The following is a 279,240-nucleotide window of genomic DNA, read 5'->3' on the forward strand; positions in this document are numbered from 1 at the left end:
AGGCAGCACTTCAGAAGAATTTAGGAAGCTGTGGAGGGTTTGTAAGGATTGCATGTACTTAAATGAACTTTATGAGGTGAGGTGGCTGAGGGCTTTTTCTAGCTTTTTAAAAACTGTAGAACCTATTTAAAAGCCCCAGCAGTTCCTCAATCATGATGGCACATAGTCCTAACCCTCCTTTTGGAATAATTTTGAGTCCTACAGCTATTTAGGAGAAATTAAAGTGGCGGGGGAGAAAGAAGTTTGTGGAGGCTGATTGGATCCTTTGCTGTACTGAAGCTACTAAACTAATGCAGTAGCCAAAGGTTCCAGTTTGGGGCAGTAAAATCAGATGCTGTGTGAAATACCAGTATTTGGAGCTCTTCCTTCTCCCTCTTCAAAATTTCATTGAAAGCGAGCTCCCAACAGTGGGCACGTAAGAGCAGAAAAGCAGGGGGAGAGGGGAAAAACAATGAGCAGACCGTGGAAGGAGAGGCGGCGGTCCCCCCTCTAGTTTAAAAGGCTGGTGCATTCACACTAGAGTCCCTGTTGGTCTGCCAAGGGGTGGGTCCAAAGCCCCCTAGTAACAGCAGGGCTACTGAGCTCAGAGGGAAGAAGCAGGTTTGTTTTAAGTTGGGCTGTGCGCTGCTTTGGATCCGAATTCCGAACCGAGGCAGGGTGATTCAGACCAAAGTGGTCCAGATCCGAAGCAGGCCCAGATTGGTCCGGATCGCTTCAGACGATTCTGAAGCCCAGACAGCCTGTCTGGGAAATGTAACCATTTCCTTAAGACTAGGGAGGGGGGAACGGAGCCTTGGCAAGGGGCCTCTAGCTGCCAGTAGGGCTGAACTTTTAACCCAGCAGTCTCCGATCACAGTGGGGTGACTGTGAGTGGGGTGCAATCACTCCTCTCTAAGGGAAGGTGTCCATGTTTGGGCTATTTAATTTAGAAGAGAGGCAAATAAGGGGGGAGGTTTATAAACTTAAAGAGAGTAGAGAAAGTAGAGCAGTACAGTAAACAAGGTGAATTCAGTGTGACTTTTTCCCAGGTAATGTGTATTGCAGCCAAAGAGATGTTTAACTTCTTTCTTCCTTTAATGAGGAACCTCAAGTCATACAGTGAATAGTGACAGATTCAGGACAGTCAAAAGGAAAGGACTATTTGCACTTCAAAAAAAACCTACACCAGAGATTAGGGATAGTGCTCTCCTAATTGTCACTTAAACACCTTCTGATTAGGATCTCTAATCCCCTGTGTGGCTTGATAGTTTTTACTTTTTGTTTTCATCTTTGAGAAAAGGAAACTTTATACATGGGTAGCACAAAAGCCACTGGATGGAACTATCTGAAATTTGGCAGATTCAGTCAACTCTGCCAGGTCCCCAAATTCCATACACTTATGTGAAAGCACAAAGAAATTATAGCTCTTAATTTTGACAGATTTTCTTGAAAACAAATTTTACCTCTGATTAGCACAAAAGTCACTGGAGCTAACTGCCTGAAATTTGGCAGGTTCAATCATCTCCATGGGGGCTACGAGGTCAAATTCCATGTATTTATCATACTAACTTAAAAAGTTATGGCCGTTTCTGTTTTCCAGTGCAAGTCCGTGGGAAAATGTTTTTTAAAAAAGGCAATTAGGACAGCACAAAAGATCTGGGGGCCCATGCCCAGGCAGTCCCAGTACCAGCGACGCCCCTGGCCAGGTGAGGTTTTCTGGAGAGAGCATTCCACAAACAGGGTGCCACCACTGAAAAGGCCCTCTCTCTTGTACTGACACAGTGTGATTTTATTTTTCCTATTTTTCTTCAAGTTATCTTTTCAATGTCTCCTTGTATCCACTTATATTTCCCTTAAATATTTACTTCTAATATTTTATCACTTTTATTAATTTCACTCATTTCTTAAATCTACCTTTACTTGATTTTTGTCAATGAAAATTGCTTCCCGCTATAACTCCTGCCCCCCCTGCTCCTAGTAGATAACCTTGTAGACTTCAGGCACCACAATGTACTCGTTTTCTTTTGCAATGTAACAAATACGGTGTGAACAGAAATAGAATGAAAAGTTTGACCCTGAATACAAGCCTGAATTGTAAACATCCTGAGATGTAATCTGTGACCCAAGGTATCTGAATGTTAATTTAGAACACTATGAAATGTAAAAAGGTCAACCTTCTAAACCAGTCCATGTCATGTGAATAGCCCAGATCAGAAAGGGGAGGTGTGGATGGAGAGCGAATGGTTTTATTGTAGGAGGGCCAGATGAGAGTGCTCTGGTATGTGCTGAAGATTGCCAAAGTATCAGTTACAGAAGATGGACATGGGCCAATAAAAGAGGGGTATCTGCAGATGTTCTGATAACAAGGACAGTACTTTATGATCATGGAGATGTTGGGGAGTCGGAAGGAGGTGCCAGGCTGTCTACAACAAATGTCAGTCCTAGAATTGGGAACATGATGTATTATCAACAAAAAACAGACTAAACCCCTGTTTGATCTCATGAGCCCCAATGAGAGAAAAAGAATATAAAACCCCTGAATCTGCCATTGTTCTGGAGGGGCGTGGTTGCGTCTGGATTGTTTGTATGTGCACATACCAACAGGACCCTCGATCCACGGGACACGTATTAAGTGCCCTGGCCAAGTACTTGATAGCGTTGTGGTGAGTATGTGTTGGGTAAAATTCAGGGAAAGGATTTTTACTGTCCAGGGCTTAGATAGGGCACAGCTATCTTTGTTCTGTCATACTCACTGTTTGGGTTTAGGATATAAGACAGCAGGCTTAGGCTTGGGCCTGGCTGACACTGTATCACCGTTGCCTCCGTGGGCCATTTGCAGTGGTGGACCGATCTGGAGCTGAGCAACAAACAGGGACTAACTGTATGTTTAGTCATTTAATGCACCACATTTGGGTAACTAAGTTTCTACCTAAGAGGCGTGCAACCTCTTAGGCCTCAGAGAATGGTGCAACTTCTTGAGGATTGCTGGTTTTGGGCTCTTATCTAAGAGGCATGCAACCTCTTGGCATTCAGAGGGCTTGAAACTCTTTGAGATGTCTTTGTAATTAAGTTTGTACCTAAGAGGTATATAACCTCTTCAGTCTTGAGCTTCAGAGAGACTGAAACTCTTTGAGATTTCTTTGTAATTAACTTTGTGCCTGAGAGGTGTGTAACCTCTTCAGCCTCAGAGAGCATGCAGCTCTCTGGGGAGGTTCTACTTTTGCTTATTTCTTATATTTCAGTAAATTGCCTTTTCTTTCATCTACATTGGTTGTGTGCGTGTTCTTCTCCACCTCATAAGATCCCAAACCTCTCAGCCTGATCAACTGAGTGGTCCTGGGTAAATTGAAATCTATATTACACAGTACCACCCGCCTCACCTCATTTGGTGGGGGCACCTGGATGGAGGAGGGCCTCAGACGATGATCTTAATGTCTAGCTAGGTAAATATGGGAGGAGACATTCCTACAGGTCACCTGGCCCCAAGCTGTTTAGGGCTTTAAAGGTTAGAAACAGCACTTTGAATTGGGTCTGAAACTGGACTGGCAGCCAGTGCAGATGGAGGAGTACTGGCATAATATGATCATATTGGCTAGTCCCAGTTAGCAGTCTAGCTGCCCTGTTTTGGACTAACTGAAGTTTCCAGACCGTTTTCAAAGGCAGCCCCATGAATAACGCATTGCAATCATCCAAACAGTTTACTGGAGTACGAATAGCTGTCACAAGGCTATCTCTGCCCAGGTAGGGTAGTAGTTGGTATATTAGCTGTGGAGGTATATTAGCTGTGAAGGGAGGCCTAATTAGGCCTTGTAAGTAGTTTAATTCGGGTGAGGTGCCTGATGGGATTGGGAGAGTGTGTGTGTGTCTGTCTGACCATAAGAAGGTAATTATAACTTGCTCATTATAAGCAGGACATTCCGATCCACCAAAGCAACTCATCCCTAAAGATAAGAAGGCCGCTCTGCTGGTAAGACTGTTGCTAAGCTAAATGAACTCTTGAGCATGCGTAGTATCTTTGTTCTCCAACTTTCAGTCTGTATAAATGCATCATGTTTCTTTTTTTTGGTGAGACACAGCATCAACTGTCCCTCCCTCTGCTGTGATGTGCTTTAATAAATTTCTGACTGTTCAACCTAACCTGCCTTGGGTATTTCCTTAACAATTTGGTGCCATGACTTGGATCCCAAATGCTTTGGAGAATGGAACCAATTTGGACTGCCATTCACTGAACATCCCAGAAGCGTGTATCAAGGTAAGAGACCTTTTGAAATCTCTACATTTGAGACTCAGTGTGGGGCTGCCCTTGGGATGATTCTGCCTTGGCTGACCGGATACCGCCTTTAAGGAGACAGTCAGTAATTTAAGCACTTGGTAAATTTTTGGTTTGGTTGTTTTTGGGTTACAGAGGTCTGTGGGATATGGTATCAGGTGAATGAGAGTTGCCTTGTGTGAATTGAGGAAAAGAACTGAACGAGAGTTGCCTGGCATGAATTGAGGTAAAAAGGACCAGGGCAAATTATAGTCGCTGGAACTTTGTGTGAGTTTTCCTCCTCTCCGTGGTATGAGCCGCCTGGCAGGGCACAGATCTCCTGAATAAATCGTTCTTGAATGAACGGCGATTGCAGTGAGTGACCTGACCTTTCCATCACTCCCTGCCATGGTATGAGCTCCCTTGACCGCGAGTGACTGATTGTGCCTCCAATTCAGTGAGAGTCGGTCTTGGACTGTACCTCGAAATTTGGCAGTGCCTTTCGTTTCTCACAAAATATGGAGACCTCCTGATCATTTCCCTGTGTGATCCTGTGTGAATTGAGGATGGGTTCAGATTCTTCCAAAGAAATTCTGCAGCCCCCAAAGGGATGCTTTCAATGTACGTGTGTAGTAATTACGGACCTAAGACTTGCAAGTTTTGGACAAATGGAACTTGACCCATCCAAACAATTTCCCTTGGTTGGGACCTTTGATTTGGACAGAACTGTGCATTTAAAGGGAGCCTTGGAATTTTGGGGTTCCAAGGTGGCACAGGGTAAATGGGAATGCATTCTTTGATTGGTACGCTGAGACGTCAGAGAGGTCACCTAAGTCCCGGGGAGCAGAGTCTTAAGGATTCCCAAGAAAAACTGAAAGACCAGGTCAAATTTTGAAACTTCAGAGAAAAGCCACAGAAATTTAGACAAGAATTGCAAACAGTGATCACTTGTTACAATTCTACTTGGGCTAGCATGAACCAACTCATGCGAGTTATTTTGCCCCAAGATGTGCAAACTAGATTAAAGGAACAAGCAAACTGGCCAAATCATCAATTGTAAACAAAACAAAAGTGAGACTTCAGCAGACTGTATGGATCGTCTAAAGACATTTTTTGAAAAACATTCTAGCATTGCTGCCATTTTTCTGTAGTCAAGTTGAGCATTAGAAAAGTAAGTGTCCCCACCACCCTAGCCAGCTGATGGAAACACTTCACACATCCCAGCTCCTCTTCCTCATAACTTCTAAGACAGCCGAGAGGTTAATAACTTCATCAACGCCCGTTTCTTTCTATTGACCAGAGGAGACCGTTCGTGTAAACTTGGTTGTTTGTTCCCTGACAGTATATTTAGATATTCCTGAGGCACTTCCCTGGTCTTCTGAAGCTGAATCTGCTTCCACTGCTCCAAAATAAACACTGCTCTAAAACAACTTGGTCTTCCTAATTATTCTGTTCACTCTCTTCTGTTATGAAAAAAAAAATATTGTGTTCTTAGTGTGCTTACCTATAAGCATGGACATAAGAACTGACCAGCAACACATTACAGTACTTTCCTTGATTCTGCAGCTGCTGCCTTTCTTGTTCAAGCCTCCGAAAATACTGTTATGTTCTCCTTTAACTCTTTGTGTACCTCACTCAGTAGCAGCTCTTCTACTTAAATCAAAGGCTCATCACCTATCTCAATCACCCCTCTTCAGGTATGAAGTTTTGCTGCTCTCTAGCAGTCATATTATAGTGCAACGTTGTTCCACTCTAAACCCTGCTTCTTTGGTACCTGATCCTTCTGAAAGTATCCCTTATAATTGTTTAGAAGCGGTTGAGCACCTAGCAAAGCCACGTCCAGACTTGTCAGATGAGCCACGGACTAATGTGGACTGTGCATATTTTGGGGATGGGTCTTGTCAAAGAAATGCTAAAGAGATATGTTGTCTGCATTTCCCATACTGTAATAGAACAAAATATTTTGCCTAACTGTACTTCTGCTTAAGTAGCAAAACTTTTTGCCCTCTCTAGGACTACTGCCTTATTCCTTTCAGCAATAACCCAGTCACCCATGGTAACTTTTGAAGATGTTGCACAATTCCAGAATCAGGCCCAAATGTTGAAAAAGAAAAGTGGAGACTGACTGGTTGATTTCACTGCACTGACCATTTGTGGTGCTCCGCAGACAGCCGCTTGGAAGCACCCATGGTCCTTCTTCCCCCCTTGTAGAAGCAGATAAGAAGAGTAGAATTGATTGAGTCATTCCCCTAAGGGGTGAAGGTGCCACAGTGATTTAGATCAAGGAAGTTGCATAAATGTGAGTAATGTGTTTAATGTACTCAATAACTTTCCTCTTCATGGATCACTGCCTTGTTGTGTCGAAGGGGCTTGCGTAACTTAGTGAAGCCATAAGCTATGCCGTGCAGGGCCACCCAAGACAGACAGGTCATGGCGGGGAGTTCTGACAAAATGTGGTCCACTGGAGAAGGAAATGGCAACCCACTCCAGTATTCTTGCCAAGAAAACCCCATGGAACATATCACAAGGCTAAAAGATATGACACCGGAAGATGAGCCCCTCAGGTCGGAAGGTGTCCAATATACTACTGGGGAAGAGCAGAGTGTATTCCCAAGCAGCACCAGAAAGAGTGAAGCGGCTGGGCCAAAGCAGAAAGGACACTCAGCTGTGGATGTGTCTGGTGGTGAAAAGAAAGTCTGATGCTGTAAAGAACAATATTGTTTAGGAACCTGGAATGTCAGATCAATGAATCAAGGTAAGCTGGAGGTGTTCAAACATGAGATGGCAAGATTGAACATCAACATCTTGGGAATCAGCGAACTAAAATGGACAGGCATGGGCGAATTTAATTCAGGTGACCATTATATCTACTACTGTGGGAAAGAATCCCTTAGAAGAAATGGAGTAGCACTCATAGTCAATAAAAGGGTGGGAAAAGCAGTACTGGGGTACAATCTCAAAAACGATAGAATGATCTCAGTACGAATCCAAGGCAAACCATTCAACATCACAGTAATTCAAGTCTATGCCCCAACCACTGATGCTGAAGAAGCTGAGGTTGATCGGTTCTATGAAGACCTACAACACCTTCTAGAACTAACACCCAAAAAAGATGTCCTCTTCATCATAGGGGATTGGAATGCTAAAGTAGGAAGTCCAGAAATCACCGGGATAACAGGCAAGCATGGCCTTGGTGTACAAAATGAAGCAGGACAAAAGCTAATAGAGTTTTGCCAAGAGAACACGCTGATCATAGCAAACACACTTTTCCAGCAGCACAAGAGGCAACTCTACACATGGACGTCACCAGATGGTCAATATCGAAACCAGATTGATTATGTCCTTTGCAGCCAAAGATGGAGAAGCTCTATACAGTTAGTCAAAACAAGACCTGGAGCTGAATGTGGCTCATATCATGAGCTTCTTGTTGCAAAATTTTGGCTGAAATTGAAGAACGTATGGAAAACCACTAAACCATTCAGGTATGACCTAAATCATATTCCTTATGAATATACAGTGGAGGTGAGGAATAGATTTCAGGGATTAGACCTGATAGACAGAGTGCCTGAGGAACTATGGATGGAGTTCCGTAACATTGTTCAGGAGGCAGCAACTAAATCCATCCCAAAGAAAAAGAAATGCAAGAAAGCGAAGTGGCTGTCTGATGAGGCTTTATAAGTAGCTGAGGAAAGAAGGGAAGTGAAAAGCAAAGGAGAAAGGGGAAGATATATCCAACTGAATGCAGAGTTCCAGAGAATAGCAAGGCGAGACAAGAAGGCCTTCTTAAATGAACAATGCAAAGAAATCGAGGAAAACAACAGAATGGGAAAGACTAGAGATCTCTTCAAGAAAATCGGAGATCTCAAGGGAAAGTTTTGTGCAAAGACAGGCATGATAAAGGACAAAGAAGGCAGGGACCTAACAGAAGCAGATGAGATTAAGAAGAAGTGGAAAGAATACACAGAAGAACTATACAGGAAAGATCTGAATGTCCCTGATAGCCATGATAGTGCGGTCACTGAACTTGAGCCGGACATCCTCGAGAGTGAAGTCAAGTGGGCCTTAGGAAGCATTATTAACAACAAAGCTAGCGGAGATGACAGGATTCCAGCTGAGCTATTTAAAATCCTAAAAGATGATACTGTTAAAGTGCGGCACTCAATATGCCAACAAATTTGGAACACTCAACAGTGGCCACAAGACTGGAAAAGGTCAGTTTACATTCCAGTTCCAAAGAAGGGCATCGCCAAAGGGTGTTCAAACTACTGTACAATTGCGCTCATTTCACATGCCAGCGAGGTTATGCTCAAAATCCTACAAGCTAGGCTTCAGCAGCATGTGAACTGAGAACTACTGGAAGTACAAGCTGGGTTTCGAAGAGGTAGAGGAACTAGAGATCAAATTGCCAACATTCGCTGGATCATGGAGAAAGCAAGAGAATTCCAGAAAAACGTCTATTTCTGCTTCATTGACTACACTAAAGCCTTTGATTGTGTGGATCACAACAAACTCCGGCAAATACTTAAAGAGATGGGAGTACCAGACCACCTTACCTGTCTCCTGAGAAACCTGTATGAGGGCCAAGAAGCAACAGTAAGAACCGGACATGGAACAACCGATTGGTTCAAAATTGGGAAAGGAGTATGACAAGGCTGCATATTGTCGCCCTGCTTATTTAATTTATATGCAGAGTACATCATGAGAAACGCCGTGTAGGATAAATCACAGGTCGGAATTAAGATTGCCGGGAGAATTATCAACAACCTCAGAGACGCAGACGATACCACCCTAATGGCAGAAAGTGAAGAAGATCTAAAGAGACTCTTGTTGAGGGTGAAAGTGGAGAGTGCAAAAGCTGGTTTGAAACTCTACATTAAAAAAAGAAGATCATGGCATCTGGCCCCATCACTTCCTGGCATATAGAAGGGGAAGAAATGGAAGCAGTGACAGATTTTACTTTCTTGGGCTCCAAGATCACCGCAGACGGTGACTGCAGCCATGAAATTAAAAGACGCTTGCTCCTTGGGAGGAAAGCTATGACAAACCTAGACAGCATAGTAAGAAGCAGAGACATCACCTTGACAACCAAGGTCCGTCTAATCAAAGCTATGGTTTTCCCAGTAGTAACGTATGGCTGTGAGAGCTGGACTATAAGGAAGGCTGAGCACCAAATAATTGATGCTTTCGAACTGTGGTGCAGGAGAAGACTCTTACGAGTGCCCTGAACTGCAAGGAGGTCAGATCAGTCAATCCTAAAGGAAATCAACCCTGACTGCTCATTGGAAGGACAGATACTGAAGCTGAAGCTCAAATATTTTGGCCACCTAATGCGAAGAGAAAACTCACTGGAAAAGACCCTGATATTGGGAAAGACTGAAGGCAAAAGGAGAAGGGGACGGCAGAGGATGAGATGGCTAGATAGCATCACTGATGCAATGAATATGAACTTGAGCACGCTCCGGGAGAGAGCGGAGGACAGGAAGGCCTGGCGTGCTATGGTCCATGGGGTCACGAAGAGTCAGACACGACTGAACGACTGAACAACAACAAACTTTTTCTTTGCTTTTAGAGAAAATGTCTTTATATATGTAATTGTGCCTATTATTCCTGCCATGTGGGAGTTTTTACTCCTCTTAGTCATCAAATGCCAGTCCTTTGGATCTGCTGGACAGATTGTCCTATATGCCACCTGAAAGCTACAAAAGGAGCAGCTTCTCCCATGTAAAAATCAAGATGCAATGACTTTGTGTTACTGGCAATAGAGTGTGAGTGTTGGCTGAAGATCGTCTGTATAGTCACATATTAGCTAATGTGTTTGAACATGCATTGTAGCTTAGACTTAACCTTCTGTGTGTACCAGTAAGTATTACTTCACAAAGAAGAAAATGAAAGCTAAATGAATCTTTGCTGAGAGATGCTGCATGTACTAGAATGATGCTGTTGAGATAGAACTGAGATTTTTAAAGTCGTCTAAGCAACTGTAAACTTTTATTGAAAGTCACTGGTGAGAGATATTTGTACACTGAGGTAACAGTAGATTTGAAATCCTCTATGCTGTACTTTATCCCATTGTTATATTATTTATTGTTATTTTCTTTCTTTGTATTTAGCCTGCAAGCCTAAAGATATATGATTTGTTTTCATTGTTTAATGAAAAACTGCATATAGAATCTGTGAAAATTCAAGAAGTGGAGTGTATTAGATTTGATTTCAGAAGAATTACAAGCAGTCAGATGTGAATTTGCCCAGAATCATATGCAGTAATAATGCAGTAATCAATAGCACAAGTATACTGATTTGCTAGAAACTTGGCAATTTTCATGATTTTAGGGTTTGTTCTCATAGCTGTATTCACATGCAGTGAGAGCCACATTTTTTGCTACTAACAGAAGTGAAAACAATGCACAGTAATCGCTCTTCATGCTGCGTACGTTCTAACTGATAAGGAATGCTTCTTTCTGCACGGTGAGAAACTTATTTTGCTGCCAAAAGAGAAAGGCCTTGGTAAAGGGGGGGGGGGGCAGCATTGTGTGTATTTTCTGACAGTTTTCTAACTTAGTGAGACTTGCTGCATAAAATCCTGAGTGAATTGGCCTGTTACCTGTTCTCGTCTGAAAAAGGGAGAACGTGCACCACCTGCTCAGATAACCAGCCCCAAAGTATGGCACCCGGCATTCCCCTGGAAACCAGGGTGACTGAACCAAGAGTTAAGAGACCTGTAAGCTTTTATTTTAACATACAAATAGATTCCATTCAGATGACGAAATGTTGTTCTTTTAGATATGTATTAGTAGTTGTGTGTACAAAGCTCTGCAAATTCAACAGCATTTCTTGTGCCCCCTACCATCCCCAGCCAGCAGGGCTGGTAGAAAGAAAGAATAGAGTCTTAAGGAACAAATTAGTCAAAATCTGTGCTAAAACTCGAGTTAAATAGCCTGATGCTCTAACTTTGGCCCTGCTGAGCATGTGTGCCACTTTGCACCGACAGACTGGACTCAGTCCCCGTGAGACCCTTATAAAAAGACGCATGAGACTCCCATCTTCAGCACCTATTAAAGAACATCTTACTAACTTCCATTTAAGGGATGAGACTCTGTTGAACTGTTGCCGAGCATTAATGAAGTGTGAGAAGGCTTTCCATTCACAGGTTAAAAAGTGCTTCCAGACATTCCTACGATACAGTGTCACAACCTGTAGCCTAGAGACTGAGTCTACATCAAACTCCATCAGGAGTCTTCCCTTGAGCCTCACTGGAAAAGATCCCATCAGGTGCTGTTGACCACCCACACCACCATGAAGCTGCAAAGATAGCCTACCTAGATCCACGCATTCCACTGCAAGAAAGTGTTGCCCCCTGGAGCCGCATCCCACTGCAAGGAGTTGTTGCCCCCTGGAGACAGTGTGCCCCCAGACAATGCTGGACATGCCGTAACATAGAGTTCATCAGCCCTTTGGTCATTTTGAACTTGAAAGAGAAGAACATCTCTAGCTGCCATCGTGATACTGGCTTGTTGCCCTTTTTCCTGCTATTGTGTGAGATCTTCTTAGACTTTTGGCACTTTGGCCTCTGGATTACAAAAGAGCCACCTCCAAAACCAGTAGTGAGCAAAGCACTTGCTAACAAGGTGAGCATAAACCTGGCAGTGAGCCCAGCTCCTGTTAGAGAAGAGTTGTCTCAGCTTCCACCAGAGGCACATACCCATGATGTGGCCCACCCGCCTCCTGCTCGACATCTTCTGTTGAATGAAAAGAAAGAACACTTTTCTGAAAGTGGTGAACCAGATTCAAGTGGACTTAAAAGTATCCAGCTGCTAGATCTGTAGCCACGTGCCAGTCCATGCACATAGAGGCACATCAATGATCCAAATCCCATTAAATCAGACTAAAATGATTAAACCCCATTACCTAGATCTACCAGAAACAGCCACCTAGCAAAATGTGCAACGTAATAAGCATAATTGGTATTTGTATTGTTTTGTTCCATGTGATCATTTATTTGATTGAATGTTGTATCAAATTCCTTACTAAAACTATACATAAAGCTGAATTGCACCAGATGGTCAGGAGAATGCAAAGAGAAATGTGAAAAGAAGAGAAAGAGCAAGATAAAGAGATTGAACTGATAACAATAAAAGTATAGATGGTGAGCCTGATAGGCTCAAATGGAGGCTTGTGACTTGGCCTTGTAAATAGGTTGGTTCGGGCAAGGCGCCTGATGGGACTGGGAGAGTGTGTGTGTGTCTGGCCATGAGAAGGTAACCGTAACTTGCTCATTATAAGCAGGAAATTCCTATCCTCCAAAGTAAGCTCATCTCTAAAGATAAGAAGGCAGTTGTGCCGATAAGACTGTTGCTAAGCTAAATTAGCTCTTGAGCATGTGTAGTGTGTTTTCTTTGTTCTCCAACTTTCAGTCTGTATAAATACATCCTGTTGCTGTTTTGGTGAGGCACAGTGTTGACTGTCTCTCCCTCAGCTGTGATGTGCTTTAATAAATTTCTGACTGTTCAACCTAACCTCCCTTGGATATTCCCTTAACAAAGCCTAAGCTGATAAAAGGTGTTCCGTGCCACCGAGCCCACCTGTGCTCCCAGTGACAATGTTGGACCGAAGAGCACCCCTAAACTATGAATCTGCTCCTTTAGGGGGAGTGCCACCCCCTCTAGAACAGGCTGAATGCCACTTAACTGGACAGACCACCTACAACAAGTATCTCCATCTTGTCTGGGTTGGATATCCTTTTTCTGGCTCTCATCCAGTCCATTATCCTGCCCAAGCACTGGTTCAGAACAGCAACTGCCTCAACTGTATTAGATGAAAAGATGAGGTAGAGCTTATTGGTGACACATCAGCCCACATCCCAGGACAACCTCTCCCAGCAGTTTCATTTAGATGTTGAAAGGCATGGGGGATAAAACACAGCCCCGAGGTACCCCATAGCACAACTGCCATGGGGCAGAGCAATAATTCCCCAGCACTACCTTCCAGATTTGGCCATCCAAGTAGGATTGGAATCACTGCAATACACTGCCCCCACACCCCAACTCAGACAACCTATCCAGAAGGATACCACGGTCGATGATATGGAAAGCTGCTGAGGTGTCCAAGGGAACCAACAGGGTTGCGCTCCCCCATCCCTCTCCTGGCACAGGTCATCCCACAATTTCTATTCCAGATCCCACAAGGCAATTTCTATTCCAGATCCAGGCCTGAAGTTTGATTGAAATGGATCTAGATGATCAGCAACCACTTGCTTGAGCACCTTGCCCAGGAAGGGAATATTGGCAACCGGACTATAATTGTTTTCACCTTCTGGGTCCAGCTTAAGTTTCTTAAGGACTGGCCTGATTAGTGCCTCTTTTAAAGTGGCTGGTACCATACCATATCCTGGACCCATCCTGTCATCCCCTTTGTCTGAGATGGAATAAGCCAAGAAGGGCAAGAGTCAAACATACAAGTGGTTGGCTGAACGTGACCAAGCACCTGTCCACATCACAGGCCTCAACAACTGAAACTCGTCTAGCACAATTGGATTAGATGGAGTTCTGGACACCTGCACTATAGGGATTGCACTAAGTGTGGAGTCCAAGTTGTGACGGATGTGACTGACTTTATCTTCAGAGCATCACACAAACCTGTTACAGTGTGCCACCAAGGGTAAAACCAAAACCAAAGAGCCAGGGCCTGCAGGAGAAGCTGCCACCACCGCGGGAGAGGCGTGCCTGCTGCTGCTGGGCCTGCTGTGGCTGCCGCCGCCGCCACCAACACCAGGCCTTCCCTATGGACCTCCGCCTGGCAGACCGCGAGTCCCTGCAGGACCAGGCCCCCAGGTACTGAGCCAGCCCTGCTGCTTCCACCTGCCCCTCCCTGGAGGGGCTACATAAGCTGGCTGGCTGAGGTGGCCTGGGAGAGCCAGGGCCTGCAGGAGAAGCCACCACCACCACCACCACCGGGGCAGAGGCGTGCCTGCTGCTGCTGTACCGCTGCCACCACCACCGTGGACTCCTGCCTGGCAGTATTTTTAAGGGGATTTTTAATTTTTTTTTTTAAATTTCTGGGGAATTCTGTTACGTTTCTGGGGGTGGGTAGCCTGCCTGATAGGCGGGAGCGAGGGGGCATGTGTACACCTGATGGAGGCAGTGGGGGGAGTGTTGGGGGCCAGAACATACTGAGGCTGGGCGGCAGGTGCTGGTGGAGCGCTAGGGGCAGGCCATGCCAGGTAAGGGGAACAAGGGAGAGATGTGTAGTATCTGTCCCCTGCTCCGGGCCTGTCCAGAGCCAAAGGAAGGCTGGGGGAGGCGTGACTCCATCTTCTGGCCTTCATTTGCTGCCCTGCAATGCCAGGTCTGTTATCCAGAAAACCTCCCTCATCCATGACATGATCCTGGATGAGGGTGCAGACCTGGCTGGCCGAGGCCACTGCTCCAACTCTTGCGGCCATGTGTCCAGCCGGATTTTCGTATGCACAGCAGCCGAGGGCTGGGGATGGGGGAGGGGGAGTGGCTGTTATCTACTGAGAGTCCTTGGTCTTCACCAGACCCCCTCTCCGGGAGACCAAGGTTGCTGAGTGCATGTACTGGAGGTTGGGCCCGAAGGGCAGTCTGGGGTTCTGCTCATGTACCGTCCACCCCGCTGCACGACTGACTCCCTGGCCGAGGTGCTTGAGGTGGTCTCTGATGTGCGTGTGCAGTCCCCTAACTTATTGGTGTTGGAGGACTTCAACGTACTTCCAGAGGCCATCCTCACAGGAACACCTCGGGACTTCATGGAGACCATGGCCTCCTGGGAGCTGCACCCTATTCCAACTGGGCCCACCCATGTAGCTGGTCATGCACTAGACCTTGTGTTTGTTTCTGGAGAAGCGGGGAGTGATCTGGAAGTCGGGGGTATATCCACCACCCCCCTTGTCATGGTCAGATCACTATCTGGTGACGTTAGACTTCTTGGTTCTACAACCCCCCCGCAGGGGTGGAGGACCCATTAAAATGGTCCGCCCCAGGCGTCTTATGGATCCGAATGGATTCCTGAACACACTTGGGGATTCTCTGGGGCATGCCAACGGCCACTCAGTCGAGACCCTGGTGGGTGGGTGGAATGCCGCAATCACTGGGGCATTAGATTGGGTGGCTCCGAAATGCCCTCTCCCCCTGAACAGGGCTCAGACTGCACCATGGTTCAATCCGCGGTTACGAGCTCTGAAACAGGAGGTGAGACGGCTAGAGCGCCGGTGGTGGAAGTCTCGCTCTAAAGACGATCAGACACGGGCTAGAGCTATATCTTCAGCCTATCACGTGGCGGTGAAGGCAGCAAAAAAGGAATATTATGCTGCCTCTATTGCGTCTGCAGAGTGCTGTCCCAGGAGGCTGTTCCAAGTGGTCCGAAGCCTGGTTGGTCCAGTTGCTCCGGAAACATTGGAGCATTCTAAGGCCTCCTGTGAGGCCTTGGCAAGGCACTTTGCGGATAAAATTGATTGGATTAGGAGTGTTATTCCATGCGCCGTGGATACAGTTAGTGAGCAAGAGGCAGCCTGTGGCAAACCGGTTTTGTGGGATTGGTTCTGGCTTCTTCCTTCTGATGAAATGGACAAAGTGCTTTCATCTGTAAGGCTGACCACCTGCTTACTTGATCCTTGCCCATCTTGGCTCATTATGGGCTGCAGAGAAGGACTGGGTGAGGGGATCAGGGTGGTGGTGAATGCCTCCCTTGAGGAGGGAGTGATGCCATCAGCCCTCAAGGAGGCAATGATAAGACGGCTCTTAAAGAAGCCCTCCTTCGATCCCCAAGTTCTGAACAACTTTCACCCAGTCTCGAATCTGCCATTTTTGGGCAAGATGATTGAGCGGGTGGTGGCGATGCAGTTGAAGGCACACTTGGAAGAAACAGATTATCTACACCCATTTCCGTTGGGCTTCAGGATTGGGCATGGGACAGAAACAGCCTTGGGTGCCTTGGTGGATGATATGAGGGCGGCTCTGGATAGAGGTGAATGCTCCTTCCTTGTTCTTCTCGACCTCTCAGCGGCTTCTGATACCATTGACCACGGCATCCTCCTGGACCGCCTGGAGGGGTTGGGCATTGGAGACACTGTATTGCGGTGGTTCCAGTCCTTCCTCTCCGGCAGGTACCAGAGGGTAGCACTGGGAGAGGAGGTTTTGGACCCGTGGTCACTCACTTGTGGGGTGCCACAGGGTTCCATCCTCCCCCCCCATGCTATTTAACATCTATGTGAAGCTGCTGGGGGCTATCATCAGGAGGTTTGGGGTGCGGTGTCATCAATATGCGGATGACACGCAGCTCTACCTCTCGTTCAAATCTTCACCAAGGTTGGCCGTAGAATCCCCGTCCAAATGTCTGGAGATGGTGAGTGGCTGGATGGGGAGGAATAAGCTGAACCCTGACAAGACCGAGGTACTTTTGGTGGGAGACAAGAGGAGGCTGGGGGATGTTGACCTGGTGTTGAATGGGGTACGGCTACCCTTGAAAGACCAGGTCTGCAGCCTGGGGGTCATTTTGGACTCCCAGCTGTCCATGGAGGCTCAGGTGTCAGCTGTGAGCCGGACAGCGCTGTATCAACTCCATCTGATACGGCAGCTGCGCCCCTTCCTTCCCGACCATCTGCTCCCATCGGCAGTACATGCCCTGGTCTCCTCTCGTTTAGACTACTGTAATGCGCTCCACATGGGGTTACCCTTGAAGACGGTTCAGATGCTGCAGCTGATACAGAACGCGGTGGCTTGCCTGATTAAAGGCAGCCGCCGGTGAGATCACATCACTCCAGTGCTGAAGGAGTTGCACTGGTTACCAGTTGTTTTCCAGGCCAAATTCAAGGTGTTGGTTTTGACCTTTAAAACCCTATATGGTTCCGGCCCAGCCTATCTTAAGGAGCGCCTCCAGCAACACCAGACAGGCCACTTAACAAGATCAGCCTCAGATGGCCTTCTCTCTGTCCCATCAGCCAGGACAGCTAGACTGGTGGGGACGAGGGAGAGGGCCTTTTCTGTGGTGGCCCCTACTCTGTGGAACTCCCTCCCTAGGGAACTCTGCCATGCCCCCTCCTTAATGAGCTTCCGCTGTGCATTAAAAACGTGGTTGTTCAGGCAGGCATTTGGGGTGGGTTAGGGTATTTTAGAAAATGTTTTTATTGTGGAATTTTATTGTTTTAAAATGTTTTATTATATACTTGTACATCGCCCAGAGTGGCTGGGTGACCAGCCAGATGGGCGATCGATGATAGATAGATAGATAAAAAATAAAAAAACCTCTCTCTCTGGGCCAGATTACAACAGGGCCCCCACCTCCCAGAAAAGCTCCACTGAGCAACAACCTCGCTGCCACAGGATCAGCTTGATCATGGGCTCTAAGCTGTGTTTGATCAGTCACCACGAGTTTTCCCCCACCTGCATTCTACCCGTCATCCCACTTGGTTCATTGCCCTCAGCTGGGATGTATACCAAGGCAGTGCCTGGGCTCTGCAGAGACGGAAGGCATTTAGGCATGACCATGTCAACCATCCAGGACATCTCCATATTCCTCAGAGTGACCAGGGTATCAACAAGAGCACCAGCCATACCAGCAGGAAAATCCACCAGAGCCTTCTGGAATCCACCAGAATCCATTAGTCCCTGGGAGCAGAGGGGAAAAGCCACTGAAAGTCTAAACCTCAACTGGAAATTATCTGACCATGACAAGGGAATAGTTGTTAAATCCCCCACCTTCAGATCACCACTCACCACACTGAGAGTGTGTTCTGCCACATGCGTTGGGCTGATGACATGTTGGGATGACCCCATGGTTGTCATGGTGGCCATAAAGTCCTCTGCTGCCCTGGATCCAATGGCTTCAGCATGTATGTTAAGGTTCCCCAGAACTATCAGCCTGGGAAATTTGGATCATCCCCATCACCTCAGGCAGGGAGACTGATGGGCAGTGGCATGAGCAATACACCAGCAGAATCCCTAATCTGTCCTGAGCTCCCAAGACAAGATAAAAATGCTCAAGATTGGCACTCAGATGGATGGGAAGCCTGGAGAGGGAGAAAGAGAGGGAGGGAATCCCTATACACTACAGCAACCCACCCTTGCCGTCCTTCAAGGCTATGTGGTCTCCGCATTGAGACTATGCTTCCCAGGCGGTCCCAGCATGCATTTTGAAGCAGCGACAGAAGCCCCATTAAGCCAAAAATAAACCAAACACTCACTAAGGATGTAATCCTGCATACACTGATTTAGGAGTAAGTCCTAGTGAGCTCAATGAGGCTTACTCCTGTGTATACAAGCAGAGGATCAGGACTGAAAGCCTCTCCACTTGTGAGAGGCGTCTCTTTACCTACTTCAGAACAGGGTTCCTTGGGGAAAGGCATGACTGCTGATAAAAGCAGACTTCGTAGCAACTGCAGCTCAGCCTTCCCCAGCCAGGTGCCCTCCGGATGCGTCAGGCTGGCTGGAGGCACCAGCTTGGGGAAAGCTGAGCTACAGTCCTCATTTGCCTCTCTGCTCCTCTTCCAGTGGTGCTTATATATTATTATTTATTACGTTTATATCCTGCGCTGCCCCCAAGGTGCTCAAGGCAGCATACGTGTCTTGCTGCAGGCAATATCGCAGTGAGAACCAGAGAGAGACAGACAGAAAAGGAACCGACGAGAACATATCTGAGACGGCATCCCTATATGGCATCAAACTCAAGGGGACTTATTTCTGAGTAGACACATACAGGATTGCAGTGTAATTCTTCAGAGGCCATGCATGATACTTTAGCAGAAAGAAGAACTGTGGCTAAAAGAAGCCGCTGCCACTGTACTAAATCACCTATCGCCAGATCCCAAATGCACACCATTCTGCTGGGGGAGCCAGACACTTCTTGGGTGGGTAATACCTTCATTTGACTGTCCATACTTCAAGATCAGTTTTGGGGGTCCTACTCATATGCCCACACGTAAGATTGATTAGGTTGGTGGGCATGAAGGACAGGGCTTTCCCGGTGATGGCCCCACGGCTAGGAAACTTCCTTGCAAATAAATTACACTTGGCTTCTTTAGTGCAGGCTGACAGGCCTTAAAACATCTCTCTTCCAGGCTGCCTTTCCTTAACGTGTTTTAAGTTATGTCGATTTTTTTAAAAAGCAAGAACATAAGAGCCATGCTGGATCAGGCCAAAGAATGTTGGCCTCTAGCCCAGCAGCCTGTTTCTACAGTGCCCAACCAGATGCCACAATGGGAAGCTCACAAAGCAGGACACGAGCCCCACTGTTCATCTCCCCTAGCAACTGGTATTTGGAGGCAACTGGCCTCTGATACCGGAGGTAATATACAGCCATCATGAGTATCAGCTGTTGATAGCTTCACTATCCTCCATAAAAATGTCTAAACGATTTTTTTAAGCCATCTAACTTGCTGGCCATCACTGCATCTTGTGGTAGCAAATTCCGTAGATTAACTGTGTGCTGCATGATGGAGGACTTCCTTTTATTTAGCCTGCATGTTCCACCATTTAGCTTCACTGGATGACCCCAAGCCCTAATATTATAAGAGATGTTTTTCCACTTTCTTTACACCATACATAATTTTATGTGCCCCTTTCATGTCCCCTCTTGTTTGCCTTTTTTCTAAGCTGAAAAGCCCCAAATATTATAACTTTTCCAAGTAAGGGAGTTTCTCCAGGCCCTTGATCATCTTAGTTGCCCTTTTCTGCACTTTTCCCAACTGTACAATATCCTTTTTTGTAGACCGGAACTGTACACAGTATTCCAACTATGGTCACACAATAGATTTGTGAAATTGGCAGTTTTATTTTCAGTTGCTTTCCAGCATGGAATTTACTTTTACAAGCAGCCACACAATGGCCAATGTTTTCATTGAGCTGTCTACCACAACCCCAAGACCCCTTTCCTGGTCAGTCACCACCAGCTCTGACCCCAAAATAGTGTATATGTGAAGTTCAGATTCTTTGCCATAACATGCATCACTTTACGTTTGCCTACATTGGCAAACCATTCAACATCACAGTAATTCAAGTCTATGCCCCAACCACTGAGGCCGAAGAAGCTGAGGTTGATCGGTTCTATGAAGACCTACAACACCTTCTAGAACTAACACCCAAAAAAGATGTCCTCTTCATCATAGGGGATTGGAATGCTAAAGTAGGAAGTCAAGAAATCACCGGGATAACAGACAAGCATGGCCTTGGTGTACAAAATGAAGCAGGACAAAAGCTAATAGAGTTTTGCCAAGAGAACATGCTGATCATAGCAAACACTCTTTTCCAGCAGCACAAGAGGCGACTCTACACATGGACATCACCAGATGGTCAATATCGAAATCAGATTGATTATGTCCTTTGCAGCCAAAGATGGAGAAGCTCCATACAGTCAGTAAAAACAAGACCTGGAGCTGACTGTGGCTCAGATCATGAGCTGCTTCTTGCAAAATTTAGGCTGAAATTGAAGAACGTCAGGAAAACCACTAAACCGTTCAGGTATGACCTAAATCATATCCCTGATGAATATACAGTGGAGGTGAGGAATAAATTTCAGGGATTAGACCTGATAGACAGAGTGCCTGAGGAACTATGGACGGAGGTCCGTAACATTGTTCAGGAGGCAGCAACTAAATCCATCCCAAAGAAAAAGAAATGCAAGAAAGCAAAGTGGCTGTCTGATGAGGCTTTACAAGTAGCTCACGAAAGAAGGGAAGCGAAAAGCAAGGGAGAAAGGGGAAGATATACCCAACTGAATGCAGAGTTCCAGAGAATAGCAAGGAGAGACAAGAAGGCCTTCTTAAATGAACAATGCAAAGAAATCGAGGAAAACAACAGAATGGGAAAGACTAGAGATCTCTTCAAGAAAATTGGAGATCTCAAGGGAAAGTTTTGTGCAAAGACGGGCATGATAAAGGACAAAGAAGGCAGGGACCTAACAGAAGCAGATGAGATTAAGAAGAGGTGGCAAGAATACACAGAAGAACTATACAGGAAAGATCTGAATGTCCCTGATAGCCATGATAGTGCGGTCACTGAACTTGAGCCGGACATCCTCGAGAGTGAAGTCAAGTGGGCCTTAGGAAGCATTAGTAACAACAAAGCTAGCGGAGATGACAGTATTCCAGCCGAGCTATTTAAAATCCTAAAAGATGATGCTGTTAAAGTGCTGCATTCAATATGCCAACAAATCTGGAACACTCAACAGTGGCCACAAGACTGGAAAAGGTCAGTTTACATTCCAATTCCAAAGAAGGGCAACGCCAAAGAGTGTTCAAACTACCGCACAATTGCGCTCATTTCACATGCCAGCAAGGTGATGCTCAAAATCCTACAAGCTAGGCTTCAGCAGTATGCGAACCGAGAACTACCGGAAGTACAAGCTGGGTTTCGAAGAGGCAGAGGAATTAGAGATCAAATCGCCAACATTCGCTGCATCATGGAGAAAGCAAGAGAATTCCAGAAAAACGTCTATTTCTGCTTCATTGACTACGCTAATGCCTTTGATTGTGTGGATCACAACAAACTGTGGCAAATTCTTAAAGTGATGGGAGTACCAGACCACCTTACCTGTCTCCTGAGAAACCTGTACGAGGGTCAAGAAACAACAGTAAGAACCAGACATGGAACAACCGAGTGGTTCAAAATTGGGAAAGGAGTACGACAAGGCTGCGTATTGTCACCCTGCTTATATGCAGAGTACATCATGAGAAATGCCGGGTTGGATGAATCAGAGGTCGGAATTAAGATTGCTGGGAGAATTATCAACAACCTCCGATATGCAGACGATACCACCCTAATGGCAGAAAGCGAAGAGGATCTCAAGAGCCTCTTGTTGAGGGTGAAAGAGGAGAGTGCAAAAGCTGGTTTGAAACTCAACATTGAAAAAACTAAGATCATGGCATCTGGCCCCATCACTTCCTGGCATATAGAAGGGGAAGAAATGGAAGCAGTGACAGATTTTACTTTCTTGGGCTCCAAGATCACCGCAGACGGTGACTGTAGCCATGAAATTAAAAGACGCTTGCTCCTTGGGAGGAAAACTATGGCAAACCTAGACAGCATAGTAAGAAGCAGAGACATCACCTTGCCGACAAAGGTCCGTCTAATCAAAGCTATGGTTTTCCCAGTAGTAATGTATGGCTGTGAGAGCTGGACTATAAGGAAGGCTGAGCGCCGAAGAATTGATGCTTTCGAACTGTGGTGCTGGAGAAGACTCTTACGAGTGCCCTGGACTGCAAGGAGGTCAAATCAGTCCATCCTAAAGGAAATCAACCCTGAGTGCTCATTGGAAGGACAGATAATGAAGCTGAAGCTCCAATATTTTGGCCACCTAATGCGAAGAGAAAACTCCCTGGAAAAGACCCTGATGCTGGGAAAGACTGAAGGCAAAAGGAGAAGGGGACGGCAGAGGATGAGATGGCTAGATAGCATCACGGATGCAATGAATATGAACTTGAGCACGCTCCGGGAGAGAGCGCAGGACAGGAAGGCCTGGCGTGCTATGGTCCATGGGGTCACGAAGAGTCGGACACGACTGAACGACTGAACAACAACAACATTGCCCTGCACTGGCCTTTTTGATACCCCTTCTCCCTGTTTGGAGAAATCTTTCTGGAGTTTTTTGCGATCCCTATTTGTTTTAACCACCCCAAATAATGTGGTGTCATCAGCAATGTTGGCCACCTCATTGCTCCTAACTCCAGATAATTTATGAGCAAGTTAAAAGCACTGGTCCCAATACAGTTCCTTGTGGGACCCCCGTTCCCCACAAGAATTGACCATTTGTTTCAGGGGGGCGAAGCTTTTTCAGTCTGAGGTCTGAATTCCCTTTCAGAGAAACATTTGGGGGCAGCAATCCAGTGGTGGGTGGATACAACAGCAACAGTGCCAGCAATCCCTGCATATTTCAGCTCAAAGGTCTTCGTGCCAGTAAACTCAGCCTTAGAAAAGATTGTTCAGCCCTTGAGAATGGGGAAGCAGCTAAATGATAGCCAGGAAACCACCAAATCATCAGCGGCTGGGGGAAGGGGCCGAGGCCAGGGGACGTGTCCATCGGGGGGACCCAGGAGGGTCAGACTGGCCCCTGGGCTGGAGGTTCTGTACCCCTGCTTTATTCCTGCTCTCTGCTTTCTGATCTTCAACCAGTTCCAGATCCACAAGAGGACCATATTCCATGACTGAAGACTCTTGTCCATGATTGCTAAGCTTGCTCAGGAGTCTTTGGTGAGGGACTCTGTCAAAAGCCTTTTGGAAGTTCAAGTCTGCAATGTCTACCAGATCACCCCTGCGCATGCACTCACTCACATCTCCAAGGACGTTAATGTTTCCTCTGTATTGAAATCCTATGGCTTTGTCTAAACCCATGATGCCAAAGTGCTGTATCTTAGTAATTTGTCCTAATTTTCATGTATCAAATCTTCAGCTATTCCTAATTTTCATGTATCAAATCTTCAGCAAATATCTTCTCTATTGTACATGCAGGGGCATGAACAGCAGCCTATAAATACTTTAAATAAATCATTGGCATCTTCAGTTTAAAGGGTTCAAGGCAGCAGGAGATGGGAAAGGACCTTCTCTGCCTGAGACCCTGGGGAGCCTCTGCCAGTCAGAATCAACAACGCTGGACTTAGTCTCTGATATGAAGCAGCTTTCCATGTTCTTTCAGTCAGGCTAACCAATAAGTAGATTTTAAGGTAAACATTGTTGCAAATTGGATATTTTATATAAATCCCATTATATCTGGAATCTAAAAGGAGACCATGCCCTGGCTTGCATGTGACGCCAATTCACAACCCATGAATTGGTGGGGCCACACAGGAGTGAGCGCGCAGCCTCCCTCCTGCTCACCACTTTTGCTTGCGTACACTTTGCTGAACAACCCAGGAATGCCCTGTTCCTGGGTTATAGAATCATAGAATAGTAGGGTTGGAAGGGGCCTACAAGGCCATCGAGTCCAACCCCCTGCTCAATGCAGGAATCCAAGTCAGAGCATCCCTTACAGGTGGCTGTCCAGCTTCGTCTTGAATGCCTCTGGTGTGGGAGAGCCCGCAGGCTCAATTGTTTAGCAAACTCAGCTGTTTAGCAAAGAGGAAAAGGCGGCAAGCAGGCTTGAGGCAGCTCACTCACGCTTGACCTCATGGGTTGTCATTATGTGTAAACCAGGTCAAAGAATTGCAAGAGGAATGGGGGCAACAAACACTTAGAACAAACTCCAGGATTCTGCTCTTAGATGCAGCAAAGGACTAGCAGGAAGGAGCAAGTTGCATGTGTTTATTTACAACAACGTGCCATGTTTTTGAGAACATTTTTAGCAAGAAGAGTACAGAACAGGACCCCAGCCAAAGGCCAAATTAAGCCCAACTGCTTCACATCCAATCAGTGCAAATGAAAAGCTAGCAGTCAGCCTACGAAGCTTTATTTTGGGGGTGGGGGGAAGGCGCTACTGGCTGACCTGAAAACAAGGTATTGTAGGACAAAATATGCAAGTCTGGACCAGGTGTATGCTTCTTAACACCAACAGCCCCGGGACAGCCAATGCCCCCTGCAGAGCCTAGCAGTGGGCTCTCCACTGTTCTTTGTAGATTGTCTCCCCCACAACCTGATGCAGGGTTATATCATGACCATCTTAGGGGACTCTAGTGGTAACATTGTCCACCAGGGGATGGCTCCTACAGGCAGGTGGGGAGAACTCACCAACTGCTCCCCCCCAGTGCTAACCATTAGGTTCAGGCACCTTTCATCTGTAGGAAAGTTACTGAAAACAACGTAATTTGTTTGCCTTGGCCTGAATTTGCCTACATTCTAAAGATACAACCGCCAGCACTCATAAAAGAGGCTAGTGGGTGTTGGACTATCAGGATAGGTGATAAGACCATGCGCCAGGCTCTAAGGAGTCATCTGACCAGGTTTCAGCTGAGCTAATCCTTTCTGTGTAGCTCTTCAAACAGACCCAACAGAGATGATCTTCCCACAACCACCGCTCCTTCAAATCCTCATTTAGGCCACAGACAACCATGTCTCAGCCATTACTAGGAAGGAGGTATAGGTGGAGCTATGAAGGCCAGTCCTTCCTTATGCTAGTAACAGGGTCCAGCTAAAGCTCTGACCCACTTGAAGCTTCCAAGCCAGCAGTCAAGGGACAAGTTCCCCTATAGTATTTCCCAGCTAGGCAGACAGCACAGACATCCCTGTGAGGCCCTCAGCGCTTCACGCGCCGCTTCTCCAACTCCTCCTGCACACGCCGCCTCAGGGCCTCACGCAAAGCCGGCTCCAGCTGGTTCTGGGCACTGACCTTCTCAACCACCTCATCTGGGTCATTGTCCTGCATGAAGAAATAAAGGGCCAGTTAAGAAAGGATTGGTGCAATCATAACTGTTGCCACACACAGGGGATAAACCAGCGGGGTAATTTCTGAAATCAAACCGAAGGAATCCCCCCGCCTTCATTCCTCATGCAGACTCATGGCCCTAGATTCACCAGGGATGCTCATAGGTAATCATTCCTTGGGGTCCTACCTTTCAAAAAGGGTCCTGGGAACTAGGCACGTAAGAAAAAATGCAACTAAGGGAACATGGGAAACCGCTGTCAGGGTGGACACTGAGCCCATAGAATCCCAGAGTAGTTCTGATTCTGAGGAAGAGCAGTCGCTCCTGGGAGAGGAGCACGCTCCTCTTTCCCAGGACCAACAGCTGATGGAGATTCCTCCCACCAGCATTCCTAGTTTAGTTAGCAGTCCAGGGAGTGACCAAGCACAGATAGCAGACTTGGTGGATGCGCGATGCAGACGCAGAGAGTGGCACCAGATGGAGGGCGCGGAAAGGAGGCGAAGTGCCAGGTTGGCGCGCAAACAACGGCTGCGCCCAGAGGCTCCAAGGGAAAAGGGGAGGGACTCTCCCTAGTCCTTAAGTTCAGGGGTCTGCCAGTAATTCCCTTTCAAACGGGGACCAACTGTTCCAACTTAGGGCATAGGTACTGTGCTGCTCAGATCTAGTTGCAAACGGTATAGTTGTTAAGTTGTAAAAGAAGAATAAAGCTTTGAAAGGAATCCCTTTGTCTGTGTCTGGACTTAGCTACTGGATTAGACTGAGAGAGCCCTCCAAGGAGCCGTATTCTGAGTCAAAGCTGGCCCATCTAGCCCAGTAGTGTCAACAGGGACTGGCAGAGGCTCTCCAGGGTTTCTGGCAGGAGTTTTCTCAGCCCTAACTGGAGATGGCGGGGATCGAACCAGGGACCTTCTGCAGACAAGGCGGGTGCTCTCCCATTGAGCTATGGCACCTCCGTGAGAGAGGGGAGCTGATAGAGGAATACGGAACTACACATACTGTGGAGAAAGTGAGTAGAGAGGTTTTTCTTCCTCTCTCATCATCATACTAGGACTTGAGCCAGCCAGTGAAACTCACTGGCATAAGATTCATAGAATCATAGAATCATAGAATAGTAGGGTTGGAAGGAGCCTACAAGGCCATCGAGTCCAACCCCCTGCTCAATGCAGGCATCCAAGTCAGAGCATCCCTGACAAATGGCTGTCCAGCCTCTGGACAGACTAACAGAAATTCTTCATACAACACATAATGAGCTTTTAATGTTTTATCTGTCTGCTTTTAAACTTGTTTTATCCTGCTGTTATTATATTATTTTTATTATTGCATTTATTGTTTTAATGTGTTTTAGTAATTTTGTAAGCCACCCTGAATTTGTTTATAAAGGACTGAGCAGGGGCTTGGACTCGATGGCCTAAATGGCCCCTTCCATCTCAATGATTCTATGGAAAGCAGAGTAGAAATTTCTAAAGAAATAATTTGTGAAATTTGCTGCCACAAGGGATGGTGATGGCCACTGACTTAAGATGGCTCAAAAAGGGAAGTTGACAAATCAAACCAAATGAATCTAGCAGTGGCTAATAGTCACGATGGCTGTAGGGCACCTCTAGATTCAGATCTAGCCTGCCTCTGAGTACCATTTGCTCTAGCCTTCCTGCCCTGCTGGTGGTCTTCTGGGAGGCATCTGGATGGCTACTGCAGGAAACAGATGATGGACAACGTGGGCTTTTGGCTGGCTCCAGCCACCAGGCTCCTCTTATGTCCTTCTCTCCTTAAAGATGAAGGCATAGTTGGTACCTTCCTTGTCCCGTTCCACCACTGAGGCAACCCAAGGTCTAAGGGCCCTTCTGAGTGATGAATGCCGTACTGTTGCTAAGATGCTGTATGAGATCCAGATATGTGTGCTTCCCTAAAGCACACATCTTTCTTTCAGGGATATCACTTTTTTCAACATTCGAACCACAATATGGCAGTACCAGGAAAATACAATTCTCCCTCTAGTTAGGCAGTTACCACAATCTGGAGCGTTGCCTGAAATGTGGCTACATGACTGTCCCCGATATCTATTGGACAATGACTGTGTGGAATCACACGTGGCAAGTGACACCTCCCCTCCCAGACGCCTGCAACACACTGTGCCTCTAATAGCAGAGCTCAGTTTGCAAAGAGTGGATATGCAGGATGAGCACTCCCTCGACCCTTTTTTTTTTTTTTTTTTTGCTACGGTGCACTTCATTCAGTTTTAAAAAGGAAGGGGCAGGGGAGAATACAGGTTCTTCCTATGCTGTGCCCCTTAGTGCTGCTGAAAAGGCTCTCCTCCTAAGAGACATCCATCAAACTTCATTCAATGGTGGCACCTGGCTTCTGATGTTGAATGGAGCGCATGAGAAGGCACATCCAAGAGAAGGTGGCGCTTAAGATACCCAGATCCCAACTGTTTAGGGGTTTACAGGTCAAACACCATAAACTGATCAGAGCAACATACAGGCAACCAGTACAGACTGAACAAGGCTGTAGCCAACAACCTGGAGGCAGCATTTTGCAACGGTTGAAGTTTCTGAAACCTTTTAAGACTTCTTGTAGAGCACATTACAGTAGTCTAGCCTGCAAGAAGTGAAGTCTTTTGGATAGGTTCTGTTGATGTCTCTGAATTCAAGCTCTAGAACACAATCATGAAGACATTTAATTACGTGCAATAACCTGAAGGCTACGTCCCACATGTGAACAACCAGCTCACTGAGAATTGATCCATACACATTTCAAGAAGAACTGTTCTCCATATTTGGTTTATAGCTGTCAAGTTTCTTACCTCAACTGGAGACATCAACAGAACCCAGGTGAAGGAACCCAAACTTGACTAAAACACTGTGCTATATTTGAAGGGGATATCCACAATGCCATATGTGGTGTCTGTGAACATAATGCCATCAGGACTGGGATTGCTCTACCCAGCACAGCAAACAGTCTTTGGAAATATATGTTTTAGGAATATTCCAAATTTGATGGTCTCTTACCACAAAGGTGCAAATTTAGTCATGAGTAGTGCTGTTGAGTTCATTGAATCTTAGGCTGCAATCCTATGCTAAATTACCTGGGAATAAGACCACTGAACTCAAGCGGGCCTACTTCTGAGTAACCATGTACAGGATTATACTGTTACTTGCGCTGTCTGGGCTGCATGAGAGAGCACTTCTTGGGTGATCTGCAAACTTTTATATGCATACAAAGTTCCGTCTGAAATTGCCAGAACCCAGGGCTAAGCTTCTGCACTGTGATCTATTCTTGATCGAATAATCACTGTGGTTCTAATTTTAATTCTAAAATTAATATACCATACTGCTTGAGCCTGTGTTACTTATATGAAAATAAACATTGTAACAATAAGAAAAAAAAGAACAGAATAAAATAGTGGTTCTATATGGCAGTTGATATAGTGCTATATTTCCCATAAAAATCACACAACGGCCATCTCCACAGACAAGAACCTATGTTTATTCAGAAGTAAGTTTCTTCTGGTTCTAGAAAGCATGCTTAAAATTGCAGCCTTCCATCAGCAAAAGTCTCCCCATTTGGTATCAGTTGAAGCAGCTCCTGCTTCTCTCTGGCCCCCAGTGTTGCTGAATTCAGCCCTTTAATTAGACATCTCCTATTTCCTCCATTAAGAGACTAGTCCTCGAGTCAAGCCATTCGCACTTTGCAGCCAGGGCAATCCCACCATTTGCTCATTCATCCAATTTTTTTTGCAATTGCGCTTTAGCAATAAAAATGCAATGAGATTATTAAAACAAAGCACAAAAGGCCAAAACTATAGATCGCTTAGGAAAGGGACCACATGGCAGACACGACAATGGCGGTGCAACCAGGAAATTCAGGGGAGGCAATGCAGAAAGGTCAGGTATTGCCAAATACTCCACCAACTGCCTTACAGGCCACACCTACCAGAGTTACTCAGAATTGGCTTTGCCAATCCAGTATGGCTTTGAATACAGTTACGGTGCCAGTATGTCCAGCATGTCCTGGCACTGTAACTGTATTCAGAGTCAGAAAAGTTGCCACAAGCCAGGTCTTTAGTAAGATGAGAGGGCAAACATGAAAAATACCGGAATGTAATAGTTTAGCAGTCATGTTGCCTGGATTCTTTGTAATTAGTAATGTTAATTCCAGGGGGAACAGCTAACATGGAAGCAACAAGTCATTTTGTTTCCTTTTTCTTTACAATGTCCCATGTTTTGTATTTGTTATGCACCTGTAAGTTCTAGCAGAAGACCCATCGTATCTTTCCTTCCCATAGTAGCCATAACTGAGGCTCAATTCTTGGTTTACTGCAGCACACCAGGCAGCCAGCCACATACCTGGTGCACAACAACTGAGGTGATCTTGCCACTGTCAGCCTCATATTCCAGGCAGAAGAGAGCTGGTCCACTGGGGTCTGGTTCCGTACTGGAGCTGCTCTCACTGGACCCCTCATACTCCAGGCCAGAAGTTGGTTCTGCTTTACCTGGAAAACAAATAGTAAATGCCAGGGGAGGTGGCCGTTTTCCTCATTGTTTGGTATCCACACATAAAAGTAGTCCCAGTCAAAGGTATTCACTCCATGCTCACCCCATCCTGCTGTGTTGCTAAAATGTTATGTAGTACAGAGCCCTGTTCTTTGGAGTACTTACTTAGCACAATAATTAATCCAGCCCTGGGATTAATCACTCTTAACAGAAGCACAGGAAAATGGACAAGATGTATGGCTAATAGAACTCACTTCTCCAGCTGGGGTGATAGACCTGCTGATCTGGTTTCCTGGGCCGGGCTGGGGCTGGCGTGTGCCTCTTCTTCACCTTCTCCTTAGCTTGCTTCATCTCCCTGTCATAGTCGTCCCTGGAGAGGAAATGTGGGGACAATGCAGTCTTTTCAAAGGACGCTTTGAGGAAGCTAAAGCAATGCTTGCTTGCTGGGAAGAAGTCCCATTTGGTACTCTGGGATCCTCAAATAGTTCCCCTAACCCCACCTGGGTAAATTTTCAATTATCTGATAACAGATGGAATGCTTTGGCTGAAAATGTCACTTTCATCCAAAATAGCTCACACAAGTTTGGCCACAGATGTCCCCTTTCTTCTTGATCCCTTTATAGAGTTAAAAGAGGAACTGATGTATCAATTGGTACCCTTTATTAAGTATTGAAACGATTTAGAGTGCAATCCTCTGCATGTTTAGACAGAAAAAAGTCCTACAACTCCCAACATTCCCCAGCAAGCATGGCTGGCTGGGGGTTGTCAGATTTTTTTCTGTCTAAACATGCAGAGGATTGCAGCCTTAATTCAATTATTTAAGGGATTTTAACCCATCTTTCAGAGCACACTGCCCTCACAAAAAGGCTTACAATATTACAAATACATGAATATACAATTACAATCAAATACAGACACACACACACCAGTAGCAGCAGCTGCTAATGATTTTTAAGCACCAAATGGAGACTGGAATAAACGAGTCTTCAGGTGTTTATTTTTAAAACCCAGCAGTGATGAAGCCATATGTACCTCTCTGGGAACAGAGACAGGTGAGTGGCCACCACTGAGAAAGCCCTGTCCCTTGTTGTTTATTTGGTCAGTCGCTTCCGACTCTTCGTGACTTCATGGACCAGCCCACACCAGAGCTTCCTGTTGGCCATCGCCACTCCCAGCTCCCCCAAGGTCGAGTCCGTCACCTCCAGAATATCGTCCATCCATCTTGCCCTGCCAGTCTAATGACCCTTGCTGGTGGGCCAGGAAGTAGGGCCTCTGATGCTGATCTTAACGCTTGGGCAGGCAGTTGCAAGTTGAGCAGAATCTTTCCCTCCACTGGTTAGGAATAAGGGCTTAACTACATATTACTTTAAATGCATTGCAGTATTTCTTAGTAAATTTACATGGAGTTGCAGCCTTAGTATTGGACCAGATTTCAATCCTGTTTTTTTGTTACGTACTTCCTAGCTTTAAGAGCAGCATCAACTACAACATAAGAGAGCACCACTGATATATGTGAGTAGTTATAGTAGACTTGCGCTCACACTCTCTGTACATATTATATGTAAAATAAGTAAGGAGGATCTCATTTTTATATGGCGACAACACGGACCCACCTTACAAGAGAGTTGCTGGGAGAGCGCATGGAAGGCGCTCTGAACTCTCTGGAAGCGCCATGAAAACAGGACTGCTAGTTCTGCGACAACCCGCCGCCGCCAGGGAGGCCTGCTGGGGCAGGAGAAGCCCGGAGCTTTCTGCAGCTGGGGCGCCCGGGGTTCCTGGCGCTTCCTCCCAGGAAGCGAGCAGAAGACGAGCCTGGGCACGAAGCCCCCTCTCGCCACGGCCTCTGCAACGGGGCGGGGGGTAAGGAGGCGGCCTGGCGGAGCTGCAAGGGCATGGCAAGGCAGAGTGCGGGGTCCGCAGAACTAGGGCGGTGGCGGCGGCGGCCGCCACGACGGGGAGGAGGGCCCCGGAGGCGGCAGTACCTGGCGATCTGGTTGCGCCGGATGTGCCGCACGAAGCCGTGGCTCATGTCCAGGCGCCCTCCCGGCCGGCAGCGGCCCCAGGCCGGGCCGCGCCGCGTCCATCGAAGTGCGCTCGGCCCCCGGCGCCACGGCCAGGCCGGCCCTCAGCGGGGGCGAGGGGAGGAGCCGCTGTCCGCTTCCGGGGCGAGGCGCGTCGCGTGGGCCGCGCCGAGGGGGCGGGCGGCGCGCGCGCAGCCCCGCGGTTCGCCGCGGCCGCGCCGCTGAGCGTGCCGGGCGCCGCTGAGCGTGCCGGGCGCCCCGCGAGAGGGCGCGGGCGTGGGCGCTGCCGGCCCTCTCTGGCGCGGCCCCCGGGCAGGGCGCCGGAGGGCTCGCGGCCGTGACTCTCGGCCGGCCTCGCCCCGGAGCGGGCGCTCGCGCGGGCCCGAGGGACGCCCCTGGCCGCAGCTGCGTGCCAGGGCGGCTACGGCCGCCGCGGGCATCGGGGCCGCAGCGCCCATCGCGCTCTGCCGGCGCGCGCCAGGGGAGGCCGGGGCGCCCGCGGCCCATCCCCGCCCCGGCGAGGGAGCCCGGCGGGGTCCCGGGGAAGCCCCCTCCGCGCCTAGGACAGCCTTCCCCAACGCGGGGCCCTCAGGAGCTTGCGGACTTCAACTCTCATCACCCCAGCCAGCATGCTGGGAGCTGTAGTCCAACCCAGCGGGAGGCCCCCGGGTGGGGAAGGCTGGCTCGAGGGGCCGGTCGGCCGCCCACGGGGATGCTGCCGGCCGTGCCCGGTTACTCGGCGGCCTGTCCGGCTGAATCCACCTCCGCGCGGACGAGCTGCGGCTCGGCCGCGCCAGAACTCGGCGGAACCTACTCCGCGCAGAGAAGTGCGGAAGTGCGCGCATGCGCGAGGCACGACCCCCTGCGTGCGTCGTGCTCAGGACGCGCGTTAAGTTGACTAAATCACTCCGTCGCAAGGTGGGCGCGTCATAGACCAGTCCCGGAGGACGTAGATGCGCCGCTTTCCCGTGACGTCATAGCGATGCGCCCGAAGGCTGCGTGCGCGTGCGCGGCCCGTCGCTCGCTCTCGGTAGAGATGTCCGGGCGGGTGAAGCGGGAGCGCGACTCCCGCCCGCCGCCCTCGCGGAGCTCTGTCTCCAGCCGCGCCCAGCCGGAATCGGGCGGCGCGCCTCGAGGCCCGGCGGGCCGTGCGGTGGCGGCGGGCCCGGTGCAGGTGAAGCGGGAGCTCGACGACGACGACTACGACGAGCCCGCCGGTGGGTGCGGCGGCCCGATATATGAGTGACGCGCTAGCCGGTGGGCTCGCTGCCGGCGGCGGCTTGGGAAGGGACCAGGGGATGAAGTCTCTCCGCGGCCCTGGAGAAAGGCGCCGCCGCCGCCGTGCTCGCGGAGGGTCCGTCCGGGGCCGACCCGTGGCAGGCTCTCCAGTTAGAAGAAGGGGCCGGGGGGCAGGGCGGGTGCTCGTGGGGCCCTCGGGCACAAGCTGGTGTGCTTGCCAGCGTAGACGCTGGGGGAGGTGGCATTCGCACCCTGCTGCTGCGCTCCCCACTGAGGTGTCTGTTCAGCCACGGGTGCCGGACCTGATGGAATCTGGGGTCGGACCCGGTGGAGCAGCTCTTGCATCCTCCTTATTTATTTCTTTAGCAGACTAATCTTGAAAGGTGATATACACATTTATTCAATAAATAAAATCGGTTGGTACCTACCTCGCTTTTCTGCTTACAGCAGATTAAAAAGTAAGATGCATGCACATACATGCACACATTTAAACCCACACAATCCAATACCCATTAGTCCCTTGGCCAGCGGATGGGGCTAGCATCTACTGATCTTCAGTTCTGCAGTCCCAGCTGGCAGTTAGCTCCGAATGTTCTTTCTGGCAGGGAGGAGGTGAGTAAAATCCCTTCTCTGACCGATCAATGAGCCAGGATGGGCTCCCCTTTCTGGGAGGCAGGGAATGTCACAGCTCCTGATCCCAGGTCAGCGGTAGGGGCCAAAGTGTGCTTCACTTCAGCCCAGGTCAAATAACTCCGAATATTAATCTGATGACTTACTTAGGCCGCCTCTGCCATGGATTTGTTGCATGACCTTAGACAAGTCACTGTGTGGAACTCAAGAATGTAAAGAGTTTCCTCATACTGAATCTGACCAGTGGTCCGCCTAGCCCATCATTGTCCACACTGACTGGAAGAAGCTCCCCACCATTTCAGATGATGCTTCTTTCCAGCAATTCCAGTACCTGGAGATGTTGGGAATAGAATCTGGGACCCTCTCCATGAAAAGCATATGCTAGGCCGCTGAGCTATGGTCCTTCCCCATAATGCAGCCACTGAACTGGTCACCGTGCTGTTGTGTGGCAAAAGTGAGGCATTGAATGGTGTTTCATAAATTAAAAAGGCAGTCGATGGTTATGGCATGTCTGTAAGTAACAACTTTTGATTCTGGGCAATTGTGTGTTAACTTATTTGTCACCTCGTCAAGAAGAGTTATTTCGCATCCATTCTGCATTCTCTATTTAGTGCTTCACAGTTTTTGTTATTAAATCTTTGATTTGTTGACCATCCCAGTTGCTCCATAATTCTGATAGCAAGAGATCCATATAATAATACCCTAATAGGATTTTTAATACTAAATTAAGTAGTATTTAATACAATAAGAGTATTTTAACAATAAGGAAATACCTACATATGCTTTTGAATTGCACTCAGCCCTTTCTTGAGCAGAGTGGATAAATAGAATCTCTGAGCTTTTGTCAGGTTTTTTCCTCTAATGAAAACCCAACTAGTAAACCATAGTTTGACTCCGATTGATTAATTAATTAATACCATTATCATTACATGTATTATTACATTTACATCCTGCCTTTTTCCTCTTGCAAGGAACCCAAGGTGGCTTATATGGTCATCCTCCTGTCCATTTTATCCTCACAACAACCCTGTGAGGTAGGTTAGAGTGAGAGTCAGCGACTGGCCCAGAGTCACCCAGTGAGCTTCATGGCCAGGTGGGGACTAGAACCCAGATCTACCAAGTCCCACTCTAAGCACTACACCACACTTGCTCTTGACAACAATTTAATTGGCTAATGCTTGCATTCCTAGCAGCGGCTCTCCTGAACAGATGTACTTCCAATCATGTATCCTAGACTGGGGTGCTAACTGACAGTTATTGGAAGTTTGTCTTCATCCCTCCTGAAAGGGATAAGTAGAGGCAACCAGGAGTGGGAGTTTCACCACATAAAACGAGGCTAGAGAAAATCCCTTTCCTTTAAGGCACACTTAGAGAAGTTTGCACTGGGAATTCTAATACATTGGTGGATTCTCGTGTTGTTCACACAGCTGTGTCTCTTTAGTTCATTTGAATTTCATTCTGATGCTCGTAGCTTCTTGTGTGTCATCTAATTAATGCAAAAAACAACTAACAATGCAATCCTAGATCTTTCTACTCAGAAATAAGTCCCATTGAGTTCAATGGCGCTTACTTCCAGGTACATTATGTGGGTTTGCAGCTTAAGAAATCTTTAGCAGAAGGAATAATTTGTATTTAATTTACTGTGTTGTTTTTAGATATCTCTGTGTACTTATTTATTCTTTGGTGCTAAATAATTTGTAACTTGTTTTTCATCTGCTCACTCATTTCCAGTAAAGTATGGTCGATTTGACCCAGAGGATAGACGAAGCAGGCACTGCCCATATTTGGACACCATAAACAAGTCAGTATCAAGATGAAATAAAGTGCGGGTGCGGGAGCAGTAAATTAATATATATTGTAGAAAAGATGTGCCTATACAGAGATGAAAAAGGATGTTGCTAGTAGCAGAAAGCCTGTTCAGATAGGCTTTCTCATTAGAGCTATAACATTTCCAGAAATTCTGAAGCCATGGGGAATAAAAAACTAGTTGGGATAATTGAAATGTATGAAATCCTGATTCCCTATCAGATCTAAACTTTGTTTATGACTTTATGGGCACAAATTGTTATGAATAGCTTAGTACATAAAGATTTAAGTGTGTTGTATATTTATGTAATTTAAAAATAGAAATGTCTTAGTTTTTTCAAACATAGAACCATAGAATAGTAGGGTTGGAAGGGGCCTACAAGGCCATTGAGTCCAACCCCCTGCTCAATGCAGGAATCCAATTCAGAGCATCCCTGACAGATGGCTGTCCAGCCTCGTCTTGAATGCCTCCAGTGTGGGAGAGCCCCCCACCTCCCTAGGTAATTGGTGCCATTGTCGTATTGCTCTAACGGTCAGGAAGTTTTTCCTGATGTTCAACCGGAATCTGGCTTCCTGTAACTTGAGCCCATTATTCCATATCGTGCACTCTGTGATGATCGCAAAGAGATTGTGGCCTTCCTCTCTGTGACAACCTTTCAAGTACTTGAAGAGTGCTATCATATCTCCCCTCAGTCTTCTCTTCTCAAGGCTAAACATGCCCAGTTCTTTCAGTCTCTCTTCATAGGGCTTTGTTTCCAGTCCCCTGATCATCTTTGTTGCCCTCCTCTGAACCCTCTCCAGTTTGTCTGCACCCTTCTTAAAGTGCAGTGCCCAGAACTGGACACAGTACTCTAGATGAGGCCTAACCAGTGCTGAGTAGAGGGGAACTAGTACTTCTCAGGATTTGGAAGCTGTGCTTCTATTAATGCAGCCCAAAAGAGCATTTGCTTTTTTTGCATCCACATCACATTGTTGGCTCATATTCAGCTTGTGATCTACAACAATTCCAAGATCCTTCTCGCTTGTAGTGTTGTTGGGCCACGTATCCCCCATCTTGTCACTGTGCCTTTGGTTTCTTTTTCCTAGGTGCAGAACTTGGCATTTATCCCTATGAAATGTCATTCTGTTGTTTTCTGCCCAGCTCTCCAGTCTATCCAGATCACTTTGAATTTTGTTTCTGTCTTCCAAGCTATTAGCTATCCCGCCCAATTTTGTGTCATCTGCAGATTTGATCAGCATTCCCTGCACCTCCTCCTCCAAGGCATTAATAAAAATGTTGAAGAGCACTGGGCCCAGGACTGAGCCCCGCGGTACCCTGCTCGTTACCTCTCCCCAGTTTGAGAAGATCGCATTAATAAGCACTTTTTGAGTACGATTCTGTAGTCAACTGTGGATCCACCTGACAGTTGTTTCATCTAGCCCACTTTGAGCTAGTTTGCTCATCAGGCTAACATGGGGCACTTTGTCGAAGGCTTTGCTGAAATTGGGGTATATTATCTCGACAGCATTCCCACAGTCTACAAGGGAGGTTATTTGATCCAAAAATGAGACCAGGTTCGTCTGGCAGGATTTGTTCTTGACAAATCCATGTTGGTTTTGAGTCATCACTGCATTGTTTTCAAGGTGCTTACGGATGGATTACTTTATCATCTGCTCCAGAATTTTTCCAGGGATTGATGTCAGACTGACTGCTCTGTCGTTCCCAGGTTCCTCCTTTTTACCTTTTTTGAAGATAGGGACAGCATTAGCCGTCCTCCAGTCATCTGGCACTTCCCCCGTCCTCCATGATTTCTCAAAGAGAATAGACAGCGGTTCTGAGAGTTCTTCTGCCAGTTCCTTTATGACTCTAGGATGCAGTTCATCTGGCCCTGGAGATTTGAACTCATTCAAAGTAATGAGGTGTTCCTTGACCATATGCCTATCGATCTCAAGCTGCAATCCTGCCCCCTCAGCCTGTACTTTGCCTGTGCCAGGGGGCTCATAGACCCTCTTTTGGGAGAAGACTGAGCCAAAGTAGGAATTGAGCACTTCTGCCTTTTCTTTGTCATCTGTTATCATTTTGCCATCCTTATTTAATAGTTGAACCACCATTTCTTTCCTCTGTTTTTTACTATGCATGTAGCTGAAGAAAGCCTTTTTGTGCTTTTAGCATCCCTCGCTAACCTCAGCTCGTTCTCAGCTTTAGCCTTCCTGACGCCATCCCTGCAATTCTCTGCTACCTGCCTGTACTCTTCCTTTGTAGCTTGGCCTTCTTTCCACTTCCTGTATGTGTGCTTTTTTGTTTTCAGGTCATCCCTAAGCTTTTTGTGAAGACACATTGGCTTCTTCTGTTGTCTTCCACCTTTTCTTCTTGTTGGAATTGTTTGTAATTGTGCCTTGCGAATTTCCTTTTTTAAAACCTCCCACCTGTCTTGGACTCCTTTCTTGTTAGAGTCGCTTGCCATAGGATCTTACTGATCATTGTTCTGAGTTTATTAAAATCAGCTTTCCTAAAATCCAGGGTACGTGTTTGACTACACTCGGCTTTTGCTTCACTTAGAACCAAGAACTCAAGTACAACGTGGTCGCTTTCCCCCAGAGTTGCTGTAACTGCTACTTTATCCACTAAGTCATCTCTGTTGGTTAGGATCAAGTCAAGGATAGCCAATCCTCTAGTTCCTTCCTCTACTTTCTGTAGGAGGATGTTATCCGCCACACAAGTCAGGAATTTCCTGGAGGGGCCATGTTTTGCAGAATTTGTCTCCCAACAAATATTGGGGAAATTGAAGTCCCCCATTACTACTACATCCTGCTTCCTTGAAGCATTGGCTATTTGCTTTTCAAAAAGCAACATTAATTCCCAGTGTTGGAATGGAACAGCAACTGCTCCCTAAATATATTTTAGCTTTTGCCAATTGGGAAAGGAGGAGAAAAAATAAAATGAATTGTAAATAGAAAGCATCAACATTTGTAGTAAACAAAAGGAAGCATTTTATTATCGGACTTCGGAAAAGTCTCCTCTCTGTCAGTATCATCCAGAAGCAGAAGAAACAATGCAAAGAGCCACAGCACCTGTTGATCAGAGGCAACAACGGGATGAGTGTACACAGCACAAGCAACAACCCCCCTTTCAAACTGCTTCTAGAATATACAGGAACCTAATTCTTTACATTGTTTTACACAGTTATTACATAGTTATTAGAAATATTTTGAGGGAATAAAGGATGTCTAAAACAATATTTTAAAATCTAGCCTTAAAAAAGCATTTCATTCATCAGACTAAAAGAGAAAATAATTTGCAAGAGGTTTTCCAAGTTCCCCCAAAGTTCCAGCATTTCCATTGAGGGTTAAAGTCTTCTGGAAAGGGACATTTCTCTTGCCCCCCCCGCCCCCTTGCCAGCCTTCACATCTCTGCTGCTGAACCATTGGGGAGGAGAGCCATCTCATTTGAAGAGCTGGGGCTATGGGGTGGGGTGCAGGAGTCATCTGCAGTGTTTCTGCAAAGGGGGTTCTCTCCGGTGTCGCCTGAACATAGATGCAGTAATACTATTGAATACCGGTGGGGCTGCATGTCTGAGAACACCGCCACCACCACCAGCAGGGAGGCGTTCCCTTCCTCTCGATGTGCTATAAGTATCGTCTCCGGTGATAGTCGTGTGCACTGCAGTGCCGGCTTTCTCTCAAACCCTGTGGAAAGAGTTGGGCTGAGGTGCCTGGCTGTACTGTGGCATTCATTTGGCAATATTCTTCCTTTGTAGGAGTGTTCTGGACTTTGACTTTGAGAAGCTGTGCTCAATCTCGCTTTCACATATCAACGTCTATGCTTGTTTGGTGTGTGGGAAGTATTTCCAGGGTGAGTTTACTTCTGTGTTTTATACTTCCTTTTCTGACAAAAATAGCGTAGTGTGGGAATGCTGCCCTTGTGACCAATGATCCTGGGATATCCTAGGAGGAGTTGGTGTCATGTGAAATAAGGAGCTGGTTGCTGCCACCCAGGACACTGAGGTGGCGGCTGCTATTTTTGTTCTGCTTATATTGCGAGGATCCTGCAGACACAGAACTGGCTGGTCTGCTCAAGCCAGTGTTTGAAGTGCAGCCCATCTCCCCACGGCGTCCTTGCTGCCTGTGAGGGGATGTGGCGTCACGGTGCTGCACTGGCGGTGACGGCCACAACTGGCAGATTTCCCATCAGGGTCTAGACCAGCCTTCCCCAATCTAGTGCCCTCCAGTATTTGGGACTTCAGTTCCCATCAGCCTCAGCCAGCATGGCCAATGGTCAGGAGTGCTGGGAGTCTAATCTGAAGGATCTGGATGGCACCAGGCTGGTCTAGATAGATGCTGGTCCCAGCAACCCTCTGCCTTCCAAGCCCAGGCCTCCTTCTCCTTTGCTCTTCCCGTCTTCACCTCTGTCTCCACTTTCTGTTGTGGCTTTTTGGGCCACGGCCTGCCTTGTCCCATTCCCTTCAGCCACCCTGTGCCTTGAGCAGCCTCCCTACTTGCATGGAGCACCTCCTCTTGTTAAACATGACATGTCTTGTCTCACTTCCCTGTCACCTCTGCCCTTTTCCTCAGGCTTCAATCCCCAAGCAACCAGGCTCCTCTCTCTAAGTCCTACTCTGTGTTCTTCCTTCATCCTTCTTGACTTTGGGCTCCATAGCTCCTTGTTTCTCTGCAGCCTGACTTAGAAGAAGCCTGAGAAACCATAGAACTGAGTCCCCAATCTACACTTGCATGAGTTTTTAACCCCAACCAAACTGACAGCTTTCCCTTCCCTCAGATTGCAAGCTGTTTTTCCCCTGAGCAGCTAACTATTCCTTGCCACCACACCAACCCAACCAGTCCATTTCACTGTGGCTACACTATCCTAAGCACAATATAATGCAAAGTATTATATCCATAGTAGTTCTTATGACTGTTGGAGGAAGTTCTTGAACTGCCCAGAGAGCTTCAGCTATTGGGTGGTATAGACATTTAATTAATTAATCGAGTAAATTCATGCTCTCTTATTCATGGTGTTTGTCTGCCTTCTGTCTTTTCTGCAGGTCGGGGCTTGAAATCTCATGCTTACATTCACAGTGTCCAATTCAGCCACCATGTCTTCCTCAACCTTCACACCCTGAAGTTCTATTGTCTGCCAGACAACTATGAAATCATTGACTCTTCCCTTGAGGATATCACCGTATGTGGCTTTCCTGATGAAAGATTGAGGGGCGGGCAGGACAGGGGGACAGTAGGCATGCTGTCTAGGACTATGGTTCTGATCCAGTGAGCCCCAGTATGTTCATACACAACGTTGCATGTGCCATGGGTCATGTTTTTGTCTAAAGTAGCTTCCCTGTGCTTTTTCTGATTGCTCTCCCTCCTGCCCCCATTCAGAAGCAGTTTTTGCTTGTATTCCAGGAAGCTGCTTTTATCTTTCGAGCTTGTTATGCAGATGTTCTTGGAAGCTTGAAGGGCCTGGATTGCATTCCCAGGGTTTACACCTAAAAACTACTAAAAAAAATCTTAATAACACATATGGAGACCTGCAACCAAACATTTCACTGTATTCCCAGCTCCTAACAGGAGTGTTTCTTTTCAGAGCTTCAGCCAGCCTGACACAGGAGCCTTGTAGCACTGCCTTGCAGAGGAAATCTTTCTTTCCTGGCTTCCTCAAACCTTCTCCCACTGGGGTATATAGTGCTAAAGGACTCAAAATTGAGCCATTTATTGCTGTATAGCTGATGCGGAGTGTGGAGCAGGAGAGGTTTATAACCTTGTGGTTCACATCTCTTACCCCCCTCCCCCTGACCCTCATGCCGCTTCCAGGATACTGTTAAGTTGTTTGGGGCTCAAGCAAGCCAGTCTCCCCCCCCGTCCCCCCCCCCCAGTGTTCCATGGCTCAACTGCCCTCAGCCGTTACACTTGATTCTCACTCTCACAGCCTGTCCAAATGTTGGCTCCTTTAACCCCTTTTTATCCTCCTCTGGAGCAGATGTGAGAAACTGTAAAAAAAATAATGGTGAAACCAAGAATTTCAGTGTAGCTGTAACTGGGTGGCAGTGTGTTCTCCTTCCCCCTGCCCCCCCCCCCCCCCGATGGCAGCAAAGGCAAGAGCTTCTGTGTTTGGTGTTTGTTCCATGTGAGCCTGGAAGTTCCCTTTCCAGACGCGATGTGTTGCAGTTGTTTTCTCATTTCATGCCCTCAAAGCTCACAGGGCTGTCTGAGTTTTCTTTAAATTATTTTAATTTACAAACATATGTACTATTGCATTGCATACCTTGTGGGGCAGTTCATCAAGTATGTAGAAATAACTTCCTTATTTTTTGATGGACCATTTTGCTTCCAAACCGATAGGCGCTTGCCCACCTGAGTTTGCTGTTAGAGGGACCATGCCTCTAACTGAACATAACTTCAGAATACTTAAAATAATGTGATGTTGCTTTGTTGGCATTCTAAAGGTTTTGGTCCTATGAAGGTTGGTGCAGAACTCCCGGCCCACAGAGCACCCCAATCTGGCTCGCAGAACCTCTTGGGGTTCTTCCAGGAGCAGGAGTTAGGCTCCAAACCCCACCTCCTGGATGCATCCCCACAGATCAAAGATCACTGGACTGGGCTGCTCTGGGCTCTTCCCAGTCCTGCTGCTCCACAACCCCAGTGCCGGCTGAGTCCCTTTCACCATGCTGGGAGGCAACACAGAACTCCATGTCTCCTTCCAACATGCAGGGGGATGAACAAAAGGGGGTGCCCTCAAATGTGGGTCCATGACCCCTGGTGTCATCTGGCCCGTGGTGGGCCTGGTAGGGGGCAATCTGGCACCCTACCCTGAAACTATTCTGCATCCCTGTATTAAGGTTTGCCCCTTGAAAAGTAGCCAGTTGCTATGCCACGTGGGACAGCCATTGCTTAGCTGAGGCTCTGCTCACTAAGGTGGTAGGCCAGGCTGGAGCCTTAAACAGCAGGCAGTCTCTCCTGCATGTCCCTTCTTGCTGACTCTCTCTCTCTCTCCCCCCCCCCTCCCTTGCAGTATGTTCTGAAGCCCACCTTCACCAAGCAGCACATTGCCAATTTGGACAAGCAGGCCAAACTCTCTCGAGCCTATGATGGCACCACGTATCTGCCAGGCATTGTGGGATTGAACAACATAAAAGCAAATGACTATGCTAATGCGGTTCTCCAGGTATTGTACTGTCTTTGAAGTGGAAAGAAGCGTGTATCAGGCTGAAGTACTAACCGTTCCACAGGTGCTCACAACAACCGCCAAAAGCTAACAGGAATCTGCTGTGTTATCCAAAAGCTGCTTTAGAACCACTAGAACGTTCTTTGAGAGTTAAATTGCTTGTCCTGCCTTTGCTGCCATTCATCGTCTTTCAGAGCTGAAGTCTCTGCAAGTGTTCTGTACCTTATTCCTTAGACATGTTTGGCAGTGTGAAGACTCATCCAGGCAACTGGAGTCTTAACTGCTCCACAGAGAGCGTCCTGCTCCATTGAGTTGCTGCTGAGCTTTGTCGATGGATACTTTTGCTAATATGTCTAGCCACTGTCCTTCTGTGCAGTGGGCCTGGGAAAACACTCTGGTTTCTATTCTGATGACCTGGCCCTGTTTTGGGGGCAGAATGCTGAAGCCAAAATGTTACGGCATGGATCCTCTTTTAGCCTCTGTGGCAGGGATTGTGGCTCTGAAGTGTTCTGTATTCTGCTGCATTCACCTCAGCGACATGGGTGCTGTTTCATGGCAAGCAGACTGATGGATCCAGCTTCTCCTTCCAGGGACTGAAACATCAAATTGTTTGCATTTGGCTTAAGTTGGGGCTGCTGTTTAAATGCACCTTAGAGATCAAGGTATCGAGGGTATGGGTGTGTCCAGCTTGGAGCTAGCAACTGGCCTTCAGGCCCTTGTACTTGGCACTCCTGTGCCTAGCAGGCTTGTCCTGTCATCTTGGTTGTCTACCTTTTTGCTGGGGTGTCTGACATGCACCAATTAAAGGGTTAGAATGTGTGAAAGGAATCCACAGTGACGTTACACCAGTTGCAGTTGGTCCACGTGCGTGTGACTTCACTGTCCAACTGTTTAAGTTAATGGAAAGTTTTGACATGCTTGTGGGCTCTACAATTGAATGGAGCACGGCTCTTATGGTGGCAGGCTGGAGCTCAGCTGTTTTGCTTGCTTCTTAATTTAGTGGGGTATACTTTGTATTCTTTTTAGCCTGATACTGCCCAGCAGATTTTTGAAGTGGGAGAAGTGTACATTGTGTACATTTGAAGTGTACATTGATGAAGGGGGGTGCTTTGTCTCTGATCTCTGACATCTGTGTTCTTAGGCACTATCTAATGTCCCACCCCTGCGGAATTATTTTCTGGAAGAGGAGAACTACAAAAACATCAAGCGCCCTCCAGGCGACATCATGTTTCTGCTGGTTCAGAGGTTTGGGGAGCTCATGAGGAAGCTGTGGAATCCCCGGAATTTCAAAGCTCACGTCTCCCCCCATGAAATGCTGCAGGCTGTGGTCCTCTGCAGCAAGAAGAATTTCCAGATCACAAAACAAGGTGGGATGTAGGTGGAGGTTAGTGTGGAAGAGAGGAAATGCTAAAAGCAGCAGTCTGGAAACTTGTGCTGGTGACTCAGAGGTCAGAGGAATTGTGCTGCGGCTTTTCTTCTTATAAGAGCAATAATCCAAAGCTCTGCATGCGTGCGCACAACCCCTGCCCATCAGCAGTTTCCTGTTACGAATTTGGCATTTGCCGAGTGCTTTCAAATTATAGTTTCAGTATTTAGAAAGCCTTTGGGTATCAGTTAAGTACCCATAGCTGATCAATACACTTCAGACAAAGGATACACCAAAGAGTTATTTTAGGTGGATTCAGTTTTGGTTTTTTACTAAGAAGAATGATTAAGGGGAAAAAATCGTTTGATTCATTTTTTAATTTTTATTAGAAATATGCTTGTAACATCACATCAAAATATAGCTTGCATAAAATAAAAACAACATTTGTTGTTAAACAGGGCATTGCTAAGATTCTTAGATCTTTATAGCTTAACAGGAAATAGAATTTCCTAAACCGTTTTTGTTCTTAGACTTCTAGTCCTAAGTAAAAAAGAGTACCAAGTTGCCCATTCAGTACTTAATAGGCCATTCAGCTGATGGGTACACAGGCTTGGTGAGCATCTAATAAAAAGCTCCCTTGTTTCAGAATAAGCACATCTTTATACCTTTTGTGTAGAACCTGCCTTTTAGCTAATACTATCCGCTCTCCCATAAATTGGGGCTCACAGTCTTAACTATCTTATTGTTACTAAACATTTCTAAAAAATTAAAACATTCAGAAAAGCTTACACATACACCTTTCAGGCTAGATACTATTAATTCTGAATCTTACCTTTTGAGAAGATAACTCCTTACAATGCTGTAAAGAACAATATTGTTTAGGAACCTGGAATGTAAGATCAATCAATCAAGGTAAGCTGGAGGTGGTCAAACATGAGATGGCAAGATTGGACATCGACATCTTGGGAATCAGCGAACTAAAATGGACAGGCATGGGCGAATTTAATTCAGGTGACCATTATATCTACTACTGTGGGCAAGAATCCCTTAGAAGAAATGGAGTAGCACTCATAGTCAAGAAAAGGGTGGGAAAAGCAGTACTGGGGTACAATCTCAAAAACGATAGAATGATCTCAGTACGAATCCAAGGCAAACCATTCAACATCACAGTACTTCAAGTCTATGCCCCAACCACTGATGCCGAAGAAGCTGAGGTTGATCGGTTCTATGAAGACCTACAACACTTTCTAGAACTAACACCCAAAAAAGATGTCCTCTTCATCACAGGGGATTGGAATGCTAAAGTAGGAAGTCAAGAAATCACTGGGATAACAGGAAAGCATGGCCTTGGTGTACAAAATGAAGCAGGACAAAGGCTAATAGAGCTTCGCCAAGAGAACACGCTGATCATAGCAAACACTTTTCCAACAGCACAAGAGGCGACTCTACACATGGACATCACCACACGGTCAATATTGAAATCAGATTGATTATGTCCTTTGCAGCCAAAGATGGAGAAGCTCTATACAGTCAGTAAAAACAAGACCTGGAGCTGACTGTGGCTCAGATCATGAGCTGCTTCTTGCAAAATTTCAGCTTGAATTGAAGAACGTAGGGAAAACCACTAAACCATTCAGGTATGACCTAAATCATATCCCTTATGAATATACAGTGGAGGTGATGAATGGATTTAAAGGATTAGACCTGATAGAGTGCCTGAGGAACTATGGACAGAGGTCCATAACATTGTTCAGGAGGCAGTAACTAAATCCATCCCAAAGACAAAGAAATGCAAGAAAGCAAAGTGGCTGTCTGATTAGGCTTTACAAGTAGCTGAGGAAAGAAGGGAAGTGAAAAGCAAGGGAGAAAGGGGAAGATATATCCAACTGCCCCTTCATGGATCACTGCCTTGTTGTGGCGAAGGGGCTTGCGTAACTCAGTGAAGCCATAAGCTATGCCGTGCAGGGCCACCCAAGACGGACAGGTCATGGCAGAGAGTTCTGACAAAATGTGGTCCACTGGAGAAGGAAATGGCAACCCACTCCAGTATTCTTGCCAAGAAAACCCCATGGAACGTATCACAAGGCTAAAAGAGATGACGCCGGAAGATGAGCCCCTCAGGTCGGAAGGTGTCCAATATGCTACTGGGGAAGAGCAGAGGGTATTTCCAAGTAGCGCCAGAAAGAGTGAAGCGGCTGGGCCAAACCCGAAAGGACACTCAGCTGTGGATGTGTCTGGCGGTGAAAAGAAAATCCGATGCTGTAAAGAACAATATTGTTTAGGAACCTGGAATGTCAGATCAATGAATCAAGGTAAGCTGGAGGTGGTCAAACATGAGATGGCAAGATTGAACATCGACATCTTGGGAATCAGCGAACTCAAATGGACAGGCATGGGCGAATTTAATTCAGGTGACCATCATATCTACTATTGTGGGCAAGAATCCCTTAGAAGAAATGGAGTAGCACTCATAGTCAACAAAAGGGTGGGAAAAGCAGTACTGGGGTACAATCTTAAAAATGATAGAATGATCTCAGTACGAATCCAAGGCAAACCATTCAACATCACAGTAATTCAAGTCTATGCCCCAACCACTGAGGCCGAAGAAGCTGAGGTTGATCGGTTCTATGAAGACCTACAACACCTTCTAGAACTAACACCAAAAAAAGATGTCCTCTTCATCATAGGGGATTGGAATGCTAAAGTAGGAAGTCAAGAAATCACCGGGATAACAGGCAGGCATGGCCTTGGTGTACAAAATGAAGCAGGACAAAAGCTAATAGAGTTTTGCCAAGAGAACACGCTGATCATAGCAAACACTCTTTTCCAACAGCACAAGAGGCGACTCTACACATGGACGTCACCAGATGGTCAATATCGAAATCAGATTGATTATGTCCTTTGCAGCCAAAGATGGAGAAGCTCCATACAGTCAGTAAAAACAAGACCTGGAGCTGACTGTGGCTCAGATCATGAGCTGCTTCTTGCAAAATTTCGGCTTAAATTGAAGAACGTCGGGAAAACCACTAAACCGTTCAGGTATGACCTCAATCATATCCCTGATGAATATACAGTGGAGGTGAGGAATAGATTTCAGGGATTAGACCTGATAGACAGAGTGCCTGAGGAACTATGGACGGAGGTCCGTAACATTGTTCAGGAGGCAGCAACGAAATCCGTCCCAAAGAAAAAGAAATGCAAGAAAGCCAAGTGGCTGTCTGATGAGGCTTTACAAGTAGCTCACGAAAGAAGGGAAGCGAAAAGCAAGGGAGAAAGGGGAAGATATACCCAACTGAATGCAGAGTTCCAGAGAATAGCAAGGAGAGACAAGAAGGCCTTCTTAAATGAACAATGCAAAGAAATTGAGGAAAACAACAGAATGGGAAAGACTAGAGATCTCTTCAAGAAAATTGGAGATGTCAAGGGAACGTTTTGTGCAAAGACGGGCATGATAAAGGACAAAGAAGGCAGGGACCTAACAGAAGCAGATGAGATTAAGAAGAGGTGGCAAGAATACACAGAAGAACTATACAGGAAAGATCTGAATGTCCCTGATAGCCATGATAGTGTGGTCACTGAACTTGAGCCGGACATCCTCGAGAGTGAAGTCAAGTGGGCCTTAGGAAGCATTAGTAACAACAAAGCTAGCAGAGATGACAGTATTCCAGCTGAGCTATTTAAAATCCTAAAAGATGATGCTGTTAAAGTGCTGCATTCAATATGCCAACAAATCTGGAACACTCAACAGTGGCCACAAGACTGGAAAAGGTCAGTTTACATTCCAATTCCAAAGAAGGGCAACGCCAAAGAGTGTTCAAACTACCGCACAATTGCGCTCATTTCACATGCCAGCAAGGTGATGCTCAAAATCCTACAAGCTAGGCTTCAGCAGTATGCGAACCGAGAACTACCGGAAGTACAAGCTGGGTTTCGAAGAGGCAGAGGAACTAGAGATCAAATCGCCAACATTCGCTGCATCATGGAGAAAGCAAGAGAATTCCAGAAAAACGTCTATTTCTGCTTCATTGACTATGCTAAAGCCTTTGATTGTGTGGATCACAACAAACTGTGGCAAATTCTTAAAGTGATGGGAGTACCAGACCACCTTACCTGTCTCCTGAGAAACCTGTACGAGGGTCAAGAAGCAACAGTAAGAACCAGACATGGAACAACCGATTGGTTCAAAATTGGGAAAGGAGTACGACAAGGCTGCATATTGTCACCCTGCTTATTTAACTTATATGCAGAGTACATCATGAGAAATGCCGGGTTGGATGAATCAGAGGTCGGAATTAAGATTGCTGGGAGAATTATCAACAACCTCCGATATGCAGACGATACCACCCTAATGGCAGAAAGCGAAGAGGATCTCAAGAGCCTCTTGTTGAGGGTGAAAGAGGAGAGTGCAAAAGCTGGTTTGAAACTCAACATTAAAAAAACTAAGATCATGTCATCTGGCCCTATCACTTCCTGGCATATAGAAGGGGAAGAAATGGAAGCAGTGACAGATTTTACTTTCTTGGGCTCCAAGATCACCACAGATGGTGACTGTAGCCATGAAATTAAAAGACGCTTGCTCCTTGGGAGGAAAGCTATGGCCAACCTAGACAGCATAGTAAGAAGCAGAGACATCACCTTGCCGACAAAGGTCCGTCTAATCAAAGCTATGGTTTTCCCAGTAGTAATGTATGGCTGTGAGAGCTGGACTATAAGGAAGGCTGAGCGCCGAAGAATTGATGCTTTCGAACTGTGGTGCTGGAGAAGACTCTTACGAGTCCCCTGGACTGCAAGGAGGTCAAATCAGTCCATCCTAAAGGAAATCAACCCTGACTGCTCATTGGAAGGACAGATACTGAAGCTGAAGCTCCAATATTTTGGCCACCTAATGCGAAGAGAAAACTCCCTGGAAAAGACCCTGATGCTGGGAAAGACTGAAGGCAAAAGGAGAAGGGGACGGCAGAGGATGAGATGGCTAGATAGCATCACGGATGCAACGAATATGAACTTGAGCACGCTCCGGGAGAGAGCGCAGGACAGGAAGGCCTGGCGTGCTATGGTCCATGGGGTCACGAAGAGTCGGACACGACTGAACGACTGAACAACAACAACAATATCCAACTGAATGCAGAGTTCCAGAGAATAGCAAGGAGAGACAAGAAGGCCTTCTTAAATGAACAATGCAAAGAAATCAAGGAAAACAATAGAATGGGAAAGACTAGAGATCTTTTCAAGAAAATTGGAGATCTCAAGGGAACGTTTTGTGCAAAGACGGGCATGATAAAGGACAAAGAAGGCAGGGACCTCACAGAAGCAGATGAGATTAAGAAGAGGTGGAAAGAATACACAGAAGAACTATACAGGAAAGATCTTAATGTCCCTGACAGCCATGATAGTCACTGACAGTCACTGAACTTGAGCCGGACATCTTAGAGAGAGAAGTCAAGTGGACCTTAGGAAGCATTACTAACAACAAAGCTAGCTAGGCAGTATTCCAGCTGAGCTATTTAAGATCCTAAAAGATGATGCTGTTAAAGGGCTGCATTCAATATGCCAACAAATTTGGAACACTCAACAGTGGCCACAAGATTGGAAAAGGTCAGTTTACATTCCAATTCCAAAGACGGGCAATGCCAAAGAGTGTTCAAACTACTGTACAATTGCGCTCATTTCACATGCCAGCAAGGTGATGCTCAAAATCCTACAAGCTAGGCTTCAGCAGTATGTGAACCAAGAACTACTGGAAGTACAAGCTGCGGTTTGAAGAGGGTGAGGAACTAGAGATCAAATTGCCAACATTCGCTGGATCATGGAGAAAGCAAGAGAATTCCAGAAAAACGTCTATTTCTGCTTCATTGACTACGCTAAAGCCTTTGATTGTGTGGATCACAACAAACTGTGGCAAATTCTGAAAAAGATGGGGGTACGAGACCACCTTACCTGTCTCCTGAGAAACCTGTACGATGGTCAAGAAGCAACAGTAAGAACTGGACATGGAACAACCGATTGGTTCAAAATTGGGAAAGGAGTACGACAAGGCTGCATATTGTCGCCCTGCTTATTTAACTTATATGCAGAGTACATCATGAGAAATGCTGGGTTGGATGAATCACAGGTCAGAATTAAGATTGCTGGGAGAATTATCAACAACCTCAGAGACGCAGACGATACCACCCTAATGGCAGAAAGCGAAGAGGATCTAAAGAGCCTCTTGTTGAGGGTGAAAGTGGAGAGTGCAAAAGCTGGTTTGAAACTCAACATTAAAAAAAGAAGATCATGGCATCTGGCCCCATCACTTCCTGGCATATAGAAGGGGAAGAAATGGAAGCAGTGACAGATTTTATTTTCTTGGGCTCCAAGATCACCGCAGACGGTGACTGTAGCCTTGAAATTAAAAGACGCTTGCTCCTTGGGAGGAAAGCTATGGCAAACCTGGACAGCATAGTAAGAAGCAGAGACATCACCTTGCCGACAAAGGTCCGTCTAATCAAAGCTATGGTTTTCCCAGTAGCAACGTATGGCTGTGAGAGCTGGACTATAAGGAAGGCTGAGCGCCGAAGAATTGATGCTTTCGAACTGTGGTGCTGGAGAAGACTCTTACGAGTGCCCTGGACTGCAAGGAGGTCAGATCAGTCAATCCTAAGGGAAATCAACCCTGAGTGCTCCTTGGAAGGACAGATACTGAAACTGAAGCTCAAATATTTTGGCCACCTAATGCGAAGAGAAAACTCACTGGAAAAGACCCTGACGCTGGGAAAGACCGAAGGCAAAAGGAGAAGGGGACGGCAGAGGATGAGATGGCTAGATAGCATCACCGATGCAATGAATATGAACTTGAGCACACTCCGGGAGAGAGCGGAGGACAGGAAGGACTGGTGTGCTATGGTCCATGGGGTCACGAAGAGTCGGACACGACTTAACGACTGAACAACAATACATTTTTAGACATCAGTATAGCAAGTTTTTTTATATATATACCTCACACAATATTTTTGTTCACTAATTGATTAGTGAAAACTTGAAGTACACTTTTGACCTGGAGTTTCACCGTGTTCATTACTCAGATAACCCCTTAGCCCAAGTGATAGTGCTTTCACTCAGCATTTTCTCTTTGGATACCATCCAGATCACCTTGACAATTGTTCTTTATGCTACTTACCCAGAATTCATTGTGAAGTTGCATCTATATGTGTGTGTCTTCACCTTAATACAATTACTACTTTTGACTTATTTACATTTTCAAATTCTTAATTATTGATCATTAAACAATTGGCATTGGCATTTCATAGTAAGCCATCCTATACTGTTTTTAGAGAGGTGGGTTAGCATTTTCTCAATAGCCTTCCCAGCAAGTCCAATAAAGCAAAATTAGCTATTTCCTACAAATGCAGGACATTCCACCTTCAGTTTCATCCCTATCCTCAACTCTTGACATCTTTGCCCCACTCTGCTGACACACTCTCCACCCTGTCACCCCCTGCCTTGGCTTGTTCCCTCCTTTTGATATTTCTTTTCAGGTTCTCACACAGCTGAATGCTTCTGGAGGGGAGCAAGAGAGTAAAATAATACGAGGGGAGGACCAGTAATTCTGAGCACCTTGTCCCCTTCTTTTGCAAAGTCTTAGCCCTGTGGCTGTCCACCTCCTGGGAAGGAGGTTTCTGCTTGAGCTGCAGAAACTGAAGCCCTGGGGTCCTCCGGAGGCTTGGCTACAGCTGCCTTCAGAAGATCTTGCTTCCTTCATCATTTCCTTCTTTCCAGGTGATGGGGTCGACTTCCTTTCCTGGTTCTTGAATGCCTTGCACTCTGCTCTTGGTGGGACGAAGAAGAAGAAAAAGAGTGAGTGAGACATGTTGATGCCTCAGGTCATTTTCTTACCATGTTTTGGGGTATACAGCCTCCCAAATCAGTTTACAAAATGCTAAAAAGGATACAGTTTCAGTAAAGTTTTAAACAATGGAATAAGATCACAGCAGATTTGCTTTTAAAAGCCTTCAGCCAGAACAAGATATTCTGAAAACCTTCACCTGGTGCTGAAAAGATAAACTGACAATGCTAGGTGAGCTTCCCTGGGGAAAGAATTCCGGGGACGGGGCACCACCACAGACCATGCCCTGCCTCACCACAGATGGTGCAGAGACCTGCTGAATGGGCCCAGTGAGGATCTGAATATGGTGAGTCTGTGTAGAAAGTTTCCTTGAGGTATCCTGGTCTTAAGTGGTTTAGGACTTAGTAGATATGGACAACTATTTCCTGATATTGAACCTTCCACTTTTGGGCAAGGTGTTGGAGCAGGGAGTAGCATCTCAACTCCAGGTAGTTCTGGATGGCCCCCAATTGCCTAAATCCATTCCAGCCTGGTTTCTGGACTGAAAATGCCCTAGTAGATGATCAGTACTTGGGAGATGGGCAGAGAGAGTGTGATTCTGTTGATTCCTCTGTTAAAGAGGATCCCTGGGGTGCTCTTAAGCCAAAGGCCATGGGCGGGACAGTATTCTCCCAGCACCCCTTTTTTGGAACACACTGCCAGAAAGGACCAGAACCACCATAAGATAGTGAAGCGCAGACTCTGTCATCCAGAGGTTTGGGCTAAAGTGTCATCAATATGCTGATCACACGGATCTTGTTTCCCTTTGCTAAACCCAGGGAGATTGTGTAAACCCTGGACCAACTGTCTGGAGGCAGTTCTGGTGTGGATGAGGGCAAATAGGTAGAAGCCTAAACCAAGCAAGATGTGTATGCAGCATGTTTTGGATGATCTTTCCCTGAAGATCCCCGTATGCTGTTTATCTGTGGGTGTTCAGGTAGAGTTGGCAGCTGCGAGTGCCTTCTTACCAGCCTTGGCTTGTTCACCAACTGCAGCCCTACCCTAGAGAAGGTGGGCCTAGCCTTGGTTGCAACTGCATGAGTTACTGCAATGGTCTCCATGTGGGGCTGCCTTTAAAGAGCAACTGGCTCAAAATGCAGCTGCCAAGATGCTGGTTGAAGCTAGACAGCCTGTATGTATTACATTGATCATACACCAATTATATTTGTTAACAGATTGAACTGCTGGCATTAACTTTAAAGCCCTAGATGGCTTTTGCCCATGTGAAACTGCCTGAGCCTTAAGATGGGCTTCAGAGGTCCTGCTCTCTGGCATGCCTCCATTTGAATGTCTATTGGTGGCTACCAGGGATAGGAGCTTCTTGATGGTGGCACTGCAATTGTGGAATCTCCTCCCTGAGAAGATCCAAGAGGCTCCCTCCTTCTCTTTTTAGATGAGATTTGAAAACTTTTTTTTATTCTGTAAGGCTTTTTTTAAATTGATTTCATTGTTTTATGCTGGCTCATAAACAGTTTTATGCTGTGTTCTTAAATTTTTTACACTTTTTGGTTTTATACTGTAGTTTTATTATTTATTTTACTCTGCGAGTTGCCGTAGACAAACTTTATTTTCAAATCATCTGGGATACAGATTATTAAAATAAAAGCATGAGCCGAGCACCCTTGAGGAAGTTCTTTGGTCTACAAATGAATAGTGACCTTTTTTGTTTTGCTGTGCGTGTCTGCAGCCATTGTGACAGATGTCTTCCAGGGTTCCATGCGGATTTTCACCAAGAAATTGCCGCACCCTGATTTGGTAAGTTTTTGGCATGGGTTGGATTCTTGCTTACAAAGGGAAGGAGGACTGGGAAGAGCCTCGGGGTCTTGGTGCCTGCTGTGCCTCCCACTGCAGTAAAGTGCAGCGCATAGTTTAAGTAGCGACAACAGACCACTGCAAACCATCAGGAAGCCAAATCCTGTGTCTGTGCACTTGGCTGCACAGACTGCCAGCACTGATCCCCCTGGTGGCAGTCTGCTCTCTTCCTGAAGCCCTTGGTTAAGCCTTGTGTTCAGGAGCGCTGCTGTATGAGCATCGCCCCACCCCCACAGGTGGCCCATGGGAAGGCCTGCTGTTTCTGTCACTGGTCTGCTTTGCTTTGCCAATACAGCTCACTGTATCACCCTCTCTCAGCCAGCAGAGGAGAAGGAGCAGCTTCTCCAAAACGATGAGTATCAGGAGAAAATGGTGGAATCCACCTTCATGTATCTGACCCTGGACCTCCCCACTGCCCCCCTATACAAAGATGAGAAGGAGCAGCTCATCATCCCACAGGTGCCGCTCTTCAACATCCTGGCCAAGTTCAATGGAATTACGGAGAAGGTAATGCCATCCCTTCTGCCCTCTCTGCTTTTCCTGTCTCCCGAAGAAAGGATTGTGTCTGGAACCCATGATCGGGACTGAAAACCATGTGCTGATGACTCCAAGCGTTGCACTGTTTGGCTGTTGGCACTCTCCCCCCTCCACCCCCCCATCCCCAGGTTTGGAAGGCGACCCAAAGGGGAACGCTTGGTCAAAATCTCACGATGCAGTAAGCAGAAGCCACCATGCTGACCAAACATGTCTTGCTTGGTTCTTTGGGCTAGTGGGCATGTGGGCACTCTGCGGCTTCCATGCAGCCTGTGCGGGTGCCCAGGATGCCTTTCAGCTGCCAAAACATGCACAGTTGCAGTGGGGAAAAAGAAACCCTGTGTGCCACCTTCCCTGTGTAGATCACGCTCCTCCCAGCCTGTCGACAGCTGTTGGGCAGGCTGGAAGTGGCACAATCTCTCTCTGCTGGGGTGGAGGGGCGGCTGCCTTTCTCCAACAGAGCAGGGAGAGTCTTTGAAAGCCAGGACATACACTTTGTGCAAGAGTATGGGCAAAGACCCCCTTGACTAGGCTTCACTTCCCTGTGAAAATGTATCTCCAGATGATCCTTTCTGTCATATTCCTTCAGGAATATAAGACCTACAAGGAGAACTTCCTAAAGCGCTTCCAGCTCACCAAGCTGCCACCTTACCTCATTTTCTGCATCAAGCGGTTCACCAAGAACAATTTCTTCGTGGAGAAGAACCCTACCATTGTCAACTTCCCCATCACGTAGGTACCACTGTTCTCCATGGGATCTATATCTGCCCCAGGGCCTGGTTGGACTGGATTCTTCATGGGCTTGTGGTTCAGTCTGATGCAATGTAGACATGTGCCTTGGGTCCAATGTTACTTTTGAAGGCATGTTTGGATAGTTAGATGGGTGTTGGCTTCGTGTTGGTTTCACACCCAAAGGCTTCCTGGCTTCTGGGCTTTTTCTAGGAAGCTGCCTAATAGTCAGATCAGTGGTCCATCTAGTTCAGTATTATCAACGCTGACGGGCAGGAATGGCTCTCCAGGGATTCAGGCAGGAGTCTTTTCCAGCCCTACCTGGAGATGCCGGGGATTAAAGCAGGTGCTCCAGCACTGAGCCGTGGCCCTTTTGAATTCTGGGAGTGAGATTGACATGAAAATACACATCCAACTAAAACAATTTCCAGAGCAGTAGCAGTGTTGTTCTGCTGCAGCAAAAATAGAAACATCAGGTGCATCTGATGAATTGGGCAGTGTCCATGAAAGCTTATGACAGAATGAATGTGTTAGTCTTTAAGATTACACAAGGCTTGTTGTTGACCTTATGTTTACGTTTTTGAAGTAATATGTGAAGCAGCCTTCAGAGGTAGTGAATCTGTCCCCCAAGGATCCTAGCTTGCCTCTCCGCTTTCTGGAGCTGCTCTCCCATTTAGGGGCAAGAGAATGATGAGGCAGGAAGTGGGGGCAGCTAGCCCACCTCCTCTGTTCCCGCCTTGAAGTGGTCCTCCTCAAAAATTAGCTTATGACAAGGGGACTACAGGAGACTGTGGTTACTAGCAGAGTGTTGGCTTCTGGCTGTGCACTTTTGAGTATCTGCTGTAGCCCTAGAGCTGAGCTCGAGAGGATCTTGGGGAGAGAGAAGCCTTTCAGCACATTCCTTTTTGTTAGTCTCCTGGTTCTAAGCATTTTGGTGCAGCCCATGTTGGCACTAAGAAATGGAGACTGGCTCTAGGGCAGGGGTGAAGAACCTCAGGCCCGGGGGGCCAAATCTGGCCCTCCTAGGGTACCAGTCCAGCCCTCCAGGGCTCCCCACCAGCAATGCCCCTTCCCACGGACCACTCCCATTCCGCGAGTTGTTTGGTTTCCCTGCTTTTGTGCAGTTTCCTGCCGTTCATAAAGGTTGACATGCTTTTCCAAAGACGTAGTTACTGGCAGTGAGAGCATTAAGCTAAAGTATGCTGGGGTTTTTGTATTTTGGTCTGTCCCGTTTGACCCTGCCCCTTTTGCCCATGACCCTGCCCACCACTGGAATGTGGCCCCTGAGAGCTTCTCCAAAATGGAATTTGGCCTTGGGCTGAAAGAGGTTCAGCACACCTGTTCTAGGGTCTGTAGAGAGGAGAGCAATGGCATCTTTGCTTTTTTCAGCATCTGAGTTGACCCTGGCAGTCAGCAGTCACAAATACACAAGCCTTCTTGAGCCTGGATGTGAGACTGGAGGCAGAGGGGCTCCATTTGAAAAGGGCTCCTCAAATCTGGCTTGGCTTACCGACTTGTCAACAACTCCCCTCTGGACGATTCCTTGCCCTTGCACTGGGCTTTTGCAAGAGGTGCTCGCCACCGCTCAAGTTGCTGCTGCTGCCCATCCTCTGCAAAAGCCCAAGAAGGGGATCTTTGGGTGGAGCGCTCAGCCCCATCAAGCAGCTTGATCGGTCCCAGCTCTCTGGAACGGAGGCTGCAGGCGCTCTGTGGTCTTACAGCCTCTGACTTGCCTCCTTTTTCGCTGTAGGAATGTGGATCTCCGGGAATACCTGTCTGAGGAAGTACAGGCTGTGCATAAGAACACAACCTATGACCTCATCGCAAACATAGTGCACGATGGGAAACCTGCTGAAGGGGCCTACAGGATTCATGTATTGCACCACGTAAGTCCTTGGTAGGTCAGCCCAGACCTGCTGTTGTTGCCTGCTGTGATCAGGAGTAACATTCAAGGTGTTTCTAATTCCCGGCTTCTCCAAAGGGTTGCCCTGTTTCTTGTTACATCAGCCTGTTGCGTGTGTGTGTGTGTGCGCGCGCGCGCTCTGCTCTTTGAAGCTGTTCTCTTCCTGGTGTTTCCTAGAAATTTCTGAGCCCCACGGTTGCTTTTCAGGCCTAGCTGTCCCTTGGCCCTTGTGGCAAAGTGCGAATTGGGCCCGAATTGGGCCCAAATTGGAGCCACAGCCTAGCCGAAGTGTGCACCACCATGTTGAACTCTTTGCTAGCCTGTCTTCTGATGTTGCTTTCCCTCTTTGTCATGACTGGCAGGGCACAGGCAAGTGGTATGAGCTGCAAGATTTGCAAGTGACAGACATTCTCCCCCAGATGATCACGCTTTCTGAAGCTTACATTCAGGTGAGTCAGGGGCTGGTCAGCAGGGGCCTTCAGAGCCGCCCTAGTTCAGCTGAGTGAGCCCTGCTGAAAACCTCCTCCTGTGTAGGGACACTTTGCCATGGGAAGGCCCAGGGAACTCTCATTGGCTTGAGAGGATGCCAGGGTACACAGTAGCTGCATACCTACAGGTGATGCCCTCTGCGTGTGCAAGCCTTGCAAATTTTGCTGTTGGAATGAACTATAAAACTGCAGAAATAGGCTGAAAGTAATATGGATGTAACTTGAATAATTCATTTTGATGAATATGGGGCCGTTGCACATACAGCAAAAAAGGCAAGATAAAGCAGGTGTTCTCTACTAATAGGCGCGTTGTTCATTTCTCCAGATCTGGAAAAGACGAGACAACAAAGAAGAGACTAACCAGGAAGGGGCTTGAAAGGTGGAAGTGGGAGCCACTTCAGGATACAGAGGGCAGGATGCTGCGGTCACCCATCCCCTCTGCTGGAAGCAGGGAACTCCAATCATGGGTCATTTGCGGCTCTTCAGTCCAGTGGGCCTGTAGCCTCCTGCTGTTGGTTTTGTCCTTTATGCAGCCCAGTTGGGTAAATGCAGACTACTTGCCGCCCCTTGAGTCTTGCCTGTGCTCACTTGGAGAAGAACTTACAAGATGGCAGGGCACCCATGTCTTTTCTAGACTTTTCTGGGCATTGCTGACCACCACCTGGTGAAGAAGTCAATTCAACCAATCTCCTTGGTGTGAGAGATGTCATGCTGTTGTGATCTTTTCCCACGTGTTTTGTTGGACACTTTGAGCTCCATGTCTGCATTAAATGTGTGCGCTTGGTTTTTTAAGATGGTCTGTCATTCTTAAAACAGCAGCAACCCTTTTGCTGGCCACAGGGCAGGCATTCCACACATAAGTGACTACTTGATGAGCTCCACCTAATTTGGATGCAGTTTTGCTAAGAGCGAAACTCACATGAGCCTGCCAACTATGGCGTCCCACCTCAGAAATCATTCTGAAGAAGTGACTCAAGAACTGTGTTGCTAACTAGAGAGGTTTGAAATGAAGATGCTTGAAAACTCATTTGATCACCCCCCCAAGTGATATCCACGCAGGTGTGGGGCAACCTCCCTCCCTGCTCATGTCTTGCTTCCATGGCATCTTTCCCGCCCTTTGCACTCGTGGGTGGCCTTTGAATTTTCCTTATTTCCCAAAGCTGTGCCCTTCAGCTTAGGATTGGGACTGTGGGGTGCAGGGAGGAGGGGTTGGCTCCCCTTCCTCCTCCCTCTTTCACTTTTCCTCCTGAGCCAGACCCCACCCCACCCTGAAGGCGCCATTTTGACAGACAGCAGCTTGGGAGTGTCTTTAGTTGGAAAATGATGGGGCGTGGGGAGGCGCAATGCCTGCACAGATGCAGTTTCTAAAACCAGACAAGCCCAGGAGAGAAGATAATGTGACAAAGGTGTCCTGGCCTTTGTTTCCTTCTGTTAGTTTTTTGTGACGTCACATTCCATGAGCACGAAGTATGTGTTGGCTCATGCAAGGAAATGACTCTGCACAACACAATTTGGGGGTTAACTTTAATAGCTGAGGATGTGAGCACCTCTCATCCCTTAGACCAGCCTGCACCACGCTGGAGCCCTCCAGCTGTTTTTTACTACAACTCCCAGTAGTCCTGATGTTGACCAAGCTGGCTGGGGCTGATGGCCATTGAGGTTCAAAGCATCTGGAGGGCCCCAGGCTGGGGGAGGCTGCCTCAGGTCTTGCACTCATCCCCAACAGTCAGCAGGAAGAGTCCCAGCAACCGGTGAAGGAGTAGCAGGACTGCGACCCTTTAGCCAAAGGCAGCCAGATCCTTATTGTTTGGCTACAGCCACACATGAGCCTGGCAGTGGTGCACAGCCTAGGAGATAATGGAGAGGAGAAGTTAGATCCCAGCCCCGGAGGGTGGCGCGTGCCCCCCGAAGACCAACGATGGCATGTGGAGGCAGGGTTAGTGCCTGGAGGGTCTCTGCTGCTTTGGGGCCAAAGGGCCTTGGCTTAACAGTCAAACAAACAGTGAGAGGAACGGGTTCCATGTGCTCCCAAGGGCTGATCCTGTTTCTCCCCATTGCCGCTCCAACCCATCCTCTTGCACCATTTCCAGACAGGGTAAGGAGCACGGCTACCATGGCACCAGCCGACTTGAGGCTTCTCACCTTGCACTGCTCAGCAGCTCTCAGGCTAGAGCACCAGTAAGTGGGGCCCTGGGCGCAGGCTGTGGCTTCTGGGAAAGGCTTCTCCTCTGTCATGCAGGCACCCAGTTCCTGTTAAAAAGAGCAGGGAGGCATAAACAGCAGGAAGAGCAGCCAGTGCTGATGCCCTTGACTTCCTTTTGTGGACGCCGTTCAGATAGGAAGTCTGCAGCCTCCTGCACCAGATTCTCACAATACCTAGAGGTATATCAATCTGGAGCCTCCATGACAAAGGGGTAGGAACTCTGAGATGGTTAAAATAGCTCCCCCCTGCCCCCCGCAGTTCCAGCAGCCTCCATTCAGCTGGTCCTCTTCCCCTCTGGCACAGACTGCTTTACAATTCATCTGGGGGGGTTGTATCAGACAACTTTCCATATATGAATTTGGTTCTGTCCATCACCTTCCAGAAAGTGGTAACAAATCTGGTTAGTGTAGGAGTAAACAAGGTGGGCTGCACCAAGGCAACTGAAGGAGTAAGTTCCAGATACCTTCCGCACTGGCTTGAGTCACGTACAACAGTCTCTCGACAGTTTTACCCAGGGGAAGTTCCTCATGGTGTGCATGCGCGTGTCTGGCCAATTGCCCTTCTCACCAGTAGCTGAGTCAACTTTCTGCATTTCGAAAAGTTATGGCTGCATTCCAAACTCACCATCCTGTGCCTCTCAACAATAAGAAACCAGGACCTGTAGATAGTGGGAGGAAGTTCGAGGCTGTGATGTGTCAAGAACAATCCCTTCATACCTGGCACGTAGTCTGGGCATTCCAAGGCTTTGTGAGCAACATGAACAACTTTGGCTGGTGCTGGCTGATGAAGCTTTTGCACTGCAAAGGGGTAGGGAGAGATTATGTAAGCATCACCTGCCAGATCCCTGGGACTGAGCATCGCAAATGGCCGCCCTGGCCCCCTGTGGGGCCGTGGCCACCAGCACATCAGAGGTGTTTGTGAAGTAGCCGGCACAAATCTATTTGTGCTCATTGGCAGGGGTTGGTGGTACAAGTGGAAAGTGAGAGCGATCCCTCCCCCTACAGGTACTTTCTGTTTAGGGAAGGGAATCTGACATTGCTGCTGCTGTGTCTGCTTTGACAAATAGCCAGCGGCACAGCAAAAAAGCCTGAGTGCCACTGTAACGCTTGCTGCAATATTGGGTGGCAGACATTCATCTGCCTCGTCACTAGCAGCCTCTTGGGTGTTAGCGGTGTACCGTCCCAAAGACAGCCAGTAGTGCCTCTGGTTAAATACATGCTAGGGACCTCTCTGTAAGGTATGTATAGCCTTGGATGGCGGTTTCCCAATCCATCCCACCTTCCACTATACACAGAAAGCACCACCACCTTCCCATATATTGTGTAATGTACTTGGGGGCAGTTCCCAAGAAAGTGTTGGGAAAGCTGTGAATCCGCCCTTTTCCCCTTGCTGCCTCTTCTGCTTGGGACTGCCTCCCAGAATAAGGTGCAGAGCCACCTCTCTTGCTGCCTGCACATCCCTCCTTAAAACCCACCTTGAGCCCAACTCCTTCCCCTCCACATCCTACTGTAAGCCTATGCCCATGGTCTGTTTGGAGTCGTCAGAGCAGAGCCCTCAATGTATTGGCTCCTGCTCTGTGGGACTCCCTGCCTGTTGATGTCAGGGAGGCACTGTTTTGTTTTCTGCACCTGCTGAAAACATTTTTATTTAAAGAAGTCTTCCCTGACTGACCAGCCATAGTTTTATTGGCATAATTTGGTTTCAAATATTTTAATCCTGTATTTTGATTTTTTTGTCCACTGCTAAGGAATCTTGTTAGCTGTGGAGTGGTATAAAAGTCCTGTAAACAATACGTATGTATATCTGAAACAATGCATATTCTTCCCCCCTTTGCTGTTTGCCCTCTTGTCAATGTATAGATTGTATGCTCATTGAGACAGGGAACTCTAAAGCATGATGCACGTTAATAATTTTATGAAGGCATCCTGTTGGTGCTTGACGGGCCGTGAGGAAAACCAAGCTCCCTTTTCTTGCTGCCCCTTAGCAGTGGCACGGACGTGATGCCTTCTTGGAGCTCTTCCCTCCCTCTGTGGAGAACACTGAGGACTTGGAGCTGCATGGCCCCCTGGTCCCCCTCCCCCTCCTCCTGCCCCACCCCTTCCAAAGTCCATCAGGCCATGCTTGGACAGCTGCACATAGTTAACTTCGATGAAAGGCCGATGTCACTAAGACTGCAGCGCCCGCTCTTCCCCCGGGCCTTGGGCACTTGCCTCTTGCCAGTCCAGAAAGGTGCTGGTGCAGGCTGTGAGCAAGGCAGCCTCCACTTCAGCCTTGGTGCTGTTTGCCTTGAGAGCTGCCTTCCCTTGGCTGGTGATCGCGAGGCAGGTCTGGCAACCCGGGGCTGGGACAGGGAACAGAGCCGGAGGGATCTCTGCATGGGAGAAGAAGCACAAGGCTCTGGTCAGGGCAGTGGGTGAGGCACACGCAGCCCAGCACCCCCGGGGCTGGGGGGGGGGCACACGCCACACTCGCCTGTCTGCGGTGCAGTGTGAAACTTCACAGCTCCCTGCCCCAGGCAACCTTTCCCCTCCCAGCTTCCCCTGGCTGGGCTGCAGCCTAAGCAGCCAACCTGTTACAGCTGTTTGGAACCTCAGCTCCTTTGAGCCACTCTTTGCTGTCCCAGCTGATAGGGAGATGAGAATCACACTGCAAGGCTGGCTGGCTGGGAAGGGACCTCTCCTGTGGTGGGGAGGAGCTGCTGCCCTGCGGCTGCTCCTCTGCCCCAGCAGAGGAATTTGTTCCAAGGACGTGGGGATGAAGGAACTTTTGGAGTTCCCTACCAGTTGCAGCCCCATGACTCCCTCGGAGGAGGACGTGGGTGGGAAGCATGTCCTGTGGTTGTTGGAGTGCAGTAAACTACTGCCTCCTCCCTCTAGACTAGCTGATCCCAGTAGGGCTCAACCACAGGAGTTGGGGAGGAGGGTTCCTTGCAGGTACCCAAAGGAAACGGAGGAAATGTGGACACGTATGGAGCGCCAATCAAGACTTGCGCGTTGCCTTCCTGCACTGGAAATGCAAGTGTACAGTGCCATGTCAGACCCTGGGTCTGCCCACCCCAAGGCTTACACAGGACATTCAGCTCTGGAGCAGGCCAGCCCCTTCAGGCCCTGCTGCCTGGGCCCACCACCACAGCCTCCACGGAGTGCTTGTGGTGGCTGCCACCACTGCTCAATGTCTGCACGGGAGCTGCCGACAGGAGAAGCGTGGCATGTCTTGGGGAGGTTCCCTTGGCCAGGCATGGCCCATGCCCGGCTCAGGAACAGCGTGGGAAGCGCTCTCCGGGGTCAGGCTCTACCTGGGCCACAGTTCTCAGCAGCACACATGAGCATCATCCCACAGATCAGGCGTGGCCCCAGTTTGCCCACAATCATGTCCACGATGATCACGGTGTATTTCTCCATCAGACACTGGCACATTCCAGCGATGGCTCCAGGCATAACACGGCAGAGCTGGGCAATGGCTTTGCCAATAGCAGCCTAGGAGAGAGCAGGCAGGAGTGGGGGCATCACAGGCCTGCCTGATATCCACAGCCAGTCAAGATCTCGTGGCTGAAAGTGACTTGGGTGCTGAATCCCGAGCACCGCAGTTCTGCAGAAGCGGCCGAGCGCACGCAAGCTTTTCTTCACTGCATCTATTTGCTGCAGCCATAAGAAGCGCTCCTCTGGATCAGACTACAGGCCCATCCTGTCCTGCATCTGGTTTCCTACCGTGGCCAGCCAGGTGCCTGCAGGAAGCCCCCAGGCAGGGCATGCGGGGGAGTCTTCCCTGGTGACGGGCATGCAGCCTCTCCACCTGCGTATCGCCATCGTGACTAGGACCTCGTGGTAGATCCCCCCGCACTCCGCCACACATTTGTCTAATCCCCTCGCTAACTCAGCCGAAGCCGACGGCCATTGCCCCCCATTGTGGCAGCAGATTCTATAGGCTCAAGATGCGCCATGGGCCAGGTCCTTCCTTTTGTGTGTCCGGAATGTCCTGCAGATCAGTTCCGTAGGATGACCCTCCGCTAGGAGAGAAGAGGAAGACACTCCTCTCCCCACACCATGCCAGTTCAGGCTATGCTGCCATAAGAGAGCATGAGAGGAAGTGTGCTGTCCTGCACACTCCTCCGGTGCCCCAGTTTCAGAGAACCATAGAGGTTTAGACCTCGGAGGCCTTCCACGCCAACCCCTGGCACCATGGAGGATGGTGCAGTGCAGGAGCCAATGCAGGAGGCGGCTGCAGCATCCCTGACAGATGGCTGCCCAGCCTCTGCTCCATGTGCCTCTGGAAGAAAAGCATCTGGGTCTCACATGAGTTCTGTTCCCTGTGGGCAAAGGACAAAGCCCTCGCTTGAGTGCTCACCCCGCCCCAAGCCCCTGGACGGTCTATTCTGCCCCTCCCGCAGTTAGAAGCTCCTCAACTGTCGCTAGGTATTGCACTCACCTTCACAAGCGTAATGCTGCAGGGGTAGAAAGTGGGGTGTTTTTCTTTTTAAAGAAAGCTTAAGACAAGTCTTGGGATGCTGAATTCTGCGCCAGATTGCAGACACCGACTTATGCAGGAGCTGAAGCAGTGGAACAGACACTGTACCTTGGGGATGGCGGATTCAATCTTGCCCACAAAGGTCCTACAGAGCCAACACATGGGCAGTGGGAATGGCAGATCCTCCCTGGGGCTAACCTAGGAAAAGCAAGAGCAAGGGGCGTGGAGCAAGGAGCATCTCGTTGCCCGAGAAATCAGTCCTAAAAGCCACATGAGGGCAGGCCTCTTCTGGGGAGGGGTGGTGCCCCACAAAGGTTCTGAGCCACCACCACTGTATGTATGTATTGTGTATGTATGTATGTATGATTTATATGCTGCCTTTCAGGATGCAAATCCTACCAAAGTGGCTTACAAGTAACAGAGAAAGAATGACATCACAATACACAATATTAAGAATGTTTAAAATAAATAGCTAAATAAACCATCAGGACCCTTCCCAGAGGGCATTTGGTGGAAGATGGCCCTGGGGGCAGGAAAAGTCCACCTGGAGCAGGAGTCTGGTGTCATTCTCCCCTCCCTCCCTCCCTCCCTCGGAATAGCTCACACAGGGCAGCTGATGGTTGATGGCCCGGGGGTGGGAGGGTCTGGCAGGAGCCACTCTGAGGCCTGCTCTGCCTGCCCCCCTCCCGCTCTTGACCCCTCCTCTGCTCCCCACACTCGCCTGCCTCCCTCTTCTTGCGAGGCAGGGGCATTGCTCCCCTGCAGCTGTTCCTGTGCAGCTGGTGCGTATCAGGCAGGAAAAGTCCTTGGAATCATCTTCTGCAGGAAAAGCTGCCTGCCTGCCTGGACCCTAGACTGCTGCCTCAGGGCCTGTGTGACCACAGACGCCTTTGCCCTAGTGGAGCAGATGTCGAGAGGGAGCCCTTACCTGGCTGTGGCTGGGGGGCAGGATGGGAGCCTGGCCCTGCAGGCGCTGGAGGAGCTGCTCCGCCTTGGGGAGCAGCACGGCGAAGATGTTCTTGCTTCCCAGCGGGTCCGACTGGCAGAGGCCCAGCTTGGCACAGACCGTGTCAGGAGTCTGAAAGGCAGGAAGGCCCAAGAAATGAACCGCCACTGGCAGCCCTACCCTGAGGCCAGGGGAGGCAGTCATAGACCTGGCCCCTGGGGCGCAGACCCCAGGGAAGTTCTCCTGCACAAGCCCCACTGAAAGGGATGGCTGCTGGGCAAGAGGGTTGATGCACTGGAGATCCTCTGGGTGGGATGGGCCAGATGTGTCTGCTGGCTGCTCTGCTGCCCTCCATGGAGACCCCAACCCCACCCCTCATCTGGCCTGGAGAAAGAGCAGCCTCCCGCTGCCTCTGCCTCGTTTGCTCAAGGGTGGGGGAATGGGGCCTGGCTGGGCCATCCGCTCCTGCGGGGACTTACCAGCTGCCCTTCTAGGCTGGTGATGAAGAGGGCATAGTAGGTATCCACCAGCGTCTGGCACTGTGGCACCAGCGTCTGCACTGGCAAGGCGGTGCATTCCTGCTCCAAGTACTTCTGGATGGATGTCTGCACAGGAATGTCACCATGAAGCAGGGAGGCCGGGCAGGGCAGGGGCTGCTTCCCAGCCCACTCTCCCAGTCTCTGCCTCTCCAGCAGGGGCTATTCACACAGCAGGCCTTATGGGATGTCAGTCTGATCGCAACATCTGCCTATATCATCTAAAAACCTTTTGTCTTCATGGCTATAGTTTTATTCATAATACATATATGCAGATCTCACTGATTAATTAATTAAAACTCATGCAACTAATCCAGTAATATCTTGTAAACAGAGTATTAGTGAGGGCTGATCAATAGTTATTTTACTGTAGTTTTAAAGGTTGATAGGTTTTGTTGAACCTTGTGTAAGCCACTGTGGAAGGGTGTTTTTTTATTATTTGAAGTGCAGGGTATCAATTAAGTAAATAATGTAAGCTAATAAGATCTTGAGATTGTATTACCGAGACCAGGGTGAGGGAACTGGGAGGGGTTACTCTCTTCCAGCTGTGCCCTCCTGGGTCCTCAGTGCAGCACCAACACTGACTCGAGCGTTGGGGAGAGGGGTTGCCGTGGTCTACAGGAATTCAATCTCCCTCTTTAGGCTTCCTGCCCATTCGAGTGCAGATCTTGAGTGTCTGTACCTTGTGTTGGGTACCCAGGACAGAGTAGGGATTCTGCTGGTGTACCGCCCACCCCACTGCCCATCAGACTCCCTGCCTGAGCTGACAGAGGCGGTCTCAGACTTGGTGTTGAGGACCCCCAGGATGATGGTCCTGGGGGATCTCAACTTCCATACCAAGGCTGCTGTATCTGGGGCAGCTCAGGACTTCATGGCCGCCATGACAACCATGGGGCAGTCCCAACACGTCATCGGCCCAACACATGTAAAAGGACACACGCTTGATCTGGTTTTCTCAACTGGGCAGGAGGATGGTGATCTGAAAGTGGGGGAATTAACATCTGTCCCCTTGTCATAGCTGGATCACTTCCTACTGAGGTTTAGACTCTTAGCAGCCTTTCCCCTCTGCAAGGGTGGGGGACCTATTAAAATGGTCCGCCCCTGGAGGCCAATGGATTCCAGATGGCTCTGTGGGATTTTCCTGCTGGCATGGCTGGTGCTCCTCTTGAAGCCCAGGTCACTCTGTGGAATGCAGAGATAACTCGGGCAGTTGACATGATTACACCCAAGCGCCCTTTCCCAGTGAGCAGGGCCCAGCCAGCAACTTGAGATACACCTGAGTTGAGGGCAATGAAGTGAGAGGGGAGACGGCTAGAACGCAAGTGGAAGAAAACTCATGCGGAGTCTGACCGAACACAGGTTAGAGCTCATTATCGAGCCTACTCTGTGGCGGTGAGGGTGGCAAAGAGACAGTTCTTTTCAACCAGCATTGCATCTTCTCAGTGTCATCCAGCACAGCTTTTCCAAGTGGTTCACGGCCTGCTATGTCCTGGGCCAGGAACAGAGACTGTGGAACCCTCGGCAGCACACCGTGATGAGTTCGCACGGCACTTTGAAGATAAAGTCGCTCAGATTCGTCAAGAATTGGACACCACCATTAATGCAGTTCCATTGGTAGAGGCGTCCAGAGCACCGTCTGGTCCAGTTTTACTGGATAAGTTTCAGTTATTGAGGCCTGAGGATGCGGACAAGGTGCTTGGCCAAGTCCGGTCGACCACCTGTGTGCTCCACCCTTACCCTTCATGGCTTATCACGTCAAACAGGGAGGGGATGTCTGGCTGGGTCCAGGAGGTTGTAAATTCCTCCTTAAAGAGGGAGTGGTGCCAGCCTCTTTAAAAGAGGCGGTAATCAAACCACTCCTGAAAAAGACTAACCTGGACCCGGAGGACATTAACAACTATAGGCCGGTGGCCAACATCCCCTTCCTGGGCAAAGTGCTTGGCAGGGGGGGGGGGGGGGTTTGCAGGAAAACTCCAGGCACTCTCGAATGAAATGGATTATCTAGATCCATTTCAATCGGGCTTCAGGCCTGGTTTTGGAATGGAAACTGCTTTGGTCGCCCTGTGGGATGACCTCTGCCGGGAGAGGGACAGGGGAAATGCGACCCCGTTGAGTCCCCTGGACCTCTCAGTGGCTTTCGATACCATCGACCATGGTATCCTTCTGGATAGGTTGTCTGGGTTGGGAGTTGGAGGCACTGCACTGCAGTGGTTCCACTCCTACTTGGATGGCCGATTTCAGAAGGTGGTGCTGGGGGATTATTGCTCTGTGCCTTGGCAATTGTGCCACGGGGTTCCACAGGGCTCCATTTTATCTCCCATGCTGTTTAACATCTATATGAAACTGCTGGGGGAGGTTATCCGGAGGTGTGGGCTGTGCAGTTCTACCTGACTTTCTCATCAAACCCAGGTGAGGCAGTGGCTGTTCTGAATCAGTGCCTGGGCACGGTAATGGTCTGGATGAGGGCCAATAAACTGAAACTCAATCCAGACAAGACGGAGGTACTGTTAGTGGGTGGTTCGTCTGCCCAGCTAGGTGATATGCAGCCTGTTCTGGAGGGGGTTGCGCCCCCCCTAAAGGATCAGGTTCGTAGTTTGGGGGTGCTCTTGGTCCCAGACCTGTCCCTTGAGGCACAGGTGGACTCAGTGGCACAGAGCACTTTTTATCAGCTTAGGCTGCTATACCAACTATGCCCTTATCTGGACAGGGATAGCCTAGCAACATTACCCACGCTCTGATAAACTCTTGTCTGGATTACTGCAATGCGTTATACGTGGGGCTGCCTTTGAAAATGGTCCAGAAATGTGAGCTAGTCCAAAATAGGTCAGCAAGATTGTGAACAGGGACTGGCCAATGAGATCACATTATGCCAGTACTTTTGCAGCTGCACTGGCTGCCAGTCCATTTCCAGGCTGGATTCAAAGTTCTGGTATTAACATTCAGAGCCCTTAATGGCTTGCGGCCAGGTTATCTGAAGGATCGCCTCCTCCCATATGTGCCTACCCAGACCCTAAGATTCGGTTCTTAGCAGTCTTTCTCCATGAGCCCCTGCCAAAGGAAGTGAGGGGGGTAGCTACCGGGAAGAGGGCCTTTTCTGCTGTGGCACCCTGGCTGTGGAATGAACTCCCTAGTTTCCTCTGGCACCTACGTTGTACTCCCTCTGGAACCTTTTTATTCTCCCAGTATTTTAGCACTGTAGCTTCTAGTCTTTTAGCTTTGGTGTTTTAAATCTGTATTTTAAATCTCTGCATTGCTACTGGGTTTTATTCTGGTTGTACTATTATATTGTGGTTTCAAGCTTTTATATTTTATATGGTTTTATGCTGCACTTTGGGGTTTTAATTTTTATGAACTGCCCAGAGTGCCTTGGCTATTGGGTGGTATAGAAATGAAATGAATTTTTAAAAAGTGCAATAAAAAAGCCAAATTCTGGAATTAGAATCATTATACATAGGGGAGGTATATTGCATATGTTCCTGTCAGATTTGAAGGGAATGGTGTTTGCACACTTCCCTTTCTTTCCTTCCTTCCTGGTTAGGGAACTGGCCAGGTAGTTTGGAACCCACAGAACGTTTTCTAGATGGGCAGCTTGCAGAGGGGGAGGGGTGAGGCCACTGTGGACTGGTTAGGAGCCTGGCATGCCTATTAGGACATCCTGCCAACTCAACTCTGGACACCCCCTCCCCAGTTTGGTAGGAACTGTACATTCTCTGTGTACTAGAAACACTGAATTACAGGGCAGTGGCATCCACCTTTGTCTTTGACTGTAGCCAAGGGGACCAATGGTGGTCAGGCTCTGCCTAACAGATTGGGGACCAATCCCCCCTCCCTCCTGCTAATCTACCTCACTGAGAGAGCATGGGATGGACTGTTCATGCATGCTTCCACCTTCCCACAGCCAGGAACAAGCTGCTTTTCTTTGCCACATGACAAAAGAACCGCCTGTCCTCTGACCACTGGGAGAGTTGAGAGGAGCAGGAGAGGCAGCCTCCCACACAGACATGCCTCCAGATGGCGCATGGCAGGCTTGGTTCTGCCCGCTGCACTGTCTGGAGCAGGCAGGTCCTCTGCTGCTGCCTCATCCTGCTCCTCTTTCTCCCCGCCCAGGCTGTCTGTTCGGCTGCCTTAATCACCTTAAAGGTCGACTCCTTGGCCATGCGAATGAGGATGGTGACAAGTTGTTTGCAGTCTGCACAGGTGTCCTCCTGGAAGAAAAGATAAGTTGGTCCATCAAACTCAAATGCCGTTGCCAGAGCAGAGGCCCAGGCTGCCTCTCAACAGCCATCCCACGCCCCACCCTGGTGGGCAGGGAGCAGGGCCAGTCCAGCTGCAGCTTTTCCCAATGCTGCCACACCACGCCTCTCCTCTTCCCCTGCACTTAGCCATAATGACCACTTAACCGTGGCATCCTGGGGGAGCGGGAGCACGGCAGATACCCACCGTGGTGGCACGGCCCCATCCAGCCTGCATGCAGTGTTCCAGGGCACCACAGCGGATGGCTGTCATGAGGTTATTGCACCAGTACGCAGCACCCTTGGTGCATTCATTCTGAGTAGAGATCTTTCTGGCCAGGGCTGGAAAGGGAAGGAGAAGACCAGGACCCAGTCAGTGGCACTACAAAATGGACAGAACGTGCCCTTGAAGGCTCATGCATTGCCCAGCGCCTCGGACATAGGCCAGAGCAGCCAGCAGGGCACAACACCCTCCTCTGTCCTCCACATTTTTAGCCCGCCCTTTTTCCAAAGAGCACAGGGCAACTCCCCACCCCCCACGGCTGAGAGAGGGTGACTGGCCCATGGCCGCCCAGTGAGCTGAATACCTGAGTGGGGACTGAGCCCGGGATCTCCCCATCCTGGGCTGGTCCTGCATTCTCACCACTATGCTACAATAGCTCTGAGTATAATCCTTCCAACAGCCCAGTGAGAGATTCTCCCCCCGGCCCCTGCAGATGGGGGCAAAGAGGCTAAAAGACATCCATGACCAGCCCTCCTCGCAAGGTCAGGCTTTAAGGACATCAGCGGAGAACTTGCTATGTAGAAATGTCTGCAACCCTGACACCAGGCCTTTGTCTACATGTATTTTAGTGTCTGTGAATTGTTCAGCTCAGAAATGTATGCACTGAATTAGAACAGCTGTTTTTAAGATCAGAAGGTTTTACCTATGAGCACCTTTCCAAAGTAAATAAATGCCCTATGTGATAGATTTACAGATGAGTTTATGAAGGCTATAAGAAAGTCAAGTATCATGGAAAAATGAAAACAAATGGGCTAAATGAATTAGATTAATTTTATTCTTCCTTTTCATGAAACCAGGTTAGGGTGTGTGTTTCGCAGGGGTGGAGTGTGGAGGACTACCGCTTCGGGGGAGGGGGGGACCAGCCACCCTCGACTGGCAAAATGCATCGTAACTATTCTGTTCTTATTCATATTGTGCTATCAGGGCACATGGAGCTTTAGAGAATATAAGAGGGCAGCTCCCTGCCCCAAGCAGCTTACAATCTAAAAATTGATGCAGAGGGAAAAAGCAGAGGCAGGGGTAGTAAACAGGGAAGCAATAGGTGGTTGTTCAGTTGCATGTTCTCAGGCTAAGTTATGAGCTTACTCTAGAGACCAACCCCACTTCAGGATTTGGGGGGAGTCTGATTTGGGGTGATTTCCGGGTAGGATATTAATGGGGAGATGTTGTTGTTGCTGTTCAGTCGCTAAGTCGTGTCCGACTCTTTGTGACCCCTGGACCAGAGCACGCCAGGCCTTCCTGTCCTGCGCTCTCTCCCGGAGCATGCTCAAGTTCATTAATGGGGGGAAACATTAATATGAATCAGAGGATTGGGCGGGTAATGATTTTGGGGAAGGGGAAAATGGATTTTGGATGAGAGAGAAAAGGGTGTGGCCTCACCCCCCTGCTGTATGCAGACCCTCACAGATTACCCCCGAAGGAACGGGGCCCTCAACAGAAAAAGCCCCCCCCCCCCACGCAGCAGGGCACGGGAACCGAAGGGCTGCGCCAAAGCCTCGAGGGAAAGGTGGGTTTTGAAGGAAGCCGGAGGGGCGGCAGCCTGGCGGTGTTCTGGGCGGGAGGCCCTTCCAGCCCGGCGGGCAGCAAGCGGGGCGCGGGAGGGCGGCTCCTCTGCGGCAGCTGCGGCCGCGGCCCTTCGGCTGGGGCGAGGCCACGGGCAGGGATCCGTCGAGACCGGCACGGCCAAGCTGGCCGAAGCGGGCGCCGGCCTTCCGCGGGGCCCCGCGTGCGCCCAGCAGTGGGAGCTGGGCGGCCGAGTGCAGGGCAGAGGCGAGGCGCCGCGGAGAGGACGGCAGGCGGGGCGGGGCATGTCGCCGCAGTCCAGCCGAGCGACGGCCAGCCGCGTCCCCCGGAAAGCGTGCCCCGCTCCGCGCGACGCAGCTGCCCGTCGCGGGCTGGAGCCGGCGCCCCCCGCCGCACGGGGAAAGTCACAAGCGGGGCTGCCGACACACGCTGCGGGCGCGGCCCAGCTGCAGCGGAACGGAAAGGCCTCGGCGGGCGCGGCCCCTTCGAGGGCGAAGCCGCCCTCGCGCAGCTGGCGGCGCCAGGCCGGCACGAGCAGCCCCGCTCTGGCCTCGCGTGGGGAGACTGACCCCGCGCCCGGCCTTCATCTCGGCCGAGCCCGCCCGCCCGCCCGGCTGTGCCCAGCTCCGCAAAGGCGCGGGAGGAGGGCCCCGCGCTCGCCCTCGCACAGGCGCCTCGCGCACCCGCGAAGAGCAGCCCGCGGGAGGCTCCGTGCAGAGGGCAGCGCGGCGCCTCGCCCTTCCCGGGAGCGGGGATGGCCCGCCCGGCGAGGGCGCCCCGCGGCCTCTGCTGCTCCTGGCGCCGGCGTCGGGGAACTGCTGGCGCGCCGCTGCGTTACTGGCGGCAACCACAAGACAGGGGCAGGCGGAGGCAGCGCGGCGGGAACGCAGGGCAGCGTGCGGGGAAGGGGCGCCCGGGCATGCGGCGCTGCCCGTCAGGGGCGCAGCTGCATGTGGGACTCAGGGCAGGTGCGGGGGGGGGGCTACCGCTGCAACTGCATTCGTAACAGCAGCATGGAGGCCTTGAGAACCCTCCAGCTCCGTCTGGTCTTCATCCCGCGCGGCACTTCACGAGGCCAAGAGCCTCTCCACCGTGACAGGCAGCTGAGCCGCTTGAAGAAACGGGGGGTGGTTCACGCACTCCGCTTCCCTCGCCCGCCTCCCATCTTTGCAAACCACCCCGAGGGCCTTGGCTATGGGGCTGTGAATGACACTGACACTGAGGAGGAGGGAGCATCAGGGCACCATTCAGAAGACTGGGAACGTTCCCAGTCGTGTTTGCTCAGGCTGGTCCAGTATTTGGAGGACAGGCAAGAGTGGCCCTGTACGCCAGCAGAGTCCCCCCTCTTGGCCCCAGCTGGAGAAGGCAGCAGCACTGTGCCCACCAACTGCCTGCCCAGACCCCTCTCGGAGCCAAGGGGCTGCAGCAGGCACCCCCAGACTGGCCTTTTCCTGTTGCATTCTATCATCCATTCCACTTTTACCCCACCCGCTCTCTGAGGAGCACAGGGCAGCACCATTGCCTCTTCCCCTCCTTTTCTTCTCTCGACAGCCCTGTGAGGTAGGTTATTCCGAGATGGCGACTGGCTCAGGCTCACCCAGTGGTCTTTGTGGCTGAGTGGGGATTTGAACTCAGGCCTCTCCAACATGTAGCAATTGCACCATGCTGGCTCTCTAGTGTTTCCAAGGCCAGATGGAAGCAGGCTTGACTCTTCACAGTGGGCGTCCTGGGGGTTGTCAGGGAGCAGGTTGAGCCCCTCCTCAGTGGCACCCCCGAGGTTGCCATTCACTCCTGTGGCAAAAGTGGCAATGCACAAACCCTCCCTCCCACCCCCCACTCATTGTAATCCTAGGCGTGTGGCTAGTCTGACATGGGAGCAGCCTCCCTGCAGGTCTCTTTGGATCAGGACAGATGGGTGGCATCACTCCCCTCCTCTCTAGTCAGGCTTGTTGCCCTCTCCTCTGGCTGGCTGGTTATGGCCTGGGCCTCCATTTCCTGCCCTAAAAGCTCCAGAGCAACAAAGAAGCTGAGATTTCATGACCAGACGCAGACCTGGAATTTAGGATCATTGGATGTTCAGCGATGACCAGGTAAGGAGTGAGGGGCAGTGAGTGGAGACCCAAGCAGGGGGGGACAAGGGGGGAAACAGCCAAGGACCCCGGTCTTCACCTCGCCTGCATGGCCAAGGCCCCAAGCCACATTCCATTGGGACCAGGCCCTGGAGCGCAGGGAGCCAGCTCACTTCATTCCCCCCCCCACACACACACACACACCATGCCCGGAGCTTACCTGGGCCCCCACAGAGCAGGCTGAGCAGAAGCAGGTGCCACATGGTCAGATGTTGATGTGCAAAGACCTTGGCCAGTGCCCCTTTTATAGTGCTGCAGACGAGGGAGAGGCTTGCCTGGGACAGGCGCCTGCAGCGGGCCGGCCAAACACAGTGGCCTCCGAGCTCCCGCCCAATCAGAAGCCACCTACTCCTGGCCTCTTCAGTTTTGCTGGCATTCCAGCTGGGCTGCCAGGTTTGGGGAGGCCAGGGGCTTTCAGGGAGCAGCGTGGTGCGTGTGGCAACAGCCCGACCTGTGGCGTGGCATGACGGTGCAGTTCTGACTTGGCTGGGGCCCAGTCCCGAGTTCCAATTGACGGTCCAGCCCTGCAGCCATTTCAGCCCTCCACCCCACAGCCTTCTCTTTAGGTGCCTCCATACTAGCTGGTTAGCCTGGAAAGCGTGTTTGTTCACTCTGTAGAGAATTTCCATCCCTTCCAACCACCCCCAGGAGAGATTGAACCACCCATTGTTTATTTTCATAACAGGACTTTGCCACACAGGCTTTATGTGGTGGTCGCATACAATGGCCTCTGCCGTCTCCTGCAGTCCAGTCTGGAGATTATTCCGAACCCAACGTGCTCTCTTCTTGCAGCTCCGCCTTGCAGTGCTGCTCCCTTGCCTCAGGCGGAGATGGCAGCCTTGGGCTCCCTGTCTCAGGAAGAGTGCCTGTGCCTGTGTGTGTGTCGCCAACAAAGTCGGGGCTGGCCCAAGACCTTTTGCTGTCTGAGGTGAAGGACAGGATGGCTCCCCTCACTATTCCACATACAGGAGCCAGCCAAACCGGCATTTGAAGCTGACTTCAACACTGGTTCAGGGGCAGCCTCCTGCATGACACCTGAAGGCAGCGGGCAGCCTTGCGGGGGGGTGGGGGTGGCAGGGCGAGCCAGGTGGCACATCCAGCTCTGTCCTCCAGCACCTTGCTATGGCTGGCTGCACCCAGTGCCTGCTGCCTGGGCCAGCCACTTCACTCCGCCTATTATTTATTTAAAATATTTGTATCCTGCCCTACATCATTAAGCATGTGATAAAATCAATTTAAACAGTATAAAACAATAAATAATTTAAACAGCTAAAAGCATATTAAACCATTAAACAAGCTGATATCAATGAGAAAATCTAAAACAACAACACAGTTAAGAGAGCGTGCTGCTTTAAGGAATGCATTTAGCCCTCACAGGCTTTGGTGAAAAGCCATGTTTTAACTTGGTGCTGAAATGAAACCAACGTCTGCGCCAATTGGGCCTCCAATGGGAGGGCATTCCACAACCAGGGTGCCACAGCAGAGAAGGCCCTCTCCCACATCCCACCATAGTGTATGTCTCGCACTGGTGAGATGCAGAGGAGGGCCCATCCAGCAGATCTCAGTCCTCGGGCAGGCGGGGCTCCTGCAAATATTGAGGTCCCAAGCTGCTTAGGGCTTTAATGTAATCACCGGGACCTTGAATTCCAACTGGAAGCATATTGACAGCCAGTGCAATTCTTTTAAAACTGGTCTTATATGATCCTTGTATGCTGTTCTAGTCAACAGTCTAGCTGCTGCATTTTGCACTCGCTGCAACTTCCGAGTTGTGGTCCCTCCCACTGAGCCATGGTACCCAGGACCTGATTATGTGAAGGAATGCCTCTTCCCACAATCACCTGCCCAAGGCCCTCTGCTGGGTGACCCCACTACCTGAGGTGAGGTGGGTGGTAACTGAGGAGGGGGCCTTTTCCATGGTGGCACCCCACTTACAGGAACTCCCTCAGGAAAGCTTGCATCACATCTACTGTTATCTTTTAGTGCCAGTCAGAGACTTAAATTCCCCCCTGCCCCTGAGCAGGCTTTTAAAGTTCTGTGTGTTCACCTATTTTATTTATGCATTTATTTATTTAATTTATTCAATATCTTTATATCAGGGGTGGGAATTTCTGGGGGTCCAGGAACCAATTTTGCCCCACCCAGCCACTGATTTTTTGACAATAGCTTTGTTGTTGTTTATATTTTATTGTAAACCATTTTATAGCCAGCATGGTGTAGTGGTGAGAGTGTTGGACTAGGAGCCGGGAGATCCGGGTTCTAGTCCCCACTCAGCCATGGAAGCCCACCGGATGACTTTGGGCAAGTCACAGACTCTCAGCCCAACCTACCTTACAGGGTTCTTGTTGTGAGGATAAAATGGAGAGGAAGAGGAGGATAATGTAAGCTGCCTTAGGTTCCTTGCAAGAGGAAAAAACGGCTGGGTGTAAATGGAATAAATAAATAAAACCATTTTGAGAGGTATTTGGCTGAAAGGCAATATATACATCTACAAAACAAGTAAACAAACACCTCAGTAATCTTCAAGAACACTAAAAAGCAGACTTTTCCCAGCCTGGTGCCCTCCAAATGACTTGGACTTCAACTCCCATCAGCCCCAGCCAGAATGGCCAATGGTTGGGAATGCTGGGAGTTGTAGTTGAAAACATCTGGAGGGCACCAGGGTGGGAGAAGGCTGCTATAAAGTCTCCTATGGGACACAAAAAGATATAATTATGCTATTTTGTCTAAAACACCAAATTATATAACAATGAATGAAGACACAAATATAACAGATTTCTGCAATACCCATGTATTGAATAGTAGCAAAATAAGGATAATTCTTCTATAGAAATGAATTAAATTTAATATTTAATATATGTTAGAAGATAAATGTTATTTACTGAAGTTATCTTGTTACATTGCTTGTATCATAATTTTTGTATATAATAAAGTGTAGATTAGAAAAACAAACCCTTTGGAGCCCGTATTATTCTCCCCCACTGCCAATGAGGGGCCCATGCCTGGGAGGTTGCCAAAGGCTACCTTCGAGGGCAGGGCTGGGCCCATAGTTGGGCCCATGGCCCACGGGTCGAGTCCAGCCACGGCACCCCACGTGGCGTCGTGTTCTCCGGGGTTGGGCTGCGTGGTCCATCCCAGTCTTTGAGGAGCCACAGGCCTTGTGCCATGGGGTGGGTGCTTGACTCCTTTGACCCAGATGATGCCAGCCCTTCAGGGGTGGAAACTGCAGCACTCAGAGGGGCGGTTGAGTTTGGTGTGGGGGCAGCTGTGCATTCCAGACCCAGGGATGGGCAAAGCCCCCCCCGCATTGGTTCCCAGCAGGAGTGTCTAACTGAGCACTTGGGCCTCCCCTTTGGTTGAGTGGGACACTTGAAATGGGCTTGTGTAACTGAGTAAACAGCACCTGAATGAAGCCATTCATCCCTTCCTGGGATGGGTGACAAGGGCCATCATCCTTGAGGAGTGTTCCGGGACTGGGCTGTGTTTGCAGAAGAGGGCAGGGGCGCTTCCCCCCTCTTGCTATGCCACCAAATGGCTCTTATGTTAGAACTGTGTATGCACGTGCAATGCTCACATGCATTTTCCCTGTTGAAAATGTCTGCCCCTTCCCCACCCCCAGTGATTAAGTTCTAAAACTAAAGGAAGGTTTGGACATAAATCAAAATAAAAGACACTGGATGTCTGCCTGTGGGCCTGAGAGTCTTGACATACAAGTGAAGGAGCAAAGGGGGAGGGGAGCGGCGGAGATTACTCTGAGACTGTTTGAAGGGAGGAGTTTTAAACACCAGTTAAATACTTTTTAATCCATTAATTGTATTAGTTTTAGTTGATTAATCAATTATATCTGCACAGTTGCAGATGAATAAAATACTGCTGAAGTAAAAACATACTTTGCTTGGTTTTAGGTGATGTTTACACACACAAACACATCAAAATAGGCACCAACTTAGAAGAGATGATCCCTGTGAAAGAGAAAATAATTAAAACAGTTAATGTTATTAACAAACTATAACAGTTAAACTTTGCTGCCTGATTAACCGGGAGAACATTTTTTAGCAGATAAAAATGTATTAATTGAAGCAATTAATTGACAACACTGAAGTCCCAGTGCTGCAATCCTGCTAGGCCTAAGTGCTCAAGAATCGTGTGGCCAGTAGAGCAGCGGCTGGCGCAGAGTGCCTGGCATTCACGGGCAGGTTGCTCCTCAGCGGGCCCGCCCTCTCGTCTCCTGCGTGGGAGGCACCAGGCTAGATTCAGACTGACAGCGCAGTCCTATTCATGTCTACTCAGAAGTACCCCCATCAAGTTCAATGGGACCAGGTAAGGGTATATAGGATTGCAGTCTACATTAGCTGAACACAGTTTTCATTGAAATCAATGACGTTAAATTATAACTAATGTGTCCCACTGATTTCCACTGGAGCCAAGTTCAACAAACCTAGTCCGGATAACGCCCACCGTGGCCAGCTTTTGAAGGAAACTTTCGAACAAGCACAAACAAGCAGCTACAAATATACACTTCTGGTGCAGCCCCCTCACTCAGCAGCAACCATTTTTATTTTGAGAAGCAGGTTCAACCAGGAAAGCTTGCTTCTGCCAAACAGACATGAGCGTGATACTTGTCTTTAGTTAAATGACTGATTTAAATGGTAACATAACTGCAGGAATAAATAGCAGATTTTAACCAAACCAGCAAAAGGCACCTCTTTATGTATGTATTTAGCCAATTAATTTATTGCATACAAGATTAAAACCCAAGAGTCAAACATTTAACACCTAAAAACTAACAACTAACAAGCAGAAACAGGGAAAGCTGGGGGAAGGTACAGGTGTTTAACTGGCACCTAAAGTATGGCATAGTTGCCACCTCCAGGAGGAAGGGCATCCCACAAGGTGGTGCCACCAGAGAGAAGGCCCACTTCCAGGTTGCCATCTCCAGTGTTCTTAGCGATTGCATGGGGCAGTATTGGGATGACCTTGTCCATCCCAAAGAAAAAGAAATGCAAGAAAGCAAAGTGGCTGTCTGATGAGGCTTTACAAGTAGCTGAGGAAAGAAGGGAAGCGAAAAGCAAGGGAGAAAGGGGAAGATATACCCAACTGAATGCAGAGTTCCAGAGAATAGCAAGGGGGGCCTTCTTAAATGAACAATGCAAAGAAATCGAGGAAAACAACAGAATGGGAAAGACTAGAGATCGCTTCAAGAAAATCGGAGATCTCAAGGGAACGTTTTGTGCAAAGATGGGCAAGATAAAGGACAAAGAAGGCAGGGACTTAACAGAAGCAGATGAGATTAAGAAGAGGTGGAAAGAATACACAGAAGAACGATGCAGGAAAGTTCTTAATGTCCCTGATAGCCATGATAGTGCGGTCACTGAACTTGAGCCGGACATCCTAGAGAGTGAAGTCAAGTGGACCTTAGGAAGCATTAGTAACAACAAAGCTAGTATTCCACGATGACAGTATTCCAGCTGAGCTATTTAAGATCCTAAAAGATGATGCTGTTAAAGTGCTGCACTCAATATGCCAACAAATTTGGAACACTCAACAGTGGCTGCAAGACTGGAAAAGGTCAGTTTACATTCCAATTCCAAAGAAGGGCAACGCCAAAGAGTGTTCAAACTACTGTACAATTGCACTCATTTCACATGCCAGCAAGGTGATGCTCAAAATCCTACAAGCTAGGCTTCAGCAGTATGTGAACCGAGAACTACCCGAAGTACAAGCTGGGTTTCGAAGAGGCAGAGGAACTAGAGATCAAATCTCCAACATTTGCTGGATCATGGAGAAAGCAAGAGAATTCCAGAAAAACATCTATTTCTGCTTCATTGACTATGCTAAAGCCTTTGATTGTGGGGATCACAACAAACTCTGGTAAATTCTTAAAGAGATGGGAGTACCAGACCAGCTTACCTGTCTCCTGAGAAACCTGTACGAGGGCCAAGAAGCAACAGTAAGAACCGGACATGGAACAACCGATTGGTTCAATATTGGGAAAGGAGTACAACAAGGCTGCATATTGTCACCCTGCTTATTTAACTTATATGCAGAGTACATCATGAGAAATGCCGTGTAGGATGAATCACAGGTCAGAATTAAGATTGCCGGGAGAATTATCAACAACCTCAGAGACGCAGACGATACCACCCTAATGGCAGAAAGTGAAGAGGATCGAAAGAGCCTCTTGTTGAGGGTGAAAGTGGAGAGTGCAAAAGCTGGTTTGAAACTCAACATTAAAAAAACAAAGATCATGGCATCTGGCTCCATCACTTCCTGGCATATAGAAGGGGAAGAAATGGAAGCAGTGACAGATTTTATTTTCTTGGGCTCCAAGATCACCGCAGACGGTGACTGCAGCCATGAAATTAAAAGACGCTTGCTCCTTGGGAGGAAAGCTATGGCAAACCTAGACAGCATAGTAAGAAGCAGAGACATCACCTTGCTGACAAAGGACCGCATAATCAAAGCTATGGTTTTCCCAGTAGCAACGTATGGCTGTGAGAGCTGGACTATAAGGAAGGCTGAGCACCGAAGAATTGATGCTTTCGAACTGTGGTGCTGGAGAAGACTCTTACGAGTGCCCTGGACTGCAAGGCGGTCAAATCAGTCCAAATCAACCAAAGTTCAAAGGAAATCAACCCTGACTGCTCATTGGAAGGACAGATGCTGAAGCTCAAATATTTTGGCCACCTAGTGCGAAGAGAAAACTCCCTGGAAAAGACCCTGATGCTGGGAAAGACCGAAGGCAAAAGGAGAAGGGGACGGCAGAGGATGAGATGGCTAGATAGCATCACTGATGCAATGAATATGAACTTGAGCACGCTCCGGGAGAGAGCGGAAGACAGGAAGGCCTGGCATGCTTTGGTCCATGGGGCCACGAAGGGTCGGACACGACTTAACGACTGAACAACAACAGCAAGACCTTGAATTTGGCTCAGTAGCTCATAGCCAGCCAGTGTCATTGCTTCAATGTCAGTGAAATCTGTGCATGGCCAGGGGCCCTGCTCAGCAGCCTGGCCACGGCACTCTGGACCAATTGCAGCTTCTGGACCAAGCAGAAAGGCAACCCCACATAGCAGGTGTCAAAGGCATCGAAGCACCAGGCTGCCAGTGCCTGGCCTGCAACGGCCAGGCTCCTCCTGTCTGGGAAAGGGCGTAGTGGGCATGCCACCCTAGCTGATGGGCTTCTGACGACAACGATGACTCCAGGAGCACTGCCAAATGCTGCACCTGTTTTTTCTGAGGGAGCGTAGCCCTGTCTAGAGCAGACAAACTCCCCAATTCCTATGCCCAGGGGCTGACCACCCTTAGAGTCTCTGTCTTGTCAGGGTTCACTCTCAGTTTGTTGGGCCCCACGCAGCTCATCACAGTGTCCAGGCACCAGCTCAGAACATGCACGGCCTCTCCTGATTCAGGAGTTGCAGAGAAATAGAGCTGGGTGTCATCAGGGTTCCAACACCTCACCTCCAAATGACCACCCTCAGTGGATTCACGGAGATGTTAAATGGCACTGCGGCAAGATGGTATCTTGCGGCACCCCACAGCAGAGCTGCCAGGTGCTGAGGCACAGTCCCCCAATGCTACTTTCTGGAACTGTCCCTGCAAGTAGGAGCGGAACCACCGGAGAGCAGTGTCCTCGGCTCCCAGGCACCATCCAGAATCAAAAACAGTATCAAAAGCTGCTGAGAACAAGCAGGATCGACAGGGCTGCACTCCCCTGTCTCTCTCCCACGGGAGGTCATCCATCAGGGGGCCAAACCAATTCTTTGCCCAAACCAGGCTTGAACCCGGACTGAAATGGGTCAAGGTGATTGGTTCCTCCAAGAACATCTGCAAGTACACAGCCACCCCCTCCCCTGAAGCTCTCTGCCCTCAAAGGGGCGACAATGATTGGGAAGAAGTTGGTATCGGGGGAGAGCTTTTTCAAGCGTGGATGCACCAGCAGAGCCTTCAATGTGGTGGGCACCACTCCCTCGCACAACTGTGCTTTGCCGCGCCCAGGCTCCACCCAGCCGACCTCCACCCCACCCACCCGCTAGCTTGAGTAAGCCAGGACGGGCAAGAGTTCAGAGAATATGCGCAGGCCCAAGTGTCTTGTTCACGACCTTGGGCATTCCAACCTTGTCTTGAGTGTTTGATATAATTCAGGGCAGATCAAAGGAAGGGCCTCTTCACACAGCGCAGAGTGAACCTATGGAACTCGCTTCCACAAGATGCAGTGATGGGCACCACCTCGGATGTCTTCAGGAGGGGGCTGGACGCGTCCCTGGAGGCGGCGGCCATCGGTGGCTGCCAGGCCTGACGGCTGCATACGACCTCCAGGCTCAGAGGCAGTATGATACCTGTGTGCACCCGCTGCTGGGGAACGTGGGCGGGAGGGTGTGGGCTCCCGCGGCCGCTGGCTGGGGCCGCGAGGGCAGAATGCTGGGCTGGGGGGGCGCTCCTTGGCCTGGTCCGGCTTCTGGGCCCTTCTGATGCTCTCGAGGAGCGAGCCCGCCCCGCCTGGCGCGCGCCCTCGTCCCAGGACGCGCGCCCCGCCCGCCCGCGAGGGCGGCCGCGGCGACAGACCCGCCGCGCGGCAGCTGCCGGAGCGGCTCCCGCCCGGCCCTCTGCGGGGCGGGGATAAAGGCGGGGAAAGCGGAGCCGTTGGCGAGGGGTGAGCTCGCGCGTGCGCGCTGGGCGCGGCCGCTGCGAAGTAACCAGCCGCGTCGAGCCGGGCGCCGACGGGGCGTCCCGACTACCGGGAGGCGGAGCCTCCAGGGCCCGGTTGGCGGTGGCGCCCGCCGCCATGGTGTCGTGGATCCTGTGCCGCGCTGTGGTGTGAGTCGCGCGGCCGGCCGGCGTGGGGAGCGCAGCCCCGGCCGGGCACCTGTTGGCCTGGCCGGGGCCGTCGGGCAGGGCGGCGGCGGGTCCCGGCGCCTGCCTCCGGGCGGGCGCGGCCCCGCGGCGCCGCCTCCCGGCGCTGTGTGCGGGGCGCGCCTGCCGGCCCGGCAGCGGCCGCGCGCCCTCCCCGCAGCCCTCGGCGCCCTCCGGCGCGTGCCTCGTTGTGTCGGCCGGGATGCCCGCGAGGGTCTTGCGAGGCCGCAGCCCGGGTCAAGCAGGGAGGCCAAGAGCAGGCGGGCGGCCCGCGGGCGGGAGCCGTGCCCAGCCTACGGGCGGGCGGGCGTGGGACGGAGGCGCCCGCTTCGCTGCCGTCGCTGGCTGTTCCGTGCTCGGAGCCAAAGGAGCCGTCGGGGCCAGGAGCGCAGGCTCGGATGGGGAGGTAGAGACGCCCATCTCGGGTCACGGACCCACTTCCTGACGACCCCTTTGTCTGGATGCGCAGACTGTGGCTGGAACTGCTTCTTCCCCTCTAGGCTCCACCCTTAAAGCGGGCCTAGAAATAATGTTAGATGGTCAGAGAGGCATTTCTGCCTACACCGAGGTCCACACTGTTTGGAAACGGAGGGGGTCTGCCCTGCAAGGGGCTTGTGCTGGCGCTTGGCACTTGGCTCCAGGCTGGCCGTAGGACGCCTTCGCCAGGCTCCCTTCGTGGGCTCCCTCCCCGTTTCGGGGTGTTGTCTTAATGCCATGTGTCCCGCCCCCTCTCCCCCTTGTGGAGTTGTGCTGTTTTGGCTGTTTGTGCCAGTTCTGCGATGGGGTTTATAGGATCCCTTTAACCACTTAAACACTTAACCAAGTGTAATAAGGCTGTGTTGAGGAAGTTCCTTCGGGACTCAAGAGGCTCCCTGTCATGAATAGCTATGCCAGGTTGAGCAGAGCTTCTGTAGGCACCTGGACCAGGTGTGATCCCAGCAGATTTTGAATCTTTGCTTCTGACCTGGTGTTCCAAATCATGGCATTTCTTCTCCTCCCTGGACAGCCGCTTGGGCAAGACCAAAATGCCCTGGGCCACTTTACAGCTGCTGCTCCTTGTAGTCTGCTGTCCCATCTCCCTGGCAATACGTACCAAGTTTTGACTTCTGTTGGTATGTCCCACAACCCTGAGAGAGGGGTGGTGCTGGTGTGGAAGGGCCCAGGTAATGCTGAACATCTACAGGTGACTGATGCAATGTGGGAGGCAGCCAGGGTGGAGCGTAAATCGCTGGGAAGTTCTTGGCCAATGTCCGTCCCTTTGGACGCTGCGTGCTAATTTCTCAGCAGGGAGGGGGAAGAGTTTTTTGCTCTCTTCTCTCCCCTCCCCCATCGTAACAGTTAAGGTTGCCTATGTAACCTGCCCTAATTCTGTTTCATTTCAGGCTAAAAGTGCCCAGCGTCCAGCCTTTTCCGTTATAGAGCAGCCTCTCCCAACTCCCATAATCCCCAGCAAGCTTGACTGCCCTCTGCAGTCTCCTGAGGCAAGGCTCCTGTCACATGGCCACAAACAGTGGTGGAAGCACCCTGCGGACGTGGCTGCTTTTGCTGTAGCCTCTTCCCCAGAAATGCTGCTGCACATCTGCCTTTCCCGCCCCCCAGTGTGTATGATGGGGCAGCCTGGCAGAGCGCAGGATCGCCTTCCAGTCACTTCCCCACCTTGAGTGTAAGGCCGGACTTCTGCTGTGGGGCGTTCTCAGGTCGGAGGGCTTGCTGGGCTGGGCTCTTCTGAGCATGCTAGCCGGACCAGCCAGCAGCTGAGGAAGGCGCAGCCAAGGAGCCTGCTGAGCGGGTCTTGGCTCTCGTTGAGCAAGCTGAGGCATTTGTGTAGGAGGGAGGAGGCCCCTGGAAGGTTCTGGCTTCTCAGGTGCCTGAGCGGTTGCTTGGGAGGAGTGTCTTGCAGCTGGCCCTGTGCTGGTGCAGCCTGGCTGGTGCTTGCTGAGCCCCAGCACCCTTCCTGTGCCTCACAAGCCAAATCCGTCTGGGCCGCCCACTCTGCTGCATCTGGGTCCCTGCCCTTGTTCCAGAGGGCAGGTGAAAGCACCTTCCTTGGGCCACCATGGTCCTGGAAGCAGCGAAGGCCAAGATACTTCGCTATGGGAAGCGGTACTGCTCCTGGATCCTGGCAGGAGTGTACCGGTGCTGGCCAGCCTGCCTGACGCCTCCTTTCCGTTACAGGCTGGTGTTTGGGATGCTCTACCCTGCCTATGCTTCCTACAAAGCTGTGAAGACCAAGGATATCCGGGAATATGTAAGTTGGCGGGGGGGGGGGGGGAATGGAAGAAACCACAAGCTCTGACTGGTGGAGTCCAGCTGGATGATGCCTCGGGGTGTTGAAGGGGCCAGGAGTGACAAAGTCCCCTTGTGCCTCTTCCTGGGGTGTCTGTTCTTTCCCTGCAGTCACTGTAAGCCAGGGTCATGGGGGTGGGGGCAGGACTGCTGCTGCTGCTTATAAGATCTCCAGTAAGATCTCTTAGAAATGAGACTGCCAGTTAAATTGGCTTTGATGGCATTTTTGCAGTTGTAGTCTCTTAGGTTTTCCATGTTTGTTTAATGCAGAATTAGTCTTGTGTATTTCCTTGAGTATCTTATGTAATAAAAGAAGTCTCTGTCCTCTTCCTTCCTCTCCCATACCAAAAAGTGTTTCTAGGGCCTTGCTTTCCAGGCACGCTTTTGCTCTCCTGCACTGTGCTCTATGCCTTTCGTGTTGGGAAGTAGAAATGGGCCGGAATGCAGCAGCTGGACTTCCAAATGGAATAGGTTGCGCTATGCAAGTCACTCTGGCCTCACTGGCCCTAAGCCTCCGAGTGCTGTGTCTGACCTTTGAAGCCCTTGGAGGGCATTTGGATCAGTGGGAAAGGGTGTTTCTACTATGCTTTGGGCACCCGAGCTTGTCTCTGCTGTTGTGTTTACATTTGTTTGCATACTGGGTCTCCTTGTGGTAACCTTCCACATCTGGAACAAGCTGTTGGGAGCCTGAGCCCAGGTTCTGCGTGGCAGGGCAGTGTTCCACAGGGATTGCTTCTTACTGACTATGCTGTATGTGTGGAGGAGCAAGGATCTCGGTGCATCTCATCCTTCCCTGACTTCCTCGCAGGTGCGCTGGATGATGTACTGGATTGTGTTCGCCCTTTTTATGGCTACAGAGACCATCGCAGACACCTTCATTTCCTGGTGAGGTGTTGCTGTCTCAACTCAGCAAGAGCTCGGTGTCTTCCTTAGTGTTGATTCTTGGCTGCATAGTTAGGCCAAGCGAAGCAGGTTTGCAGGGGCTAAAGCCTGTCACTGCCCCCACGCCTGTTGCGGCTTCTCCCCTCTTAACTGCATGCTGTTCTGAGGCCTTTTGAAAAGTGGTTCATCTTCCTGAGCTGCTGAATGTGGGGAAGGAGGAGTGAGTGCCTTGGCCACGTTGTTCCACAACAACCCTTGTGTTTATTTATACTTATTTACTTAACAGCTATCAGTTTGTAACTTAATTTCAGAGTCAGTTTTTAGCATAGCTCTGTTATGGTTCTGCTAAATTTATTGGTCAGAAATGCTTGGCTGTGACTTGACTGGCCAGTTGATTACCTTTGACTAGTCAAATGGCCACCAGCGACTGAACAGCTGTGAAGTTAGTGAACACGACCCAACACATTTACCTCTTTGGGTTAAGCTGCTTCTTGAATGCATCTATTCCATGCTTTTTACATTAGTGAATCTCCCTTAGTCAAAATTCGCTTACATGCTGACTTTTCCCGAAATCAGCTGTACCCTTCGTTTAACCCCCCCCCCCCCAAATGCTTCTTCCCTCCTTGGTCTGTGCAACAACCCTGTGAGGTAGGTTAGGCAGAGAGTGAGAATGGGCCAGGGCCGCTCCATGGCTGAGTGGGGGCATCTTTCTCTGGCCCCTTGTGGTTTGTGTCTGACCCACTTTGCTGGAGTAGCAGGTACAGTTTTGCTGTGTGCCCAGGGGTGATCTGGGCTTGCAGTGAATCAAGCTGATGACTACTTGGGTCACCTCAATTGGCCCAAGGTCAAAATAAGTTTCTTCTGTCAAGGTGTGAGTGAATTGGTTTAAAAGTACTGCTGCAGTTAAATTGCTATAAAAAGTAATAGCTGAAATATTGAATGGGCACACAGAAGCATTTGATGGTTTTAATGTAACTGCTGTCATGAAACAGAAATGTGTGAAGGATTTTGTTGAATTCTGCAAGACGCTGGTTGCATGGGAGGGCTTAGCTGAGGGCCTTAAAGCAAAGTCTGGAAGCCCAGGGTTCTCGGGCCTGAACGTGACCAGGATCATTTGTTCGGGACCTTTCCCTTGCTCTACTTTCCCTGCTATTTCTAGGCTTGAGTGGAAAGAAAGGGATGCTCCTTCTTCCAGCCCGCCTCGAGTCTGTAGCACTCTTACAACTAGGCCCACGAGTGCTGGGATCCGTCTCCTCTCCACCTCCACACTTCTAAGACAACGTTCTGGAAGCTGTGGCTGAAACAAACTGTGTAGACACGTTGGACGTTGCGCAAACAGCTGCTTAAGGCTTGTGCAGCGCCCTTGGCCTCACGGATGTGTATTCTGTTGCACAGGTTTCCCTTCTACTATGAGATCAAAATGGCGTTTGTAGTGTGGCTACTCTCTCCTTACACGAGGGGGGCCAGTCTGCTGTACCGCAAGTTCATACACCCCACATTGTCCCGCAGAGAAAAGGTAAAGGCCCTCTTGGGAAGGGTGGGTGTTGCGGCACAGGCTCTGGCACTGGTTGTGCCACGCTCTCTGGCATCCATCCTTTTCTGGGTGAAGGAGGAATCTCTGCTCAACTTGCCTTCCTTGAAGCTACTGCCTTTGGCTCAGAGAGGAGCCAAAGCTTGTGTGCGCGTGCGGACATGCGCACACAGCAGAGACACACCACTCCCAGGGCAGAGGGAGGGGTAGTGGGTAGGGTTTTTGCAGTGACCACTTTGCCACATGTGGATTTGGGTAGCCAAATAGCAAGCCAGCCTCTGGCGCGAGTTGCCTCTTGCCCAGGTAGCTCTCTGCCTCTGCATCGGCATGTGCATTTCACATGGGGTCTCTCTCTCTCACTGCAGGAAATCGATCTGCTCATCCTTCAGGCTAAAGAGCGTGGCTACGCGACCCTCGTGAGCTTTGGAAAGAAGAGCCTCAATGTAGCAGCCACGGCTGCTGTCCAAGCTGCAGCAAAGGTATCCATGTTTTCTTTGCATCTGGAGCTCTTGGGCGGGCTGGGCTGGGCAGGAGGGCTACCTTGGGCAACCATTGGCAACTGTGGAGTTGCATTGGCAACTGTGGAGGGAGGGAGGGAGATGGCTGCTGCTGTCCTGTCCCAGGCATAGTGGCACAGTAGCCCTGCCTGTTGCTCTGAAGCAGCCAGTGGCCATTTCTGAGTCCAGCCTCCTCTGGCCTGTTGCTGCTCCTGCACGCAGTGTGGCCTGAGCACGAGAAGCACTTTCCCTCTGAACTGCCTGCATGGGCTTTTTGGTAGCCAGCCAGAGTCTGGGTGGTTCCCTCCAGGATTCAGTGGCCTTTCCTGCTTGCCCAGATGCTGCCTCTGCAATTTTTCTTCCCACTTGCGAAGGAGCGGCCAAGTGGCCCTGCTTGCTAAGTCCCCTGTGGGGGTGGGTAGACCAAGTCTGGCTTCTTCCCTGCTCTCTCTGGGAGTGAGGCTGCGCGGCTGTTGTGCAGCGCTCAGAGCTGGCTTCTGGCTGCCAGCTTGGGCGAGATCCTTCTCCTCATGCCCCCGAAACAGGCTGCTGGTGGTACGGAGCGTGATTTGGGAAGCGTGGCTCTGGAGTGGCTCCCCTTCCGCCCTCTAGAGGGCCCCAGCAGTGGCGCTATTCCCCTTGGTCCAGGGCCATCGGAAGCTGCCCTACACTGGGTCAGACCCTGGGTCCATCTCGCCCAGTCCTGTCAGTGCTGCCTGGCAGCCAGGGCTCTGCAGCATCTCAAGCAGGGCTCTTTTCGAGTCCTACCTGGATGGGCCAGGAGTGAACCTGGCGACCTCTGTGTGCCAAGCAGGGGCTCCGCCATGGAGGCCCCCCCCCCCCCCCGATTTACCGCTTTGTCTCAGAGCACCTTCTGGTCAATCCTTCCATTGGGAAGCTTTGTTCCCTTCTCCCCACCCCTCTCTGTAAGGTCCTACAGCACAGTTTGGGCATAATTCAGCATAGGAAGCTGCCTGCTGATGGACAGGTTTCTCCTTCTCTGGCGTGGAAGAGGTGATGTGGGCTTGTCTCTGGGGAATTAGCTAAACGAGAATGTAGCCTTTTCCCTGCATATGGTCCTCCCGCTTCATCGCTGTTCTCCCCCCCGGTTAGAGTCAGGGTGCCCTGGCTGGACGTCTGCGTAGCTTCAGCATGCAGGATTTGCGCTCCATCCCTGACACAGCTCCTGTGCATTACTCTGATCCTCTCTACCTGGAGGAACAGGAGCTCCGGCGGCGGCCAATAGGTAAGAAAGCCTGGCAAAACTTGGATCTGTTGCCAGTTCTGGGCAGCTGATCACTTAAAGGGCTCTTGGTGAGGTGATGGAATGAGGACCTGAATGGTCTGTGTGCAACCTGTTAGAAACTCTCTGTGGTCATGGCTCAAAATGGATGGTCCGAAACTTGAAGAAACCTTAAATATCTTGTATCTTAAAAACACCAGATCAGTGGGTCAAAGCTGTGGTCTGCAATCTTTGCCTTGCTATAATGTGACTACAAGAGTGGGATGGAGAATTGGTGGATGGGAAGGGGATTCTGAGGCCTGCTAATTCTGTCCTGCAAATGCCCCCCGCACCGCCCATTGTTTCTGCTGGCAGACTTCTTTCAGTCTTCGGGCCTGGCTGGGGAGGGGAGGGTGAATAAAAGGTAGGGGGTGTGTGCGCGTGTAAGTGTAATTTACAGAGGGGACCTAACAGGCATAAGGCGGTTCAGTGCCCCCTGCGTTTGAGGCAGATGTTGGATTGGGAGAGTGTTGCCCAGCCCAGCCCAGCCCCTAGGATGCCTTAAGACTGAAATGCCACCCTGAGCACATGGGGGTGGAGACAGAAATGTCAGAAAGGCGAAGGCCTCTCTTAGTTCTTTCTGCACATCAAGCCCGTTTGCATCATTTGCTCTCTGGAGGGTCCAGGAGCAAGATGAGGGACTCCTTCCCAGTGGCTGCTGGCACCCTCGCTGAGTTCCCTCCTATTCCTGAAATCTCACCAGGTGACCGACCACCTCAGTGGGGCCAGAAACTCTTCTTGCTTCCTAAGGACTGAGATTTTCCAGGATACTGAACATTGCCAAGTTCCAGGCCAAGTTCTTTGTTTTCATATCAGGAACACAAAAGAACAGACATCACATTCTGAATCTCCAATCAAAAGGAGTAAGAGATCTGGAATGCCACGGCGGGTGGCTCAGTGGCTGCTGCATTCTGAGTCCAGCTCAGAAAGTGGGACATGGGAGAGTTTTGAGAAGCATCTGGCTTAATTTTAAAAGGCTTTTTGTGTCATGGTGTGCACCGAGTCAGTGAGTTCTCTACCTCCTCCCGGGCAAAAGGGGGTGTTTGAGTGACTGGTCAGGTATCCTAGAGTGACAAAATGTGAAGTTGTTTTGAACTTGACCCAAATCAGCAGAGATTTTCAGAGCAGATCTGACAAGAGATGGAGAACCTGTAGTACTGCTTCCCTCCTGGGTGACTAGAATGTTTCTGTGAGGAAGACACACACACACACACACACACACACACACACACACGGGAAAGAGAGTGTTGTGCTGGCTGTTGAGTCTGGCTGTGATCTGGGATCCATTTGGCGTTTGAGCAGGTGCTTTCCACTTCCATTGAGATGTTGCATCTTGTGGAGATTTCCAAAGGACACACCTGTTCATAGAACTTTAGTCTTTGGGGGCTGCTGTCTTTCTTGGGCCAAACTAGATGGTGATGTGCACATCTCCCCCTACCCCGAAGTAAAAGCTGCTGGGGGCCTGAGCAGCAGTGAGGCCCTAGGTGGAGTGGAGAGAGAGTTCTTAATTCTTTCCATCACTTCGCCAGCACAGACTTTCCTCCAATGTAAATAGCAGCATCAGGGATATTATTTTTGTTGGGAGGGCGGAAGGGTGAGGGGTGAACTCTCCCTGTGATCCCACTGCTATCTCCCACCCATGCTACTTGCTTTCCCCCCTCATGGTAATTGCCTTCACACCAACAGCGCTGGGCCTAGTTTGGCCCTAACCCTTTATTGATTGCTGCTCTTGCTTGCTAATGGTGGGCTTGTCCCATAGGCCACAGGACGCCTGCCCAACACCTGGACTCTGACAGCCAGGAGGAGGACTGCTGGTCAGACTCTGAGCTCAATGCTGGCGCAAGAGGGCGCAGTGAGGACCCCTTGCTTTCTAAGCCGCTGGCAAGGAGTCAGAGCCTGCGTGTGGTGAAGAAGAAGCCCCCCGTCAAAGAGGTAGGACCCTCCCCCATCCTGTGGTGGGCAGCTGCTGCTTTGCCCTCTCTGTGGATGGCAGCTGCAGGCAGCATCTGCCGGGACTTGGCCTGCCCTGGCATGGACTGTGCCCCCGCCCCCCCCCCCCCGCCAGACGTCAGCTCGTGTCTGCGTGGTGGTGCTGAATAAGGAACAGCCTTCCTTCCCTCCACACAAGCCCACCCAGCCCCTTGTTCTTTTCTGCAGGGCTCCATTCGGCCGGTGCGAAGTCGTCCCAGGAAGAAGGCGGCAGATCAGGACCGCTAGGCCGCCTGTGGGGAAGCAGCATTTGGCAGTACTGGGGCTCGTTGCCGGAGGCGGCATGCGGCAGGGGTGGGGCCGGCGACTGCTCTGGCGCTTCGCAGCTCACGTGGCTGCCTTTTTAGCTTGTCACAGCCGAAGTGGCCCAGAGCGCGATGCCTGTGGTTGAGCCTTGGTTGTGGAGGGAGACGGTTCTGAAGAGGCCTCTGCTGCTTGCGGGGGAGTCTGTGTTACAGGCAGCAGCCTACAGTGCCTCTGCTCACGACTGCTGGCCAGCTCTTGGGTCGCACGACCTGTCGCAGAGGTGGCCTTCAGTCACACTGCTGCCCGCCCGCCCGCCCGCCTCACAGGCTTTCTGTGCTCCCTGGCAAATACCCTGCCCACTTGGTCTTTCTCTTCCACCACGTGCCCTTGCTGGCACCAGCATCCTGTGCCATAAACTGACCTGCCTTTGCAAATAGGGCTGCAAGGGCAGCTTGCTGCCGGGTATTAACAACCTGCCTTGCCCAGGCCCAGGTGCAATGCCTGCTTTGCTCCTGTGAAGATGGGCCCTCCACGCTGAGCCGTGAGCAGGTGGTCAGTATGGCGTACAGAAGCATCTGGGAGCTAGACTGCCTCCTCTGGGTGGGCTACCCTGATGCAAAACCAGAGAAAGCAGCCGCCTCTCATGGCCCCATCCCTCCCGTGACGTCACTTCTGCCTCAGGCCTGTTCTCCAGTTTGAGCACCAGTATCTCCCCATCCATTGAAGACACTAACGTGGCCACTTGCACATTGTGACTGGCCTTAAGTGTGTTTGTAATTTTAGTATATTTTTAAATAAATTCACTTCTCTTGTAACATGGCTTCACGTTCTTTTTAAGAAGTACATGTATGGATCAGAGAGGGATATCTTAAGGGTGAGCGAAAGTAGCCCGAAAGAAGGAATGCACCCCCCTCCTGCATTCTAGCGCCCACAGTGACCTTTTAGCTGACTGGAGGCAGGCGCGTGGCTGGCTGTGAACTTCCTCATTCATCCTCCAGCCTGACCATCCTCTTGGAACAGCCAGGAGCTATTTCATGCTGACTGGAAGAAGTGTGTGGCCACACTGCTAGCTCATGTGGGTGGAGGAGGGCTTGGCTGGTGGGGTTGAGCTGCAAGTTGCCCTTTTGTGGCTGTTGGGAGGAAATGTAGAGACTGTATGCTGTGACGGGATAGCTCCATGGCAGCTCTGTAGGGACAGGGCAGCTAGCCAAAGGTCAACTGTGCCCCCTTCCCAGCTAGGAGTAAATTTACTGCACACCCCCTTAAACAGGCTCGGGGATTGGGCGAAAGTGGCCTCTTCGCTTCCTGTTCGCTGAGCAGGCACTTGTCTGCTAGTGGATCATGTCCATCTGATCTGCTGCTCTTAATCGCTCTCTCACTCCCTTCCCCTCCCCTTTCAATTATTGAAGTGATCCTGGCTGTGGGGTGCAATGGCCAGGAAAGAGCATGCCCGAGGTCTCACTTGGCAGGAGACCAGTGCAAGAAGTACCAGCCTGCCTTAAGACCTGCTCCTTTCTCCCCCTGCCGCTCCCCTCTTAATCTAAGCAGCAGAGGTCAAGAGTTTGCCAAGGCAAGCCCCCTCCCCCCAATAGTAGAAGCAGAATAATAGGCGTCAGTGGTCATTCTAGGGTGTGCATGTTTAAGATTAACAGCTGCTTTTGTACCCTTAAAGCCTTCCCCAACCTGGTGCCCTCCAGAGTTGTTAGGCTACACCTTCCATCACAGCCAGCCAGCCAGGCTGGGGAAGGCTGCTTAAGAAGGTGGATAATAAATTAGGAATGATGCGGGCCTTGCAAAAACTTGGGGAAATTTTGCTAGGTGAAAAATAACAGATGGCTACTGCCAGACATTAAGTTTAGCACGTTTTCCCTTAAAGAAACTCAAGGAAGGTGTTTTTTGTGTGTCATATTTTCAGCAGTGTGAAGTATCAATGGGGAGTTCCATACCTCTAAAAAATGTCTTTGGAATGTTTGGGGGTGTTATACATCTATCTTCTGCAGTGATGCTAAACAAACTGCAAACATCTTCTAGTACCATTTTATTTAGGATCCTTGTATTTACATCACAAAAAGTGCACTAGCTTGGAGTGAAATGGACTTTTGGATGGCATCAATGCATGATCCATAATGTGCTAAAATTGGGCCTTTCAGCATTTCCTAACATTAATGGTTTTCTTTTATCAAACTACGGAAGTTAACATCCCTGCAGTTTCTCTACATTTTTGGCACACTAAGTCAGTAGAAGGAAACACGGGAGGTATGTTATGGGTGTGTACAAAAAAAACGGCAACGAAGAGGTGAAAAGTGCGGTATGGGCTATTTAAAGTGTAGCGCGCCAGACATTTTGTAGCCAAATTCCTAAGTCGTTGGGTATCGCCGTAGGTCTCTCCAGCTGGATGCTCTCTACACAGCGTCACCAAGCCGGGACAGATGCTGTTGGTGTCTAACGGCGGGCGCGTCGAGCACCCCGCTCTGCCGCAGCGCCAGCGGTACCGGCCTCCTGTTCCGCGGCGCCCTCCGCGCAGCAGCAGGCGCGGGCGCCCGGCGCAGCCCCTGTGGGCGGAGGAGGCTCGACGCCTGGGCACGGGGAGTGGAGCGCGGCGGCCGCTGGCAGGAGGGAGCGCGGCGGGCCGCGGGCGCCCCGCTCCCCGCCACTGCCTTCGCAGGCGCCGCTTGCCGGGAGGGACACTGCACGGGCGATCAGCCGGCGGCCGCGCAGGCGTTGCTCCGGAGCGACTCCGTTTAGACGGCGCTCGCCTCTCCGACGCCCACCCGCCGGGCTCCACCGTCGACGCGGGGCGGGGAGTGGGCGTCCCCCCGCCGTCGACCAATGGGAAGCGAGGCGGCTGGGCCGTTGGGGGCGGCAGCGGCAGCGTCGCGCGTGCGCCCCCCGCGCTCTTGAAGCCGCCCAGCTCTCCGCCGGCGCGAGGCAGACGGCGGCGCTCCTGGGCATGGGCAGAGTTCCCCCGGCCAGGGAATAGCTGGCGCTCGCTGCCCCCTCCCCGGCGGCCTGGGATCGGGGGGCGCCCGCTCGGACGCCCCGACGCGCTGCCAGCAGCTGCCGGCGGGGGGGGCCTCTGCGCGTGCAGTGTGCGCCGCCAAGCGCCGCGCCCGCCCGGGATGGCTGCGGAGGAGCTGGAGGCGGTGCTGAGCGGCGAGGGCTGGCCGGTGCCCGGCGGGGGCTGCTGCGACTCGGGCCCGCCGGAACCGCCGGAGCCGGCGCGCCTGCGGAGGAACACTTGCTACATCGTGCTGGCCGTGCTGCTCAACGAGAAGGTGCGGGGCGGGCGCGGGCGCGGGCGGGGGCGGGGCCCCGCCTGGCGCCCGCGCTAACGGCCCTCCCCCCGCAGAACGAGGTGTTGGTGATGCAGGAAGCCAAGCGCGAGTGCTACGGGACGTGGTACCTGCCGGCCGGCCGGATGGAGCCCCGGGAGACCATCGTGGAGGCCCTGCGGAGGGAGGTGGCGGAGGAGACGGGCCTGCAGTGCCAGCCGCGCACCCTGCTGGCCGTGGAGGAGCGAGGCCCCGGCTGGATCCGCTTCGTCTTCCTCGCCCACCCCACCGGTGCTGGCTTTGGGGACGGGCTGGGCAGCCACAGGGGGCGGCGGGGGGTTGAGCACACCGTCGCCCTGCCTCGCCCGCGGGGTGGGGGGGGCGCGTCAGCTTCCAGGCCTCCCCCCGCGGCAGCCCTCACGCGTTTTCCCGCCGCTTCTTCCATCCTTTTTCTGACCGCAGAGCGGCACCGGGAGCCTGCATGTGGAAGCCGCTGGCCAGGGCTCTGCCCTGGGTTCCCCCTTCTTTTTTTTCACCCACTGAATGCATCTTGCCACTTGTGCTGCCCCAGGGCAACTGCACGCGCTGTGAGGGCTGTTGGGGAGCAGAACGGTGTGGAAAGGCTCCTGCAGCCAGGAACCATTTTCCAAGCAGCTGCTTCTGGGCAAGCAGGGCACTCTAGGGTGGGTGTGGGCCCAATCTGAATCCTGCCAGCCTGTGGATCACCCTCCACCTGATACTAAAGTCTTCCCCCTCCAGGTGGCACCCTGAAGACCTTGCAGGATGCAGACGCCGAGTCCCTGCAGGCCCAGTGGTGGAACAGGGAGAGTCCCTCCCTCTCCCTCCGTGCGCAGGATATCGTGCCCTTAATGGAACTTGCTCTACAGTATCAAGCCTGCCCACCCCACCCACCTGGCCGGCCGGCCGAGCTGCCTTGTGCATTCATCTGTCAGCGGCTCCTGCTGGCCTTTATGGGCTCCAGAGATGCCTTGTGGGTGCTCCTGGGAACAGCAGGGGCTCTGCACCTTCCCATGGCTGTGAGTAGCACCTCCCGCTCAGAGCTGGGCAACACTCTACTGGTGGCCGTGCGCCGGCTTCTCCGGAAATGCCTGCCCCAGTCCCAGGCAGGCATCCACATCCAAGGCCTGCTGGGGCTACAGCACCTCGGCAAGGAGCCTGGGCAAAGTGACGGTGTCTGCTTCAACGTGGTGGCAACAGTGGGTGACCCAAGCCAGCCACCAAAGGAGGCGCCCCCAGAATTGCAGAACAAGGCCTTCACCTGGTGGAAGGTTGAGGATGGGGCCCTGCGGAGCAGGATGCTCCAGAGGCTCCACACTTCGTCCTTTATCCCCATTCACAGTTAGGCGCCCTCAAGCCTGGGGTGCAATTTCCGGGTGGGTGGGTGGTGGCCCTCCTTGGCTGCCTTGCTTGGCTAACCTGGCAGCTCGGCCCCCAAGGATATGCGAGAGCTTTTACAGGCATCGGGGTTTCCAAGCCTGGGTCAAAACGCAATGCTTGATACTGGGCTGTTGCTAGAGGGAAGCACTGACTGGCATCAAGCTGCTGAGGGCATGTAGCACATGTGGGGCTGGTTTCTGCCTCAACGTCAGAAATGGGCCAAACTCAGATGTTAACCTCCCTTCCCAGCAGCAACAGCTCACAGGCGACCGGTGCAGCGCTCCCATCTCCTCAGGGGAGAGAGCAAACAGCCTTGAGGTGCATCCTCCCGCCTTGTCCTTTTCTCATCAGCACTATGGCAAGATCTCTGCCCCCTTCTTCCCCACCTGAATTCTCTTCCCAGTTGCAAACTTTTGTGCTACAGGAAGAACCTGAACTGCCCCCAGCCCAGCCTTTCTGGTCTCTTTCCCCTAGATTTACAGCTGTCTGCACAAAAAGCCAGCCAGCCAAACTCACAAGCTTAGTGGAAAATAAAAAGGCCTGTTTCTTTCACGTTTTTGCTGTTTTTTCTCTTTGCAGAGTGTGGCTCTGACAAAAAGCCTGAGGGGGCACAGCCAATTGCTCAAGCTTCCCCCAAGACTGCTACTGGCCCTACACAGCAGTGCAAGTGAGCCCAACACGTATCACAGCTTCTTGTTTATTTCATGCACAGGAAACAAACAAGTCACCTGCATAGCCAGCATCATGAAAGCAGGGAATCTGGTGGCAAAATGTGGAGATACCAAAAAATGTACAGACTGGCTAAAGGCCAGTTTCCCTGCTGTAGTGTACTGAATTTCAAGCACATGTAGACAAGAATCCCATTAATGAGAGGCTGTGACTGATGTATGTATGTAATATACGTCACCCTTGTTCTCTCAGCACAGACAGCTTTTGTGAACACTCCTGGTTCAAAAGGTGATATTTAAAGAGTTATGATGAAGTTGACTTGGTAAAACCTAGCACTTTTTCTTGCAAGATAAAAACAAATACAAAAGATTCTTCCTGCATAGATGTGACTAGGAAGATTAATTGGGCTGGGCGAGAGAAGCAGAAGGGAAGCTCAGCCATGTTCAGGAACCCCAGCAGACAGAACTGGAGCCTGTGCCCAGTGGGCTAACAGCTTTCCCTGTTGGCCTAGCCTATCTCTCCACTGCATGCAGAGATGGCCACAACTGAAGCATGTGTAACCAACCCTAATCAGCAGGGAGTCATGCGAGGAGGAGCACCACAGCAGCAGGTCCCCTAATCCAAGCAGCCTTGGCCCAGTCACGCTTTGCACTCTTCTTTCGTGCACAGGCAGCTGCTAGTCACCCCCTGGCCCACTAGCTAATCACCATTAAATAAAACAGGCCCGCCACCAAAAGCAGCCCCACCTCGCCATTTCTGCCATCGACAGCAGGAGGTAAAATCCAAGCACTTTGGGAGGAGCCTTTAACATCCTTCAGTTCTTGACAAAGAGATCAACCCGCCAGACTCTCCTTGCAGGAGCTCAAACAAAGAAGACCAGAACTGGTAGGTGGAGAATCCAGGCTGTCACTCAGGCAGGGAGAAAGGTAGCCACATCTGCTCTGAACCATGATGCAGCCTCATAGAGACAGCAGTCCAAATCAAGTGACTCCTGAGAATCAAGCAAACGCACCTTGCTTTCCTGAGGCAAAGAGGTGCTTGACTGTGGAGGGCCAGGCCAAAAGGCATCACCCCAGGAAGCAGCACCACAAAAATGCTGGGGCCTCCAAGCAAACAGCCACAAACAGCTCTCCCTGCTCTGGTTCCTTGCCCCCAAAGACTCCTTCTGCACTCCCTCTGTGGAACTGCACTGCACTGCTACTGTCAGGTTCATAAGGAGTTGTTGAGAGCCCAGCACGGGTGAGGGCCTCTGTGGTTGCCACAAAGGTCCTAGTTAGACACTGGCTGCAGAAGTCCTGAGAGAGGCTTGGAATAGAAGGGAGAAGCCGATCCGTGGGCACTCTGCACTCCCAGTCTTGTGAAGCGGCTTACGGTGTCCTGTAGACAGGAGAGCAGGCAGGGCCCCCCGGCACGGACTTGACAAAGACGATGGCGGCCAACTCCTTGCAGAATTCCTCAAGTACAACCACCCCCTCCAGGAGCGTCTGATGGCTAATCCTGCAAGTAGCCAGTATGCAATGCAGGGAAAGTGGCTTTAGCCTCCTTGCCAATTGCCACTTTCCGCACTTCTGTCTCAGGGTAATAATAGTACTTAGCACATAGGTAAAACACTTCACATACTTACCTTAGTTGTATGCAGCAACACCCCCCGCCCGCCGCAACAAGGCAGATCACCATTACATATGAAAACAGCAGCTTGCCCAAGAACACCCAGTGAGTGTGGCTAGAGTCTAGGTTAAACCAGGCACCTGGACATTTACAGCTCAGTCTCCTAGTCACTACACTAGTGTAGCTCTCCTAAATACCACAGGCTTTGTCCTATCTTCTCTGTTGGGAAGCTGGATCAAAGTTGCAAGTATCCGACAACAAAAGGAATACATTAACAGGAAAGCTTGATGCCATCAAATTTGAAAGGACCCCAAAAAATAACCTGGAGGGAATATCAGCCCAATGGTTCCTTTGTTTTACTGTTCCCATGCTCAAACACAGGGGTGGGCAGAAACTAGATCCTCAGATGTTTTGGACTTTTCAGCATTCCTGACAACTGGCCATGGTGGCAAAGGCTTCTGGGAGCTGAAGTCCAAAACATCTGAGGAACTACTTTCTGCCCACCCCTACTCTAATCTCCACAGGTGCACTGTTGTAACCAGAGTAGCTTAAGGGTACGTCAGCCATGAATAACTTTGTGAGTGCCAAGGCAGGCCTGGAGAAGTTCCAGAGTCCCTGCCCTGCTGTTTGAGATGCTCCTGGTGACAGAGGCACTAGCCATGGCAACCTGTGTCTTGTCCTGCATGCCTCTGCCCATCACTCACGGTGGTTCTGCAGGGACCAGCCCCATTAGCCACCTCCGGACCAGAAGCAAGTTGGTGGGAAAGTCTGGTATCTGCTGGGTTCTCTGCATGAGGTCGCCAATCACCTAGTGGGAAACAGTGGGAGAGGGGGCAGGTGGAGAGGAGAAGAGGAAGGCACGGCTCCTCTTGGCTTGGTTGCCGGAGCTGGGGACCCACAAAAGGCACTGGCCCTAGGCAGCACTCCCAGTCCCCTCCCCACCCTGGTTTCTGCACCAAGGCTGGGCATTACCCTGATCAGCACTGAGAAGAGGCTCCTGCAGCCTGGGGCCAGGGCCAGGTAGGGGTCCAGAAGGTACTCATGGAGGTGCGGGTGAGGGAAGAGGGCCAGGCGGGACAGCACCGATGTCACCTGCAGGTTCACCACGTAGGGCTGCAGCGGAAGAAGAACAGAGAGGGACAGAGAGTGCTGTTTGGGGGCAGGAAGGTTTGTTGATCAACGAACAAGCAGTGGGCTTCATTAATTGCCTGCTCTTTGCTGAGCAACGGCAGACCCACACTGAAGGGGTGGATGAAGAGGGGGAGGGAGCAGGAGAAAAGTCTAAGCCCAATTCTGCACTTACCCTCCGCCCATTCTGCAAGCAGAAAACCTTGGGTTTCATTATGCACCAGCCCTCAGCTGCAGTGTGGTGGGAGAAGAGGGAACGGTGCATTCTCTTCTTTGAAGCTGCTCCCCCCTCCCTCAAGTTCATTCTAGGGAAGGCAGAAGTCCCTGCAACATTTCCCTCCAGGCCAAAACAGAGAACACTATGCTCCAGGCCTTATCATGGCTGGCCTTGTCCACCAAGCTCAAGACTATTTTTTCCAGCCTACCTGGTCAAGGATCCGTGTCAGCCGGTCAAAGAGTACCTTCAGGAAATGACCCTCATAAAAGCAGGATCCGGCAGCGCAGCTTTCCAGGGGCTGAGAAGCCTGGGGCCAGTTCCAGTGCGACACGTTGGCACGGCATTCCTGAAACTGATGGGAGGAAGTGAGATCGTGGGCAGTCCAAGCGGATGGGAGGGACGGGCAGGCAGCAGGCACCGGCACCAGCAACTGCCCTTGTTGGAGAGGCTCATGCTGGGACCCTCTGTGCTGTGTCAAGGGGTAGGCAGCAGCCACCAACAGCACACCTCTCTCTGGGATGGGGGCAGGTACAGGAGGGAGTCAGCACCTCACCAGCGCATTTGCATCATGGACGTAGGTGTCATATCCTGCTTCCTCCAGATACGCAGAGGTCTTTGCTTCACTAGGAACTAGGCAAAGGAAGCTGAAAGAGAAAGAAGGAGAGGACAGCTCTTGGTTCTCAGGCTGAATGCAAAGGGCAAAGGAGTCTCTCAGGCAGCTGGTTAGCTGACTGGGGAACCAGGGTGGTATAGTGCTTAGGGTGCTGGATTAGGACCAGGAAACCAGGGCTCAAGTTTCCTCTCAGAACATCTGCTGGGGGTGGCAGGGGAACTTAGGCCAGTCGCTCTGATAGGGCTGCTGTGAGGATAAAAGAGGGATGGGAAAATGTGTATGCCACCTCGATTTCCTTGGAGGAATGGTGGGATATAAATGAAATAAGAAAACAACCCCACCCTCCAATCTAACAGCCTTAGGGAAGCGAGTCAATCACTCCTGCCTAGCTTCTCCTACACAACAGTGAATTCAGAAATATATGCAGAATTTACAACTGCGCTATCAACTAATACTGAGTATCCACTAAAAACAAGAATACCAAACAGCTCCACAAAACCCAGATTTATTTATCTAAATAAATAATGGCTGCAGCAAGGGCTGCATTTTAGTGGCTAGAACAAAATTTGCATTTATTATTATTGCTTTGTCCTCTTCTTAGAAGTTTCTATACTCATTACTTTCAGCGTGAGTCCTTTGGGAATTGTAATCACTGTGTCTTTTAATGACATTGCTACAACTCATCCTGAGTCAACAGGATAGGGCAGGGTATAAATCTAACACATAACAGATAATTAGGGCTGAATTTAAAACCAAGCTGGATCCCAACTGCAGCTTCCATTCACCCAAATAAGTTTGCATGGTGTGAATTCCAATCAAAGCACTCAGCCATTATGGCTGTGCAAGCCACCCCACCTCTAATGTCAGAGCTGCAGCGCACTGAGCTCTGGCGGAGCACTTCAGCTGTGCATGGATTATGATCAATGGGGCCCAAGCTCTGCCCACCCCCCTTCCAGCTTTGGAGAGAGCTACCTGCTGACAACCTCCTTCACATCCACATTCCCCTCAGGCTGGGTATCTGGCTTTACAGCAGGACAGGCTGGCTTTGTGGAGGCCTGGAAACGGACATCTGGGAAGTAGGGATCTTCCTCTAGTTCTCTGCTGGGACAGGGAACAAGCTTCAACAGCCAGTCAAGACTTTCCTTTATTAAAAAAATTATAGACCACCTTCACCCCAAAAGATTTCAAAAATCTAATCTCCAGTGCTATAAAACAGTATAAAATGCAAACATCACTAAAGTAAAATTAAGAGGCATAAAAGCACTTTCAATTAGCTAGAAAATACAAATTTAATATTAAACCATTTGGGCAAATAAAAAGGTTTTAATCTGGCGCCAAAAAGTGTACAACAATGCCAGGCATCCCTCCTATGGGAGGGTTTTCCGAAGTGTGCCATCAACTCTCCACCCCCCACAGCTCACTTACAGCCCATCCTCGCAGGGGCCTTCCTCTTGGGTGACAGGTTCTTCCTGTCCAGATGGACCCCTCAAGATGTAGCTGCGCTCCTCCAGGTTGTGCAGCACCAGGGTCTGCACAATGCATTGGTCAGGAAGCCGAAGCAGCTCCTCAAACAACCTCAAGGTGGCCATGCTGATCTGGAGAAAGGAGGAGAGGGTGAGGGAGAGCTGGGCGAGCAGAAGGGCCCTGTGTGGCTCTCAAGGCCAAGGTGAGTCACCTTGTGCTGCCCAGAAGGGGGAAGGGAGCTGCTGGCAGGGGGAAACTGGCTCAAAAGCCTCCCTTCCAAAACAGAAAGGAAGGAAGCCTCCCTTCCTTCCAGTGTGAGCTGCTCCAAGCCATTCCACGGAGGCGTGCAGGGCTCCTGGCAATCTCAGCAAGCAAGTGGGAGCAGTTCTGTATGGACAAGGACCCCAAGTTCAGCTGGCTGGCAAGAAACACAAACATGCCCTGATCCCTTCCAAATCACTGTCGGGGCCACACTGCAGTCTGGCTTGGTTGCAGGTTGTTCTTCCCTGTCCCCATCTGCCAGGATACTGAAATCCAGAGCTGGACCTGAGGAGGTCCTGATCCTCTGCCTTGACGCACTGCTGTCCAAGGGCTGGGACCATCTGTGGAACTGCTCCCATTTCCTGGCTGCAGACTGCCTGGAGCTCTGTGGCACTGAGCTGCTCACTGGGAGAGCTCCCATTTTGCAGAGGAGGCTTTGAGCGGGAAGAGCAATGCCCAAGCAGGGATCCCCCTGGCCAGCAGTGGCCTTGAGCCAGCAATCACCCCAGCATTTTGTTCCCAGGATGTGAGGAGATGAGCTCAAGACTGTCCCCAAATGAAACAGCACAGTCCTTGCTCTGGCAGGTTAGCAAGCTTGGGTGATGAGAGAAGAACACTTTACCTGTTCTCCGAGGCACCTGACTGTTTTGATCACTTCCCACAGTGCAGGGGCCCACCCCTGGCATTCAAAGTATTTGCAGGAGCTGAGCCTCGAGGAGCTCGGATCAAGCCCTGAATCAGTCAGAACCCTAACAGTTGCTCCCCCTTCAGCCTTTTGATCCAAGCATGGAGCCTTTGGCTTATAGAATCATAGAATAGTAGGGTTGGAAGGTGCCTACAAGGCCATCAAGTCCAACCCCCTGCTCAGTGCAGGAATCCAAGTCAGAGCATCCCTGACAGATGGCTGCTGCCTTTTGTACAGCTGGCTGAAGAGCATGGCAGGCCCAGGGCCCCATGCCAGGGCACAGCTTTCTCAGTAGGATTCTGGCTCACCTCGTCTGACAGATGGTTGCAGCGCTCTATCAGGTGGGAGCGCAGAAGCAGTGGCTGCCCTGGGTCCTCAGACACCGTAGGCTCCCTCTCGGCCCCCAACACAAATGCAACCAATTCCCGGAGGAGGGCGGGAGCACGGATCTGCCTCACCACACCTGTCAGGATAGCTGTTGAGAGGAGGATGCCACGTTCTGACCTGCCAAGGGAGAGCAGGCAGACTCAGAGGACCTGCCTGTGCCAAGGGGCTCCGGGAGAGTGCTGAGCCCGCCAAGCAAGGCAGGGCTGGATGCCCCCCCGTTCCCCTCTTCCCAAGAAGACTCACATCTGCAGAAGCTGGGGCTGCAGCCTTCCCAGGAAGAGCCTCTGGCCCACGGCCTCGCTGAGAGCATCTGCAACAGCCTGGTGGGGGTTCAGCCATGAGTCACAAGCCTGCTGCTGTGCCCCTCCAGCAGAGCATTCAGAACCTGGAGAGCTGGTGAGCCAGCCGTGGGAAGGGCAAGGCACAGGGCCTTCCCAGCAACACCTCCCGCTCAGGGGGAAAGGGGTGGAGGCCTTTCTGTGAGTTAAACAGGTGCGGGGAGGGGGATGCACAGAGGGTGGTGGGAAGTTTCTTACTGGCAGGGCCTCTTTCATAAGGCTATCACAGAGATCTAGCCAGCCAAAGAAAACTTCCAGGCTGCGTTGTCCTGGAAAGGAGCTCTCCTCCCCACAGCTGCCCTGAAACCTGAAAGGAGATCAAAAGGTGTGAAGCTCATCCCAAGGGCAAAACAGCATAGGGGCACCATTGTGCTAGGGAAGGGGGCACTAGGAGCCCAGGCATTGGACTGGGCAGAAGTCCTCTTCAAGCAAACACTCAAGATGACTTATTCTTGCTTTTTTAACCCTATCCTGTCACTAAGGAGTGGCACACATGATTCTCCTGACAATCCTGTGAAATAGGGCAGGCTGAGAGACAGTGACTGGCCCAAGGTCACTGGCTGGGTGCAGAATTTGAACCTAGGTCTTCCTGGTCCTAGTCTGACACCTGAAAACCGGCCCACACCAGCTTCCAAAGCTGCCCAGGCAGCACTCTCCGTTACGTGTTTGGACCCAGGTACTGGCCTCCCCGCTTTATCATGTCCTTCCTTCCATACTGGGACTGTAGCATAGCAGGGAGTACTGTCTGTTACCACTGCTCAATACTTGGATAGCTGTAGGAGTGCCAGGCACCATTCAGAGAAAAAAACCCCAAACACACTGCCAACCTGGTGTTTCTAGGGACAGGCACCACCTGAAGCGACTCCTGGCGAATCTTTGCCTGCCCAGGTCAAGTATCAAATAGAACTTTTGAGTCTTAGGGGAGGCACATTCTCCCCACTCTCAACATATCTTCCTCCTACAGTATGTTGGGCGCTCAATGAAGGCACCACAGGCGAATTATTAGAGAGCAATGTTGCCTTGGCTTTCTTTGAACATAACGGAACACGGATGCACATACTGCGGTTGAAAGAATATTCCCCAGATTTATATTTAGTCTAGACAAAGATGGACCCACCCCATCCCTCGACGCATGCCAGGGATTGGGCATAGGGAGGAAAAAAGCTCAAGAACAGGCAGCAGCAAGCCAGGAACCTCGGGGGACGGGAGGAAGGGAGCAAGCAACCTGCTGCCAAGCCCTCGCCGGCTCTGACAAAGGCCCCTCGGTCCCCATGGACCTCAGAGAGCCCAGCCTGCATCTCGTCAAAGACCCCCCACACAGAGCCAGGCTGCCCCCATGCCTGTGGCCCAGGACCCAGGCCTCCTTGCCAGATGATGCGGTGACTGATTGCGGATCCATCCCAGGCAGCCCAACGGGGGCTTCCTACCTCCAGCTGACTGGCTGAAGCGTGGCAACATCAGCAGGGTGGACGGCCGCTGGGATGGCCTTGTACAGGGCGCAGAGATGGTCAGCCACTAGGGGGCAGAGCGTGCCGTCATGCATCAAGGCCAGTGCAGCAGCTGGGTGGTCGATGCTGGTGAGCAGCAGCAGGTTCTCCTGGGCTTTTAGCGCAACCTTCCTCTTCTGCAAGGTGAGAAAATTGCACTCCTGGAGCCCCCTCCTTCCACTGATGTTGGCGGGGGGGGGGGGGTCTCACACTGCCCTGCCTAGCAGGAAGCAGTGTCTCCCACATGCCTCCTTGGTCTCCACTGCCGCAGCCCCATACCTTGCTCTTGCATAAGCTGATCAAAAAAGTCACCAGGTTCAGAGTGGAGGAGGCTGGTCTCATCAGTGGCACCCCACAGGAAGCTTCCTCTGGACCCAGCCCTCTGCCTGGCTCTACGGGTGTGAGCAGGGGCTGGGCAGGGGCCAACACGGGCTCAGCTGCTGCCCTCTGAAGATGGCACGGCTGATCCACACGCTTGCCCTTGAAAGTAAGAGGGAGGATTCAGACCACAGTACCCCCTTGAAGCATGCTGGATTTGTGCTGGGCAATAAAGGGAAGCTACATTGCCTGAAAGGGCTCAACTCATCATGGGATTCTCCACAGCCAACACTCTAATTTTTGTAGGCTTTTCAGTGACCGCCAGCTGCAGAATGCAACGTATGTTAAGCCCTTTCAGAAAAACTGGCTCTACTTGATTCTTAACACAAGTCATCTGCAAGAATCTTTGAGAAACGGTTTGAATCTATCCAAACAAGAACGAAAAAGGAAACTGCTGTCAGGAGCTGTGCCACCTCTGGCTTGCTCAAGGGAACAAAGCTGTCCGGAAGCACGGTGGGACCAGTGCTGGTGTCCCAAATTAGGCCAGAAGAGTGGTTAACCCCTCCAGCCCAGGAGGGCCAGGTACAGTTAGTCCCAATGAGAACAGATGAGTGGCTTCAAGACTAGGACAGAGCCTGCTCTTCAAGCCTAAAGGTGCTGTGTGTAACTGCCACAACTTAATTTTCAAGTTCTTGGATGAAATTTGATACAATTAGGTACGATTTTTCCTGCCATTTATGCATGCCGGCCTAGAGGCACCAGAGCAGTGTGCAGTCTGCCCCAGGCCACGAAAAAGGGCCAGCACCCAGAAGCAGGCAGCTTTAATAATCCCTCACCTCAAGAACATATGGGAGCAGGGCAGGCTCCTGTCTGATCTTGGTGCACAGAACAGCAACAAGTTGCATCACTTCCTTCTCAGGCTCAGGGCCCAGTGCCTCACTCCCAAACTGAAGAAGTTTCTGTAGAAGGGGGAGGGGAGAGATGGAGAATCAGCAGTGGCTTTAATAAGCACGTGGGTAGGGAAGTGCTTTAGGAAGACCCCAAGGGGCTTTGAACCAAGACACACTTGCTAACCATCAAAAGCCAAATTCAGGGGTGTATTTTTTGCACATAGAACAGCACTGGTTTCTACTTGCAGCAGCTTAGAGTGGGAAGAGCTGGGGGAACATCGAATATAACATCTCGGCTTTGCCTTCTTTTGCAAGGACAACTAAGCTGCACCCAAAAATGACACTCACCTGGACAGGCCTGTACACATTCAGGTAATGCAGCAAAGGGCACTGCATCTGTCCCAGCAGGCGGCTGAAGAAGAGGAGCACCTGAGACCTCATCCCCAGAGGATACTGGGGGCCAGAAGAGCAACAAGAATGGCATTAGAAAAAGTCCCTCACAGGGTCTCACCCAGGCAGCTCTATGTAATATTATTCCTTTACTGGCTTCAATTCCTGTCATGTGGCTTCAAAGAGCCCTTAAGAAGAAAACCATAATAAAATATAACCTCAACAATTAAGGCTTAAAATAAAAATTGTAGAATTGTTAAAAAGAAAAATAATAAAACAGCATATCAGCAGCAAATAAAACCACAGCCTCAGATAATTAAAATTTAACGTGGACCCTGCCAACACCTCCTACAGGAATAAAAAAAAGGTTTCACCAATTAATTAAAAAAAAGAGAGAGTGGATGTGCCAAATTTGTTTTGAGACCACACTATGACAACACTACCGTTACCAAAAAGTCCCTGCTCTTTGCCCCGCATCCAGGTTTTGAGGGTTCTGCATTTACCACATGATCACATGCACTTGTACCATATCGAAAATGGAGGAAGAGACTATGGGTGCTGTAATGAGAGTAATGGCTGCTGAACATCAGATGGTTGAAGTTCAGCCTCATGCTGAGATTAAAGGCAAGAGATGGGATGTGGAAGTTCAAAACCACACACAGCAGGATTGTAATTTAGGGTGCAAACCCGCACATGTTTAGACAGAAAAAGAAGTTTACACACAAAAAAAGCATGGCTGGCTGGGGAATGCTGGGAGTTGTATCATTTTTTTCTGTCTAAACATGTTCAGGATTGAGCCCTTAATCACTTAGAAACCTAACCATGTTGATTAAGAAGCAGGTCTGATTGGTTTCAGTGGGATTTACTTCGGGGCATATCTCCTTGGCAGCAACACCCAACTATAATTTGCCCCATGTTAAATGACTTTGGTCCATCTTGTAAAAGTAAGTCCCTGTAAAGAGTGAAAGCTAGGTTACTACAAATGGCAAAATAATCTGTTAATCTTTATAGCATTAACAGGATTCTTTGGTTTGCTGCATCCAACACAGCTACTCCTTTGGAAGTGAAATCATCATATATTAAGGTGGGAAGGAAATTAAAGATAATCTAGGTATATGACAAATAATCCAGGTAGAGAAAAGGGTTGGGATGCTATTCAAGATAGAAATAGGGAAGATTAAGAAATGGAAATTTCTTGCAAGAAAATGATGTTTGTGTTATGATTTGAGAAGGCCCTGCTTCAATTCTCAGCCTTGGTGTTTCCCTGCTATAACACAGAGATAATGGGGTGGTTAAGATTACTGAGATAATGCACCTGAGGCACACTGAAACTCCAAATGCACTATTTAAGTGCTAAATGACACTGTTATTGTTACAAAAGAAAGTATTAAAAACAGAGGCTACAAGTGAGTCAGCTCTGGAGAGAGAGCTATGTTACAACAACATGAGGCCAGCAAGTGGCAACTGTGCACACAAGATGGCTCAGAAACAAGAAGGCGGTGGTACCTCAGCTTTCCCCAGAGTGCTGAGGGTCTCCAAGATTTTGTGTTGAAGCAAGTATTCTAAGCATGGTCCCGTCTCCCCGGAGGGCTGCTGCTTCTCTTCGTACACTAGGATGTCCAGCATCTGTTTCAAGCGCCAGGGAATGTCCGTCTGTTTTGCGGGCTTATTTTCATCTTGAGATAAGACAAATATCCATCTCTGATGCCTACTTCAGTTTTCATCAGCACAGAATCCCAGCCCCTCCATCATCCACATCGTTATTAACAGAGAGTGCAGAACAGTATCAGACCCAGCATGAGCCACCTGCAGAATCTTGTGTAGGGCCTCTTGCCATTTCAGAACTGGATGGCAAATTCTGAAATGGGAAGAAAGATTAAGCCTGCACTCTGTGGTGTTTCTGGACCTGACTGTGCTCCCAAATGCTCTGGTCACATCTGTGGCCAGGACTTGCCTTTTACCAGTTTCAACCTTGTTTTTAGGACTGGCTGTTTGGAAAGAAGGACCTGAGCTCCTTCCAGATGGAGGGCTCCTGGCATTACCAGTCAGAAGGCCTTGTACAGCTATTCTGTCTTTTTTTCTTTAATAGACTTTCCACGGTAAGACAAAAGTTGGAAAAATGCTGCCGCTGCTGCCTGAACCCTCTAGTAACACTCTGTGACTTGAATCGCACATTCAAAGCCTCGGCTGGAAGCCCCCTGCGCCCCGCCATCTGCCACGGTGATCCTTTCCAGACTAGATCATCCTGACAGGCAGCTGCTCCTGGCGGGCCGCCTTTCAACCCCCTAAGCTGCCGCCGGCCCGGAAGCGCTGCAGCTGGCAGAGAACAAGGGCGGCTCCTGCGCCAGGGCCGCCGCACGCGGCTTGGGGCCGGGTTCAGGAAGGCTTTCAAGGCACGGCCGCCCCCGAGTCTGGAGACGAACGGCGGAAGGAGGGGAGAACCCGAGCGCCAGCTCAACCGCAACGGGTCCAGTCCCTGCTGGGGCTGGCGGGGCGGCGGGCTCGCCCAGGGGCTCAGGCGGCGCTCTGAAGGGGCCCCCCGAGCCCCTTGGGTGGCCCCTTTAGAGCGCCGGCTGAGCCGCAGGGCGAGCCCGCCGCCCCTGCTTGGTGCTCCCGCCCGGGCCGGCCGCGGGAGGGGCTCTGGCGACGCCGGCCGCCCGCGTACCTGTGGCCTCCAGGTAGAAGTGGGTGAGGCCCTTCCAGTGTTCCGTGAAGGCGGCCGGGAGGTCGAGGCGGGGCTCCTCCTGCGGGCGACACGCACGGTGAGACGCGCCGGGGGAGGCACGGACGCCCCCCCGGCCCCCCCGCCCCCCCACGGGGCCCCGCTCGGACCGTGTCCACCGCCCGCTGCAGGAGGGCGCCCAGGCGACCGAGCAGCGCCATGGCTGCCCGAGGGAGGGAGGCCCGGGCCGGGCCGCTCCCTCCGCTGCGCGCCGCTGGCTCGCTTTGCACGCCGCGCGCGTCGACAGGGCCGCGAGGCCGCCGGCCCTTGAGGAGCCCCCGAGTGTCGCTCAACGGGCCCTGTCAGTCAGGGCCAAGCGCCAATGGGAGGGGGAGGGGGAGGGGGAGGGGGAGGGGGAGAATGTGCGTCATCTGTCCGCGACGGCTGCCCGGCTCGGGGTCTTCCGGTACCTGACGGCACAGAACGGGCGGGGCTTCTGCCGCGGGTGCCTGCTGCTCTTGGGCCGCCATGTCCTTGGCGCTGCTGCTGCTGCGTCGGGCAGGCCGGGGCCGCGCCACGCTCAGCGCCGTGAGAGCGGTGAGGGGGAGGGGGAGGGGGAGGGGGAGGGGGAGGGGGAGGGGGAGGGGGAGGGGGAGGGGGAGGGGGCCTCGCGAGGAGAGGGGGCGGTTCGTGTTAGAAGCGCAGGCTTGGAAGGGCCTTGGAGATCATCTAGCGATTCTACCCCCGCCCCCCCGGCAGGCTCTGCGATGCAGCTACAGCATCCCTGACAGCTTCTGCTTAAATATTTCCAGGCAGCAAGAACCCACCACCTCCCATGGCTGTCTGAACAGCGCTTACTGTTAGGAAGTTGCTCCTAATGTTTAGCCGAACCCTGCTTCCCTGCAGCTTCCATGCGTTGGTTCTAGCCCTAGGCCTGCACTCGGGAGCAACAGAGAACAAGTCTGCTCCACCTTCTGCAAGGCAGCCTTTAAGATACTTAAGGCCGCTATCCTGTCTCCCCTTAACCCTCTGGTCCTCAGGCTAGACATACCCAGCTCTTTCAACTGTTCCTTGTAGCCAGCCCCGCATCATCATCTTGATCACTCTTCTGTGGACACACTCCACTTTGTTTTTGTTCTTCTTAAAATGCTGTGTTCAGAACTGGACATAGTACTCCAAATGTGCCCTGACTAACACAGAATAGAGCAGAATTATTACTTCCTGTGAACTGGACACTATGTGTTCTGTTAATGTTAGGCTTGACGATGTTCACATTTGTGCTGCAACATTTACTCAGGTTAGAAAATGTAATCATCTGAAAGGTACCCCTAGCGTAAACAGGCAGATTAAAAAATATTTACAATGAAGTCCTTATAATACCTGCCAATGGCAAGGGGCAATCTTATTTCCTCTCACCGAGGAGAGGCCTTCTAAGATGAGGCCTTCTGCAACATGCATGTGCATGATCTAAGATGCATTATGAAGTGATCATTTTTAAAAATCAAGCTACAGCCCTAGTTAGAACTGTCATCATACTGTTTCTAATGGGGCAAGTTTAAACATTCCCGATGTTCATGTTACAAACAAGGGACGTGTGAGGTGCACTGAGGCAAAATAACTGCTTGCTTTGTAAGTGATGAAGAGTAACTACAGATTTCTTGATTGCCAAAAACTGAGATTCTTGGGTGGCACAAAACACTATTTACCTATTTATTTATTTGAAAGTTATATATAATATTTTATATGAAATCACTCAAAGCAGCTAACAAGCAAAATGGTTAAAAAGTAAACTGTACAATGAAATCAAAAACTACACAACAGCAGAAACAGAAAAATAACCAAATAGATAGCAAATCATTGCAGGAGAAACTCAAAACACTCATAAATAATCAAAACATGAAGCAAGACATACAAAAACAGAAAGCCAACAGAGTTAACTAACCCAAAGGTCTCCTTACTTAAAGATGCAGAGTTTTGTCTGGCATCTGAAGACTGACAGTATTGGTGCCAGGTAGGCTTCATTGGAGACGGTGTTCCAGGGGACTGGTGCCACTACTGAGAAGGCTCTGCTCCTACTTGGCTCTTGCTGAATAGAGCATATGAGAGGGTACATATCGGAGAAGGTGATCCTTAAAATATACAGGACCCAGTCTCTCAGAGCCTCATGAATTTGAACTGTATACTACCCATTTTCACTGGTGGATTTCCCTTTCATATTGCTTCTCCTGATCGATCAGTTTATTGCATGTGAAATTGAAGCCATACCATCTTTGGCTGTTGAGATATCATAGCTACAATGCTGAGTGTCTAGAAACTGTGTTTTTTTAGTGTGTGTTCAGGTGACTTTTAAAACTCAGTGTGAAGTACTCAGGTGATGATAGGGGTTTGCAGCCAAGTAAGGGTAAATTCAGATTCACATGGTGAGAATCCTGCTGACAACTGCTGCTTTAATAAGAGATGAAAATACCATTTTGCTTGTGTGTCAGTCAGTGTGATGCAAATTTCAGTTGATCAGGCCACTGTGTGGATAATATTTCAATCACTGCATAGAAAGTATGGTCCTTTGAATCCACCCTAATTTGTAAATTAAAATTGAGCCCTAGTGATGTGCTTGTTTTAATGAAATGAAATTAAGCTTAGTTAAAACTGGTGGGAGTAATGTTACTGAGGATTCGTAACAACTACAACATGTTGTTGTTGTTGTTGTGTGTTCTATTGCATTTCTGAAGAAACCGATAAAAAGCTAGATATCAGCGCCCAAAATGTCTGTTTGAAAAGATCTTGTTAAACTTAGCAAGGTCAATATTGGTCTTTTTTAAAAAAAAAAACCTGTGTGTTATGTATTACATTGATATGGCAGAACATTAAATTTTAAATAAAGTTGACTCAGTCTGATGAATTTTTTCTTCTAGGCAAGACTTCATGTGAGTTCCTCTTGGAACCTTCAGTATGGCTGGCTGGCATATATGTTGGGAGAGAGAACTACTAAAAGGTTCAACAACTATAGCAAAGTCTTCACAGTGGATGGCAATTTGCGTTCTGGCAAGGGTAAACTTGCACAGCAAGTAGCAGAAAAGCTAGGTACATACTTCTGTGTAACTTTATGGGTGGATGTATCATTGCTAAACTTTTGTGTAATGTAGTAACTGAATATTGGGTATTTGGAGCTAGTTTAAAATGTCTTCTATGACTTTTGCAAATGTATGGTGGGCAATGTAAGATTGCATACCTGTAACTAGGGATGTCAGAGGAATCTGTCTAGGAGGTCAAGTTCGCCGAGCTTTCAGCGGGTTAGCCCCCTGGACTCTGGCTCGCTTACCTGTGGGCTGGCTCAACTCAGTCTGTATTGAGTCAGGCCAGCTCACGAATGTTTGTGTGTGTGTTTTGTCTCAAACTTGACATTTAGGCAAGTTGTGGCCACAATTTGCGCAAGTTAAGCAAGTTGCAGCTGTAATTTGCACAAATTGCAGCTGTAAATATGCTTAACTTGCGCAAATTGTGGCTGCAACTTATGTAAATGCCAATTTTAAGAGACCCCCCCCCCCACACACACACAAATTCCCGGATTTTGAGGAAAAGCTCTGGCTAATCCGGATTTTGAGGAAAAGCTCTGGCTAATCCAGATTTTGAGGAAATGCTCCTGTCTCTGGGGAAATCCGGTGAGCCCCAAAAGGGCCAGATTTCCCTGGGAGGGCCATCCTTACCTGTAACTGTAGTTCTTCAAGTGGTCATCTGTGCATTCACACATATGGGTTCTGGGCCTGCACAGACCTTCCTTCAGAATATTCTTGAGCAGTGCTTTTTAGGCAGGGAACTCACCTTCGGCGTATACGCTCAAAGGATGTGTTTCCTGCCTTTCCAGTCAGTTCCCACAATCATGGTAGCAGCCATATATTGATGTAAGTACTTGGGTAAGAGCACCCGAGTACTTACATCAATATATGGCTGCTACCATGGTTGTGGGAACTGACTGGAAAGGCAGGAAATACTGTGGGCAAAAATCCCTTAGAATAAATGGAGTAGCACTCATGGTCAACAAAAGGATGGGAAAAGCAGTACTGGGGTACAATCTCAAAAACGATAGAATGATCTCAGTACGAATCCAAGGCAAACCATTCAACATCACAGTAATTCAAGTCTATGCCCCAACCACTGAGGCCGAAGAAGCTGAGGTTGATCGGTTCTATGAAGACCTACAACACCTTCTAGAACTAACACCAAAAAAAGATGTCCTCTTCATCACAGGGGATTGGAATGCTAAAGTAGGAAGTCAAGAAATCACCAGGATAACAGGCAGGCATGGCCTTGGTGCACAAAATGAAGCAGGACAAAGGCTAATAGAGTTTTGCCAAGAGAACACGCTGATCATAGCAAAAACTCTTTTCCAACAGCACAAGAGGCGACTCTACACATGGACGTCACCAGATGGTCAATATCGAAATCAGATTGAGTATATCCTTTGCAGCCAAAGATGGAGAAGCTCTATACAGTCAGTCAAAACAAGCCCTGGAGCTGACTGTGGCTCAGATCATGAGCTTCTTGTTGCAAAATTTCAGCTTAAATTGAAGAATGTAGGGAAAACCACTAAACCATTCAGGTATGACCTAAATCATATCCCTGATGAATATACAGTGGATGTGAGGAATAGATTTAAGGGATTAGACCTGATAGACAGAGTGCCTGAGGAACTATGGATGGAGGTCCGTAACATTGTTCAGGAGGCAGCAACGAAATCCATCCCAAAGAAAAAGAAATGCAAGAAAGCCAAGTGGCTGTCTGAGAAGGCTTTACAAGTAGCTGAAGAAAGAAGGGAAGCGAAAAGCAAGGGAGAAAGAAAGGGGAAGATATATCCAACTGAATGCAGAGTTCCGGAGAATAGCAAGGAGAGACAAGAAGGCCTTCTTAAATGAACAATGCAAAGAAATCGAGGAAAACAACAGAATGGGAAAGACTAGAGATCTCTTCAAGAAAACCGGAGACCTCAAGGGAACGTTTTGTGCAAAGACGGGCATGATAAAGGACAAAGAAGGCGGGGACCTAACAGAAGCAGATGAGATTAAGAAGAGGTGGAAAGAATACACAGAAGAACTATACAGGAAAGATCTGAATGTCCCTAATCACCATGACAGTGCGGCCACTGAATGTGAGCCAGACATCCTCGAGAGTGAAGTCAAGTGGGCCTTAGGAAGCATTACTAACAACAAAGCTAGCGGAGATGACAGTATTCCAGCTGAGCTATTTAAAATCCTAAAAGATGATGCTGTTAAAGTGCTGCATTTAATATGCCAACAAATTTGGAACACTCAACAATGGCTGCAAGACTGGAAAAGGTCAGTTTACATTCCAATTCCAAAGAAGGGCAACGTCAAAGAGTGTTCAAACTACCGCACAGTTGCGCTCATTTCACATGCCAGCAAGGTGATGCTCAAAATCCTACAAGCTAGGCTTCAGCAGTATGCGAACCGAGAACTACCGGAAGTACAAGCTGGGTTTCGAAGAGGCAGAGGAACTAGAGATCAAATCGCCAACGTTCGCTGGATCATGGAGAAAGCAAGAGAATTCCAGAAAACCTCTATTTCTGCTTCATTGACTATGCTAAAGCCTTTGATTGTGTGGATCACAACAAACTATGGCAAATTCTGAAAGTGATGGGAGTACCAGACCACTTTACCTATCTCCTGAGAAACCTGTACGAGGGTCAAGAAGCAACAGTAAGAACCAGACATGGAACAACCGAGTGGTTCAAAATTTGGAAAGGAGTACGACAAGGCTGCATATTGTCACCCTGCTTATTTAACTGATATGCAGAGTACATCATGAGAAATGCCGGGTTGGATGAATCACAGGTCGGAATTAAGATTGCCGGGAGAATTATCAACAACCTCTGATATGCAGACGATACCACCCTAATGGCAGAAAGTGAAGAGGATCGAAAGAGCCTCTTGTTGAGGGTGAAAGTGGAGAGTGCAAAAGCTGGTTTGAAACTCAACATTAAAAAAACAAAGATCATGGCATCTGGCCCCATCACTTCCTGGCATATAGAAGGGGAAGAAATGGAAGCAGTGACAGATTTTACTTTCTTGGGCTCCAAGATCACCGCAGACGGTGACTGCAGCCATGAAATTAAAAGACGCTTGCTCCTTGGGAGGAAAGCTATGGCAAACCTAGACAGCATAGTCAGAAGCAGAGACATCACCTTGCCGACAAAGGTCCATCTAATCAAAGCTATGGTTTTCCCAGTAGTAATGTATGGCTGTGAGAACTGGACTATAAGGAAGGCTGAGCACCGAAGAACTGATGCTTTCGACCTGTGGTGCTGGAGAAGACTCCTACGAGTCGCCTGGACTGCAAGGAGGTCAAATCAGTCCATCCTAAAGGAAATCAACCCTGAGTGCTCATTGGAAGGACAGATACTGAAGCTCAAATATTTTGGCCACCTAATGCAAAGAGAAAACTCTCTGGAAAAGACCCTGATGCTGGGAAAGACTGAAGGCAAAAGGAGAAGGGGACGGCAGAGGATGAGATGGCTAGATAGCATCACCGATGCAATGAAGATGAACTTGAGCACGCTCCGGGAGAGAGCGCAGGACAGGAAGGCCTGGCGTGCTGTGGTCCACGGGGTCACGAAGAGTTGGACACAACTGAACGACTGGACGACAACAACAACAACAAAGAGCCCCCGAGAGCAGGTTGTGTGGAGAACTACAGTTACAGGTAAGCAACCTGCCCTTCTTTTTTGTGGTCTCTACGCATCGTACATATTGATGATTGGCAAGCTTAGACCTGTTGGTGGAGGGGCAGATGCTTCAGGAGAAGTGTGAAGACAGTACAGCCCTGCCAAATGCAGCATTGGACCTAGCTCTAATGTCTGACTTGTAATATTTCACCACTTTTGACAGCTGGGATCATGTTGCTGCTCTACATAGGTTTGGAAGAGTTACCCTGCTGAGAAATACCACCAAGGTTGCTGCAACCCTGGTAGAATACCCACAGACTGAAGAGGGTGGTGGCAGGCCCTCAAGCTCATAGGGCAGCTTGATCACATGCGACCATCTTTGCAGGAAAAACGGGAAGCTTTTCCTGAGGTCTTCATAACAAATAAAGAGCCTCTGAGTTTTACAATGGGAGGCTGTGTGTTCCAGATAAAAGGCAATGATCTGCCTGACATCCAGTGAATGCAAGGAGATTTCAGGTGGGGAGGAGGGTGTCAGGAGGAAGACTGGCAGAATAACATCCTAGTTAACAAAAAGAGGATAACTTTCAGCACCATAAGATGACTTTCTCCTCGTGGAAGGTAAGATAGGAAGGATCCACCCAGATCACACACAATTTGCTGAAGTAACAGGCAGACATAACCGCAACCAAGAGGATCGCAACCAATCTCCAGAAGCAATAACTAGAGGCTGCAGGAAGCCAGAGGCTTAAACGTGAATTTCCTGAAACTACTGAAAGGCTCCACATCATGACTGGCATCACAACTGGGGGTATAAACTACATAAATCCTTTTAAAAATCGATTAACTGCAGAGTGCGAAAAATATCTTGAACAGGCAATTCCCTTACTTTCAGCAAACTTAGTAAATTATGCCTATTTAAATACATAGGGTTGCTGGGTGGATGGATTTCTGGTAGCATCAATGACCTGCTGGATCTCTGGCTATATCTACATGTTGGAAATCCAGCGGTGGACCTGACCACCATGCTGTTTAAGAAGGTTGGATGGCAGCAGATGCGTGTATTTCTGGTTGGGCAGGAGGAGCAATATGGGGAGCCAAGGTTGACAGAGCTACCATGGAGGTAACCAGATGCAGACTGTGTTGTCCTGTCTCACCTTTGCAATTACTTTCACAAGGAGGAGGAGAGGGGGAAACAGTAAAAATAGAGTGCCCACCCACTGGTGAAGAAGGCATCTCTGATGGAGTCCCCGTCTTGGCCTGTCCTGCTGCGGAAGGTCTCATGCTTCACACTTAATGATGTGGTGAAGAGGTCTGTCCTCAGCGTGCCCCATCAGTGGAAGTGATGGCAAGTTACCATGTGGTGAAGCATCTGCTTGTGCAATGCCAAGGTGGACCAGCTGAGGTCGTTGGCCAAAAGGTTGTCCTCCCCCGCCAGACAAACAGCTATTAGGAAAATTCCCTGTGGAAAACACCAATTCCAAACAGTTAGCATGTGTTATCTAGGGCACTGATATGCAAGTCTTATTCTGTTGGTTGGCAAGTGTTGTAGACTGTCAAAGTACACACTCCACTCTGTCTTCAACGTGTCTGTGCTTATTATGCACAAAGGGCACAGAGGATGGAAGGGCGCATCTTTTATCAGTTTGGTACAGTCTGTCTACCATAGGGAAAGCTGTATTGGGAGAGAGAGAGAGCGAGCAGAGTGCACTTCGGGTTCTCCATGTGGGGGCAGACCCAAGTGAACTAATTCTGGAGCAGTACAAACAGTGTGATGATGGTAGTGGAGGCTATCAGCCCTAGGAGCCTTTGTACCTGCTGGATTTTGTTGTTGGAAATGTGATGCAGAATGGCAGCCATAGTGGCGGCTCTGTCTCAGGAAAGGTAGGCATGGCCTGCCATTGAGTCTAGAGATGCCCTGATATATGTCAGCAAACAGGTTGGTCTGAGATCTGTTTTGTCTGGGGTGATGCAATGGCCAAGGTTTTCTAGGATGGCCAAGGTGGTATCAGTATGAAAGGTGATGGGGTGACGAGCAACCAGTTGTCTGTATAGGGGAAAACTGTTATCCCCAAGATGTGAATATGAGCAGCCACCAGGGCTACACACTTTGTAAATACCCTTGGGGCAGGTGCCAGACCAAAGGGGAGGACCCAGAGCTGGTAACATGGGCATCCTGTGGCAAAATGGAGATACCTTCAGTGGAACAGCCAGATAGAAGTGTAAGCATTCTTCAGGTCTGTTGAGGTGAATCAATCCCTTAGATGAAGCAGCAGTTGCATTGGCTAGAGTTACCACAAGGAACTTCTTTGTCTTGATGAAGAAATCCATGTTGCTGAGAATAGGACATGGGACATCATCCTTTTTTGGGACAATGAAGTAGCAGGAATAAAACCCATTTGACTCTTCCCTTGGTGTCACCCTTTCAGTAGTCCCTTTCTGTAGGAGGAGGATCTCCTCTTCCAATAGAGGAGACAGTATGGTTTCATACCTCTGTCTGAGGGAAAGGATGAAAACTATGGTACAACTATGGTACAGTGGTGAGGACCCATGAGTCTTGGGTAATCTCTTGCCACACATCTGTGAAGCTTTGAAGTCAGGATCCCAAAATGGGAGAAGGTGTTGAAAGGCAAAAGGTATTTGCAAAGTCAAAGACACCACTTAGAGTGATCCAATGACATATGGTGAGATGTGAACTTGGGTTTTGTTTGAGAAAGGGTGCTTAGATCCCTGTTACAATGGCTGAGAAAAATGATTCCCTGGGAATCTTGACATCTGTATGCTAGAGGGATCTCCTGGACCCTGAATGAGACTGGGAATGGATGGCTAGCTGTTAGACACCTGCCTCCATCCAATGAACCATTGTGCACGTTTGAACTCTGTTTAGAGCATCATTGCTTTTGGCACGAAAAGGACTTTTCTCATCAAATGGTAGATCCTCAATTCTCATTCTAACTTCCTGCGTAAAATCTGCTGAATGCAGCCAAACATGTCTCCTAAGAGTGATAGAGCTCACTGTTGATTTCGAGCTACAGTCTGCCCTATGTCGGGCAGTGTTAATTTGTTGTTTGGCTAGGTGGCAAGCCTCGATGTGAAAACTCCTTGGTACTTCTCTCTGTTCCTCAGGAAGATGATTGAAGAAAGTCAGAGCTTTTTCCCACAGGAGGAATAGATTCCATGCCACAGGGGCTTTGTATTTAGCAGTGTGCAGGGAAAGTACTCCAACTGGTATGGAGAGCGTTGATCCCAGGTATGAGATGTAGAGTGAAAGTAATGAGGGTTGGTAGTTTGTCTCCAAGTTGATTGTGCTGTACATAATTCAGGATAAGGATAGGCAGGGGTCCTGGAGTAGCAAGACTTGCGGGAGGCTCTGTGTGAATCCAGCAATCAATGCTGGGGTGAACAATCTGGAGACAATAATTTGCCTGGGGACAGAGGTCTTTGGTCCCAAGGCAGGGAGGTTCCTGTGGCCTTTCTCTGATCTCTCCTTCAGAAGTGGAGCCAATAATCTGCTCCTCATCTGATGAAGGACAGTCCAGAATGCACTGCAACTGATCAAGGACTGGTATAGGAGAGGACAACATAGATGGCAGGGAGGGGAGCTGTCCCGGGGTGGGAGCTGATATCACTGCCCGAGCTAAAGGCATCGGTACAGATACAGGGTGTGCTTGTAGTGGATTAGGCTGCATCTCAGAATGGAGCAGGCCCTGAGCCTCCCTCCCTCCGCTTCTCCTTTCGTGCCTCTGTTGAGTGAAGATGAAGAGTCTTCTTTAGTCATCTTAGTCTTCCCCAGTGAGACTGACCCTTATTGCTTCCCTTCCCTAGATGCCAAACTGGGGACCATCTTGGACACCAAAGTTTTCTCTGGGGACAGCAAAGGTGCTGGTATGGTGAGGATTGGCACAGAATTGCCAGTTGGTACTGGGGTAGCAGGGATTAAGCAAGTGGAAGTCTCTGATAGCAGAGGACTCAGTTTGGTCCAGAAAGAGGGGATGTACTGGGACAGATTGCCCTGAAGCCTCAGGGTCAAGAGCGAGATCAGGGGTGTTGGTCTTGAACAACGTTTTGTGCTACTTGCTCTACAGGTTTTTTCTGTGCTGTGGAATCAACAAAGGCTGATTCCAAGAAAGGAATCAGCCTTCGGGAAGGCTTGTTCCCAAAGGAAAACTCTGAGGTGTGAAGAGTGATTTCACTAAGCTTGGGGTGGAAAGCTGTGACAGACCAAGGAAGTGTCTGCTAGACATCTCTTGACAAGACAGAGAAGACAGAAGAAGTAGCCCTCGTGTGGGGGGAAGCTTCTCCTCACTGGTAGTATAAAATGGCGCTAGTAAGGTCATAGACCCTGAGGTTCTCTTGATGTGCCCAAGGGCATGGAATGAAAAATGGAAGAAATAACAACAGAAGAAGAACGTTAAAAAAGAAAGAGAGAGAATAAAATTAAACTAAAATAACATGATGGTTTTCCTTCAGATGAGGGAGAAATTCCAAACAATTCCAAACAATGCTGGCGCTGTGGCAGTTGAAGAGGAACTGATTGGAAAGGCAGGGGCCATGTCCTTTGAGTGTGTGCAGTGAGGGTGGGGGTAAGTTTCCTGCCTAAAAAGCTCAACTCTAGAATGTTTTCAAGGAAGCTCTGTACAGGGGCAGAACCCATATTTGTGATGCATAGAGACTATGAAGAAGAACTAATAGATATAAAATAAATCTGATATTTTTTGAGTTGTATCCTTCCTATCTCTCTAATGTTTCCTCATATGTAAGAAAGGTGATATCTCATTATTTTCATTTCTGCCTTATTATGTAAGGGCTTTGGATGGGCTACAGGGCTTATTTTGAGATAAGCTGCTGTTGTTCCTCCTTTGGGCAGTAGTGTAGAATATCTGCTGGAGTCCAGAGTATATGTTGCAAGCTTTTTCATTCAGGTTGTTTTTTGTAGCTAGGACCAAATAGGAAGATTATACTTTTATATAGGGCTGTTGTTTAACAAAACCATAGTAAATTAATTGTATGAGTTGTAATTTATTAATTGAGTAAATCTAAATAAATGTGCACATGAAAAAAACTATTTCTGAACAGACAACATTCTTTGTTGCATGGCAACAAAACTATTTCTGAACATGTTGCATGGCAGGAAACATCTCAGAAGAGGCATTCCTTCCTTTGTGAGAGAGGAGGAGGATGCATGCCTCTTCCAAGAAAGTGTCTGCTGCCCATAGATTTGTAATCACTTAATTTAAACATAATTAACCATTTGAAAAATCTGCTCTGTTACTGCAAGGACATTCTAAATTAATACCAAGTTTTAAAGTGAATCTTATACATGCCTGCTTTGAAGTAAGTCCCACTGAGTTCATTTGGACTTACTCCTAGGTAAGTGTGTATAGGATTGCAGCCTAAACCACTTAATCTATTCTAATTGACTGTTGCAACCTTGGTTTCATATTGTACTTTGATCCATTCTGAACCCTCAGGGCAGCCAGTGTAGGAAAATAAATATACAGCAGTGGTGGTCCGGAGGAGGTGGGTGTTGAGAAGACTGTAAAGAGGCTTTTTTAAAGGTGGGAAAAAACTGGAAGCTTTCAGTTGTGTTGTGCTGGGTTGCTTATGAAAAGTTGGACTGGAGTGGAACGTCCCTGAAGAGTGCCATGTAAATCCTGCAAAGGTCATTGCACATACTTGTAAGCACAGTTTTGCTTACATTTGGGAATTGCTTAATTTGAGCATCAATATCTAGCTTTCCCTTCTTAATCTTTGCTTCTTCCAGGTTTGCGATATTTCCCGGAAGCAGATGTTCATTTTTTAGACAAGGTCACAGGAGATGGAACAATATTGGATTCCAAATTCAATGGCAATTGTAGTCTGGAGACATTTTACAACAATCCTAAACATCCAGATGGAAACTCTTATCGGCTTCAATTCTGGCTGTATAGTAACCGCCTCTTACAGTATGCTTATGCCCTGGAACACTTACTGACTACAGGTAATTCAATCTTGGATTCTATTTAAGGAAAACAAATGTAACAAAAATAAAACTGTCACTGAAAGGCCCCTTTTAAAAGCATATTTTTTTTCTAAAAAGGAAAATTGGGAATGAGATAAAAAGACAAAAATGGAATCAACCATAATTGTTCTAAAAGAACCTAGAAAAGTCTTGAAGTACATTTTGTAAGGTGGAGAAGGTAGAACTGAGATGGTGGTCTGGAGAGAGCAAGTTCACATTGAGTGGTCCACAACAGCAGAGGTCAAGCTGACCCAGTTTGTATGTCATGCCAATTCCTGGCTTGTTCAATGCATAGTTAGCATGCTGCCTCCTTTCCACTTGTTGCGTCCGCTTTCAGTGGGAGGGGCTGTGGCTCAGTGGCAGAGCACCTGCTTTGCATACAGATGGTCCCAGGTTCAATCCCCAGCATCTCCAGGTAGGGCAGGGAAAACTCCGGCCTGGAACCCTGGAGAGCTGCTGCCAGTCAGTGTCGACAATACTGGGCTAGATGGACCAGTGAGCTGACTCAGTATAAGGCAGCTTCCTATGTTCCAATGTTCTAGTCAGTTGTAATGAACAACTCTGGAATGCCCCATTCCTGGGTTGTTAGCCTGATGCCCGAACCCAGAACTTTGGGTTGTTTAGGGGTTAAACAATACAGAGTTAGCCCAGCAAGGCATCAAGATAACAACCCAGGATTATAGTTGATTGAAAGTGGAGGCAAAGAGTGCGTGAGCATTCTGCCATGCAGCCATCACTAACTGTGGGTCAGACAACCCATAGTTTGCTGTTACGTCACTAGCTCCATTTGCATGTGACACGAAGCTGTGGTTTATGTTAACCATGGTTCTTGGTTTAGCCATTAATGGTCTTGCAGAAGAGCAAACAAGCCGCAGCTTGTTTTCCATATTTCTGGTTTCTTTCTCTCCTGCCCATTTTGCCAACCTTCAGAATAGTTTCTTTTTCAGGCTGCTCTTGCTGGGCGCCTCTGTTTCAGGGTGGATAGCAGCACAAAAAAGCCAGAGATGAGCCATGGTCCTGGGTTCAGAAATCATGACCAGCCATGGTTTAAACAAACCAGAGTTTGTAAGCCAACAACAAAACCATGGCTTCTGTTTGTGGTTTGTAGCTTGTTAACAAACCAGAGTTTGTTTGCAGGGATGGGTTCAGACACAACGACAAGCCAGATTTCAACAAACCACACCATGGCTTACCATCGTATGTGGACCAGGCCAGTGGCTCTTGTACACTTGGATGATACATGTGTTTGGCTTTAGGACATGCTGTTGAGAGGTCATTTTTTTACATATACAACACTACTTTGAAAACTGTGTGAAAATCAGAGTAATAAGCAGTATTGAAGAGCATGTTTTTAAAGGTGGGCTAAATAAAACCTTAGCCAAACACTTCTCTCTCGCCTCTTCTATGAATAAGGTGTAACAGTGTTTCTCTTGTTGAAATTTTATGGCTGTGATCCCTGGTTAACTTCAGGGCAAGGAGTAGTGCTGGAACGCTCCCCTTTCAGCGACTTTGTGTTCTTGGAGGCGATGTTCAAGCAAGGCTACATTCACAAACGGTGTAAGTACTCTCTTTTCACAGAAATGCTGTGATGCTAGCAGCCGGTGAGGAGCATGCTGATCACGTCACTGAAAAGATGAGGGACTTAATCGTGGGTCACCTGTCCGTAATCTTTTATCCAAGCCACCTAAATGGTAACAATGTAATGTTATGACATATGTGGCTAGTTAACCAGTATTTGACAATACTTGGTCAGTTGGCCACGCAAATGCCCTGCCTTAGTCCCAAGGCTGCATTTTTCCTTCTGTCTGCCTCCTAGATTGCGTGGCACTAGAATCTTGGGAGTGGTGTCATCCAGGTTGAGATGATGCAACAGGTGGGCCCCAAACAAAAGAAAATACTATTGGTGGGTTGACTTGGTAAAATCTGGGAGCTGATGTCATCAGTCAACGCAACTCATGGTTAGCGCAGAATTGACTTAATTCTGGTGGATGTATGCAATTAACACACATCCTTTAAGATAACTTTTATTGGGTTAAGAAGATATTATTTGTATTTTAAAGGAGTTGCTTTGCAAGCAATAAGAGGTGAGCATTAACATCTGTGACCTGTATCTGAACTGGTACAGAGCAACTGGACTTGTTACCAAACATTTTTTTTAAGTAGCTGCCTGAACTGAATCTTACATTTAGGAAATATTGATGAATAGGAATGGATTAATGGTCCATCACTCTGTCTGCCATTCTGCTTTCAGTCCTCTCTTTGCAATCTTGAGCTGCCTTGAGTAAATCTTTTAGAGAGGTGGTACTGAAAAGTCAAGAACAAGTAGATAAACCATGAGTTAAGGTGTGCCTTGTCTCTTTGAGCAGCGGGGGAGGTTTATGAGAGCTCTAGAGATCAGAGGTGCCTAACATCTTTCGGAACCTGCTGGGACCTCTGGAAGCAACTTTAACTTTAGTTCACAGGGCAGGCACAGTATCATGTGCTGGCATATACTGCTACAGCATGGCCTAAATATCTGGTGCAAAATTTGTAACTTTCCAGTTGCTTGTCCTGGAACACAATGCATCTTCAGCCCATTAAAGCATTCACTTGTGTTTCCTGGTTTATTTTGTAGGTGTGGAGCATTATGACAAGATTAAGGGTCTCAGTATTGGTGAGGTTTTGCCTCCTCACCTAGTCATTTATATCGATGTACCTGTCTCAGAAGTACAAAAAAGGATTCAAGAGAGAGGCGAGGTAAGCTAGGTTTGGGGGATAATCTTGGACAATGAGTGTCTCCACTCTGGAGCTGTAAAATGTTTTGTGCGTGGTTGTATGTCAGCTGATGTGTTGTCTCTTTAGGGTGGAAGGCTTCAGCTGTCTTGCCAGGGATAGGTGACAGTTTAACTGTATGTTAAGTTGGGACGTCCAATGTCTGCTGCTCATTGCTTTGTCTGGATTCTCTCTGTCTATTTTCTACTTGGGGAACCTTTTCCCCCTTGGTGGTAATCTGTCGGGGGCCTGCGTGCCAGTGGTGGGCAGAGTTGATGCCAGTTGTTGGTGGGGTGAGAGCCAAAGGTGGGTTCTTTTCTCCCCTCTTCCCCCTCACTAGCCCTTTTCTGTTTTTCTCTCACCACCCAGCAGGCTGCTGAAGAAGAAACTGATTGGTCTTGACAGAGGTCTGAACTGATTGCTTGCAGAGGGCCTTTAAATTAGGCTGAGGGATCTATGAAATTAGCCTGGGGGCAGCCATAGGGCTACAGGTTTGCCCACCCCTATTTTAATGTGTTTCTTGCAGTAGCTCAGAGATCTCATTCCTGGAGGACTGCTGTCTAAACCAGGTGTGGAGAAACTTTTTTCTGTTGAAGGCTATATTCCCTTGGGAGTTATCTTTGGGGAAAGTATGAGAAAACTGGAATGCATCCAAAATAGATACAAAAAGAGAGAGCTAGTCTCAAGGTGCTGAAAACAACAGTTTTATTCTTTAAGAAACTCAGTGCGTTTCGGCCAAGTATATTATTTATGGCCTTCCTCAGGGGGATTCTTAAAAAGCCTTTTGAGAACTCTGTCAGGACGGTCTCATACATTGGGAGATGGGCAGGTCTTTGGGGGGGCTGCATGCCAGTGGTGGGCCAAGCCAGAACCACAAAGGGTGGGGCCACCCTTCTTTCTGCCAGGCCTTCTCTCCATCTGGCCTCCTCCTTCTGACATGCAGTGAGGCAGAGGAGCACAAGTTGCTTCCCTCTCCAGTTGATCGTCTGCAGAGGGAGATTTGACAGGGAAACACATGCTCATTGATGCACTGTGGATGCCAATGAATGCCTATTGAGTAACTAATTCACTTTTTCTTTTAAATGAAATGGTCACTGTGTCTTCATCTCACAGAGGCTTCACTTAGATTGATTTAGACCTGATTTGCACATCTTAGCTACCGAGGGTTTAAAAGCCTGGCCTGCCTTCCACTCCTGCTGAGTTAAACAACCCAGGGATGTCTGAATGCAGAATTGGAGGTTGTTGGGGGCTGTTGTAACCCATGGTTTGTTCTTGGGTTCTAACTTTGGGTTGTTTCTCCCCCAACACGGACCATGATAAACAGCTCAAGGATGGCGTGTCCCTGGCTCATTTAACTCAGCAGGAGCCAGCAGGCTCACTCGTTCTTGCTGCAGTATCAACAGCCCAGTTCATAAACGGTGGGTTGTTTCAACGTGCAAACCGGGCCTTAGTACAAAATATGAGTCTGGTGGAAATGAATGCTGAAACGTATCCTAACATCTGCCTCATAGCTTTCTATTGTTCTGGATTGCTAGTTCTCTCTGAGAATGGCAAAGCTACAACATGGTTGTGGTTAGAGGTGATGTGATAGGAATTGCCAAATCTAGGTGTTATTGCTATACATGAGCAACAGCTTTGGAGATTCTGTTTTGTTGGGTACCGTTTTCTCCCTTCCCTGGTTGTATCTTTTAATGTGCAAGTAGGGGGAAACTATACCTGAGTACAGCTTATACCTTCTGACTCCATGAGATTCAGTTTTTTATAATGTTGAAAGCCCTGTTCAGGCATTCAGTACTGAACGTGCATAGGAGCAAGTGAGAACTAGCCCTCCCCCTTGACAAAGTGCTCACTGGCTGGGTTTCCTGGTTGACGTGTGTTCAGCTCAGCCTGAAGCGTGCCATGTTCAGCACACATAGGGTTTCCAGCATGGATATGGGGAACCTGGTCAGTCAGAACTCCCATCCTCATGGAAGAAACCCTATGTGTGCAGAAGGAGCTGAACACATGTTGGCCGGAGAGTGTGGCTGGTGCATGCATGGTCATTGAAGGAGCAGGGCTCGTGCTCTGGCTTACTCCTGCATGTATTCAAATGGAATACCTGAAGCGGGCTGAAATCTCCCTAAAAATTCTAGATGTTATACCAAAGCTGGAAGTTAGGGCTTTGCCTGGTCTGACGATAGGGTTGCAGCATCTTCAGTCACATGAATTGTGTGTGTTTTCTTTTAAGCCATATGAAAAAAAGGTGTCACCTGCTTATCTTCAGAGTATTGACGATGGCTATAAGAAATCTTTCCTGCCACAGATCAGGTTAGTATGTGTTAATGTGGAATGCACACACTTTAATAAAATTGCTTGTACATAAACAGCTTTGTGCTGTGATGACTAGCTTGGAGTGTTGTGGTTTTGGCCTTAAAAGTCAAGTGCAGAACTCGGCTCTACTCCCTGATTATTTGTGGCTATATTTCATCCTTGTCAAAGGACTGGAAAGTAGAGCTTATCTCCCTGCGCTTTCCATCCATAGATTGATCTTTCCTAACTTTCCACTGTTTTTCTGTCTTGTGTAAGCTTATTTAGGTCCACATGTCTGCACCTTTTTTCCCATTTTAATTCGCTGTGTGTAAGTGTATGTATCAAGGCTGTCTTCAATTATATCTTGGACTAATTCCCCCACTTCTTAAAATCTGCCCTTTCCTAATTGATCACACTGTGTATCCATCCTCGTCCCTTTCTGGTATTATCTAACATTTCTTCATTAATTTTCTTTTTATCCAATTTACTTTATGCATTCTTCTCCAGCACCACCTTTCAGACTGCTTGTTTTCTTTCTTACCTGCTAAGGTAGCTTACAACATTACAACCTGCTAAGGTAGCTTACAACTCATATAATAAAAAGCCAATACAATACTAAGGCAGCAAACTAGATTAACAGTGGCCAGTGCCGCTGGTTCCAGTCTGCGCGCAGAAGGCCTTGCTGACCCAATCCACATGCGGTCCCTACCACTTGTGTGATGCGCTATCATGCTTCTGGGAGCAAGCCTCAAAACAAGTGGAAACACTTGTTTCTGGAAGTGGAGAGGTCGCCGGAGCCCTGCCTTTTCTTGAAATAAGTATTTCCATTTGTTTTGGGGCTTGGCCCTGGAAGCGCGATATCGCGTCGCACAAGTGGTATGGGCCACTTTTAGATCAGGACCAGCAGCGCTTTCCCATGGGAACCAGCGGGCCCGGCTGCATGTGCTGGGCCCCCATTGGATGCTGCCCTTGGACTCTCCCTCCTCCACTGAACATATTGTCAAAAGGTTGCACTTCCCTCTGTGCAGAGCCTTGTGCCAGATGGCCTACGGAATCCCTTCCAGCCTTTCTCACAGTTAAGGGATGTGGGCGTTCTGTGGCAACAGCTGTTGAATTCTTGGGAAATGGATATATGTTTTGGGATGGACTTTCTTGCATTTTCTAAATCTGAACCATTTTTCTTTCTAGTGAGACCTCTGAGGTCTTGCAGTACACAGTGAGTGAGGCCGAACATGTGGAAAAAGTGAGTTGTCATGGGCTGCATATCCCTCGTTGTGCATGTGAGATCTGGGCATCAGGCTTCGTTGCTTGCTTTGGTCTCCATCAGGGAGCTCCAGGGCGGTGCCATGGTTCTCCCTGTCCCATTCTGTCCTTGCCACAGGTAGGCTAGGTTGAAGGAAGGCGACTGGCCCATGGTCTCTGAGAGTGCTTCAGGCGGAGCAAGGTTTTTGAACTGCGTCTCCCTCATCAAAGACCCCACACTGAAGCAGGAGGCTTCTCCCGAGTGTGGCTGCAGAAGTGTGGATATGATGTATAACCTGCGCTTTTCCTGGAGCAGCAAGCATAACATTTGGGAGGAGCACTAGATTACTTATATAGAATCCAGACAGGAGTAATGGAAGGTGCACAAGTCTCTTGTGCTGAGACCTTGCAGTAGTTCACTTGTGGGGAAAGAACCCCAGTGTACTTTGATTGTATTGAATAACTTGTGTATCTTAAACATAAAGAGTCCCACCAGGGAGCCAAAGTGGTCTAGTGGTTAGAGCTGGGAAGGGAAACCTGTGGCCCTCCAGATGTACTACAGTTCCCATATTCCCTGACCCTGGGCCATGCTGGCTGGGGCAGATGGGGATTGGTCCAACAACATCTGGTGGGCCACAGATTCCCCAACCCTGAGTTAGAGTGTCGGGCTAGGATTGGGGAGACCCGAGTTCAAATCCCCTGGTTGCATTCCTCATCCATGGTCATGGACATTCATGCCAGCCCTTTTCTCCTTGCAGGTCATTGAAGATATTGAATACCTGAAGTTTGACAAGGGGCCTTGGCTCGAACAGGATGACGTTACTTTTCATCACTTGAGGATTCTGTAAGGACAGGCTGTTCTAGCAAATCTCATTTCACATGGCATCTTTGTTACTGACACACTTGGTGTCCAAAACTCTACAGGAGTAACTCCTTCATTTTTTTCATTTATTTCATAGTGGGCCATAGGCCATTCACAGAAATAACTCATCCCCCCATCCTGTCGATGCTGCAGAGGGTGGAAGTTTTCATGCTTTTCCAGCACTGAATACGTAATTAGCTGTACAACAATTTCCCTCCAACATCTAATTAATCAGAGGCAAACTGATTTTCTGAACTAAATTTGGAAGCACTTCATTGTAAAAACGGTCTGCCTCCTGGCTGGCAGCCAGGAGGAGTGACAGTCTCAGGAATGCAGCAGGCGGCCTCCTTGGAATGCAGATTGCATCAGAGTGCTTGAGTCATTCAGTGACACTCGATGCAGAGACAGGGCAGAAATGCCCACTCCCTGTGGAGGCGTGTCATCTTGCAGAGATGCAGGGAGCACCCTCCTTTGAGGCTGGGTCCTTTGAGCGGGGAGAAGCTTTTACTTCTTTAATTCAAGTCCCAGCACACAGCTTGGGAATTGCCATGGTACCGAGGTGAATCAGGACAAAACAAGTTTACAAACCATATTAAAACCAAGGCAAAGCAAAAGCCAGTATTGGTTGATTTACAAAACCTGAAAAGGCACAATCCCAAACAAGGAAGACACGGATGTGTTGTGGGATTTATTTCTTAGCCGAAATTGCTATTTGTAGTGATTGGGGTGGGGGGTACTTGGCGGTGGCAGCAACAGCATGCTCTCTAGGAGTCTGTTAGAGATTATTTGATGTGCACCTATGGATGCTTGAGGAATCTGATCTTTGCAACTTCTGATCTGAACTGTCTTGTTCTGCACCTCTCTTGGCTTAACAACACTACAAGCGAGAAGGATCTTGGAATTGTTGTAGATCACAAGCTGAATATGAGCCAAGAATGTGATGTGGCTCCAAAAAAGCCAAATGCTGTTTTGGGCTGCATTAATAGAAGCATAGCTTCCAAATCCCGGGAAGTACTAGTTCCCCTCTACTCAGCACTGGTTAGGCCTCATCTGGAGTACTGTGTCCAGTTCTGGGCACCGCACTTTAAGAAGGATGCAGACCAGCTGGAGAGGGTTCAGAGGAGGGCAGCGAAGACAATCAGGGGACTGGAAACAAAGCCCTATGAGGAGAGACTGAAAGAACTGGGCATGTTTAGCCTTGAGAAGAGAAGACTGAGGGGAGATAGGATAGCGCTCTTCAAGTCCTTGAAAGGTTGTCAGAGAGAGGAAGGCCAGGATCTCTTCTCGACCGTCCCAGAGTCCAGGACACAGAAGAATGGGCTCAAGTGATAGGAAGCCAGATTCCGGCTGAACATCAGGAAAAACTTCCTGACTGTTAGAGCAGTACGACAATAGAACCCATGACCCTGGGAGGTGGTGGGCTGTTCCACACTGGAGGCATTCAAGGTGAGGCTGGACAGCCATCTGTCAGGGATGCTCTGACTTGGATGCCTGCACTGAGCAGGGGGTTGGACTCGATGGTCTTATAGGCCCCTTCCAACCCTACTATTCTATGATTCCCTGACCTAATGTGTAGATCAGAAGTTAGTTTTTGACCAGCTTTTACACTGCCTGAAAATTCCAATTCAGTCCTCTGCTAAAAAATGTATCAAAATATGTATTTTGAGAGAAAAATGTTTTAAAATACATATCTTTGTTTAAAAATTAAAGTGGAAACAGGATGGAATACATTTGTGGTTGATCATATGCAAAAGTGGCCTGAACTGGAAATCGCCTGCCCTGCCCTATTCCTGTGTTGGCCTTCTATTTTCATTTAGTAAAAGATTTTTTGTAATTCTGTCCTTCAAAGAATTTTGTGGAGGGACTTACAAATGCACAAAGAAAATATTTTCAGTGAAAAAAAAACTTGGGAGGCTTGTGTTGCACTGGCAGCCCCATGGTCTAAGTCATGTGAAGGTGCCCATTCACCACACGTGCATGCGCAGCCCTGGCCAAGCTGTGCTGGGGCTGCTTCCTTGCCTCAATATAGCTTGGTTTCAAGCTCCTTCCCTTCCAGGGGTGGGGAGGGCACCTGGGGGTTTGCAGTGTGGCCTCTAGATGCATCTTGCTACGAAATTCCTTGGAGAGGCAAAACGTCCTAGATCTGCTGCTCCTCTGCGTTAGTTTAAAAACACCATAATTGCCCTGCTGGCTCAGACCACCAAAAGCTCAGCTCATGTTGCTTCAACCTGTTTCTGGTGGAGGTGTCAGATGCCTCTGGAAAGCTCCCAAGTTAGGCATGGAGGGAACAACCCTCCCCATTTGTCCACAGCACCACATTAACCTGCTCTTGTTCCTGGAGGCTCCGTTTACTTATTCATCAGTAGCCCACATTCACTTTTACCTCGTGTTCTGATCTCTCTAACCCCCCACCCCCACCCCGTCACATGCAGTAAGCATGAAAATACTCCATCTCTTGCAAGAGCAGCCTTGGGGAGGTGGTGGAATGGGTGATGTGCAAGGAGCAGGGCTGGCTGTTGAATCCACCCAGCAGCCCGCCCCTGCGGAGCACTTGCCTCGTTTCTGGTGGGCCACCTGTAAACCACGGAACTCCCCCGTCATCTTGCTTTTTTTGCGGGGTAGTAATTCCCCCCACCCCCAATGTCTAGATCTGAAAGCTGTTGCTCCGTTTTGTTTGAATGATAAGTGTAACCAGTTTTTCCTTTTTGCTTCTTAGTGTGGAAGACAAGTTGAGAGTGATTGTTCCGACAACTCTCCCTTTCTACATCCCTGAAATCACTATGGGGGGCCTTGAGCTTGATAAACTGTACTACGAATATAAGGCGGTAAGAGAAAGCTTAGTGACTGAAAATTGGTTTTGGCTCACGGTTGTAGCAGAAGGTGGGAGTCTGAAGAGGCTGGCTCGCTGGCAACAGAGTCTGGGCCCAGGGGGAGGCTTTGTGTAGGAGCAGTGCTGTCCGGGGGCTTGAACGGGGCAGCTCTCGTGCAGCAGGATGGAATCTTGTAAGCCCACAGGCAGGTCTTTCTAGTGCTTTGCAAGTACCACTCATGTCTTAAGCAGCAATTCCTTCATAAAGTTATTTGATCCTGAGGTGACTGACCTTTTTTGATTTGCGTCTGGAGAGAGGGGGTCTTTTAAACTTGCACTGGCTTTATACCAGTGTAGCCTCTCTCCTCGCCCCGCCCCCTGAAAATTGTAGTTGGGTAGAGCACTGAGAATTCTCTGGAGAGAACCACAGTTCCCTGAGCAGAGGGAATATCCATGAACCCAGCTCATGGTTGTGGGCTGGATCCACTCAGAGAAAGGATGGGGGGCCAAAGGAAGCTTTGACCTCATCCTGATGGAACTCCTGTCCTTTCTTTCCACTGTAGCTTCCTGGACGGAAATACAGTCCTGGCTACAATGCTGATGTTGGAGACAAATGGATCTGGCTGAAATAACTGTCATGGGAAGCGTCAGTGGGACAATAAAGCTCCTGTTAACCAGCCAGCCCCCTCTGCGTGGCATCTTAAACACAAGAAATACAGAGTGGTCTACCGTAGGAAGAAAAGAGGGCAGTCTGTTCACTTTCATTCAGATTGTTGTGAACTGAATTCCATTAAGAAGGTGCAGGTAGACCCATCAATTTAAAATGGGTTCTTATTAAAGCTGTGACTTAACATACTCAGGAGCTTGACTGGGTTTGGGTGAAATAAAATCCTTGACGCGCAGTGGTGCTGAGGCGGGTCTTTTTGCATATGGCTTGCCAGGCAGTACAGTGGAGCTGCAGTTCAATCAGCAGCCCCCCTCCCCTGTTCCTGGCGCCCAAAGGCCCAGTCCGCCTTCCCACCAAAGCACCGTGCTGTCTTTAAGCTCGCTGCTTCTTGGTCCTGTTCAAATGGTCCTTCTCCTTGGAAGTGGTTGGGCAGCAGTACTCGGCCAGGAGGAGGCAGCCCCCAACCTCACAGGCAAAGGGGAGCTCCTTGACCCTGATCCAGACTCAGTCCCGGTTTTGGCAATGTGAACACGAACTTGAGTTCATTCTTTTACGGGAGAGACTGAGTAGCTGGAAAGGATTCAGCAAATGGGAACATGGTGGAATCCCACACCAGTCCTGGCGTCACGCAGTAACAAACCAAGAGCGAGACCTTTTGAATAAAGCCACCTCACATTTAATTAAAAGGGGGCAAAACTCATCTTCACACAGATTCTGACATCAGCAAAAGGGGAGGGGGTGGTGGAACAGTGAGTCACTGTTATAATTAGGAGTCCATATTTATATATTTATAGATATGTTCACATAAGTAGCAGTGAAAAGCAAGAATAAGCAAGTGACTTCTAATAAATTACATTCTTTACATTTGCACAAAGTGGTGTGGCTGGGAAGGGAACAGCACGGCAGGAGCTGTATGGAGGAAAAGGGAGTTAGACTCCAGACTCCTGCTGTAGAGCCAGGAAAGGCAGTTTTCCACAGCCCCATGGGCTGGCCTCTGTGGAATTGGTTGTGGACAGTCTAGGCAGCTGGATTTCAGGTGCAGGATGGGACCCCTCCCTAGCCAATATCCTGCCATTTCAAGGGCAGAGGGAGAGTCCAACTCCTCTCTTGGCCACCTGAAGTCACACTCTACCCTTGACCTTGAGGACTGACTAGTTGCAGCTCCCTTCGCACCCGCCGCCCACTGTGCTGCCTCTGGGAAAGAGGTGCGCATGAGGTCAGGCTCTGGTCCTTTCTTCCCACCTGTAGCCACACTCTCGAGTAGCAGGATTCTTGTGGGATTGTTTGCCAGGGGTTTAGTGGTTGGAAAGGACCTGCCCATGGCACTCCTTAGGTGGACCGGCAGCGCAGGCACTGGCTTGTTTTGGGGAGATTGCTTGGCAGAGGCACTTAAGGCCACTCTTTTCTCTTCAGGGGCTGCCTGTGTGTGGCAAACTCCTCCTCTGCCCCCTCTACCAAATTGCCTGGAAAGGGAATGGGGATGGAGACAGTGCTCCTGATGACCAGCCGCTGTGCAACGGCCACGCGGTGGCAGCTCAGCTTGCAGAGGAGAGCGGCACACTCTCACGGTGCGCCCGCGTCATCGCCTCACGTTCAGCTTTCGTAGGCTGCTTGGGCCTCCCCAAACCCACCAGGCGTGCTTCATGTCTCTCACCTGTGCACCCCTCCCTACCCCTGCTCCTGCTGGCTCACATGCCCTGGCAGCTGGGCCGACGTGGTGGCTTGTGCATGTCACACCACTAGCTTGCCAGGGGGACGATGTGTGAAAGGGAGCCCCCAGCCTTGGCAACAAGATTCCTGCTCAACCCTTGGTGCTGCCCACACCCCCTGGTGACCGGGCAGCAATTGTGTGTGGCAGTGGAGATGCAGCCGGGCCCCCCTGCAGTGGGTTCTCGCAGGCCTCTGGTGGCTGAGGGTGCGAACCATTGTTAGGGGAAGGCAGATACAGCGCAAGAGCCTTTGCAGAGCGCCTCTGGCCCTGGCCGCTGCTCCTCCATCCCTTCTAGAGCCAAGGGCTTGTGCGAAGATGGCAGCTGAAGCTGGCCTCTCACTGCTTGGACGCCGCATCAAGGCCTCTAACCCTTTGGCTCATGAGCAAACCTGTCCTCGTACGTTTGCTGATCCAAAGTAACAGAGCACTTTGTGACTAGCACAAGAGATGGTTGAACATCAGATGTCACCCTTTCTAGCCCCAGAGGAGCTTGGGGAAGGAGGTGTGGGGCTTGGGTGGAGGCCTCTGGTGATTAAAGTGCTCCTCTGCAATTATCTGAACTGGACCTAAACTGGGCAAGAGACCCATGCTACTGGGCTAAGAGTCGTGCCTCTGGTGGCAACAGCAGCAAAGAAACGCCACTCCCCTGCCTCAAGGATCAAGCTGGGGCCAGTGGGGTTTTGCGAGAGCAGGCCCCAAAGGAGGGTGTCCAGGTGGTGCCTGTGGATCCTCTCACTGGTCCATGTGTGCGTATCAGTCCACGTTCTCTGGAATCACTTTGGCAGCACAGGCAAGAAGGTACCATCAGAGCGCTGAAGACTGGATGGGTAAGGAAGGGCATCTGGCCGGGGGGGGGGGGGGTGTCTTTCCAGGGGCTGAGGCAACAGCCAAACAGGCGGGCAGGAGCGGGGAGCACGCCTTGGTGTTCCTTTCTGACCATTGGGCTGTCTGCGCCCAGGGCTAAGCAAGAATCTCATCCCTGTCCTGGCAGCCCTAGATGCCAGAGAGGAGCGAGTGCCATGTGAGTGTGTGTCTGTGTGTGCAATGCCAGCATCTGACAAACCCTCTAAACCACTGCTGCAAAAGGCCTCCTCTGGCTGAAGGGCAGCAGCACTGAATGCCACCGTGGTCTTTGCCGCTTCCCACCCTGCAAGGGGAGCCGCACCTCCCATGCTGCTGCATTTCATTTTCACCAGGGCTGGGGAGGGGGCCGTTGCTAGTCTTCCCGCACCCTCCTTGGCTGGCTCCCCTCTGCCCCTGTGCAACTTGGGCTTGCGGCCTCCTGCGCAGCGAGGGTGAGGGGAGAGAAAGGAGTGTTCCTTAGAGCCCACTCAGCAGCCCTAAAGCGTCTGTGATGCGAGACAGATTGACACACACGGCGTGCGCATGGAGCACGTTGGCGCGGGGCAGGAGGGCTGGGATCAGAAGAGGAAGGCTTTCTTCTTCAGCTCATTCCGCTTCCACAGAGCCAGTTTGCCAAACTCATCTGGCGTCATCTCAAAGGTGCGCAGGAAATCCTCCGGTGCCAGGTGCCTCTGAGACAGGGAGGGAGATAACAGGTAGGTGCCTGCTTTGGGTGGTGCTGCCTGCCGCGTTAACTGCCTCCCCCCCAGGCCGTATTCTCTACTAGGGACCGGCAGCAGCCCCCCAGGGTCCCAGGCGGGGGTCTGCACTGATGCTGCAAGAGTGGGGGAGAGATTCCAGCCTGTACCTCTAGCCTTGTTCTGTCCACTCCTGGGGGCAGTTTCACTCTCCCTCGATTCGTCACCATCAACATCTCATAGGGGTAGATCTTACAGGGGGGAGAAGGGCAACAGAACAAATGGCCCACTTTTTAATAAGGCTTGTGTTCCTGGGTAGGTGGGTGCACACTTCACGTCCCCGAGCACCGGAGGAAGGCGGTGTTCCCTTTTCTGCCCCCTCCCTCAACGTGGTCCTCACCTTTTGCTCCAGCATACTAGGAAGGGAGTTCCCTCTGTCCATGCGCCCTCTCTGGCCATTCTGCAGAGGAGGAGGAAGAAGCCACGTGCTGGCGGCTGCGTTGTGTGCAGGGCTTCTACAGGCACCTGGCACCTGGCACGACTCCGTTCCAGCCCACAAGAGCCAGCCAAGGGCTGGGGCAGCTGGACCATCGCGCTTCCTCCCATGGCCCCATTTCTTACTTCCCCTTTTGTACTCTAGACCTTCCCCTGCCTTTCCATTGGGCTGGATGCACCATCTGCCACTCTCCCGGCTCTTCTCTGGGCCAGGGATGAGGGTGGTGGGGAAATGGGGAGATACGTCACCTCTCCTGGCACCATCCCTCCTGTGGCAGGGCACGTGCTTACCTGCAGGCCTGCAAGACAGAAAGGGAAGGACGGAGGTGAGCAGGGCCACTCACCTTCCCCCATCTCCTGGGGTTTGTCGTAAGGCGGTTGCAGCTGAGGCTGGGTGGGGGCAGGAGGGGAAGGGAGGCTCAAGCAGTCTAGGGCAGGCTTCAGCTCTGCAGGATCTACTTTGTTTTTTACTAGACCAACCAGAGCCACGCGCAAAAGAGAGAGAACTCACATTCAAGAATTCTGGGAATTTGTTGTATCAGAACTGAACTGAGCTCACAGTCCTTCCACCCAAAACCCCACTCCTGGTTACTCCAAGCCTCCTTAATTTCCAGCAGTGTAATTGAGATGGCGGCGCCATGTTGTTGTTGGTATTGTTCAACCATCTGGGGTCAGTAAGCCTTATGGCTATATTTATTTATTGTTTTATGTACGTATTTATTTCATGTCATTTCTATACCACCCAATAGCCAAAGCTCTCTGGGTGGTTCACAAAAATTAAGATCTGCTTCAAATAGCCCAGAGCTCCGCAGGCAGCTCCTGGTCCGCCTTCTGCCCAGCCCTGGTCGGAAGCGGCCCAGGAGCAGAGGCCCACGTGCGGGGGGAGGGGGCGGCAGGGGGGCCTGCCCTAGCCCCAGCCTCTGCGCTTTGTCGCTTCTCTTACCTGGACTGCCCTTTTCGTTGCCAGCAGGGCTGAACTCTGTTGACTGCAGCTACAGGAGGAGGAGAGAGGAGGAGGCAGAGTCAGCTGGGGCAGAGAAGGCCCTCCTCTCATGCCCTTCCGGCAGGGAGGGGCGCTGGAGTCTGCCCAGGTTTTCAGCTTGTGGTCAGAGGTGAGGGCTCTGGCCATGGACACGACAAAGGGTGGCCACAGCGGTATTTGAGCTCCAGGAAGGAGGCTTGCGAGCGGAACTTGCGCTGGAGCCCCAGAGCAAGGTGCTTGGGAGGGGGCAGGAGAGAGAGGCAGTCCGTGGGATCCCCATCCTGGGCCGGGGGTCAGACTGGCTGGCTCCTCCCGGCTGTATTTCTAACGGTCTGGAGCCCCCACCCACCCGATGCCTCCCAAAGCACGGGCCCTGCTGGCTGGGGCAGATGGGAGTTGCGGATATGAGAGAGAGAGAGAGAGAGAGAGAGAGAAAGCAAGCCGAACAGAAAGATCAGAAGAAGCGTAATAGAAGAGAATCGCAGCTCAGATGCCAGGGAAAGCCAGCATGTCATTTTTGCAAAAGCCCTCAACACTACTGCGGCAGTGGCGGCTACCAAAGAGAAGCTGGGGGGAGAGCAGGGGCACCACCCCCTCGCAGTGCGCAGAAGGGCGCTGGGCCACTGGGCTTCCTGCCTGACAGTCTTGGCCCCAGAAAGTCCTGCCAGAGCTCTGTGCAGGCACGGAACCCGTACACATGATGCACGGGCCGTGAAGGAGACCCCCGCTCCACCCACCCCGCTGGCATGCTCTTCTTCTCAGGCCCTTCCAATGGTTTGGTCCCATCCATGGTGCACTGGGAAGCCCTGGTGCCCCAGCGGCTCCCGGCTGACACCTTACCCGGGCGAGGGTGCTTCTCCCGTAGGCAGGAAGGGAGGCGGACTTGAAGCTGCCCATGTGCAGAGCTGGAAGAGAGCAAGAGCTGCCGTCACTGCGGCACCCACCGCTGCTCACCCACAGCAGCTCCAGAACGTGGGCGGGGGTGCTGCAGGGCGGGGCGGGGGCGCTGGGAATGGGCAGCCTTGCTGCTGGGCCGGCAGAGGGGCCTGGCGCAACCCGCTGGGAAGCGCCGCTGCAGAATCTGGTGGGCCGGCCCGTATCGATGGGTGGGGGCCGCCATTTGGATTTTCTCCCTCCAGCACCAAACACCTGTGCCGCCTTCACGTGTGATGGAGGAGACTGTCCCAGCAGCGCCCGTGCCCAGTCGGCTCTTCTGGCTGGGCTGGGCGCCAGCTTGCTCTTTGCCTCAGGTGGCAGAATGCCTTGGGCCTTTGGGCCAAGGGGCCCTTCCGCAAGAGGTGGGGCAGCAACTGATCCCACCTGGCCATCCCCAACCTGCAGGCCACCATCCCACCAGGAAGGAGAGGTGCTCGGGAGCCCCAACAATGCAGCCCTGTCAGCCGGCGGACTCCTCTGTATCTCTGAAAGGGTCACCGTTCTGGTTTAGCCCCCTTCCAGCAGGGCTAGGGTGGGGGGCAGGACTGGTTCACAAAGGTGTGGCAGCTCTATGGCAGCTCCTCAGAAGACTGGCAGCCCCAGAACAGGGATGGCATGGACACCGATTGAAGGTGGCGGCCGCGGCGGCTAGAGCTCCCGCGTGCTCTACAAGTAATCCTCTTGGGGAATACAGAAGCGGTTTGCCTCCAGTTTCAATGCAAAAACAGGGCCTCCTCCAGCAGGAGTGTGGGAAAAGTCCTCTGGCACTACAGAACTGAGTGAAGAGGACGTCCTTACGCTAGAGCAAGACCCTCCATTGGCCTCCCCCCCCACGCCCAGGAGCGCGGCTCCCCCCGCCCGCGGGGAGGCAAGGGGAGGCACGGTGACTCACAGGCGTGGAAGGGTGTGTGGTCTGGGAGCGAGCGGGCCTTCCTTCGGGTTGGGAGCGACTTCTCCATCTCTTCCTTCAGGATGAGCTTGCCTAGGTTGGAGGCAACCTGGGAAGATGGGAAGGGCACTCAGCGGCGCCAGGACCTGCCACTATCACCTCGCCCCCCCCGCCGCCTGCCCCCCCGCCCCCAGCACCACCTATTACCTTGCTCAGCTCTCGTTTCTGCAGCTCCCGCAGGCTCCTCACATCCTCCCGGAGCTCCTCGCCCTCCTCCTCCTCCTCCTCCTCGCCTCTCCTGGACGCCATCCGCCGCCGCCACTCGGTCTCTGTGGTGCAAGCAGGGGAGGGGGGCTTTACACAGTGCGAACTGGAAAGGGCGGGGGGGGGGCGCAGGCTGGAAGGGCAATGCGTGCGCTCTCATGGCCACTGCCAGGCAAGGGAACCGGAGCAGAGGGCCTCAGCCCTCAAAGCCAGGCCCACTTCTTGCCAAGTGACTATGCTCAGGGTTGAGGACTTGGTGGACGTTCTGGTCCCGCAGGAGAAAAAACGCACAGAGCAAGTGAGGGCCGACTCATGTTCACATGACTGGGAGCCAGCTCTTGAGTTACACAGAACACTTCTTCAGGCATAGCTGACCAAAAGCAGGAGCAACAAAGTAACAGAGGATATGACATGCCCTGGTCAATTGCAACCTACTGAAGCTGAGCATTCTCTGAAACGGGAGCAGGACAGTATTCAGTGGGAACTTTTAAGTACAATTCTTGCTTAGAGACAAGGTTGTTCTGCTCCCCAGAAACAAGGCAGCAAAACATTTTAATAAGTCGTGGTAGACACTCCATCCAGGAAGTGTCTATAGATCAGTCAGCCTGGCATCATTGCTACCTGTGCCTCAGAGGACCTCTGTAAGGTGGAGAACAAAGAACCTGCAATACGCCAGCCATGACGTTTGCCGGGCTGGAGGCTGCATTGGCAGGCTCGGTGGCCAGTCCTGCTGGGTGGCCAGCAGCAGGGCCCGGGCCTGGTGGGGGGTGCTTCTGGAAAGCTGGGTGGGGAAGCCATTTTGGGACAAACTCTTGCACCAGGCTGGAGGGCCTCCCTTAAGAGCCAGCCTAGTTTCCTTATTTATTTACAGCAGTTATAGACAAACTCCCAGGCAAGGCATTCACTCTCACCCTCAGCCCCACAAGCTGCAAGATGGGGGTGGCCCTTCTGGCCTCCCTGGCAGGCCTGTGGCAAAGTGAGGGAACTGGATGCGCCAAATGTGCACTCTAAGGCTGCTGCGGCTGCACCTCTTTCCAGCCTGAGGGGCCCCCCACCCTCATTCCACTCCCAGGTTTGGCACAGCGCTCCATCGGGGAGCGCAGCTGCTAGCCTGGAGCCGCAGCCCTCCTGCCCGCCCCATAAAGCCTGCTTTCGCACTGGCCCTAGGACCACCTACCCACAACTGCCAGGGAGGGGGGGCAGGGCCAGTAGTCCGTCTCGATCTTGGCGGGCTGGTTGGGGTCCGGTGGCTGGGCTGCTGGGAACTTGGAGGACTCAATGATCTGGCCCTCGATCAGGTGCTTGCTTTGTGGGGCGGGTGCTGCCAAGTGCTCTGGAAGGAACCAGGGGAGACGGTTGGCCTTGGCTGTAGGCCAGGTGGCCCCCGCTCCAAAGGTCACCAGGGAGCAGCACCTACCCTTCTGCTTGTAGATGGGGGGCTTTTTGTAGAGGTTCATCTCCACTGTGTCGGTATCTGCGGAAGGAGCAGACGCTCAGGGCAAAACATCCCCAATGCTGGGCGGATCCCTGGAGGACCCTACTGGGGTGGTTTGCGCCCCAGGGGCATACCCTCCCCCCACCATATTCCCCTGCTCTGCGGAGAGGTCTCCTGCCCCCATCCCTCCTCCCCACCTGGAGCTCTCATAAGCCACACGCTTAAGCTAGGTGAGTAGCCGTTCTCTCTGGAGAATTGAGATTAGAGGGAATTCTCAACCCTCCACGAACTGCAATCCCCATGATCCTCTGGGGGACGAAGACCTGACCAAGCAGCTGGGAGAACTGGGCTGGTGAGGCAGGGTGCTCTCGGAAGAGGATGTGTCCGCCCAGCCCAGAGTCACTGCAGCTAGTGGAGGACAGGCTCCACGAGCACAGGGCAAGGGCTCCCTGGACACCTCGAGGGGCCTCTGGCAAGAGCAGGCAGGAGAGTCAGCGAGGCAGTACCGGGACGGTGGAAGTGGTGGACTCCGCCGCGGCTTGCGCTGCCGGCCTGGCCCCTGGCTGCCTGGGAGGCACTTCCTGGAGATTTGTTCTCCATCCAGTCACGGTTGACCTGCAGGCAGGGGTGCAGATGACGTATCGAAGCAAGGGGACCATCAGAAGAAAGCCACCCCTTTCCTCTCATCCCAGGCTGCCATCCCTTCGCCTAAAACCTCCCTCACACAGGGACACCGGATGCAGAAGAGTAGCCGTGCAAGCCTTTGCGGTGAAACCCACAAACAGTCCCGGAGCGTCTGAAAGATCAACATTAGTCACAGCCGGAGCTTTTGAAGGCAACCAGCTACATCTGTCCACAGATGCAGGCATGAGACGCTGGTGTGGGGAGAGCCTCTCATGCAGCCCATGCACACGCTGCTTTGCATTAACGACCTCGCTGGGTGAGGGTGGATGCTCCCCCCCCCCGCTGCTCTTTGCATCCCCGTCTTCGTAACACATCTCCCAGGCAACTCTGAGTAGCACTTACGTCTGGAGAAGGGGGAGGGGAGAGAGATCTGGGTGAGAGGGAGCGCTGCAGAAAGGAGTCGAGAGAGAGAGACATTACTTCATGCAGCCCAAAAGCTATTTTATCAGTGTGTTTATTCTTTATATGCTCCTCGCTAGCCAACAGTAGTGCTAACGGAAACCAAGACAACAAATATGAAACCATATAAAATGTCTCAACATTAAGAGATCAGCAGAGAGCCAGTCTGATTCACAGCCCCCCTAAACGATAACTGGCTTTACTGTCTCCTAACAACCCCTAAGCCTTACAAAACCATTCTCTAAAAACTGCAGAGCCTCCTTTTACTCTGCAGCTGAGAGCAAAGCAAAGATGCCTCGGAAGCCAGACAGGACCAGAGCCACTCCAAGGACCTGGCAGGGCTCACCTCTCGGCCACCCAGCCTCTCCACGTGGTCCAGAGGGGAGCAGGTGAAGTGGGGCTCATAGATCATCAAGTCAGGGCGCTCGATGTCCAGGATCGCCTTGTCCTTGGGGATTGCGGCCAGGTCCTTGTACGCCAGGACCTCATCGTCCATTCGCGCCTGGGGAGAGGAGAAAGGGTTGACCCCGGGGGGATGAGGTTCAGGTCTTGGTTAAAGTGGCATTCAGTGTATGCATGCACAGATCTTCACAAAGAATGAGGTGAGAACCAAGGGCCAGAAGACTAAGGGCCACTGGGAAGCTGCCCCCCGCCCCCGAAGAACATCATGGCAGAGGGAGACCAACCCAGCCCCAAGCATTGGCCAGAGGAAGACCAGCTGCAGGGAGCTTCTTTCACCCTTCCCTGCCAGAAAGAACACCTGTAAGAACTAAGAACTGGTGCCTGAGTTTTGCTTCCCGTCTCTTCCTTTTCTGTGATTTCTTTTAGACTGTAAGCCTGAGGGCAGGGACTGTCTTCTTATTAATCTTTGCAAGTGGTTCTGGGAGTCTTTTTGGGCTGAAGAGCGGGGTAAAAATGCTTTTAAAATACAATAGGGAGACGCAACAAAGAAAGGGGGAGGGGTAAACAGAGGAATTATTTCAGGTATATAAACTTGGGATTTGTTACTGTCATGCAAGGCTGCAAAAAGTGTGCCCTGCACAAGCCACCAGGAAAAAAAACTGGGGGACACACACACACAAAAAAACAGCCTAGGAACAGACTGTATGGTTCTTGCCACAGAAGCCTTATTCCCAAAGCATCTGTCTGTCTTCACCAGGAATGCGGCTTCTATGGCAGGAACCAGCTTCTATGGCAGGTGCTTTCCCGGATGTCAGGATCTTTCAGCAAGAGAGTGGTGTGGAGGAGGGCCAGAGCCAGGGTTCCTGGGTGGCCAGAGAGTGGCGGTTTCAGGGAGGGCGTTGGGTTGCCCTGATTGAAGCAGGCGCCAGGCCCCTGGAGTGCTCTCAGGCAGCTGCTGGAACTGAGTGAGCGACTGGTGTGTGTGCATATGCGAGCGTGTGTGTTCGTGTATGTGAGAGAGAGAGAGAGGTGAGTGGTGTGTGTGTGTATGCATGCATGAGAGTGACTGATGTGTGGGTGTGTGCGTGAGAGGAAGGTGAGTGGCGTGTGTGTGCGTGAGAGTGAGCGGTGTGTGTGAGTTATACGTTGTATGAGAGTTGTGTGTGTACACCCCCGTGACCCCCACAGAACCTGATGTCGCCCTCCAGGCTGAAAAGTCTGTCCATCCCCACTAAAGGATATGCATCCAGGCTTTGATCAATCCGCCCACCACACTCCCTGTGGCAAATGTGGCACCACCCTCTGGCAAGGATAAAGAGTAGGGACTGCAAACTTGCAGGCCTGGGGAAGCCACACAGAGCTGCTGCCTTAAGTCACATGTCAGTGCCCAACTAACTACCCTCCCACTGGCCTTTTCCACCAGGGCAGAGAGATGTCGCACAGCACTAGTTGGAGGTGTTCAAGGCACCTCCAACCAGTGTTGCACGACTGACCACTGTTCTCATGGAAGAGACAGGTTTTGAGGAGGGATGTGGAGGAAGCCAGGGAGGGGGCAACCCAGAGGTGGTCTGGGTGGGAGGCAGTTAAAAGCACAGGAGGCCGCAATGGTGGCAGGACAGAGTCTTGCGGCAGCAGGAAGCCTTGGCGGAGCTGGGCAAGGGAAGTCCGTGGGTAGGGATGTTTCGGGGTACAAGAGCTGGGCGATGTGGGCATGGCAGAGGCATAGAGGGCTTGGAAGGTAAGGATGAGGAGGATCTTGTGCTGGATCTGGGGGCAGGCAGGAATCTGGAGTAGGGATTTCAGGAGGGGTGTCATGGGACCTGAGTGACAAGAGAAGTGAATGGTTTGGGCAGCTGAGGGGACCAAGGTGAGATAATGGAAGACCAGAGAGGGGAATGTTGCAGTAGTTAAGGTGACAGATGACTACAGGGGATGAAGGGAGAGACCCGCTGTCTCCAGCCTTCCTTGTTGGGTGGGGCAGCCACTTTTCTAGGTGGGGGATTTAGGGGGGAAGGTGCATAGCGCCAGCCAATCCCCCCCCCCCCCCGGCAGAGAGGAGGTGAGGGCCAGGCCAGGGGAATGGAAAGGCAATGACCTGCCCCTCACTCCTCCTCCATGTAGAGCGTGTGTGAACTTACATACCTGCCCTTTGGATCTTCCTTCCTGTTGGGACAATCAAGGGAAGACTTTTTAATTGGTTGCTATATAAAGGACTAACTAAGCGATTGGAAACTAATTGTGTAAAGCAATTGGACTTTTTTTTTTACTGGTTGCTGGGTTGATTTTTCTGCCCAGAAACCCTGAAAAGGCCTCATGCTAGCTGCACACGCTGGGAAAATCAGAAATTAGCCCTGACTTGCAGCCTAGGGGGCTGGCCCGCCAGCCAACTGTAGCAAGCGCAGCAGTGTTTCTGTTCCTCTAGGGCTGTTTCCGCCCTTTGCCATCAAGTACTCAAGAAAAAGGAAAACAGCCCCTGTGCCTGTGAGCGTGTTGAGTGCTTTAAAAGAGCAAAGGGTAACTCAGGGAAGGTATTTTTCCAGATCTCGAGTGATCTCTTTATTTCACCCTTTAGCAATAAGCACCCAATGCTGCTCTACTCATCATCATAACTGCAGAATAAACAAACTCTTCCTTCTTACTGCAGGCAAACAAGCATGCTTCTTTATTGCTGGCCAGGCGGAGAACACAACCGAGACCGAGACCGAAAAGCAGAGCAAAGGAAAGCCCAAGGCGTGGGCTCTACCTCTAGCCCATAATACAAAGTTCTAATATGGAACTCTTCAAGGGTCATGTTACTATACAGGCTGTTTTTTTCAAGATCACTCTCGTACGTAATTATAGGGTGACTGTGGTCATGAAAAATCCACGCTCAGTCAGGGAGAGTCTTGAGTGAGCAGACTCTTGGGGGCTCTTCCAGATGAGGCTGTTGGTGTGCACTGAATTTTTCAGGGGCTCCTATTCTTAAATTGCTCCTGGACTTAAAACAAGTTGTCATTCTTTAAATGGAGGCTGCCCTTGTCTGTCGTGTCACAAATTAAAACGATAACTTTCCTAAAAAAATTCTGGAGGAAGAACAGCTTTAGGGGGCACTGCATGCATTTGCCCTACCTGGCTACAGGGCTGGGTCATGGAGGATGAGGATGAGTTGAGGCTTTTAGGAGTTGCAGCGAGGGCAGTTTCTGTGGAGTACAGGGGTGAAGTCCAGATTGGAGGGGACTGGGAGGGAAGTTGGAGGGCAGCTGAGATTGCGAGAGTGAGCAGCAAACTTCAGGAGTTCAGAGGCAAAGGACAGAAGGGAGATGGGGTGGTAGGTGAAGAGGGAAGATGGATCAAGGGATGGTTTCTGAGAAGAGAGGAGACAGTGGCATGTTTGAATGCAGTAAGGAAGGAGCCAGAAGAGGGAGGGAGGGCAGAGGAGAGGTGGGATAAAGGCAGGGGAGAGGGCAAGCCCGGGTGAGCAGGTAGTCAGCCAGTGCGACAGGGGAGAGGGAGGGAGATGTGGAGATATCACAGTGGATGCTTTCAGGTTGAGCAGCAATATATGGGGGGTAGGGAAATGCAACATCCCAACTGTCTCCTGGAGACGGGCACTACTTGGGCACTGGAGCACAGCAACTCCTCCTCCCAACATGTTCTGGGCTTCTCTGGGTTTGGGTTTTTGTGATTTGCATTAAAAATGGCTTGACTGAAACAGTGCATGAACAAAAACTAGCAGCCCTGGCTACTCCTCTTTGGGAGGCCATGCTTAACTTGCTTGTGGATCACAAGCAGGATTGTGTGAAGCAAGGAAAGCCCAGGGATAGAGGCGCTCTGAGGAGGTCCCCTTGGTCGTGGGCGAGGGAGCAAACCTCCTGGCAGGGAGGCAGGTCGCCCTGCGCTTCACAAAGCGGCCCGTCCTCCTGGTTTCCTCTTTGGGAAACAGCATGAAGTGAAACACACAGAGAGCCATTTGAATTCAGGGCATTGAGGGCTGAACCAGGCAATTTCGAGCAGGTTGGGGAGACGGCAGAAGTTATTCATGGTGGATGATCCAGGCATCTTTACCAAAGGGAGCATTTCTATTTTGGTGTATCTCACTTCCCTGACCTTGAACAGCAGTATATTTGGGTAGGGAAAATGCAACATCCCAACTGTCTCCTGGAGACGGGCACTACTTGGGCGTTGGAGCACAGCAACTCCTCCTCCCAACATGTTCTGGAATTCTCTGGGTTTGGGTTTTTGTGATTTGCATTAAAAATGGCTTGACGGATGTGCCCCTCCAGCTGTAAGCTTTTTAAACAGCTGCTCTGCTCCACCTCTGTCTCCGACACTCCTTGGAACTTGTTTCCTCCCAAACTGTGCTCCAGTTGAATAATAACTGCAGTGCGTGGAGGGGCAGCAGCAAGGCCTCCTTTCCACTGCAGCCAGGATACAATCCCTGCTACAAAAAGCCCCCTCCCTGCATCAAATATCTCATTCGATTACTGGCATGTGGCTATGGGGCAAATGCTATTCAAGATGTGCCTTCCTTGATAGCCAGGTGAAGCCCCAAGCAAACTTTGTTCATCTCGCCCCCCACCCCTGAGGCAAGATGGCGTTATTTGCTGGAGCTCTGGAAACCCCTTTTCTAGTGTGAAATGAGACTACTAAGCACCATAATACTCCATTCCTTGCTCTAACCACCATCTTACCTGCTACTGATGGGGCTCTTTTATTTTTTTGTCTGCTCCCTGTTTTCTTGTTTCACATCTTAGCATTTGTAATGCTGCCTTAGGAGCACATGGGATGAACATGGGGCATAGTTTTAGACTGACACTAAACGATACTCACCACAATGCTGGAGGGTGATCCTGGGACACTGGAGCCCCGGGATGAGCCAACACTCCCCGGGGAAGTCAGCTGCTGCTTAAGAGAAGGAGGAGACCTTGGTCAGAAGGGAAGGAGTCTGAGCTCAGAGGATCCCCTCGGATGGGGCCAAGAACACAGAGAGCACGTTCAAGACTGAGGCAGACAGAAGTTGCAAGAAGGGGAGGGGATGGAAAAGGGTGTTTTATGGAAAACAACAACAGGGCCATTCTGAGCATGTTTATGCAGAAGCAAGCTCCACTGAGTCCCAAAAGAATGCCAGGGCCTTTTACTGTGGACTCTGCCTTGTGCATGAGAACCTGTCTGATGCAGAAAGTGGTCTAGAAACCTCCCTGGCCACAAGCACATGGGTGCGGGGGGAGTCACAGCAACTAGTTCTGTAAGAACAACCCAGATACTTGTGGCACTTTACAGACTGACAAATCTATTCTGGCATAAGCTTTCCATGCATCTGCTGAAGTGGACCATAGTCCACAAAGGTTATGCTGGAATTTTGTGAAATCTGTCCTGTGTTCTGCAGGTTGCCAGGCGTCTTTCATTCTGCCATCCATTGCAGATTTCCCTGGCGTCCCTAGCAAGAAGGAACGCATTCGGCTTTAAGGGGCCACAAGACTGGTGGTGGTTGTCAGGCCAAGAGACTAGCACAGCTGCCTTCTGGAAATTGTTCTGGAAGGTGTCTCTGTTGGTGATGTTACAGCTCAAGCAAGCATGGCTTCTCCTGGACAGAAGCAGAAGCCATGGACCAGGCTCTTCTCCAAAGACACTCGGGAGCCTTTGTGGGGAGCCTCTGTCCCCATGCTTGTGGCTTCCTCAGCCATGGTCATCTGTGAGCCAGGACGCTCCCTGTCAGGTCATGAGGTGGCCGCTTGCCACTCCACCTCAGTTTTCATCTCCCGCAGAGATCGTTCTACGGGCGGCCTTGTAGGGCTTCTGCAAGAGTGGCTACAAAGTGCTTCTAACACTCTAAAAGCTGCACAAACGTGAAATAGGATCAACAGTGAGATGTGGTTGGCAGGGGAAGTGCTGAAATCTCCCTCTTCATGGGTGTAACAAGCCACTGACCGCCAGGGGGCCCCACCTTCCAGATGCACAAGGTACTTAGGTCCGATTTACAAAAACGTTTCCAAGTGCTCTGTGATGACTCAGCCCACCACATCACACCATTCACAGGGGACGCTTCTCTCGCTTTCAATGTACTATCTTCGCTAGGAGCAACTAAACACCAGAAAGCAGTGTGCTAGCGGGCTACAAGCTGAACGTTAACAAATTGGGAGGGGAAAGTGGGGGAGAAGCAGGCAGGCTGGAAGTCCAGACCACAATATATTGCTGCCTTTTAAAATGTTTTAAAGTAAGAGTTCATTGGTTCATATATTCAAATGTAATAACATATTTATGTATTAAAAATATTTGTAAACCACCCAACAACAGATGTCCTCTGGGCAACTAACAATAAAATATATATTAAAAGAACTGTGATGAATCACCAAATATTCTAGGCTTTCTGTATTAGTACACAAAAGGCAATCTCTTGTTGCAATCAAATTACAAAATCCACATCCAATATAGGTAGAAAATGAAATAGAGCAAGACAAAATGCCCTATTATCTTATCACTTCCATTTTAATGTAACTATGTATGTATGCATATTTCCATTTTCTACAGCTGACACTGCTTTGAGAGTGCTTGTGGTAACTTATACATCTCCACAGATGTTCAGACTTATTCACTATCAACATGAGCCACACACACCCCTTCACACACACCCCTTCACAACTCTATAGCAGTTGCTCCTTTACTCTTCCAAAGATTTTTACAGTATTACTTTTGTGCAATTATCATATGCCCTACAAAATCTGTGCACTTTCTCCTTAGAACAGCGTTACAGTACAATCTAAACATGTCTTCTCAGAAGTAAGTCCCATTGAGTTCAATTGGGCTTACTTCCAGGTACTACAACTACAACTACAACTACAGCAGCAAAGGGAAGACCAGAAGCTTGAAGAGCAACAGCAAGATGAGGCAGTGGGAAATGCTGAGGTGAAGAAAAATGGAGTAGAGGATACTCCTTGGAAAAGGGTGACAGGAGAAGAAGAACTAGACGCCACTCTGCGCCAGTGGAAGCAGTGGAGCTGTGGAACCAATTCCAGGTACTTGCGGATGAGACTGGAGGACAGCCTGCAGAGGAAGAATCACAGGGGAACCTGCATGAGAGTGAGCAAGAGGCTGAAGGACAGTCAAACAGAGGCAATGAAACCCAGGCCTAGAACAACAAGAAGAGTGGTAGTAGCGGGAGACTCCTTGCTACGTGGGATCGAGACCCAAGTATGTCGCGAAGACCCGTGGACTCACCAGGTATGTTGTCTCCCGGGAGGACGGATTAGAGATCATAGAATCATAGAATAGTAGGGTTGGAAGGGGCCTACAAGGCCATCGAGTCCAACCCCCTGCTCAATGCAGGAATCCAAGTCAGAGCATCCCTGACAAATGGCTGTCCAGCCTCGTCTTAAAGGCCTCCAGTGTGGGAGAGCCCACCACCTCCCCAGGTAATTGGTTCCATTGCCGTATTGCTCTGACACTCAGGAAGTTTTTCCTGATGTTCAGCCGGAATCTGGCTTCCTGTAACTTGAGCCCATTATTCCGTGTCCTGCACTCTGGGATGATCAAGAAGAGATCCTGGCCTTCTTCTCTGTGACAACCTTTCAAGTACTTGAAGAGTGCTATCATATCTCCCCTCAGTCTTCTCTTCTCAAGGCTAAACATGCCCAGTTCTTTCAGTCTCTCTTCATAGGACTTTGTTTCCAGTCCCCTGATCATCTTTGTTGCCCTCCTTTGAACCCTCTCCAGCTTGTCTGCATCCTTCTTAAAGTGTGGTGCCCAGAACTGGACACAGTACTCCAGATGAGGCCTAACCAGTGCTGAGTAGAGGGGAACTAGTACTTCCCGGGATTTGGAAGCGATGCTTCTATGAATGCAGCCCAAAATAGCATTTGCCTTTTTTGCAGCCACATCACATTGTTGGCTCATATTCAGCTTGTGATCGACGACAATTCCAAGATCCTTCTCGCTCGTAGTGTGGTTGAGCCACGTATCCCCCATCTTGTAACTGTGCATTTGGTTTCTTTTTCCTAGGTGCAGAACTTGGCATTTGTCCCTATTAAATGCCATTCTGTTGTTTTCTGCCCAGCACTCCAGTCTATCCAGATCACTTTGAATTTTGTTTCTGTCTTCCAAAGTATTAGCTATCCCTCCCAATTTTGTGTCATCTGCAAATTTGATCAGCATTCCCTGCACCTCCTCCTCCAAGTCATTAATAAAAATGTTGAAGAGCACTGGGCCCAGGACTGAGCCCTGCGGTACCCCGCTCGTTACCTCTCCCCAGCTTGAGAAGGTCCCATTGATAAGCACTCTTTGAGTCCGATTCTGTAGCCAACTGTGGATCCACATGATCGTTGTTTCATCTAGCCCACTTCGAGCAAGTTTGCTCATCAGGATATCATGGGGCACTTTGTCGAAAGCTTTGCTGAAGTCGAGGTATATGATGTCTACAGCATTCCCACGGTCTACAAGGGAGGTGACTTGATCAAAAAATGAGATCAGATTTGTCTGGCAGGACTTGTTTTTGACAAATCCATGTTGGCTTCGAGTGTGACTGATCGACTCTTCAGTCGAGATGTGACTGAAAGGTTGCCTGAACTCATAAAGCCCACTGACAGGTATCCCTTTCTTCTCATCCATGTGGGAACAAATGATACTGCCAAGCAGAGCTACGAACAAATCACATCAGACTTTGAAGATTTGGGAAGGAAGCTCAAGAACTTTGGGGCCCAGATAGTTTTCTCATCCATCCTTCCAGTAGTTACAAGAGGGATAGAAAGGGAAAGAAAAATACTCTGGGTGAATGACTGGCTATGAAGGTGGTGCCGACGAGAGAGATTTGGATTCTGGGAGCATGGGCTATACTTCCTGGAAGATGGGCTGTTGGCAAGGGACAGGTTGCACCTCACAACGGCTGGGAAGAATGTGTTTGGCCACAGCATGAAGAACTTCATCAGGAGGGCTTTAAACTGAATCCTTCGGGGAAGGGAATTGTAAAGTTGGGGGTAACAATGGACGTAGGTGCATGCACTGCAACAGAGAGAACAGCTCTGATAGCACCCAATAATAGTCTTCAGACACATGTAGGAAGAAAGCCAGACTATGAAGCACATGGTCTTCGATGTCTATATACTAATGCCCAGAGTATGGGAAACAAACAGAACAAACTTGAACTCTTAATACAGGAGGGAAATTATGACTTGATAGGTATAACTGAGACTTGGTGGGAGGACTCTCATGACTGGAATACAGCAATTGAAGGATGTAACTTGTTCAAAAAGAACAGGAGGAACAGAAAGGGAGGTGGGGTTGCACTATATGTGAAAAATACATATCTCTGCACAGAAATACAGAAGGATGAGCTTGGTAGCCCCATCGAGAGCATCGGGATCAAAATAAATTGAGCAAAGAATAAAGGGAACCTGGTGGTCGGAATCTACTACCGGCCACCCAATCAAGGAGAAGACGAGGATGAAACTTTTGAAAAGCAAATAGCCAATGTTTCAAGGAAGCATGATGTAGTAGTAATGGGGGACTTCAATTTACCCAATATTTGTTGGGAGACAAATTCTGCAAAACATGGCCCCTCCAGGAAATTCCTGACTTGTGTGGTGGATAACTTCCTCTTATAGAAAGTAGAAGAAGGAACTAGAGGATCTGCTATCCTTGACTTGATCCTAACCAACAGAGATGACTTAGTAGACACTGGAGGAAAGTGACCATGTTATACTTGAGTTCTTGGTCCTAAGGGAAGCAAAAGCCAAGTGTAGTCAAACGCGTACCCTGGATTTTAGGAAAGGTGATTTTAATAAACTCAAAACAATGATCAGTAAGGTCCCATGGCAAGCGACTCTAACGAGAAAAGGAGTCCAAGATGGGTGGGAGTTTTTAAAAAAGGAAATTCTAAATGCACAATTACAAACAATTCCAACAAGAAAAGGTGGAAGACAACAGAAGAAGCCAATGTGGCTTCACAAAAAGCTTAGAGATGACCTGAAAACAAAAAAAGCACACACATAGGAAGTGGAAGGAAGGCCAAGCAACAAAGGAAGAGTACAGGCCAGTAGCACAGAATTGCAGGGATGGCGTCAGAAGGCTAAAGCTGAGAACGAGCTGAGGTTAGCGAGGGAGGCTAAAAGCAACAAAAAGGCTTTCTTCAGCTACATGCATAGTAAGACAGAGGAAATAAATGGGAGTTCAGCTATTAAATAAGGATGGCAAAATGATAACAGATTACAAAGAAAAGGCAGAAGTGCTCAATTCCTACTTTGGCTCAGTCTTCTCCCAAAAGAGGGTCTATGACCCCCCCTGACAAAGGCGAAGTACAGGCTGAAGGGGCAGACTGAAGCTTGAGATCAATAGGCATACAGTCAAGGAACACCTCATTACTTTGAATGAGTTCAAATCTCCAAGGCCAGATGAACTGCATCTTCGAGTAATAAAGGAACTGGCAGAAGAACTCTCAAAACCACTGTCTATTATCTTTGAGCAATCATGGAAGACGGGGGAAGTGCCAGATGACTGGAGGAGGGCTAACGTTGTCCCTATCTTCAAAAAGTGTAAAAAGGAGGAACCTGGGAACTACAGACCAGTCAGTCTGACATCAATCCCTGGGAAAATTCTGCAGCAGATGATAAAGCAATCCATCTGGAAGCACCTTGAAAACAATGCCGTGATTACTTGAAGCCAACATGGATTTGTCAAGAACAAGTCCTGCCGGACAAATCTGATCTCATTTTTTGATCAAGCAACCTCCCTTGTGGACCGTGGGAATGCTGTAGACATAATACACCTCCACTTCAGCAAAGCTTACGACAAAGTGCCCCATGATATCCCGATGAGCAAACTAGCTCAAAGTGGGCTAGATGAAACAACGATCCAGTGGATCCACAGTTGGCTACAGAAACGGACTCAAAGAGTGCTTTTCAATGGGACCTTCTCAAACTGGAGAGAGGTAACGAGTGGGGTACCGCAGGGCTCAGTCCTGGGTCCAGTGCTCTTCCACATTTGTATTAATGACTTGGATCAGGAGGTGCAGGGAAGGCTGATCAAATTTGTAGATGACACAAAATTGGGCGGGATAGCTAGTACTTTGGAAGACAGAAACAAAATCAAAGGGATCTGGATAGACTGGAGCGCTGGGCAGAAAACAATAGAATGACATTTAATAGGGTTAAATGCCAAGTTCTGCACCTAGGAAAAAGAAACCAAATGTGCAGTTACACATTTGGAAGTGGAAGGTGATGAGGACAGCAGAAACAAACTCCATTTTATCTTTGTAGTCATGAAGGTATTACGATTTAAGTGAGCTTAAAATGCAAAACTGCAGATGCTCAGAATATATACTTTTAAAATCAGTGTTGGCAAACAGTTTTATTATTGTTCTAACATATCAGGAATGCAGAAGCAGTTGTAAAGCCTGGAATGGCAGTGCGGGGTGGGGGGAAGAAATGTCTGTTGTGTGCTTCAGAACTGAAATAACGCACAGCCATCTAAAGGAGGCCTCCATAAGACCATTCTGTCCAGGGTCTAGAATTACCTGGACACACCGCTGGCTGAAAATTCAAGGCTGGGAGAGATTCACCCGGCCTCCCCCTTAATGCAAAAGAGCCCGGCTGATCTTTCACCCAAACATGATGTCACTAATGCACAATTTCACAGAAGTTTCCCTTCATCAACTAAACAGGTATTGACGGAGGAAAAACAGTTCCAAGGAGGTGCTGGAACCTGTCTAGTTAGCTGGAGCTGACTACTTCCTGTATTAGTCCTAGATTTTAAGAAGAGCTTGCAGGATCTTATTTCTTAATAAAGCTCTTAAGCCTGCCTTTTTTGTGAACTCAAATATAGGGTTGTAACAGTACATGTACCTCAGATACGCAGACGATACCACCCTAATGGCAGAAAGCGAAGAGGATCTCAAGAGCCTCTTGTTGAGGGTGAAAGAGGAGAGTGCAAAAGCTGGTTTGAAACTCAACGTTAAAAAAACGAAGATCATGGCATCTGGCCCCATCACTTCCTGGCATATGGAAGGGGAAGAAATGGAAGCAGTGACAGATTTTATTTTCTTGGGCTCCAAGATCACCGGAGACGGTGACTGTAGCCATGAAATTAAAAGACGCTTGCTCCTTGGGAGGAAAGCTATGGCAAACCTAGACAGCATAGTAAGAAGCAGAGACATCACCTTGCCAACAAAGGTCCGCACAATCAAAGCTATGGTTTTCCCAGTAGCAACGTATGGCTGTGAGAGCTGGACTATAAGGAAGGCTGAGCGCCGAAGGATCGATGCTTTCGAACTGTGGTGCTGGAGAAGACTCTTACGAGTCCCCTGGACTGCAAGGAGGTCAAATCAGTCAATCCTAAAGGAAATCACCCCTTCATGGATCACTGCCTTGTTGTGGCGAAGGGGCTTGCGTAACTCAGTGAAGCCATAAGCTATGCCATGCAGGGCCACCCAAGACAGACAGGTCATGGAGGAGAGTTCTGACAAAATGTGTTCCACTGGAGAAGGAAATGGCAACCCACTCCAGGATTCTTGCCAAGAAAACCCCATGGAACGTATCACAAGGCTAAAAGAGATGACGCCGGAAGATGAGTCCCTCAGCTCGGAAGGTGTCCAATATACTACTGGGGAAGAGCAGAGGGGATTTCCAAGTAGCGCCAGAAAGAGTGAAGCGGCTGGGCCAAAGCCGAAAGGACACTCAGCTGTGGATGTGTCTGGTGGTGAAAAGAAAATCCGATGCTGTAAAGAACAATATTGTTTAGGAACCTGGAATGTAAGATCAATGAATCAAGGTAAGCTGGAGGTGGTCAAACATGAGATGGCAAGACTGAACATCTACATCTTGGGAATCAGCGAACTAAAATGGACAAGCATGGGCGAATTTAATTCAGGTGACCATCTACTACTACTACTGTGGGCAAGAATCCCTTAGAAGAAATGGAGTAGCACTCATAGTCAGCAAAAGGGTGGGAAAAGCAGTACTGGGGTACAAACTTAAAAACGATAGAATGATCTCAGTACGAATCCAAGGCAAACCATTCAACATCACAGTAATTCAAGTCTATGCCCCAACCACTGAGGCCAAAGAAGCTGAGGTTGATCGGTTCTATGAAGAACTACAACACCTTCTGGAACTAACACCAAAAAAAGATGTCCTCTTCATCATACGGAATTGGAATGCTAAAGTAGGAAGTCAAGAAATCACCAGGATAACAGGCAGGCATGGCCTTGGTGTAGAAAATGAAGCAGGACAAAAGCTAATAGAGTTTTGCCAAAGGAACACACAGATCATAGCAAACACTCTTTTCCAACAGCACAAGAGGCGACTCTACACATGGACATCACCAGACGGTCAATACTGAAATCAGATTGATTATGTCCTTTGCAGCCAAAGATGGAGAAGCTCTATACAGTCAGTAAAAACAAGACCTGGAGCTGACTGTGGCTCAGATCATGAGCTGCTCGTTGAAATGTTTCGGCTTAAATTGAAGAACGTCGGGAAAACCACTAAACCATTCAGGTATGACCTCAATCATATCCCTGATGAATATACAGTGGAGGTGAGGAATAGATTTCAGGGATTAAACCTGATAGAGTGCCTGAGGAACTATGGATGGAGTTCCGTAACATTGTTCAGGAGGCAGCAACAAAATCCATCCCAAAGAAAAAGAAATGCAAGAAAGCCAAGTGGCTGTCTGAGGTGGCTTTACAAGTAGCTGAGGAAAGAAGGGAAGCGAAAAGCAAGGGAGAAAGAAAGGGGAAGATATATCCAACTGAATGCAGAGTTCCAGAGAATAGCAAGGCGAGACAAGAAGGCCTTCTTAAATGAACAATGCAAAGAATCGAGGAAAACAACAGAATGGGAAAGACTAGAGATCTCTTCAAGAAAATCGGAGATCTCAAGGGAACGTTTTGTGCAAAGACGGGCATGATCAAGGACAAAGAAGGCAGGGACCTAACAGAAGCAGATGAGATTAAGAAGAGGTGGAAAGAATACACAGAAGAACTATACAGGAAAGATCTGAATGTCCCTGATAGCCATGATAGTGCGGTCGCTGAACTTGAGCCAGACATCCTCAAGAGTGAAGTCAAGTGGGCCTTAGGAAGCATTACTAACAACAAAGCTAGCGGAGATGACAGTATTCCAGCTGAGCTATTTAAGATCCTAAAAGATGATGCTGTTAAAGTGCTGCACTCAATATGCCAACAAATTTGGAACACTCAACAGTGGCTGCAAGACTGGAAAAGGTCAGTTTACATTCCAATTCCAAAGAAGGGCAACGCCAAAGGGTGTTCAAACTACCGCACAATTGCGCTCATTTCACATGCCAGCAAGGTGATGCTCAAAATCCTACAAGCTAGGCTTCAGCAGTATGCGAACCGAGAACTACCGGAAGTACAAGCTGGGTTTCGAAGAGGCAGAGGAGCTAGAGATCAAATCGCCAACATTCGCTGCATCATGGAGAAAGCAAGAAAATTCCAGAAAAACGTCTATTTCTGCTTCAGTGACTACGCTAAAGCCTTTGATTGTGTGGATCACAACAAACTGTGGCAAATTCTTAAAGTGATGGGAGTACCAGACCAGCTTACCTGTCTCCTGAGAAACCTGTACAAGGGTCAAGAAGCAACAGTAAGAACCAGACATGGAACAACCGATTGGTACAAAATTGGGAAAGGAGTACGACAAGGGTGCATATTGTCGCCCTGCTTATTTAACTTATATGCAGAGTACATCATGAGAAACATCGGGTTGGATGAATCACAGGTCGGAATTAAGATTGCCGGGAGAATTATCAACAACCTCAGAGATGCAGACGATACCACCCTAATGGCAGAAAGTGAAGAGGATCTAACGAGCCTCTTGTTGAGGGTGAAAGTGGAGAGTGCAAAAGCTGGTTTGAAACTCAACATTAAAAAAACGAAGATCATGGCATCTGGCCCCATCAATTCCTGGCATATAGAAGGGGAAGAAATGGAAGCTGTGACAGATTTTATTTTCTTGGGCTCCAAGATCACCACAGACGGTGACTGTAGCCATGAAATTAAAAGACGTTTGCTCCTTGGGAGGAAAGCTATGGCAAACCTAGACAGCATAGTAAGAAGAAGAGACATCACCTTGCCAACAAAGGTCCGTCTAATCAAAGCTATGGCTTTCCCAGTAGTAACGTATGGCTGTGAGAGCTGGACTATAAGGAAGGCTGAGCGCCGAAGAATCGATGCTTTCGAACTGTGGTGCTGGAGAAGACTCTCACGAGTCGCCTGGACTGCAAGGAGGTCAAATCAGTCCATACTAAAGGAAATCAACCCTGAGTACTCCTTGGAAGGACAGATACTGAAGCTGAAGCTCAAAAATTTTGGCCACCTAATGCGAAGAGAAAACTCTCTGGAAAAAACCCTGATGCTGGGAAAGACTGAAGGCAAAAGGAGAAGGGGACGGCAGAGGATGAGATGGCTAGATAGCATCACCGATGCAATGAGTATGAACTTGAGCGCACTCCAGGAGAGAGCGGAGGACAGGAAGGCCTGGCGTGCTATGGTCCATGGGGTCATGAAGAGTCGGACACGACTGAATGACTGAACAACAACAAACAGTACATGTAGCTCTTCCATCCCTCAGAATGGATGATTTCCTTGACATCGATCCATGATAATATTTAATTATGTTGGGCAGTGACATCACACCTTGACAAGACTTCTGAGGTAAAGTTGATAGCCTAACACACAGGTTATAATTCCAAACGAAATGGTTAATACTTAACTGGCTTTATTTAATTTTTTTGGTGAGATATAAAATGGCAGGCAAACCAAGAAAAGGAGTAAACATTGAAGGACAATTTGGGATACATTTAAGCCTTAAAATTTAAGCCATAAACGAAAGGGTGTTTAATAGGCATATGGTCCTATTGTAAAAGAGAGGGACAAACAGAACAGCAAATAGGGAAATACAGGAGCCAAAAAAGAAGAGACCCCACGTTTAAGCTATCCTGAATGGGTAGGAGATGCTGAAGGGCTAGTCACTATTGGGTTGGATACTGTTAATGTTTTTCTTCTGTTAATGTGTTTTAATTTTAATTCATTTGTTTTATGATTGTTTTAATTACATTTTTGTTTTAATCTTGGTTATCCACCTTGAGTGCTATCTTTTGTCTATTAAGCACACTTGCATCTATGGCTTAAAAGTATCCCAAATTGTTGCTGAATATATATCCTATGGCATATATTCTCTGAAAAAACAAAACACCCCCATGCCCTCAGTCAGAGAGTTTCATTGAATCAATTTTCTGCTATCTCAGGATGTTTTATAATGATTCTCCTTTTCTTAATTCTCCAAAATCACTCTAAACTTACAATATTCTAAGGAAGGTTTTCCAAGATTGTGCCCAGCACAGAAGCTTAGAAGTTGCACTGAGGCATTGTGGGGCAAAAAAGCAATGGCTGCTCTCACTTTGAAAACAGCAGTTATTTGAACCTGTCTATACTGAATACTCAAAGAAACTCACCTCTGGCTTTGGAGGTGCCTTCCTTAGTAAAAAATAAGACCCCCTGGCATCAGGGTTTCTAACTGGAGAACAGGGTCAGCCCAAGTCAATTTTGTGCCCAAGACAGAAAATGCAAAATGGCACCCTCCCCTCAATTAATTAATGTTGGGCACAATCCCCTAGGAGGTTTTCCTGCACTACTGTTGTTGAAATGAACAGGAGCTCAAAAGCATGATAATGTTCTTATTCTGTTTATATATTTGTTGGTTCATTCATTCAAAAAGTCCCTCACCCAGGGCCCTCATTAAATTTGGGGGAGCTTGTCGCTGTTTTAAGCTTTGAAAAATACATTGAGAGATCCAGTCACAGAACTTCTCTGTCTTGCTGAGTTTGGCCCACAGAGTGCAAAGTGATTTGGTATTATTATGATTATGATTTGAATTTATGCATTGTTTCCAGCTGCAAAAAGCAGTTTTGAAGGGACTTGTGCACACACAAATAGAGAAATCCATATTATAACAGAAAAAAACCAAAATCAATGTAAACCATGATCAGCACAATAATACAAATCAAAATCAACACCATGAAAACATAATCTAAACACAATATGGAATGTGTTCATCCACAGCACACAAAACCTCCCCTGCCCCCACCTTATAACCTAGAATGAACACCACAAAAGCAGCCCACAACAACTGGGTCATAACTAATGTCCAAATGCCCGGGGAAGTAAGTATGCCTTTGCCTGGCACCAAAAAGACGACAGTGTCGGAGCTAGGTGAGCTTCCTTGGGAATATCGTTCCATAAACATGGGGCTATCACAGAAAAGGCCGTTCTCTGGAAGGGGCCACACAGAGACAGGCCTCTGAATCTGACCACAGGGACTGGGAGGTTCTCAAGGGCTCTGTTGAGCTAGTGGGTTTCCAAGCCATGTATACTTGTGCATATATTTTAAACCTTCACTGGTCAGTCACCTGCAGTTGTCCAGGTCAACTTCTGCAACCTGATTAAAATTCAGTCCCCAGAGAAGCCCGTCAGTTGAGCACCTTTTAAACAGTACAGCAGGGAGCCACTTTTCCAGGGGTCCCCTCATGGCACGGCCCACAAGCAGCAGGAGCGCAGGGCCAATTCTGCATGTCCTTCACATGAAACGTCACCCAGGTGGGATCCCAATGAAGGCTTTATTGTTGCAGACCTTGCTGTGGCCAATCAGCCCCTGGAAGAGGACTGATTGTGCAGAGAGACCCTTTCTATCCAGGGGAGCTCTCCCAGCTCCCAACATTTCTCCTGCTATGAGGTGAATGAATCACTTGCACATCAGTCCCCATTTTGCTGTGGGATCCATGCCTCGAGGGCTTGTCATCAGATGGACTCCCAATGTCTGCGCAGAAGATCTTTGCATGGAGGCAGCCAAGTCAGGCAGGCGCTTGTATGCATCTTACAACCTGGTTTTCCTGTGAATCCCCTCACTCCATGCAAAGATGGTGTGCAGAAATTCTGTACAGGAAGTCTCCTGAATCCACTGAAACAGGTTCCCAGGCCCTTCCCAGCTTAGAAATTACCTTCTGTAACTTTTCCATTCGGTGTCCTGCTTGAGGGTCTAGCTCATTCGTCAAGTTCTGTGCAGGGAGAGGAGACAGGAATGTTAGCGGGGGGCGGGCAAGCGCGGGGGGAGGGAATCAAGAACTGCCTGTTTGGGTCTGTGTGGAAGCAACCAGAGCACTGGAGAGGGAGGAATGGGAGGACCAGATTCTCTCTGGAGTGCCCAGAGGCTGCTCACTTCAGAACAGTTCAGGGAACTCTCTCTCTCTCTCTGACTGGCAGATCACAGCCTGAGGAAAAGCAATTGAGCACGCAGGAGCAGCGGCTGCCCTCTCCCATGAACTGGGTTGCAATCTCACCGGGTAATATCCAACACAAGTCCTACTTAGAGTAGACCTATTGAAATGAATGGGGCTTAAGTTAGTGACTAACTTGAATAGCCAGACAAATTACCAAAAGTGTTAATCAACCGCATCAAAGCCAGAACTGACAACTGGAGTTTTGAGATAAACAATAAAAGATCAACCACATAAAGAATAATTTTAAATTCTAAACTATTATGCTCAAAGCTGTGAATACTACTATTCTTACTGCACACACCAGAGGTTCCAAACATAAATCAAATATCAAAGGAGAAAGTGGACATCCCTGTCTGGTGCCTCTCCCAAGTGAAAAGAAAGCGAAAAAAGACCCTTCGTCATAACTCCAGCATTTGGGGATGAATATAAACTTCTGCTAGATTTTACCCTCAGTCTTATTTTCCCATCTGTAAACTTTTCATAGGGGTATTCTGATGAAAAATGAGATAAAAATGTAAAGGACTCCATACATTAAATGTGATGTTAAGTTATGAATGACCCCTACAGGCCTCCCCCTCACCTCCCCGCTCCATTTGTGTCTGATCTCGTCTGATCTTGTCAGCTAAGCAGGGCCAGCCCTGGTTAGTACTTGGATGGGAGGCCGCCTGGGAATCAGGCTTCCTGCACTGAGCAGGGGGCTGGACTCGATGGTCTTGTAGGCCCCTTCCAACCCTATGATTCTATGTCTATGTTCTCAGTGATGGTTGCATCACTGACCAATTGTGGACATTTAAATGGGCATCCATAGGACAGCCCCAAATCAGTTATGCAATGGATTAAAAGCCACACTTGCTGGGCAACCGAGCAGTATTCAGTTTTCTCATGGCCACATTTCCCTCCACTGGCATCATTCTTTCAGGCCCTTTGACCATATTCTGTTTTCAAGATAATATTTTGATGGAAAGCCCCTCAGAGAAGGGGCTTCCAAAGTCCTATGCGCATGGATGTCACAGCCTACATAGTCTTCATCATCGTAATCATTGGTAAGTCCCATGGACAATGTCTTCTTTGCTCATACTACTCTATAACAGCTCTACGCTACTCCTCTGCTGCCATATACGTTGATGGAGCTATAGAAATACATCATCATCAACTATTTTTCCACATGATGTGGCTATTTGCACCTCTGTGATATTAATCATTACAAATATGTCTATCTTTGGGGGTGGGGAGACCAGATCTTTGTACAATTCAGAAACCACAAATCAGCACTCAGCCAAGCAGCCCTCAGTGTCCGTGTCTGGCACTCTTGAGTGGGATCAGCCACCCATCTCGGGAGAGCAATAGCCCAGCCATGTTCACATGGGAGATCCATGAGGTGGGCGCTCGCATGCCTTGCATGTGAAGGGAACTGACCTCTGCGACCAATGCTGACAGGGAAGCTCTTCCACGGGGCTCTTTTATTCCACTGGGCCTGGGCCCTCCACCACTGGTGAGCAACCTGGGGGGACTGTTCTGTGCTATGTGGCTGGGCCTGCTTGCTCCTGGGGACTTGCCTTCACTCCCAGGCCCCTCCTCATGGAGCGGCCTTCAGAGCCCAGCCACAGTCGCAGCCTCTCTGAGGCTGGGCAGCCCAATGGGGCCAAACATTGAATGCTGAGGGCTTACGAGAGCTACACCGAGGTACTTATCCCAATCCCTGCCCCAAATATCACTCATATGGGGCAATAAGGAGCTCTGTTGTGACCTACTTCGGATGGTTCGACTGGATGGGGGAAGCAGATGGATGAAGGAAGTTCCCGCCATCTCTAGCTCAGTCTGGATGCTTCCAATCTGCGGTCCTGCTAAAATATATTCAGGCCTTCCTGCCCCATTAGGGGGTGAAGACTGCCAGGCAGCGGAGGCGGGGGAGCTGATGCTAATGCAACATGAGGGGCACATGGCAGGAACATCAAAGATTCATGGGTCTGCTCAGTGGGGTGGGGGGACAGCTTGGGTGGGGCAGGAGGCTCAGTCCAGTCAGATCTCAGGCTCTTGGAGGAAAAACCAGGATGGCTGTCAGCCAACCCTTCCACAGAGGCATGGAAGGGTCAGCATCTGAGGGTCAGGGGAAAGAGAACTGTGGGCACAAACCTGTTCATCCGGTTTTCCTCATCCCTCTGGACTTGCTGGGGCTTGGATCAGGGGCTCCTTCTGCAAAGAGAAACAGAACGGATGAGCAACCCCCCCTTCAGCCCCCCTCCCCCTGCAGACTTGAAAGTTTGCAAGCAGAAAGAGCGGGTGGAGGGAGGCTCCCAGAGGTTGCTGGACTCCCTGCGGGGGGGGGGGGGGAGGGGCTTCAGGCTGTCAGCCAAAGCATGCTGATTAAGGCAGCACATTTGTGGTGAGCGCGGCATCCGAGTTATTTGAGGCGAGATGGGAAAGCCGTAGGAGCACCCTCACAAGCCTGCCCATGGCTATCTTGGCAAGAGTCAGGCAACTGGCTACCACAAGCAGGGGGCCGCCCTGCCGTGCCATGGGTCACATGGCCACATGAACTGAGCCTGGATAGGAAGCTTCAGCTCTGGCAGGGCAGGGGCCATGCAAAGTGTGGTGCCCCTCTGGCATCAGGCCCCGTCGGCACAGGGGCCGGCTCCACAGCGGGGCCCAGCCGACGGGCGTGCTGCGGCGGAGGGCCCTCTCGCAGGCCGGGCAGGTGAGCGGCTTCCACTGGCCTGGCCTTCCACAGAAGGCTCCTGCCGTCTCCCACCCTGCCTAGGCGGTCCACGGTCCGTGCCTGCCTCTCACATCAGCCGGGGGTTGAGGCAGATTGTTGGCCTGGTGCTCACAGCCCAAGGAGAGTTAATGAGCCATTTGTCACAAACACCAGGGAAGGCTCCAGAGGCAGCAGGCCTTGGCAACAGCCTGGTGGTGGCACAGACCGACTCGCAGGCCGGCCCCAATGAGCGGCTGCTGCATGCTGGAAGGAGGCAGACGCTGCAGTGGCGGTGGCAGCACAGAGGGGCGGCCAGTTGGCTCCCTCCTCTTCTGGCTTCTACCCACATCCTGCTTCAGAGGGAGGAATCATAAGGGAGCAGACAGCAGCCACTTCAAAAGATGAGGTGGTGGAGGGGGCACAGACTAGATCATCTGACAGCTATCAGGAACAATGGAAGAAAAATCCAGGAATCCAGGCATGGGTATTCCTTAGGGCACATCTGTCCCTAGAGACCTTTGTCTGGCAAGACCCACACTGGAGACTGTGCTGGGAGTCCCAGCGCCCAATGAAAGGCTGCTGCAAGCGTGTGCATGCAGCAGTGCCTTCTTGGCTGTGGCATCTGAACGCTGGAACATGCTTCCGAGTCAGGCTTGCCCTGGTATGACCCTCCTCTACGGCTTCTTTAAAAAGTGAACTTCTCATTTATTTGCACTTCTTCATTCCAGTTCTCCAGTTATCATCTTCTCCCAAGTTAAGCCTAGAAGCTCAAGCCCCCAAAGAGTAGCAAGTGTTGGTCCATACATCAGCCTGGAAGTGCCTCAGGAGTCTTAACCTCAAGAAGGCACAAGAAGCCCTTCTTTGGAAACAAGAACATTAAGGCATCTTAAAAAGAAGCACATTTATTAGAACATAAGCTTTCATGGATTAGAGTCCACTTCATCTGATGTGTCTAGATCACAGGTAGGCAACCTGGTGCCCTCTAAATGTTTTGAACTACAACCCCCGTAACACCCAACCAGCATGGCCAATGGTAAGGAACTGTTGGAATTCTAGTCCAAAACATCTGGAGGGCACCAAGTTGCCTGTCCCAGTCAGTCCCGGCATCTCCCTCTTTTGACTTGTAAAATACAAAACCATTCTCCATAGAAGAGTACAATCCAGTGACTTTTGGAGTGGTGCTTCTATTGGTTTGCTGCAACAAAAACACCTTAAAAACAGATTTATCGTGGCAGGCGTGTTCATGAACTTGGTCAGATTTTGCATCTGATGAAGTGCACTTGGCCCACCCAAGCTCCTGCCACAAGAAATCTGTTAGTCTTTAAGGTGTCATCACTGGACCTGCTGCTGCTGTAACAAACCAACACAGCCGCTACTCTCTGGAATCTGTCCTGGAATGGTTGTAGAAGCAAAGAGGTTCAAGACAGAGCTGGATCAATGCATGAAGGTGAGCATGTATTCCCCCCACTGCCCCGTGGCCCTTCCTTGGAGCGAGACTGAGCTCTTCCCTGGCCCATGGAAGGGACTGTGAACGAGGAGTGTGCTGCCGCCTGGAATCCCCCACGGAATATGCTCGGACCAGGACTATTCCATTTATCTTGCCTGAAAGCCCTGTCTGTGGGCAGCGGCAGAGAAAGCAGGGAGCAGGAAGGGCACTGGATAAGGCTGCATTGTGCACACTGGCCAGGACGAGCACTCAGGCTTGGCAGCCCGGCAGCCCTGTGCTCAGATTTTCCACAAGCGGTGCTGCTCATAAAGCCAGGGGTGGACCGACGGATCACTATGTGCGGACACCCTCTGTTCTCAAGAGGGCTTGTGTGGCAGCTCTCCCAGGAAAGCCTCATGAGCCAATGCCTGAGGTGCTCCTGGCTGCTGCACCAGCTTTGTTCTACAGGCGAGGCTGCTGTGCAGCAGTGGCGGCAGTGGTGCTGGTGGTGATTTACCGGCAAGGGATTTGCCACCTTTGCACCAGGACCTCAGGAGCCAGCCCTGCTCTCCTGTCCTGCAGACACAGAAGGCCAGCTGCTTCTCCAGGCAGTGCCAGCGCTTTCCGTGAGTGGCTGGCATGCCCAATTGCTGTGCCCAACAGTCACAAGCCAAACAGGGACACTGTGCCAGTTCCTGTCCTGATCAGTCCTCACCCAAATGGACTTGAGAGGATCACCAGCCTGACAGCAACACTAAAACAACCATCATGATTCAACACCCCCTACTCCCCAAGCCAGGCAGACTTTGAGGTACCTTCTTTGAGGTACTTCCTGCTCCATGTCCTGTGTTGGCATGCTAGCTACTCAGAGAAAATGCCCTTTGAGTTCCTTTGCACGACGGCCTGAATCCATTGGTGCTTGCCATAGTAAACATGCTCCTTGTGAATGGGAGATGCCACCAAGAGGGAAGAGAGGCAGGGAAGTGAAGGCAAGAGCATTAGCAGCACACACAAAGATGGAAAAGGAAAGGAAGGTCCCCTTCAGAGCACTAAACAATTGTTTCCCGCCTCCCAGCTGAGCAGAGCAGAGCAGAGCAGAGCAAGCTGCTCCAGCTGGTCCAGGGACTACAGAAGCAAGCAAGCTCCCAGAGAGCGAGCGACCAGAGCGAGCAGACAGGGGGAGCAAACGGGAGTTGGCCAGGGGAGTTCGGCAGGGGAGGTCAAGGGGGAGGCCCCTGATTTTTTTTTTCATTTTTTAAAATTTTATTTTTAACTAACTTTTTTCCATTTATTTGTCTTGTAACGCACACTTCCACACCAGTGGGACTCTGCTTCTAACCTCTACTGAGTAGAGGAGCAGGCACAGGCTAGTCTAGAACAATCACAAAGCTAGACACAAAAAGGGAAAAGATGCTATGGAAGGGCAAGACTCTCCAGTGGTGGTGACCTGCAAGGTGTGTGCAATGTTTGTCTTCTTGCCTGAGAAAAACATGACCCACACCTGCAACAAGTGCAAGTTGATCACGCTGCTGGGAGAAAAAGTAAGTGGACTGGCGCGGCGACTGTCGACCCTCTGGGGAATAAGAGAACACGAAGAGTTCTTGGACAGAATGGGGGAACTACAGCAGCAAAGGGAAGACCAGAAGCTTGAAGAGCAACAGCAAGATGAGGCAGTGGGAAATGCTGAGGTGAAGAAAAATGGAGTAGAGGATACTCCTTGGAAAAGGGTGACAGGAGAAGAAGAACTAGACGCCACTCTGCGCCAGTGGAAGCAGTGGAGCTGTGGAACCAATTCCAGGTACTTGCGGATGAGACTGGAGGACAGCCTGCAGAGGAAGAATCACAGGGGAACCTGCATGAGAGTGAGCAAGAGGCTGAAGGACAGTCAAACAGAGGCAATGAAACCCAGGCCTAGAACAACAAGAAGAGTGGTAGTAGCGGGAGACTCCTTGCTACGTGGGATCGAGACCCAAGTATGTCGCGAAGACCCGTGGACTCACCAGGTATGTTGTCTCCCGGGAGGACGGATTAGAGATGTGACTGAAAGGTTGCCTGAACTCATAAAGCCCACTGACAGGTATCCCTTTCTTCTCATCCATGTGGGAACAAATGATACTGCCAAGCAGAGCTACGAACAAATCACATCAGACTTTGAAGCTCTGGGAAGGAAACTCAAGAACTTTGGGGCCCAGATAGTTTTCTCATCCATCCTTCCAGTAGTTACAAGAGGGATAGAAAGGGAATGAAAAATACTCCGGGTGAATGACTGGCTACGAAGGTGGTGCTGACAAGAGAGATTTGGATTCTGGGAGCACGGGCTATACTTCCTAGAAGAAGGGCTGTTGGCAAGGGACGGGTTGCACCTCACAACGGCTGGGAAGAATGTGTTTGGCCACAGCATGAAGAACTTCATCAGGAGGGCTTTAAACTGAATCCTACGGGGAAGGGAGATGTAATGTTGGGGGTAACAATGGACGTAGGCTCATGCACTGCAACAAAGAGAACAGCTCTGATAGCACTCAATAATAGTCTTCAGACACATGTAGGAAGAAAGCCAGACTATGAAGCACATGGTCTTCCATGTCTATATACTAATGCCCAGAGTATGGGAAACAAACAGAACGAACTGGAACTCTTAATACAAGAGGGAAATTATGACTTGATAGGTATAACTGAGACTTGGTGGGAGGACTCTCATGACTGGAATACAGCAATTGAAGGATATCACTTGTTCAAAAAGAACAGGAGGAACAGAAAGGGAGGTGGGGTTGCACTGTATGTGAAAAATACATATCTCTGCACAGAAATACAGGAGGATGAGCTTGGTAGCCCCATCGAGAGCATCTGGATCAAAATTAATGGAGCAAAGAATAAAAGGAACCTGGTGGTCGGAGTCTACTACCGGCCACCCAACCAAGGAGAAGACAAGGATGAAACTTTTGAAAAGCAAATAGCCAATGTTTTAAGGAAGCATGATGTAGTAGTAATGGGGGACTTCAATTTCCCCGGTATTTTCTGGGAGACAAATTCTGCAAAACATGGCCCCTCCAGGAAATTCCTGACTTGTGTGGCGGATAACTTCCTCCTAAAGAAAGTAGAGGAAGGAACTAGAGGATCGGCTATCCTTGACTTGATCCTAACCAACAGAGATGACTTAGTGGATAAAGTAGCAGTTACAGGAACTCTGGGGGAAAGCGACCACGTTTTACTTGAGTTCTTGGTTCTAAGGGAAGCAAAAGCCGAGTGTAGTCAAACGCGTACCCTGGATTTTAGGAAAGCTGATTTTAATAAACTCAGAACAATGATCAGTAAGGTCCCATGGCAAGCGACACTAACGAGAAAAGGAGTCCAAGATGGGTGGGAGCTTTATAAAAGGAAATTCTCAAGGCACAATTACAAACAATTTCAACAAGAAGAAAAGGTGGAAGACAACAGAAGAAGCCAATGTGGCTTCACAAAAAGCTTAGGGATGACCTGAAAACAAAAAAGGACACATATAGGAAGTGGAAAGAAGGCCAAGTAACAAAGGAAGAGTACAGGCAGGTAGCACAGAATTGCAGGGATGGCATCAGGAAGGCTAAAGCTGAGAACGAGCTGAGGTTAGCGAGGGATGCTAAAAACAACAAAATGGCTTTCTTCAGCTATGTGCATAGTAAAGGGCAGAGGAAAGAAATGGTTGTTCAGCTATTAAATAAGGATAGCAAAACGATAACAGATTACAAAGAAAAGGCAGAAGTGCTCAATTCCTACTTTGGCTCAGTCTTCTCCTGAAAGAGAGTCTATGACCCCCCTGGCAAAGGCGAAGTGCAGGCTGAAGGGGCAGGATTGCAGCTTGAGATCGATAGGTATATGGTCAAGGAACACCTAATGACTCTGAGTGAGTTCAAATATCCAGGGCCAGATGAACTGCATCCTAGAGTAATAAAGGAACTGGCAGAAGAACTCTCAGAACCACTGTCTATTCTCTTTGAGAAATCATGGAGGACGGGGGAAGTGCCAGATGACTGGAGGAGGGCTAATGTTGTCCCTAACTTCAAAAAGGGTAAAAAGGAGGAACTTGGGAACTACAGACCAGTCAGTCTGACATCAATCCCTGGGAAAATTCTGGAGCAGATGATAAAGCAATCCATCTGGAAGCACCTTGAAAACAATGCCGTGATTACTCAAAGTCAACATGGATTTGTCAAAAACAAGTCCTGCCAGACAAATCTGATCTCATTTTTTGATCAAGTAACCTCCCTTGTAGACCGTGGGAATGCTGTAGACATCATATACCTCGACTTCAGCAAAGCTTTCGACAAAGTGCCCCATGATATCCTGATGAGCACACTAGCTCAAAGTGGGCTTGATGAAACAACGAACCAATGGATCCACAGTTGGCTACAGAATCGGACTCAAAGAGTGCTTCTCAATGGGACCTTCTCCACCTGGGGAGAGGTAACGAGTGGGGTACCGCAGGGCTCAGTCCTGGGCCCAGTGCTCTTCAACATTTTTATTAATGCCTTGGGGGAGGAGGTGCAGGCAATGCTGATCAAATTTGCAGATGACACAAAATTGGGCGGGATAGCTAATACTTTGGAAGACAGAAACAAAATTCAAAGTGATCTGGATAGACTGGAGCACTGGGCAGAACACAGCAGAATGACGTTTAATAGGGATAAATGCCAAGTTCTGCACCTAGGAAAAAGAAACCAAATGCACAGTGACAAGATGGGGGATACGTGGCTCAACAACACTACAAGCGAGAAAGATCTTGGAATTGTTGTTGATCACATGCTGAATATGAGCCAACAATGTGATGTGGCTGCAAAAAAGGCAAATGCTCTTTTGGGCTGCATTAATAGAAGAATCACTTCCAAATCCCAGGAAGTACAGTGCATCCCCTCTACTCTGCACTGGTTAGGCCTCATCTGGAGTACTGTGTCCAGTTCTGGGCACCACACTTTTAGAAGGATGCAGACAAAATGGAGAGGGTTCAGAGGAGGGCAACAAAGATGATCAGGGGACTGGAAACAAGGCCCTATGAAGAGAGACTGAAAGAACTGGGCATGTTTAGCCTTGAGAAGACTGAGGGGAGATATGATAGCACTCTTGAAGTCCTTGAAAGGTTGTCACAGAGAAGAAGGCCAGGATCTCTTCTTGATCATCCCAGAGTGCAGGACACGGAATAATGGGCTCAAGTGACAGGAAGCCAGATTCCGGCTGAACATCAGGAAAAACTTCCTGACTGTAGAGCAATACGACAATGGAACCAATTACCTAGGGAGGTGGTGGGCTGTCCCACACTGGAGGTGTTCAAGACAAGGCTGGACAGCCATCTGTCAGGGATGCTGTGACTTGGATTCCTGCATTGGGCAGGGGGTTGGACTCGATGGCCTTGTAGGCCCCTTCCAACCCTACTATTCTATGATTCTATGGCCCAAGTAAGCCCATCAGGGGCCGTCCTGGGCCATTCTACTGCCACCTGGAAGGAAACCCTTGATTGACAGGCCCTGGCTGCCCACTGGACTCTCCGCTTTTCTAAAATGGCTGGAGGGGACAAGCGTGCCCTTGCGTGCGTTCCTCACAGGGTGGAGGGCACGCAGGCCTCAGCTGTGGTGCCCCACTTGTGCTGCTCTCTTCCTAGGAGGGAGCCTCGCCCAGGGCCACCCTGGATGTTTTCTGGGTGACAGGCAAAGGCTTCTTCATTGGCCCAGTTTTTATTATTCTGACTTGTTTGAATGCTTTGCTGTGTTCATAGGATCATAGAATAGTAGAGTTGGAAGGGGCCTATAAGACCGTGGAGTCAAAACCCCCTGCTCAGTGCAGGTATCCAGGTCAGAGCATCCCTGATAGCGTCTTGAATGCCTCCAGTGTGGGAGAGCCCACCACCTCCCTGGGTAATGGGTTCCATTGTCGTATTACTCTACAGTCAGGAAGTTTTTCCTGATGTTCAGCCTATTGGCTGTATTGTGGTTAATGGGATGTTATCATTGTTGCAGACTGTTTTACGATTTTGTGAGCTGCCCTGAGAACTGACTTTTTAAATGTTAAGCACAGTTTGCACCACATCACCAGCGCTTCCTCCGTTTATTGTTCCCTGGGGAGGGGCTAGGAATGGAACCTGAGCAAGTCTAGTTCAGGGCCCGGGACATGGCAGGGGGAGGCACAGGAGAGCTGGGGGGCTCCAAAGAGGGCTGGCACGGGAAGAGGGAAGAGCGAGGGGCAGGCGGCCTTGCTCGCCTTGCGGCGCAGCCCCCCTCCCCTCCCCCCGCTTATCTGGAGTGCTCAGAGCCAGAGGGGCCTCGCCCAGATCAGCAGCCCGCAGCAGCCCCTCGCTCCATGGCAACCTGCAATCTTTCTGGACCAGCCAGCCCCGCATTCTCGGCCCGGCTGGAATCTCCCCTGGACCGACGTGAGCTGCCTGCTCCGGGCGCTGCAGATAAGGGGCAGGGGCACGGAGGGCCCGCGTACCACCCGCAGGCGCGGAGCATCCCAGGGTCGCCTGGAGGAGGGCAGAATGGGGCTGGAGGGCCCCGCAGCGCGAGCGTTCTAGCCGACGAAGGCGCGCAAGCCCCGCGCCGCCCCCCCCCATCCCGCTCAGAGCTCCACCGTCCGCGCCAGGCTGTGAAGGCGCCAGGGAAGAGCCCCTCCGGGCGGGTCCAAGTTCCTTTTCTTCGCCCCCGCGTCGGGATTAGTGTCCCGACCCCTCTCACACCCTGACCCGGAGCTGCCGGAAGGAAGAGGCCAGTTTCAAGAGGAAGCCCACAGGCAAGGCACAGTCGCTACGCCCACGGGCGGGAGCGCGGCCCGAGGCGCGGCGGCACCCGCTTGCGGCCTGGCTCGGGGAGCTTCAGTCCCCGGGGGGCGCGGGCGAGAGGGCGGCGCCGGGCCGCTCCCAGAGGCCGCGCGCGCCTGCAGGCCCCGCCGCGCGCCCCGGAGAAGCTTCGCGCGCCCAGGCGCAAGGGCAGGTGGCACCCCGCGCCAGCTCCGCGCCCCGAGGATGCCTGGAGGATGACGGAGCGGCCGCCCCCGCCCCGGCCTTTTGTTCCCGCGTGTCAGGAGGCCGCTTCTATGGAAAACTCGCTGATGGTGCCAGAACGGACTCGGCCGGGTCACAAGTTCCAGAAGCAGCCGGGAGGGAGGGAGAGGAGCCGCCGGCGGGGCTCGCACAGGAAGCGGCGGGCGGGCAGCAAACCTGCTGCGCTCAGCAGCCCGAGCGGAGCTCCCCTTCGCGCAGCCCAGGCCGAGGCCGCTCCTTCTGCCCTCCCTGCACGGAAAGAGGCCCCCTTCCTGCCGGTCCAGAGCGGATGCGCCTCAGGGCCTGCCCTCCTCGGGGCTCTGGCCAGGCTGGACCAAGGGACGGCACCCGCCCGGCAGCTCGGCTCCCGTCACAGCCCTGGGCCTCTTGGAAAGGCAGGAGGGCGCCACAGCAGCACAGCCACCCCCAGACCAGCCCTGCACCACCACTAGGCCGGCCACATCACACGCGGGCGTGACTTCCTCCCAGTACCCCACTGCAGGGGACAACGCCGCCCGCCTCTCCCTTTGCCACAGCCCAGACAGCCAGCAGGGGAACTTGCTGCCAACCGGGCTTCCCGCTGAGATGTCACGAAACAGACAGATGCTTGTCTGTTTGCAGAAACATGGATCAAGTTTATGAGGGCATTTCCTGCTGCACAAAGTGGATGAAGGACTCATGGGGCCCAGCAGCACCTGCCAAAGATCCTTGGACTTGCATGCCCCCTAACGCCCCAGATAGCCTCGCCTGCCAGCCACCAATGCCCTTCAGCAACGCACATGGTCCCAACAGGCCAGTCCTTACATAGCAGAGAGGAGAAGTGGGCACATTCAGAAGCACTGCAGCCTACCTGGACCCCAAGGGCTTCCCTACAAATTACAGCCTTGGATAGAGATAAGTAGGTAACACTCATTTACCATAGTACATGATGTGTGTGGCACAAAGTGCATGAGTGCCCAACCTCTGGCAAGGGTACCGCAAGCAGCCTGGTCAGGGAAGATTTGGACCACAAGAGCAAGACGATTGAAGGACCTGGCTATGGCATAAATTCAGGCCTACATTCCCCACCTTCAGCAGCCTAGAGGCAAAACCACACATGGCCTGGGGCGCACGTGTTGCAGAGGTGCTGTGTAGGAGACCCTGGAGAGGCTCTCCCATAGCTAGCACTTGACTTGTGGCACACCTGCCCAAAAGGCTGGGCACAACTCAAGCGGTGAGTGTTCTACCCATACTCTTGTGATGTGAGAAGTACCAATTTAGTGCAAGCCTACACAGGACCAAAAAATGTAAAATAATGAAGCTGGTAAAGACATGATGTGGTCTCACATCTTTGATAAGGAGTTTTCACCAGAGAGGACATTGTTCTGAATAGACAGTAGGAATGCAAAAGTGACCAAATGTAAATAATAAATTTAAACAGTTTTAAACAATAACCATTGTTGAAGGGGCCTCATCACAGAGGAAGTGTTCTGTTTGAAAAGGCTAATTGACTCACAAGCTTAAATCCACAAGGTTTAGCACGGATTTCCAAATGGTGAGCCCACGGAAGCACTCTTCCCCTCCCCCTCTTTAGCAAAGCCCATTAGAGACAACGGAATCCTACTGTGGGAGCCACCAGGGCTCATGATATGGAAGCTGCCATACACAGAGAGAGTGAATGCAGAGTGCAGCCTGGCTCAGGAAGCAGTGTGCACACATGCTGCCCTGCCCCCTTCCTCTGGAGGATGTCAACCTGCCCTAAATAGGCCCTTGAACAAGGCAGGCTGGAGCAGCCCACTTGCCCCAGATAGCCATCTCCTGGCAGTGCCAAATACCCAGGTGCCCTTTGTGCCAAGCAGCTCATCCCTGGTAAGGAGGCAAAGCAAGAAGGTCGAGACATCAGAATACACACACCCTGCCGGTGTCCTTGCCAATATTGTTTTTGCTTTCAGATCAGTTGCCAGAAAAGCAAAGGGCAAGGCTGGTCTCCCCGCCTCCCCTTTCTCTCACACACACTGTAAAAACAAACACATTCAGCTGCACACCTAGGATCTGCTTCGGGACCACCTCTGAGTCCAGAAGGCCCCACCCAAGAATGTTCCATTTCCAAAGCTGGTGACTCCACTGGTTGAAACAAAGCTGCAGTGAGTGTTCCAGAATCACTGCATATGTCAGAGGGCTGCAAAGGTGCCTCCAAGTGATGGCCAGAGCCAGAAACCAATTCCCCCCTTCCATCTACAAGCACCAGGCTGGCTTGGAGCAGAGACTATCTCCCTGTCCTCTGCAATGGTGCCCTTCAACTGGTACAAGAGGTGTTTTTGTACTGTGTACTAGGAGGCCTTCCCAGTGACCCACCAAGCTGGATGCAGCCCGCAAAGCACATTCCGCGGCCCACTGGAGGCACCCTGAGCAAGGGAGGGTGGGTTCCCAAGCACCTGGCAGGTTGCACTTGATGGCCAGCAGGCTCAGCTTATGGCTGTCTGGCTGCAGCACTCGCAGAACCAGCTGTCTGATCCAGAGAGTCAAGCCCCAGCAAAGTTAACCGCTGCTTTACTGCTGCAGCCTCCCATTTGCCCATGGGCTGTTTGCCCCACCACCTGCCCCTTACCATCACATCACTCCAGAGGGGCTGGCTATGGCCTGCCAGCTCATCCTGCAGCAGAAGTGCCACAGTGAAAAGGATGGTGCCTGAGCCCCCAAAGCCTCTGGCTGCAGGGAAGAGCCGTGTGGCTGGCTCAAGGTTTCCTTCTGGATGGAAGGAGGTGGAAGATGAAATCCCCCCGCCCCTTGCTCAGCAGTGCCATTCACACAGCTGGGCATGTTGTGTCCCTGCCTTCCCTCAGACCTCAGCCACCAGCAAACAGGCCTCAGCATTCCTTGCAACTCCCAGCAGCAGCAGCAGCGGCGCTGCAAACTGCCTGCTTGACCTCAGCAGTGCTGCGCTGCACTGCCTCTCCTGGCTCAAGCAAGAGGGGTGTGTGTGTGGGGGGACTATCATGAGGCAGTGCCTCAGCTGCAGGATGTAACAGCAGCTGAGCGGACAGACCTATCATTGAACACAAACCACCAGGAAATTTCCAGCACAAAGCCCATGGAAACAAATGGGCGCTGCGAAAGAGTGAGTGTGTGCAAGGGAACTCCCCAGTGAACTGGGTCCTGTATGTGTGTGCAAATTTTCCACAAACACCAAAGTATCTTGGGCTGGTTGTGCAGCTGACAGGGATCAGCATGGCTCACAGTGGGGCAGATTCTGCCACTGTTCCAGTGGGATGGGGGAGCTCGCTGTTGGCTCAGTTCTATTCTCAGTTTGATTGACAGGGAGGAGGGTCACACGTGCATCATCTGCAATTAAAAGCAGGATTAGCCTGCTCAGTGACATGCATGCATGCGCATAAGACTGTCTCTTACTGGCCCAAGAGGGCTACAGGTGGCTGGGAAACGAAAGGGCACTTTACAGCCAGACCGGGCCCAGAAGCCTCTTTGGAGTGCCTGAAGAAAGACGCCACCATGCAACCCAAGTAGACTTCTCTCCTCTCGCTGGCTTGCCAGTATCCTCCAGAAACCAGTCTCCCCTCTCCAAGAGCTGCCTGCCTAGAAGGACATGTCCAGCTCCATGAGATCTTTGAAGTCATCCTATCAAGAAGCTGCCCAGGCAAGTTGGGAAAATCCAAGTCCCCCCACCCCCCCGTCTCTGGTCACCCTGAACAGAAAAAAGCAGCCCTGCTGGCCCTTTTGGGCCTGGGGCCTAAAACAGAATGCCAGGAGTGGCTTGCCTAGCTCTTAACTCACAACATTTTCTTTGGATGAACATTAGTTTATTCATGTATTAAAATTAGTTTTAAATCACCCTTCATCCTCAAGGATACTGGGGCAGCATACAATAAAATAAAATTATAAAACCAAAAACCTTCACAATAAGACAGATAAGCGGCAGCTAAAACAACAGAATGGACTGACCAACATAGCTCCATTTCAAATGCCTGGGCAAAGGAAAAGGGGTTGATGCAGTGCCAAAAAGATTGCAAAGTTAGTGCCAGTTGCACCTCTATGGTGGGAGCGGGCAGCTCATGGCCCTCCAGATGTGGTTGGACTGCAACTCCCATCAGCCCCAGCCAGCACGGCCAATGGTGAAGGGTGGTGAGAGTCGCAGTCCAACTACATCTGGAGGGCCACAAGTTCCCCAGCCCTGCTGGAATTCCACAGTTGGGCAGCCCCCCCCCCCCCCCGGTGCTATCACATAATATATTTCCCCTAAAAAGGGTACAGGGAGGTTGGTGGAGAGAGGTTCTCCTTTCGTTATTTGAGTCCCAAGACATTTAGAGCTTTAAAGGTAAGCACCAGCACTTTGAATTGGGCTTAGAAGCAAATAGAAAAATGGAGGCAGGCTTCATGCTGACACCTAAAAGGCTCACCTTGAGAGTGCAAACAAATAAAACGCAACTGCTTCTGCCCAAGTTGAGCATGGTTCTCCTCATACCCCCGGGTTGGAGGAGTAACTCACGTGGAGTTGCAACGTCAGACCCCTTTGGGTGCAGCTGAATCTACTGTGTCTCTGAATGATCCAGTCAGACGTCATGCAGAGCCAGGGCAGAAGTCCCTTCTCGGCAGAGGAGGAAGCTCTGTGGGAGCCAGAGGGCACTGCCAGAGCACTAAACCAGGCAGAGAGGTTGCAGGCAGCTCCCTCTGTGTGGAGGGTTCATTGGGGCTTGTAAGAGATTTATTTCTTCCAACCTACACAATTGTTCTCTTGCAGCACATGGTCTGGCAATTACCATGTCAAGGGACCATAGAAACTCCACTGAAGCTGGTGGTGGGGAGGGGACTTGCCCAGCAAAAAAACGGCTGGACTTTTCGATGCCAGTGATTCCACAAAGCTTGCCATGAGAATCAAAAGTTATTTGCTTGGGCACAGCCAGTCAGACTGCAGCAGAATCAACATCACAGCCTGCCCAAAGTCTTTCTTACCACAGAGCTCCCAGGAGACCAGCGATCATTGCCTGGATGTGCAAACCCTTCTTGCCCCATTTTGATTGATATTTGCCCTGAATGCTTACAACCGACAAAGAGCCTTGCAAGAATCCAAAGCTTGCATATTTTTTTATCAGTCAGCTGATGCTACCGTACCATCTTTCCCTATTCTGTGCCTTCCAAATCTTCATGGCAGGGTCCCCTCCTCCCACTTGTTGGAACATGTCCCAACTGAACCTCCACAGAGCTAGCAGACCACACTGTGAGCAAGAGCTCCCAAGGAGCATCTCCCTGTTTCATCCTGCCAGGAATCTTCCACTGCCTGAGAGCAAGGCCCTGGCCCAGTCTTGGTGGGGGTGATGGCGGCTTGCCTTCTCTGCAAAACGCTGGGCAGGGGCCAGAGCTCGGGGCAGAGGCCTTGCTTTGCATGCGGAAAGTCCCAGTTCTGGTCCTCAGCATCTGCCGTTCAGAGCTGGGCAGCAAGTGGCCCTTCCCTGCCTGGGAGCCACTGCTGCGAGTCAGAGTTGACAGGACTGGGCTGGAGGGACAAAGCGCCTGATCTGGTCTACGGCAGCTTCCTACATTCCTATGGACCTGAACTGCAAGAAGATGGAAGAGGCAAACCCCATCACAATATTCAAGGTAAGGAAGAAATGGCAGCCATTCTGCCTAGTGTGCCTTCTCCTCCTGAGCGTTTATGGTACAGAAATGACACCTGCCTCACCTTTGACAAATGAGAGATCAATATGAGGAGGGAAGGTGCTGCAAATGCAGAAGCAGCTCAGATCTTCTGGCTGACAATATCCCCCCCCCCCATGCATTCTCAGAATCTTTCCAGCACAACTGTTATCAGCAGGCTGTCCTGCGCTCTCTCTCTCTCTGTGTGTGTGTGTGTGTACACCAGAGGGGAGGGCTGCATCAGTGAGGCCTGCAGGGTGGGAAAGAAGAGACCTTTCAACCTTCCCTGCCAGCTTCTGGGCAGGCCAGTTGCAGTGCTGCTGTCCCAAAACTCTGGATTTGAATGTCCAGAACACGGAAGAGCAGGATGGCCCTTCCTCAGTGCTCACCAAGAGTCGGACAGGACTTAACGACTGAACAACAACAACAATGGCAGAAAGTTGTCCAAAATGTAGATGAGGGGGGTCAGCAGGGCATTAGCACAGATGCAGCAGCTTGAAGGCCTGCAGACCAGCCCCTTCTTCCCTGCCATCAGCTGGAGACACTCCCCTCAAACCTGCGCCAACCTGACTGCCTGCTTAGCCTTTGCGGAAGCGAACCACACAGCTTGCCAGCTCCCGATTTAGGAGGAATGTTCCTAAGTTGACTGTCTCCTTTTGTGCAAGGCTTGCACACGTGAACAGTCTTGTTCACACCCCAACCAGACCATTGAGCCAGAAACAGAATGCACAGAACAGAGACAAAATCCCTGTCCAGTGAAGGATTTCCCCTTTTCGGCAGCATGACTAGGTAAGCAGCCACACACTGATTTGGGGGGCAATCGGCACGCTAAAGATTTCCTCACTCTTGTACCATTTCTCTGTGGCTCTTCATGGAGAGTGTATAACCGGCTCTCCTGATATCAGAACACTAGCCTGGGAAACGAGATGTAGAGGTTAAGAAGCATTTTAATTACAGCTTAGGGTTCTGGCACCGATTCTTCCTGCTACAGCAGCCAGATTTTGTAGGTATCTTGCCCAGCTGCCCCTCTTACATTCCACTAGCAATATGGATACCTGGCACATAGCTGTAATTTAAAAAAGCATCCTTGAAAAAAAGCATCCTTGCTGGTCGCTGTAATTTTAAAAAGCATCCTTGAAAAAAAGCATCCTTGCTGGTCGCAGCTCCACCAACCCAGTGGTTGTGCAGAAGGAAGCCCCATGAGAGGGATGGGGTGAGGAGGCGCACTGGCGGGTTCCTGTTCCAAGGCAGAACTACTCAAGAATTGCCCTGCCATATCAGAGCTTCTGAAAACAAGCAGCTCTCTCAACTCCTCTTTTCAGCCTCCTTTTAACCAGTCCCCTCATTTCAGAGATGTTTCCTCTTTTGAGGAAACAATCAAATGCGTCTGTGTAGGGCCTCTCTGGCAATGTCCTACATTCCCGCTATGTGCTCACACACTGCCAGAGTCGGGGACGCTGCTTTGGGGGCACAAGAAGTCTTCTAGACCGTCTCTGGCTGAGACCTTTTGTGTGTCATCAGTGCCCCGATTAAAAATGCGCTGGGCTCCATCACACACTCCTTCAGGTGGGCGCCCTGGATTGGAGGCGGCCTTCTCTCTCGCTGCTGCAGCCATACCCACCCTCTCCCCCTTCCTTGCAGCTTGAGTGGGCCAGCGCCCTCTCTGCATCTCTCACAAAGATGCTCCCAAGTTGCTAGCTTATATACACATAGGCAGAAAGACAACTGGGGGGCGGGGATAGCGTGGTGGAGACAAGTTTAATTTCCACAGGCTACTTGTTCCAAGATGAACTAGTTACTGCTTAGTTCTGTAGCTGGAGGTGGAACTGAAGAGAGCTTTTCTGGCCTCAGCTTTGGACCTCAGACCCAGGTGGAGCTGCTCACATCAGGAAACATCATCACAGAACCAGTGTGGTAAGAGTGCACAGGGAGGCCAGAGTTCAAGTCCTCACTCAGCCCTAAGGCTCACAGGGCCAGTCACTCAGGCCCCAAAGATGTGGGGAGATGCCATAATCAGGTCTCCTTGCAACATCTTTAACTGTAAAGCAGCTACTTGGGAGAGAGTATTCAATACTTGTCCCCTGCAAACATTTTCCTAAATCGCACACTCTAAATACAGGTACCTCTATCAGGCCTGTATTTTTCACCAGGGGGGGTGGGGGACTTAGATTGTGAACACAGTGTGAGGATAAAAGGGCTAGCCATCCCCTCCCCCAGCACAATCAAGTCCCTCCCCGCTTCTACATAAAAACATCAGGAGACCTGGTCCCACCTCATGCGTGCCTTCAGTAAGGGTTCCACTTGATGTGAGCATCACCCACCTCATGCTGAACAGGTGTACAGTGGGTGGCGGATGTCAAGCAGAGAAGTAGGTGCCTTCCGTTCCCCTGCTCCCCTACAACCAGCAAACCCACACCCTTACCCAGGGGTGTTGTTATAGAAGGCCCACCTGGGCACGGGCCCCGGATCTTCTTGAGCGGTCCCAAGGGTAATTTTTTTTTTACATTTTCCCATTGACTTGCACTGGAAAATAGAAACAGCCATAACGTTTTTAGTTTGTATGATAAATAAATGAAATTTGGAGACCTGGTAGCGCCTATGGAGCTGATTGAACCTGCCAAATTTCAGGCAGTTAGGTCCGGTGGTTTTTGTGCTAGTAACAGGTAAAATTTGATTTTTTCAAGAAATTCTGTCAGAGCAAAGAGCTATAATTGTTTTGTTCTTCCACATAAGTGCATGGAATTTGGGGACCTGGCAGCCTCTCTGGAGCTGACTGAACCTGCCAAATTTCAGACAGTTAGGTCCAGTGGCTTTTGTGCTAGCCATGCATAAAGTTTCGTTTTCTCAAAGTCTAAAAAAGTAAAAACTGTCAAGCCACACAGGAGATTAGAGATCTTAATCAGAAGGTGTTTAAGGTGACCATTAGGAGGTCACTATCCCTAATCTGTGGTGTAGGGTTTTTTTGAGGTGCAAAAACCTCTCTCCCTCTACTTTTCTGCTCTTACATGCCCACTGTCAGGAGCTTCCTTGCAATTAAATTTTGAAGATGGAGATGGAAGGGAAGAAAGAGTTCCATGTGACATACAGGTATTTCACACAGCATCTGATTTCGCTGCCCCAAACTGGAATCTTTGGTTTCTGCAGAAGTTTAGTAGCTTCAGTGCAGCAAAGGATCCAGTCAGCCTCCACACACTTCTTTCTCCCTCTCCACTTTAATTTCTCCTAAACAGCTGTAGGACTAAAATAATCCCAAAGGGAGGGTTAGGACTAGGAACACCTAATTACTTTGAATGAGTTCAAATCTCCAGGGCCAGATGAACTGCATCCTAGAGTAATAAAGGAACTGGCAGAAGAACTCTCAGAACCGCTGTCTATTCTCTTTGAGAAATCATGGAGGACGGGGGAAGTGCCAGATGACTGGAGGAGGGCTAATGTTGTCCCTATCTTCAAAAAGGGTAAAAAGGAGGAACCTGGGAACTACAGACCAGTCAGTCTGACATCAATCCCTGGGAAAATTCTGGAGCAGATGATAAAGCAATCCATCTGGAAGCACCTTGACAACAATGCCGTGATTACTCAAAGCCAACATGGATTTGTCAAAAACAAGTCCTGCCAGACAAACCTGATCTCATTTTTTGATCAAGTAACCTCCCTTGAAGACCGTGGGAATGCTGTAGACATCATATACCTCGACTTCAGCAAAGCTTTCGACAAAGTGCCCCATGATACCCTGATGAGCGAACTAGCTCAAAGTGGGCTAGATGAAACAACGATCCGGTGGATCCACAGTTGGCTACAAAATCGGACTCAAAGAGTGCTTCTCAATGGGACCTTCTCCAACTGGGGAGAGGTAACGAGTGGGGTACCGCAGGGCTCAGTCCTGGGCCCAGTGCTCTTCAACATTTGTATTAATGCCTTGGAGGAGGAGGTGCAGGCAATGCTGATCAAATTTGCAGATGACACAAAATTGGGCGGGATAGCTAATACTTTGGAAGACAGAAACAAAATTCAAAGTGATCTGGATAGACTGGAGTGATGGGCAGAAAACAGCAGAATGACATTTAATAGGGATAAATGCCAAGTTCTGCACCTAGGAAAAAGAAACCAAATGCACAGTTACAAGATGGGGGATACATGGCTCAACCACACTACAAGCGAGAAGGATCTTGGCATTGTTGTGGATCACAAGCTGAAGATGAGCCAACAATGTGATGAGGCTGCAAAAAAGGCAAATGCTCTTTTGGGCTGCATTAATAGAAGCATAGCTTCCAGATCCCGGGAAGTACTAGTTCCCCCCTACTCAGCACTGGTTAGGCTGAGTACTGAGTACTCATCTGGAGTAATGTGTCCAGTTCTGGGCACCACACTTTTAGAAGGATGCAGACAAAATGGAGAGGGTTCAGAGGAGGGCAACAATGATGATCAGATGACTGGAAACAAAGCCCTATGAAGGGAGACTGAAAGAACTGGGCATGTTTAGCCTGGAGAAAACAAGACTGAGGGGAGATAGGATAGCACTCTTGAAGTCCTTGAAAGGTTGTCACAGAGAAGAAGGCCAGGATCTCTTCTTGATCATCCCAGAGTGCAGGACACGGAATAATGGGCTCAAGTGACAGGAAGCCAGATTCCGGCTGAACATCAGGAAAAACTTCCTGACTGTTAGAACAATACGACAATGGAACCAATTACCTGGGGAGGCGGTGGGCTCTCCCACACTGGAGGCGTTCAAGACGAGGCTGGACAGCCATCTGTCAGGGATGCTCTGACTTGGATTCCTGCATTGAGTAAGGGGTTGGACTCGATGGCCTTGTAGGCCCCTCCCAACCCTACTATTCTATGATTCTATGACTATATGGCATCATGATCAAGGAACTGCTGAGGCTTTTAAATAGGTTCTAGAGTTTAAAAAAAAAGCTAGAAAAAGCTCTCAGCCACCTCACCTCATAAAGTTACTTTAAGTATGTGCAATCTTTACAAACCCTCCACAGCCTCCTAAATTCCTCTGAAGTACTACCTCTCTCAAAGGAGCCACTTGGCTTAGGGAATTCTCTCTACCCCCCTCCCCCGCATTTCCAATCATCATTCTTCTTTTCTTCTTCCCTCCCCTCCCCTCCCCTCCCCTCCCCTCCCCTCCCCTGTTCTTTCTTTCTCTTCTTTATTCCACCCAGAGCCTATCTTGGGGAATTCTTAAAGAGAATTCTCTTCCATGGGATTGAGAAGTTCTGAACTGCATTTGACTTTATACAACAGACAAGAGGGTTGGTTTTTCTCCTCACTCAAGCCTTTGCGAAAAGTGGGTTTACATGGTTGCAGAGAAACAAATCTGGGGCTGTTTTGTCAGTTGCAATTATCTAGCAATAGGAAGGGCTGTAGCTCAGTGGCAGAACATATGCAGAAGGTCACAGGTTCAACCCCAGCATCTCCAGGTACGGCTAGGAAAGAATCCTGCCTGAAACCCTGGAGAGCCGCTGCTGTCAGTCAGTGTCAACAATGCTGGGCTAGATGGACCCAGGGTCTGACTCAGTACAAGGCAGCTTCCTATGTGCCTATGAACAGAAAGCTTTAATAAAAAAATAGGACTTTTTGGTTTGTTTTTTAAGTGGAAGGGAGATAAATACTGCTCATTTATACAGTCCTATGTATGCCTACTCAGAAGCCCCATTATGTTTAATGATGCTTACCCTCAGGAAGGTATGCATGGGATTCCAGCACAAGTTGCTTTTGCAGGGAGGTTTGCACCTTGATAATCTACATGTTTACTCAAAAATAAGTCCTGAGTTGTGAGCATGGTACTGCAGGCTTAATACAGTGCCTACCCAGTTCTGCTAATGAAATGACTACCTTTCAGCTTGGTCCTATGCATGTTTTGTCATTTGTGGGGTTTTGCATGAACTCTAGCTTCAGTGGTGAGGGAAAGGCACTTGGTACATGCTCAGAGTTTCTCTATAACTTGGCCCTAGTTTTGAAAACAGACTCATTGGCTGAATCCTGGTGAAGTCTTGGCACAAATGAAGTTATGGGGAGGAAGATACAATGAGAGCTTGTGCATAACAAGGAGGAGGTAGAGGAGAGTTGCACAAAACAAGACATCTGTTTTTATGAAGAGTTGCTGGAGGATGATAGGATGAGGAGGGGTGGTTGCATGGAGGGGAATAGAATTTATAGGGGGAGAATTTAAGTGCTCAGTGGTGAAAGAAAAGCATTCTGCATATGCTCAGAGGCACTCTGTTTAAGAACATAAGAAGAGCCATACTGCATCAGAACAAGGTCCATCTAGTCCAGCATTGTGTTCATGCAGTGGCCAACCAGATGACCACATGAAACCCACAAGCGGGACATGAGTGCAATAGCACCTTCCCATCCATGTTCCCCTGCTGCTAACATTGGCGAAATGTAAATACATTCTAGTAATTCTAAATGTGCAGGCATGTATATCCTTCAGGAATTTTGCAGCTTTCTTTCCTGGGGGATACTTCTAATGACTTGTGCATTTTCATACAAATCTACCCAAAAACTATTGGGAAGGGGTGAATGGAAGGGAAAGCAAATCACTCCCTCCCCCAAATTGGAGAACTCCCCTTCCACATGAACTGCTGCACCTATACTTCTGAAACTTTGCTGGTTTCTTACTTAGGGACACCTCTAGGCTGTCTGTAATTTTCAGAACAATGGTCCACAAGGAACATAAGAGAAATATGTCCTCTTCTGGAGACCTCAAGATGTCAAGGCCACCCTTGCACAAAACTCCTTGGGGCTATCATTCTGAAATTTGGCAGGCATCATCTCCTCTGATGGGGCAATGAATCCTGAATTTTTTATCCAGTTAGTTCTTCCAAGGAATAACAATGCTATTGGCAGTTCCCTTTAAAAGAACATCAAAATACGAACTCTGCACCTAGTTTTCTGACATTGGGCAGGTGTAATCCCCTTCTAGGCGGCTACTATGCCTGAAGTTACTATCCAGTTCTGACCAAGAGAAAAAAGTTAGTTTTTTTTCCTAATTTCCCATGGTAGTCAACAGGAAACATAAAGGTTCATTTTTCCAAACCTTGACTCAGGTTTGGTGCTGAGCTGAAGTGGGCTGACTACTAACTGGCAGGAGCAGAAGTGGGATGTTTTCCACAATGCTGAATCAGGTCTGAGTTGAAGTGGGGTGGGGGCTCAGTGTACACTTCTTATGTGTGAATGTATGTAATCAGTACACACACAAGCACACCAGATGCCCACCACACTCAAGGTCCGCTTAGACGCGCAGATATATATACATATATCTATGTATACACACACACACACGTGTGCAAATTTGTGTTACGGGCCTGTGCCCCAGGCCTTTTAAGAACCTCGCAACGCCCGTGCTCTTACCCCAGCAGCTTTTCTCCCGCTGAGCCCGACTGATAGAGAGCAGCTTCCCCGGGCACGGGGTCTGGGAGCGAGCGGCCCCGTCTCGGCCTCCGCGGGCATCTACTACCCCCCGGTTGCCGCAGCTGAGGGTGGAAACGCCTCAGGGCGGGGAGCGCCCCCCTCCCCGCGAAACCACGGCGCGCGCAGGAATGACGCTTCCAGACCAGCGAAGCCGCCGCCGCCGCGGCGCCACAAGAAGGTTCTGGGCCGGGATCCGCTCCAAGGCCACGCGCGGTGCTGCCCCGTCGTGTGAGTGCAAAACAGCAACGCGGGAGCTGTGTCGGGGTTTGGCGGGCCCGGAGCTGGGAGGGGCCACCAGAGTGCGCAGCAGCCGCCGCTTTCCGGGGAGGGGACCCCGTTGCTTTGCTCTCCAGCCCCCCGCCCCAGCTCTGTCGGGAGCCCCTTGGCGCCGTCTCCGAGCCCGGTTCTTCGCAACCCGGGGCGGGGCGCCGGAGGATGGCGCCGGCCCTCGACGGCGGGGCGGCCTGGGGCCAGCTGCTCCCGCTCCGTTCCCCTCACAACCGGGGCGGGATTGCGGAAAGGGAGCGGGCAGGTGAGACTCAAGAGAGCCGCCCCCGAAGGACGGTGGGGGGCCGAAGAACGGGTCGCCAGCGGGAGCCGCGCCGGCGCCGCCTCTCGGGGAGACAGCAAAGGCCCGAACTGGAGCCAGCTGCCCGCTAGGAAGAGGTCGCAGCCGGCTCCGCACCCTCGGGACGCACACCGAGAGCAGCGCCGCCCTTTCCGCCCGTCCGCTCGGTCCTCGCCCAGCTCCGGCGCCTTTGGACCGGTTCGCCAGCCCGCGCGAAAGTTTCGCGGGCTCGGCCGTCAACGGCGCAGGAGCCCTGCCCGGGAAGCTTTGGCGACCCCGTGCCGGTCTCCCCGCTGCAGGGGGCTCGCGAGGACGACCTCGCTTCCCCTGCGGCCGCCCACGCGTTCCGGTCTGGAAAGGACAACAAGCCGAAGGCCGCCGATGCGAGCCGACCCCCGTCGGAGGGCCGCGCCTCCTGCGGCAGCGCCAGCGCCGCTTCCCGGCCCCTCGACGCGCAGGGCGGCTGCCGCCTTCCCAACGGCCTCGCAAGTGCTCCTCTGGGAGGGCGCAGGCGGGGCGCGCACAAAGGCGCAGGCGAGGCGCGCGGAGGGGCCCCCAGGGGCTTTCGTGGCCCCCTGACGGAAGAGGCGGCTTCCCCTCCCCGAAAGCACACGGGCGGAAACCCAACAGGTGCAGCCCGGAGCAGCGACCCCCTCCCCTCGTCGGGGGTCCCCACTCACCGAGCCGCGACTGGGCGGGCGCCGCCAGCGAGGGCGGACTCTGCAGGCCGCGCCGAGCACCGACGGCGAAGGCAGCGGCTCGGAGGGCGCGCGCGTCTGGGCGAGAGAGTGCCGGAGCCTCTCCCTCTGCCCGCCCCTTCTGGCGCGGCTGGGCTGGCTCGGGCGGCCGCAGGGGAGCGAGCGGAGGGCGGCCGCGCCGCGCCGTGACGAAGCAGGGTTGGGCGCGACGGGCGGAGACCGGGCAGGGAAGAGACGGCCCCAAGGATCGGGCCCAGGTGCCCGTCTCCCTCCCGCCGGGGAGCCAGGCTGCACGCTTGTTTCCGAGAAGGTGCCGGGGCTCACGCCAGCCCTGCAAGCCGCACCCCCTACCGGGACGGCCCCGGCCCCGTGTCAGGGCAGGCCGTGATGGGAGGCCTCCCCGCTCCCGCCGAGCATGTGCGTGCCAAGGCTGAGCATCGCCAGTCGGGACAGGTGCCCAGGCTCGCGTTGCGCCCGCTTGTCGCCTGTTTCAGGGCGGCCCGTTCTGGGAGCGCTGCCTACTTGCCCAGGCCGTGTCATTTCGAGGAATGCGAGCGTCCCCTTTCCCGACTGCCAGTCATTCGACCCCTCGGAGCCTCCTGGTGGCCCTCCCAGCGCTGCTTAACTTGATCAAGAAGAGGTGTTGGGCCTGACGCGAGTGCGCCCTGGAAGTCACACCCCCTGTGCTGGACCCTCCCCGCAAAGCCAGCCCGGCCTTGATGGGTGGGCGCCCAGGCTCGGAACAGGCACCCTGCAGCGCCCGGTGGAGCCCTCCTTGAAGGGGGGGGGGGGGCTCGAATCCAGCTGCTCCTCCTCGCATTGGGGAAAAGGCGGCCTGTCCCCTGCAGTTCCAGGTGGTGAGTTTCACCTCCAGGATATTTAATTGTTGTTGAAAGAACTCTGTTTGGCAGAAGGAAGCGAAGCAAGCCCTCAGCTCATTTGCATGCTAATTAAATTGGGCCTCTTGCAAGCTCTGAGCGCTAGGGTGAGATATAAGGAGACCTCAGCTGCTGCTCCTCAAGTCAGTTAAAATAGACTTCGTTAAAACCTTCCAAAGCTTGAGACCATTTCAACCCACCCACCCCACAGACACACACAGCTTCTTCTGTCATGCCACAGAAATGGAGTAAGGAGAGAGTTTGGGTGCAGCCAATACATCTTGGGTGTTTTTGTGATTTCACACACTCTGGACGGACACACGTTCTTAAAGCTGGGGTCTCCAGCATGGTGTCTCTCTTGGCACCTGGTGGGCTCCCTGCCCTCTTGGGTTTTTTTTAAAACATTTATTTTATTTGTTAAGATTTTTTTAATTATATTTTTTAAGCTGGAAGCTTAGCATACTGCAAAGTGAAGCCCCCCTTCCAGTGTAATACTTATTTCCAAAAATGCCTCTGGTCTCCAGTGCTGTCCCCGCCCCCCCAGGCATTCTTAGAAAATCCAAACAGTGGGCAGGTGCAGTCTAGTGCTTTGCTTTGGAACGTGCCCAGCCACCCACAAAATGAAAGAAAAGAAAGGCTGGCGGGCCGGTCATGTCTTGGGATGCTAAAGGGGGTGGCAGGAAGCATCATGGTGTGGGCAGGGGCAGGCTGCTGCATGTGTGTTAACTCATTTGTTTTGGCTTGCTGTGTGTTTTGCCCGGTTTGTGTGTGTTTCTCTGAAAATCGCCCGTTTGCCTTCCTTGAAATGGGTATTTTGATGTGCTCTGTGAGAGCAAATAATGTGCTTTGTGGGGGATTTGGCATTTGGGGCTGAGGCCCCACCTCTGCCTTGAACATAGTTTGTCAGTCAACCTACGTCTCCCTGAGCCTCACCAGTTTGCCTTCTGAGAAATGGGTGTTGGAGCAGAAAGCTGTGGGTTCAGAAGAGCGGCTTTGTGCTTTGGAGCTCAGAGCCCATCTCTGCCTTGTGCTTAGGTTCTTGGGCAAATTAATTTTCTGTTAATCTCACCAGTTTGCCTTCTGGGAAGTGGGTGTTTTCTGACTGCTCATGCCCACCATGGCAGCCATTTTGTGAATGGGCAAGCCTCACCACCATGGCAGCCATTTTGTGACAGCACCCATGACACCCTCAAAATTCCGGATGTGCTCAGTGAACCCCAAAGGTGGAGACACTTGGATTAAAGCTTCTCCCCCCCCCCGTGTCATAATTGGGGTCCTCCATTGACCCTGTGAGGCCACCCACACTCCAGCTCTGCGAGGAGGGCGTGAGGCGTCCAAGCAGGGAGGCAGAGAGACCCCAGCGTGGCCTAGGCTGCCGTGGCTCAGGACGCCTGGATTTGGCTCCCCACAGTGCTCGGGTTCTTGTGGGAGGCGTGGCGGGCCGCCTCTTGCTGATGCTGCCAGCTCGGGAGCCCCCCCCCCAGCCGAGCCTCCCCATGGGCAGCTGCAGTGGGGCATCCTCGTGGGCGTCAAGGGCGGAGCAGGAAAGGGGGAGGCCTAGCCCCTGGAGCGCCATCGCCCGCAGAGGCTCTCTGGCCCAGGCGTGGCTCTGGCCAGGGATGCCAGCGCAGGCCGGAGGCAGCTGAAGGACGTGAAGGGGCCGGAGGCAGAGACAGAGGCCCCACCTCTCCGGCGCATCAGCACGCCAGGCCTCCCGGGGCCCTGCGCAGCCTTGAGGAGCCGGCACCCCGCTCTTGCGGCTGCGGGGGCCGCGTGGCCTCGGCGGCCGCGCAGCGCAGCGTGGCTGTGGAGCCTCCGCGGCCTCCTCCGGGCCTCGAGCAGCGCCGGCAGCCCCCTTGGCAGGCCTGTCGCGCCCGGCAGGTGGAGAAGGGAGCGCAGGGGCCTGTCGCCAAGTGGGCGGGGGCGCCTGGGCCGCGCCGGCCGGGACTCCGCCGGGTGCCGGAGAGGAGCCAAGCAGAGAGCTGGGCGGCGGCCATCCGTCGCCACCCTCACCGCGGAGCACCTCAGCCGCCTTCTCGCCGTCCCAGCAGAAAGGGGCGTCCACAGGGCCCGGAGCCTCCGGCGCCCTTCTGGTCTCCCTAGCCGGCGCCGCCGCCGCCAGCTGCAGCCCCGCGGACAAAAGCGTGCGCGCGTCGCGCGGGCAAAGCTCTCGTCGCAGGATCGCGCACAAGCGCGGCGCCCGCCTGGCCGCCCCGCGACTCTCCCTCCGTCCCTCGCGGAGCCGGCGCGCGCTGTCGCGGGGGGCCTGGGCTCGCCCCCGGGCCTGGGGGTGAGCGGCCCCCCGGGTGCCTCCGCCTGCCCGCGGAGAATGAGCGGGGCCGTCGGCTGCCCCTGGCCGGCCTACCTTCAGAGGCGTCTCGGCCCCGCGGGAGGCAGCTCACTTCGCCTGGGCGGCGCCATCCTCGCTGCCCGCGTCTCTCCCCTGCCCCGGTGCGCTGCCGCCGCGCCCAGCCAGCCGCCTCTCGCTGTCTCCCACGGCAACCGCGGGCGGGCGGCGGCGCGATGCAGCAGGGAGCCGGTGATGCCTAGCAGCCCCAGAAGCAGCCAGCCGCTCGCGCTCCGACTCCTGCGGCGGGGGGAGGCTGCGAGGGAGGCGAGATCTCCGCGCGGGCCCCGGGGCTCGCGGCCTGACAGTCCCCTGGGACGCCCGTCATCGCGCGCCGCTGCAGCGCAGCCGCTCCCCGCCCGCCGCTCCTCCCTCGGGGAAGCATCCCCGAAGACGCCGCACCTTGGCCGGCGCGCGCGCACCGCCGCGCGGCACCGTTAATCCGGAGGGGGCAGCCCGGCCAGGCATCGGGGCGTGGCAGCCAGCCGACGGGAGGTCGCTCCCGCCGGGCCCCCTCGCCACGCCCGGAGCGGGAGGCGAACGCGAAGGAGACGCGGCCGGCCCTGCGGGGGCGCGCGGGCACAGCCCCGCCGCCGCCGCCGCGCGCTTGAAAGCGGCGTGCTCAGGCCGGGAACGGCAGCTCTCCCGGTCCCCTTGTCGGGGGCCGCTCGCCGCTGAGCAGCCTCGCCCGCGCTCAGTCAGGGCGGCGAAAGCGTGACAAGAAGAGAGGGCGGGAGATGCGCGCCCCTCCTGCCACGGAGCAACTCGCAGTCCCGGGACAGGCAGTCGAGGCCGCAGCGGGCGAGCTCCTGCCCCCCCGCACTTGCAGAGTAACGGAAGAGCCCCGCAGGAGCCGCCTCCCCGCCTCGGACCCCTGCGCGAGCACGGCAGTCGCCTCGCACAGCGCTCGCCCGTTACAGCGGGGCTTGCGCGGGAGAACGTCCTGGGGGTGGATCGCGCCTCAGTTCCGCGGCCATCTTCCGTGTTCAGCCTCAAACGCCAGGAGGTTTGGGGCCAGCTTGGAGCCCCGTTCCCGCACTGAGCTTAGCGCAGGGTTATCCCGTCCTGGGAGTTCCAGCGAAGGGTGCGGCCACTTTCATCCCTGGCCAACAGCCGCCTCGCCGGCAAACCGCCTGCGCCGACAACACCACAGCAACCTCCATCGACTGATGCCATTTCTGAGGCTCTGTGCCGCCCCCTGGTGCCTGCAAATGATAGGACAGTTCAGCTGCTTCAACCTCCCCAAACTTCTGATGGACAATAGGTTTGCTGACATTAAAATTGAGAGGCGCCCTACCCTCTGACTTGTATTTCCTGCCTTCAGAAAAGTCAGTCCGTGTGCTTCTGCATGAATCAGTGTTTGGGTGGAACTCCTGGTTGGAAAGACAAAGGCCCGAGCCAGCCGTAGATGCCGCCTCTGCTGCCTGTGTCTCTTCTGGGTGGAATCCCCACTCCTAGGGCAGGCGGAGGGGAGGCAGCCACCAACCCCTCTGGAGTAGAGCATGTGGTCTGCATGCAGAAGGTCCCAGGTTCAATCCACAGCACCCCCAGGTATAGCTGGGAATGACCCCCACACACACACACACAGCTGGGAATGACCCCCCCGCGCACACACACACAAAGCTGAAACCCTGACAAGCCATTGCTGCCAGACACAGCAGACAGCACGGAGCTAGGTGAGCCCGGGGCTGGTCAGACTTGGGATAAGGCACTTCCTCTAAAATGAAACCTTTTGGCTCACATACATAAGCCTTTCGTTGTTTATTTCTGATTTATGTTTTAAATCCTACCTCTCCTGTCAATTTAGGTCATTTACAAAAGCAATTAAGGGCACAATCCTATGCATGTTTAGACAGAGAAAAGGCCTCCAACTCCCAGCATTCCCCAAAGCTGGCTGGGGAATGCTCGGAGTTGGAGGCTTTTTCTCTGTCTAAACATGCGTAGGATTGTGCCCCAAAACACTAAAAGGAATACAGTCCTAAAACACTAATTATAAATCTAAAACACAGCAGATAATCAAACTGTAAACTGAACTTTAGAGCAAGGAGGATGGGTTGTAATCAACCAGCCTGGAAGTGCTGAGCAGTCTGGTCTCAGTGGCTGCTTTCCCACCAAACCTTTGGTTCAGCCAGGCCTTGGGGAGATTCCACAGAACTTGGAATTCCACAGGGTTTCCACCCACCGTCCAAATCCCTTGTGGGATGAGGAGGTGTTCTAGAAAAGGCCAAGCAGGAGAACATCCTCACCCCATTCCTTGCACTGCAATGTCCACATATGCCCCTCATTTACACAAACCCCTGGACTCCAGGCAGCCTGGCCAAAGTTGCCAAGTGTTTCTTATTTGGAGCACTGCCAAGGATGACTGTAAAGAACTAAACGCAACGAAGAGTCTTTGGGCATTTTGAAGACTAATAAGGTAAACATGTTTGTGAATTAGAGATCACTCTAGTCCTCAAAAGCTTATGCCATAATAAATTTGTTAGTCTTTAAGATACCGCAAGACTGTTTGCTGATTTTGTTTCTAGAGACTAACACAGCTGCTGCCTCTCTGGAAAGTGTACAGAATTAAAGGATTTTTAAAGGATTATTTGAATTCTATTGCACCACAGACTATGGTTACTTTCACAACAGTAGTGGCTTATTTATATAAAAGTTTTATATACCGCTCTTCAGCAAAGTTTCCAGCATAGCTTACAAAAGTAAGATAGAATGCATGCAGATGCATTCGCAACATGCCAGGTGCCATATTTTCCTCCCTCACACCAGGCCTCTTCCTTTGGGCAAGGGATGGCAGCCACAACCGAAAAGACGCCAAACAGAGCAAGCTATGGCCGAGTGTCCTCTCTGGACATGTGTACCAGTGGTTAGGGACACAACCATTAAAGGACCTTCTAACCTTGGCAATAGCTTGTCTTGGAAGAAGTGACCCAATGGTGTACACTTACTTACACACACACACACACACACACAGAGGTTTCTTGGAAAACAGGGGGAACTTTATTAAGCACACAATAACGATTACTTTGGGGGAATTATCTGGTTGGCCAAAGGCACTTATACAAACTCTAAGATGAATTCAGTTAGTTCATAGATTACAAAGGCAGAGCAAACAAATACAATTATGAAATGGGTGTGTAACTATCCATGTACCAGGTTCAAATGGTGGAGAAATTAGCTTTCCAATCTGGAGGCTAAACTGAGGACTGTAGTGCAAGGACATGCATGGATCGTCCAGGCTGAACTGGGTGGGGGCTCTGGACGCTGAGGCTAAGCAAACTGGTGGTACCCAGTAAAGCAAGCGTGTACGGCTGTACTAGGGCTTATTTAAACAAAGCCAGCCACTTCATTTATCAGCCAAATAATTTCAAATTAAACATTCTTATTAATTTGCCCCACCCCACCCCACACTAACAGAAAAAACTTTTTTCTGGATTAATTGGCCTGCAGGGAGAGATCTGGGGGTGGGGGTGGAATGTCACAGTATGTGGGGAGGGGAGCGTTAACCCTCCAAAATAAGGATAAAGCCAAATAAAAGCAAATCAGAATTTGAAGTACATTTTGATTTTTAAATTGTTTTATGACTATTTGTACATATGTGCCTTATACATTAGTTTATAAAAATGATATATTTCAGTTGTTTTATACTTATAATTGTTAAGTTTTTAAGTGTAAATACGTATATATATATATATATATATATAAAAATAAATATGTGTTTTCTTACAAGGTGTGAACTAGCTTTTAAAGAATCCCTTGTATCATATGGTTCAGTTGACCTTGACAAAGAGAAACCTCTTGAAACAAAGAGTCAGCATCCAAATACATTGGGAATTAATTCTTGCAGCTGCTGTCTGTTTTGTTTTCGAGTTAACCCTTCCGTCCCCAGCTGAAATCCCCCTTGAAAATCTTCCCCTGCATGGCAATTAGGCTAAGCAAAACATCTTTGCACCAAGACACTCAGGGCTCTGGGGAAGAGATCTGGGGCCTGGATAGACACACAGCCCAATGTGTGTTGAAGCCAGAACACTGTGGTACAAAACACAGCCAGATTAACTGTGGGCCTAAAATTCTGGTTCAAAGTTTCACTTATCCCCCTCCCAACTAACAAATGGATCCACTTGCACTTGTATGATTCTTACTCAGGATCTTCCCCAAACCACAGATAATATCTGTCTCTATGGACTGAACTGTAAAAATCACAGATCCTATGCTTTCCAGTAGGGCTATGCACTGCCTCAGTCTGAATGAGTCAAAGCGGGCTGCTTCGGAGGTGCCTCCGCATGATACAAGGCAGAGCAGAATAGCAACGAGGCACCCCAAAACGAAGCTGCTTGTATACGAAGCGCCTTGTCCAACTCAAGTGATTTGTTCTGAGCAGCCCAGACAGCCTGGAGCAAAAGTATCCAGTTGAGAAAGTTCAGTGAGGGGTGGAGGAGGAGGGAGAGAGCTTTGGCAAATGGAAACTCTAGTTGCCAAATCAGGGCTGAATGTAACCCAGCAATCTCCAAACAGTGACGGGGGGGGGGGGGGAGAAGACTGAATAACTAGAGAAAAACAGCTGCATTTCCGAGGCAGAGATCATTCTGGTGGTATTACTTAGGGATGTGACAGCCCACCCCCATCCAGGTTCTCTGGATGCCCCCCAGCCCCTGCTCTGCTCGCTGGTCCCTCTGCCACCACTGCCATGTTTTTAAAAAACATGGTGATGGGACATCTATGTACACATAGACTTGTACACAAAAAGTGCTGTGAATTTTGAGTATATGTGCACATAGGCTTATATGCAAAAAAGGTGCTGTGAATCACCCAAGCAGGAGGAGGAGGAATGGCACACGTCCCTGCCGCTTGCTGTCTCATCGTGAACAGGAGACAGCTAGTGGCAGGGGTTATGCGCTGCACCTCCTCTTCCCTGGTCAGCTGTTAAGGACAGCCAACCAGCAGCACGGTGCATGCCCCTGCCGCTTGCTAGCTGTCTCCCCCTTGTGAGCAGGAGATGGCTAGCACACCTTGGGAGTGTTTCCACCAGCAATTTACCTCCTCAATTGACAAGACACAGCACAATCTCAAGGCTCCAATACTCCTTTGTTTGGTTTATTGCCTTAGGAAGAAATTTCAACCCCTTATAGAGATTCTGTGGGTTAAATTGGGGGCTGGTTTCCGTCTTTGTGTTTATTGTTCTTTTTCCCACAACAAAACCATTAGTGTCTTCTCAGAAGTAACTCCCATTGTGGTCAACAAGGCTTGCACTTTTAATGGCCTCAGAACTGAGAGAGAACCCCCTCAACTGACAAGGCACAGTGTGATCTCGAGGCTTCAATCCTCCTGTTTGGTTTATTGCCTTAGGAAGAAACTTCAATCCTTCATCATAGGGATCCTGCAGGTTAAAATGGGGGCTAGTTTCCATCTTTGTGTTTACTCCTCTTTCCCAGCACAAGCATATGTGTGTCTACTCAGAAGTCAGTCCCATTGTGCTCAATACTTTCAGGAGAAATGAGAAAGTGGGGGAGAGAGGGGAAGCCTCTCTCATTGGCTGAGCAGCCTGCCAGTCAGCTGACGTTCACTCCAACCCCCAGCCCCACCAGGAAGTATGTTCTGTGAAGCAATTTTTACTGTGGAGCCCAGCATGGACCTCATTGCAGCAAAGCTGGTTCCTTGAAAAAACCCCAGTACTCCTCCATTAGCTTCTCCTTCCATTGTCGTGGAAACCTGGCCATTGACAGCCGAGCAGGCAGGGGGCGGCGGCGGCGGCGCAGCACTGAGAGGTACAGCTCTTTGCTTTGAAGAGTTTTTGTGGGAAAAAATCAAATTTCAGCTACACCTAGCACAAAATGTACTGGGCCAAACTGTCTGAAATTTGGCTGGTGGGATCCCCTCCACATCAACAGAGAGGACCCCACATTTCATGTGTTTATCACAAAAACCAGAAAAGTTAAGTCCGTTTGTGTTTTCCCATGCAAGTCAATGGGAAAACGCCCAAACCGAGTGATCCAGATATCCGAATCTCACTTCGGATCTGGAACCAAGTTGAAGTGGAGGGGGTCCAAATCGAAGCCCCCTGACGTCCGGCCGGCCAGGGGATCCCATCAGCATCCACTGACGAGGCCTGTTGGTTTTCTCTTCCCTCCCATGTTTCTCCGCCTCCTCCCGTGGCCTCTTCATGGGCAAAGGCTACCACCACCTCTGCAGAGCCGCCTGTGCCTTTAGGGGGGAAAGGCGGGGGGACGCCCCGCTGTGCCCGCGAGGCTTTGCAGGCACCAATTCCCTGCCGGCTCCGCAAGGAAGAGGCTGGGCGGCTGGCGCCCAGGCTGGCGAGGCCCGCCCCCCGGCAGGGACCCCCTGACAGGAGCCCCCTGGACTTGCTGCTCCTCTTCCCTGGGGCGACCCGCTTGTTTGCCTGCCTCAGGCAACGGTGCTGGAGAGAGCAGCAGCGGGAGATGCTGCGGCCTCCTGGCCCCCGCCTGCCAAGCGCGCCAGTGGCAGCCGTGAGGAGCGCAAGGTGTGGCGTGGGAGGCGGTGCCAGGGCGGGAGCCTGGCAGGGGACCCGCAGCCTGGCGTGGCGGCGCCCCTTTGCCCCAAGGGACCGGCCTCCGCGGCACGGCTGCCCGGGTCACTCGGGGTGCCTTTGCTGGAATCAGCGGCTGAGGCAGGCGGGGGGCCCGGCCGCCTGTCGGGCCTCTGTGTCCGGGCAACGAGTCGGGGCCTGGGAGTCGGGGCGAGGCCTGTGCTCCGAAGCGCGAGCCCCGGTGCTCCAGCCAGGGAGCCTTGGCTCCGCTAAGGGGGGCGCTCCGACCTGCTGCTGCCCCGCCTTCCGAATGGTCTGGCCAGGCTGCCCCCCCTGGGAGGGCGCAGGGAGTCTCCGCAGCTTGGCGGGCCTTTCCTGGGCCCAAAGCAGATGCCGCCGGGGAGGGGCAGACGGCGAGGGCGGCCTCTGCCTGGAGACCTCCCACCGCAGGCCTGTCCCCACCCGCCTGGCCTCCGAAGGCGGCCGGGGGGGGGCAGCCCCGCCGGCTCCATTCTTTGGGCCAGGCTGGGAAGGCGGCCGGAGCAGGCGGGGGGAGCCCGGCCCGGCCTGCGGCACCTCGGCAGCGCCCAAGCCTGGCTTGCGAGCCCGCCTGGCAGGCTGGCGGGCGGGCGGGCGGCGCCGGAGGTCGGGCCACAGCGGGCGCGGAAGGAGCGGCCTCCCGCGCTACAGCGCGGGACCGGGGCTGAACGGCCACGGCGTCCGGAAGCGCGGAGGCCTCGCCGCGCAGCCAGGCCGGCGACAGCGCGCGGGAGGCGCAGCCCGGGCTCCAGGGCGCCCCAACGAGGTGCCGCAACTCTGCCCGCGGCGCGCGTGACCGGCGCGCCCGAGGGCTGCAGGCCATCGCGCCGCCGTCGCCCCGGCAACGACCCCGTCTCTCTTCTTTAAAGGACCCCGCGGCGCGACCCGGCGAGCGCCCCGCCGCGCCGCAGCTGGAGAGGCGGTGGCCGGCGGGGGGCGGCCAGGGCCGCCCACGGGCTCGCCGGCGCAGACGCGGGCGAGGCGCAAGGCCGGCCCGGCGGGGCCCGCGCCTCCTTCCGCGCCTGCGCGCAGCAGCGCCGAGATGGCGGCGCCCGCGGGAGGCGGCCTGGCCGCGCTGGTGAGGAGGGGGGAGGCCGGCTCGCCCGCCTGCCGCCGCCGCCGCCGCCGCCGCCGCGCCCTCTCACGTACTTCTCTCCCCCGCAGGGCGCCCGGGGAGTCGCCGCCGCCGCCGCCGCGCTCTCGCTGCCGGCGGAGTCCTTCGAGAACGACGTGAGTGCCCGGGGCTGCGGGGGGGGGGCCCGCCGTGCGGCCCGCCGTGCTAACGCGCGTCTCTTTGCAGCCCATCCTGGAGATAGCGTGGGCCATGAAGGCCCATCAGCACGCCCAGGTCTACTTCAACGTGAGTCTCCCCGGCCTGGCCGGGCGGCCCGGGGCACCTCGAGGCCGCTGGGCGCGCCCCCCGCGGAGCCCCGCTCGTGCTCCCCGGGGAGCGCCCGGCCGCCGCGCCGCCTCCCTGGCAGGAGAGCTCCGCGCCAGGCGGCGGGCGGGCGCCCGGCCGGCTCCCGGCCCCACCCGCGCCCTCCTGCGCGGCCCCGGCAGCCCTGCGCGCGCGGCCCATTTCCAACCCCCTCTGCTCTTCTCACGCCTTCCCTTCGGCAGCTCATTTCTTCCGTTGACCCGAAGTTCCTGAAACTTACCAAAGCTGATGACCAGATCTACTCTGCCTTCAGGAAGAACTTCAGCGACCTTAAAATTGATGTGCTGGACTCCGAGGATCTTAAATCCGGACCTGCCAAAGAGGTTGGTCCTACGTGGGCTGGAGGCTGGCTGGGAAATGTCTGCTCGGTGTTTGGGACTCACTGGGTGGAATGTAACTACCTCCTCCTTCTGTGTAGAAGTGGCGCCCATTCTGCTTGCAGTTTGATGGGGTGGTTGAAGACTTTAATTATGGCACTCTTCTGCGCCTGGATTGCAGTAAAGGGTACACAGAGGAGAACACAGTATTTGGTAAGACCCCTGTGCCCCTTCTGCTGGGAGAGTGCCCACCCCCTGGTTGGAATGCTCCCGGGGCTGGTCACCTAGCATGGGTCTGCTGGCCAAGGACAAGCTCCATCCAGGGAATATGATAAAATCCCTGGGTTTACCACTCTTATCTACCCTGGGCTGTGACTGTTCCAGAACTGGATGCCGAAATGAGCTCTTTTAGGGAAGGTGCCTTTTCACTGGTAGTGAGCCTTCTCCTCCCCCCCCCCCCCCAATTTGGGACAGAGGGTTGATTAGTTGGAATCTAGCATGAGTATGCTCACCTTAAAGGAAGCTCTCTCTTCAGCCACCAGGATCCAATTCTTTGCCATTGAAATAGCCCGTAACCGAGAGGGCTACAACAGCGTTGTTTATGACAGTGCCAAGGAAGCCAACTCGGGCACAGAAGCGGTTAGCTCTGGCTAAAGCCTTCTGCTCTCAAGAGACATTCAAAAGGGAAAAGGACCATAGCTTTACTCCAGCATCAACTCCAGTTGAGCAACTGACTGTTCCTGTACCATGGTAAACATAAAAGCACAGCTGCTGCTGGAATTCTGTTTAAGGTGTCCAAAAGATCTAAACTGGGATGTATTTGTGGGCTAGCAACTGGCTTTTGTACCTTCTACACTCTGGAATATTCTAGAAATGACCTTAACATTAAAATTTACAAATGAAAAACAGCAGCAGGTGAGTTCTAGTTGGAACCTGGTTTTTGTACCTTCTTTCGTTGAAACAAGAACTACCATTTTAAAAACCATGGGATGATCACATCTAGTCCCAGCAGAAATTACCATGCTAAGTGTGGTTGCTAGAAGTACAACTAGCACAATCAAAGCTGCAGTGATGTTAGAGCTACCCGTAAGGCTCTTGTTGCAGTGTCAGACTAAGGGAGCAATGGTCTAGGAGGCTGAGGTTACACGGGCAACTGAGGACTTCTTGAAAAGACTTACTTCCAAGTAAACATACATGGAATCAGGATCTAAGTCCAGAATTCAGTAGGGCTTGCTCTCAGGTAAGCATGCATAGACTTTCACCTTTAGTGAGGGTAAGGTTAAAGTTGAGAACCTAGGAATTTGGCTTTTCTCAAATGAGGCTGCCGGAACAGTTACCAGGTTCTTACATCCTGAAAAATAAATTCACGCACCATGCAAGGTACTGACTATGGGTAAGAGGTGGACCGTACCAAAATTTCCAAAAAGTTTGTGCGACTGATGTTCCTAGAAGGGTCCTGCAGCCGGTTTGGTGCAACTGTCCAAATAAAGGACATGTAGAATGAGAGTGTGAGTTGGCATTCATCATTTTCTTGTTGTGGCCCCAAGCTGTAACAACTCCCCGAACCAAACAAAAAAGACTACCCTCATCTTGCTCCTTCAGGCTAAAAAGTGGTACATAAGTCATTAATATCTTCCACCTAGTGTACATGCTCTGGCCTGAGTGAGAATGGCTGAAACTGTGGAACTCGATTCAGCCCAGAGCCTTTAACAATTCTCTTCCCCCAGGTCTACTGCCACTTCTCATTTCAATAAGCAGGTTGGCTTTCCCATCCATATTCTGATCTCAGGAGGAACTACAGCTAGATGGATAGCAGTTTTGAGAAGCCATCCACTCCCTTCCCCACAAGCCTGTGCTTATAAACCACAATGAGGGTGGGGGTGATGGATTTTACATTTTAACTTGGCTACTTGTGAAGACGGGCTCCCTTAACAGAATCGGGAAAGCTCTAAGTCATCTTACTCTCGCCTGAAGTCTATTGTCCAGCAAGTGTCAGTACTGCTGGCATGAAGTCGCTCTTGTTTCCAGACACTCACCCCTGTCTTAGCTAGTGCATGCCTCAAAGATCATTTGCATCACACAAGAGTAACACTTGGCCTGGTTCCACACAGCTCAGTAGAAACCACTGAAGTTTATTTGCAGCCACAATGCTTACACTGTATGCAGCAAACACCCTTACAAATCATCCAGCAATCTGCTCACGCAAAAAGGACCCAACACGCAATCGCCAGAGGAAAGAACAAAAAATAAAATTGAGGTGCTATCTGGGAAGAGAAACTAGGACAGGTTAGAGCTGGGCTGGGGAGTGCACAAAACTAGCAGCAAGAAGAGTGGGAAAGTACAAGGCAAACAGCCCTCCCACATTCCCCCCCCCCCAATTTAAATATCCAAAACGTTGCTGCAGCATCAGGGGAAATTGTGGGTTTGTGTTACACATCATGCTGGGCGTGTCCTGTTAAGAACCTGCCCTGGTAGCAGCCTATACCCAGTCCCACAGTTCTCAATGAAGACGGTCATATGTGAGTAGTAGAGGGGTTCCAGGGAAATATATGGGGCAGGCAATGCAAGATAAGGCTGTTCATTGTGGCTGCCTTTTGGGGAGGAGAGAAACTAGCTCAGTCCCCAAACAGTTTATTCTCCACACATGACCCAGCAATTGAGAAACAAGGAGGTTCACACAAACTAAAAGGAGAGCGCTTGGTGCAGTGTGCCCAGAAAGAAGCGTAGACATACTGACTCAGACTTCCTATGGCTGGCCAGTTAGGACCAGGCTAGAAAGAGTGTGCCAGTAGACAGGGCAAGGAACATACACGCATGGAGCATGGCATGGCTTTGAGTTCCTAACAACAAGAGGGAGGAGAGGGGCAGGATGGTACAAGTTAAAGGGGTGTATAAGAAAAATATACATTTGGAATTTTACACTTCTTGTGCCTCTCTACACATGTCACTAAATATAACTCTGCACTTTCACACCCCCTCGCCCAGCAGCACGGCGGGTGGCCAGGAGACGCAGCTTCCTTACTCGCATACAGTCCTCGCTTCAGCATTGGTGCGCTAAACTCTGTAAAAATTTCAGTCACACTTTTTTTAAACTTGAGTCAATATAAACCTTGTTCAAAATGTTATGAAAAAATGTACATGTTTATACAAGGCAGGCTGCGGCAGGACACTGGGGTTCCTCTCTGACATTCACAAAGGGAGATGCTGATCTCCCATCACTCCTCCCCAAGGAAAAAATTCCCTGCCCTGGTGAACTTTTTACACCCCTCCTCCTGCAGCCTAGCCCCAGGGACCAGCAGGGATCAGAAATGCCCTTTTGTCTTTCCATCGGAAAAGTTAACCTCCCTGGCCCATGCCAGGGAGAGGCTTCTCACGAGACGTCAGCTCATCATGTCGTTGCTGTTTACCCCATAGGTGGAGTTCTTCATGGAGTCATTTACCTCCCGCCGGAATGCAGATAGGTTCTGTGTAAACCTGCCAAGGATGCAAACCAAAACTGTGTTAGAAAGGGTTCATAAGCCTCGCCATGACAAATTAGCCAATCTGTTAAATACTGATTTTGAACTGTACAAAGTATTCCTACAGAACCACTTAAAAGGTAAATGCTGTCTTAGGTCCCCAATTGCTGCTTTCACATCAGGAAAAACAAAATAAACTCAAGTTCCTAATCCTTTCTGGAGGACAATTTTGAGAACATGGGAGTCAGCGTCTGGTAAAGTGGGCAGGACTTTTCAGGATCATGCATTTGTGGGTTCTGGTTCCCCGCAGAGATCTTTAGCCCCTCCTAGACCAGAACTATTCCCTGCCTCTGCTGATAGTCCTCTATTCCACTTTGTCTTATCCTTCCCTTAAACCAGGTGTGGGCAATTTGAGGTCCTCCAGATGAATTGGCCTACAACTCCCATCATCCCTCATCATTGGTTGGCTAGGGCTGATGGGAATTACAGGCCAAAACATCTGGAGTGCCACATATTGCCCACCTCTGCTTTAGATGTTCTTTGAAAATCTGGAATTTGAACGTGGAATTATGCGAAGTATGACCACTTGGTAAATTCAGAAGGTGGGAGTTGGTTATAAACATTCCTTGAAACAGGGCCAAAATCTGCCTAATTTTCTTGGCAAGCCTTCCTGGAAAGGGATTCCACAACAGTCCCAGGCAGGTTGTCCCATTGCTAGTTGCTCTTCCAGTGCCAAAGGCATTTGTAATGATTAATCTACCTTATGTGTATAAAGCTCCCTTCCCAACGCAACGTGGAATGGCCAAGTCAGGGTCCACCTGTTATATTTTGTGCTATACACAATAGAAGAGGTCAAGAATTGTCCATCTTAAAGCTGCTATTTACTCTTTCCCCTACTTCCCCCAAATAATTTTTCCAAGTTAAGTATCCTTGGTTCTTTAGGTTTGCATCACAGGATTTGTCTTCAGACCATGTCTTCTGCTCAAGGCTATGTTAATTAGGGAATACTACTCTCCTTTAACTAAAAGTGTGTGTGGGAGGCCAGAGAAGAAGACTGCTTTAAATACTGTATGCAAACACGCTGAAGGTGGAACAAGTAGAGAATGTAGGTGCTTCCTTCAAGGAAGAGTTCTTGTGAACGTTGCCTGTCCTACCATCCATTAGGTGTCTGGCCTGCTGGTCTTGTCCAGCAAATTCCATGCAGCTCTTAAGAGCTCAGGCCCTCAGAAGTTCTCCAGCGGAGCTGCTTTATAAGAGGGGCTCTAGGGGAGGAGAACAGAAGCCCTGCTGTGGCTTCCTGCAGGGCATTTTGGAGAGTTGCTGGTGGTCTCTAGGGAGACCTCCACCAGGCTGCTCTTTGTGATCCAAGTGATACTGACCTATCACGATTCTTGGTGAGCAAATTGCGCTCAATGCCTTCCATGAGGTTTTCAAAGCAGAGGTGCATAGCTTGCTGTTTCTCTGGAGGCTGGCTGTTCACTATACTGTTCCTTAGGTCTGAGAAATACTGAAAAAGGAAGACAAAGGAGAAAGAGATGCAATGAGCCATCCAAGAACTGTGCACTGAAAGAAGCCAGAGCCCCCATTTTAAGGACTCCCAGCCTACAGTCAGCACAGTACAGAGGGGCCTGAGGAGTGCCCTACCTTTTCATTGAGGAGTATCAAGCCAAGCAGAGGCCGGGACATGGACCACTGGTTCCTGCAGTCCTCAAAGATAATGATATTCAACACGGTTGACAGCATCTAGAAGGATTGAGCAAGACCAAGTCAGTTGCTACAATTCTTTGTAGCTCACTTTTTTAAATGCATGATTGAACGAAACTGTTTAAAGGGAAGATCCTATTTTACAAAGGCAAGGGTCTACTTGTATACAATCAGTCATGTACAACTGGTAGATCTAGATGGGGATGTGTGTCTCCCGAGCTCATCAAAAGATAGATCCAGCCTGTTCAACGTCACCAGGATGAGCATTGCAGTGGGGAGGATGAGCTGAAGGCTGCTTTCATCATAGGCTAAGACAAGCTTTCACGCTCCATCTGGGCGTGCCCACATCACCCTCAAGCCTGCACTGAAAGTCGGGGGTGGGGCAATACAAGAGGTAGCTCAGTGTATCATGGGGAGATTTGCATGTGATCTCTGTGTGTAGGGGCTTTCAGACAGGCTTCCTGCTCATGAGAGGTTGATCTGCTGGGGCTCGGGAAACGACGCAGCCACAAGTATACTCTTGGGAAGCCCAGAAAATCATCCACCATATCTACAGCCAGCCCTACATCCCCTGCCCTTACCTGCTGGATCATCTCTGGGTGCTGCTGCATGATGTGCAGGAATCGATCACTTTCCTGGGTCAGTGGGGCAGTCCTCTTCTTGGTGCTGCGGGAGAGCTGCTTGAAGAGATAGGTGACAATGTGGTCCAAGCAGGAGCAGCAGCCTGTGCAAACCATGGTGTCTACAAGGACAGGAAAAATGGGCAGAGTGGGATGACATGGGGCCAGGAATGCTTGGAGACCACCACACCCAGCTGGACCACTTTCCTTGCTAAAAGCCTCTGTGACTGCGGCCATCAAGTCTCCATTGCAGAGCCTATATAAAGCAGGGGGACGGATTCCTGATCTCCAAGATCCCTTCCAATTCTGATTCTATGATCCTTTGGGGCTTGCAATAGCACACACCTGTTACAGTCCTTGATGGCCAGTGTTCCTCATCTCCGTGGAGCAAACTCAGTGAATATGGCATATGGCCCTCCTGATTACTTGGCTACACGTTCAATTCTGGGATTGTGGTTTGTTTTTAAATCACAGCAAAGATGTGAGCAATCACATGTAGACTTTAGTGAGAGATGGCTAACTTTCACAGTGTGTGCAAGACATAAAAAGGGATGATTTGAAAAGACAATTCTGTGGCATCGCAAAGTAGGCAGGCACATATAAATCTGGCAGGAATAATGCTTTGAGAGAAGGCCAGCAGTGAACACTGGTGAACAGATCTACGGTGTACCGAATCAATAAAGCTGAAGAGAAGGGAAAGTTGCAGGGACTGAAGGAGCTGCAAGTAGTTTGTCTTAAAGGTTGTAGCTTGAGTTAAGGGATATTTAAGGAGGTATTAATTTTACTGCTAAAACTGCGGTACAGCCACACATTGGGACAGTATGAGGCGGTAACTACACAAGCGTTCTATGCAGTATTTACTAGAACAAGTTGTACAAAAATAGGCCTGTGGGAGACCCCAGCCTCTTCTCAAGTCACATGTCAGCCAGCTAAGGCAGCCAAACCTGTCTGAGAAAGCCAATATGGGGAGGGGAATGAGGACAACACCTCCGTGCCGCTGCACCATCCAACATACATGCCTTCCCCAATTTGGTGCCCTCTAGTTGTTTTATACTACTATATTTTATACTGGTTTTATTTTGTACTTTGAGGTTTACGTTCTTGTGAACTGCCCAGACAGCGTTGGTTATTGGGCAGTATAGAAATGTAATAAATACATACATACATAAATGGAACTCCCAGCATTCCTGACAATTGGTCATGCTGGCTGGGGCTGATGGGAGTTGAAGTCCAAAAATCTGGAGGGCACCAGGTTGGGGAAGGCTTATGTAGAGGGATCAAGATGGCAGCCATCTTTTCCAAAAACAACATGACATGACACCAGGAGCTGGGTGCCACGGGCAGGAGAAGTCTGACAGTATTATGTCAGAATGTTGTGAAAGTATCTCAACGGTGATGTGAATGCTTCAGCTGTACTGCCATGTAGTGCTGATGCGGAAGGTGCCTCTGAATAAGGAGGGCGAGAGATGCAACATGCACACCACCTAGTTCCAATTACTTTGATGCTGCAGGAGGCAGTGGAGCAATAACATCCCAGAGCACCTTTCAGCTCCCAGGTATCCCATCCTAGCGCTGGCTGTGGTTTTTCAGGGCTTCCTTCTAGAGGCTTTACTCTGCTCAAGGACACACTGAGGTACAGAGGACATGCACACTTACCTAGTGCCGTGAGACCTTCCGAAATGGAAGAAAGAATGTACATGATTACGTGAGGCTCCAAGCTAGCTATAAAATTCATGTGGTCCTGGGTAAGGACTTCCAGTAGTGAATAATAGGACTGGCTGAGCTTAGGGTAATCCTGCAAACAGATGAGGGTAGGGAGGAAGGGGGTATAAGGAGTCATTTTGTGTGTGGGTGAAGGACACACACAAATAAATAATAATGGGCTCAAGTTACAGGAAGCCAGATTCCGGCTGAACATCAGGAAAAACTTCCTGAGTGTCAGAGCAATACGGCAATGGAACCAATTACCTGGGGAGGTGGTGGGCTCTCCCACACTGGAGGCCTTTAAGACGAGGCTGGACAGCCATTTGTCAGGGATGCTCTGACTTGGATTCCTGCATTGAGCAGGGGGTTGGACTCGACGGCCTTGTAGGCCCCTTCCAACCCTACTATTCTATGATTCTATGACACATACCGACACGTCCCACAACCACAAGTGGGGACTCTGGGAGCAACTGTGCGGTCCAAATACAGCCCTGTTGCAATCCCAGTTTCAGAAGCAGCAGTTCTCAAAGCACCCCCACCCCACGACCACTGAAGGTACAATGTCTGGCTTGCAGCAGAGGGCCACCACCCCGAATCCCCTGTTTCAGAATCCTTGACATCTCGGATCCTGCAGTGCTGGACGTGATGGGAGGGCAATGCCCCCACTCCCACAGGGGTGGCGCTTGCTGCCTTCCTCTCCTTCCAGGCCCCTTTTGCCTGTGATGTTCCACTCTGCCTCCAGGGCAAACCTAGCAGGATGAGTCTAGTGGCCCGCGCTCTTTAGCAAAGGCAGACTGCAACACACTGCCACGTTCCACTCAGCCTTTCTACCCATCCTGCCATTGGCTTCCCGAGAGCCAGAACCAAAATGTGCAGGATCCAGTGTGGACCTGCGTGCGCAGCCCTGTCAAAAACCACAAGGGGAAAGGCAGCAGGCAGCAAGCTCAGGGGCACTCGACACCAGCTGCCTTTCCAGGCTGCTTGCAAGAGTGCAGATTTGGCCAGCTCCCTCTTACAGCACTGGGCGTGTTACTGGAATCGCTCCATGCTCCAGGGCAATAGCTGCCATCAGCTCCCAGGAGGAAGACTCGCTGGGGCCAAAGAGGCGAGTGTAAACCTACCAGTGACTTCTGTGCACATGCACAGTATAGCTAAAATGGTGCCGTGACAAGGCGAGGCTTAAGAGGGGCCCACCTGCTACAAGGCACAGGTTTAGCCTAGGACCTGGACTGCTGGTGCACTAGCTTACCAGAAGGTCACTGTGTGGGATGGAGAGCAGCAGCTTGATGAAGGTTTGCAAGGCATTATCAAGTGCATCGTCCCCATAGAGACGGAAGACACCGAAGTTGACGTAGCTGCCACTTAGTGCAGCCTTTAACATGGAGAAGCAGATGGATATCCCTTTGAGCTTCAAGGCATACACTTGATCCTTTGGAACCTCCCCCAAGGTTAGGATACGGTTTCCTGCAAAAGCATTGAAAGAAGGCTGGCATGTCAACACTGTCCAAGACATTTTCTCCTTAACTGTGTCCCCAAAATATATATTCTTCTCAGGAGCCTGCTAGAAAAATGAAAGCTGAGAAACTACGAGTGAGTGTGCAGGAGACTATCACCCTACTGTGTTAAGATGTAGTCTTAATATGGAAAAGATCAGTTGTTAGAACCTTTGCTGAGCAGGCTCTCTCATCTCTCTAAGACCCCAAAACAACACAGCTACTTCACGGGGAAGTGAATGGAAGCTGCAAGATGGCTGCTCTGGCCATCATTCCAAAAAAGAGACAAGAGCTTTGGGGCAAGCACAGAGTGGACAAGGTTAATGTCAATTTTTATACAAAAATGCATCAGTATTTTAATATACTCTTGTTTTTAATTTGCTATTTTTATTATAATAGTAAATTAGTATGGTTTGTAATTTGCTGCTGATCACTATGACATTGGGTCTACCCTGAAATAATGCAATTAGCCACAGAACAACCCAGCACAGGCTTATTCAGAGGGGACTGTGAACTTATATAACTATGGCAGAATGCTGGAGGGCAAGTGAGTTTTGAGCTGTCCCAAACTCAAATGTGCTTTACAGGAAAGGAGCCACTGCCCAGTCTTTTGGCAAAGCCTCATCTCCCTTCTGCTGCTTCAGTGCTTTGAACAGCATAAATCTGCTCCTTTGGAGGAGTGCATGATCAGAGAACTTTGCAAACTGTCCCTCACACCCACCCAATTCAAGGCCATGTCAGCCGCCAGCAGGTTCAGCATCCCTTTGCTCTCCACCGAAACCTAACCCACCCCAGAGACTGTGAGAGAGAAAGGGGATGCCTTTTCCCTCGATACCCACCATAGGTAGTTATCATTTTACTGGTCTCCCGGAAGAGCAAGATGCCATTTGGTGAGGAGACATCAAACTGCAGCCGCTGAGATCTGGAAACAAACAACCAAGCAAGAAAGTTTTATCCTGGCAGAGGCACAAAGAATGAGAAAAATGAAGTGCTGGAACCTGTGAAATCCTAGGGCAAGGGGGTGTCGGAGCTACTGGGAGACTCTTAACAGCCCCACCTGCAGAGCCCAGACTGTGACTGAAATGGTCCCTGTGTTCCCAGCTGCTAGCAAATGTAAAAATTGCTGTTGCAGAGCAAATTAAGAATCCATCCCCATCAGCCCTGGAACTGCATGACAGAGACAACCTGATCCTGCTGCTTGCACCTTATACTTAGTACCCAGAGATAGGCTGCCTCTGGACATGAATGCTCTGTTTACCTATTATGGCTAATGACCGCTGATAAACTCCTCCTCCATGAATATGTGTTATGTGAAGAAGTATTTCGAGCTGGCCTTTGGAGATTTTCCAAAGATCTCACTGTCAGTCATTTTCATTGGATGATGGACAGACAAGAAGTTCAGAATTGAGTGCTACCCTGATACAAAAATTTTGATCTTATTGAACCCAGAAAGGTCGTGGCTGAGATACATGCCCTCAATATGATGTCAAAATACTTTATCACGGACACTGCCCTGATGGGCTGAAGCGTGACCTTTACTACCGTGTACATGATGTACCTGGCCAACCAGTTGTTCCAGGACTTTTCCTCCTTGGGCCACTGGGTTGCTTGACCAGCATACCATCCTTAACCAGGACATTAGGCTGAGGGTCCCAGAAAAGCAAGGGGAAGAGGTCAATATATCCACTCCTCCAAATCCTCTCCTTTGGCCCCTCTCCTCTGGTTCCTCTGCCATCCAACGTGAGGTGGATAGTGACCAGAGAAAGGGTATTCTTAATTGTGGCACTCCACTGGCAGTACTCCCTCCAGGGAGGCTGGCTTGGTACCGTTATCTTTCATCTCAGGCTTGTGGTGTATTTTTTATTTCTCCTGTGATTGCTTTTAGCACTGCCCTTTATTATTGTCAGCTTTTCTGATTGCTGTTTTACTGATAATACTCTGGAGATTCCTGACTGAAGGGCAGTATAAATTTTAAGCAAACTTCTAGTGCTTTGAAAAAATATTTACACACTCACTCTCTATAGCTGAAAGTTAAAGCTTCTGTTCATGGTCCCTCCCTGTCCCTACATGGCTGCATCTGATACAGGAATGGGTTATGTGCATCTCTGTGCAGCTCTGCTTTGTACATGCCAGCCATAGTGGCTATCAGCAACTCTAAGCCTCCCCTACCTGTTATGCACCAGCTCAGCCATCAACTTGAGCACAGGTGTGGTGCAGGCTGGGTCATGGTACCAGAGCTCCACTGCCCGCTGCAAGATTGGCATGTAGGATGGGTAGCTGTGAGATAGAAGCTAAGGAGCCACACTGATTCCAAAATTACTTTATAAGCATTAAAAGCGGGGCTTTGTTCTTATGCCAACTCCATTTAGGGTGCAAACAGCTAAGTTCGGTAGATCACTGCATGGCTGCTGCTCACCACAGAGCCCTGTTATCTCCAGCTCAGGTTGAACACAATAAGCCTGAAGAGAGGACAAATGATCTCCTTTAGCTCTTCAATTAAGATTCTAGCACAATCTCACTGGCACCATGATGCCTGCATGCCTCTAAGCAAGCATTCTTTCAACAGCTTGCTCCAGGAGAGGCATGCAGTCCCCACAGATGTCAGGACAGGGGCAATTCTACAGGAGGCTCTATGTGGACCACATGTACTTCTTGGCCAGCCCTGGGAAGATCAGGTAGTCTGTCTTCCCAGGAAAAAGAGATCAGGCCCAAGGTCTGGCAAGGGACTCGGTTCACAAAGACCGGCAGGCCAAGAGCCATGTGCTGAGTAGAAGCGATGTCAGGAGTCTCCGGAGTTCACCAGGCAGCCTCAAGACCCATCTCCTCACTGCTTGGCGGCTGGGGCAGGAGGAAGGGAGGAGATGTACACGAGGATTAAGGATACATCCACTCGAAGAGCATCATAAAGCTGGTCTTGGCATTGAAAGCAAAGGCTATCCCCCTCAGGTCTCTCACTAGGCCAACCAATGTTCTCTATGTAAAGGGAGAGATGTGGATTAGAGGAAAGATGCATGACTACCACTGGAAGCAACCAAGCCCTGCAGAGGTGAAAAATCCCATTATCTGTTACCCTGAGGAATGGCCCTGGAGTTTAGCCCTGTCTGCTAAACACAGACTTTCCTTTCATCTTAACTGGGAAGACACCAAATGCTCCGTATGTATCTCATCAGCCCATGATGTACAGCACACCCTGGAGATTCCCTCCCACCTACACTCATTGACCTTAATCATCTAGAAATGTAACTTGGTGTGAATGGTCTTGTCTGTGGATGGAGGGTATCCATGTAAGATTCCCTCCGCCCACTTGCTCTCAAGGCAGGGCTTATACAGCACAGGCAGACAAAGCATTGATCAGGAGGACCCTCCAGTTCTAAGATGTAGTGCTGCTCAGACAACCCCCAAACCCAAATCGCTGGTATTGAACAACTGTAGACAAAAGTATAATATTGGTGGGCTTGATGCTCCTTCTATGGAAGAAGTAGCTGCTGTAGTACCTTTCAGCCAAAGGCTGTTTCTGTGGAGGCAAATGTGTCTAGCTTGTAATATCTGGTGAAGACTGAGGGAGGGCCAGGTAGCAACCCCTCCATGTGAGCGTTAGTGCTGAATGCTGCTTGTGTGCATCCACCCCGTAGAATGTGCCATGATCCCAGGGGGAACCGGCACACATGGCATCTTGCTAAAAAGATGCAACCCTTGATCCATCTGGCCAGTGCTGACTGAGATTTTTTTTTTTACCCAGGGTGGATGAGTGAAGACACAAAAAAGGCTATCAGTTTTTCTAAAAGTAGCTCTGTGTTGGATGTTGGTTTGAAAAGTCCTGTGCACATCCAAGCTGTACCATCACTTAGGGTGTTATGGGAAAGGGCAGAGATGGTAGGATGATGCACTCTTGTTTTCTTAGGGTGTCTTGGAAATGGAGAAATGACTCTTGATTTCTTGGGTTGGTGGTTTCAATGGCTGTGTTAGCACATCACACTAAACCATGATTTAGTGTTACTTGCATGAGCACTCAGACTTCCATCTGAGTGCAGACCTCCCTCCTCTGTGCAGAGTCTGGAGGTGGAGTTTGGAAGCTTTCACTTCCATTTTGGTTAACTACACCCTGCTCTGTGCTCAGACCTGAAACTGTGGTTAACATTTACTATGGTTAGTTTAAACAAGCCAGCTTCAGAAACCACTTTGAAGTTGCCTTGTTTTAAACTAACCATGTTAAATGTTAACCCCAACTCTGGGCAACACAACAAACTACTTAAGGAAAAGCTTCCAAAGCCCTCCTCCCATGCAGAAACTTCAGTTAGTCCAAAACAGGGTGACTAGACTGTTAACTGGGAGTGGTCAATAAGATATTATGCCAGATCTTTGGCATCTGCGCTGGCTGCCAATCCATTTCCATGTCCAATTCAAAGCACCGATTTTAACCTTTAAAGGTCCAAGCAACTTGGAGTCAGGTTACCAGGAGGAGTGTCTCTTCCCTAAGAGCATAGTTCAGGGGCCTCCTCCAGGTGGCTCCACCAAATCAGGTGAGGCAGGTGGCTGGTTTCAAGAGAGGGTCTCCCCAGAGAGGCTCGCCTGGCACGCCTACGTTATGGTCTTTTGGACACCAGGTTAAGAGCTTTTCCCCAGGTATTTTATGAACTTTTAAGTGCTTTTAGATCTTTACACTGTTTTATTTTGCTGCTGGTTTTACATTAGTTTTACATGCTGCATGCTTTTTACCCTTTGCTGCTAGTTTTATTATGTGCTGTTTTATCATTGTTTACTGATTTTATGTTTTTAATATACTTGTACCATCCAGAGAACTCTGGTTTTCTGGCAATCTTAAAGTGCAATCAATCAATCAATCGAATGATATCTTGAGTTTTGAGGAAGACCGAGTTCACCTTTGACGTAAAATGATAAATCAGATAGACTAATCACTCTGTTGACATGGAAGATGCAGAAAACATCTTTGATGGAGAATATCCCTGTTTCCAAACACCCTCTGGACAAACGTAATTGCAGTGAGAAAGGTGATCTGGAAGACAGCAGGCATAGGAAAGCTAACCTCACAGCAGGGGTGGATAACACATGGGCCCCCTCCCTGGCTTCAGTACAGCCCCCACTGCCCCCTGGTGATGCAAAGGCAATGTCGGTAAAGCAGTTGGTGGTTTGCTGCCAAATTTCACTGGCACAATGCAATGGAGGCCGAAAAGGGCTAAATTTAACTTTAACACCACCTAAATTTGGTCTTTTTCAGCTGCAGTTGTATTGTGCCACTGAAATTCAGCAGCAAATTGGCAATTGCTTTGCGTCCTGGCAGGGCTAGAAGGAAATAGGTATTCCCCCCCGCCCGCTCCCCCACAATGGTGCCCACCTCTGCCTTAGAGGTTTAAACAGTCCCACAGTACTTTGTGGAGGTCCAAAGATGGAAACCTGTCTACTGGTGATGGATTGAGCAATGTGGCTCCCTTCAAAATCTAGTCGAGATTAGGGTAGAAGCCAAGAACTCTGTGCTTCTTTTTGCTCACGACAGAAGACTGAGCTGCTGCCTGCCTTGTGAGTGAATCAACCAAGTCTCATCTGGAAGTCTCAACTAGGTCTGAAAATCACCATCTCCTTATAGGGCAATTCTAGCTGTGCCTCCTGGGGACCCTGGTCAGGAGAGGGGCTGGTGGGTAAGTGTAAAGCAGGTCAGAGGACAAGGCATTCACTCCTTTTGCCCCCTCTGTTGGGAACTTCAAAGAAATGGTGGTCCTTGCAAGAATGCAAACAGGTGTTCCTCAGGAGTGCCAAACTGCTTCCGAGTCACTTCACACACCCATTTCAAGGGATCTTGAATTGGCAATTGACTTGATGTGCCATTAGTGATTGATCATGGGTCAGTGATTGAACACTGGTTCTTGAAAGAGGGAGCAAGTCCTAGTTCCTCCCTAATGACCAGTGTGCACTTTGGCTGTAGTGTTCTTTGTCCTCACTAGAATGTTCCCCCTCTGAAGCAGTTGCCAGTTTGACTGTCGAGCTCCAGCCAATTTATGCTGTCGTCCATCCGCCTTGGGTGGTGCTGTCCAGCTAGTGAGCCCCCCAGCCATGGTTGCCATTCTAGAGGCTCCTTGACCCTTTGGTGAGGTTTGGCAAAATATATTTGGAGATGCACCTTGCAGTGGGCCTGATGTACAATCTAATCCTGCCAAGGGAAAGGCTGCCACTGGAATCTTGCCCAAGGAGTTCTGTTTATAAATGAGATCCTAAGCCCTTGAATGTATGCAAGGCTCGATCAGTGGTCACCTCTGGAGTGATAGCAATGTGCAGCTTGTTCAGCCACTGCTGAAGCAGAGTCACAAATCCAACTCAGTGTCCTATCTTCATCCACCGATGGGGGCCACATGTGGCTTTTCTGTATCTTGAACAGGAAGCCATTTGTCAGGGAGTTTACCAGCCTCTGAATATCCTGTGCACTCTGTTTGTGGGAGGGAAAATGCTGGAAGTGTCATCCAGGTAGGCTACCAGCTAAACCACAGAGGTTTCCTCTATGGTCGTGAAAATAGCTGGAGCTCAGAACCAGGGAGGACTCAGAACTGGTAGTAAGAGATTGCCATAAAAGGCAAACCTGAGAAATCTGTGATGCTTTGGATAGATTGGAACATAAAGGCGTGCTTCTGTCAAATTTATCAAAGAAAGGAATCCTGCTGGTTGTATAGCTTCCATGATGGAGCGGAGTGTCATATCTTCATTCAGAATCTATGGCAAGCTGGTATCCTCCAGAAGTTTTGGGTTACAACTCCAATCGGTCCCAGCCTGGATGGTCAATGGTCAGGGATTATGGGAATTGTAGCCCAAATCATCTTGATATGTGACAAATGTTTTTAAGTGCTTGAGATCCAAAATTGCCCTCCAATCACCATTTTTCTTGTGCATAATAAAGAAAACTGCAGCATATGCTAGGGAGGTACAAAAGTGTATCTCATTTAGCTACATCCATTTTCATTATTTAAAATTTTAATGTTTCCTTATTTGTTTGCTTCCATTACTGATTTGGAACTAGTCTATTCGTTTTTGTTATTCCCACTGTACACAATGGGAAAACCAGTGAATCTGTCTGTAACTTCAGCGTTTTTCATTCCAATAGCATGACATTTCTCAGCATCCTATTACTAATTCAAGGCACCAGACATGTCAAATTTCAGATAAATAGAACACAAGACCCCCATTTTATAGGCAATTAAAAGGTGCACAGTCAGTGTCTGTTCATTCTCCCCCTCCTTCTTGTAACATTTCTGTGACTTGTACAAGCTGTTTCAAATGGATTTTTCATTCAGAACTCATTTGTTTGAATTCCCATGTTTTCATTATTATAATTAATGGAGTTCAGTTGTTTTGATTCTATTTTGTTTTAAAAAGAAATGCACACCCCTGGCATTTGCCCTAACATTTCTGAGAATCTGGAACTACTTCTATGATGTTGATGTCAAGTAGATACTGTACTGCCTTTGCATCTAGAGTGACATTTTCTGCAGACCAGGAGCTCAGCAACAAACCAAACCAGTGTCTCTTCCTTCCTGGTGAAAATTTGTACTCAGGATTGTTGCTGGTGCTTATCTCTTCCCACTTTCCCCCTGGAGCTGGCAGAGGCTTGGGCTGGAATTCTGGTTTGTTTCCAGAGAGTTGGGACAACTGAAGTCTCTAATTTTACTCTTTGGAGAAGAAGCCTTGAAAGAACAAAAGGAGTCATATTCTTATTTTACAGATTTGCACTCCTCTTTCCTAGGGGCAGATAGCATTGGCTTCTGTTTGTACTTGATCCCAATTACTATATCCTGAGAGTTTCTTCCCCAAACAGTTCAGAGTCCTGATAAGGATCTGTTGCAGTATTAGTCTATGTTTCAGTGTTTTAACCATAAATTCCTTCTAACCACCACATTTGTTGATATGGAACGAACAGACAAATGGGTAGCATATAGGCTAGCATCTGCCACTCCTGATGATTTCAACCAAGTCTTACAAACTCTGGTCCAGTCAGGGACCAGGTCCTGGAAGGGAAACAGCGCAGGGGCAAGGCCCCTTTCCATGCTTCCTATCACGTGCCACTGCTGTCCCATCCATGGCGGAAGAAGGTGGATGTGCACTTACAGAGGTCTGTCTGCCCACCTCCCCAGCAATGAGGTGTAGGCAGCTGCTCATTTCAAGCCAGGGTTGCGCCAGGAATGTGATGGCTTGGCAGCCTTGGTAGCTGCATTCCGAAGCCCTGTTGAGGCTTTTAGCCAGTGAATAAGAATTTAAACAGCACGTGACAAAAAAAGATTATGGCCAGTTCCCTTCCAACGCTGGCTAACTAAGCATTGGAAAATGAGGGAGTAAAAATTCCAGTAGCCAAAACAAGGCAATAAAACCCAGTAAGATGGAGGGTACTTCTGACAAACAACCTGACTCAAAAGCAGGCAGGATGGGAACTGGGAAGGGTTCAAGTTTGCATCGTTTGTATAAGCCCTGCCTTGAGCGCAAGTTGGAGGAGATAAATATCCCCCTCCACCAACAGATATTTGCTCCAGATTCTGGGATCTTATGATCACTAGAGGACTGGCTGTTGTGTGTAATTGGCTCTAAGCTGTATGAAGGCTTGTAAGGTAGTGACTGCAAAGTTGGGGTGAAAGCGGGAACCTTCCTTACTTTTGCCTCTTGCTCGTTGAACGTGTTGGTGCTGAACATCTGTGCCACAGTCTCAAAAGCAGCCGTGAGGGGCAGCATAAATTGTTCGTACTGATCCTCATCCTCCCCTGGAAGAGAGGCATGAAGGACTATTATTTTCTACAGCCCTGTGCTTTACAACAGACCCTGACCCCACCCGATTGGCCCGTCTAGTGAAACTTGGGGCACTAACATACACAAGAAGATACAGATCAACAACGGCAATGGGCAACATTCAGAGCAGGGTCACTGGTTAGATCTTTTTTCAAATCTAGCAGATTCTCCTGCTTCACAGAAAGTTTACTGATCAACTACCCCCGCCCTTAACTAAATTAGTTATGACTACAACGTGAAGAGTAGAGCAGCCTGTCCTTGGGTCCGTAAGAATGGAGTGCAATACCTAGGTCCACCATGAGGAGGCGCCCAAGTGCAGTGTAGAAAGTTGTCCGGCATCTCATATCGCTCAGGTTGGACTGATTGTTAATACCCAAGAATGAAAAGTGCTCACTCTGCCGAAGAACAAAAATTGTGTTAGTGAAGAGCCACTGGTCACGGGGAGGGGGCAAGTTGTGGGCCTGGCCTATGGGAGAAGCCATCAGCCAGGAGCACATTCCTCCTTCACCCTGTTAGTGGCTGAGGAACCACCACCACCTCACATACCGAAACTCTCCATGCTTCCAGTCTAGAATGTTGTGCCTGGCACAGAACCCTAAGAATTCTAGCTGTCCAGTATCTTTGCTTCTGGCTGCAAACACAGGGTGTGTTAATTGTTGTGAACTTCCCAGGGAGCTATACTACTGGGCAGTATAAAAATGTAATAAATCAATAATTTACAAATAAATTAGTCTAAGTGGCTCCACTAAAATATTTACAATGCATAGAATTTTCACTTTGTTTCTGAGTGCAATATTTTAGATATGGTTCACAATTCTCTAAATTAACAAAATATACCTCCAATGATAGAATTGTATATAACCGAATCCCCCAGCCAACATTTTCATTTAAAAAATTTTTTTGCTTAACGTGGCTTGCATGATTTGTTGTATTTTAATAAGCAATGCCCCTTTTCTTTCTATTTGAAATAGAATACCATCAATACTAGCAGCCAAGGAAATTCCTACAGCCATGCATGCAAGAGACAAAACCACAACAAGCCTGTAGTGGACAGGAGCCCTGGTTTTGAACATGGATGACTCAGATTCAAATCCCCACGTAGCCATGAGGGTGGCTTATTCTCTTAGTTTAGTCTTCTTCAGAGGGTTGTAAGGGTGACAAATGAATGGTAAAGCAGTCTGTGTTGCAAAAATGAACAGAAGCTAGCAGCTTTGTGAAGCCTGACCTTATGAGTCTCACACACTGTAGACACAGATACCTCTTTAGCACCTTAGAGAGGGGAGAGAGAGAGCCTCCCAGCCTGGCTTCCCCATACTGGGATCTCCATAGCGTCTTGACAAGAGGCAAGCCCTTCCACACAAGGGGGTGGGGATTTATTTAAAGTATGTTTATCTCAAGCCAGTTGTCACACATACATCAGTAAAGCAATTTTGCTCACTCTCCAAATAATTTTGCTTGTTCTTCCTTGTTTATCTACTTCAGATGCTTTGATGTTCCAGATCGAGAGTTGCTGAAGTGTGTACAGGATGGAATCATGAGGGCGCCCAGGCCATTTTGAGACCAGAAGCCCATGACTGCGGGGACTAATGAGACACTGGTATGAGTGGGGAAGGGGAAGGAAAGAGACCATCACAGGCATTTAGAGCTGAGTCTGTGGACTGCCACCTGTCTGGTCACCTGGGGCATGTTAGAATCTCTGGTAAGGCAGGCAAGATTTTACAACTGAAAGGAAGCTGGTCCTCTTTCTTTTTCAGGCTAGTGACATCTCACAAGTGAGTAACATAGGTGCAGACAGGTTGGTGAAAACTTCTGTAAGCTAATAACATTAGTGAAGTTGTTGAAAAGGCTGATTCAAGGGATTCATGAGTCAAAAGTTGCCAAGACATCCCAGAGGTCTGGGGCCACGTGGTTTTGTGGACAAACCTTACGAGGAAGCAGGATGCTGTGTTCTGCTTAAGAATGAAACTGCAGGCTCTCAGCACTTCTGAAGGGCAGCCTATAGCAGTTCATCCCCTGGAATAATGCACACATTGCCACTCCAAGGAAGTTGGTTGTGGCTTGAGAGAGATGCAGCAGGAGGCTCCAGCAATGTCCTCCTCCTCCTCCCCATATACAACTGCTCCTTCTGCCTTCACCTCCTCCAGTTACTCTCTCCACATCTCTTTCATTGTCAATTTGGCAATGCAGAGGTCTCCTATGGCTATCAGGTATTGGCGCAGGAAAGTCCTGCCATCTAGAAACACAGCATGAACAGCAACAAGGGACAGTACAGAACTAACAGGTGCCCAATAGAGGAGACACACTATCAGTATTCAGACTAGGCCCTGGGAACAAATGATTCCATAGAAGAAACAAACTTTTGCTATATGAATGTTTAGAGACCCACCACCAATGCAGGCAAAGTGCCAAAGGTAGCTGAGAACTTACTGTGTGATTGTTCAGCATGAACTGCACGGCACTCAGTTTCACCAGTTTCCTAACACTGCTGTAGGTAGAAATGATGTTAAGGAAACAGCAAGGCAGCCTAATCAGTCACCAGCCTGGTGAGAAAACCCTGGAAGAATGAGGTGGTGACTTTATAAGACATCCCTCCCCCCACCTGGTGCCCTCCTGATGTGTTGGACACATTTGGGAGCTGTAGTCCAACACATCTGGAAGGCACCAGGTGGGGGGAGGCTAGTATGACAGATGGATCTCCTATACAAACAACTGCCACAGCCACTTGGAGGACCTTCTCATGGGCATTGGGGTCTGCCTAGATACAGGACTGGGTTGTACAAAGTTGCATGCATCCCACAGGTACTCTTGGAAGACAAGATTAAGTGAGGCCCCTGATCGTCAACAGGCCTGTTGCAATATTTGTGCAAGCACCTTCTTGTCACATATTCCGCTCTGTGATCATGGTCAGGATTGCAGAGATTAATCTGTGTTGGCCAGGACCATTCTGTCTGTGGGGCAAGGAGTCGGGGGTAAGAAGGTCCCCTGGCAGTTCCATCATTACTTCTGAATAGCTTGCTTTTTTATGCTACTTACAGCTTCCCACTTAAGCTATACTTCACCCCAAATTTATCTTCAGTGTTTGACTACAGAGCCAGTTAAGACAACAAACACTACCTGTCATAGGATGATATTCTTAGTATTAGCTTGTAAAACTATAGTTGTTATGCTCTGAAAACAGCCATGGAATAGCCTACAGTTTGCAACAGCCAAGCTGGGAAGTGCCACGTTGTCTTGGCAATATGAGAAACAGGATAAAGGAGGGTGATTTTGAGACTGATGAAAGTTATAAGGTAAGGCTGGAAATGGGATCATGGGCACTGAGTTAGGAAGCTTGACTCTGCCTGGAAATTGCATGCCTGCAGTGACATACGGGAGTGGTCGCTTGGTCATGTCTTCCAACCCAGGGAAGTCTGCTGAAAAGGATATCCAATGGAGAGATCGTTGAGAAGCTGTAGTGTCTTGGAGGTGATCGGTTCACACCGCCCCCAGTACTTCAAGTTGGTAATGCTACAAGAAAAATGCACTCAGATCACAGACTGCTTTCCTTTCTCTGACCCATCACCATCCTCCCCTAAAGTCGCAGACAGCACAAGCAAGCAAATACCAGCATCATGTCACTGTACCTGCATTTGGTGGACGAGAAAATTATTCTTCGGATAATCTCGACTACTTGGGCCCCAAAGCTACCCTGGCCCAAACTCGGGCCCTTGGAATGCTATGGCACTGCAGGGTCGATTTCTGCAGCAAGGGCAAAAGAATCCTGTGGCAGCAGCCACTTGCACCTCGGCCATTCAGCAACATCGCCTTCTACTGTCAGCTGCAGAATTCTAGTCGCCCCCGTGGAGCCCGGAGGCTGACCTGCTGGCTGTGAGTCTCATGCTGCAGGGCAGTGGGATTCCCCCGGGGCGCTAGTGAAGTAGTTAACACCTGGCACCTCAGCACTCCCTGTTCGACCCTGGCCAGGTTTCCAAGAAGGAAGCCTTCAACAATTTCAGGTGAAGCAATGCTACCGGCAGGGTCAGCTCAGGAAATTCGGCCACCTGGGGAGGAGCAGCAACTGGTATTTGGGCACCTGAGTCAGAGAATCCCACCATCGCCTCTTCCACTCCCTGGCAGTAAAAATACAGTAAGAAATCAGATACCAACAATTCAATGCTGTTTCAGTATTACACCCCAAATCAGCTGCCTGAGGCAGCTGCCTCACTCTGCCTAATGCAGGGGTGGAGAACCTTTTTCAGTCCAAGGTCCGAATTCCAATCAGAGAAAGGTCTCAGAGGGCCACTTTCCATTTGTGGGAAGGGTGTCAGGCAGAGTGGTCAGGGCAGAAATGTGACTCTTACCAAATTTAAGCCTACTCAGGGCAAGCCTCGGCATGTCTCCTCCAAAGTAAGCAGTACTGGATTACTCAGCAACACTTCAAAAAGCCTCCCAAATACCAAACCTCTGCATGTCTACTCCGAAGTAAGCAGGACAAACCTCAGAAGTAAGCAGGACTGAATCACTCAGCAGCTTCCTCCCCAGCCCCCAGTCCCTCTACCCTGCAGGGAAAAGCTCTTCTCTCCAATCTGCAGCTGACCAAAGAGCAGTTCCCGATTGAACAAAGGAACCCTTTCAGTGCTCAGCAGTGATACAGCACTTGGCAGCCCCCCCCCCCCCCAATTTGTGAAAACACCAGGGAGGGGGGAAAGGATAGATCAAAGGTAAGAGGGGTGGGGTTTTAAAAGGGGAGTGTCCAGCGGCAAAGGTTTTGCAGCCCAATTAAAGAGCCCTGCAGGTCGAATGATCCTTGCCCCAGGCGTAATGGAAGGACCAGCCATGTTAAATGGAATCTTTTGAACAAATAAATATATTTAGAGCTAGGGGCAATGGAATCCAGTCAGAACCAGCCCTGCTGCAAAAGGAACGGAAGATGCTGCCAGGGGGAGGCTTTGTTTTTAGGGAGGGGAGAAGAGCAGAACAACCGGTTCCAGCTGACAGTATGCCGTTCAAAAGGTGCGCTTCCACTCATTTGCAATATTGCAAGGAAATGCAGAGTTGCAGAAGAATTCTAAAGGGGCTGAAAGTCTGAGATACCCCAAGAGTTTCGTCTCATCAGCCTTGCAAAGCTGCCGGCGGGATCCTGGTGAGTACCCCTGCGGGGCCATGGAGCAGCCAGCTGGCTTGGGCCAATGACCCCTCCCTCTTCCCAGAGTGCAACTGCTTGCAGTTGCAGGCTTGAAACCCAGCTCCTCTCATAAGAGAACATTAACAACTCTCACTACCTCAATGTTCTTTCAGGACCAGGATTAACACGTGTGCAGGAACTGTCATACAGCACAATCCCAAGCCTTGCCGTGTTCAATGGGGCTTACTCCAAAGCACACGTGTTTAGGATTACAGCCTTGTAACTAAGTAAGGCTGCAGCTGATCCAGTGGGGTAACCCAATTAAGAGTATGGATGACTCAATCCACAAACTGGAAATAACTACAATGGATAAAATTTAAAAAAGAACTCTTGCATACTTGTCTTCTGTGTCTGCTCTCAAAGTAACACGTTGCTCTCTTGAACTGTCCACCACCCGACCCTGCTCTTCCCCTCTCCCTGCACCACTGGCTTCTCCCTCACGAGACGGAGAAGCACGAAGAGCCACCCCTCATTCTAGCATCTGCTCCTTCTCCCTCCTTTCTGGAGGACAAAGCGCCCAAGTAATGGTGCGGACTGAGTGACAGGGATGGCAGTTTTTGCGCCAAGTGTGGCCACTTCTTCTATGAAGGAGGGGGTGCGAGGGCCAGCTCCTCATTCTACCTCTCCGTCCTCCCCCTCTGCTGCAGGGCAGAGCAAAAGCAGATGAAGGAACAAGCTGCCTGTGCTGGTGAAGGCTACTTGCTCCGCCTCTTCCTCCTCCACCGGTTTATCTTGAGGCAGCTTGTGAGGTGAGCAGCCGTGGTGGTGCAGCTATGGAGGGAAGCTGGCTGGGCTGGCCCAGCAGCTGGGTTTTTTCCTCCTGAAGTGGCTGCTGTGCACCTTCAATCCACGAGGAAAGGCATCTGCTGCCATGCTGGCCAAGGAAGCTGGCAGCCACTCTAGGGCTGCGATTCTCATTCTCTTCTCTGGGGGCGGGTGGCCAGACAACTGGGGCTGGAGGATCAGCCACAGCATCGGATGAACCGGCAACCAAGTGGATGGCGGTAGTGCTGGCAAGCAGGCAACAGGCCAGGGGAGCACATGCTCACTTTGCCACCATGTCCCCTGATTCGCCACCTGAGTTTGGAGGCTCACGTTGCCCCATGGTAGGGCTGGCCCTGGTGTTAGGGAAAACAGATTTTACTAACAGTCCTCTTTTCGGTATTGCCTTAGCAGCTGACTAGCATTCGGTCCTCAAAGTGCATTTCAATAAGGATAAGTCACCATTGGGAGTATAGCTCTTTTACATAAGGGATCCGCGGAGCTAGGCATCTGCATGTTTCCAGGGCCCATAAGCCAAGCTGCTGCATGTGAACTCAGGCCCCAGTGGCAGCCTATCACCAAGAGGCACTGCTTTACTGTCTTCAGAGACCAAAGTTCTCTGGTACACGCTGGAGAAGTTCAGGTGGTAGCAAACAAGAACACTTACATTTTCCCTATGAAGACACTCAGGACCATGGTCTCATCATTCAGCCCTAGGACCTCTGAGAGCCGACGATACAGCTAGAAGTGGAAAACAAGAAAATGGAAAATAGAATTTGCAACTTTTCCTGTAGGAACATGGACACCTGGAAGAAAAAAAAGCCTAGCATGAACAATATGCCATTTTCCCTGCAGTAAAAAGCAGGGCGTACATGCCCCGTTGAACACTCTATGAAGGAGCTTTCTGTCACTACTGCAAATGAGTGGGGTCTCACCTTTTGAATTGCATACTCTCTGCATGCAGAGTTGCAGCTGCATGCAGACCTGGAAGCAAGCACTAGCATCCCTTGCAGAGTTGCAGAAGAGGCTGAAAGTCTAAAGTCTAAAGAGGCTGAAAGTCTGAGATATACCAAATTGCATCTCACCCGCCTTGCAAAATTGTCAGTGGGATCCTGACGAGCACCCCTACAGCCATGGGGCAGTAGTGATGGGTTTGATGAGGACGAATAGACTGAAGTTGAATTTTGATAAGATGGAGACTCTATGGACAGAAGGTTCCCGTTACCAGGAATTAGGTAGACAACCTACTCTGGCCATGGTAGTGCTCCCCCTGAAAGAGCAGATGTATAGTCTGGGGGTACTCCTAGATTCAAAGTGGTCACTGGAGGCTCATGTGGCTTTGATGGCAAAAAGGCCCTACATCCAGCTCTAGCTGGTTTACCAGCTACAGCTATTCTTGGACCAGGACAACCTTGTCACAGAAGTCCATGCTCTGATAAGCTCCTGACTGGATGACTGCAATGCACTTTATGTGGAGTTCCCTTGAAGATGGCCCAAAAGCTGCAGGTGGTGCAGAATGTTGCTGCCTGTGTGTCACAGACGGGATCATATTACACTTATCCTGAAAGCTCTGCATGCTGCCAGTATGCTATAGGGTTCAATTTAAAGTGTTTAGTACCAGTGAACAAATTCCTAAATGACTCAGGACCAAGTACTTGAAGAATCACCTTTGCCAGTACCAACAGACTCAATTTTTAAGATCAGCAAGGATCTGCTGGAGGTGCCCATGGGGAGCATGGCTTGTGGGGCTAACACGCAAAGCGAGGCCTTCTTGGTGGCGGCTCCCCAGTTGTAGAGCTCCTCCAAAATTGCACTGGCCCCCACACTGTTTGCATTTGCAGTTAAAACATACCTCTTTTAGCATGCTTTCAGAACACAGTGAAAGTTGATGGTTGTTATCAGAGTTAGTTAGCTACTTCTGCTGCTGGTTGCTGTTACTGTATTTGTTGTTGATTTTTAAATTCTATTTATATTTTTAGAATTGTTTTTAATGCTGTTGTTATTGAGACTGTTAGCTGCCCTGAGCTCTTTTGCGAGGAAGGGCGGGATACAAGAATGATAGATAGATAGATGGATGGATGAATGGATGGATGTGTCAACAGCCAGAAACACACAAAAGAAGTAGCTGCAGATGGAGGGTTCTATAGCTGAAGAGCAGCTAGAAAGCATGACGGAAGTCCAACAATGAGAAGGAGGAGTTGCCCAACGCAAGAGGGATTTACCTTAGAGGATTTCTGCACCTGGTCTCCAATGTAGATTTTCCGGAACTGCTCGAAGAAGCTCAGCATTGCCAGCTCCAGCTTCTCATTGCCTGCCTGGGCCAGGCGGGAGTCTGTCAGATTCATGAGCTGAAGAACCCTGGGAAGGAGCAAGTCACCAGGGATTGAAGGTCCAGCAACAGCAAAGAGGTGGAAGACAGGGCCAGCAAGGGCCAGGCTGCCCCTGCGACAAGAAGTTCCTTCCACGCCACACGCAAGGTTAGTGGAAGCAACCAAACATCAACAGCATGAAGTGCAGACACGAGGCACTTTCTACGTGAGGTTCGAGGGCTAATCGCAGCTTCCTGCCTGGCTTCACACCAGGCTAAAATGGAGGTTACTACAAAGACTGGTCAGCAGAGCGAGATGTGAAGCAGGCAGGCACCAGTCACAAGGCATGGCGCTCTGAGGCCAGGAGAGGGTCACCACGGGGGCAGCCCTGAGTCAGAGGCCTTGCTCCAGCTCACTGGTGTCCAGTGCCAGCCTGCCAAGTCAGCTGCCACAGCACGCAGCACCCAAGAACAAGGTTCACCACTGTGGAGGAGGCACCCTCCTCGGACAGTCTCCTGGGGTATTCTGGTCTTCGCAGAATGGAAACTACTCAAGAAATTTGTTACCCAGCCCAAACTGTTATGTATGGTTGAGCCAGGGGTACATGGTCAGTGGGCAATCTTAAATGCTCATAACGTTCAAAATAGTATCAGGAAAAAGGATGCTTCTCACCCAGCATACTGGGTGCACATCACGATAAGCCACCCTGAAAACAAACCACAGTGGCTTTTTTAATCTATCGCTAACCAACGCCACTGCTCTCAGATGATCAGGTGCTCCTCAGCTTGCCCTGGTTCGTTCCCCCCCACCCCCCGGTCCTCCCGCCTGCATCCCAGTGCCCATTGCAGCATAGCTTTTTTTTTTTTTTTCCTAAGAGTAACACCTTGTTAAATCCGTTCTGTCTGTTTTGTGAATGGTCAGGGGTCTTCTTTTTTTTACTTTCTGAAATTGTACAGATTTGCAGACATTTGCATTACCTAGTGCATATGTGCGCTTGCGCGCATTAACTAATTAATGCACATCAGTTAATGCCAATATATGCAAATCTCCCCCAAAGTTTTTTTTAAAGCTAGAAAAGTGCAATCCCCCCCCAAATCTGCAGTTTCACGCTTTAGCCTATGGGGTGATATGATTTTTTGGTCTGTTCCCCCACCCCCACTAAATTTGCATACAATTCAAGAAAGTAAAAAGAAGATCCGCACATTAGGAAATTTGTGCAAGCGTCATGGTCGATCACTGCTCGATAGGTGCAATTCTCCCATTTGCTGAAAGCGAGCAGCAATCAGGCACACAGGTGTTGCCAGCCTGACACATGGCTGGTGAGATCACGAGGCAGCAAACGGAGCAGTCAGGCTTCTGCTCCTCTTGCCAAGCGACTCTGTAGTCTTTGGGCCACACACAAGGCATTGTGCTCAGTTCGCATGTCACAACAAGCTGCTCTGAAAACAAGCAACTCTGAACAACCCAACAACAAGCCGTGGGTTCTCAGGGTGGCTTGTGTGTCGTTAACAAACCACACTGAAGCCACTGTGCTAGGTTTTGACATCACAACAAGCCACTCTGAAGCAACAAGTCAACCCACCATGGGTTGTCATGTCGTGGGAACTAGGTCATTGTGCTAGGAAGAATGTGGGGGAACATTTTCTCCCTGTCACGTTTTTACCTTGGAATGCACAGCTTGTATTTGGCAAGATGAACCCTACACATAAACAGTCAGGAGATACTTGTGAAGGATTAGAATGGCATCAAGCACACCATAACCTCTACCAAGTTGGGATCGTTTTGAAGAGGATCATCAGGGCTCTGTATATTCTAGATTTTAAAAAATGTGCACCAAGAGCTGAATTTTATAGCTTGCATAAATTATACACATCTCCACCTTATTTTTATTATCGATTCTGCTAGTCGTGGGATGGGACAGCAAGCCATTCCATCTCCTCTTGGAAAAAGCACTATGCACTGGCCACATACTTTCAAAGCCCAATTTTACTACCAGAAAGCCCAGAAACCAGCTCTGCTTTAAAGAACAAGACAAAAGAAAACAGATTCTCAGGATGGTGAATTCTGCATCTAGAACAGCAGTTTGAACTTGTGCAGTAGCACCCACAACGAAGTGTGACTGACTCACTCACCCAACCACCCAATAAAACTTTCCTTAAAGCCCTTCAGATTCTAGGGTTTTCACTATGAAGAGAAACGGTGTGGGGGAGTTGAGAAGAGGTGGGACTGCTGTATTTTTTTGTATTTGGAATTATTTTTGGGCTGCCTGTAAGGGTAAAACCCTCTCATGCACCATCTCTTCAGGAATGTTTATTAGAGGCTTAGGAATACAACAGCTCCTACCGACAAACCAGTTCGCCATCCATTGCGTCCTGCTCATCTGTGCTGGCAAATGATACCCGGCCACCAATCACAGCCCCAATGATATAGACAAGCCACGTCAGACGTCCTGAAACCAGAAGAGGCTAGAGTCCTGATCCACAGAAGTGCATCTCTGAAAAGCTAAGACTAGGGCCTTTGAAGGCATAATCACATTAATGCTGGAAAGGACTTCAAGGATAAACTAAGCCCAACTACTGGGGGGGCAAGATTTCCTTGGATCTACAGTTGTCTGTCCACTGCTCCCCTTTAAAAAAAAAAAAGCAGGGGAACGAGATTCCACAGCTTCCCTGGGCCAGCTGCTGCGAAGATAAACTGTTTTTACAGTTGGAAGGAGCGCATTTACATGGCAGATTAGGTTGGGCCTTTAATTAATTCCTCCCATCCCTGCCACAGGTAACTTCAACAACATCTAATAGTAACTGCTTCCCCCGACAACCTCTATTTTTTCCTCTAAGCTGAATCTTCCTAGCTTCTCCCATCTTTTATGGTCCCAAAAATCCTTCACCATTTCCATTGCTTTATTTTGGCAAGAATTACAACCTCAAAAGTTCACAGCAAATTCCTCTGACAAACTAACAAAATTGTGTAAAGCAGCAGCACAGTCTTAAAGCAGATTGGTGTTGGGTGAAGCAGCAGCACCCATGGAAGGAGCAGTCATGAACTTTTTGTCCTGTGGCAGGAGAGTTATGCTGTTGCAGCTTTCTGGGCACTCACCTTCCTGTACTGCTACATCCACTGGGATGGCTGTTGCACTCTGCAGCAGCTCCTGATAGGACTGGGCTGCCTGATCAAACAGCTGCACAAGGAGAGCACATGTCTTCTCATATTCACAACGCCCAATAGTGGACAGCTGGTCTAGCTGCTGCTGCACCAGACCCGTGTCGTCCAATGGATCTTCCAAGCCGTCTCTGCACAAGGAGGAAGCAGCAAGGCAAAAAAGATAAAAATGCTGCTCATGGCATACAGATCACGCTGACTTCCAAAGAGAAAAAGCAGCTCATCTCTCCTGCCCTCTTTCCCCAAGCTTCATGGTGAAAAATTGCTGACTTGTGTCCTCAGACTATGTGATCTCTGCTTGAGCACTCTGTGGATCAACAGTTAAGAGCTGAAAATAGCAGAGCAAGAAAGGGCTCATCACTGGGACCCTGGGAATCCCAGCAGCAGCAAGGAAATCCCAGGAACTCCTGTCAGAATTCCTCCTGGTTTGATTATTTTCAGAAATCCTTGATCAAGGACAGCAATAAGGGCCTAGGAGGGCAAAGGTTCTTCTTCCATGGCTCAGGTACTGACTGCCTCTTTACCTCAGTATGATGTGCACAGACTCCAGTCTGGAGGTGATGTAAGCTTTGGTGACTTCAGGTGTGTATGTCTCCAGCATGTGTGGCTCTGTGGCTTTGACGTAAGGAACAGATGCTGCCAGCCGCTGCCACAGGCTTAGGAGATAGTGTACGCTGTTTGGAGCAAATTCCCAGTGCTGCACAAAGGAAGGGAAGGAAGCTGAATATCACTTTCATGCTTGCCAGCTCCACCATGCTGGCCTTTGCACAGCATTTGTACTTAATGAAACAGAAACTGTTCAAATACCGAGTAGGTGACCCTCAAAATAAATTTAAGCAAGACATAGCAGACCTATTTGGCCACCTGCATACTTCTAAAGGGGAACTGAAGCTCAGCAATTTGGGCCTTAAGCTTCCTTATCTTCCCCCACCCCCACCCTACTGATTCTGTCCATGATGGCTACATAATGAAAGGGTATCTTCCAAAAACAGTTGCTCTAACAGAACAGGCTCTAACCCTTGCTCTTGTTTGTGCCCAAGTTAAAAGTGTTTTCCATTGTAACAAACTAAAAGGTTGTACGGCATGGAATGCCCCAACAAAATTCTTCATATGTGTTGACACCCACAGGAACCTTGAGTGACCAGGACTGCTGCTCAGAGACAACCTCCAACCACACACTCAGTTTCAACACAATTGGGTCAAGGATTGCAGTGTGATGGGTGCTGCCTCCATGCTGCCGTTTCTCCCCCTCTCGTGCAGCAAAGGAACCCAAACAGTACAGTTTCCCACCTGCAAACTGGTCACTGTGAAGTTGGCAATGAGGCGGATGACCTCAGGGTAGTTTTCCACTTTCACCAGCTCCCCCAGCTGGTAATTGCTTTTCAGCCGAGCTAGAAGCCGACAAAACTCATGGTAGTTGTTTGGGTCTGACAAGCTCTGAGAAAGAAACAAATGAAGTCATGGTCAGGCCACTATGCCTGAATGGTTCACAGCACTGGGAATGAGGAGTCCTCTGCCCCCAGATCGGAGAAATCTCCACTGAATAAAGATGATACTTGCTCTATTCTGTAGACCACTGGGCAGTTCTCTGCTTCAGCATGGTACAAAAGCTTTTACTCACTCGGCTGGGTACTGGCTAAAGCACATCCTATTACCTGTGTCTCGCAACACAGAGGTCTACAAAACATTCCAGGTGACAGCAGCAACCAGCTGGTTTTAGCTGTGCGAGTGGCTGCCATCTAATTTATGTAGGCCCCAAATGATTTTGATCACCCAAACTTCTGACTTGCTCTGTAATATTAGTGCTGTCTACTATCATAAGCCAGCTCAGTACACTGTGTGGAATGAACAGCTGTCTTTGTTATCACATGTGGCACAGCAACATCACTCAAAGTGGCCATGCACCGAGAATTGTAGGCTTCAACTAGGTGGGCAATGCCAGGTGAAATCTCTGAAGTTGGAAATGTGCCGAGCAGGATTTCAGTGGCCCAGCTGCAGGGTTGGGGTGACCTGCCTCTCTCTTTGCCGCTCCCTATATCTAACAGCATAAATGTGTCATCTTTAAGGTGCTACAAGACTCTTCGTTGTTTTTCATGCAATATAGACTAACATGGCTACTCCTTTAGGAACCAACAGTAAACTCATTCTCCAAATGCCTACCCTTGCGTAGCTGAAACAGCACCACCCACACACAAAAGGGAGCTATCAACCGGTTCAGGGAAACCCCAAGGTTTGCATAAGCACAACAAATCTTTAGAAAAAACACTAAAATGGGGGGATATAGGGGGACGCATAAAAACCGGCCAACAAGGACTGACCATATCATGGAATGCTGACTGACTGTTAAGAGGGAAGAAAGCAGAAAATCAATGGGGGGTTGGAGAGGAGTGGCTGGAAACCTGAACATGAGCACGGCACACAGCAATGTTTTGCTGTGGGCCCTACATATAATACGTGCTATAAGCACAATTTACAAGTATATACAGCTTGCAGAATCCCACTTTCATTAGCACAGAAACTTGGCACAGATTTTGTTTTCAGAAAAAAGCACACACATGCTACCAGAGCTCAATCCTGGGATGTTTTCACTATTGTGACCTTTTATTACTTTTCCTTAATTTTCCCTAATGGACTGAAAGCATATGTACCATCAACCTTGTGTTTTTATACCCACTTAACCTTTGCCCTGGTTTCTAACTAGTTCACTGGACACTCAAAGATTTCACTTGGTGCTTGGCTCCATGGGTCTTCTAAAGTGCTCTGCCATGTTGTCTGTGTTTTGCTGGACTCAAAATAGAATTTCAGAGCACCCACCTGCTTTTCCAAGAGACCCATTCTGACAATGAACACATGGGCTTGTTACCGTCCAAAGTTTTGACAGACTCACCTGGGGGTTTTCCAGTATTCGCTTGACACCATCAACGAGATGAGACAGGAACTTTGCTCTTTCTGCATTGTTAAATAGGGATCGACGGACAGAGGCGATTTGCACTAGACACGATAAGACCTAAAGGAAGCAGAGGGAATAAAATGGAGAACCATGATTTGTCTGGAATGAGATAGGCAGTGAGAAAGTAAATGCATGTGGGGGCATACATAGCTGTGTTAGCAAAGGTTGTGGAAAGACAAAGGAAACATGCAGGTCATCCTTCTTGTGATGGGGGAGGGGTGGATCCCTGTGACCTCCCATATGGTGCCCAAACCCATCCCCTGAGCCTCCTGAGGGGAAATTCTACTGAAATATCCATGTCCAATAGTCAAGAATTCCACACTTACCAGAGGTGAAAATGTAGGAGGGATGGAATGGTAGAGGTCAAAAAACAGCTGTAAGGTTGAGGAATCTAGAAACGCTGAAAGAGACACAAACACCACATTATTGTGGATGCCTGAACCACCACAATACAAAGAACACTCTGACAACGTGGCTCAGGCCAGCACTTATGACCACCCCAGGCCCTAAACTCTCATCGATACAGAGCAGTACTCATGCAAGAAATCCAAGTCCCATTATTAGCCTCCTTGTCTTTTATTACCCTGGGGGCCAAACAGCACATGATGTGGGAGAGCCTGATACCATTTTTAAGCCTTAAAAGCAGCCATCCTCTGCCCCCAGCAGCTGCTTTGGAGCACCATGGCCCCAATCCACATTGCCCACCCCCCGCTCTTAAAAGCTAAAAATAAAAGATGTTGGCAGAACCAATCATAGATCTCCATGTGTAGTTTTTCCCTAATTCAGTGAGAAAATGCTCTCTGAAGTTTTGAGTTAAAGCATAAAGTAATACCTGTTGAAATGGCGAAAAGAAAAGTGATGCTGAGCAATGCCTACTTTCAGGAGCCAGCATGGTGGCCTTGGAGCTGCACTACAACATGACATTAAAGAAAGCATAGAGGTTCCTGCAATCAGCCCTATATAAATCATGCATTAACTGCATGCCATGTTTAAGGTTCCCAAACAATTAAAGAGTGACGTGGCTAGAAGATGCTAGTTTATTTTGAATCTCCATCTGTCTTTACAAGACATCAACTGCATGGATTTTAGCTGAAGTATATATTTATCATGGTGGTTATACTTAAAAAGTACTGACACCTGTAAAAAAAGTAAGAGTTAATGCTACTCTTTTACTGCTACTTAGCTATCTCTTGATTTGCCAAGACTTTCTCTTCATTAAAGAAGTTTTCTTCACCCTCTTGAACACCTTCCCATGATGCTCCCTCCCTGCACTTATTTGCTCTCTACAGAAAACCCCTTTTAGAAGCTGCCTGTTAGAATGGAAACCCCTTTCTCTAGCCCTCTATCCTTTCTAAGCTCAGAGGACAGAACCACCAAAGCAGTACTTAATGTAGGAAAATAGTGTTTAAACCTAACTGTTATGATGTGTTATAAGAAAGTATAGTGTAAAGTTTAGTTTTCACAGTTACTTGATGATATGGGAAAAATAGCTTTCAGAATTCAATACAAGCACTATGGAAAGCCTTTGATATCCCACAGCTGCTGCTGCTGAATGAGAGCCAGTGTGGTGTAATGGTTAGAGTGTTGAACTGAGACTCGAGAGATTTGGGTTCTACTCTCCACTCAGCCATGAAGTTTACTGGGTGACTTTGGGCGAGTCACTGACTCTCAGCCTGACCTACCTCACAGGATTGTTGTGAGGATAAAAATGGAGAGGAGGCGGACCATGTAAGTCACCTTGGGTTCCTTGCAAGAGGAAAAAAAGCAGGACATAAATCTAATAAATAAATGTAATAAATAATAACTAATGCAGGAACAACAATTCCATTTAACACTCACCAGTGCAGTGTTTCTGGTTAGGGATCCCCACCCTACTGGCCAAGTTATCTTTTATCTGGCGTAGGGTGAGCGGCAGCTAAGACGTTCTAGCCTGGTTATACAGGTCATGCCAGGCCAGTTCTCATGATCACTGCAGCCCGCCACGGTTTATTTAAGCCACGATGGGTTACAATGTATGCTGGCAGCCATTTTGAATACTGTTGTTGAAACCTCCTCCAACAACCCCGCCACCCAGATTCAGACAACAAGGCATACCATGGTAACCCCCGCCATGGGCTGAATATTCAAAATGGTTATTAGCACATGCCACAACCCACAGTGGCTTAAATAAGTCACAGTGGGCTGCGGTGATCATGCAAGCCCAGTTGTTTCTGTAAATATGCCTATAAATCCTTCGGAGAATCCAAATCACTTCACATTCTCTTAGCAATCCTGGCAACACGCCCCTGCCCCCGTAAGATGGGTGGGCAACACACCACTTGCCAGGGACGCTTCTGTGGCCCCCAAAGTCCCCACTGCTGCCACAACCCCAGCAGAATCACTGCGATTGTGGCAGAAACTTCTGGCAGCAGTGAGGGAGGGGCACAGCCCCCACAGGGTCTGGGTGGGATGGGGGCAATGTTGCCCCCTGACCCCTGGAAGTGGCTCATCCCTGCTGTAAGATCAACTCTTATATTATTGCAGATATCTGAGAGAATTGTGGCTTGCCTAAGGCCACTTAGGGAGTTTGTGGAAGTGGCAGTCTCTGAGCCGGGGCCTTGCCAGTTCATACCCCACACCAGCTCTGAGGTACAACATCCCCAGAGGTCATAGAATGGAAAGTGTATGCATGGTTTAGACAAGACTATGGTCTGCAGCTGACCAAGACAACAAATCAGCTGCAAAGCCACTCTCCTGAAACAGTTTATTTACCAAGCCTAAAAGCTCAGACAGGACAGGGACCAGACCTGATCTCCAGCTGGTTGGGATCTGTACTGTGCAGAGATCGTCCGAAGACTCATCCGTTGATGTACCAATGAAGTCAAAGTTCAGGCAATTGTGTGTGAGCTTGAGGAGTTGCATGAGGAGGCCATGCTGGCTTTCATCATTCAAGTTCAGGTTTTTTCCTGAAGCCTACCAAAAAAAGAAGGGGAAAAAAATGCCACAAAGGCATCAAGACATCAGTGGAGCCTGAAAGCAAATGGACTCCAATGTGGTAAGATGACATGACATCACAAGGCTCCCCTACCAAAAAAATCCTACTGCCTCACTCTTAGCCTAGTAAAAATTAATTTTATCATTGTGGTAGGAGCTGCTTTCCTAAAGAGTATAGATGGATCTGGGATGTGCAGGTAAGAGAAAGCAGAGTGGTACAGGTATATTGGTACCCAAACTGGCAGCATTCTTCCAGCCCTAGCCTCCTCATTACTGCCCCAAACCAATCACACAGAAGTCCAATGAAAGACAAAGTCCAGTAGCTCTTCTGGGAACCACCTCTTTGCTGTTTCTGTGATTCCCTTTCAGACAGGAGCATAGTTTCTTGCCAATACAACCTTGCTAATTAAACATCATTATACATAGATGTTTGCTGACATACTAGGCTGTGGAGAAATAGCTTCAGGGCCCTAAATCCATGATGATCTCTCCTCATCCAGAAGGTTGCCATTTTATTTCCATGGAATTAAACACAGCAATATTTGTCCAAAGTTCTGGAAGCTGTTCTCATGTCCTTCTTACCTGTTTTAGTAAATTGCACGAGAGTGTGAAAATATCAAACAAAGATGAATCTCGGAATGACGAGGCTATTTTCCTGTGCTTGGTCAGAGGGTGTGTAGTGTCTGCCTAGAGGGGGGCAGGGAGGAGAGAGATTAACATTAGAACTCAAGTGCACATTAGGAGAATGAGTGCAAGGAGTCATAGGACCCATGACAATAACTAAACACTAGAGCATCCCGTATACTGCTTTCTGATAGTGAGTTAAACCAAGAAGATGCTCTCCATCTACATTACTCTAGGAAAGTGGTCTCCACACTGCTGTTAACATTTCACTGAACTGCTGATAAAAACATGCTAACTGCCTAGAACGTTAATTCAGAAAGCTGTTGAAACAGTTACTGTCTGCTTGTACTGCCAAGCAAAACTGCGTGCTTGAGAAAGTATGCAGGCAATGCCCAATATCTTCTGCTCTAGTGTGGGCAGATTTGCTACGGACTGACTATCTCAGCACAGGGTGCAGGTTGAGTTATCCACTGCCTATCAATAGGGTCAATCAATCCTACCACCACAATCTGGAACACAGCTACCAACAGGGACCAACCTGGCCCTACCACATTTGCTTTAAGTTCCTGTTTGAACAGAATGATAAATGATGCGTGTATCGCAACACAAAAGAGTCATCCAGTGTTATATGGTAGGTAACCCTGGCTCAGCACTCTAGAAATAGAAGACAGGCAAGTATCATGCAGGAAATGAAACATGGTGTTAGACAGAAACCACAAGGGAAACTGATTTTTAAGAAGACTGGTAGCAGATACTAACATGGTCTCCCCAATGCTGGCCCAAGACCCCCTCGAGTGCCATTTTTTGGTAGAAAGGCAGGGTATAAATCAATCAGTCAAACAAATAATAAATTTTGGTGTCTAATCAAAAAAAATTTAAACATGGAAAATCCAAAATACGTCTTCCCAATACATACTAACTAATACGCTCTCCTCATGAACGTGCTCCTGTGCAGCTCCCATTCATTGCACAGGGCAATCAAGCACCAATGCTTCCTTGCTTAAAGCTGCTTTCCTCAGCCCCAGCTTTTGAAATACACAGAGCAGTCACACCATCCACTGCAGATCATACAAGAGAGCTAAACATTAACCACTGATAGTGACCCTGCTTCACTCCTACGTCACTTAGCACTGCTCCAAATGTAGTCCCACAGATATCACTCCAGAAGGCTGGGACTAGTGAATGCCTTATCACTCTGGATACAGTAGGCAAAATGAGATCTTATACTGGTAGGTGGAATATGCTTGCTTTTGAGTTTTCACAAAACTCTTCATCATTACTAAGCAGGATGAAAGTAAGTTCAGTTAGCAAAAAAAAATCCCCAAAGCAGCAGCTGCAGAAACATAATGACTCCTCCTTACAATTCTGTAGTGACCCCCTGCCCCCACCATATATACTGAAGGAGTGGTGAGTCTTCGTTGTGACAACTCTCATAATTGCTTCAGTCCCTTAACACTGAAACCACAGCCATTGGAGTGTCTGGAAAGGGGAGAGGTTCAAAAGGAAGCTGGACTAATCTCCAGATGGAGGGCCAGTTTTTTACCACCAAAGCACATGCCACACAGACAAAAATCAGTGCACAGACACACAGTGGCACACAGGAAAGTGAGAGAGAAAAGATGGCACTGGTTTCACTGAGGAAGGCTGTAGCACTTACTTGATTAATTTCGTTTGTTAGCTGAGACAGGATTGTCACTCCTATGATGCAGTGCTCTACACTGTCCTGGAGAAGGAATGGGCAGAGTCAGATTGGGTTTTAAAAGATGTGGTGAGGAGGCACAGAGGTAGGATGACACCACACAACAGAAGCAGAAAAGATTCCTTTGGTAGAAATAAAGAACAACTACTGATGGTTTTTGCTGATCAGATGTTTATGTACTCCCTTTTACTGTGTTCTACGGTTTTAACTTATTGTTATGAATCACTTCAAGAGGCAGGATAAAAATATTTTAAAATAAATAAAATTAAGTTATGTCCAACGTGCCTCTCAGCAACCGATAAGCACACAGGCACACAGGTAGAGGCTGGAATCCAGAGCCATCACTGTTCACATTATGCACCAATTAAGTGGCCTTGCACCGCAGACCTACAAGCCATCAGCTCAGACTTTGGCCACACCTTTGTGGGCAATTAATCCATTCAGGATTCTAGCCATGCCCCCAATTCAGGAGTGTTGTTTCCATAACTGTCCTGTTCCTTATTAGGCCAGATCTGGGCTTGATTTAATTAACATGTCAGCATGGGGCTTTCTCGCTGCCAATTTGTTTCTAGGCCCAATTTAAGGTGCTGTGTTTGGCTTTAAAAGCCCTGCACAGCTTGGATCCCAAATATCTCAGGGAACTTCTCCTCTTGTATGAACCCCAGCCACAGAGGCTTATGATCTAGTAATGAGGCCAAACTGAAATCTCTATCACAAATGCAGGCGAGGCTGTCTTTCATAAGCAGAACCTTATGTGTTGCAGCCCCAGAGCTCTGTAATGTCCTCCTACCTACAAGATGCTTGCACGACTCCTTCCCCATTACCTTCCAGGAGACAAGTTCAAATGTTCCTTTTTCCTTTGGTAGCTAATTATTACAATGTTTTATTCTGCTGTTTCCATTATTCATTTATTTGTTTTCATTGTTGGTTTTAAAATGTGTGATGTTTTTAAATGTTGCCTCCTGTTCTGAAATCCATTGAAAAGCAGCATATCTTTTTCCCTCTCTGCAACTCTTCTTGAAGTGCTTCTCTCCCTCCCGAGCACATGCTTGGTATCAGAGCCCAGCTGAGAAGAAAAACACCTGACAGAGGCAGACTTCAGGGAGCCACAGCACAAACAGGGAAGAATTCTGCATTCCCTACCCACATGCCCCTTTTGCTACTAAAAACAAATATTCACACCTGCACATGGCTACAGAGAAGATGTTCTCCCTCTTATCTAGTTCTAGAAACCAGGGTCATGCAATGACGCCAGCTGGTGGGAGATTCAGGACAGAAAAGTAAGTACTTCTTCAGAGACACAGGCTTAACTTCTGGAATTCACTGCCCGAACATGTGGTGATAGTCCCTAGTTTAGGGTGCAATCCTATGCGTGTTTAGACAGAAAAAAGCCCTAAAACTCCCAGCATTCCCCTGGGAGTTGTAGGACTTTTTCTGTATAAAGATACATAATATTGCATCCTTAGTTGGCTTTAAAAGGAGATGAGACAAATTCAAAGAGAATTTTAGTATCTGGAAGGTTGTCATGGAGGAGAGGGAACAGAGTTGTTTTCCATTGCCCCAGAGAGCAGGACTAGAACTCAGGGGTAGAAATTGCAGGGAAGGAGATTTCAGCTAAACATTATGAGAACTTTTCTAACAGCAAGGGCTATCTGACAGTGGAGGAGCCTGCCTTGGGAGGTAGCAGGATCTCCTTTGCTGGAGGTATTTCTGCAAAGGCTGGACAGCCATCTGTCAAGGATGCTGTAGTTGCATTGCAGATCCTACCAGCTCTAGTCCAGTTCCCAACAGGAAGTTGGACTAGAGGGCCTCCAAGGTTCCTTCCAACTCTATGATTCATGGAGGACAAGACTATCAATGGCTAGAGGTCATGATGGCTTTTTGCCACCAGGTTTAGAAGCAGGAGAGGCTATTGCTCCTATGTCCATCTCGTGGGCTTCCCACAGGCATCTGGTTGCCACTGTGGGAAACAGGATACTGGACTAGATAAGCCTTTGGTTTGATCCAGCAGGGTCACTCTTATGTTCCCATGTGATTGGGGTAGATCAGAGTTTAAACACTTGGATCTGCTGCTGTCATATCTTTTAGCCCTGAGATGCACAGTAATAATGATGAAAAATGGATATGGAAGACCAGCCTCTTACCAAGGGCATTACAAGAATCCTCTTGGTGAAACCATTACATCAGCAAAATGGGAAGGGAAGGAGATGGCCAACCTGTAAAAACCTTGTGACATCAGTGATGACATTTCTGAAAACATATTCATCCTTCTGACAGTCAAACCAGCCCAGTTTTGTGATCCTGGCATACAGCTGAATTAGTGCTTGTGTAACAAAGGTTGCCAGCTTGGGTCTGGTAGCAAGGTAGTTGAGCACATAGTTTCCTGAAAAACAGAACACAGGAGCATCTAGATGATGAAGAGTTGTTAGGATGGAAGCTGCGAACTAGGAAAGAAACTGGAAATAAAGCAATAACTAAAGTTAATCCTTAAAACAGAGATGCTATGTTGGAAGTGGCAAGTTCACCTACACAACTGTTACCTCTCTGGGGGGCCCTTTATTATAAACGTATGCCCCATACTTCCACTTATACTGCCCAAGGTAGCCGACAAAACCAGAGCAATAGAACAATAATTACACAATGTTGCATATCTGCGGCAGTTACAAAATATAAAACTGGCAAAGGGGAAGATGAGGAAAGGTACGGTAATTTTTACACAGACACACATATGCTATTTGTTGCATGGAGGATCTGACTGAGGAACCTAGAAGGATTTTAGCTGTCTTGGGCTTGTTAAGGAAAGGCAGAGTGTAAATATCCTACATAAACAAATACATAAATGAGACAAGGTAAACTCATTCCTCTCCTCACACTATAAAAAACCTTTTAACAAAGCATACTGAATCCAATTGTAGTACTGACACATCATATAAAATGTGTCTGAAAGAACTGAGGTAGGAAAATTGAAGGAGGCACAGTGTGCTAACATTGTGATTAAGCATCTTGCCACTAAATGACTGGTTAAGTCTAAGTTTCGAATTGTTGAAGGCTCATGTTGGGGACAGGAGGGGAGCACTGTTAATACTACGTGCATCTTTAAGCTCCTCAAGCAAGTGATCTTGATTCTGGGCAGGCTGAACCACCAGGTTTTTACTTTCTACTTACGTATGTCTATGCGCTGTTCCAGGGGCAAAGGGTTGTTTGTGCGTGACACCAGTTTCGTAAGGCATGTAGCTGCCAATAGTTGGGAGTAAGATGACTGTAAAACAAACATACAAAAGGCAAAGGGTTAAGCTGCAGGCAAAAAGTAGGAAAAGGTGAAACCTCCAAAGTGATCGTTAAAGGTCAATGATGTAATTCTTTTCATAACTCTTGCTGAGGCTGCTGGGTTTGATCCTCAACATCCAACTTAGGTAAGTTTCATCTTTCTCTCTCTGTATGCATGTGCGAATTCCAGAATGCCTAATGCTAGGAATAGTGCGATTGAAGGTACCTATATTTCCATATTGGCTGAAATATATACTAAGTTAAACTGGTTCACCAAAAGAGGCCATTTTGCTTTAAGCCTAGAGATCTATTGTCTAAGTAGGCTAGGCAAACAATGTCCCACTGGAATAACTTATCTTGATGACAACTCCAGGCTTTAAGGAGACTGTGGAATGGATGGTCACTCTGCCACTCCAGGTGTACACATAGTCAAAGATATCTGGATATTGGCATGTCAAAGTTTTCTGTCCACACAAATTATAGTCAACACAGTGGCACCTTAAAGACAAAACACTTATGCTATAATAGATGGGTTAGGCTTTAAGGAGCCACAAGACTTCACGTCTCTCAAAATCTATGATCACACAATTTTAGGGATGACTCCAAAATTATCAATAAAAAGTCAAAAGAAACAAGACAGCATAAAAATGGATATGCAATGGCACTTACTGGTATATCTTGGATTCTGATGTATCCCCTGCAAGTTATTATTGAACTATTCCTGCTAGTTATAAATTAAACCCAACCTATGTAGACTAGTAGATTCCTCAAATTTTGTTTGGAAGAGCAAAGTAGTAAAACCAGTACAAAAAGTTGCTGGCCACTTAATTCAGCCATATGGATTTTTGCAGGCATACCTTAAGGATGTTAATGGATGTTAAGGATGCAGGTAAGGTTCAGTTTAAGAACCTTAAGATCAGGAGATATTTTAATGTAATAAGATACAGTAAAGTTGACAGATATCAATTATATTATTGTGGTTATGAATGGTACTCTGACTATTGTTTCCAATTTTTAGCTCAGGAAAACATTTACACTCCATTTTCTGTTGAGGTCCTTCAGGGTTGAGGACAGTCATGATAGGATAATTCTTTATCCTCTTAGAAGTTAGCTATCCATCCATCTATCCATCCATATCTATCTGGTGAAGGAATCAAGGAGGATCTGCTTCTCTACCTGTACTGCTCTTTGTACAAGGATATTTGATAAAAATGCTTAGACTACCTATCGACTGGATTGGTACTGGGTGACTCAACAAAAAAATGACTTTCTGTTAGCAATTATACAAACACTGCAGTGGCAAGCGTGATGCAAATTTTTAGCTATCCACACATATACTGATGTCATGACAAGCAATCCCTTGCTACTTTAAAATTTGTTTCCTATGATTTTATTTCATTTTGTTATGGCCTAAATAAAAATGGTACTCATTACTGCTGCCCTCTATAATGGATCTGAATTGCTAGCTCCCCTTTCCCTATAGGGAAAGGGGAGCTGGCAATCCCAAACAGTTCTATAGGGAGGAGAAAGCTGGCGGTTCAAATATAACATTGGGGGGACTGGGCCTTGCACTGAGAAGACAGCATTTTTATTTAGACTGTGGGCTATAACAAAATGGGACATAATCACAAGCCCCAAGCCCCTCTGTCCCATTTGCAGAACCCTCCATCCAGATTAATATCCTTTAAATGGAAGCCGACGTACACTCCCTCTTTCAAGGAGAAGTTGGCACTTGTTCAGGCAGTCCGGGCTATTGGTAAACTCAACCAAGGCTTTCTCTGCCTGGAGCCGTGTTGTGGTGTCAGTTGTCTCGTACAGTTGCTTGCACAGGTTCTCTAGCTGGGCTAGACTCTGAAACAAACAAAAGAGAAGAACTTGGTTATTTTATTTTTTTACGGGACTGTCACATTTGGGCTCTCTTATTAGGTGCCCTTGCTCGGAAAAGCATCAGACATGGAGGTTAACATCCAGCTTCCAGTGTTCTGCCATTATTATTAACAGTCCTGCTTGGGAAAAACACCCTACTACCTTTTGACAGAGAATTATGCTGTCACTTTCTATGAGGCATATGAGGCTAACATCAATATTTCATCTTCCTTTTCCAACACTTTGGATGCCACACTAAGTCACAGGGCAACCTGGAAGGAACCTAGTTTTCAGTCTTGCATGAGAAAGGATCATTCCTAAATAGCACTAAGTGCTCTTTTCTGTGAATGCCAATGCCCAAGCTACTCAGCTCCTTTCTGTATTGCTATTAATCCTGCCTGAACAGGTGCTCTGAAGCTGAACCGAAGTAAACCAATATATATAATTTGAACACTTCAACTGTCTAGGTCTCTCAGCAATGAAACACTGGTGATCAACTTACTTAGACTGGCAAATATCAGATTAGACTTAACATGCTCATTTCCCAATTGCCAGCCAACAAAGATATGTGGTCAGGGCAACTAAAGGGTGGGGATTATTTTTCACCATGACTGAACAATATTAGGTTCTTGAACCAAGATAAAAGTAGTATTGAGCATAGTGACTATGCAGCAAAGGATCCCTGTACATATTAGATAAGGACTAAAGCGTGAGACAACCAACATGAAAGCACTGCAGTGCTAGCTGAAATTTCTCAGCACAAAAATCCCCAAACACGATGTACCAAGTGCTCCCTCTCCTCTTACCGTAGTAAGAGAAATCTGCCTCATTCACTTTTCTCACAAGAGGTCCTACACATTAAGCCTTACAGAAGCAGTAAGCTTCTGAATAGCACTGGTTATGGTAGTATTCATGATGTCTACATATTACCTCAAGTATCAGAGGAAGTATCTCCCTGAATACCAGTTATGGGGAAAAAGGATGGTGCTTTCAACGTACTAGTACTAGTGGAGTCAGATCTCCTACACCATCATCTTTTAGCCAAGGACACTGGAGTGGGAAGGGAAGGCCCCAACTCAGTGGTACTGCGCATGCTTGGCGTGCAGAAGGGCCCAGGCCTGATCCCCGGCATCTCTAGACAGGGCTGGGAAAACTCCTGCCTGAAGCCCTGGAGAGCCGCTGCTACCAGCCAGTGTGGATAATACTGCCCTAGATGGACCAGTGGTCTGGTTTAGAATAAGGCAGCTTCCTATGTTCCTAGTGAGCAAATTAGAGACAGAGTATGAATGAGAAGAGAGGGAAAGAAGTTACTGAAAATAGAGGATGTGGTGTTCAGTTTTTAGAGCCATTATTTATTACTATTTATTAGATGTCATTTGTCCTGGTTGACCAGTTACAAAAATTAATTAGTAGAGAATCTGACGCTGACCTTGAGTGAGATGATTTGAGGCATACAGTGGACTGCAAAAGTACCATAACAAAAGCAGAAGGAGGGCCACGCACTGTGGTGGCCTTGGCCACCACAGGGCAACAAGAATGCTGTTTGCCCCATTATGCTGTATTTTTATCACTGGCTGCATTATAAGCACAGAAAGTTCCCGGAAGGGGACTCCCTTAGTAATCTTAACCAAGCATCAAGTAGAGACCTGTTCCAGAAACTAAGGTACCAGCAGTGCTGAGCAGGAGAGTGGGCATCCATATGGATTAAATGCCTGGTAGCAAGGTTAGCAGTACCACAGGTATCAGTACTGACAACAGTACCAATTCTCAGCATCAAGGAAATACCTGAAGTGGGAGGTACAGCTGAACTATTCTGGGCAAGAGCCACTGAAACAATGGATGGTACAGACAATTGCTAGTGGGATGAAACAAGAGTAGAACTGATGGAAGAGATATAGCCACACATGTAGGGCAAGGAACGTCAGCCACAGTGACGAACTGAGGCACTGGAGGCTGGGATATTGCTGCCATTTGGGGGTGGTGATACACAATTATGAGTTACACAATGTCCAGCATAGGTGATTGCCACGTTGAAGGTCGGAGCTGTATCACAGTGGCAGAGCACATGTTTTGCGCACAGAAGGTCCCAGGTTCAATCCCCAGCATCTCCACACAGGGCTAGGAAAGAATCCTGCCTGAAACTCTTTAAAAATATTTAAGACAGTGTTTATATATTGTTACCCAGCCTTTACTCCCCCAAATGATTTCCAAAAACTATGTAATAAGAAGACTTTTTACATTTCTAGTCTTTCTATGAATTTCTGGAAATCATGAAGCCATGGGGGAAAATGTTTTTTTAATCTTCTCTGTAAGATTAGCAGCATGGTTCTTTCTTCTATTCCTTATTAAAATTATTTATCTAATGTTCCTTTTACTGATAGACATTTAGGGATGCTCCAAGTCTTGTTCAGTTTCCTGAACAGAGCCATCATATCACAATATGGAAGTAAATGTGCATTCTTCAAAGTCTGGGTTTTGTTCTACAGAGTCCTGTGTTTCTGGACTTGTTCTGGTTAGATGTTGTAGCAGTCAGTTAATGTAGTTCTAATCTAAAACATACATGTGAAAGAAACATCCTACCACTGCAACCAGATGCAAAGGAACAGCATGTGGGTTATCTCACCTATGCTTCTTTAAAAAAAAAAATTAACTATGAGGCTTTGGTCTATAGAGTGCCATTATTTGGAAGAAGGGCAGGGTATAAATCAAATAAATAGAAACAAATATAGAACTCACTGCCAGAGTTTTAATAAAGGTCTCAGACCTCATCACTAGGGAATGCTGTCTCACTAAAATACCTTTTAACTGCTGCCACTAGAATAACCCCTCTCTACCTAAAAGAAATTCAGTAGCCTGGTTTCCATGGTGTAGACATGGGATTGATTCCACTAAATACAACCTTTCAAAATGAACAAAAAATAAGATGTTCATTAGCGGACATTATTTACAAAAGCGAATAAAGTGTCACTCTTCAAATAATAGGTTGAGATTGCTTAAAGGTTCTTAAATTAACTATGGTTGCTTGCCATCACTAAGCAGAGTCTTTCCCAACTAAATAAAGTCTTAATAGCTTTTCCTTCTGATCAGAGTTCCCTAAGCTCCACTCCACAAACAGGAACAGGTTTAGGAATTTCCCTAAACTTTCGTACAAATAGGAACAGATGCTGTACACCACTCTTCCTCTGCCTCCAGTTCTTCCTGCTGCTTCTGGCTTCCAGGATGATTCAGATGTTTCAGGGATTACTTGCTGAAGTTCCCTCTGGTCAGACATAAAATAGGAACCTCAGATGTATTATGCATACCATGCTTTCATAGAATCATATAATAGTGAGGTTGGAAGGGGCCTATAAGACCATCGAGTCCAACCCCCTGCTAAATGCAAGAATCCAAGTCAGAGCATCCCTGACAGATGGCTGTCCAGCCTCATCTTGAATGCCTCCAGCATGGGAGAGCCCACCACCTCCTTAGGTAATGGGTTCCATTGTCCTATTGCTCTAGTAGTCAGGACGTTTTTCCTGATGTTCAGCCAGAATCTGGCTTCCTGAAACCTGAGTCCATTATTCCATGTCCTGCCCTCTGGGATGATAGAGAAGAGATCCTGGCCTTGCTCTCTGTGACAACCTTTCAAGGACTTGAAGAGTGCTATCATATCTCCCCTCAGTCTTCTCTTCTCAAGGCTAAACATGCCCAGTTCTTTCAGTCTCTCCTCATAGGGCTTTGTTTCCAGACTGCTAATCACCTTCGTTGCCCTCCTCTGAACCCTCTCCAGTTTGTCTGCATCCTTCTTGAAAGTGTGGTGCCCAGAACTGGACACAGTACTCCAGATGAGGCCTAACCAGTGCTGAGTAGAGGGGAACTAGTACATCATGTGATTTGGTAGCTATACTTCTATTAATACAGCCCAATATAGCATTTGTCTTTGTTGCGGCCACATCACATTGTAGGCTCATATTCAGTTTGTGATCTACAAAAACCATAGAATCATAGAATAGTAGGGTTGGAAGGGGCCTACAAGGCCATCGAGTCCAACCCCCTGCTCAGTGCAGGAATCCAAGTCAGAGCATCCCTGACAGATGGCTGTCCAGCCTCATCTTGAACGCCACCAGTGTGGGAGAGCCCACTACCTCCCTAGGTGATTGGTTCTATTGTCGAGATTCTTTGACAATTCCGAGATCCTTCTCGCTTGTAGTACTGTTGAGCCAAGTATCCCCCATCTTGTAACTGTGCATTTGGTTTCTTTTTCCTAGGTGTAGAACTTGGCATTTCTCCCTATTAAATGTCATTCTGTTGTTTTCTGCCCAGCACTCCAATCTATCAAGATCACTTTGAATTTTGTTTCTGTTTTCCAGGGTATTAGCTATCCCGCCCAATTTTGTGTCATCTGCAAATTTGATCAGCATTCCCTGCATCTCCTCCTCCAAGTCATTAATACAAATGTGGAAAAGCATTGGGCCCAGGACTGAGCCCTGCGGTACCCTGCCTGCTACCTCTCCCAGTTTGAGAAAACCCATTGATAAACACTCTTTGAATCCGATTCTGTAGCCACTGTGGACCAACCTGATAGTTTCATCTAGCCCACTTTGAGCTGGTGTGTTCATCAGGATATCATGGGGCACTTTGTCGAAAGCTTTGCTGAAGTCAAGATATATTATGTCCACAGTATTCCCACAGTCCACAAGGGAGGTTACCTGAACCAAAAATGAGATCATATTTGTCTGGCAGGATTTGTTGTTGACAAATCCATGTCGGCTTCAAGTAATCACTGCACTGTTTTCAAGGTGCCTACAGACTGATTGCTTTATTATCAGCTCCAGATTTGTCCCAGGGATTGATGTGACTGACTGGTCTGTAGTTCCCACATTTCTCCTTTTTGCCCTTTTTGAAGATAGGGACAACATTAGCCCTCCTCCAACCCTCTGGCTCTTCACCCGTCCTCCATGATTTCTCAAAGAGAACAGACAGCAGTTCTGAGAGTTCTTCTGCCAGTTCCTTTATTACTCTAGGATGCAGTTCATCTGGCCCTGGAGATTTGAACTCATTCAAAGTCATTAGGTGTTCCTTGAACATATGCCTATCGATCTCAAGCTGCAATCCTGCCCCTTCAGCCTGTACTTCGCCTTTGCCAGGGGGATCATAGACCCTCTTTCAGGAAAAGACTGAGCTGAAGTAGGAATTGGGCACTTCTGCCTTTTCGTTGTCATCTGTTATCATTTTGCCAGACATGACATTGGATGGAAAGATCATGAAATTGCGATTGACTTATTTTGGCCATGTTATGCAGAGGAACTCGCTAGAAAAAGCAATTATGCCCAGATTGGTTAGTGGAAAAAGGAAACCTGGCCGCCAAAAAACAAGATGGCTAGATACCATCAAAATTGATACCAACCAGAGCATGCAACAGCTCAAAGAAATAGTACAAGATCGGGATACGTGGAGAGAGATGATCCACAGAATCGCCAAAAGTCAGACACGACTGAATGGATAATATCATCATCATCATCATCATCATCATCTTGCCATTCCCATTTAATAGCTGAACCACCATTTCTTTCCTTTGTCTTTTACTATGCACGTAGCTGAAGAAAGCCTTTTTGTTGCTTTTAGCATCCCTCGCTTGTTGTGAAGCCACACTGGCTTCTTCTGTTTTCTTCCACTTTTTTTTTCATGTTGGAATTGTTTGTAATTGTGCCTTGAGAATTTCCTTTTTAAAAAACTCCCACCCATTTTGGACTCGTTAAGAGTTGCTTGCCATGGGACCTTACTGATAATTGTTCTGAGTTTATTAAAATTGGCTTTCCTAAAATCCAGGGTACGCATTTGGCTACACTCGGCTTTTGCTTCCTTTAGAACCAAGAACTCAAGTATAACATGGTCGCTTTCCCCCAGAGTTCCTGTAACTGCTACTTTATCCACTAAGTCATCTCTGTTGGTTAGGATGAAATCAAGGATAGCCGATCCTCTAGTTCCTTCCTCCACTTTCTGTAGGAGGAAGTTATCTGCAACACAGGTCAGGAATCTCTTGGAGGGGCCATGTTTTGCAGAATTTGTCTCCTAACAAATATCAGGGAAATTGAAGTCCTCCATTACTACTACATCATGCTTCCTTGAAACATTGGCTATTTGCTTTTCAAAAGTTTCATCCTCATCTTCTTGATTGGCTGGTTGGTAGTAGACTCTGACCACCATGTTCCTTTTATTCTTTGCTCCATTTATTTTAACCCAAATGGTCTCGATGGGGCTACCAAGCTCATCCTCCTGTATTTCTGTGCAGAGATATGTATTTTTAACATATAGTGCAACTCCATCTCCCTATCTGTTCCTCCTGTTCTTTTTGAACAAGTGATATCCTTCAATTGCTGTATTCCAGTCATTGGAGTGATCTCACCAAGTCTCAGTTACACCCATCAAGTCGCAATTTCCCTCCTGTATTAAGAGTTCAAGTTCATTCTGTTTCTCATACTCTGGGCATTAGTATATAGACATCGAAGACCATGTGCTTTATAGTCTGGCTTTCTTCCTACATGTTTTTGGAAACTATTATTGGGCGCTAATAGAGCTGTTCTCTCTGTTGTGGTGCATGAGCCTTTGTCCACTGTTTCTTTGTTTATTAAATTTATTAATCGCCCATCTGGCTGGTCACCCAGCCACTCTGGGTGATGTACAACAACGAACCAGTTAAAACAATAAAATTCTACATTAAAAACATCATTAAAAATACCCTAACCCACCCCAAATGCCTGCCTGAACAACCACATTTTTAATGCGTGGCGAAAGCTCATTAAAGAGGGGGCATGGCGGAGTTCCCTAGGGAGGGAGTTCCACAGAATGGGGGCCACCACAGAAAAGGCCCTCTCCCTCATCCCCACCAGTCTAGCTGTCCTGGCTGATGGGACAGAGAGAAGGCCATCCGAGGCTGATCTTGTTAAGCGGCCTGTCTGGTGTTGCTGGAGGCGCTCCTTAAGATAGGCTGGGCCAGAACCATATAGGGTTTTAAAGGTCAAAACCAACACTTTGAATTTGGCCCAGAAAACAACTGGCAACCAGTGCAACTCCTTCAGCACTGGAGTGATGTGATCTTGCCGGCGGCTGCCCGTAATCAGGCAAGCTGCCGCGTTCTGTACCAGCTGCAGCTTCCGAACTGTCTTCAAGGGTAACCCCACGTACAGCACATTAAAGTAGTCTAAACGAGAGGCGACCAGGACATGCACTACTGATGGGAGCAGATGGTCGGGAAGGTAGGGGCGCAGCCGCTGTATTAGATGGAGTTGGTACAGCGCTGTCCGGCTCACAGCTGACACCTGAGTCTCCATGGACAGCTGGGAATCTAAAATGAGCCCCAGGCTGCGGACCTGGTCTTTCAAGGGTAGCCGTACCCCATTCAACACCAGGTCAACATCCCCCAACCTCCTCTTGTCTTCCACCAAAAGTACCTCGGTCTTGTCAGGGTTCAGCTTCAGCTTATTCCTCCCCATCCAGCCACTCACCGTCTCCAGACATTTGGACAGGGATTCTACACCCAACCTTGGTGAAGATTTGAACGAGAGGTAGAGCTGCGTGTCATCCGCATATTGATGACACCACACCCCAAACCTCCTGATGATAGCCCCCAGTGGCTTCACATAGATGTTAAATAGCATCGGGGAGAGGATGGAACCCTGTGGCACCCCACAAGTGAGTGGCCACGGGTCCGAAACCTCCTCTCCCAGTGCTACCCTCTGGTACCTGCCAGAGAGGAAGGACCAGAACCACCACAATACAGTGTCTCCAATGCCCAACCCCTCCAGGCAGTCCAAGAGGATACCATTGTCAACAGCATCAAAAGCCGCTGAGAGGTCGAGGAGAACAAGGAGCATTCCCCCTATCCAGAGCCCTCCTCATATCATCCACCAAGGTGACCAAGGCCGTTTCTGTCCCATGCCTGAAGCCTGACTGAAATGTTACCCCAACTTTATGCCTCCCTCCCCCGTAGGATTCTGTTTAAAGCCCTTCTGATGAAGTTATTCATGTTGTGGCCATACACATTCTTCCAGCCCTTGTAAGGTGCAACCCATCCCTTGCCAGCAGTCCATCTGCCAGGAGGTATAGCCCGTGGTCCCAGAATCCAAATCTCTTGCATTGGCACCACCTTCATAGCCAGTCATTCACCCAGAGTAGTTTTCTTTCCCCTTCTATCCCTCTTCTAACTACTGGAAGGATGGATAAGAAAACTATCTGGGCCCCAAAGTTCTTGAGTTTCTGCCCAAAGCTTCAAAGTCTGACGTGATTTCTTCGTAGCTCCGCTTGGCCGTATCATTTGTTCCCACATGGATGAGAAGAAAGAGATACAGAGGAGAAAGGGATTTGCTCCTAAAATTATTGTATTTGGTATATTACATTTAAAAGCATAGTTATTCAGACAGTTACAGATGTACTGAGTTTCCTTTTAAAAGTTTTAATTTTCATGATTTTATGAGCAAACGAAGTTATACATAATATAATTTATGTTCCCAAAGCAGCCTTCCTCAACCTGGTGCCCTCCAGATGTTTTGGACTACAATGCCCAGCATTCCTGGCCATAGGCCATGCTGCCTGAGGCAGATGTGAGCTGAAGTCCAAAACATCTGTAAGACTCCAGGTTGGGGGAAATTGCCCTAAAGCAACAAAGTGACTTTATATTTGTAAAGAGTGCTAAAAAATGTATTGCTTATTTTTCCTCCTTTCCCCCCAACTAGAAAAAAGCCATTTTTTCCCCATGGCTTCAACACTACTAGAAATTTTACATCTCTATTTTAAGCCAACATGAGTATTTTTAATGGGGAAAGTATTTAATGGGAAATCATGATAAGTATTTTTATTTATTTATTTAATTTATTTATTTAATTTCTATACCGCCCAATAGCCGAAGCTCTCTGGGCGGTTTACAAAAATTAAAACCAAACACACAATAAAACAATTTAAAATATATAGAACATTAAAACCACAATATAGGTCAATCTAGATGAGAAACTAGAGATGCAAGATTTCTAGAAATGTTGAAGCCATGAAAAAAAAAACACGCATTTTTCTTCTCCTTTCTGAGGGGAAACCCAGAAATTTTGCAAAAAACTGAAGACTTATTTTTAAACACTCCTTATGTATGTAAAGTCACTTTATTGCTTTAGGGAGGGAAAGGCAACATGACGCCCATGGGCACTAGAATGCCCTGGATATCTTTCTTGCCACTCCACCAAGGTGCCCTTCCCCTCCCACTTTTTTTAAATGAACAAATTTTCTTACCAGCAAAGTGAGGGGCTCATTTCCTATGAATGCCTCTGGGCCACACGTGGGGCTAAGAGACATTCTTCAGAAATTAAAGATGGTCGGCGCCTGCAGGCCAACACTGTCCTCTGCATCATGAAGGGGGAGAAGGGACTCCTGTTACCTCTGTCTGGTAGTGGGGTGGGGAGGTGAAGAGAGCTGTGGGGGCTAGGAAGAGCAGTCAGGGAACCAGCCAGAAACCAGTAAGGAGAGGGAGCAGCAGGAAGCCAGCAGGGACTGGGGGAGCCAGCTAGGATAGCCAGCAGGGAGCACCCTGGAGGCAAGGAGAGGGCAGTATGCCTGTATGTCTGAATGGATGGGGCTTGCATGTATGTGAGAAAGAAGGAGAGAGAAGGGGTTTAGGAGGATTCTGGAGCCATGCTGAAAAAGAATGAGTGGGGAGGGGGTTTGTTGTCTTGCGGTGAGGAGAAGGGAGGGATGTGTGTGTATGGTGCATAATGGATACATGGGGTGCTTGCACATGTGTGCATGTGGGGGGGGACTGGCAGAGCAAGCGAGCGTATGTCTATGGGCAGTGAGCTGGGGTGAAGGAGAGCGTGTTGTGGGCGATCCAGAGTGAGACAGAAAAGAAGAGTGGGGGTGGAGAAATGAGTTGGCTGGCTGTGGGTTGCTAAAATTTATTAGTGTGTTTGTTCTCAGTACTTGTGTGTTTTTTCTTATACTTAAACACTGTAAGGAAAGTACGTGTTATTGTTTTTAAATGTTTACAAGTGTTAAAATAAAAATATCTACATAATATAACATTTAAATCTCATTAAATGAGCTTAAATTTTTTCCTTCAAATATTTCAAGTCAACTACATGGCATGATTTCGGACAAAAAATTTACATGGGGTACTTACTAAATACAATATATTAAATTATATCACTCTCTAGGGAGGGGCAGGCGACCTCAGGAGGTCTGGGGGGCATTTCCCCCCTCCCCAGAGGGTACCAATTTTTTAAAATTATTTTTTAAAAGGTGTCCATGGTGGCTACAAAGTGTCAAGATTAGCGTGTTTATAATTTTCACCCTTTTGGTGTTCCATAGCCACTATGGATGCATTAAAAATTATTTTTTAATGAATTTGGGGAATGACGGGGGTCATATGTTGCCCACCACTGCTTTAAGGCATCAGAAAATTTTCCAATACATACTGAACATTTTCTGATGCAAATGACCCTATTTAAATTAATTTCCATAGGAACACTTTCCAATTCAAAATTTTCTGGGAAACCCACATGTAATCCATTTAAATGTAAACTTGGTAAATTCTTAACTACTGTCCAATTAATCTAGAGCTGTGCACAAATGGCCTTTCAAAATTCTTCACTATATTTGTGGGCAGGGAAATTGGGGAAACAATTTCACGGAATTTGTCCAGGGAGAGGAGAAATTCTCAAAGGTTTCTCACAGGTAGAGCTCATCATTGGCAGGGGTTGTAGCACAGCTTCTTTTTTTGCAAGGGTTTTTAGGTATTCTGTGCTGCTGCTGCAAGTGGCAATGGCACCAGCTGTATTGGCAGCTGGGCCCCCATTCTGCAGCCACCACAATGCAGGTGTGAGGGGGGCAGTGTTGTGTCATGCTCCAGGGAAGCGGTCGAGCAAGTGCCGGGCCTAAAGCTGTCCTCCAAATTCCTGAAAGTTTTCTTCGCCCATGAAAGAGGCTTCCATTTTTCTGCCTCATTCTCAAGGTGTTATATAATGTATTTTTGTGATGTTTTTGAGCTTACCTAATCACTGCAAGGTGGCTGAGGATGCAGTGTGTGCGTTTTCTTTCCGTTACACATCTCTCTATTGCTTTGCAGCCTCCCAAGCTGCCTGTGCTTCCTGATCTGAAAAAGCTCTATGGGAGGAATTACCTCATGCCATCTTCCCCTGGACTGTAATCCAAGTGCAGGAAGCCGAGGAGGCTACAGGCTGCTGGAGCGATGATTGTACATGAAAGACAGGACACACACTCCTCAGACAGGAACATGCTCCTCAGCCAGCTCCTAAGTCAGGTAAGCACAAGAAACCCAAACCCAACCCGTGAGAATTTCTCTGAAATGTTCTTCTCCTTTGAATTTCGTTTCAAAAGCAATTTCTTTACTATCAAATTGAATGAGAATTGTCAAAACATGTGGGAGAAATTTTCAGCACAGCACTAGAATAAACTATACTCTTACATTTAATATGCTAAACATATTTTATGAGAAAACCAAGTGATACACTTTAGTTTCCTATTTTATGTCATACCATGTTTAGCAAGTAGTCCCTAAAACATCTGAATCATCCTAGAAGCTACAAGAAGCAGGGAGAGCTGGAGGCAGAGGAAGAGTGGTGTACAGCACCTGTTCTGGTTTATGAAGAATTGGTCAGGGTGGAGGTTAGGAAAATCTGGTCTGAAGGAAAAATGACTGAGAGCTTTATTCACCGGGAAAAGAGTCTGACTGGGTTCAGACATCACGATAACCTATGATGAGTTAATTAAGCCACGATGGCTTAATTAACCCATCGTGGGTTATTGTGTAGTCTAGTGGGAGTTTTTTTTAACCCATGGTGGCTTATTTGGCCAAAATAACCCACTCTGATAACCCACGGTCAGCAGAGTGGGTCATTTAACCCACTGTGGGTCATCATGTCATCTGGTGGTCACCATGGATTATTGTGGCTGGCTACAGAGCTGTGCAGGAAGAGCAGTCAAAACTGCTGCTGCTCTGCTCTTCACTGGCTTAGCACTTAGGAACACGTTAAAGCAACTAAGCCAGCAGCATAAAGGGGGGTGGGGGGAATTAAGCAGGATTGGCACCAAGCCTCATAGCCAGCCTCCCTACTCAGGAGGCACCCAATGCACCCTTAAAACCCAGCACCCTGACACGGACAGCAGCAAAAATCCAAGGTGCCTATAAAACCTTGGAAGTTTGCAAGATCTGGACCAAGTTTCACAGAGATGTAACACTAAAGCACAATTCTCCCCATAGCCATTGCTGGCAATCAGGCTTTAACATCTTTCCAGAATTGCAACTGCAATTGCCTCTCTTACCTATTAGGAATCTAACCGGCTTATTTAACTAAAACAATCTCAACCTAAACAATCTGAACCTATTATATGAAGAGTGACATCTTATTCCCTTTTATAAACTATTCCCATTAATAAACATCTTAATTGTTGTTCATTTGGAAAGGTTGTCTCTAGTGGTGCTGTCAGTTCTATGCCTATGTCATTGGAATCAGGCTACTAAAGTTTCTCTAGGTATAAAGAGTTTATTTTGGTAGCAGCAGTTAAATGTTTTATAGTTGAGGGTTAAGGTTAGCAGTGAGGTCTAATTAAGAACTTTATTAAAAACTGTGGCAATGAGTTCCATAGCCCCAAGCCTCAAAGTTCTTGTTTGTTTAGAATCATAGAATAGTAGGGTTGGAAGGGGCCTACAAGGCCATCGAGTCCAACCCCCTGCTCAATGCAGGAATCCAAGTCAGAGCATCCCTGACAGATGGCTGTCCAGCCTCATCTTGAACGCCTCCAGTGTGGGAGAACCCACCACCTCCCTAGGTAATTGGTTCCATTGTCATATTGCTCTAACAGTCAAGACGTTTTCCCTGATGTTCAGCCGGAATCTGGCTTCCTGTAACTTGAGCCCATTATTCCATGTCCTGCATTCTGGGATGATTGAGAAGAGATCCTGGCCTTCTTCTCTCTGACAACCTTTCAAGGACTTGAAGAGTGCTATCATATCATGTCTCCCCTCAGTCTTCTCTTCTCAAGGGTAAACATGCCCAGTTCTTTCAGTCTCTCTTCATAGGGCTTTGCTTCCAGTCCCCTGATCATTTTTCTTGCCCTCCTCTGAACCCTCTCCAGTTTGTATGCATCCTTCTTAAAGTGCGGTGCCCAGAACTGGACACAGTACTCCAGATTAGGCCTAACCAGTGCTGAGTAGAGGGGGACCACAACTTCAAGGGATTTGGAAGCTATACTTCTATTAATGCGGCCGAAAATAGCATTGGTCTTTTTTGCAGCCACATCACATTGTTGGCTCATATTCAGCTTGTGATCGACAACAATTCCAAGATCCTTCTCGCTTGTAGTGTTGTTGAGCCACGTATCCTCCATCTTGTCACTGTGCATTTGGTTTCTTTTTCCTAGGTGCAGAACTTGGCATTTCTCCCTATTAAATGTCATTCTGTTGTTTTCTGCCCAGCGCTCCATTCTATCCAGATCACCTTGAAGTTTGTTTCTGTTTTCCAGGGTATTGGGTATCCCGCCCAATTTTGTGTCATCTGCAAATTTGATCAGCATTCCCTACACCTCCTCCTCCAAGTCATTAATACAAATGTGGAAGAGCACTGGGCCCAGGATTGAGCCCTGCGGTACCCCACTCGCTACCTCTCCCCAGTTTGAGAAGATCCCATTGATAAACACTCTTTGAGTCTGATTCTGTAGCCAACTGTGGATCCACCGGATCATTGTTTCATCTAGCCCACTTTGAGCCAGTTTGTTTATCAGGAGATCATGGGGCACTTTGTCAAAAGCTTTGTTGAAGTCGAGGTATATGATGTCTACAGCATTCTCACAGTCCACAAGGGAGGTTACTTGATCAAAAAATGAGACCATATTCGTCTGGCAGGATTTGTTCTTGACACATCCATGTTGGCCTCGAGTAATCACTGCATTGTTTTCAAGGTGCTTACAGATGGATTGCTTATAATCAGCTCCAGAATTTTCCTGGGGACTGATGTCAGACTGACTGGTCTGTAGTTCCCAGGTTCCTCCTTTTTACCCTTCTTGAAGACAGGGACAACATTAGCCCTCCTCTAGTAATCTGGCACTTCACCCGTCCTCCATGATTGCTCAAAGAGAATAGACAGTGGTTCTTTCTTCTGCCAGTTCCTTTATTACTCTAGGGTGCAGTTCACCTGGCCCTGGAGATTTGAACTCATTCAAAGTAATTAGGTGTTCCTTGACCATATGCCTATCGATCTCAAGCTGCAATCCTGCCCCTTCAGCCTGTACTTCGCCTTTGCCAGGGGGTCATAGACCCTCTTTTGGGAGAAGACTGAGCCAAAATAGGAATTGAGCACTTCTGCCTTTTCTTTGTCATCTGTTATCATTCTGCCATCCTTCTTTATTAGCTGAACCACCATTTCTTTCCTCTGTCTTTTACTATACACATAGCTGAAGAAAGCCTTTTTGTTGCTTTTAGCATCCCTCGCTAACCTCAGCTCGTTCTCAGCTTTAGCCTTCCTGACACCATCCCTGCAATTCTGTGCTACCTGCCTGTACTCTTCCTTTGTTACTTGGCCTTCTTTCCACTTCCTATATGTGTCCTTTTTTGTTTTCAGGTCATCTCTAAGCTTTTTGTGAAGCCACACTGGCTTCTTCTGTTGTCTTCCACCTTTTCTTCTTGTTGGAATTGTTTGTAATTGTGCCTTGAGATGTAATTGTGCCTTGAGAATTTCCTTTTTTTTTTAAAACTCCCACCCATCTTGGACTCCTTTTCTCGTTAGAGTCGCTTGCCATGGGACCTTACTGATCACTGTTCTGAGTTTATTAAAATCAGCTTTCCTAAAATCCAGGGTACATGTTTGGCTACACTTGGCTTTTGCTTCCTTTAGAACCAAGAACTCAAGTAAAACATGGTCGCTTTCCCCCAGAGTTCCTGTAACTGCTACTTTATCCACTAAGTCATCTCTGTTGGTTAGGATCAAGTCAAGGATAGCCAATCCTCTAGTTCCTTCCTCTACTTTCTGCAGGAGGAAGTTATCTGCCACACAAGTCAGGAATTTCCTGAAGGGGCCATGTTTTGCAGAATTTGTCTCCCAACAAATATCGGGGAAATGGAAGTCCCCCATTACTACTACAGTAGAAGTTAAACGGTACAGTTTAAAAAATAAACATAGGTGAAATAACTCACATTGCTCTGTCACATGTGGAAATAGTGGCAGATTGTAGTTTGCTCTGTCACATGTGGAAATAGTGGCAGATTGTAGTTTTAGAACTACAATCATTGGCTGCTAGACATCTAACCAAAACAAGCCCAGAGACACAGGGCTCATAAGACTTCAATAAACAGAACCTAAACTGTCAAAAATGCACATTTTCTTCCATATTATGATATAATGGCTCTATTCAGATGTTCGGAAACTGAGCAACACTTGGAGCATCCCTAAATGTCTATCAGTAAAAGAAATATTAGATCAATAATTTTAATAAGGCATGGAAGAAATAACTATGCTGCAAATCTATGAGAGGATTAAAAAACATTTTCCCCCATGGCTTCATGATTTCCAGAAATTTATAGAAAGACTAGAAATGTAAAAAGTCTCCTTTTTACATAGTTTTTAGAAATAATTTGGTAGAGTAAAGGCTGGGTAACAATATATAAACACTGTCTTAAATATTTTAAACAGTTTCAGGCAGGATTCTTTCCTAGCCCTATGTGGAGATGCTGGGGATTGAACCTGGGACCTTCTGTGCGCAAAACATGTGCTCTGCCACTGTGATACAGCTCCAACCTTCAACGTGGCAATCACCTAAGCTGGACGTTATGAGTTACACAATCACCACCCCCAAATGGCAGCAATATCCCAGCCTCCAGCGCCTCAACCCATCACTGTGGCTGACGGTCCTTGCCCTACATGTGTGACTACATCTCTTCCATCAGTTCTACTCTTGTTTTCTCCCACTAGCAATTGGCTGTACCATCCATTGTTTCCGTGGCTCTTAGGCAGGTGAGTATTACCCTCAACCTGCAGATAGTAGGGACTAAAGAATAGTGGCCTGGATAAGGGTAGTGTGATCATAGTAAAGGCAAAATGGGGGCTTGGCCTATTATTATTATTTATTAAATGTGTGCGTCGCCTCCCATTGCAAAAAGCAGTTTTGAAGCTACTTACACACACACAAATACAGACATTTAACAGGAAAAAAGCACATCAATATAAAGCATGATCAGCACAATACAAATAAAAATCAACACAAGGAAAACATAATCTAAACGCAATACAATATGAAACATGTTAATACACAATCTACAAATGTAGAAGGGGAGGAAACAGGGCATGACCACATGGTGAAACATGACAGCCAGTCAAAGAGGCTGAAGTGCCGTAGCAGAAGATGCACACGCCAGAGACATCTGGGGAGGGACACTGCGTATAGGTGTTTCTATGCAAATGCTAGAAGCCTCTAAGCCAAAATGGGAGAGTTGGAGGGCCTGGTTTTAAAGGAGAACCTGGATATAGTGAGCATTACAGAAGCCTGGTGGAATGGAGAGAACCAGTGGAATACAGTCATCTATAGGAAGGACAGGCAGGGGCATACCAGAGGAGGTGTTGCTCTGTACGTCAAAGAGGGTATAGTGTTGAATAGGAATGTTACGAATGCCCAATTTGGGGGTGGAGTCCAATGGACTCCCCCCCCCCCCCGGCTCCCCATTCACGGACCACACAGCACTTATTGGACCTGTTCGACGAGCACTGTGCGATCCGTGAACAGGGGTCGACCACCCACTCCTTCCCCAAGCTGCCATTGTTACGCAAAATGGCATCTTAAGAGTCTTTCCAGGAAACTAATGTTGCATAGATTGTGGCCGTAATGGGGAAATCTATGCAATATTACTGGTGTAAAGGGCCCAAATTTGCCTGGAATGTTGCATAGATGGCCCCTTTATGGCTGCATCTACGCAACTTGAGTTTTCCAGAAAGATCCGAGATGCCATTTTGCATAACAACAGCGGCTCAGAGAAGGATCCAGCAGCCCCACAGCGCTTGCCAGTTGCTCACTGAGCCATGTTCGGGCTCACACAATGAGTGGGCAGCTTGGCAGGTGACTGACATCCCCAGACAGAGCTACGTCCAACCCTAGTGTCGAACAGACTAGAAAACCCGGAAGGGGCAGACTCTTCCACAGAAGCCTTGTGGGTGATAATAACTGGCGCCAAAACCAATTTAGTGCTAGAAACATGCTATTGATCCCCAGATCAGAATGCTCAGGGTGATCTTGGGATGGAAAACTAAATAAGGGAGGCCTGCTAACAAGGAAGTGTTGTAATAATGGGTGACTTCAATTACTCCTACATTGACTGGATAAATTATTGCTCCAGTCACAACAAATTTCTTGATACCCTAAACGGTGCCCTAGAACAGCTGGTCATGAAACTGACCAGAGGGGAGGCGATCCTGGATTTAATCCTAAGTGCCCAGGACCTAGTATGAGATGTAAAAGTTGTTGAACCAATTGGAAACAGTGACCACAGTTCTATCAGGTTTAATATATATCTAAGTGGGAAATTGCCAAGCAAGTCCAACACAGTCACCTTTGACTTCAAAAGAGGAGGTTTCTCTCAAAATGAGGGAAGTGGTGAAAAGGAAGTTGAACGGGGGAGTTAAGGGAGTTAAATCCCTTCAGAATGCTTGGAGGTTACTCAAAACCACAGTAACAGAAGACCAGCTAGAATGTATGCCACAGATTAGGAAAGGTAGCACCAAGTCCAAGAGGTCACCAGCATGGTTAATGAGCAGTTTCAAGGAAGCTATTAAGGAAAAGAAGGCTTCCTCCAGAAAATGGACGTTCTGCCCAAATGAGGAAAACAAAAGGGAGCACAAGCTTGCACAAAAGAGATGCAAGCAGACAACAAGAGATGCAAAAAAGTATTTTGAGAAGCATAGTGCTAACAACATCAAGGCCAACAATAAAAAAAACCTTTAAATATATCAGAAGCAGGAAACCAGCTAGGGAGGCAGTTGGACCACTGAATGATAATAGAGTTAAAGGAGTACTGAAGGAAGACAATCATAGAATCATAGAACAGTAGGGTTGGAAAGGGCCTATAAGACCATCGAGTCCAACCCCCTGCTCAATGCAGGAATCTAAGCCAAAGCATCCCTGACAGATGGCTGTCCAGCTTCATCTTGAATGCCTCCAGTGTGGGAGAGCCTGCAGACAAGGAGACTGCAGAGAAGTTCAATGAATTCTTTTCATCTGTCTTTGCTGCAGAAGATATAGGACAGACACCTGTGCCTGAATGGATGTTTTCAAGGAAATCGTCTGAGGAACTGAGGCAAATAGTGGTGACCAAAGATGAAATTCTCAACCACATTGATGAACTGAAAGTTAACAAATCACTGGGCCCAGGCAGTATCCATCCTAGAGTTCTTAAAGAACTCAAATGTGATTTTTTTGATCTTCTAACAAAAATATGTAACTGTCCTAAAGATCAGCCTTGGCACCAGAGGACTGGAGAGTGGCCAATAAAACACCATTTTTTAAAAAGGGATCCAGGATGGATCTGGGAAATTACAGGCTCGTTAGCTTTATCCATTGCAGTTAAAGCGGTTGAAAGCATTATTAAAGGTAGAACTAGTAAGCATATACTAGGACAAGCCCTGCTGAAAAAGAATGAACATGGCTTCCGTAAAGGTAAGACCTGTCTCACTAACCTATTAGAGTTCTCTGAGAGTGCCAATAAACATATGGACAAGGGTGATCTGGTAGACACTGTTACTTGGACTTCCAAAAGGCTTTTGGCAAAGTCCCTCACCAAAGACACCTGAGCAATTTTAGCAGTCACGGAATAAGACGACAGGTCCTCTTATGAATCATAAAAAATGAGAAAAACTGAATTTAAAAAAATGTAAATGGGATTTCCTGATTAAAAAAATATAAATACTAACTTTCTCTTAAATAACTAGGCTAAGATTAACTAAATTGAGATATAAGCATGTTAGCTGTATAGTTAGTCTCAATCCCTCTACTTCCAGTTAAAGGAGGATTTTCTATGGAAATGAAGTACTAATTTGATAATTCCTCAGTTACGAATATTTACATTCTTCCAACCAAACAAGGCTTTTAATTTTCAGCTGATGAAAAGAAATTGTTCTGGTCTGCCCAGTAACTATAAAACTTGCTTTGACGTCTCAGTCACGCCATTTCATTTTTCTGCTTTCTAATGTCGTTTACTGCTTCGCTATTGTAAGGGTATAACAGAAGAGTGAGTGGAGGAATGATTGACACCAGAGGAATGAGTGGAATGATGGGTAGTTAATGGCAGTTGGAAAAAGGCAGTTAGATGTGGGACAGAGGTGAAGACAGTGACCTGGTTTGCACCATCAAAACAAACCATGCTGGGAGGTATTTGTATATTCAGCTTGTTGTGCTGTGCAAACCCGGGTGTACAACATAACCCTCACATAACCCATGGTCTGTTGTCGGATTATAAAAAGGTTGCTTAACCCTCATGCAACCCCCACTACCCAAGTTCACGTGACAGGACAAGGTGCACGTCTAATATTCAAAATGGCTGCCGGCACGCACCAAGGCCCACCATGGTTTATTTAAGCCACAGTGAGCTGGTCAGTTGTGTGAACCACCACACTGAGAGGTCAGAGAGAGAGAGATGTAGTGGAGTTAGAGTGGAGACAGACTGTGAGAAGAATTAGGGGCCAGTTAGTGGGGCTGCAGCTCAGTGGCAGAGCTGCTGCTTTGTATGCAGAAGGTCTCAGGTTCAATTCCTGGCATCTCCAGGTAGGACTAGGAAAAACTTCTGCCTGAAACCCTGGACAGCAGCTGCCAGTCACTGTTGACAATACCAGGCTAAATTGTGTGACTCAGGATAGGAAGCTTCCTATGTCCCTACTGACTGGAGTTAGAGACAGAATATGAATGAGAAGAGAGGGAAATAAGTTACTGAAAATAGAGATGTGGTATTAGGTTTTTAGAGCCATTATTTATTACTATTTAGTAGTTGTCATGCGTCCTGAATGATGACCAATGATGTGAATAAATGCTTATTCCTTTAAATACCTATGTTTGGGGCAGGGTGGATGTGAAGACTGGCATATTCCACCACATGTGCTGGCTCTGAATGATACAACTAAGGGTATAAAGAGTTCTCCTGCTCTCTGTAAATCTGTCAGTTGTGGCAGTAGCTTTTTTTTGGAAACCTAGGGAAAGTCTGGACTCAGTACATCTAGGGGTCAAGACCTTATATGGGGGCTGTGCCAAGACAGAGTGAAGCAGGAAGGAGCAACGCTGGAAAGAAAAAAAGACAAAATTGTCCAGTGTGCATCTTCTGGTGTTCTCATACTTAGGCTGCAATCCTATAATAACTGGAAATAAGCCCTATTGAGCTCAATGGAACTTATTTTGGAGTGTATATTTATAGGATTGCACCAATAACTTCAGACTGTCATGGATGCTGGTCATAAGACCAACCCTATATGGGAATATTTAAAAGACATGCTCTCTATAGGTGAAAGAGGAAAGCATGCAAAATATATACTACAGTGAGACAAAGACATGCAAAGCCTGCTTGTAAGAATGAAACAGTGTTACGTAATGCTCTACTTAGTTGTAAATTAGCATAGGTGAGTGGTCCGATCCATGCTATTGTTCAAGAAATATATGAAAAAGTTTCAATGGGAAACTCGATTAAATCAGTGATTTAAAATCAAACTTTTTTGTTGCTGATTTAAATTTGGATTTAAAACAATGATTTAAATAACCTTGATTAAAACCAATTCATCCTTACTTGTTGAGCTACTAATTTAAAACCTGGCTTCCATTAACTACTTGATGAGGTCTACAAATGTGCCAAATTTCAAACGGATCCAATAAAAACTGCCACAGGTAAACTAAAAAGTGCTAAAAATTTACCTTGCTCCCATTTTTGGAAACGCATATCATATATTTGTGTCAAATTCGGTTGAAAATTGAGGTACTTCATTCATACTTGTTAAGGAAGGCAATCCTTCATTGATTTGCTGAAGTTCTGAGCAGCAGTTCAAAAGTTGTTAAGTTTATCCTGCCCCATCAAAGCCTATGACAGCAACTGCCGGTAAAGTTATGTCATACATGCTTAGGTTCGGTGTAAAGCTAAAATGCTGCCAGTACACCCAGTGTTTGCAGACGGAATCTAGCAGATTCTGTGTGCAATGTCACTCCTTTAATTATGGAATGTGACCTCACAAAGTTAGACTACACGGATTGGGACCCTAGCGTAGGGTGATGGGGCTCCCCCCCCTTGTAGGATGACTGCAGTACAGCTATTTTTGGCCGCAAGGAGCTCATAGAAGGTTCTGAGGAATGTTAGAGAAGGCAGTGGAGGAGAGAACTACACTCAAATATGTTCACACAGTACACATCCAGCAGCAGCATTGAGGCCAGACAGTGGTAGGCTGAGGCCTACAGCTTCACTCCAGCCTAGGGCTGTGTCGCAGCAGACATACCTGAGAAGAGAGACCTAAGTGCACACTATTGGACTCCATCATTTTCAGAAATTTTGTTTTGTTTAGAGGCTTACCTGAAATTGTATTGTTATCTGAATTGTTCCTATTGCTTCTTTCCCTATATTTTTATTTTTATTAGTATTTTTATTCAGTTTTCAAAGCTTCAGAGTGGTTTTTGGTGAGTAGACCAATGTTTATGGTAGTTTTGGTAGAAGTCACAACTGTTCCAGCGAGCACAATCCTACGTAAGCCCCATTAAACAAATTAGCACTTATTTCTGTGTAGGTCAGTAGCAGTACTTTTATGAGCAACTGCTTGATTTTTTTTTTTAAGAAGTAATCCATTTACTCAAGATCCAAAAATTCTTTCTTCTTTCTACCGTTTGTTAATCAAGAAGCTTAAATACAGCAGTGGTACAAGGGTTACGGTAATCTGTCACATGTTCTTCCAGGTGAAGGAATGCCCTTTGATGGGAAAAAGCCTACTGGACTATCATCCAGAAACCTCTGTATGAATACATGTACACTCCATTACATGTGGAAAAACTGTAGATGGGTATAGATCCACAATCTGTGTACAATATTAAATGGGTGCAGGAGTGCACCTCTAGCTGAGTTAGACACAAAAAAGTTCCACCATTATAAGCCTCAAAATTCTACTGCTTATAAAAATGACACCTGTTGAGCTCAAGGGGGGGTTCGCATGAAACCCGAAGGCTCCCTGCAAATAAGCTACAGCGGATTGTTTGTTCGCAGAACAACCCACAGTATGCCCGACAAATGGTCACGCTTGTTATCCCCCTCCTTCCTCCTCAGTCCTCCAGCCGGCTCCAGCACATATCCCAGGGGACTTTGCAGCAGGACCTGTCTTGTCTCCTCATCCCAGCCCACTCCCCGCTCTGATAGCTACCCCTTTTCGTTCCATGGCTTTTTATTTTTGGGTGCCTCAAAAATGAGCAACTGGGGTCTTATTTTTTAATTATTATTATTATTTTGGTCTTTCGCAAGTATGCACTTACAGGTGTCTGATATGACCAGTTCTGCCTGGTCAATTTCCTTGTATGTTTCAGCTGTTAAAAGGAGCAGGGAAGCAGAAGAAACTGACAAGATGAGTTCCCCACTGGGTAATTTGCAAACAGTTGCGAAGAACCAGGGGAGAAATAATATTAAGAGAAAGGAGGGATCCAGTAGTGCAATTCAGAAGCACCACAAATTGGGGGAGGGGTCCCCTAAAGTAGAGGAGTCCACTAAAAGTAACTGCAGCAGTAAGTGCTCCAAAAAGTAGCTGCAAAAAATGGGGGAGATATTGTCCCTCCCCTTTTGGTGCACTTACTCCTTTGGCTCTCCCCACCCCCACCCCCATATTCAGTGCTTCTGAATTTAAAAGTTTTATGTAAGATTTCTTTATTTAAATTTATTTAAAATTTAAATAATAAATTTCCTTTTTAAAAACCAGGGAAATTTAGTGATAAAAAACACTACTGATTTAATACCAAAGTTAAGGCTATCTCATGTTGGCTCAAGCTCCACAAAACCAGGGAACTGGAAGCTAAGGGTGATGCCTTAACAGATGTGGTCCATGATTAGTAATGGTGTTGTGCAATGTCACAAATTGTACTTGTTTACAAGCAACAAATTGGCATGGGTCAACTTACAGGGGGATTCCTCTAGCACTACAGTAAGGTTAAGATGCTTCACAAAGCAATACAGGACCAGGATAACACGGGGGCATCTTTGCTGGTCCCAGGCACTCCATCCTCCCCATCTGCATCTGGGCCCGAAAGACCCAGAAAAGTGTGGGTGCATGAAGAGTAAGTTGTAAGCAAGCACAATTTGTGACACCGCATGGCATCATTACTTATCACATGGCATGTCTGTTAAGACATCAGCCTAAGCTTCCAGTTTCCTGGTTTTGCGGAGCTTGAGCCAATATGAGATAACCTTAACTCTGGTCTTAAACCAGCAAGGATTTTTTTAAATATGGGACAGACTGTACAGATGTTGAATGTTACATCTGAATTAACTGTAGATGTGTGCAGATTAACAATCTGGGTACATGTGTACACAGATTGTAGGTTCGTTGAACATAATGTGTGAATACCCTGTTCTTTCAGCCTCTTCTGCACCAGTGGGTTGCTGTGAAGATAAACCGGGAGAGGATGAGAATCATGCAAACTTTCAACAGGAGTTTCCTCTAGAAAAAAAGGTAAGATAAAAATGTATTTTTAAGGAGGAGTTTAATGTATAGATACTTGGCACATTTGCCTTTGTCCTCTGCTTGTAAGTTACCTGTTCATAACCGTTTCTTTAAATAGAGCACGGCCAGTAGAGTTTCCCAGTATTCTGGCAGGAAGCTGATAAAATCAGAACCTGTACACATAGCAAAGGAGGCACCAGCTGCAGCTGGTTTTGGTATTTTGTGGTTTTGGTATTTTAAACAACCACCATGATAATTATGGCAGCGGAGTGGGTAGTTTTCCCATTATAAACATTATGCCCTTTTTTGGCCAAGATCTGCTGATTAGGTGAGAGAAGAAACCTGGGAATGGTTAGATAAATTGGGTTCTGTAAACACTAATAGGCTAAATTTAATTGAGATTAGCTCAGCATTTTTAAATTAACTGTTAAGTGCCCTAGTCCAGGGGTCCCCAAACTTTTTGGACCCGTGGGCACACGGGGAATTTGAGACCATGCTGTGGGCACCACCACAAAATGCCTTATCAGTGGATTGCTGCTTTGGCATCTACCTTTCGCGTCTATGGATCTTAGACTGCGTCTTATTCAGCAAAAGCTTTTGTTTTGAGTCTACTGGACATTGCAAAGTCTCTTTAATAAGGGATTGTCTAATTCAGCTAATTGCTGGCAGTGCAATACAGCTAATGCTTCTTTCAAACATATGTTTCGGCAATGTCCAGTAGTTGCTTCTTTTTGCGGGGAGGTTCTTGCAAAGAAAAATTTTGTACGCGAACAAGTCTTCAGTATTCACTGATGCACATGCTCTTTTAAATTATTTACCTGGTTAGGCCTCATCTGGAGTACTGTGTCCAATTCTGGGCACCGCACTTTAAGAAGGATGCAGACAAACTGAAGAGGGTTCAGAGGAGGGCAACAAAGATGACTGGAAACAAAGCCCTGTGAGGAGAGACTGAAAGAACTCGGCATGTCTAGCCTTGAGAAGAGAAGACTGAGGGGAGATAGGATAGCGCTTTTCAAGTCCTTGAAAGGCTGTCACAGAGAGGAAGGCCAGCATCTCTTCTCGATCATCCCAGAATGCAGGACACGGAATAATGGGCTCAAGTGACAGGAAGCCAGATTCTGGCTGAACATCAGGAAAAACTTCCTGGCTGTTAGAGCAATACGACAATGGAACCAATTACCTAGAGAGGCGGTGGGCTCTCCCACGCTGGAGGCATTCAAGAGGAGGCCAGACAGCCATCTGTCAGGGATGCTCTGACTTGGATTCCTGCATTGAGCAGGGGGTTGGACTCGATGGCCTTGTAGGTTCCCTTCCAATCCTACTATTCTATGATTCTACCTGCTTTATGGAAATTAACAAATGGTCAGCATAAATGGATTCTCTGCACCCTTTTGACAGCTAAAGGTCTGATATTACAATATTGTGAGGCTAAACACTCACCTCCTATAATGGAATGGACTGAGGACCTTACAATGTTTTCAATATTTGAAAGGATGACATATAGACACCACCTTCAAATGGATATTATTTAGATATTTGGTCCACTTTTGCGGTAGCCCGTGTATAATTGCTACAAAGTTGTAGCAAATCCATGTATGTATATATTTTTTAAAATGGGGGGAAAAATCAATAAAAACTATTTTGGGTGCCCCCGGGGCACCCAATTTATCTAACCATTCCCAGGTTTCTTCTCTCACCTAACCTGCAGATCTTGGCCAAAAAAGGGCATGATGTTTATAATGGGAAAACTACCCACTCCTGCCTAGTTCATGCAAGTCAATGGGAATTTTCTTAGCTCACAAGTCAAGCGTGCCCAGTACACTTCTCCTGTCAGGGGATGATGGGTAGCAGGAAACTGTCAACTGAGACAAGAGTGAGGTCATTTGGGGGCTGAGAGACTAAAAAGCATCCTGGACTACCATGCAGGCTTACTCAGATATAAGCTTTTCTGAACCTATCTATTCATTTGCACACATCTATCAAGTTAATGACTTGCTAATGTTTTCTTTTCTTTTCAGAATCATTCCATAAACTGCAGGGCTATTGTATCAACACTGTGCCAGAGCTAATACTTGTAAGGACCCTGAGCACCAAGAAGTGGCATAGGAAACTGTAAACATGAAGTGAAACGGGTGTCTTGATCTTTTGGCCAAGGGCCCATTCTACCCTAGCTATGCTTCTAGGGCACAGCGAGGCAAACTTTTCAGACCTGTGGACACATTTGGCAACTTGAGAATCTGTCCTGGGCACCATCACAAAATAGCTGTTGTGGGAGGTGTGGCTAGTAACCTGCCAAAAGACTAAGTACAAGGCAGCCCCCAATCAAGATGGGGAGGATGGAGTGACTGGGACTAGCAAGGATGCCCCACAATGTCACAGTCCTGATTTATCATATGACACATCCGAGCCTTAGTGTATTGCTAGAGGAATCCGCCTGTGCTGTAATCGAAACCTTTTTGTCGTTTACATCAGTAACTGGCAGGATGGGTTAAACAGTGATAAGTGGAGGTCTCCTCTAATGCAGTAGGGATGAGAGTGGTACTGCTACTAACTATTTGGGGTGTGGTGCTTGTAGCTGTATTCCCTAACTGCACTGTGATTGATCATAGTGGCACTAATGAGAAATGTCAAAGCTACAATTGAAAATAATCCACCTGTTTCATAGATCTTTTAAGAGGCACAAAGAGAAAGTGCATCTTGGCTGTGTGGGGGTGTGGAATGGGTAGCTTGATTATTTATATTTTAATGCATTTGTAGGCCAGGAACTCTTCCCCTCTAAAATGTGCTCACAGGGACTTGCATAGACCATGAAATTAGACAACTGAGCTCACAAGCCTTAGCCCACACATCTTGTGTTGCCAAGTAATGTTGGGAAAATGCCATTTGAAGTGAAGTAGCGGTGTGCTGGAAGAGGGTGCTTAACCCTTCCACTTATCAGTTCTTTTCAACTGCAACACCACATCACCCAACCTGTTTTATCCCCACCAAGCATCTCAGGTTCCAAAGCAATCCCAGGTGTCTTGCTGCTGCTGGAAATCTCAATGTGGTAATGAATAACTGTTTTTCTCTCATTTATCATGTTTCAGTTTGAAATCTAGAATAAGAAACTTGAGCTCTCGTGTCTTACTGTAGTGCCAAACAAAAACCAGCATCAGGATGGTGAGGGTTCTAGAAGAGAGCTTCCTCTCACTGTTTAACCCATCCCGGCAGCTACTGATGTAAGCAACCAACAGGCATGGTCAACTCACAGGAGGATTCCTTTAGAAATACAGTAATGTTCAGATGCTTCATAAGGCAATATGGGACCAGGACACTGTGGGGTATCTTTGCTGGTCCCAGGCACTCCATCCTCCCCATCTGGATTTGGGGTGAAATACCAAGGAAAAGTGTGGGTGGATGGAGGGTAAGTTGTAAGCAAACAATTTGTGACATTGCACGACATCATTACTGATCACAGGGCATGTCTGTTAAGGCATCAGCATCAGCTTCCCATTTCCTGGCTTCGTGGAGCTTGAGTCAACATGAGACGGCCTTAACTATGCTCTCCCCAGTGAGGTCCCCCCAAACACTATCATCTTTTCAGCTTAAGACTCTCCCTTATTCCTAGGCCTTTGATGGTATATGACTGGGCTCTTAATTTTATCAGTTGTTCTGTTAGGTCCTAGTATTTTATTGTTGTTTTAGTTGTTTTAAATTCTTTGAATTTTTTGTATGTTAAATGTTTCATGCTATGCTTTTCAAGATGTTTTTTAGAGTTCTAATTTTTGTGAACTCCTCAGAGAGCTTTAGCTATTGGGCTTTATAGAGAAGTAATAAATAAATCATCATCATCTCTGGTCTTAAACTGACAGGGTTTTTTAAAAAATCTGATAGGTGTGTTATTGCAGGAACATATGATAATGGAACCGTGATTAAGGATAAAACAGATTTGTCACACAAGTACCAACATAGCTGCACAATATCGGCATTACTGCAAGTTTCAGTCTACAGACATATTTTTGCACAATAAATTGAACTGCAGCCAGTTCAGTTTATCGTGGACTCCTGTCCAGGTCATCATAGACTCTTGTCCTCTTCTAGAAGAATTTAACTCTGGAAAGGATTTACTGTGCAAGTGCCAGAACTGAATACACATTAAATTCACATTAATTTGAGGCAAACATGCAATGCAGAGAAGCCCTTCACTATGGAACTTAAAATATTTGGGAACCTGTCTGATTTGAAACCTTATCCACCTATGGCAAGTAAAGCGTTTTTGTTCCAGTGGCCAAGGACTTACATTTATAAACACATGCATGCTTAAACCTTTAAGCTAACTAACCCTGCCCAGTGTGCTAAAATGCAAAAACAGAAAGAACCGAATACATCAAAAACCCATGACTTCATACTGAAACAGTTCCCTCTCAGAGGCAAAGCTTTGTAGCAAAAATGAAAGCAGTTAAACTGAAGAAAGCCAACTCTGTTAATTCATTCAACATGGATGTAAAAGCAGTCACCATAGGAATGGAAACTGCTTGACAAATGCAGAAGGGATTTCCTAATGGCTATTCCCCAGTCTGCAAGGTTTCTGCACTAGCATTTCTGTACTCTTAAGGTGGAGTGGTCCATGGTAAAGAATCCAGGTGTTTTCATTTCTAAAGAACAGCTGGAATGAAGTCCACCACAAGTCAGAATACCTGCACAGTCCCTTTTGGCAATGGCCACCAACTCCTTCCTGCCCCTAACTAAATTCCTAAGCCTGAGGAGTTTGCAGCCTATTTCAACTGAAATTTAGAAGAAGAAAAAAACCAGCCAGCTTCTTCAAATTTAGTCTTTTCTATCTGGATGTCAAAGTTCTCAGCCACTAAGAAGGGTGGAACAAGCTGCAGGCAGAACTTCATGTTACCTGAGCAACAAGTACTGACAATAGGCACTCTTTCCTTGAGCACACTTTTCTGGGCTACTCATTGTTTCAAGCATAACTGAGCTGAAATATTTTAACACTCCTAGAGAAAAGGAGGAAGAAAGCAGCAGAGTCTTTGATAAAGCTATGAATACAAAGTTTTAAACAGGGGTGGAAAACTTGTAACCCTCCAGATATTCTGGCATACAACTCCCATCATCCCTCACCACTGGCTATGATAGCTACAGCTGATGGGAGTTGTGGCCCTCCAGATGTTTTGGCCTACAAGTTGTCCACCTCTAGTTTAAAGTAAGACTGGACTCTGTTCACAGACGTGCACCTACTTTTGCTGTCTGTCTACACTGCAACCAAACCAACAATGTTACCTGCACATTTACAATGAAATAGATGGCAACTCTACAGTCAGATCTATTCACTAAAGGTGGCAAGCTAAGATCACAACAAAATTCCCAAACTAAAGCTCAATAGGTAAAGAAATGCAGCTGAAACTGCTAGGCCTTGTAAGATCTAATGACAATCGTTTCTTCTTATCTTTTACTGCTGATCCGCACCTTAATACATAAACAATGATGAAATTAAACTGGGAAGTGGTCATCTACCACCCTGACCTATTCCTTACTAATTACCTATAGGCATTTTTCAAAGTACACCAAGATAGGATTCTATGAGTAAGGGCTGGCTCACAAAAGCTACTGAAGTTTTTCCGTATAATTACCTTCAAGGACTTAAATATCCATACAGAGGAAGTTTGATTAAGCCACAGTCTGAATAGTTGAAAGTGGCTGTAGATCAGTCTTAATATCTATTTCTAGTTCTATTTTATAGAGAAGTCCAATCAGAACACCTCCCCAACAGATGCATACCTATAGCTAGCTCACAGCCGAGGCACTTCCAAACCTTCCAGTACGCAGAAGATATGTTGACCTCTAAGACCACTGCTCGGGGCACATACCCTTCAAACAGTATTTTTATTTTATCATTGGTACTGCACACTGCAACTCTAGAGATAAGATGCAAGACTCAAGTCACCTTTTTTTTTACTACACTATCCGCAGTCCAATGACCTGTGTTGAGTGTGTGCTCAGGATCTCTTAGCAGAGAACGAACAGCTAATCTGTGTTAACAGTTTCCAGAGGTGTAGGCATGTTAATCCATTGTGGACCAGCGTCTACTTCATCAGATGCATGAAATATTATCCTGTGTTGGCAGGTGTAAAATGCAGTGCAAAAGATACAGTCTGTGACAATTACATTAAAGTAAAATATGTCACTACTTATTTTACATAAACATTGAATGAAATTGTCAGAGTCTGTATTTCTGGCATTTCATTTCTCTCTGGCCTCATTGCTTACCCAACCCCTAGAGATGTGAAGGCCCAGAAAAACACTGGAAAAATCCAGGGAAATCCGTCAACTCCACCAGCCCTTTTTTCGTTTTCCTAATAAATTGGACATATGGAGAAATTTAGATTATGACATATTTTTGTTCAGAATTATGAATAAAATCTTTAAGGCAAGATGTTCATATACTGTTACCCAGCCTTTACTCCCAAAAAATGATTTCTGAAAACTACATAATGGGAAGAATTTTATGTAAGACTAGAATTTTTTTAAAAAAAATTAAAACCATGGGGGGAAATGTTTTTTAATTCTCTCAGAAAGATTCCCAGCATACTGTTTCTTCCATTCCTTTTTAAAATTATTTGTCTAATGTAACCTTTACTGACAGACAGTTAGGGACGCTCCAAGTCATGCTGTTTCTCAGCATGTGACTAGAGCTACCATACATGAAGAAAATGTGCTTCCTTGACAGTTTGGGTTTTATTCTAATGAACCCTGTGTTTCTGGACTTGTTCTGGTTAGATTCTGTAACAGTCAATGAATGTCATTCTAAAGCCTACATGAGAGAGAAACACTGTATCCCACCACCACCACCACATGTGATAAAGCAACATGTGGGTTAGCCCATCTATGCTTATTTTTTAAACAAATGGAAACTCTGAGGTGTGGGTCTATGGAACTCACTGCCACCGATTTTAATAAAGTTCCCAATTAGACCTGAATGCTAGGGAATGCTGCCTCAGCTATAAAACATTTAATCGCTACCACCAAAATAAACCTTCTATACCTAAAAGAAACTCAATAGCCTGATTCCCATGACAGGCATGGGATCGACACTACCACTAGACAACCTTTCAAAATGAACAAAAATTAAAGGCACTATCCTACGGCCACTAGTCAGTGGCTAGACAGCCATGGGAAAGGCTGGTTCCTGGGAACTGACCTCGGAGCCCCTCCCACACCACCACCTTCCTCTGATGCTTACGAGTGGGAATTGTTTACAAAAGGGAATACAATGTCACTTCACATAATAGGTTGAGATTGCTTACAGGTTTTTATGTTAAATAGGCTGGTTACCATTCCTGATAAGAGAATTTTCACCATCCAAATAGGCTCTCAGTAGCTTTACCTTCACACTAGATTTTCTTGAACTCCACCCCAACAAATTCTTCGCAAACAAGTATAGGTGCTGAATACCAGTCTTCCTCTGCCTCCAGCGCTTCCTGCTTCTTGTGGCATCTAGGATGATTCTGATGTTTCAGGGACTACTTAAAGTTCCCTCTTATCTGACATAAAACTAAAATGTATCATTTGCATCTAAAAATGCATCTAAATGTATTGTTTGGTTTACTCATACAATTATCATATTTGGTATAAAAGAGTGCTAAAAAAATAAGTATTGCATATTTTCTTGAAGTTCCTCAACATTTCCATTTCTTTCAGAAAAAACTATTTTTTCCCATGGTTCCAAAATTTCCGGACATTTTACATATCTTTCTCCCCCCTACACTCCTGTGTATATACACCTGCCAACATAGGATAATATTTCAAGCATCTGATGAAGAAGACTGTAGTCCGCGAAAGCTTATGCCTTAAATAATTAGGAAAAAAATCCCCCCCCATTTTTCTCCAAGTACCATTTTTATTCTCCCCCCCCCCATTGGAAAAATTGAACAGCTTTGGATTATGAAATACTTTCTTTTAGAATTTAAGACAATGTGTTTATGTATTGTTACCCAGCCTTTATCCTCCCAAATGGTTTCTAAAAACTATGTAATAAGACTAGAAATTTAAAATGTCTGGAAATAACAAAGCCATGGGGGGATTTTTTTAATCCTCCCTGTAAGATTTCCAGCATAGTTATTTCTTCCACTCCTTATTACAATTATCGATCTAGTATATCTTTTACTGATAGATATTTAGGGATGCTCTGAGACATGCTCAGTTTCCTAGCATGTGAGTACAGTCTTCAAATATAAGCTAATGGGATCTGAGCTTGAAGTGACTGACCAGGAAAGATCTTAGGCTTGTGGTGGACAGCTCAATGAAAATGTTGACCCAGAGCGTGGCTGCTGGGAAAAAAGGCAAATAATTAGGAAAGGAACTTAAAGTAAAATGCCAAGATCATACCCCCCTTGTACAAACCTATGGCGTGACCACATTTAGAATACTGTGTACAGTTCTGGTCGCTGCACCTAAAAAGGACATTGTAAAGTTGGAAGAAATGCAGAAAAGGGGAACTAATATTATCAAGGGGCTGAAATAACTTCCCTGTGAGGAAAGGCTGCAACAAGGATTTAGCTTAGAAAAAAGGCAAGTAAGGGGAGACATGATAAAGGTGTACAAAATTATGCATGGTGTGGAAAAAGTGGAAAGGGAGACATTTTTCTCCCTCTCTCATAATACTAGAACCTGGGGTCATTCCATGAAGCTAATTGGTGGGAGATTCAGGACAAATAAAAGGAAGTACTTCTTCACACAGCGCATAAACTATGGAATTCACTACCACAAAATGTAACAATGGCCACCACTTTGGATGGCTTTAAAAGACTGGACAAATCCCAATTCCGTGATATGCCTTTTGACTAAACAGGAGCACATCTGGCTTGTCTGAATTGAGCTTAAATTTGTTTGCCCTCATCCAGTCCATTATCAAGATCAGACTTCGATTTAGAACTAAAACAACTTCCTTGGATTTGGATGGAAAGGAGAGATAAATTTGGGTGTCGTAGAATCATAGAATAATAGGGTTGGAGGGGGCCTATAAGACCCCCGAGTCCAACTGCCTGCTCAATGCAGGAATTCAAGCCAGAGCATCCCTGACAGATGGCTGTCCAGCCTCATCTTGAATGCCTCCAGTGTGGGAGAGCCCACTACCTCCCTAGGTAATGGGTTCCATTGACATATTGCTCTAACAGTCAAGAAATTTTCCCTGTTGTTCAGCCGGAATCTGGCTTCCTGTCACTTGAGCCCATTATTCCATGTCCTGCACTCTGGGATGATCGAGAAGAGATCCTGGCCTTCCTCTCTGTGACAAACGTTCAAGGACTTGAAGAGTGCTATCATATCTCCCCTCAGTCTTCTCTTCTCAAGGCTAAACAGGCCCAGTTCTTTCAGTCTCTCCTCAGAGGGCTTTGTTTCCAGTCTCCTGATTATCTTTGTTGCCCTCCTCTGAACCCTCTCCAGTTTGTCTGCATCCTTCATAAAGTGCGGTGCCCAGAACTGGACACAGTACTCCAGATGAGGCCCAACCAGTGCTGGGTAGAAGGGAACTAGTACTTTCCGGGATTTGGAAGCTATGCTTCTATTAATGCAGCCCAAAATATCACTGGCCTTTTTTGCAGCCACATCACATTGTTGGCTCATATTCAGCTTGTGATCGACAACAATCCCAAGATCCTTCTCACTTGTAGTGTTGCTGAGCCACGTATCCTCCATCTTGTAACTGTGCATTTGGTTTCTTTTTCCTAGGTGCAGAACTTGGCATTTCTCCCTATTAAATTTCATTGTTGTTTTCTGCCCAGCGCTCCAGTCTATCAAGATCACTTTGAATTTTATTTCTGTTTTCCAGAGTATTAGCTATCCCGCCCAATTTTGTCTCATCTACAAATTTTATCAGCATCCCTGCACCTCCTCCCCCATTTCATTAATACAAATGTGGAAGAGCACTGGGCCCAGGACTGAGCCCTGCGGTACCCCGCCCGCTACCTCTCCCCAGATTGAGAAGATCCCATTGATAAGCACTCTGAGTCCGATTCTGTAGCCAACTGTGGATCCACTGGATCGTTGTTTCATCTAGCCCACTCTGAGCTAGTTTGCTCATCAGGAGATCATGGGGCACTTTGTCAAAAGCTTTGCTAAAGTCGAGGTATATGATGTCCACAGCATTCCCACAGTCCACAAGGGAGGTTACTTGATCAAAAAATGAGATCAGATAGCCTGGCAGGATATGTTCTTGACAAATCCATGTTAGCTTTGAGTAATCACTGCATTGCGATTCCAGGGACTTGCGGATGAGACTGGAGGACAGCCTGCAGAGAAAGAATTTCAGGGGAACCTGCATGAGAGCAAGCAAGAAGCTGAAGGTCAGTCAAGCTGAGGCGATGAAACCCAGGCCTACAACAACAAGAAAAGAGTAGTAGTAGTGGGAGACTCCTTGCTGTGTGGGATCGAAACCCAAGTATGTCGTGAAGACCCATGGACTTGCCAGGTATGTTGTCGTTGTAGGCTTTGGTTTCATCACCTCTGCTTGACTGATCTTGCTCACTCTCATGCAGGTTCCCCTGTAATTCTTCCTTTGCAGGCTGCCCTCCAATCTCATCCTCAAGTACCTGAAAACAGTTCCATAGTTCCAATGCTTCCACTGGTGTATAGTGGCTTCTAGTTCTTCTGTCACCCTTTTCCAAGGAGTATCCTCTACTGCATTTTTCCTCACCTCAGCATTTCCCTCTTCTGCCTCAGCTTGCTGCTGCTCTTCAAGCTTCTGGTCTTCACTTTGCTGCTGTAGTTCCATCGTTCTGTCCAAGAACTCTTTGTGTTCTCTTATTCCCTGGAGGGTTGACACTTGCCGCTCCAGTCCTCTTACATTTTTTTCCAGCAGCGTGATCAACTTGCACTTGTTGCAGGTGTAGGCCATGTTGTTCTCAGGCAAGAAATAAAACATTGCACACACCTTGCAGGTCACCACCACTGGAGAGTCTTGTCCTTCCATAGCCTCTTTTCCCTTTTTGTGTCTAGCTTTCTGATTATTCTAGAGTAGCTTGTGCCTGGTCTGGAGGTTAAAAACAGAGTCCCAGGTATGGAAGTGTGTGTTACAAGAAAAATAAAGTTAAAAAAAAAGTGTTTTTTGTCAACATACTGGTGGCACCAAACCCCAAACACTGGACAATCTCTCCCAGAGGTTTCATGTATATGTTAAATAGCACAGGGGACAAGATGGAACCCTGAGGAACACCACCGGCCAACAGCCACAGCATCAAACAGGAATCCCCCAGCACCTCTTTAAGGGAAGACAGAACTACACCTGGCTGTAAAGAGGCATTCACCACTACCCTTACTTACTCAGCCAGCACCCCCCAGCTGCTTTTATAATGTCTATAATGTTTTATATGTTCCTAAAGGAGCCTTCCCCAACCTGGTTCCCTCCAGATGTTTTGGACTACAATGCCCTGACCATAGGCCATGCTGCCTGAGGCAGATGGGAGCTGAAGCCCAAAATATCTGGAGGGTACCAGGGTGGGAAAGGCAGTCCTAAGGCAACAAAGTGGCTTTAGAGTGGTAAAGAGTGCTTTAAAAAGGTTACTATTTTTCAATTTTCCCAAAATGAAAGGGTTTTTTCTACCACCACCCCCCCTGGAAAAAAAAGTTTTTTCCCATGGCTTCAAAATTTCCAGAATGTTTACATCTCTAGCTGTGCCTGGGTGGTGGCTTCCCCAAAAGGGAAGGTGCCACACAGGCAAGTCCCCCACCTGCATCCCCTACTGTGACCCGATCTGTGACTGGAGATAAAAGCAGGGATTCCTTCAGGGGGCAAGGTGTGGAGAATCCTGGAAGGCTCTGCAGGCCACGTTAGGGCCTGCTGGACAGAGGTTGCCCTCCTCTGTTTTAGCATGACACCCGATTTGGGAATTCTGCCTTTTCCCTCCCACAACAAGCCAGTTCAAGAACAAACCCTGGGTTTATTACTGTCCCTTGTCGAGGGAGAGACAAGCCACAGTTCCAGTTCAGATGTCACGCTAAAGAAACCACAGGTGCAGAGTCCCTGTCTTGTTCAGCTGCTCCCACTGGCAGAAGAAGCCAAGCGGGAGCAGTAACAAATAGTGTGCACCAGCTGAGATATTCACGGCAAGCCAGAATTTACAACAGTATGGCTTACTATGATGTGTTATCCAGGGCTGAGCTTAACCCACCCCACATTGACTCTGAAAAAATGTTACAGAAAGGTTGTGTTTGTAAATATTTATTTTAAATTCTTGGAGATACTTTGTATATTCTCCTTTCCAAAACTCAATGAACTTAATGAAAGAAATATACACCCAGCCAATTGCTTGTGGGATAACCACAATCCAGCATCACGTTGTGTGGTGTTGTGCTGGCATCACAAGTTCACCAAGCACAGCAACTTGGACCGGTACTACTGCCCTTTCAACAGGCATTACCACAGAGAACTACTGAAGAGCACAAAGCTAGAAGGAAAGGGGAGCAGAGTAAGGGTGTGGAAGGAGGACAACTGAGGACAGCTCTTCCACATAGTACATTTTTGATTACTGGAGAACCTGCTGATTAACAAAACTTTCAACATGGGCCTGGCACTTTCAGGCAGCACAGCAGAACTTGTGGCCCACCATGGTCTCAACAGCCTCCTATTGCTGATTGTGTGAGCTAGTTAGGGAGGTACGGACTGCATAAAATCCGCTCCATTTCACAGACTGTCAGGTGCCTTTTGTTCCATTGTCCACCCACAGACAGATGCAGTTTTTTTTCGTCATGCAGAAAAACACACAAATAATTAAGCAAGTATTTACATAAGTATTTACATAATTTACCTTAGTACGTAATATTTAGCGTATTGTCCCCCATTCTTTTCAACGTTTCCTCGGCAGAAACTTACGTATTTTCCTACGAATTTAAATGCGTAAATTTCGGGAAAGTAAAAAAATCATCTGGAAGTCTACGGACTGAGGGCATCACTCCGCAGCGGATTCCACATGTCGGAGTTCTAGAAATCTGAGCTCATTTTAGTCTGTCTTGAATTTCTCCAGCATCCCTAGGGCTAGTCAGCTTCTGATGGCTCATAAGTTGTACAGGTAGAGATGTAAAGTTTCTAAAAATGTTGAAGCCATTGGAAGAAAAAACACACACACACACACCCAGAAAGACCAGAACTTTGGGGGGAAAATGAAAAATGTACAATTACTTTTCTTTAACCCCTCTTTACAGATACAAAGTTAACTTTGCTATTTTAGGAACATAAAATGTATTATGAGTAAATAGGCTTGCTCATAAAATTACCATTAAAATGAAAACATTTAAAAGTAAACTCAGTAAGCAAATTTGTAACTATTGTCTGAATAAACTATACTTTTACATTTAAAATACCAAACATGATAATTTTATGAGTAAACCAAATGATACATTTTAGGTTCCTATTTTGTGTCAAACCAGAAGAAACTTCTAAGTAATCCCTGAAACATCCGAATCACCCTAGAAGCCAGAGACAGAAGACTACTGGTATATGGCATCTGTTCCTGTTTGTGAAGAATTGGTTGGGGTGGAGTTTAGGGAAATCTGGTCTGACGGAAAAATGACAGAGAGCTTATTCAGCTGGGGAAGACTGTCTTACCTATCAAGAATGGTAACCAGCCTATTTAACTTAAAAACCTTTAAGCAGTCTCAACCTGTTATGTGACGAGTGACATTTTATTCCCTTTTGTAAACAATTCCCCTTAATAAAATCTTAATTTTTGTTCATTTTGAAAGGTTGTCTCTAGTGGTGGTCAGTCCCATACCTGTCATGGGAATCAGGCTACTGAGTTTCTTTTAGGTATAGAGAATTTATCTTGGTGGCAGCAGTTAAGTGTTTTAGAGTTGAGGCAGCATTTCCTAGCAGTGAGGTCTAATTGGGAACTTTATTAAAAACTGTGGCAGTAAGTTCCATAGACTTCTGATAGGTGGGATAACCCACATGTTATTTCATCACATGTGGTGGTAGTGCCAAGATAATCCAGTGTTTCTCTCACATGTGGGTTTTAGAACTATAATCATTGGCTGCTACAACATCTAACCAGAACAAGCCCCCAAATTCAGGGCTCTACAGAATAAATCCCAAGCTGTCAAGAATGCACATTTTCTTTACGTATTATGATTACAATCACATGTTGGGAAATTGTCCTGCAGCATCCCTAAATGTGCATCAATAAAAAACACATTAGATCAATAAAGAAGGAATGGAAGAAACAACTATGGTGGGAATATCACAGAGAGGATCCCCCCCACTCCGGCTTCAAAATTTCCAGAAAATGGATTATCTCTAGTCTTACATAAAAGTTTTCCTATTATGTAGGAATCATTTTGGTGGAATAAAGGATACTGTAACAATATATCAAATCCTTGCTTTCAACATTCTGTTCATCATTCTAAAAGAAAATATTTCACAATCCAAAAGTGTTCCATTTGGGGGGGGGGGGGATCAGAAAGATCCATGGACCAAAGTGGAAAACCCCAGGGGCAGGGGGTTCTGAATTTTTCTAGGCCTTCCCATCTCTATGTGCAGGACTGCATTAGAGGGCAACATTTACAGGCAATCAGAACTGAAATGAACCAAAGTACCATCTTGACCAGGGATGAGGAACCTCTGGCCCGTGAGCTGAATTCAGCCTACTAGGCCACCCCATCTGGCCCTTCCCTGAACCCCACCTCACAAAAGGGAGAGGGGGTGGGAGAGCGACTGAGCCATGGCCTGAAGGAAAGCTCTTTTCCTTGGATTCCTGCATTGAGCAGGGGGTTGGACTCGATGGCCTTGTAGGCCCCTTCCAACCCTACTATTCTATGATTCTTTGAGACTGAAGCTCAGTTCATTGTTCCCTCACCAAGCCTAACTACGGAAGGGGCGGGGGGGAAGCAAAGCCAGCTTGGGACTCAGCTAGCACCTGACGGAGCGACTCCTTGAGCCACTGTCTGAGCCCATATTGCCCACTGCTCACCATTCCATGACTCCGCCAGTGCCTCAAGGAGAAGTTCCCTGAGGTGCCAGCTGAGTCCTGTGCTTGTGCATGTGAGAGGAGGGATATGGTGTGTGAAAGAGAGAGAGAGAGAATGGGGACAAGCGCACCAGAGGGCACATGTGGAGATGGTCACACTCACTGCTGGCCCCAATGCTCTTGGTGGGAGGCAATTCGACCCTTGGGCCAAAATAGGTTCCCTATCCCTGATCAACTCTGATCACGTACCATAAGGCAGGACCATCCACCTCCTCGATTTTGATCTACCTATCTAAACCAGATCACTGTAACATGCCACAAGCTGAGAGCAAGTACAGCTGTCAGGCATCTGCAGAACAAAAGCTCTAGACAAACCAGATGCCACAGAATAAGGCAAAACCCCTCCACCATCACTACCCAATCTGAACAGGGAAGAATGGGTGGTTCCAGACAAAGGGATCCTATCATTAACAATTAAAATCTGACTTTCACTCCTTAGCAGATTTCCCTGGTAAGAAAAAAGACAGAAGAAGTAGGAAAACAAGGGAGGGAAGATGTTGTCTGGATGCGCCATAAAATTCTGTGAATGAGGTGGTGGAATAGCATAATAAAAGTCTGCCCTGGAAGCATATGCCCAA

At 48.8% G+C, this 279,240-nt stretch overlaps 12 protein-coding genes across 47 annotated transcripts in view; 5 read left to right on the forward strand and 7 right to left on the reverse strand.

The window, feature by feature from the left end:
• Positions 1-19,991: 19,991 nt before the first annotated feature.
• C6H2orf68 (chromosome 6 C2orf68 homolog) lies at positions 19,992-32,626 on the reverse strand. 3 transcript variants are annotated; one of them, XM_084807174.1, is made up of 4 exons: positions 31,999-32,152; positions 30,271-30,386; positions 29,870-30,015; positions 19,992-25,519 (listed from the first exon to the last, which is right to left on the reverse strand). In XM_084807174.1, the coding sequence occupies exons 1-4, from the start codon at positions 32,043-32,045 to the stop codon at positions 25,397-25,399; spliced, it is 432 nt and encodes a 143-aa protein (XP_084663300.1). In that variant the 5' UTR covers positions 32,046-32,152; the 3' UTR covers positions 19,992-25,396. The 3 variants fall into 3 exon arrangements, 2 of the variants coding, with proteins under 2 accessions (XP_084663300.1, XP_084663301.1); XM_084807175.1 differs by having other exon boundaries at positions 31,630-32,152; XR_014784033.1 differs by having other exon boundaries at positions 24,456-25,519; positions 31,049-32,626.
• Positions 32,627-33,013: 387 nt separating this feature from the next.
• Positions 33,014-58,333, forward strand: USP39 (ubiquitin specific peptidase 39). 2 transcript variants are annotated; one of them, XM_084807134.1, is made up of 13 exons: positions 33,014-33,254; positions 35,638-35,707; positions 39,450-39,544; positions 40,734-40,870; positions 42,698-42,850; positions 43,992-44,217; positions 51,972-52,049; positions 53,765-53,832; positions 54,208-54,396; positions 55,013-55,155; positions 56,903-57,038; positions 57,418-57,504; positions 57,869-58,333. In XM_084807134.1, the coding sequence occupies exons 1-13, from the start codon at positions 33,020-33,022 to the stop codon at positions 57,917-57,919; spliced, it is 1,668 nt and encodes a 555-aa protein (XP_084663260.1). In that variant the 5' UTR covers positions 33,014-33,019; the 3' UTR covers positions 57,920-58,333. The 2 variants fall into 2 exon arrangements, with proteins under 2 accessions (XP_084663260.1, XP_084663259.1); XM_084807133.1 differs by lacking the exon at positions 57,869-58,333 and having other exon boundaries at positions 57,418-57,651.
• SFTPB (surfactant protein B) lies at positions 58,327-74,081 on the reverse strand. Of its 2 annotated transcripts, none has more exons than XM_084807138.1 (11): positions 74,021-74,081; positions 70,133-70,266; positions 69,826-69,897; positions 65,636-65,761; positions 65,139-65,288; positions 64,319-64,408; positions 63,042-63,222; positions 61,957-62,117; positions 60,463-60,543; positions 59,686-59,793; positions 58,327-59,390 (listed from the first exon to the last, which is right to left on the reverse strand). In XM_084807138.1, exons 1-11 carry the CDS (start codon positions 74,061-74,063, stop codon positions 59,355-59,357), a joined length of 1,182 nt encoding a protein of 393 aa, XP_084663264.1. In that variant the 5' UTR covers positions 74,064-74,081; the 3' UTR covers positions 58,327-59,354. The 2 variants fall into 2 exon arrangements, 1 of the variants encoding a protein (XP_084663264.1); XR_014784030.1 differs by having other exon boundaries at positions 59,056-59,390; positions 60,210-60,543.
• Positions 74,082-76,187: 2,106 nt separating this feature from the next.
• LOC146340824 (uncharacterized) lies at positions 76,188-82,708 on the reverse strand. Of its 5 annotated transcripts, none has more exons than XR_014784032.1 (3): positions 81,975-82,708; positions 77,748-77,819; positions 76,188-76,276 (listed from the first exon to the last, which is right to left on the reverse strand). XR_014784032.1 is itself a non-coding variant. In XM_084807171.1 (3 exons), exons 1-2 carry the CDS (start codon positions 82,642-82,644, stop codon positions 77,770-77,772), a joined length of 498 nt encoding a protein of 165 aa, XP_084663297.1. In that variant the 5' UTR covers positions 82,645-82,708; the 3' UTR covers positions 76,188-76,256; positions 77,748-77,769. The 5 variants fall into 5 exon arrangements, 4 of the variants coding, with proteins under 4 accessions (XP_084663297.1, XP_084663298.1, XP_084663296.1 ...); XM_084807171.1 differs by having other exon boundaries at positions 76,188-76,256; positions 82,197-82,708; XM_084807172.1 differs by having other exon boundaries at positions 82,197-82,708.
• On the forward strand, positions 82,527-92,238 carry REEP4 (receptor accessory protein 4). 2 transcript variants are annotated; one of them, XM_084807167.1, is made up of 8 exons: positions 82,527-82,674; positions 84,886-84,958; positions 85,805-85,881; positions 87,274-87,394; positions 87,775-87,888; positions 89,020-89,152; positions 90,948-91,120; positions 91,346-92,238. In XM_084807167.1, the coding sequence occupies exons 1-8, from the start codon at positions 82,643-82,645 to the stop codon at positions 91,403-91,405; spliced, it is 783 nt and encodes a 260-aa protein (XP_084663293.1). In that variant the 5' UTR covers positions 82,527-82,642; the 3' UTR covers positions 91,406-92,238. The 2 variants fall into 2 exon arrangements, with proteins under 2 accessions (XP_084663293.1, XP_084663292.1); XM_084807166.1 differs by lacking the exon at positions 82,527-82,674 and having other exon boundaries at positions 84,671-84,958.
• Positions 92,239-94,278: 2,040 nt separating this feature from the next.
• Positions 94,279-97,035, forward strand: NUDT18 (nudix hydrolase 18). 2 transcript variants are annotated; one of them, XM_084807137.1, is made up of 4 exons: positions 94,279-94,698; positions 94,773-94,986; positions 95,455-95,732; positions 96,673-97,035. In XM_084807137.1, exons 1-4 carry the CDS (start codon positions 94,543-94,545, stop codon positions 96,925-96,927), a joined length of 903 nt encoding a protein of 300 aa, XP_084663263.1. In that variant the 5' UTR covers positions 94,279-94,542; the 3' UTR covers positions 96,928-97,035. The 2 variants fall into 2 exon arrangements, with proteins under 2 accessions (XP_084663263.1, XP_084663262.1); XM_084807136.1 differs by having other exon boundaries at positions 95,455-97,035.
• Positions 96,775-109,656, reverse strand: FHIP2B (FHF complex subunit HOOK interacting protein 2B). Of its 12 annotated transcripts, none has more exons than XR_014784029.1 (17): positions 109,381-109,594; positions 109,214-109,292; positions 108,055-108,224; positions 106,507-106,611; positions 106,105-106,227; positions 105,230-105,430; positions 104,891-105,087; positions 103,662-103,770; positions 103,369-103,445; positions 103,047-103,242; positions 101,754-101,923; positions 101,301-101,426; positions 100,264-100,359; positions 99,924-100,067; positions 99,343-99,483; positions 99,075-99,178; positions 96,775-98,259 (listed from the first exon to the last, which is right to left on the reverse strand). XR_014784029.1 is itself a non-coding variant. In XM_084807130.1 (17 exons), exons 3-17 carry the CDS (start codon positions 108,172-108,174, stop codon positions 98,130-98,132), a joined length of 2,034 nt encoding a protein of 677 aa, XP_084663256.1. In that variant the 5' UTR covers positions 108,175-108,406; positions 109,214-109,292; positions 109,381-109,656; the 3' UTR covers positions 96,775-98,129. The 12 variants fall into 12 exon arrangements, 8 of the variants coding, with proteins under 8 accessions (XP_084663256.1, XP_084663255.1, XP_084663254.1 ...); XR_014784028.1 differs by having other exon boundaries at positions 101,301-101,429; positions 109,381-109,551; XM_084807130.1 differs by having other exon boundaries at positions 100,269-100,359; positions 108,055-108,406; positions 109,381-109,656.
• Positions 109,657-109,688: 32 nt separating this feature from the next.
• On the forward strand, positions 109,689-132,739 carry NDUFA10 (NADH:ubiquinone oxidoreductase subunit A10). 3 transcript variants are annotated; one of them, XM_084807140.1, is made up of 10 exons: positions 109,689-109,807; positions 112,123-112,291; positions 121,648-121,863; positions 123,355-123,441; positions 124,499-124,620; positions 126,863-126,942; positions 128,113-128,167; positions 128,925-129,010; positions 131,745-131,853; positions 132,401-132,739. In XM_084807140.1, exons 1-10 carry the CDS (start codon positions 109,739-109,741, stop codon positions 132,467-132,469), a joined length of 1,062 nt encoding a protein of 353 aa, XP_084663266.1. In that variant the 5' UTR covers positions 109,689-109,738; the 3' UTR covers positions 132,470-132,739. The 3 variants fall into 3 exon arrangements, with proteins under 3 accessions (XP_084663266.1, XP_084663267.1, XP_084663265.1); XM_084807141.1 differs by having other exon boundaries at positions 109,689-109,798; XM_084807139.1 differs by lacking the exons at positions 109,689-109,807; positions 112,123-112,291 and adding an exon at positions 113,602-115,924.
• Positions 132,740-133,157: 418 nt separating this feature from the next.
• On the reverse strand, positions 133,158-189,270 carry DMTN (dematin actin binding protein). Of its 12 annotated transcripts, XR_014784031.1 has the most exons (17): positions 185,920-186,010; positions 162,637-162,696; positions 160,225-160,281; positions 147,052-147,123; positions 144,385-144,405; positions 142,187-142,342; positions 141,784-141,828; positions 141,264-141,372; positions 140,740-140,796; positions 140,500-140,655; positions 139,266-139,387; positions 139,062-139,167; positions 138,074-138,138; positions 137,195-137,243; positions 136,157-136,550; positions 135,927-136,007; positions 133,158-135,750 (listed from the first exon to the last, which is right to left on the reverse strand). XR_014784031.1 is itself a non-coding variant. In XM_084807165.1 (16 exons), exons 3-16 carry the CDS (start codon positions 160,240-160,242, stop codon positions 135,637-135,639), a joined length of 1,227 nt encoding a protein of 408 aa, XP_084663291.1. In that variant the 5' UTR covers positions 160,243-160,281; positions 162,637-162,696; positions 185,920-186,010; the 3' UTR covers positions 133,162-135,636. The 12 variants fall into 12 exon arrangements, 11 of the variants coding, with proteins under 11 accessions (XP_084663291.1, XP_084663289.1, XP_084663290.1 ...); XM_084807165.1 differs by lacking the exon at positions 144,385-144,405 and having other exon boundaries at positions 133,162-135,750; positions 136,157-136,205; positions 137,170-137,243; positions 147,052-147,126; XM_084807163.1 differs by lacking the exons at positions 133,158-135,750; positions 135,927-136,007 and having other exon boundaries at positions 136,297-136,550; positions 147,052-147,126.
• Positions 189,271-196,736: 7,466 nt separating this feature from the next.
• On the forward strand, positions 196,737-198,369 carry PBDC1 (polysaccharide biosynthesis domain containing 1). Of its 2 annotated transcripts, XM_084807176.1 has the most exons (6): positions 196,737-196,781; positions 196,868-196,933; positions 197,004-197,063; positions 197,324-197,464; positions 197,560-197,671; positions 197,994-198,369. In XM_084807176.1, the coding sequence occupies exons 1-6, from the start codon at positions 196,746-196,748 to the stop codon at positions 198,110-198,112; spliced, it is 534 nt and encodes a 177-aa protein (XP_084663302.1). In that variant the 5' UTR covers positions 196,737-196,745; the 3' UTR covers positions 198,113-198,369. The 2 variants fall into 2 exon arrangements, with proteins under 2 accessions (XP_084663302.1, XP_084663304.1); XM_084807178.1 differs by lacking the exon at positions 197,004-197,063.
• A 1,176-nt stretch (positions 198,370-199,545) lies between these two features.
• XPO7 (exportin 7) overlaps positions 199,546-279,240 on the reverse strand; it is an 83,087-nt gene continuing 3,392 nt past the window's right edge. Inside the window, exons 2-28 of the mRNA XM_084807123.1 lie at positions 239,824-239,970; positions 238,018-238,111; positions 237,069-237,235; positions 234,811-234,876; positions 233,112-233,216; positions 232,343-232,508; positions 229,883-229,956; positions 229,494-229,613; positions 227,897-228,043; positions 227,131-227,303; positions 226,544-226,737; positions 225,791-225,896; positions 223,361-223,496; positions 221,806-221,879; positions 218,639-218,719; positions 217,640-217,703; positions 215,499-215,607; positions 215,081-215,187; positions 209,322-209,410; positions 208,607-208,714; positions 207,277-207,359; positions 206,194-206,408; positions 204,897-205,035; positions 203,202-203,362; positions 202,561-202,659; positions 202,296-202,423; positions 199,546-200,932 (exon numbers count right to left, since the gene is read on the reverse strand). Coding sequence (XP_084663249.1) covers positions 200,839-200,932; positions 202,296-202,423; positions 202,561-202,659; positions 203,202-203,362; positions 204,897-205,035; positions 206,194-206,408; positions 207,277-207,359; positions 208,607-208,714; positions 209,322-209,410; positions 215,081-215,187; positions 215,499-215,607; positions 217,640-217,703; positions 218,639-218,719; positions 221,806-221,879; positions 223,361-223,496; positions 225,791-225,896; positions 226,544-226,737; positions 227,131-227,303; positions 227,897-228,043; positions 229,494-229,613; positions 229,883-229,956; positions 232,343-232,508; positions 233,112-233,216; positions 234,811-234,876; positions 237,069-237,235; positions 238,018-238,111; positions 239,824-239,970 — 3,246 coding nt within the window. The 3' untranslated portion in view covers positions 199,546-200,838. The remainder of the gene's footprint in view (positions 200,933-202,295; positions 202,424-202,560; positions 202,660-203,201; positions 203,363-204,896; positions 205,036-206,193; positions 206,409-207,276; positions 207,360-208,606; positions 208,715-209,321; positions 209,411-215,080; positions 215,188-215,498; positions 215,608-217,639; positions 217,704-218,638; positions 218,720-221,805; positions 221,880-223,360; positions 223,497-225,790; positions 225,897-226,543; positions 226,738-227,130; positions 227,304-227,896; positions 228,044-229,493; positions 229,614-229,882; positions 229,957-232,342; positions 232,509-233,111; positions 233,217-234,810; positions 234,877-237,068; positions 237,236-238,017; positions 238,112-239,823; positions 239,971-279,240) is intronic.
• Positions 263,578-279,240, reverse strand: part of LOC146340832 (uncharacterized) — a 19,055-nt gene continuing 3,392 nt past the window's right edge. Inside the window, exon 2 of the mRNA XM_084807173.1 lies at positions 263,578-263,657. The gene's annotated coding sequence lies outside the window, so the exon portion shown is untranslated. The remainder of the gene's footprint in view (positions 263,658-279,240) is intronic.

This window comes from Heloderma suspectum, chromosome 6 (genome assembly GCF_057233095.1).
Source record: "Heloderma suspectum isolate Gila_16-S chromosome 6, 16-S_ref, whole genome shotgun sequence".
Lineage (NCBI taxonomy): Eukaryota > Metazoa > Chordata > Lepidosauria > Squamata > Helodermatidae > Heloderma > Heloderma suspectum.

Coding starts and splice junctions, on each gene's coding strand:
- SFTPB (XM_084807138.1), bottom strand. CDS start 74,063: ATGTGGCACCTGCTTCTGCTCAGCCTGCTCTGTGGGGGCCCAG. Junction 62,118..63,041: donor TGCTGAGAACTGTGGCCCAG/GTAGAGCCTGAC, acceptor TCTCCCATGCAG/AGATCCCTCCGGCTCTGTTC. Junction 59,391..59,685: donor GAGCTGCTGAGCAGTGCAAG/GTGAGAAGCCTC, acceptor ATTATCTCCTAG/GCTGTGCACCACTGCCAGGC.
- DMTN (XM_084807156.1), bottom strand. Junction 144,406..147,051: donor GATCACCCTCCAGCATTGTG/GTGAGTATCGTT, acceptor TTGTCCCAACAG/GAAGGAAGATCCAAAGGGCA. Junction 140,656..140,739: donor CCCCATCTACAAGCAGAAGG/GTAGGTGCTGCT, acceptor GGTTCCTTCCAG/AGCACTTGGCAGCACCCGCC.
- PBDC1 (XM_084807176.1), top strand. CDS start 196,746: ATGGCGGCGCCCGCGGGAGGCGGCCTGGCCGCGCTG. Junction 197,064..197,323: donor ACGCCCAGGTCTACTTCAAC/GTGAGTCTCCCC, acceptor TCCCTTCGGCAG/CTCATTTCTTCCGTTGACCC. Junction 197,465..197,559: donor AATCCGGACCTGCCAAAGAG/GTTGGTCCTACG, acceptor CCTTCTGTGTAG/AAGTGGCGCCCATTCTGCTT.
- C6H2orf68 (XM_084807174.1), bottom strand. CDS start 32,045: ATGAGCCACGGCTTCGTGCGGCACATCCGGCGCAACCAGATCGCCAG. Junction 30,387..31,998: donor CGGCGCAACCAGATCGCCAG/GTACTGCCGCCT, acceptor TTTCCTCTCCAG/GGACGACTATGACAGGGAGA. Junction 30,016..30,270: donor CTATCACCCCAGCTGGAGAA/GTGAGTTCTATT, acceptor TTTGTTTTCCAG/GTAAAGCAGAACCAACTTCT.
- LOC146340824 (XM_084807170.1), bottom strand. CDS start 82,644: ATGGCGGCGGGCGCCACCGCCAACCGGGCCCTGGAGGCTCCGCCTCCC.
- REEP4 (XM_084807166.1), top strand. CDS start 84,767: ATGGTCCTGGAAGCAGCGAAGGCCAAGATACTTCGCTATGGGAAGCGG. Junction 85,882..87,273: donor GCAGACACCTTCATTTCCTG/GTGAGGTGTTGC, acceptor TCTGTTGCACAG/GTTTCCCTTCTACTATGAGA. Junction 91,121..91,345: donor AGAAGCCCCCCGTCAAAGAG/GTAGGACCCTCC, acceptor TCTTTTCTGCAG/GGCTCCATTCGGCCGGTGCG.
- NDUFA10 (XM_084807139.1), top strand. CDS start 115,120: ATGGCAGAAAGTGAAGAGGATCGAAAGAGCCTCTTGTTGAGGGTGAAA. Junction 128,168..128,924: donor AGGCCGAACATGTGGAAAAA/GTGAGTTGTCAT, acceptor TTCTCCTTGCAG/GTCATTGAAGATATTGAATA. Junction 131,854..132,400: donor TGTACTACGAATATAAGGCG/GTAAGAGAAAGC, acceptor TTTCCACTGTAG/CTTCCTGGACGGAAATACAG.
- FHIP2B (XM_084807132.1), bottom strand. CDS start 109,431: ATGGCGCTGCTCGGTCGCCTGGGCGCCCTCCTGCAGCGGGCGGTGGAC. Junction 103,771..104,890: donor CTTCAGCCAGTCAGCTGGAG/GTAGGAAGCCCC, acceptor ATCTCCTTTCAG/GTTTCAGGGCAGCTGTGGGG. Junction 98,260..99,074: donor CTGGTCCCTGCAGAACCACC/GTGAGTGATGGG, acceptor GGCTACTTGCAG/GATTAGCCATCAGACGCTCC.
- NUDT18 (XM_084807136.1), top strand. CDS start 94,543: ATGGCTGCGGAGGAGCTGGAGGCGGTGCTGAGCGGCGAGGGCTGGCCG. Junction 94,699..94,772: donor CCGTGCTGCTCAACGAGAAG/GTGCGGGGCGGG, acceptor CTCCCCCCGCAG/AACGAGGTGTTGGTGATGCA. Junction 94,987..95,454: donor CTTCCTCGCCCACCCCACCG/GTGCTGGCTTTG, acceptor TTCCCCCTCCAG/GTGGCACCCTGAAGACCTTG.
- USP39 (XM_084807133.1), top strand. CDS start 33,020: ATGCGCCCGAAGGCTGCGTGCGCGTGCGCGGCCCGTCGCTCGCTCTCG. Junction 44,218..51,971: donor TTTCCAGATCACAAAACAAG/GTGGGATGTAGG, acceptor CCTTCTTTCCAG/GTGATGGGGTCGACTTCCTT. Junction 53,833..54,207: donor AATTGCCGCACCCTGATTTG/GTAAGTTTTTGG, acceptor ACCCTCTCTCAG/CCAGCAGAGGAGAAGGAGCA.